The sequence below is a fragment of the Heloderma suspectum genome, chromosome 3 (genome assembly GCF_057233095.1).
Source record: "Heloderma suspectum isolate Gila_16-S chromosome 3, 16-S_ref, whole genome shotgun sequence".
NCBI classification, from domain to species: Eukaryota; Metazoa; Chordata; class Lepidosauria; order Squamata; family Helodermatidae; genus Heloderma; species Heloderma suspectum.
Genome location: NC_139460.1, coordinates 252,616,728 through 252,880,806, shown reverse-complemented (window position 1 = coordinate 252,880,806; position 264,079 = coordinate 252,616,728). Strand labels below are relative to the sequence as shown.

General features: G+C 43.9%; 2 protein-coding genes and 1 long non-coding RNA gene across 10 annotated transcripts; 2 read left to right on the top strand and 1 right to left on the bottom strand.

The window, feature by feature from the left end:
• Nucleotides 1–42,544: 42,544 nt before the first annotated feature.
• MXI1 (MAX interactor 1, dimerization protein) lies at nucleotides 42,545–132,356 on the top strand. Of its 6 annotated transcripts, none has more exons than XM_084846285.1 (7): nucleotides 42,591–42,899; nucleotides 59,031–59,163; nucleotides 69,051–69,143; nucleotides 78,836–78,865; nucleotides 123,740–123,854; nucleotides 126,790–126,961; nucleotides 130,225–132,356. In XM_084846285.1, the coding sequence occupies exons 1-7, from the start codon at nucleotides 42,662–42,664 to the stop codon at nucleotides 130,386–130,388; spliced, it is 945 nt and encodes a 314-aa protein (XP_084702411.1). In that variant the 5' UTR covers nucleotides 42,591–42,661; the 3' UTR covers nucleotides 130,389–132,356. The 6 variants fall into 6 exon arrangements, with proteins under 6 accessions (XP_084702412.1, XP_084702413.1, XP_084702411.1 ...); XM_084846288.1 differs by lacking the exon at nucleotides 42,591–42,899 and adding an exon at nucleotides 57,815–58,555; XM_084846286.1 differs by lacking the exon at nucleotides 69,051–69,143 and having other exon boundaries at nucleotides 42,545–42,899.
• Nucleotides 132,357–138,978: 6,622 nt separating this feature from the next.
• SMNDC1 (survival motor neuron domain containing 1) lies at nucleotides 138,979–160,435 on the bottom strand. 3 transcript variants are annotated; one of them, XM_084846293.1, is made up of 7 exons: nucleotides 157,404–157,490; nucleotides 153,293–153,374; nucleotides 151,964–152,083; nucleotides 146,249–146,391; nucleotides 143,712–143,873; nucleotides 142,688–142,841; nucleotides 138,979–141,137 (listed from the first exon to the last, which is right to left on the bottom strand). In XM_084846293.1, exons 3-7 carry the CDS (start codon nucleotides 152,081–152,083, stop codon nucleotides 141,000–141,002), a joined length of 717 nt encoding a protein of 238 aa, XP_084702419.1. In that variant the 5' UTR covers nucleotides 153,293–153,374; nucleotides 157,404–157,490; the 3' UTR covers nucleotides 138,979–140,999. The 3 variants fall into 3 exon arrangements, with proteins under 3 accessions (XP_084702419.1, XP_084702420.1, XP_084702418.1); XM_084846294.1 differs by lacking the exons at nucleotides 153,293–153,374; nucleotides 157,404–157,490 and adding an exon at nucleotides 160,109–160,435; XM_084846292.1 differs by lacking the exon at nucleotides 153,293–153,374.
• On the top strand, nucleotides 143,767–145,245 carry LOC146351039 (uncharacterized). The gene is made up of 2 exons (XR_014789493.1): nucleotides 143,767–143,900; nucleotides 144,216–145,245. It is a non-coding gene; the product is annotated as an uncharacterized LOC146351039 (long non-coding RNA).
• Nucleotides 160,436–264,079: the final 103,644 nt, after the last annotated feature.

Here is a 264,079-nt window from a genome sequence, read left to right as displayed (position 1 = left end):
CAATAGCAATTAGGTATCCTTGGGATCATCTAAGAGTCATAACTATTTCCAGGTGGTGCAGCACTGTTTCTCAATGCCTATGTGAGAATAAGCTGCCTACAATGATACCACCTAATTCTAAGGCTTCTGGTGCTGCAACTCTTTGCCAAGTGTATCACTAGATCTGCATAGGCATGCAGTGCTCTCCCTTTTTACTAATACAATTGTGCAATGTAATTAGAGCTCAAGTGATCATGCAAGTGCAAGATCTATTTTGAACTGATTGGAGCAGCCTTGCACCTTGCATTTGTCAGTGAAGCTGAATATGTGTTTACTTGAGAGGCTGAGTACATGACTGTTAACAGACCAGACCAATCAGACGGAAGCCCCAAAAGAACAGGAATTAGATCGCAGCATCCCAGAAGTGTTTTCATTGTTCAGTACTTGTGCAGAAATATAGCTGATGTGCTTTCTTATTTTTCAGTGTTTCCCACTTCAAATGAATGCAGTTGCACACGTGCTTTTGTTGTTTTTTTAAGGAAAAGGAACCAACTTGCTTTATACTGCAACTGAGGCACTTGCTTGTGGCACCACATCACATTACAAACGGAAGCAGTGACACACACGTGACCATCTCAGCTCCACCCAGTTCTTGCACAATACATTGCTGTATGGCAATCACGTGCATTATAAAGATGGCATATGCGAAAATGTATCCAGTGTAGATCCTGTCCAAATTTGAAAGGGAAGGTTCAAGCAAAATATTTGAATTATCCAAAGTTACTGATGGCAGTTGAATCAAGCCAGACAAAAGGAAGAACTTAAGTATGGAATTCACTGCTAAAGGATGTGGTAATGATAGCCTGTGGTTTCAATGGCCTTAAAAGGGAAGCAGACAAATTCATGGGGAAGAGGTCTACCGTCGCTTATTAGATATGACAGCTAAATAGTGGCATACAGTCAGGGACTGTATGCCATTGAGCATCGGTGTTGGGGGGAGGGGAAAACAGTTGAGTACAGCTATTGCCTCCATGCCCTCTTTGTGAGCTACTCAGAAGCATCAGACTGGCCACTATGGGAAACAGGATTCTGGACTAAAGGGACACAGGGTTTGATCCAGCAAGCCTCTTCTTGTTGGATAATAGGAACAGCTCTGCATGCTTCCAGACACTAGGGGGCAATAGAGAATGTCTTGTAGCTTGATCAGTTTCAGTTTGTATTTCCTGCTCTCACCCCTTCCTCTTGCTCTCTTTGTTTCTGCAGCCATCAAGCATCTCTCCCTGAAGGAAGCAAGTAACCATATCTCATGCCTTCACTTACTTACACTCGTACACCCTGCTTTAGGGTGCTAGTAGTTAAACAGTGTTAGACAATTTTCTGTGACAGTGTGGATAAAAGCAATAATAAAGTTGATTTGAGGTTCTTTTAAGCTGGCTCTAGCCTGCATTTATTGAGTAAAATCCAATGTAAGTCCTACTTAGAGTAGACCCATTGAAATGAATGGGACTTAGGTAAGGATCCCATTCATTTCAATGGATCTACTCTAAGTAGGACTTATGTTGGATTTTACCCATTGCCGCCAGTACTAAGTGTTGTATTGCCATGCTTTCTGTATAGAAAGCAACTCTGCTCTAAGTCATATGGACTTTCCAACACTTCGTATGTGCTTGTGATTTAAAAAAAACTGCATGGAGTGCTCTGCATACCCAGATAGATTTTCCCAGCCCATTCCCCCACCCCCCCACAACTCCTCAAGGTTGTGAGACCAATATGGCACAGGAGTGCAGTTGAGGTGGAAAGAGTAATGCAAGGAGCGATTTGGATCCAACCCAATGTCTCCCCCCCTCCCCCTCTTAGTATTTTCCTTTGTATTTTAAAGTAGCTACCTCAACAATCTTTAGAAGATTGGAAGAATTTTAGATGTACATTGGTTGAATGTGTGTGTGTGCGTAAAATCATACACATGATTTTATTAATATTATATATATTTAGAACGTAAGTGAACACTCGTAACTAAAAAGCTGAAATGTGTATATATGTATACATCAGTTCTAGCGCATATGAGTAAAATATAAAAGTATATGTTGCAAGAAGTTATCATTATGTATTTGATGATTGTATATAATTATGACCCTGTGTTAGTGTCTTGCCCATGCTTAAAAGCAAGACCAGACATTAACATGAGTCAGAATGCATAGCTGGGTAATAAAAGACATAAAATGTGGCCAGAAATACCAGCCTGTTCTACAAAAGGGTTCAGACCTTTTATTGAGGTTGCCTATAATCTCACCTGAGCAGCATGTTGAACCTACTGAGAGTTAGTGAGAGTGGACATAGCAAGAGTGGCCATGTGTCCTGCTTTACAGAGGACAGTCCCCTATCTGAACGGCTGTCAGAGGACGGTCCTCCAGTTGAAAACATCTCTATGTGAAGGGCTGTCCAGTTCCAGCCTAAAGATGAAGAATGAATCAGAGAGAGAGAGCTCTACTAGTCATGGCCCATCAACGCTTTGCCCCTGGACAGCAGACTGAGCAGGCAAACAGGTCGCCTCGTCACAAGTCTTCTTCCCTAGGGTAAGATGTACTGTATTTCTATTTAAATTTAATTTTTCATTTTTCATTTATATCTATAAATTTGCATTTGGAAATTTTATGCAAATCTGTGGTCCTTTGGGGGGGCTATGAATTTCCTCTTTTTTGATTAAGTCACTACCCCTCGACATAGCTTAGAGAATGAACACATGCTTTGCATGCGGAGGGTCCCAGGTTCAGTGATGGGGCCAATGTGTGCTGCATTTGGCTTGGTGGATTGCAGTGTGAGCAGGCAGGGCCCCGATTCAGAAGCTGGCTCCATCCGGGAACTGCTGAGCCTCTCGCCCCAGTAGCACTGCCAGTCCCTAGAGCCTCCTGGCTTTGCTGCTCCTCCACCTCCCCATCTGCCCACAACAAAAGAGATGAGAGGAGCAAGGAGAAAGAGCACTAACTTGGGCAGTAGCAACAGCATCAAGGAGGAGGGGAGCCCATTCAAGGGGGGGGCAGTATGTTGCCTGAGCCCCCTCCCCGCAACTACAAACCTGGATCCAGCCCTGTGTGAGGACACCTTGATATAAAATATTAAGCAAGAACTTGATTTTCTAAACACCTCCGCTGCTAGAACAGCACATTTGTAGTATCTCCCCAATCAGTCAACCCTTTAGGATTTCGCACAATCACAGAAGTCAGTCCCATTGAGTTCAAAGGGGCTTACTCCCAGGGAACTGGGTATGGGATTGCAGCCTTAAAGCCTGAAGGTAGTATGTATATTTTGCACATGGAACAATGACAAACAAGAATAAAAATCAGCAAAATCCCCTGTTTTTCCATGCCTCCTCCCCATCTAATGTTTCACAAAACAGGCCACTTCTAACATTTGTTTTGAACGGCTCTGAAATCATGTCACAACTGAAAGTAGTTCTTGGCTGAAAATGTTGCCATGTTCTCTGACCTGTAATTGAGCAAAGGTTTAGATTCCTCCCTTGCAGATTGAAACCTGTGGCTTCATGACTGGTATAGCTTCTCAAACGATGCGTGCCACACTGACAGCATCTTTTACACTTTGCCCTTTGGACTTGCTGTGAGCAGAGGTAGGCGATAAGGCAGTTAAAACGCACCTGAGCCCCATCTACTCTCTCAGTTCTGCACTTGCTAGTAGCTAGTACAAGCAGAGCAACTGCAGTGGAAGATTGCCCTAAAATTGCCCTCCTGGAGGCAGCCGAAGAATGGAAATCTCTATTCTGCAAAGAACCTGAGACACACAAAAGGTGTTGGCCGTGTTGTTCCAAAAAGCTTGCTTAATGCTGTTATAATAAAAAAGAATAAACCACTGCCACCAAAGTAGCTTTAGGGCGCAATGCTGGCTGGGGCATGCTGGGAGTTGTAGGACTATTTTCTGTCTAAACATGCATAGGATTGTGCCCTTAAACCAGCTTGGTCTGATTGTCAATGGCCTACCATGTAATTTCTACACGGCTGTGTGTGTGTGTGTGTGTGTGTGTGTGTGTGTGAAGCCTCAGCCTTATTGCATATGTTTGTAAGCATTAATATTCACAAACATCTGCAAATTAGCATGGCCCCTGCATTCTTCCCTGACACCAGTGGAAAGCCCTCGAGCCTTGCCGAAATCAGGAAAACACTCAAGTATGTTCTGAGTTGCTCTTCTGAAACTGGGGCTTGTGCTTCAGAGGTGGTGCTCCGTTTATTTTTGTTCTTGTTTAAGGCTGCAATCCTATGCATACTTTCCTGGCATAAGCCTCATTGAACACAATGGGATTTATTTCTGAGTAAACATGCATAAAACGATGTTGTTAGAAATCGTTCTATGTTTCCATGTATTTTTCTTTTGGCTGTGTGCTAAATGTCTGTCCTTACCTCTATCCCATTGGGCCTGATTTATTTCTTAGAATGCACCGAGGGGAGCAATCCTATGGCGACTAGTAAGTGGCTAGATGGCCATAAGATATCTGGTTCTCTGGGATCCAGCCTCAGAGCCAAGGTTGGTTCCTTGGTGCTCCAAGGTCGGTTCCCGGAGAATCGCCCTTCCCCCCCTTCCATGCTGCCTCACAGGCAGCGTGGAACAGCCTTGCACTCTGTATTCCAAAGAGGAGCGCGGAGCGGCCAAAATGGGGCATTCCGGGGGGCATTATGGGGCGTGGAAGGCAGAAATACCGGTACCACACATCCTATGTGTTGTCCAGCAGCCTCCTTCCCTGCTCCGCCTTCCCGTGGCTAGATGGCTGAAATCAGCCATCTAGCTGCAAAAGCAGGGCAGTTCAGAGTTTGGAGGCGGCTGCCTATCCCCATAGGATTGCACTCTAAATAGCTGAAAGCACTGAATAAAACAACAAAATAACTGCAGTAACCATCTGATTAGACTTCTCAAGAGCTTGTGTCTGAAGTATTTAAAATTGCTTAATAATGGGGAGGGGAGCTAATGGGGCAGTATCTGATCAGTAAATCGGAATTCTGCTATATGAACATACTTAATGTTTGTGAATAAGCGCAGAAATAAAGTTCTTCTGGAGTCTGTCACAAAAATTTGCAGGATGAGAGGGGGGAGAGGGGGGTTACTTTTGACAGCTTCCTCTAATCTGATAGAGTAAATAATTGATTTTGAGATTATCCTGGTTCTCCATTTGCAACAAGTACTAAAATGTTTGGAGTGCACAGGACACCCAGGCTCAAGGTTTGCTTTAAAACATTAAGTCTGACAGAAACTCTCCTAGACTAACGGGTGAACAAAACCAAAGTTCAGGGCAGAAGGTCTTATCATGTTTTCCATCTTCTATGGTTTGTTGAACTTTATTCCACTCTCCATTGTTCTCACTCACACTTGCTGGGATTTTAAAATCCCAGTCGCCCCCTTTGTAGGATTTCTATCTTTCTGTCTTGGTAAGCCTCAATTTCCTGTATTTCTAACAAAGACTGGAAGCAGAAATACCGCCCTGCTCTCCTCTTGCTGTTTATTTGACGGATCCCGCCCCCTCTTCCCCAGTTAACCTAGGCCTTCATCACAAGCTACAGCTCATGCAGCATTAATGTTCCCCTCGGTAGTTGATAGGCTGGGTGACCATTTATGCATTTCCAAAAAGGGGACAAAAGAGGACTCGGATACGTATAGAATTTGCATATGCTAATTTATATGTACAGATGCACATTTAAAAAGAATGGCTAAAATTTAGTTAGAAATACAGTGCATCTCACCACAGAGGGGAAGACTGTGACCAGGTGACCTGTGAGCCCTGCTGCTTGGTCTGCTGTCCAAGTGCGGCTAACCATGTGGACGACTTCAAAGCCCCTGCAGTCCCTTCTTATAGTTCCTTATCTTCAAACTGGGCAGCGCTTCAAATAGAGGAATGCCATCTGTAAAGAAGGGCACATGGCCACCCTGGTAGTCGGTTCGGAACATGTGGGGACTCATGAATGAATGACAGAGTTGACCATTCTCTACTGCAGAGATCAAGGGAAAGAATGATAGCCCTAGTCCAAAAGGTGGGACTTTCAACTTTCTATTCCAAGATGTGGAAATTCTGGCACTGAGCACTAACTCCAGCTGCCACTCAAGATGAGAAATCCATTGATAGCAGACTAAATGGGGACACAATGGATAAAGTTAACTAGGAGTTTGCATAATGAACACTCTGTGGTGGTAGTAGTAATAGTAATATTCTACTATAGCCTTATATTTAATGCACTCTCCAAGAGACTACACTACACCATCTAAGAACAGTTTACGCTTAATTCTGAAACGTTTATCTGAAGATCCTGTAAATACTCAAACATGTACCCATTTTGCATTCAGCATGACCTTGAGGGACTCGTTCAATACTTTTTCTGTTGCGCTGAATTTCTAATTTGGATGGGAAGGATTTTTTTTTCTCCATCCACCTAGAAACGGTGAAATCGTAACCAGGAACAGCATGGTGGGCTTGGGCTGGAAGAAGAGAACTGCCAATCAAAAATCAACATGAAGGTAACATTTTTGAAAGGACGGGAAGCTCTTTGATCTCTATAAATATTCCCTTTGTTATACTGTACATCAATTCCTGGGTGCTTCAAAGGATAGTCCTTCCTCTGTATTCCTTACAGAGCCAACTTTTCATCATAAGCTAGCAAACACTCAGAATGCAGTTCAAATAACACAGAGTCCTACAAATATCATGTCAAAAGACAATGATATTTGTACTCTTTTTGCTTTTATTATTCCCTGCTTTTGAGTGATAAAAATGCTTTGGGGATTTGTTGTGTCTGATAGTTAACCAGGGCCATCTGGACCCCCATGAGTTGATCTACAAATCTTGTGGGGGCATTTGGTATTTTGGGGGGCAAATGGAGGGCATGGGAGGGGGGCTTCATTCCTCTTGCATCAGCATCTGGCAGCCAGCAGAGGTGAGTTGTTTCATGCTACTCATTCTACCCTGAGAATAAAACACCAAATCCTAGATTTCTCCCCCAGCTCCCTAAAAAAGTGGCACATAGCAAAGAGAAATCAAACAGGAATGCCCCCTTCCCATTTGGGGTAAAAATCAACAAAACATAACTGTCCTCCATCCATTTACAATTAGACTAAGGCTTTTATCATGGAATCGCTCTGCCTCAGGACCAAACTAAACATTTGACTAATACACATAGTGGAGCTATGTGTGACAGCTTTTCTTACTCTCTTGTAAGCAGATGTTACCACAATTTGGATTGGAACCATGGCACTCCAGGAGAAAGGTTAAACCAGTCCCCCACCTGTTTTTTCCCTAATATCTCTCTCTCTCTCTCACACACACACACACATACACACACTGCAGGGTGGTTATAAAAAGAAAAATGTCTCCATTGAAGCCAAACGTTTAGTTTGGGCCTCAGTCATGGCATTTTATGGGGAATACAGATTATCTTTTCTCCATTTGTAACCCTCTGGTGTTTTCCCACCTCTTCTTCTATCTTGTTTCTTTCCATAACAAAATCCATTAAGAAGGAAAAGATAGACTAGCTTCACAATGTATTTTGGATGGTAGCACTAGGAGCACGCTAAGTAGGTGTGATGAGCTTCCAGAAATAAAATAGAGGGGACACCGGTAATAACAACAAAGACAAGGGAGGAACAGGTCCTCAAAGACACGCAAGTTAGGCTCAAATAAACCTCATATTAAGAGGTTCGCTGATGGCGATCAGGCACAAGGATATCATTGAAAGTATGCTTGAGATTTGTATATCATAGGCATATATCATAAATATACCTATATTTCAGAATAAAGTTGTCTGAAGTGCTGTTTTTATGTCCTAATTTTTTACTTGTGGCTTGAGGGGCATTTGATGATAATGTTATGTACTTGTTGGGCAGTAGTGGATTAACCACTGTGATAGTTCCTTCTATCCATGTTGCTTTGGTTACTCAAAGGTACATTCAAAATCCCCAAATTTAACAGCTGGATGACTTTCCTTCTAGTTACTACCTGATTAATAGACCCCAATACTTACATTCTCATTCTTTTAATTTGGGGAGCACAAATGTCCACTATATGGGACATGAAGACCAAATTAGACTTAATGTTAATTGCATGGTAAACAATCACTTCTGTTTAAATAATAATAATAATAATAATAATAATAATAATAATAATAATAATAATAATCTGGAGATATTTTATTCTTCCTTCCCCAGCTGTAATCCTGATAAAAAAAAAAATGTCCCCAGTGGGCATTAGCATTAGAAAAAGCTTCAAATGGCACCAATTTACCGCAACTCTTTCAGCATCTCTGCATATGAACATGAGGGGCTGGATCCAGATTTAGACCTACTTAGAGTAAACTTGGGACCCATCACTTGGTTAAGCTTGCCTCATTCATTCACTCCCCCCCTCCAGAACATGGCAGTTTAACAAACATTAGATACTGTAGAAGAGGCAACACATAAGAGAGACTGATAATAAATGAATATGCACTCCTAATTATACTGTACAGCTCCAATTTGTATTTGAGAATGACATTTCCATAATAATAAAGCTGGAGCAGTCAGGAGCTAATGACATGGGTTAATCCCAAGGTTTTGTTTCTTTGTAACAAAGGTCCCCCCTTTATGGATCACTGCCTTGTTGTGGCGAAGGGGCTTGCATAACTCAGTGAAGCCATAAGCTATGCCTTGCAGGGCCACCCAAGACAGACAGGTCATGGTGGAGAGTTCTGACAAAATGTGGTCCACTGGAGAAGGAAATGGCAACCCACTCCAGTATTCTTGCCAAGAAAACCCCATGGAACGTATCACAAGGCTAAAAGATATGATGCCGGAAGATGAGCCCCTCAGGTCGGAAGGTGTCCAATATGCTACTGGGGAAGAGCAGAGGGTATTTCCAAGTAGCGCCAGAAAGAGTGAAGCGGCTGGGCCAAAGCCAAAAGGACATTCAGCTGTGGATGTGTCTGGTGGTGAAAAGAAAGTCCGATGCTGTAAAGAACAATATTGTTTAGGAACCTGGAATGTGAGATCAATTAATCAAAGCAAGCTGGAGGTGGTCAAACATGGGATGGCAAGATTGAACATCGACATCTTGGGCATCAGCAAACTAAAATGGACAAGCATGGGCGAATTTAATTCAGGTGACCATTATATCTACTACTGTGGGCAAGAATCCCTTAGAAGAAATGGAGTAGCACTCATAGTCAACAAAAGGGTGGGAAAAGCACTACTGGGGTACAATCTCAAAAATGATAGAATGATCTCAGTACGAATCCAAGGCAAACCATTCAACATCACAGTAATTCAAGTCTATGCCCCAACCACTGATGCTGAAGAAGCTGAGGTTGATCGGTTCTATGAAGACCTACAACACCTTCTAGAACTAACACCAAAAAAAGATGTGATCATAGGGGATTGGAATGCTAAAGTAGGAAGTCAAGAAATAACCGGGATAACAGACAAGTATGACCTTGGTGTACAAAATGAAGCAGGACAAAGGCTAATAGAGTTTTGCCAAGAGAACACGCTGATCATAGCAAACATGCTTTTCCAACAGCACAAGAGGCGACTCTACACATGGACATCACCAGATGGTCAATATCAAAATCAGATTGATTATGTACTTTGCAGCCAAAGATGGAGAAGCTCTATACAGTCAGTCAAAACAAGACCTGGAGCTGACTGTGGCTCAGATCATGAGCTTCTTATCGCAAAATTTCAGCTTAAATTGAAGAATGTAGAGAAAACCACTAAACTATTCAGGTATGACCTAAATCATATCACTTATAAATATACAGTGGAGGTGAGGAATAGATTTCAGGGATTAGACCTGATAGTGCCTGAGGGACTATGGACGGAGGTCCGTAACATTGTTCAGGAGGCAGCAATTAAATCCATCCCAAAGAAAAAGAAATGCAAGAAAGCAAAGTGGCTGTCTGATGAGGCTTTACAAGTAGCTGAGGAAAGAAGGGAAGCAAAAAGCAAGGGAGAAAGGGGAAGATATACCCAACTGAATGCAGAGTTCCAGAGAATAGCAAGGAGAGACAAGAAGGCCTTCTTAAATGAACAATGCAAAGAAATTGAAGAAAACAATAGAATGGGAAAGACTAGAGATCTCTTCAAGAAAATCGGAGATATCAAGGGAACGTTTTGTGCAAAGACGGGCATGATAAAGGACAAAGAAGGCAGGGACAGAAGCAGATGAGATTAAGAAGAGGTGGAAAGAATACACAGAAGAACTATACAGGAAAGATCTGAATGTCCCTGGTAGCCATGATAGTGCGGTCACTGAACTGGAGCCGGACATCCTACAGAGTGAAGTCAAGTGGGCCTTAGGAAGCATTACTAACAACAAAGCTAGCAGAGATGACAGTATTCCAGCTGAGCTATTTAAGATCCTAAAAGATGATGCTGTTAAAGTGCTGCACTCAATATGCCAACAAATTTGGAACACTCAACAATGGCCACAAGAATGGAAAAGGTCAGTTTACATTCCAGTTCCAAAGAACGGCAATGCCAAAGAGTGTTCAAACTACCGTACAATTGCGCTCATTTCACATGCCAGCAAGGTTATGCTCAAAATCCTACAAGCTAAGCTTCAGCAGTATGTGAACCGAGAACAACCGGAAGTACAAGCTGGGTTCCGAAGAGGCAGAGGAACTAGAGATCAAATCGCCAACATTCGCTGAATCATGGAGAAAGCAAGAGAATTCCCAAAAAACATCTATTTCTGCTTCATTGACTATGCTAAGGCCTTTGATTGTGTGGATCACAACAAACTGTGGCAAACTCTTAAAGAGATGGGAGTACCAGACCACCTTACCTGTCTCCTGAGAAACCTGTACGAGGGTCAAGAAGCAACAGTAAGAACCAGACATGGAACAACCGATTGGTTCAAAATTGGGAAAGGAGTACGACAAGGCTGTATATTGTCGCCCTGCTTATTAAATTTATATGCAGAGTACATCATGAGAAACGCTGGGTTGGATGAATCACAGGTCAGACTTAAGATTGCCGGGAGAATTATCAACAACCTCAGATACGCAGACGATACCACCCTAATGGCAGAAAGCAAAGAGGATCTAAAGATCCTCTTGTTGAGGGTGAAAGTGGAGAGTGCAAAAGCTGGTTTGAAACTCAACATTAAAAAAATGAAGTTCATGGCATCTGGCCCCATCCCTTCCTGGCATATAGAAGGGGAAGAAATGGAAGCAGTGACAGATTTTATTTTCTTGGGCTGCAAGATCACCGCAGACGGTGACTGTAGCCATGAAATTAAAAGACGCTTGCTCCTTGGGAGGAAAGCTATGGCAAACCTAGACAGCATAGTAAGAAGCAGAGACATCACCTTGCCGACAAAGGTTCGTATAATCAAAGCTATGGTTTTCCCAGTAGCAACGTATGGCTGTGAGAGCTGGACTATAAGGAAGGCTGAGCGCTGAAGAATCAATGCTTTTGAACTGTGGTGCTGGAGAAGACTCTTACGAGTCCCCTGGACTGCAAGGAGGTCAAATCAGTCCATCCTAAAGGAAATCAACCCCGACTGCTCATTGGAAGGACAGATCCTGAAGCTGAAGCTCAAATATTTTGGCCACCTAATGCGAAGAGAAAACTCCCTGGAAAAGACCCTGATGCTGGGAAAGATTGAAGGCAAAAGGAGAAGGGGACGGCAGAGGATGAGATGGCTAGATAGCATCACCGATGCAATGAATATGGACTTGAGCACATTCCGGGAGAGAGTGGAGGACAGGAAGGCCTGGCGTGCTATGGTCCATGGGGTCACGAAGAGTCGGACACGACTGAACAACTGAACAACAACAAACAAAGGTCCTTTCAGTGGCACCGCTTTGATATTGGCCAGCATGGCAATGGGCTCTGTTTGTGACACACATTTTCCCTGGCTATCAACAGTGGGTCTGAGATGGGCTCACTCCACTATCTCTGATTTAGACAGTGACACTGTTTCTAAAGACCAGACTCTTCCCTCTTTTTTTCCTCTCCTTCTTTCATTTATTTGCTTCTTAAGATTGCACCTCAACCAACGAGTGAGGACCCATTATATAACAGGAGAGCCTGCAAACAGATATAAGTTCAATGGCTTCCTTTTGAAGAAAATAGTTGAGAAATATATACCATGGTCGCTACCTGAGGGTCCCTCTTGCCTACTTTGGGAAGCTATAATGTTCCCAGATGTAGACCAGTCACAAGTTAGAGATCATTTTAGAGCATACTCTCTGGGGATGATGGCACAAAACACAGTACTTCTCTACCATCATCTTCACTACATATATATATATATATATATATACACACACACACAGCCTCGATTACTAGCTTGCAGGGCAAAAACTGGCCCTCACTCTCTATGAATATCTCTCAGTGTTTTATGGGATACAAATTATAGCCAAACTGGGATTGGCCAAATAATCCTGCTTCCCTCCTATGGACAACTGAAATGAGCAAAGTGACAGAAAGTGAGGAAAGGTCAGGTTTTTGTTTGGTTTCTTTAGATTTTTCCTAAATGTGGAAATCAGTGTCCAACATCTTGCAGATCATATTCACCTTTTAAGTGTGCAGGTATTACACTCTTTGGGGTAAGGTCCTAAATGAATTCCCCATAAAGAAATAGACATTTTTGTTTTTGTTTTTTTAATGATGTTTTCTCCCTGCTCTGAGTGATGTCAAATGACCTTCTCTCTATCCTCCAGGCTAAGCTGCTTTCCCAGACAGTGGATCAATCATTGTATTCCTAGGAGTGGTGTAAAATTCACCTTTTAGCAGATAGACTGGGTTTGGCCCAGTTCACGAGGGACCCAAGCCCTGGAGACTCAAAATACCATTACATCAACCTAAAAGGAGAGTTGATTCCATCTTCAGTGTAAGGGGACACCAAACAATTCACTTCTCCTTTGCCTTAAAAAAATCCTTTAATTCATTATATAGCAGTTTGCAATCTATAACATCTTCAGAGGGAATACACATCCTCTTCAAAACAGTTTATAATCCTCCTGTCATTCAGCCTCCCACTTGTCTTATCATTCCAAATTTCTCTGATGGGAGCCCCACGCCAGATGTGACAACAGGGACATGTGAATGTATCTCTGTTCTTCAGATCAGGAACACAGTATTCAGGTTTTTTACCCTTCTCCCACTGCCATTTTCCCAATTAAAATCTCCCACCACCACCACCACACACTGAAGCTGTTATTTGATATAGCCGAACTTAGTTCAGTAAGTCCACAGATGCGGTTGTTATTTGAAACCTGTCTCGAGTCCTGCACCCCCTGGCTTTCTATTAAATTCTAACTTTTTCTCTGTCAGGTAGAAAAAGAACCATTATTGTTGTTGTCATAATGTATTGTTTGGATTCACTGCAAGTATTGTGGGTTCAGCAGGAAAATTCCACTGGTGGCCATGACTGTGAAGAGGAAGTTAAACTTTTGACTACATAGGATCCAGTTAAGTTGTTGCTCATTAGTTCAAACCCACCTTCTTCATGGATTTTGTGATGACATATAGAAAGATAATGGACTAGACAGCGTCCTAGAACCTACAAAGGCAATATTTCAGCCAAAGTCCATCAGTTTCCCCATTGATGTCAATGGGATAGCTAGGCATGTGCTGAAATCTGTCCCAGTGGAACTGAGTGGCTAAAGTTTGGGCTGGATTCTGCCCATGACCTCATCATAGAGTCATAGAATAGTAGTGTTGGAAGGGGCCTACAAATTTGTACCCTGCCCTTCCATCATAGAGTTGGAAGGGGCCATTTAGGCCATGAAGACCAACCCCCTGCTCAATGCAGGAATCCAGTTTAAAGCATCCCTGGCAGATGGCTGTCCAGTTTCTGCTTGAATAATTCATCTGTATTATTTCATAACGTTGAAATGTTTGTACTTCTGTATATTCTTTTCTTCTGATGTATTTGTCATGGCTTTTGGCTAGTACAATAAACTTTGAGAACTGAACTCCGCTTGAATACCTCCAGAGATGGAGAGCCCACACCTCCCTGTGCAATTGGTTCCATTGTCTGACTGCTCTGACCTTTAGGAAGTTTTCCTGAAATCTGCCCTCCTGTAACTTAAGCCCCTTATGTCGTGTCCTACAGTCTTCGATAATGGAGAACAGGCTGTGGCTCTCTTCTGTGTGACAACCCTTTAGGTCCTTGAAAAGTGCTTGATCTCCAAGCAACCTTACATAAAAAAAACTAAAAGCCACTTCAGATATAAAATATAACAATTCAAATGAGAAAAAAAAACAGGAAGAGACACAGAATCAGCATGATTCACTGTATAAAATGATAAATAAAAAAGCCTTCCACAATTATCACCCATCAAAGATTTGGGTAAACAAAACAGTTTTTACCTGCCACTTAAAAGGTAGTTAAGTAGCAGATACGTTTGGGTAGAGAATTTTCTCCCCAGGGAAGCCCACCTAGTGCCTACCTTGCCATCTTTCCTACCCTAAGAAAACACAAACAGGGATGGGTGAACTCACAGGAGGATTCCTCTAGCAATACAGTAGAGCTCACGGCTCAGATGCTTCATAAGGCAATGCAGGAACAAGTCAACGTGGGGCATATTTGCTGGTCCCAGCCATCATCCCCATCTGGATTTGGACCTGAATGACCAAGGAAAAGCATGGGTGCCTGGAGGGTAAGTGGTAAGCAAGCAAATTTGTGACATGACACAAAATCATTAATGATCATCATCATGGGCCACCTGTTAAGGCATGAGCCTTAGCTTCCCATTTAGCTTAGCTTTGTGGAGCTTGAGACAAAATGAGATAGTTTTAATTCTGGTCTTAAACCAGCAGGGTTTTTTTAGTCACTGAATTCCCCTGATTTTTAAAAGGAATTTTTTTTCATTTCAGTGTCCTAAACACACACACACACACTGCCTCCCTTCCCCTCAAACACAAGCAAGTAATTATTTGGGTCTTTCCCTCTCTTCATCAATGATCTGTCTGGCACAGTGACTCCCTCAGTTCCCAAAATTACCTCACTTTTGTTTCAGTTGACAGTTTCCTGCTACCCTGCCCCCACTGTCAGAATGTGGATGGGAGCACTGCACTGGGCATGCTTGACATGTAATAAGAACCTATTGACAAGAATGGACTGGGCCACTTAACAGCTGAGTAAAAACAAACACACTGAGTTAATCTCAATGAAATTTAACCCAACTACTGGCTAGTCACAAAATTCAGCTTATTCAGCCATTCCCAGCTCTCTAACTTCTCTCTCCTAACCCATTTACTTCAGCAAAAACAGCTTAATATTTAAAATGGGAAAAACCCTATGCTAATATAATTATCATGGTGGTTTGTTTAAATCACCAAAAATGAAAGCTAGGAAGTCAACATATGCAGTTTGCTGCCTCTCTTGCTATGTACACATGTTCTGATTTTGTCAGTCCCCTGTCAGAATACTGTAGAACTCTAGTGGCATGCTGACTTAAAGGAATAATGATCAACAAGTAATTAAAAGCAGTGGACAAAAACAAATGTTCCAAGTATCCATACATTAAACTCCTTCTAAAAATTACATTTTTGTCCCACCTTCCTTCTTAAAAGAAATCCCTTAAAATGGCTTACATGATTTTCATCCTCTCCCTGTCTATCTTCACAGTGTAGTGGTGCAGGAAAGACTGAGAGAATAGGGGTGTTCACACATTACATTTAACACATATACAATCTGTGTATACAGATTGTTGATTTGTACACACAGTTATTCTTATGGAATATTCAACTGTGAATATTCTGTGAACCCTGTACTCAGGGTTCTATGTACTATTCTGTGAACCCTGTACTCAGATTGTGGAACTGTACACATGTACAAATATTCACATGTAATGGAGTATACATGTGTTCACACAAGGGTTTCTGGATGATAGCCCAGTATGCATTTGCCCATTGAAGGGCACTCCTTCATATGGCAGTACATGTGAGAGGATAGTGTAACCCTTGCAACTGGGCTGTATTCAAGTTTCTTGATTAACGGACAGTGGAAATAAGGAATTCTGGGATCTTGAGTAAATTGCTTACTTTAAAAAAAATCAGGCAATTGTTGCTAATCTACACAGAAATAAATCTTAGTGTGTTTAGTGGGACTTGCATGGGATTCTACTCTCTGAAAAAGTTACTAGTTCTACCTAAACCACTATAAATATAAGTAGTGCAGTTGTGTATAGTTTGTTTAAAAAAAAATCTACCCTTAAAAACGCCACCATAAAACTTTGAAAATTGAATACAAATGCTAATGAAGGCTAAAAGTATTTGCTGACAAGAATTTATTTAATAAGGAGGGGGAAAGAGGGAAGGAACCAATAGGAGCAATTCAGAAAACTATGCAATTTAAGGTAACTCTCTAAACAAAACAAAAAAAGGAAGGGATCTGCTGCTACACAGCCCTGGGCTGGAATGCAGCTATAGGCCTCAGCAGGTCACTCTTTGGCCTCCAAACTGCTTTTGAATAAATGGTGTGTGAATGTGTTGGTGTGTGTATGTGAGAGAGACGGTATTTAGCTGCAGTGCTCTCCCTCACTGACTTCTCTAGCTGGTGCTTTTTATTCACCCACTCTTCCTGTGATCTCCTAAGTCTCTTTCCTCTTTCAGATCTTCTACTCTCCCTCAGAATTGCCTCACAAAAAAAATCAGAATTTCTTATTGCAGCTCCTCTGGGCAAAAAAGAGTTGTGCTCCAGGCATCCTGCAGAGGAGTGAGAGGGTTAAAAAAAAGCCTCTGTCCCAGCAGGCTTGGGGCCCAGTCCATGTAATCACATGTAGCCTGACTTTGTGTGGTCACAGTTCATAACTAAAGCACATAGAATCCACTAGATTTCCTCTGCAACACAGAATCCCTCTGAAAGCACTGGAGGACTGGCAGCATTCTACCCTCAGAATAAAACTGAGCACGCATGAGATAACTTTGCCAGCAGTTGCTCCACAGGCTTGAATGGGGCACAGAAACCTTAACAGGTTGCCCAGAATGTCACCAAACCAAAGAAGGATTGCCTTCAGTAGTTTTCACCAAAATTTGACAGAAATTATATGCCTGTCCGAAAATTGGAGTAAAAAGGGTAAATGTAGTAATAACTTCTTCTGTGGCAATTTGTATTGGATTATTTTGAAATACAGCACAATTGCAGAACTCATTAATTAGATAATGTATGCAAAGTTTCAAATTGTTATCTCAGTAGGTTATTTTTATAAGCGATAGGATTTTGAGACTTATAATGGTGGGACCTTTCTTTTGGCAACTCACCTTAACTAAAGGGGCATTACCATGCCCCTTTAATGTCATCATACACACTTACCGGGGAGTAAGTCCCATTGAATTCAGTGGGGCTTACTCTGGAGCAAATATGCACAGGACTTGTGCTTCAGCCATCTAACAGAATGATGTAACAATGGGATCTCTAAAAAAATTATAGCAAAAAATGCCAAAGGGTAAGTTTATAGGAAATAACTCATTTTGAAGGGTGAGGTGAACTTCTTGTTCTTTCCAGTATTTGAGAATGTATCATGATGGAGAATGAACTACCAGTCACTCTATGAAAAGATATTTCCTTCATACAAAGGATTTAGGTCAAGCTGTGATGAAGGGAGTTGCTGAAAGATTGTAGATGGGCATAAAAGTAAACTTTGGTTTCCACAGCTGCCTTCTGGCAGCCTGGTCCCCTAAATAACTTTATGGAGCAAATAGTAGCTGACCCCAAAGTAATTAAGGCAGTATCCTAAGCCAGGCAAGAAGATAGGGACATCTAGCACAGTCTTTTAGTCCCTTACAAAGCTCATATCGAGGGCTTAAACAGATACTCACAGGTATACTTAATTGAACTGATTTGCATAGCCCTTTTTCATCTTTGTATTACAGGACAATTTCTTACTGATCAAGAACCAAATAATTAAAACAACCAAATAAAATGGCTGAACATGGACTTTTGAATTATACATTCTGGTTGTTAGGTGATGTCATGCCACAGGCCACCAGTGAAGTGATTCAAGGCAAGTAAAACAAAAAGAAAGAATGAGAACTATTTGTCAGGACCAAACTGTACCACTCCAATATGAGAGAAAGCCATAACATGGAGAAAGGCAGGATAGAAGTGACATAAAGCAGACAGATCTATGCTTTAAAAACATAACCATCAAGCAAAAATGTAATGAGCACTAGCAAAGCTATTTTTGTTCCCAAAGCAATCCCACACAATTTTGTGAACCTTTTGTTTTTATTTATTTTATGCAGTTATTGAAAGCAGTGCATCCCCCCTTGCAAAATGAAACAAATAATCAGAGACCAACATGCGTTCAAACATTTTTTGCAGACAGTTTTTAGCATAATAAATGTGCAGATGCTAATTCTTTGGGTGGGGGATCTAGGTCCTTTCTCTTTAGGTTGCACATGTGCCAAGTGTTCTGTGTACAGCATTTTCTACACAAAAAAATGCTATCCTTCCCCCACCCACCCCCAAAACATCAATTGGTCTTGCTCTGTAGAAAACAGTTGTACTCCTTAATATTTTGCCAGTACTCCATTCCTGCCCGCTTTCACTATTTGGCCTTGGCCAATCTTTCTTCTTTCCTCTTATTGTTCTTTGTGCAGTTTAGATTTTTACAGGGTTCTGCCTCACTTAAACCTGTAGAGTGCCATGTACATTGATAGTACTCCAAGTACCAGAGAGCAGAAAGCACCAGGGTAACTTGCTCCCAAAACAATGGCAAAAATTAAATAGCCCAATGATTTCATAACCATATAAAGAAAAATGGACATCTTTGGAAGTCAAACAATGCTGCCATTTTAATATCACTTATGTTGTATGGAATGAAGTGTATATGCGTTTTAACAATCAGTATATTTATCCTTTAAAAAAAAAACAGGTTGAGGTTTTTTAATGGGAAGTTATGAACTTTGGGAGGCAGATGGAATTTGTAAAAGTGATTTGAAAAGGATTAGCTCACAAAGAAAATCAGGTGTTTCACAGATGGCCTGTTGGTAAGAAAATACAGGTTTTCTATGACAAAACTTGGAAATATTTTTCATTTCAAATATTCACCTTCTTTGTGGAATACCCTCTTGAAGGAGGTTAGTTTGTTGTTGTTGTTCAGTCGTTCAGTCGTGTCCGACTCTTCGTGACCCCATGGACCATAAAACGCCAGGCCTTCCTGTCCTGTGCTCTCTCCCGGAGCGTGCTCAAGTTCATATTCATTGCATCCGTGATGCTATCTAGCCATCTCATCCTCTGCCGTCCCCTTCTCCTTTTGCCTTCAGTCTTTCCCAGCATCAGGGTCTTTTCCAGGGAGTTTTCTCTTCGCATTAGGTGGCCAAAATATTGGAGCTTCAGCTTCAGTATCTGTCCTTCCAATGAGCACTCAGGGTTGATTTCCTTTAGGATGGACTGATTTGACCTCCTTGCAGTCCAGGGGACTCGTAAGAGTCTTCTCCAGCACCACAGTTCGAAAGCATCAATTCTTCGGCGCTCAGCCTTCCTTATAGTCCAGCTCTCACAGCCATACATTACTACTGGGAAAACCATAGCTTTGATTAGACGGACCTTTGTCGGCAAGGTGATGTCTCTGCTTCTTACTATGCTGTCTAGGTTTGCCATAGCTTTCCTCCCAAGGAGCAAGCGTCTTTTAATTTCATGGCTACAGTCACTGTCTGCGGTGATCTTGGAGCCCAAGAAAGTAAAATCTGTCACTGCTTCCATTTCTTCCCCTTCTATATGCCAGGAAGTGATGGGGCCAGATGCCATGATCTTAGTTTTTTTAATGTTGAGTTTCAAACCAGCTTTTGCACTCTCCTCTTTCACCCTCAACAAGAGGCTCTTGAGATCCTCTTCGCTTTCTGCCATTAGGGTGGTATCGTCTGCATATCGGAGGTTGTTGATAATTCTCCCAGCAATCTTAATTCCGACCTGTGATTCATCCAACCCGGCATTTCTCATGATGTACTCTGCATATAAGTTAAATAAGCAGGGCGACAATATACAGCCTTGTCGTACTCCTTTCCCAATTTTGAACCAATCGGTTGTTCCATGTCTGGTTCTTACTGTTGCTTCTTGACCCTCGTACAGGTTTCTCAGGAGACAGGTAAGGTGGTCTGGTACTCCCATCACTTTAAGAATTTGCCAGAGTTTGTTGTGATCCACACAATCAAAGGCTTTAGCGTAGTCAATGAAGCAGAAATAGACGTTTTTCTGGAATTCTCTTGCTTTCTCCATGATGCTGCGAATGTTGGCGATTTGATCTCTAGTTCCTCTGCCTCTTCTAAACCCAGCTTGTACTTCCGGTAGTTCTCGGTTCGCATACTGCTGAAGCCTAGCTTGTAGGATTTTGAGCATCACCTTGCTGGCATGTGAAATGAGCGCAATTGTGCGGTAGTTTGAACACTCTTTGGCGTTGCCCTTCTTTGGAATTGGAATGTAAACTGACCTTTTCCAGTCTTGTGGCCACTGTTGAGTGTTCCAGATTTGTTGGCATATTGAATGCAGCACTTTAACAGCATCATCTTTTAGGATTTTAAATAGCTCAGCTGGAATACTGTCATCTCCGCTAGCTTTGTTGTTAGTAATACTTCCTAAGGCCCACTTGACTTCACTCTCGAGGATGTCTGGCTCCAGTTCAGTGACCGCACTATCATGGCTATCAGGGACATTAAGATCTTTCCTGTATAGTTCTTCTGTGTATTCTTTCCACCTCTTCTTAATCTCATCTGCTTCTGTTAGGTCCCTGCCTTCTTTGTCCTTTATCATGCCCGTCTTTGCACAAAACGTTCCCTTGAGATCTCCAATTTTCTTGAAGAGATCTCTAGTCTTTCCCATTCTGTTGTTTTCCTCGATTTCTTTGCATTGTTCATTTAAGAAGGCCTTCTTGTCTCTCCTTGCTATTCTCTGGAACTCTGCATTCAGTTGGGTATATCTTCCCCTTTCTCCCTTGCTTTTCGCTTCCCTTCTTTCCTCAGCTACTTGTATAGCCTCATCAGACAGCCACTTTGCTTTCTTGCATTTTTCTTTGGGATGGATTTCGTTGCTGCCTCCTAAACAATGTTACGGACCTCCGTCCATAGTTCCTCAGGCACTCTGTCTATCAGGTCTAATCCCTGAAATCTATTCCTCACCTCCACTGTATATTCATCAGGGATATGACTTAGGTCATACCTGAACGGTTTAGTGGTTTTCCCGACGTTCTTCAGTTTAAGCCGAAATTTTGCAAGAAGCAGCTCATGATCTGAGCCACAGTCAGCTCCAGGTCTTGTTTTTACTGACTGTATGGAGCTTCTCCATCTTTGGCTGCAAAGGACATAATCAATCTGATTTCGATATTGACCATCTGGTGACGTCCATGTGTAGAGTCGCCTCTTGTGCTGTTGGAAAAGAGTGTTTGCTATGATCAGCATGTTAGGTTAGTTAGGGCCCCCAAACAAAGAACACTCTTAGGTCAACCTTCTTGAACCAGGTACCCTCCAGATGTGTTGGACTACAACCCCCATCATTCCCCAGCCAGCATGGCCAATGTAAGTCTTCAGTAGTCAAGGATATACTGCCTCTGAACCTGGAGATTCCATTCAGCAATCATGGCTAATTACTGCTGTCAGCCTATCCTCCGTGGATTTGTCTAGCTAGCTTCTTTTTGAAAAAAACCCTGCCATCTAAACTAGTGGTTATCATCACATGCTGAGGCAATGAATACCCTAAAGGTGTAATCCTATGCATGCTTAGACAAAAAAAAGGCCTACAACTCCCAGCATGCCCCAGCCAGTTGTAGGCCTTTTTTTGTGTCTAAACATGCATAGGATTACACCCTACACTAACTAATGTGTTGTGTGAAATAGTGCTTCCTTTGGTGTGTTCTGAATGTACTTTGGATCAATTTCATTGGGTGACCCCAAATGTTAGTATTAGGAGAGAGGAAGAACAATCTCTCTATATATACTCTTTCTGTACCATGCTTAATTTTATAATTCTCTATTAAGTTACCCTTTCTCTTCTTTTTTCTGCTTTTAAAAGTCCCAGATGTTTAGCCTTTACTTATATTGTGGTTTTTATGCAGTTTTCCCAATTCTACAGGCTGAAATGCCTCTCCTAAATTGCTGGCAGTAAGATCTTCAAGCTACAATGTGCTGATATTTTTGGTGTTGTTGCCCCCCCCCTTTGCCTTTAGCCATGCCTGACACTGGAATGCTCCCCTCCGCCCGCCACACCTTCTCCAGAACTGAATTCGGCATTAATTCCCTGCCCATGCCTTATAGGGAAGCTCTGACCCTATGATAGTTTTGCTTGCTCTTTTTAGATAGATGGACAGAACTGTGTTCAAATGCAGCTGCACTGTAGATTTATATAACGGCATTAAGGGTGCAATCCTATGCATGTTAGACAGAAAAAAGTCCTACAACTCCCAGCATTAACCAGCCAGCATAATGCTGCGAGTTGTAGGACTTTTTTTCTGTCTAAACATGCATAGAATTGCGCCCTAAGGCAGTTTTATTTTTAATCCCTTTACTAATAATGTGCTAGCTGCATGTAAAGATGAACAAGTAGGATAAAACATGACTTGCTCAAATGGGACTGTTTCACCTTTTCCTCCTCCTCTCTTCTCCAGTGCTATCTCTTGGAGTATCGAGATATGGTTGCTTGCTGGCAGCCAGATGATATGACAATCGCCCATGCTATAGAAATGTACGTAACATAGGCTGCAATCCTACACAGACCTACCTGGGAGTAAGTCTCATTGAACTTGGTGGGATTTCTGCATAGACATGCATAGGATTGTGCTGCAGGGAATAAACATCTTTAACACATAGTGTACTAAGTTCTTCGTGATTTTAGTCAATTATGTCAATCGGTGGCCTCTTTGTCAATTTATACAAGGGGCCCTTTACTCTCAGATGACTGTTCCAAGATCTGAAAGGCCATGGAGCAGTAAGTAACAGCATTTGCATTTTGAGTGTACTTTCTCCTCACAATTCACGTGCATACATGAACACACATACACACTTGCTACAACTTGCCATTGAAACTGAGCTTAGCAATGGAAACATATAGCAATATTTGAGAATATGGGATCTCACAGCACACAGCACTGGCTAGTTTTCTCTCTTTCAGAACACATCGTTCTGTACTGTTAATCCATCAAAACTGTCTGGACATAGAACAAAGACACCACTTTATTTATTACAGCACTCACCTAGAAACATGCTCCTCATGGAACCCAGGCCAAATCTACTGGCCCTGATATACCACCTAGAACAAAAACTAGCTGCAATTATATTTACGTCAGTAAGGAACTGGGTCAAGTCTGCGGGAGCATCAAGACTATGTTGTTCAAGGTATAGAATTTTACTTCAATAGGTTTACTGCTCCAGGCCACTTTTGTAACCAAGGCCCAGTTCTACTGTAATACTGTTTGCACAATAGAATTATCATTTGCATTTATACTATGGATGTGCCAAACTACAGCACAGCCATGAGATTTTTTGGTGATAATCAAATAGGAATGTCTCTGAGTTAATCTGGAGATGTATCCGTGTGATATTCTGATCACCTGTTACTGTACATACATGTGTATATGAATGTGTATGTGTATACTTCAGAGCTGCACATTATCTTGAAGGAAGCCTGGAAGCCAGTTCACAATAACCATTTTCATAGAATCATAGTAGGGTTGGAAGGGGCCTAGAAGGCCATGCTCAATGCAGGAATCCAAGTCAGAGCATCCCTGACAGATGGCTGTCCAGCCTCGTCTTGAATGCCTCCAGTGTGGGAGAGCCCACTACCTCCCTAGGTCATTGGTTCCATTGTCGTATTGCTCCAACAGTCTGGAAGTTTTTCCTGATGTTCAGCCGGAATCTGGCTTCCTGTAACTTGAGCCCTTTATTCCGTGTCCTGCATTCTGGGATGATCAAGAAGAGCTCCTGGCCTTCCTCTCTGTGACAACCTTTCAAGTACTTGAAGAGCGCTATCATATCTCCCCTCAGTCTTCTCTTCTCAAGGCTAAACATGCCCAGTTCTTTCAGTCTCTCTTCATTGGGCTTTGTTTCCAGTCCCCTGATCATCTTTGTTGCCCTCCTCTGAACCCTCTCCAGTTTGTCTGCATCTTTCTTAAAATGTGGTGCCCAGAACTGGACACAGTACTCCAGATGAGGCCTAACCAGTGCTGAGTACAGGGGAACTAGGACTTCCCGAGATTGGGAAGCTATGCTTCCATTAATGCAACCTCAAAAAGCATTTGCCTTTTTTGCAGCCACATCACATTGTTGGCTCATATTCAGCTTGTGATCGACAACAATTCCAAGATCCTTCTCACTTGTAGTGTTGCCGAGCCACGTATCCCCCATGTTGTAACTGTGCATTCGGTTTCTTTTTCCTAGGTGCAGAATGTGGCATTTATCCCTATTAAATGTCATTCTGTTGCTTTCTGCCCAGCGCTCCATTCTATCCAGATCACTTTGAATTTTGTTTCTGTCTTCCAAAGTATTAGCTATCCCGCCCAATTTTGTGTCATCTGCAAATTTGATCAGCATTCCCTGCACCTCCTCCTCCAAGTCATTAATAAAAATGTTGACGAGCACTGGGCCCAGGACTGAGCCCTGCGGTACCCCGCTCGTTACCTCTCCCCAGTTTGAGAGGATCCCACTGATAAGCACTCTTTGAGTCCAATTCTGTAGCCAACTGTGGATCCAACAGATTGTAGTTTCATCTAGCCCACTTTGAGCTAGTTGGCTCATCAGGCTATCATGGGGCACTTTGTCGATAGCTTTGCTGAAGCTGAGGTATATTATGTCCACAGCATTCCCACAGTCCACAAGGGAGGTTACTTGATCAAAAAATGAGATCAGATTAGTCTGGCAGGATTTGTTCTTGACAAATCCATGTTGGCTCCAAGTAATCACTGCATTGTTTTCAAGGTGCTTCCAGTTCCAGATGGATTGCTTTATCATCTGCTCCAGAATTTTCCCAGGGTTTGATGTCAAACTGACTGGTCTGTAGTTCCCAGGTTCCTCCTTTTTACCCTTTTTGAAGATAGGGACAACATTAGCCCTCCTCCAGTCATCTGGCACTTCACCCGTCCTCCATGATTCTCAAGAACAGACAGTGGTTCTGAGAGTTCTTCTGCCAGTTCCTTTATTACTCTAGGATGCAGTTCATCTGGCCCTGAAGATTTGAACTCATTCAAAGTACTTAGGTGTTCCTTGACCATATGCCTATCAATCTCAAGTTGCAATCCTGCCCGTTCAGCCTGTACTTCGCCTTTGCCAGGGGGGTCATAGACCTTCTTTTGGGAGAAGACTGAGCCAAAGTAGGAATTGAGCACCTCTGCCTTTTCTTTGTCATCTGTTATTATTTTGCCATCCTTATTTAATACCTGATTTATTTAATTTCTTTCCTCCGTCTTTTACTATGCAGGTAGCTGAAGAAAGCCTTTTTGTTGCTTTTAGCATCCCTCGCTAACCTCAGCTCGTTCTCACCTTTAGCCTTCCTGATGCCATCCCTGCAATTCTGTGCTATCTGCCTGTACTCTTCCTTTGGCCTTCTTTCCACTTCCTATATGTGTCCTTTTTTGTTTTCAGGTCATCCCTAAGCTTTTTGTGAAGCCACATTGGCTTCTTCTGTTGTCTTCCACCTTTTCTTCTTGTTGGAATTGTTTGTAATTGTGCCTTGAGAATTTCCTTTTTTAAAAGCTCCCACCCATCTTGGACTCCTTTTCTCGTTAGAGTCGCTTGCCATGGGACCTTAGTGATCATTGTTCTGAGTTTATTAAAATCGGCTTTCCTAAAATCCAGGGTATGCGTTTGACTACATTCGGCTTTTGCTTCCCTTAGAACCAAGAACTCAAGTATAACATGGTCGCTTTCCCCCAGACTTCCTGTAACTGCTACTTTATCCACTAAGTCATCTCTGTTGGTTAGGATCAAGTAGGGATGGCGGAGAATTTCTCCACAAATCTCGGGGAGGCCGAATGCCAACGCATTCGGCCCCCCGAAATTGGCGCTGAAATTCTCCGCCACCCCCCCGCCACCCCCCTGGGATGGGACTTACCTCCTGCGAATGTCCCTCTCGGCGGTGGGTCCCGGCGGCGTTTTGGCGGCGTTTCGGCAGGGGCGGGGGCCGGTCTTCCGACCAGCTGCTGCCGCTGCCGCCATTACAAAGTAAATCAATGTAAAAACACACACACACACACACGTGATAGGCTACGTAACGATTTATGTAGCCTATCACAGCTAGATTTCCAAAGTCAGCTGTGATAGGCTACGTAAATCGTTACGTAGCCTATCACGGGTGACTTTGAAAAAAAAAAAAAGCGCGTACGCAAATGTCGGCACCGCCGCCATTTGCGTTCCTTATTTGGGCCTGGGTAGTCTACATAAAGATTTACGTAGACTACGGCAAAAATAAGGGCAACGCTATTTGCGTTGCCCCTATTTTCGCTGTAGTCTACGTAAATCTTTACGTAGACTACCCGGGCCCAAATAAGGAACGCAAATGGCGGCGCCCATGGGTGCCGCCATTTGCGTATGCGCTTTTTTTTTTCTTTTCAAAGTCACCTGTGATAGGCTACGTAACGATTTACGTAGCCTATCACGGCTGACTTTGGAAATCTAGCCGTGATAGGCTACGTAAATCATTATGTAGCCTATCACGTGTGTGTGTGGGTTTTTTTTTACATTTACTTTTTTATTTCGCAGCCAGGGAGACAGGGCGCTTCTCCACAGCCTGAATTTCTGCAGTGAGGGATGGGGTGCCTCCCCCCCAGCCTGAATTTCAGCCGGGCGAGGCGGGGCACCTCCCCCCCGGCCTGAACTTTGGGGGGAGAACCGAAGCGCCTCCCCCCCACCGCGAAGCAAGCTGCGGGACCAGGTAAGGGACTTTCGTCCATCCTTAGGCTCAAGTCAAGGATAGCCAATCCTCTAGTTCCTTCCTCTTCTTTCTGTAGGAGGAAGTTATCTGCCACACAAGTCAGGAATTTCCTGGAGACAACATACCTGGCGAGTCCACAGGTCTTCGCGACATACTTGGGTCTCGATCCCACGCAGCAAGGAGTCTCCCACTACTACCACTCTTCTCTTCTTCTTGTTGTAGGCCTGGGTTTCATCTCCTCTGCTTGACTGACCTTCAGCCTCTTTCTCACTCTCATGCAGGTTTCCCTGTAATTCTTCCTCTGCAGGCTGTCCTCCAGTTTCATCCTCAAGTACCTGGAATTGGTTCCACAGCTCCACTGCTTCCACTGATGCAGAGTGGCATCTAGTTCTTCTTCTCCTAACTGTCACCCTTTTCCAAGGAGTATCCTCTACTGCATTTTTCCTCACCTCAGCATTTCTCACTTCTGCTTCAGCTTCCTGTTGCTCTTCAAACTTCTGGTCTTCACTTTGCTGCTGTAGTTCCACCATTCTGTCCAAGAACTCTTTGTGTTCTCTTATTCCCCGGAGGGTTGACAGTCGCCGCTCCAGTCCTCTTACTTTTTCTTCCAGCAGTGTGATCAACTTGCACTTGTTGCAGGTGTAGGCCATGTTGTTCTCAGGCAAGAAAACAAACATTGCACACACCTTGCATGTCACCACCACTGGAGAGTCTTGTCCTTCCATAGCCTCTTTCCCTTTTTGTGTCTAGCTTTCTGATTGTTCTAGACTAGCCTGTGCCTGCTCCTCTACTCACTAGAGGTTAAAAGCAGAGTCCCACTGGTGTGGAAGTGTGTGTTGCAAGAAAAATAATAAAAAAAATGTTTTTCTACAGAGATGAAATCACAAATGGTAATATCAGAATTATAACTGAACCTCTTGCTGATGTTTTGCAGCTGACTGGCAATCGTCCATAATTCTCTCTCTTAAGTGGCAATTAATATGTAGTAGTCTCGATGATTGGCATTTTAATGTAGCCAGTGTACTGGGCATACTTGTTAAGAAAAAGATAGCAAAAGTAGGGTGAGCTTTCAATGTATGCTTCTAGAAATATGATACTTAAACAGGGTATTATCAAGGCAATGTAAGTTCCATACTGTGGAGAAATACAACTGCTGTTGCTCTGCCTTCCATTTAACATGTATTTAACATCAAAAATGTGCTGCTTGCTGTGGAAGACACACTTCTGGCACACTCCCTGCCCGGTGAGCTTATGGTCCACATTAGAAAGAAAATAAAAGGACTGGAGAAATTAGGTTCTTCTTGCGGTCTCTGTGCATCACATATATGGTCTCTGCACCTGCATGGAGCTTCGATTTGGGAAACTTCAATAGCTGAGGAATTCTGGTGGAAACTCTTCCCCCACTGTCCCAGTGCGCATGTCCCTAGTGGATTCCTGTTTATTCCTTCAATTCTCTTTTGACCACCATTGTGGTAGCCTCATGAAGGAACTTCTCCTGCATTTAGTTCATTCTGAAAGCATTTCAAAAGCTGAGGTTGTATTCTTTCCTCTTTCTACTAAAGTTTTCTGTCTTTACTTTTCTGCATTGTTTTTACTTGTATTTGTTTTTTGCAATCCTTATAGGCAAATGGTGCTTAGGGCGCCGTTTAGGAAGTGTGTCTGTTATGGAGGCAAGTTACCACCGACCACCAGATATTTTCTTTGCTTTTTTTTTGCCTTGGAGAAGGCCATGTTGTTGAGGCTTGCCCTCACTGCCAAGCTTTTTCAAAGCAGGTGACACAAATTGCTCAGACCAGCTGAAAGCTGCTCTGTGGAAACAAGCGTTTGAAGTGGTGGAGGAACCAAAGGGTATGGCAGAGAAGCCAACCTCCCCACCAGAAGATCTGCTTGCCACACAGGAGCCTGCTCCAGTGTTGGGGATGTCTTCACTCAACATCGTACTCCTCCGAGTACACCAGATCCTCTCACTCTGGGCCGGTCTTTGATGTTTGCACTGGCTAAAAAGCTGACCAAGAAGGATAAAGCTTCAAAACAGGTGAGTCTATCTTCTTCAGCCTAAAAAGAAGAGGAAAAGGGCTTCTAAAAAGTCAGATGACTTTACTCAGGATTGAGCTTGTCCTTTGGTTCCTACTGCTCCCCATGATCCTGCCTGGGCTTCTCAGGATCGACAGTGACCTCTCATACTGGCCACGTCTCCCACCACCTCAACTCAAGTTTGAGTGTGTTCTTCACTTCCCACAGCTCTCCCTGATTCAGCTCTAGCATCTCAGGATTAACAGCACCCTCCAGTACCAGCCTCATCACCCACTGCTCCTCCAATGCCTCAGGATCAAATACATTCTCCTGTACCCATGGCTGTACCTCCCGCTCCACCAATGCTATTCTTACTGATTCATATGGTGAGTCCTGCTCCTGTGATGGATCCCATTCCAATCACAGTGACACTGGAGGGTGAGATCCAGGATCCATCCCCTATAAATCCATCTACTTTGCCACCTTGTTCTCACCCACAGGAGTACAAAACATTCCAAGATCAACATCCGGAGTCCCCAGATTCACCCTACTCAGTTGGTACCTTTAACAGAGGTCATCTCCCTAGTTTTTATGAGTGAAGCTATGATTGAGATAGATCCAGATCACCATTCTATGACTGGGACAGACATTTGGCTTGGAATGTCTGATACAGGAGACCCCATGATTGGGTTGAAGACTGTGATGACCCATACAGTTCCTACTAGCCTCTTTGCCATCATGACCCTCCATACTGGGAAGCACGTTGATACCGTCGTCTCCCATCGGCTATGGTGTGAAGACCATCAGATCGGGAAGATGTTTTGTCCCGGCCTTGGAAGAGACTATTAAACAATTTTGGAAAGCTCCCTCCATTATGCCACCAATGTCTATGCATTTGGAAGGAATGTGTCAGGTCCAGGAAGCTAACGCTGAACACCTGTTTAAGCACCCTGCTCCCAATTTGATGGTTGTCGAGGCAGTGCAAGGAAAGTCACAGAGGGCACATTCTTCTCCAACTGATAAGGAAGGTAGATGTCTTGATCTACTTGGGAGGAGATTATATTTCTCCACAGCAATGGGCCTAAAGATTTCAAATTATTAGGCAGCTATGTTGGGTTCTAGCTGCTTCTGTTGGAAAAGGTTAGCTGTCTCTTGAGCATCTTCTGGATGACAAGAAGGAACTAGGCCGCCTCTTTCAATCTGAGGCAATGAAATTATTGAGACAACAAATAAACACATCTCACCATCAAGTTGATTGCGACTCAAAGGTCCTCATCAGTTCCATTGCTTGCATCGACATACCTGGTTGCGATCGGCTGGCCTTCCCCAAGAAACTAGAGCCCGCATTGAAGATCTTCGATGGTCAGGGCCTGTTTAATGCAAAGACTGACGACGCATTAGACTTGCTGCAGAAGGCCCATACCAGAGCACATTGCAAGGGGTTCATTTCACAGCAGCCACCCCAACAACAACACTGGTTCCAAGGCTTTACCACCAGATACCAGCCCCAACAACCGGCTTCATCACAGCAGCAGCATTCTCAGCCAGTGGCATCAGGAAAGTCTTTCTCGACTTCCAAGGTTTGTAGTTATTGCTGCAAAACTGACAACAGAAATAAGCCACTGCCTTTGACTCGAACCCCTTTCTTCTTTGTCCTTTTGCTCGCCTTCCCATCTTTGGAACTCTTCTGTCCTCTTATCATCTGGCATGGCACAACATAACATCAGACTCCTGAGTGCTTTCCATCATACAGAGGGGCTACAGGATAGAGTTCAATTCCCTCCCTCTGCTCAGTGCCATGAAAGTCATAGCTCCATCACCTGTACTCCATCAAGAAGTGAACACACTTCTCAGGAAGGGAGCTATCATGCCTGGCCTGTGTTCGCATCTCTGTGACAGGTACTACTCCAGGTACTTGATGGTACTGAAGGATGGAAGGCTCTGGTTGATCCTGGACCTCCGAAAACTAAACCTGTATATTTCACCCAGGAAGTTCCACAGGGACTTTCTGGCTCCTATCTTCCCTCTTCTCTCCTGAGGAGATTGGTTTGCCTCTATAGACCTCAAGGATGCAAATTTTTACATCGCCATAGAGGAATCACACCATTGTTACCTCTGATTTGCTATTGGTTCCAATGCCTACCCATTCCAGGTACTACTCTTCAGCCACGCCACTATGCTGAGAGTATTCTGTTCCCATCTTCAAATGCAAGGTGTCGAGGTGTACCTGTACATTGACAATTGGCTGTTGGTGATGTCAACACAGAACCATCTTCTTTGGTCTCTAGAGGTGCCCTGCAATCTCTTTCAGTGTCTGGGACTATCCCTCTATCTCAAAAAAAAAAATCTCATCTGCATCCTACACAAGTTCTGCAGTTCATTGGGGCACAGGTAGACTCCTGCTTGGGCAGGGCATTCCTCCCTCAGGACTGAATGGAGGTACTAATGTCGCTGGCAGAGGAGTTAAATGCTCATAACTCCATCTCAGCACTCAAAGCCCGACATTTATTAGGCCTTATGACTGCAATGACATCTGGGGTCTGCTACCCTTGGTTGAATATGAGGTCTCTGCAGAACTGGCTCATACATAACTTTGATATCAAGCTGGATGCCTGTCAGACCAAGTTGCAGCTCTCACAGGACATCAGGGACTCCTTACGATGGTGGACAACAGGGCATGCCCTTCCTTCAACCCTTACCATTCTGAGTAGTAACTACAGGTGTGTTGCTCTCAGGATGGGGAGCTCATTGCTAGGCCTCACGGTCCATGGACAATGGTCAGCCATGGAGGCGGGTCAACACATCAACGTCCTAGAGCTCACGGTGGTGAAAAAGGCCGTTCAAGTGTTTGAGTGAGACCTAATGGGCAGATTGGTCCAAAACACCTCAGACAATATAACGGTCATCATGTACCTGAACAAGGAAGGGGATACAAGATTGCTCCCCTCTCCTTGCTGTAATACTAGAGATCTTTTGGTGGTGTTCACCTCATCTGATTGGATTGGTTGCTGTTCATGTTGCCAGCATGGACAATATTCTGGTGGACCAGCTCAGCTGTATCAAGCTTACCTCCCATGACAGGGAGTTGGACAGATCAGTCCTGAGGACTGTGTTTCAGAATTGGGTCACACTACACGTGGACTTATTAGCCACTTGGGACAATGCTGTGTGCTAGAATTTCTGCAGCTGAGCAGGTCGCAGTGCAGGTTCATGGGGAGACGCTTTCATTCTCAAATGGATGGGAACATTGTTCTCCTCCACACACACTTCCACGGATCACCAGGGTTCTGGCAAAAATTGGGACAGATGGTACCAAATGCATCCTCATAACTCTGTGGTGGCCCCACCAACCATAGTTCGCCCTGCTGCTCAGGATGGCACAGAGTTGGTACCATTGTCTTCCAACACATCCGTCTCTTCTCACCAGGGAGAATGGCCAAATCCAACACCCAGACCTAGTGACTCCCCATTTGACAGCATGGAGGACTGGGTGACAGAGACTGAGCCAGTCCCAGCACCAATACAAAAAATCCTTCAATGCTGTTCGTAAGCCCTCTACACATTGTTCATATGCAAGGACATGGACTGTTTTTTCTGCCTTTGCTTGCGCTGAAGGTTTCCACCCACTCCGGTGCTCCTTGCACTAAATACTCCAATTTCTACTTTCCCTCTTCAAGAAAGATCTCAAACTGTCATCATTATGAGTTTATTTGTCTGCTGTTTCTGCTTTTCACCTCCCGCCGAGGGCTTTGCTGTCTTCTCACATCTGACAGCAAAGAGATTCTTGAAGGGGATCAGAAATCTGGCACCACCAGTTCGTTCCACAGTACCGAGCTGGAGCATCTCTGTGTAGTGCTTAAGGCACTTTCATCCAAGCCCTTTGAGCTACTAGCGGCTACAGACCTACACCTCCTTTCTTGGAAAGTGGCGCTTTTGGTGGTTGTTACATCCACACACTGAGCCAGTGAACTCTGTGCATTCAGAGTAGACCAGCCTTACCTCACTTTTCACCGAGATGAGGTGGTACTCAGACCTAACCCCATCTCTTGCCAAAAGTCATGTTAGATTTTAATTTAAACCAGGACATTATTCTGCCTGCATTTTTTACTTCCTTGTCTATACCACTGGAGTCGACCTTGCACACACTTGATGTGCACTGCGCTTTGGCCTTCTTAGGGGTGTACGAAACACTTACCTGGTTCCTCTGGGGCCATCAGTGGTGTGGGGGGGGAGGCACTCCGTGTCCCCCCCCCGGAATCCTCCCAGGCCAGCTGTGTTCCGTGGCAACTCCGTGGAGCCGCCGGCTAGGGCTGGCCGCAGCCGGAATTCTGGCCGCTGCCAGGCTGCTGTGGCCACAAATGGCGGCTGCTAAGCCAGCCGCCATTTGCGTGGCTGCCAGCCGTGATAGGCTATGTAAGTAATTACACAGCCTATCACGAAAAAGGCAGCCATGCAAATGGCAGCCGCTACGCCATTTGCGTGGCTGCCTTTTTCGTGATAGGCTACGTAAATACTTATGTAGCCTATCATGGCAAAGAACAGGGGTGCAAATGGCGTAGCAGCCGCCATTTGCACCCCTGCTCTTTGCCGTGATAGGCTATGTAAGTATCTACGTAGCCTATCACACTAAAGCAGCCATGCAAATGGCGGCCGCTACAACGACCGCCATTTGCAGCTGCAGCAGCCCGGCAGTGGCCGAGAGACCAGCTGTCGGGGCCGCAGCCGCCGTCGGAGCTGCCGCTGGAGCTGCATCTGCCGCCAGGTAAGCTCCGTCCCCGGGGGGATTCCGCGGGGTGGCGGGGGGGGGAAGCTGTTCCGCCACGGATTCCGGGGGGCTGGATTCTAAAGAATCTGGCCTCACTGGAGTCCATGGCGGAATTCTCTGACATCCCTAGGCCTTCTATAAGTCAAGGACTGAACAATTCTGACTCTCACCTCACCTATTTGTCTGTTATGGCTGCAAGCATAAGGGCCAGCCACTTTTGGCTTAATGCCTCGCATCTTGGGTCGTAAAGACTATTGAATTATCATATGAGCTGGCTGGACTTGAACTGTCTGGCCCAGTCCATGCTCACTCTACTCGTGTGGTAGTGACATTGGTTGCATTTGACAGAGGGGTTGCCATCCCTGAACTGTGCAGTGCTGCAACATGGTCAACACAGACTACTTTTATGGGATATCCGGTTGGAGCCATGGCATCCTGCAGTGATTTGCGGAGCTTCACAGGTTGCTTATCTCAAACAGCTGTGAAAAGTTTGAGAAACCTTTTAATCTTCCCCTGGAATTAAAAGGGGAAGCTTACAGTACCATCTAGACTAAATCTTGGAAGAACACCTGCTTCTGCAGAGAAACAGAGGGGCTGAAATCTAAGATTAGATGATGGAGTGTTATCTACTGAACACTTTTTGAAACTCCTAAGCAATTAGGAGACATAAAGACAAACGGCTCCAAATAGTATTTCTGAATTTAAACTACCAGCAATACCTGAGGACTTCTAATTAAATCTGCGTGTTTGTTTTTTTATTTCTGCAATTATACTTGATTGTTGTGCTTTTGAAAGTGGAGGATGGCAGTACCAAAGGAAAAAAAGACAGGCTTGAGAATGCCACCTACCCCTGCCCCCCAATTGCGCCCTCGGCAAAGGTTTCTAGAAATGCCGGAGATGAAGAAGAGTTGCTTGCTTTGATAAAAACTATGTCTTCTCAGCCAGCAGACCAGTCAAAGAAACAATTCAGGACTCAATTACTGCCCTTCAGGGGGCTGTGGATTTAATTAATATCTCTTTTCAAAAGATGGAATCGAAAGTTAATGCTCTTGAAGGTCGGGTTACTGCTCATGAAATGGCCATTGAAGCATCTCATAATATTTTGTCTGCTCGAATTGCTCAACTGGAGGCTTGTACACGTAGAACGAATCTATGTATCCTTGGTATTAAAGACGTGGCTACTGGTATAGGTTTGGCTGAATTTATGGATAAACTTTTGCATGAGCTATTTGCTTTACCATCTGATTTTTTACTTGATATTGAGCATGCATATTGTGTTCCTGGTTCAATACGTGGCACTAAAGGGACTGTTATTGTTCAATTTTCACGAGTCTCTACAAAAAATTATCTTATGTGTTTGGCAAGAGAACGAGGTGAGCTTCGGTGAGGACCAGCAAATGACAAGTTTAGGCTCTTTCATGATTATACTAAAGAAATCGCTGACAAAAGAAGGCAATTCACCAAGGCGAGAAGTTTGGCAAAGCAAATTAACCTGCAATATCATATTAAATATCCAGCTACATTTTGCATTCTTTTTGAAGGCCAGGTGAAAAGATTTTTGGATCCTGATGCTGCAGAATAATTTTTAATTGGTATTAAAATTAAAACAAGGGAACCAACTTTCTCAGCCTCCGGAGTTGGAACTTAGCCATCTTTACTGTTTTTTTGATGTGCTGTTTGGGCTATAGCTGATAACAGGTCTAGGCAGTATGCCAGAGTAAATGTTTGCATATTTTTGTTTTCTTTCTCCTTTTTTTGTGTTATATTGTAATAAAATACCTATTGGTGTGAGTATCTGTGTGTACACATATAAATATAATTTTAGATATGATATTACTTAAAATATACACACGATTTGCTTTTGTTTTTTACTTTTTATCTTTTTGTAAACTTTTTTTCTCTTTTGATTATTATTAATATTATTATGGGATTATTATTATTACTATTTCTTGTTGGTTAAACCTTTAATGTTTATTAATACATGTTAACTGAATGGTAATGTATGGCCAATGGAAATGGATTGTTTGCTCCCATTCCTTTGCTATAAGACTGAGGTTATGATATTGAAATATAAGGTTTACTGTTTGTAGTGTAGCGGATTGAAGATTTAATAATACTTGCAATGTTTGGAAGAATGCTGTATACATATAATCTACAATTGGATATATATTTGGATATTTGGTTTGTTCTTATTGAAGTTTAATATAGTCCTTTATTTTCTTTATTTTCTTTCATTTTTTCTCTTTCTTCTTTGCTATCCTCCCTTTTTTCTTTTCCTCAGAATACTGTAATGTTGGAAACTGAAGATTCTGATTATGTTGTTAGTAGTGTATATTTCATTTATAAAAATAAAATAAAAATAAAAATAGATTCAAAAAACAAAACACAGTCTACCTTTATTAGACATTACAGATTGGATGTTCGGGCTAGAGCTGACTGTACTTTCAGTCCTTTCTTCTGTATTGTAATAGGACACCAACCCACCACGTTGTAAGTTAGCTTGCTGCTCGCCCATATGTGTGATGCACAGAGGCCACAAAGAAGAAAGACCGGTTGCTACCTGTAACTGTAGTTCTTTAAGTAGTTATCTGAACACAACCCACTTGCCATCCCCTCTTCAGTGTCATATTCAAGTTTGATGTTGGGTACCAAAGGTATTTCTTCTCAGTTTTGAGGTTACAGTGTCGGTCTCAAGGAAGTGAGGGGATGAGTAGGAACCCACTAGGGACATGTGCACTGGGACAGGAGGGGAAGGGTTCCCACCAAAATTCCTCAGCTATAGAAGTTTCCCGAATCGAGGCTCCATGCAGGCACAGAGGCCAAGTGGCAGTGGAAGAACAGATTGAGGCCCATGTATAATTAGGCCCCAGTCCTAAACTGGTATTTGGCAGCACTTTTGGATTGGATGAGAATGAACAAACTGAAATCTAAGCCAAACAAGGTGAAAATATTGTTGGTTAGAGGCTCTGGTAACCCTAGATTAGGTGTTCAGCCTATTGTGGATGGGGGTTGCATGCCCCCTGAGGCCATACATTGGCATTTTGAGAGTACTTATGGATTTGGATATCCAGGTGACAGCAATGGCTGCGAGTGCTTTTTATAATTCTTTCTAATACACCAACTGCACCCTTTCATGAGATCAGACATGGGGTGCTTCAAGACATGGCTTTTATTGTGCACTTGCCCTGCCTCATTCACAGAATTTTAGGTGAAAGCCCAGATGTCATCTTCTTCCACTTGTAACCCTCCCTTGTTTTGACACCACTTCTTCCATCTTTTTATCAAAGAAAATCAATTAAGGAGTGAAAGATGGAATAGCTGTACAATGTCTTTTCATTGATAGTGTCAGAAGCCATCCACCTAAAAGCAACCCTGCTCTCAGTCATTCATATTCTTATCACAAGCAGGAAAGATTACTGTAATTTATTATTTATTTATTTCATTTATATCCCACCTTTCTTCCATGATGTAACTCAAGGTGGCTATATGTGGTTCCCAGGTGGTCTCCCCTCCTCTCAGACCCAGACCTGCTTAGCTTCAGTAAGGTGGCTGGCTCATGTGCCTTCAAACCATATCCTGGGTAATGTGCTTGATGTGGGGCTGCCAATGAAGACAGTCTGGAAGTTTCAATTGGCTATGACAGTTCTAATGGGAGCTGCCCACTCAAAGCATATTACCGTGATCCTTCACCAATCCCTTGTCAGCCAATTTGCTTTCAGGTCAATTCAGATGTTGGCTTTGACTTTTAAAGCCCTAAATGTCCTGGGGCCAGATACCCCAGGAAGCTCACCCATCAATAGGAGCTTGCCCAAAACCTCCTCTCCACCTCAGCAGCCATCCTTTGGGTCCTGCCGTTGTCAGAGATACAGTGGTTGGGGTGGGTACCTGGGAGAGGTCCTCTTCAGCTCTGATGCCAGGATTTGGAATAGCCTCCCAGGACAGGTATAATTGCCCCTTCTCTGCCTGCATTCAGTTGGGCAGTGATGACACTTTCATTTAGGAAGAATTCCGATTTTAATGAGATTTTTAATGGGAATTTTTGCTGCTGTTTTTATATTTTTAAAAATCCTGCACTAATCTGTTGTTTTAGTTCTCTATATTGTTTTAAGTAAGGCTTTACATTTTGTACTTCGTATTATGTTTTAACTGTGTGGTAAGCTGCCTTGTATACCTTGGTAGTAAAAAGGTGGGATATAAATTATTAATAACAACAACAATATAGTTGTTGTTGTATCAGTTGCACTGGCTCCCAGTTCATTTCCGAGTGAAATTCATAATGCTGGTTGTTACCTAAATGGCTTTGGACCTGGCTACATGAAGCACCACCTCCTCCCATGTGAACCTGCCCATCTTTGAAGACCAGCTGTTGCTCCCCTCTTGCGTGTGCAATTGTCTTCAGTTGCATGGTTGGAGGCAATGTGTGAGAGGGCTTTCGTAGTGGTTTGGAACTTCCTGCCCCAAGATGTTAGGTTATCTTCCTCTTTATCTGTTTGACTCTGTAGTTGCTTTATTTGATGTATTGATTGATAGTCTTGGCTCTTCATGTTTTGTCTTTGCTGCTACTTTAAACTGGTTGTAAAGGTACTTTAATATCTGATTATTATTGTGTTTATGGGTTTTTTATATTTGGAAGCAACTTTGAATGATTTGTTTTGAAGGGGAAAAGTGTCTTCAGATGCATGGTTGGAGGCAATGTGTGAGAGGGCTTTCATAGTGGTTTGGAACTTCCTGCCCCAAGATGTTAGGTTATCTTCCTCTTTATCTGTTTGACTCTGTAGTTGCTTTATTTCATGTATTGATTGATAGTCTTGGCTCTTCATGTTTTGTCTTTGCTGCTACTTTAAACTGGTTGTAAAGGTACTTTAATATCTGATTATTATTGTGTTTATGGTTTTTTTAATATTTGGAAGCAACTTTGAATGACTTGTTTTGAAGGGGAAAAGTGGGATATAAATTCTTAAAATAAAATAATTAATATCTCACTCGACACAAAATATTGCAAAATTTGGTGAACACCCAAATATCTCAATTGAAATATATTATGCAAAGGGGATTATATATTTGTATATTGTGAACTAGTGGAAAATTCAAGGTAGCCCTGAACTTAAGCCTTATTGAGATTATCAAGTCTGAAGACTCCCCCCCCCCACCCGAATTGAAGGTGACATCATAGAGCAGGGGTAGGTAACCATTTGGGGCCCATGGGCACATTTCACAGTTTGAAAACCTGTCCTGGGTACCACTGTAAAATGGCTGCCATGGCTGGCCACCAGCTTAATTTCCTAAGAATGTTTCTGAGCCCCACCATATTGCCCAGAGGCTTTAATGGGAAATGGGAATGGCAGCAGCTGCAGGCCTTCACTTTGCTTCAAAGCAATCCCAGCTGCTAGTAAGAATGTATGTTAATTAAAACAACAACAACTGAGAGGGGTAGAGCACCTTGGAGGGTGCCAGGAAAGGTGTCCAAGGATGCATTGCTGCCTACAGGTACCACGTTGCCTACCCCTGTCATAGAGGCATCATGACACCTTGAAAAATTATACCTATATCTTGTATGTCCATAGTTTTTGAACTTTAATTTTTGTGTTATAGTTCTGTCAAGGTCTTTCCAGACTATTGTCTATTCCACAATAAAAACATGGATGTTACTCAGTAGTTCAGTGGAATCAAGTGTCTTAATGGCATCACTGACTACAAGCAACATGTTGTTCCCTCCCATGTCCATGTCAGCTCTTTTTAAAGCATTTTATATTTAATTTATGTTTCCAACTTTCAGAGGCTGTGTTCTTCTCAGTACTACTCAAGTGGATGCACCCATGTAGCCTTTTAATATTTAGAGAAAAGAGATGGCTATCCCGATCCTCTCATAGTCATGCTGCTGGGAATGATGGAAGTTGTAGTCCAAGGGCACCAGATTGGGGATTGCCACCGTTCAAACCTTTTCCATGTTTTCTTCAGTTCTATACTGTGTGCCACATCCACTAGTAACTGAAATTCATGTTTACTCTGTTCAACTAAAACAAAAAAGACACTCCCACCCACCACACAGCAAAGCTACCCACCTCAAGCCATTGTGTGACAACAGGATATTTCACTGTTTATTCTGGAAAAACACTACTTTAGCACTAATAATGAAATTTTGGGTTTTTTTCTGCCCATATAATGCAAAATGGACCAAATCCCAGTCCTGATTCAAAAGCAATAGCATGATATCCAGTTCACATGTCATAGATGGTACAGGGGAAAATTTATTTATTCTTATCTTTAGGAAAATGTATAACCCACGCTATTCAGTCTGAAGACTTTCATTGTGGCTTACAATTAAAAACATAAATAACAACATTGATAAATTAAAACAGAAGTGCCAGCATAATTTTCAAGTACAGAAAATTAACTCCAGCATTACAACAGATGCAAAACAATTCACAGTAAAAGGCTCAGGTAAATAAAATGTCTTCACCCACTGCTGAAAAAACATAATCATAAGCACCAGGCAAGCATCTATGAAAAAAATGTCTCACAACTGGTGCCACATCTGAACAGGCCCTTTTCCTAGTCACTCTGGTTTGTCGTTCATAATGACACTGTTGCCTCTCTACTTTTACAAAGCTAAGTGATGGGCACTCTGTCATATGAGGGGGGAATCTACAGACCATAAAGTGGGCAGGGGAGAGCTGGCGGAACTATGCTAAAATTGAAACTGACTAGCATCAAAGCAAGGTTTTCAGAAGTCCTTGCCAGTTTCAGCCCACCAGCACACTAAAATCTCAAGAACTGACAATACCAGTGTATCTTGTCAATTGTGCCTTCCCAACATGTATACACATGATTTAAATATTTTCCTCTAAACTTCTGCGATTAATAGGTCATGTTTGAAGTAGCAACCAGAAATTGGAAATCATGAAGAGCTATGATACAAAAATCTTGATTAAAAAGCAGTATGTTTCTAACCTTTAATATATATTAACATATCTATTGAAGACAGATAGAAAGAACCCATTTTTTAAGAACATAAGAACCATGCTGGATCAGACCAAGGGTCCATCTTGTCCAGCATTCTCTTCACACAGCGGCCAACCAGCTGTCGACCGGGAAACCACAAGCAGGACACAAGCGCAACAGCACCCTCCCACCCATGTTCCCCAGCAACTGATGTACATAGGCTTACTGCCTCTGGTACTGGAGGTAGCACATAGCCATCAAGACTAGTAATGATCGATAACCTTTTCCTACAGGAATTTGTCTAACCCCCTTTTAAAGCCATTCAAATTGGTGGCCATCAGTACATCCTATGGTGGCGAATTCCATAGTTTAACTATGTGCTATGTGAAGAAGTACTTTGTTTTATCTGTCCTGAATCTCCCACCAATCAGCTTCATGGGATGACCCTGGGTTCTAGTATTTTGAGAGTACTTTATATCAAGCTGATGGTGTAAAGTGACTGGATGTACAAATGCTCAATGGTTCACCCATGCTAGAAATCACATGTTATCAGTGATGCATGCTATGTCAGCAGCTATTATCTTTGCATTTTGTGTGCATCAGAGTCTTTGCACCCATAGCAAATTGCTGGATTAGGTCAATTGTCTGTTTAAAAGCGGGGGAGGCTGTTCTACTCCTTTAAGTGCTGGGATGCTACTTTGATAACAAGGTTTTCCTCATTTTGTGTGTTCATAAATGACTCCTTCCTAAGTTAAGCTAGACCCAGTGTTGTCAGATTTCAATAGGCTCCTGCTCTTTAATTTACTTTCTTAGGAACGTATGTGCCTATGGCCTAATCATGAAATATGGGGGAATAAAAGGAAATCTCTAACCCCTGAGACCAATTCTGGCATAGCAAATGTGTTACTGGTCACTTTGTGATACAATCTTGTTTTCTCCTTCCCAAATGTGTAAGGCCTGAATGTTCATAGCTTTGCCCTTGCATGCTTACTGACTCTTACGCATGTCCTGTCACGAGACAGCACTCAGCCATACTTTTCATGCAAGAAGCTTTGCTGTACGCAAAGACACACAGAAAGGCAGACTTGAAGGTTGCTCAGTTGTGCTTCATGCTCAGCTAACCTCAACCAGTAATGCTTTTCCTGAACCGAAAGCACTTCCTTGTAAGGAAAAGGTGTGAAACCTGCCTTGGCCCTGAGTATTTTGCTGTGTGTAACGTAGGCATCTGTGTTCTACAAAGAGGTCATTCCATGCCTTTCCTACATAGGGGATGCTATGAGGCTGGTATTTGGAGGCAAAGGAGCAGGCTTGCATTGTGAGGTTTAAAATCTGTTTTTAAAAGTGATAAAAGAACCCAGTAAATTCTATAGTATCTGGCTGGTGTTTGTAGAATCTGGGAGAAAGACAATATGACAATAACAGCTTAGCTGATGTAAATGGCTTTTGAAGTATAATGCTTATTATGTTGATTTATTTGTACTGTGTGATTTCAACTTTTATGTGTTTATTAGAAAACAAAAAATACATTATAATCTACTGCACCTTTTCTGAATGGCCTTTGGCTCAATCCTTATTCCCGACTGTAAGCAAGCTTTAAGTACATCTAGCTGCATTTGCCTACGTTTTCCTTTTTATCCTTGTCTCTCCCTTCCTTCCTCCTGTTGTTTATTCCACTGTCTATTTTAGAATCAGTCTGTAAGCTCCTTGAGGGCAGAGACTTGTCTATTTTTGCACATGTAACTTTGTAAAGTACAATATGCACTGGTAGAATCAACTGTGATTCTATGGTTTTAACCCAATGGGAGTTTATCTTATACTTTGGAGTAGGTTCTGATTCCAATGGCTTTTAAAAGTGATGCAATCTCTGCTTAGTCCTTTGAGTAAAACAGGAATAAAAAGAAAAGACTCTCCTATTTCCATTGCCACTTTTTATTTATAGGAAAACCAACTCGCACTAGGACCTGCCCGGAGTCTTTGAATCAAGAGGTCCCTTGATTCATTCAATCTCTCCTAGACACACACACGCGCGCGCGCGCACACACACACACACACACACACGCACACAAACTGCAACAAGAGGAGGAAAGTCGGCCAAAAGGGCTTTAAAAATTGCAAAGTTTCCATTTGCAGAATCAATGGGGAAACGTGGCAGGCCGAGGAAGGAATTCAAATGCGAAGATGATGGTGTGGAGGCTGCTTTAGGGCAGCAGCACCAACTGCCCGTGGCAGATAATATGTCCAGGTGCCCGTTCAGTGACATTTTCAACACCAGCACTGAAGACTCCATGGAGAAGATCAACACTTTCCTACAGAATGTGCAGATTTTGCTGGAAGCAGCCAGCTACCTGGAGCAAATCGAGAAGGAAAACAAAAGTAAGTGGAGTTTTGGTTTTGTTTGGCTCCTTCTTCTTCTGCTCCTTAAAAATTAAAGGTGTGTATATATATATATATATATATATATGCGATGTGCGATGACAACAGAATATGAAGAAAATGTTTATGAAGATGCAACAAGACAGACCGAGCTGCGGTTGCCAGATCAGGCTAAACTGTTCATTTTTCAGTCTTACAATTACAAATACAACCAGCGAGAATAGTCTTCTTTAAAAAAAACAAAAATGCGCCAAGTGATCTCGGTTTAAAGAAAAAATCCATTTAGGAAAACATTGCTTTTGTTCAGTTTTCTTAGAAAACAAAAACAAACCCACCACCGTGTTATCTGTAAAGTGACCCAGAACAATGTCGTCATGTTTCAGATGCATTTTTTATGACATGTTTTCTTGTGAAATCACACGTCCCCATAAAAGGCTCTCAATGTGTCAAAAGCAGGAGGGGGGGGGGGTTGTCAGGAGAGAAAAAGGGAACTGACCAAACTAGGAGATTGTGTGGGGGAGGGGAGACAATGCAAAACAAACTTTATGATTGCCTAGGTAAGGAAACCGAAAATACTTCGAAGGTCTTACGGAAAGGGGAGAGGAAAAAGGCTTGTTTATATTTTTAAACTCTTGCCTCCTCCATCGCCCCCCGCACGCCCGCCAGCCAGCCGAAGAGAACGTGATTCCCTCCTCCCTAAAGAAAACCTAGCCGAATAATAAGTGCAAGGAACAAAAGGGGGAAATAGGGATACATATACAGATATATGTATTTTCCCTCTTGTGGAAAAGGATTTACCAAACACCCCTCCCCCTCCTTGCTAATGTTGCCGTCAGCGAGAAGAATAATCCACAGAGAATCGCTCGTTTGTAACGTCTTTTGAGCAGGCTCCTAGAACAATAACAAGCACGGAATAATTTTACCCAACGTAGCTTGGGGTTTAATCTCGCTTAATAACAAGGAAGGTCAGGAGGAAGAAGGGAAATAAAGCGATGCATCGCGTCAGCCCCTGCAGTGTGTGTGTGTGTGTGTGTGTGTGTGTGTGGAGGGGGGGGGAGATTTAGCTCCCCTCGGCTTTAAGTTTATTATTTGTATGTTTCAAGGTCCCTATGCATGATGTGTTGGCTCATCGGATCAATTGGGCCTTACAGATACAGGGCTCCCCCTTCTGTCGCTCCCCCTCCCCAGTGTAAATTTCCATTGCAGTTAGACTAGCTTAGCCTTTGTTGATCGTCGCTTTCTCTCTCTCTCTCTCTCTCTCTCTCACCCCCCCCCTTTAAAAAAACGAATAAGTGTATATGGGTGTTGTTTCCGGGATGATGGTGTGTAGGGCGAAGACTTCATAAAGCCTTCCCTCCCTATCATCGAGTTTTGTAATGGCAAAGGCCTTGCTGTCATCAATGGGGATATTTTTTTTAAAGAGAAGCTTGCTTCCTTGTCAATCCAGTTCCTCCTCAGTCGCCCAACCAGTGTAGGGCCCTTCGGTTAACGCTACCCGATCATTCAAGAGAGATGAAGCTAAGTCAACGGAGTAGAGAGTCTCCCCGCACCTCTCCCTCTTTTTTCTTGGGAAGTCACGTAGGCAAAGAGCAAACTAGCCAGGTTAGTCAATGGCATGGGGGTGGCAAAGGGAGGTAGGGACGGGCTGGTTGATGGTGGCGTCTCTACTTCTCTTCTAAGCAACTTGGCCAGAGTGGGACTGACCAGTTTATATTGGTCACCTCGTTTCATTAGCGCAGGTGATGGTGTAGATATAACTGGGTCAGCCTTACCAGTCTCCCCCCTCCCCCTTTCCATGTCACCAAAAACAGACGTGCACCAAAGTAGCCAATTTCCTCAAGAGAATTTTCAAACGCATTCGTTCGATCTTTAGGATGTTTCCCACCTTTCCCCTCTCTTTCTTTACTGCTGCATTAAAAAGGCACACCACAACAGGAAAAAACAAAAACAAAAACTGTGTTTCCATCCAGCAATCGCGATCACTCACCCTAAACCCACAAAACCTACGCATTATGTACTCGTTATGTACTTTCAGTATGAAACACAGCCCCTCCAGTTATCTTACGTGGATTGTGGTGCTGACAGTAGCTGAACTCAACAGTAATTTTGCTTACAGGGGAAGATGTTTGTTGTTAAATGATGCTGTCAGTTTAATGGTATATTTTATACCCCCTTTGAATCAGCAAGGAATATGCTATAGGACCCCCCTCCCTTCCATTATCTCCCCCTTCTTCAGCCCAATTTATTTGAATTCACCAGGTGTCTCCTGAAAGGCCTATATAACTGTAAACAGCAGCACTAATCCGAACTTCTTTTTTTTTAATCATCCCGTATTTTTGGACGCTGTCCGAGCCATTTGGGTAAAAATGGGAGATAAATCTGGCGTTAGCTATTCAAATATTAATGACGCCTCGATGGAATCACGCTGCCGTCCCCACGGGCCCATACTGAAGTCTATGGCCACTGTCGGTTTGCGGATTAGAATCTCCACGTCTCCAGGGAAGGGTGGTTTGTTTTCTCCTCCCCTTCCTCTTGGGGGAGTAGAACTCTCTCTTGGATTTGGGACAGTTTTTACACGCTTTTTTTAAAAAAAAAAAAACCGGGCAGATGCTGGTGTTTATCTTTTCTGCACCTAGTACATTTGCAAAGACTGTGCTGGAGCATCCCAGGTTGAGGGCAAGCCGCGCGTTCGTACCTTCCCTAAAACTTTTTCCCCTGTTTAATGTGACTATTCGGTGCAGATTTGTAGAACTTTTAAAAAACGTAAACAAGGCATGAACATTTCGGCAGCGTCCATTCACCGCCCCCCACACCCCCCTCCTCCAACTTTCACCGAGGCCACAACACACACACCGCCGCCGCCTCGGGTGCACCCTGATCTGCCTGGCTGGGTTCGGTATAATCAGCCTCCGCTCCTCCTCCCTCTGTGAACCACATGGTTTCCACATGGAGACAAACTCCTCTCTTTCCATTGGCCCTGCTCTCACTCGGAAGGCGCGGCTATTGCAGGCCTTTCCGCCAATGGGACGCTCCCTGGTCCCTATGATGTCACGCGTTGCTGAGCCTGGAGATCAATGGGAGGTGCCCGCAACCGAGCGAGCGTCCTTGTTGGGGGAGTTGTGGTCCGATGATGTCATAGCCTCTCGGCTTAAAGCGGCAGGGCGCCGTGTCTCGCGCGCGCGGCTTTGGCCCAGCGGACGAAGCGCAGTCGGAGTGAGGGCATGAACGGGGCCCGCGCCACCCAGCCCTTTCCTGTTTATGCAACGGGAGAGGGGATGGCAGATCTCCTTGCGCGCTTTCCTGCGAGATTGCAAAGCAAGAGGTCCAGTGTTCTCTCTGTGGCGCGCGTGCCTTCCTAGCTATGCACGCGCCAAGGGAGACTTGCGCTTTGCGGAGCAGTAAGAAGTTATTTATGTTGGAAAGGCGGAGCGGCTTCTCTCCGTATTTTTTCCCTAAGCAGGATTTGTGCCCTTCAAGGTACCAGACACGAATATGGCCCTATGAAGATCAAAGTTTCCAGGATGTTTGCAGCCTCCTGTTTGCAGTGCTTCTCTTTGCTTTTAAGTTACTGGACCCGCAAAGACTTAAGAAGCCAAAGCCAGTGCATTACCGTAAACTTTCGTGCGGAGGGAAACACTGTTTCGCGGTCGCCCCTTGTTTACTAGCTGCACAGTTGTAGTGCCGTATTTCCAGACGGAAACGGAACGACGGCTGTGTAAGGCGAATGGAAGTTTATGGGCAAACCGCAGCTTCTTTAGGTTGCTCATTGGCTTTGGGTTGATTTTTTTTAATGCAAATTAGATTACCCACCTTGCAACACACTGTGTGTGCGTGTGCGCGCGCGCGCTTGTGTAATATACCTACGTGGAGAGCAAAACGTTGCAGTATACTAGGAATTCCCAGTTGTGCCTGAGTTGGGGGAAAGTAATGTGTACAATTTCCTTTGTAAAATTAACAAAGGAATAAATTAAAGGAAAGAAAAGGCAATCCTGACTTATTGTCATTCTGTTGCTGATTCATTTTAAGCCCCTGGCCTGAAAAGCGTGGCTTTACCCTAAGAAAATATATTTTTATGACACATTGCACCTGGCAAAATATATATATAATTGCTTAAGTATTTATCATTCTCACGTTTCTGGTGCCTGTTTATCATTCACACTGGAGCAGGAGAGCTTAGTGGGTTGTTTTCATTTTCTGAGTCCCATACACCATATGTCATTGTCTTCACACTGCAGGCACCTTACTGCTTGAGGGAAATAGCTGCCTTAATTTTATTAAAGCCCAATACTCCGATATAATTAACAATAATAGCTATCATCAAAGCTGCATAAATACATTTTGCAACCAGTTTAATAGGAAACAATGATACATATCAATGATACATGTTAAAAACCCCATTTCAAGTTAAAGACCTAAAACACTATTAAAAGTGTGTGTGTGTGGGGGGGGATTCCCGATTACCACACAGTTCTGTTCATTTCAACTCCAACATGGGTAAGTGCTTGTGTTACCCAACATGGGTAAGTGCTTGTGTTGTAGGTCAGCCTTCTGCAATTTGGTGGCCATCAGATATTTTGGACTACTAGGTAGCATGACCAGAGCCAGTGTGGTGTAGTGGCAAGAGAGTTGGACTGGGAGCTGGGAGATCCGGGTTCTAGTCCCCACTCGGCCATGGAAGCTCACTGGGTGACCTTGGGCCAGTCACACACTCTCAGCCCAACCTACCTCACAGGGTTGTTGTGAGGATAAAATGGAGAGGAGGAGGATAATGTAAGCCGCCTTGGGTTCCTTGCAAGAGGAATAAAGGCGGGATATAAATGCAATAATAATAATAATAATAATAATGACCATTGGCCATGCTGGCTGGGGCTCATGGGAGTTGAAGTCCAAAACAGCCAGAGGGCACCAGGTTGGGGAAGGTCAAAATGGGAGCAATATATATAAGAGTATATCCTTTTTGTTATTATGGAGCAGTTGTGAAACCAAGAAACACTTTTGGTTTTTCTAGACTGTCTGTGCAAGAATAATTATTCCCTACATTCTTTGCTAGTCAGTTCACCAATGGAACAGTATGGTCTTCTCAGCCTCTGGGGAAGTTATGATGAAGATGATAACATGATCTTAATAGTTATTTCTAAAAATGTAGCATGTATGGCACTACAGTGGTTAGTATTTGAACTTTGGGGCCTTGATAGTTGATGCCTCTTGCTTCTTTTTTCTTCCCCAAAGCCCAGAGGTCCATTTTACGTATGATTTCTGCAGCAGAAGCATTTTGTTTAAAATTGATGGTACTGAAACCCCCACCTACATAATGAAAAGTGTTTGGGGGTGCTCCAGTGTCTTGGAAGAAGAGCATCTGCTGATCCTCTAAATCAGAGATGCACAGCTGGTGGGCCATATGCAGTTCCCCAAACACATGTTGTGTGGCACGCATGCTCCCCCCTAGTGCTGCCACTGCTGAATCCCCCCCTATATGATCTACACATTAACACCAGGCTTTCTGGTCTATAAATTAAGTAACACAACATTCATTTCATGAGCATCTTTATGATCAGTGGTATACGTGTGGAAAACAAATGACCCATGAAAGCTTTAGAGCACGTGTACATAAAAGAATACAAGTAATACACAAAAGCCACAAGGAATGTAGAGAAAATAAAAGTTAAAACCACAGTGATTCTTACAGAGTAGGCCTATACATGTCTACTCAGAAGTAAGTACCATTATGTTCAATGGGATTGCTGCCTGAGAGATCCAATTGTTAAACAACTTAAAAAGAGAGACCTTTCTTGCACTGTGAGGATGAAGGGCCACTCCATACATTAATGCTTCACCTGGTGGCCATCCATGTGGTATTTGTGGGAGGCAGCTTTCAGACATTACATGATTTAGCTGAATTGGGTGGCACTGACATACATTCAGGTAAGTCCAGCCATGGGTCAGGTTAAGTGGAGTTCCAGTGATATTCAGTATGTAGCCATTAAACCACATCTGGTCTGTTAACCATTTTCATGCAGCTTAGAGGCTATATGCAGAATACCATTGTTTATATTCTTTAAGTAGAAGCATTTCACTTTAGTAAAGGGATTGTGCAGAAGGAATTACAAAAGCAGTTGTGGTTAAGATCATGCAGCTAGCAATCACGGCCATCATTACTCATTCTCTCATTTACCACTGGAAGCAAACAAATGAAACAATAGATAAGTTAGCGTGTTTCTTTGCCAAATATTTATGCAACTAACAAGAAAGTAATACTCATTTTCTTAAGACTTGGTTGTAGTTATTAATATATGGGGACATATGAGTTTTAGTATCTATATGACCAGTAAGGAAATACATAATTACTAATGCATAAGTATTAACTTTTAATTGGTGATACCTGGTTGCATATATCAGTTCTGGCAAGTTCCACTGTTAAAATAAGGTAGGACAGAAGACTGCAGCTCTAGTTCACTCTTAGATCATCTTTTCTTAATACTTGGGTGGTAACATCTTGAGAATCTCATGTTATTCCCCCTTTCACTTCTTTCTTCTTTATGTATCTGCAGTTTAATTTTTTTAGAAGTCTGACCTCAGTGTAGCCTAAAGGCTCAGAAACCAGATTGCAAATAAAAGCAATCTAAAATGTATTATTTTAAATCTTATGATGTATAAGCCTCTTGCAATTTGGATGAGGATGAGAGTTGACTTGCTTTTTCTAAACATCAGGAGTTGGCAAACCTGATTAAGAAGGCATATAAATGAAGGGCTTTGAGTGAAAGACAACAGGAATGTGTCTGACGTGGTGGAAGGAGGACAGGCAGAGCAGGGAGGGACAAAATGATTTTGCTACCAGAATCCAGATGTCATGTTTAGCTTGCATCATTGGCAGCCAACCTGGAATAAACTTGATGACTGCAAAGTTCTGACCATTCTTCTTCTATTTTGTTTTTTGACATGCTCCTAGAAAAATATTTGAGTATCCCGTTCATGCTTTTCCCCCCATGGTAATCACTAGCAGCAAGTGCATGAGATGATTTTTAAAATCATACTTATATCATATTTTCCATTTCTGCTTGGCCAAGCAATTGGGAATAGACAGGTTAAAAAGTGGAATGGCTTCTTGTTCTTTTCATATGATCCCAGCAGACTGCCAAGTACATTCCTGGATATCATTGAGGAATACATGTGTGGGTGAAGCATCCCAGTGGAAAACCACTGTTGCTATTATTTCCAGGTTAAAGGTTATGTCTGAACAGTTACTATAGATTCATGTGGCAGTGGAACAATACATGGTGACTATTGTTTTCTCATGAAGACAGCATCTATTAGCAAGATTCCCTCCATGGAAGATGTTCCATTGAGGCACAGACATGAAAAATGTTAAATTCCCACTGGTCATCCAAAATGGATTTTTCAGAAAGGATGTTTGAGGATCTTTGGGATATTGGATTCTTAACAACTTCTGTTTCGGTTTGTCTTTGTGGATGACTCATTACAGTGTAACATTTTCCATACATGTACCACCAAAGGAAATATTGCAAAAGCACTCTCGTATGGGCAATGGTTACATCTAAAGATTCCCAAAGTCTGCTTGTTTCAAATAGGCAATTTTCTTTCCCCATTTTGATCCTGCAGATAAACCCAAATGTCCATTAATGAAGGGACCAATCCTATGGCTGCTAGACAGCAGCTAGATGGCCATAGGATATCCTGTTTTCCAGGAAATGACCTCAAAGCCCGCATTCTGAGGTCGGTTCCTGGAGAACTGACCTCCCCCCACTTCTGCACTGCCATCCAATGTGTCATACAGCAGCCTCCTCCCCCGCTCAGCCCTGCGGTGCAATCAGCTGTCTACCCAAAAATGCAGGGAAGGAGACGCGCGGAGAGAACAATCCCTTCTATGCTTCCCCTGCCCTGCTTTGGGTAGGCGGTCGCCTCCGAGTTCGGAGGTGGATGCCTATCTGGATAGGATTGCACTCTAAGATGATCAGGGTGATCCCAAACTATTGACAGCTGGAAACAGAACATAAATACCAGGGAGTGATTTTTTTTTTTTTTATTCACAACATTTATATGATGTCCAGCAACAAAGGTTCTCTGGGCATCTTACCATACCTCTAGAAACTGTTAAATACAAAAATAAAATCATAATCTAACACTAGCAACAGAGGACACAACCAATATAGCGAAACTCACAACAGCACTAAATTTTTTATAGATCTTAAAACTCCAAAAATATCCAAAGCATCTATAAATCACTATGGCTGCAATCCTATATACACTTACCTATACAAGATTTTAAGATTAGAAAATTTATTTATTTATTTAATTTCTATACCGCCCAATAGCCGAAGCTCTCTGGGCGGTTCAAAGAAAAAGCTCTTCACCTGGCACTGAAAAAACCACAAGGTAGATGCCAGGCAAGCATCTCTAGGGAGGATATTCCATAAGGCGGATGCCACTACTGAAAAAAAACCCTTTCATGGCAGTCATTTGTCAAAGCACTTGGCATTAACCTCCACTGAGGCAATATACTACTTGGGAGAGCAAGTATAACCAGTTAGTTCCCCTGTTTTCATTAGTAAAACATGTATGCTAGGACATTTCTTAGAACTTTGCAGTGACAAGTGCTAGGTTCTACAGTGAGAAGATCCCAAATTTGGTAATTAAATAAAATGGCAAACTCTTGTATTTTTGGTTTATAATCCTTGTTACGGTTGTAAAATTTGAGGATCTCTTCCTCCCTCTTCCCCCGAGAGCAGCCAGGGAGTGAAGAAAGAAGATAGGATATATGATCCAATGAAGAGGAATATGCAAGGGGGGAATGCTGGTGTGCAAGAACAGAGACAAGGAGCTATGCCAGGTGTAAAACCTCATTTTTCCAAGAACCGGAAACAAAAAAGCCAGGTATCCTCCGAAAAACTGATTGTTCAGAAATTAAGGGCCTGAATTTTGGTGGGAGCAAGTTTATGTGTTCATATTCCTCTATCTTCCCCAGGACAGGTAATATCAGTTCTTTAACTCTTCATGATTCGCAGCGTGCAGTTGTAAAGATGGAAAACAGATGCTGAATGAGAGTAAAAGGTCCGAAGCCACCCAGCAAGTCCATAGTTAAACTGGAACTTGACACCTAGGTCTCTGTTCACTCAAACACAGCACTTCTCTTCAAAAATGTTAACATCTGAGTGCAACTATGCTGAATTTCAGGATAAAACAAGTGGGGCCTGCAACAAAATGTTGTTGTATGAAGTGGGTACTCTTCTAGGATACTCTGTTCTATTTCTGTCCTCTGTGACAATCAGTCAGCATTCTGTACTCACTGAGCGCACTAAGTCCTCACTGGGTTGTTTGGGGTTTCCCCCCCTCCATTAGGTTTCCCCCCCTAAACTGTTGTTGTTGTTATGCTTCTCCAAACCCTGGAGTTTCCCTAAGCCTGCTAATACCTCCCTCTTGTGCAGGGGTGGTGCCATTTTGGCTACATAAGTGACAGCACTCATAACCTGAATATCAGGAATAGGGAAGGACGATAATGAACTTTAGGAAGCTATTCAGGCAACTTAAGTAGGTTATATTAAACTATATGGATTTTCATTTGACTTTTGCATGGACTTTGGGGCCTCCTGCTATTATAGTCACATATGCTTATATAATACAGAAGCACATGCATTTTTGATCCAAAGCAACAATGGTTGGAAGTGAAATAATTGGGGTGTTTGCACTAGCTTACACAGTGGTAAAATTGTGGTTTTGGTTTGTTTGTTTACTTGAAAACTCCATTTACTGACGTCTCTCTGTATTAAGGCTAAAAGATCCACAGATTAAAACAATGGGATCCCCAAATGGTATAAAATATTAATATTCATATTTGGGTGTATTTATGAAAGTCCATGTTGGTGGCACAGTTTCACAAGCTTTGATTTAGAAAGGGTACATCCAAATACTAGTGCCGTTTATTTCAGTTCAAAAATTCGTCCAAGGGGCTTTCTTAACAGAGGGTACTACTTCTTAATATAGACCAGGGCCAGCTTATTCTCTTTGACAAGTTGGATTTGTGGTTAAAGGTTCCTGTCATGCAAGTACCTTCTTGGATTCAAGGTGTGGTTAAAGATAAAAAGGGTTGGGCTGCTGAAGTGCCATTTAATAAGATGTAAACAGGCCCTTTCGTAAAAGGTCAAGTGGGAGGATACAGCCCACTGGTACCAAAGCTGCCAAAGGAAATGCCAAATAGCACACATTTAAATCCATAGACCGGACTTGCACAACATCCCTGCCCATAAAATAGGCTCTCTTCCTCATCCCTGCCTAAGACAGAATGTGCACTTCCTAAAAGCACTCTATTTTCACTTTGCATCTGAGTATTCCAGCTGTCATACTTTGCTGTGTGTTTTGTGATACCAGAGGTTTCTCGCGCTCAAACGTCACAAAACTTTCCAATACAATGATGAGAAACGCATTGTTTAAAAGAAAACAAAACAGGCATTGCTGTGGTTAATCTTTGTAGGGGGAAGCTTGTAACATGCATCCTGACTGAAGACTTGATGTCAAAAGTGAAATCCCAAAATATTTCCAAACAAACCCCCAAACATATACACACTCCTCAGAAAATCTAAACTAAAAATGTTTTGGGGTGGGTGGGGGAAAAGGGTGTTTAGTATGTGCATTTCTTTACAGCCCTTTCTCAGGAAAACAGTTTGAAAGCAAGCTCATAAAAGGGTTCAATTTTTCAAGTGAGGAACTGAACTTGAAAGACAATGATTTGGACAAGATTCCTAGTAAGGTTTTTAGAATTATGGGATACCACAATGCAGTTTAAACCAGGGATGGGGAACCTTTTATATTTCTAAAGAGAAAACTGCCATGCTTTTCTGTCTCTGTAGCTTTTGTTACAATCTGAGATCCAGGCCTCACCTACATGAGCCGTTCCGGGGCCACTGTGATTTGAGGTCCTTTGGGACATAGGACGCAGTCGGCACTTCACAGCCTAACTGTGGTTTTCACCTGGAAAATGCGGATTTCCAAAGACGCGTTTTGCTGCGATGTTTTTGGTTTGCTGAGGGTTTCTCATGGTTGCGAGTTCTCTGTCCCTTCCCCAAACTGACTTCGCATTTTGTGGTGGGCATGCCTACTGCTTGTGTCACTCTGTGATGCCCCTTCACTCCTCCCCATTCCTTCACGGCTGCACAGTTACAGAGGCATGGGGAAGCATGTTTATTTCTTCAGCCACACTTTTACATGCCTTCACTGCTTTGTATCTTCACAATGGCTGCTTTGGAGTCAGTGGCCAAGGGTCGGGTGGTCTCAGGGGAGCAGAAGGTCCTAGACCAACTTCGCTGCAGCCACCATTTTGGAATGATGGGTAGGCATGTACCTCTCATGGGCACATGCCTTGGCATGCGTGAGCCATCGCGAGAGCCTTGGGCTGGAGAACTGCCAAACAGTTGGCATGGTAACGAAGGAGCAGACCACCCACATTTTACCTAATGAGGAACACACAGACACAAAAGAACCCCTAAAATACAAAACAGTCACTAAAACCCAAAGTATCGCACCCCCACCCTCACCTCCCTGCACAACTGCGCATTTAAATATAATGGGGGGGGGGGAAGGGCAGTGTGACTGCCACAGTTTACTCGCTTCAGCGACTATGTGTCAGGGCACAGTGGATTTTTCCGTTGGAGAAGTCTGCAGCAAATTGTGTGTGTACCGCAGCAGAAGCTAATTCGCAGCTACAATGCTGCGCAGTTACAATGGAGTGAAGGTTGAAAGCAGTGCCATGTAGATGGCCGCCTAGTTGCATCAAGTGTTGTCTAACCTAATTTAGGGTGCAATCCTATGCACACTTACATGGGAGTAAGTTACATTAAGCATAGTGGGTCTTGTTGGTTGGTTGGTGTTGCACTTTATAAACACCCAATAACCCAAGTTCTCTGGATGGTGTACAACACATTTAAAACATAAAATGCAAACAATGCATTTATAATAAAAGCAGGACATAATAACACCAAGATAAATCCAACCACGAAAAGGAAAAACACTATGGCACATAAAACCAAGATAAAACCAGCAACAAAATAAAAGAGTGCCAAGATCTAGAAACAGTTATTAAAAGATCTTAAAGCGCCTGGGAGAATACAAAGGTCTTTATCTGGTACTGAAAAGATCATAATCTGAGGAGGGCATTCCACGGACAAGGAGCCACCACTGAAAAGGCCCTCTTTCCTGTAGCCCCGCACCTTACCTAATTTGACAGGGGCACCTGGAGGAGAGACTCAGATGGTGACCTTAGGGCCCGGGTAGGTAAACATGATTCAAACACAGTTGTGTTGTATATCTGCATAACACCGCCTTCATTCTGTTTTAAACTGTTGCAAATTGCAGAATTTGGCTTTCCATCTTGCCCGGCATATCTGTTCTCCCGCGAATGCACACCTGTGTATTTAGTTTGACATCCAAGGGTTTTGGCTGAAGAGTTTTGATAAACTTCAAAACTTGTTCATTTCTTTTTAGCTTTTCACTTGTTCATAATAAAGTTATGATGCTACAGTTCCTTTTGGATAATATTTCATATTGCTACTTTTAATACTAAGAAGTTCTGCTCAGTTTGTAACTTTTAATCCCCCCCCCCACTTATTTTGTTTATATTTGATTAGCTTTAAGTTAATCAGCCTGCAGAACAGGCTAGCTTTATCCGCTCAGCTGCTGCAAAGTTTGTCTTGTTTACTGTTGCAAATTACCCTGGTTTGGCACCTGGGGAAAAAAAAAAGGATTCAATGGGGAGGGAAACATAGAAGGGGCAAAGTGCATTTTGGAGGTTGGCTTTATCCCACATTAGATTTCTGAAAGAGAAATGACAATATTACACATTTAGATTTCTGAAAGAGAAATGACAATGTTACACATTAAAGCTCCCCTTATTTTCTCAAATAAGTCCAATTGATTTTGATGGAATTAAGTGTCAAGCAAGCATGCCTAGGGGTGCAGCCTTATTTTAATTTTCAGTTGATTATTTGGCAATAATTTGTATCTGAAAAGTGTCTTTCCTTTACAGGGGTGGGCAATTTGTGGCCCTCCAGATGTTTTGGCTTACAAATCCCATTGGCCCTCACCATTGGCTATGCTGGCTAGGTTTGATGGGAGTTGTAGGCCAAAACATCTGGAGGGTGGCAAGTTACCCACCCTAGCATAACCACCCTGCCATAACCACAGAGGCACAGCAACAGGGGATGAGTGAGACATCTGTCTGGGGAATGCTTGTCCTCTCTAAGCCTATGATATTACCAGTGATCTTAATTAATCACCAAAGAAAAGATAAATACTTGATAACACTTTAGATGAAACCCAACAGCAGCAACAAACCACAAAGGAGTACGCAAGAATCAAAACCTGCAAGGAAATAAATCAGCCCTCATATAGTAGGAGCTTTCCACGCAAACAACTACAGTGGGTAGTTCTAGGCTGAGATATTCTTGTCATGGTAAGACTCCAGAAGCTGAGATTTGGCAGTGCTGCTTCTGAATACATTTGACCTTGCGCTTTTACAACACCTAGAGTGCATTAACAACAAAGACCCCATTCAGACCAACCCTCGCAGGACCTAAGTGTTTTTGTTGTTGTTGTTGTTGTTCAGTCGTGTCCGACTCTTCATGACCCCATGGACCATAGCACGCCAGGCCTCCCTGTCCTGCGCTCTCTCCCAGAGTGTGCTCAAGTTCATATTAATTGCATCGGTGATGCTATCTAGCCATCTCATCCTCTGCCGTCCCCTTCTCCTTTTGCCTTCAGTCTTTCCCAGCATCAGGGTCTTTTTCAGACAGTTTTCTCTTCGCATTAGGTGGCCAAAATATTTGAGCTTCAGCTTCAGGATCTGTCCTTCCAATGAGCACTCAGGGTTGATTTCCTTTAGGACTGACTGATTTGACCTCCTTGCAGTCCAGGGGACTCCACAGTTTGAAAGCATCAATTCTTCGGTGCTCAGCCTTCCTTATAGTCCAGCTCTCACAGCCATACATTACTACTGGGAAAACCATAGCTTTGATTAGACGGACCTTTGTCGGCAAGGTGATGTCTCTGCTTCTTACTATGCTGACTAGGTTTGCCAAGGGGCAAGCGTCTTTTAATTTCATGGCTACAGTCACCGTCTGCGGTGATCTTGGAGCCCAAGAAAATAAAGGAAACAGGAGATGCAGGACTTTTGTCCCAATCCTGAATGTGCTTGCTTGAAAAGAAGTCCCACTGATCCCAGTGGAATTTACACCAACTGTGTGCTTAAAGAGTTGCAAACATTGATTTGTTTGTTTGATTCTTTCAATAGCCGGCTTTAAAACGTTCTTTATTATAGCAATACAGTAAATGCTATGTTGTGATACTTGCGTTTTTTTCACATCCGGACCGCAGTTCTACGCACACAGGAATCAGTGGAACTTACTTCTGAGTAGTCATAGGTAGGGCCTGGCTGTTAAATTGCGTAATTACTGGTTTGATGGATGCTTAAAATACAAGCAGTTTGTATCAACGAGCATGTTGGGAAGGAAGAGGCAGGACAACGTTGTTAATCTTCCCATAAAACTTGCCTGCATCACAAAAGCGCCCACCTGCAATTCGGCTTTGTTGCAACTGGATCAACATGCAGGGCCAATATTTTGCTGCACACAAGGAAGGGATTATCCCCGCCTTACGCCCGCAAGTGTGGTAGGGGCGCTAGGAGGGAGGGATGGTAGTGTCGGCGCGGCGATAAGCGACCCCGCGGTAGCCTCCTCCGCCCAGCCACGAGACAGTGTTGTAACGCGGAGGACCGACGCTTCCCACAATGCAGCTGCTTCTGCTGTGCACGCGCGCCGCGCTTGGAGGGAACGGAAGCCGAGAACTACATTTCCCAAGTGGCGTCGGGGCAGAGTCTCACGTGTGCCCCCTCCCCCCTCCCATGATTTCTGATCAGAGGTAAACAAACTGTGAAAGAGGCAGGGACCTACTCCATCTGCTGCAGGAGGCGGAGAAAACGGCGAGATCCCGGGCTTGGAGCATGGATGCAGGGGCAGCGTCGAGGTGGAGAGGGAAGGTGTAGGGTCGCGGAAGACGTGGGCAGGATGCAGGGCTAGGGGGCGAGATCGAGAGTAGGTCGGAGGAGGGAGAAATGCTGGGGCTTGAGGTATAGCGGGAAGGGTGCGAGGCAGGAGCAGTGGTCATGCTCGAGGTTTAGGGGGAAAGAGCACGGCTCGCCAGGGACCAGAGGGGAAAGATTCAGGGCTAGGAGCTGTGGGCACGGGGTGAAGAAGAAGGGCAGGACCTTTAGAGCCAGACTCTCGAGGTAAGGAGTTGTTAGATCTATTTTCCCCATCTTCTTTTTGTGCCTCACTGATTAACTTCCTGGAAGCGGCACAAGGGAGACCTCCGAATTCCCTGCTTGCAGCTGCCCTACTCTTTCGCTCTGCCTGAGAGGAAGTGGAGGACGTACCTTGGGGTTACCAGTCTTATTGTAAAAGAGAGCCAGTTGCAAGGGAGAAAAGGGGTGGGGCTGGGGAAAAAACCCTCTCCCTTTCCGCTGGTCTGGGGGAGGTCTAGAGTGCTAAGGAGGTAGCAAGAGGTCTCATCTACCCCAAGGGCTATGGAGCGGGTGGAGATGATCAACATCCAGCGCCTTCTGGAGGCGGCTGAATACCTGGAGCGCAGAGACAGAGGTAACTGGGTTGAGGAAGGGGTGGGGATTGAAGTGACACATCCCCACGGGGATAAGGGGGGTGGGGTTATTCTTCATGGAAGGCTAGGATGTTTGAGGATGGCTTGGGGAATGGGCGGAAAGAGCGGGTGAAGAGGTTCACATGCTATCGATGTGGGGTGGAGAGACGCCCACTGAGTGGAGGCATCTCTTGCCAGTGTTCTGGGCTCTGGTCTGGGAACTCTTGAATAGCTAGCATTTGGCCCCCACCCTGAGAAACGTGTGTGTGTGCGTGTGCGGCGGGGGGGGGAATCTCCCTGTGACAGGGAACTCTGTAGTCTGTAGCCTTTCTGTCCCACTTGAGTTCTTCTGTTATTTGAAGCCCTGTGCTCCCTGAGGGTTATTTGGGGGTTCCCTAAGCCCATGTGTCCTTGGAATCTACTGTTTGTTTCCCATTGACTGACCCTTCTCTTCCCATTTGCTGATGATTTATACAGAGTGTGAGCATGGTTATGCCTCGACTTTCCCCTCCATGCCGAGCCTTGGACTGCAGGACCCAAAGCCACCGCAGAGGTTGAGCCGGGCAAGGAAGCATAGCAGCGGAGGTAGCACGACAGGCACTGCTAACAGGTACAATCTGAAAGGGGGGCAGCTAGGTTGTAAAGAAGAAAATAATCCCCATACACCCATGGGACATGATAGGTTGTATTTGACTTGGAACCTCTGCTGGAAGTTCAGTTTCCCTTCCCTTGCAATCTCACTTCCTCTCAGCCCTTGGTTTCTGTAGGCTTGTGCCTTTTAATAGAAGGATTTCCCAACATGCTATTGTGGTAGCTGGCTCTTTAAATCTAGCAGAGGCAGCTTGCTAGCTGGATATGTAATGCATTGGCTGCTGCAGGTTGTACCGTACTCCTTTTATGTAACTTTCATCCTTTGTTCTCACTGAAAGCTTTTCTTTAGAAAAGATGATTTTACTCTAGGGAGACTAACATTGGTTTTGAGCCTGCTCCTATGCGTTTTTACTCTGAAATCAGTACTGTGTTCAGTAAAGCTTACTTCCATGTAAATTTACTAGGTTGTAGCCTAAATATTTTTAGTTGGAGAGTGCGAACAGACCTGGGGCTCTAGATCTAGCCGTAGTTTCTTGGATACTGCCCAAAGAAATAAGTGTGTACTCCTTCATATACTTTTACTATGTGTTCTGAGTAGCATTTTTATGACTGTAGGTTTGGCCCAGTGTGGCTTAGATGCTGGTGTGCCACAAACCTCCAAACTGCTTACCACTGTGTGAATGATTTGTTAATAGTGAAATGTAGAAGCCTGCTTTCTGTCCCTCATGTGTATGTACTATGGCTATGCAGTAGTGATATCAAGCTAATGAACGAAATGGCAGAGCCAGAGTAGAGTTGTGAACAAGTTTATTGCTACCCCCAGAAAACCCACCAAAATACTGTAACGTTCCATAGGATAAAGATAATATTGTAGTCTCATGGAGTGCTTTATGCAGAAGGCTACACTTGTAATTTTAGTTTAGCAGTGGTATTTTCCCAAAATAGAATTCTTCTAGTGCTCTCTATTGGGGATACTTGAACCACCTTGACAAAAGGTATCCCAGTGAGAAGGGCATTCGTTTATGTCTTTAAAAGGGTGTGTGTGTGAGATGAGGTTCAGTGAGAATTCCTGTTGTTGTAACATGATGTTATCAAAACCAAATGATGCCTTCAGAATTAGTGATATCCAGTATCATAACACTACCCTCAGAATTCCTGTATTGATGCCATTTTAGCTGAATAGTGTGTCAAATTAAACAGAACATATAGATCTGCCTAAAAAATAGTTTTCTTGGCTTGTCCAAAAAAGAGGGAGGAATTTTGCCTTAGGTTTTGACTTTAACCAAAAAGACACCCATGCTTAAACAGCTGGAAGGGGTCCAAGTCTGGGCCTTAACCTGAATGTTATGGGTGTGCTGCAATGTTAAAAGCAGCAGACAGAGGGAAGTGGAAGTTAGGGAAGGGTGATGGAAGAAGGAGAAACTTAAGAAGGCAAGAGTGAAGGAACCAGGAATAAAGGATGTGTTGAGGTGATAGAGGATTGAGAGGTATATTATAGTAAAACATCTGAAAACATAGGGGTGTACTTGGTTGGAAATCTGAACATGTAAAAATGCATGTTTACTTTGTGAACTTACTCCCAAGTAAGTGAGTGTAGGATTGCAGCCTTAATCCTCCTGCCATAGCAGTGTCTGAACTGCTGTGGTATCATAGAATATTCTCAAAGTAAAATTTCATGCAGAGTCTATGGGCATAATGAACCTTGTACTGTTGACAAGAAGAGCCTGAAGAGGCAAGGAGGGGCAGTTCTTCCAGTGTGCTTTCTTCTGTTTCACAGGTATTTGTTTTACCTCCTGGTGCTGACTTTATTGAGGTGGGGAAACCCAAACAGTTCTGTTTGGCAGAGCACCTCAACATACACATGTGGTGATATCAAAGTATTAATAGGTGAGGAGGACTGAATTTAGATCAACTTTTCAATTAACCTTTGTGGCCTTCATTCGTATTTTTTTGAATCTCGAATAAAGCCTGAATCATATAAAAATGTACAGGGAATGTTTTCTGTTTAATCAAGAGGGCTTTCACTCTTAGGACTACTAGACCTGGTGTAATTATTACTTCACTGCTTCCCTTGGTTGGGGGTAAATGTGGCATTTGGCCCCATTTAGATGATTTGCTATGAAGGAGTCATCATCCTTCTGTATTTGCATCAACACTGTGAATGCTGGGGATAGAAATATCTCTTCTGTAGTATTTTCACTGCTGTTGGGCTCACTTTTTTTTGCTTGTGTCTTTGCTGATCATAGCCCAATGGCAATTCTTAAGTATCAGGACTCGCAGCACGAAAGTACGCATTCTCTCAGAAACTTCATAAAAGAATTGCAGGCTGGACAGGCACAAATTGGATGTCTCCTGCTATTGGTACTGGCATCTATCTTTTCTTCTAGGGAAGGCGGCAAGGACTAGGTTACAGGCTTCTCTAGGCTTTGGTATGTAGCTGTTGAAGCTGCTCATTATGTTGCCTTATCTTCTCTTTCCCAGCCCTGATGCTCCTTGACTCTATGCCAGTGTGCCTGCACAAGGGGGGAGATGTAGAGCATTATTTCCAGAATCGCTTGGTCTTCCAGTGTATTGTGCATGTAGGTGAAGGTAGATGAGTCCTCCTTGCTCCTCTACCTTATTATGTTCCTGTGCTCAGTTGCTTCAAGCATTTCCCCCCCACCAGCCTGCTTCCTGTACTAAAAGCAAATTGCCATGGGGGAGAGGGGGAGTACCCGAAGTGGTGGAGAATAGGGAGTGAAGGCAGGGAATGAGAGAGATTGAGTTCCGCTTGCCAATGTGCATCTTTTTGTTATAAAAAATTAGACCCTGCACACACTGCACCACATTAGATGCACATGATACAGCTGTGTGAATGAACAAATGTGGCTGTTCCTGTTGCATCTAGTTTGGCCCCCAGGCCTCTCTTAATAGTGCAGTGCAGAACTGTGTGCTACGTACTTTGTGTGGTGCATGCTATGCTATCCTTCAGGGGTGCAGAACCTCTTTTAGCCCAGGGGCTGAATTCCATTTCAGAGAAGCTCTTGGGGGCCACATTCCAGTAGTGGATGGGGCCAAAGGCAAAAGGAATAGGGGCAAAAACAAAACAAAAAACTCCAGTATCTTTTAGCTTCAAGCTGTTATTGCCAGCAACTAAGCTTTAGGAGAGGCACTGCAACCTTTTAGAATGGTGGGGGGGATTCCACAGAGGGGGAATGGGCTTCTGGGACCCCAGTGTTCCAGACTGGGACATCCGGAAGGCCACAACTAGCCTCCGGGTCTCAGGTTCTGCACCCCTGCTATACCTGTACCAAGCTAGCAGGGCATGAATAAGGGTGTGTAGACATTGGTTGCAATTTTAAAAATCTGTAGGGTTCCAAGGTGCAGCATGTACAGCTAGATTCCACAGCCAGTCAACTAGACTTTTTGCTTTGTTGAGTGAAACCTCTGCAAGTTTCTAGGCCATATGGACTACATATACTTTGTCACCCATTAATTCTGGGCACTTTCTATTTTAAGGCTTATTCATTGTGGACTGGGGTTGGGATTGGATTTTCTCTTTCTAAACAGAGGCCATTTTGTCCCATTATAACTGAAGGGGTGGTAAAAAAATTCTGCTGGCCTAGCACTTGCTCATTTAGTGTTGTATACCAAAGCTGCTCTTCACAGAGTACTGCTCCTGCACAAGCCTTAATTGTTTCAATAGGACTTGTGTGGGAGTGGAGTCTGGTGAATTGCAGCCTCAGTGGCTCCTCAATAGCCAAAGCATTATTGCATGAGCAGGAAATCAAGCAAACCACATGTATGGAAACTGGTGCTTTTTCCAACATATAATCAGGTTAATGAAGTTAAAATGGGCTGTTGTGTAAGCCAGCAATCTAACTGGGTTCATAAAAGGACATGATAAATTGAGGATAAGAGCACTGGTAGCTACTAGTAGACATGGTCAGGAGGTGCAGCTTCACTCCCAGCTTATGGAGGAAAGTAGGACCAAACAATTCAGAGTGAGTTGCTTTGTAACAAATCTGTGATGTCTTGTCTTGCGCAGTTCCTCTGAAACATCTCATACAAGCCCTTTTCAGTGATGGGATGGGATGCTGGGTTGAATAAGAGTATAAAGCTATAGTGTTTTGACTTATAGCAGGGGTGCAGAACCAAGATAGGGTGGGGGGCTAAATTACTCCCCACCAGGCCTTCTATAGGCCGGGTGGCATCCATGCCCATGGATATCATTGTGTCCTCCCCGCCCGCCACACCTATAAGCCTTATGGGCTTGACTATCTTTCAAACCATATAATTCTTTAGTTTTAACAGAACAAGTTTCTAGCTATCATGTCAGAAAGCAAAGTGGGCTTGGGCAGGATGTAACTTTGCTTAAAAAAATTGAGAGGGGGGACTTCCCATATTCCACAATCTACACTTTCATTTCTCCATGGCTCCTTTACTCTTCGTGTACTCCTCTGCAATGGCCATACTGCCTTTCATCCTTTGCCTGTCCTGTCCTTGACAAATTATTCTGAAAAGTGCAGAAGTGCAAATGTTGTCTTTGAAACCAGTGGTGCAATATTAAGTGTGTTTCTGCAAATACATCATTTGGAGCACAGAATTTGGGTCTTGTTGACTTGGGATGCACTCCTATACACAGTCACCTTGGAGTAAGGTCCATGGAACTCACTGGGGCTTGCTTCTAAGTAGACATGCATAGGATTGCACTATCGATGCTCAATTTCTTTTGCAAAATTGGATATTTTAAGTGTAGATCTAATCCTGACCACTACAAACTCTGGTCTATAATAGAGACATATAAAACGTGGAGAGAGTGAGTGGCTCGATACAGGGATAAGGCATATCCAGAATAAGATTGTATCCAATGTTACACAGGCTCAAGAGATTTTGCTGTATATGTGTGCCACCATGAGTGCTTGCAGATGGAGGGCTCCTAGCGCTAGCAATTAAAAGACATTGTGCAGCTATTCCATCTTTCCTTCAATTGTTTTTTCTGGAAAGAAAGGATTACAAGTTGGACAACATCATCTGGAAACATTCTGTGAATGAGGCAGAGCAATTGTGTGTTAAAAGCCACATCTGAAAACAGCCAGTATGGAAGAATCTATATTGGTATGTGTGATGAAGCTTAGTGCATGGTAAAGCTGTTTAAGGAATACATCTGCATGTGTATATGTATTTTCAAGGACAAATGCTCCTAAAATAATAGGGGCGTTATTATTTTATAATAATAAAATAATAATATTATACGGGAGAATATCATTGCACTGACAAAAATCAATCCTCCCATACTTATTTATGAATCAGCCACTGAGGGCAATGTTTGACATTGTGCTGTTTACTTTTTCAAAGAATATATCTGCAAAAGTATTGTATTTTGGAATGCATTTTGTTAGCTCTGAAGATCTTTCTGTATCTGATGATACATGTAAAGTTCACCCGAATTCATATATTTCACAGTGTACTTTCATCAGATGTTCAGGGCCTGATTCTGAGTAATTTTAAGTTAGTGCTGAGCCAAAATGGGAGGTGAGAAGTGCATTGCATGAACATTTTCTCCCCATGCGAAATGTACTACCCTACTGGCAATTTTTCATACCTCTTTATGAAGAGATGTGAAACTGTTTGCTAGGTGGTGGGTATCAGGGGACGATGGAGGGAATGCATCTCTGTTACTGAGGCGACCAGACTGAGGCTTGTTTGCCCCAATTCACTTCCGCATAGTTGTTTTGCTAGGGCAGGATATGGATTTCTCTCTGAATGTACATCCCATTGGAAGTAATGCAGTGCACATGGATGATGTCTGTATCCAAACGCACAATCTGCCCCAGGAAAGACTTCGCAAAAGCCTTGTTGTTCAGTGTTGGCAGGCAATGAAACTGCACAGTGCAGCAAGATGTATACAAAACCTGGCTATGTGGCACTGTGACATAATTCTGTTCACTATGTGATCCCTGGTTGACTGGAATCACACAGTGAAGAATCCCTTTAAATTAAAAAAGGCATTTAAGCAACAGAAGATGGGGAAAACCGTGGCCATGAACAGCTGTGAAAGAGTAGAAGGTACAGGTTTTATTGCAAACCCCATTGCTCCCCTTCCAAATAGATGTGTGTACCACTTAATCAAACATTGTGAAATTAGGCACAGCGCTAGTTACAAACATCCCGTTTCTTGGGCAAGTCATGAAGCACTTCGCAAAATCCAGACCCAGTCAGAAAACCATGGATCTGTTTTTGGGTGCTGTGTTTGGGTACTGTCTAATACAGTGGTTTTGATTTGTAGGTGTTTGAATCTTTTCCTTTTTCTTTTTTAGAAAGAAAATTGGCAAGACACTTAAGTAATTGGGTTGAAGATGCAGAGCACAGTGATAACATTATACAAACAGAGCTACTTCCTTACTGTTGTCACTAAGGCAGTAGCCTGATTTTATGTAAGTTTCGGAAGGACCACCTACACCTCTGTAAGCCTGCCCAAGCATTAAGATCTGCATCAGAGGCCCTACTCTGGCCACCAACAAGAGCCGTTAGGCTGGCCCATATTAGAAGTAGGGCTTTCTCAGTGATAGCCCCATCCCTTTGGAACTCCTTTCCCAGGCAGATACAGTACATATGGCATCATTGCAGCTGGCTTTAAAAACAACAACCCTGAAGTCATATTTATTCAAGTCTGCATTCGGTGCTTAAAAGTCAGTAGCTGCTGTGTGTGTGTGTATGTGTATGTATGTGTGAGTATGTATAACTGTAATTGTATGCTCATGCCCTTGTAATATTGTTAGCTGCCTTGTGAGAGCAATATGCCCTGAAAGGCGGGTTAAAAAGCTTAAAAATAAACAATTTAGTAAGTTTACTCTGAAGTAAACCATACGGTTTTCAGTCAGGCTAACTTCCATAGAAGTGTACAATGGGTTTCAGCCTTGATTGATTTGATTCATTGTAGGCATTCATATTATGCCTTTCAGACCTGTAGATTCATAAGGTGGCTTACAAAATAAATAATCATAAAATAGCAACAAAGCACCGCTATACAAAACCAATAATCAATAAAAACACCAACAGAAAACAGTAGCATCTTGTTTTTCATTAAATGCTTGGATGAATACAACTATTTGGCTTGATGTCAAAAACTTTAAAAACAACAAGTGTGGGTACCAGCTGCAAACAAGGTCCTGGATCTGGCAAATCTTCTCATGAATTAGGCCACTGAAGTGTCTCTCCTGGGTGTTATGGTTTGCACAACTTATCTGATGGGGTATTTTTGTCTGTATGAATTGAGGCATATGGACACTCTGTATCAAAAGATCTCTCCCCAAGTGGTTATAAAATGTATTACAAAGAGTTTTCATTTTGGCAAGAATATTTCCAGAATATTCAGCTCTATATTTGTTTGGTGTGATGGATTTGGGGTTGGGAGGAGGACCGCCCAGAAGCAAAGAGTATACTGATTTCTTCTGAGATAAATTCCTAATTTTGATTATTTGTCTCTACAAGCTCTTTTAATGGTTTGTTTCAGGAGTGAAGTCTGTCTGTTTGTCTTCTGTCCTTTTCTGTTTGAGCACTTGAGTTTTGGTAACTTCATTTAATGAGAATGTCATTGAATCATTTTGAGAAAGGCTTGTATGTATCTTCTTTTTTGAACTGAGTTTAAATTAAGTACATGTGTCCTGCCATCAGTTGTGGATTATTCATGCACGTTTAAGTGGCTGGGTTTCCCTACAGTAAACGAGTGTGGCCCAATCCCTTTCCATTCACCAGAAGATGAATGGAAGAAGAACTTGGCCATTCAAATGTGCATGATGGCACTGCATGTGCCTTTTGCCATTTTACATTTAGACAACTTGAACTCTCATTTAAAAAGGTATTTCTGCTATTGTGTTTAATATTTGGTTCACCAAAATGTGTAATTGTTCTGTACAACATGTTTTGGATTCATTAGACATGGGTGTTGATTCCACGACAACGGAAGGAGAAGCTAATGGAGGAGTACTGGATTTTTAAAAAGGAATTGGCTTTGCTGTGAGCAGGGTTCCACGAGCAGTTCCTTAAGACCAGTAAAAATCACTTCACAGAACATACTACCTGGTGTGGGTGGGCGTTGGAGTGAATGTCATCTGACTGGCAGGGGCTGCTGAACCAGTAAGAGAGGCTTCCCCCCTTGCAGCCCTCCATTCCCCTGAAATCCCAGATGTACCTCCATTTCAGGAGCAAGCATCATTGAGAACAATGGCAGTTACTTCTGAGTAGACACACATATGCTTGTGCTGGGAAAGGGTGAGGGGAGAACACAAAGATGGAAACCAGCCCCCATTTTAACCCACAAGACCTCACTGACCATAATGGGAGTTACTTCTGAGGAGACAGTAATGGGTTTGTGGGAAAGACAGCAGCAAACACAAAGACAGAAACAAGCCCCAATTCTAATCCGCAAGATATCTATAGCGAAGCTGTGACGTAGTTACTTCCTAAGGCAATGAATTGGAGCCTCGAGATCACGCTTAATTGCACTTAAGGAGATCATAGAATCATGGGGTTGGAAGGGGCCTGCAAGACCATCGAGTCCAACCCTCTGCTCGGTGCAGGAAGCCTGATTCCCAGCCGGTCTCCCATCCAAGTACTAACCAGGCCTAACCCTGCTTAGCTTCTGAGATCAGACGAGTTCAGGTGCTTTAACGTGTACCATTTCAATTGATGGGGAAATCTCTGTATATTCTGATGTGGGCATTCAAAGGCAAGCCTCATTGACTGCAATGGGAGTTACTTCTGAGGAGACAGTAATGGGTTTCTTTTGGGAAAGAGATGGAAACCAGCCCCCATTTTAACGCACAGGAAGCTAAGGGAGCTGTGACGTAGTTGCTTCCTAAGGCAACGAATGGGAGCCTCGAGATCATGCTTAATTGCACTTATGGAATTGGGCTTTGATATGTGCCATGTCAATTGAGGGGTTTCTCTGTTATTTTTGTGGACATTGAGAGGGCAAGCCTCATTCAGCACAATGGGAGGAAACACCCCTTGTCTGGGGTCATGGTGAAAGGCACACCCCTGGGCAGGGCTAGCATACCCAAACTAAATGTGTGTGGGGGGGTTGGGGCATACAACAACTATATCGGGGAGGACCCAACCAGTGGCAAAGAATCGGACTTTAAGTACTCTCAGGAAATCGGTTTTTCCATGATAAGCTCTGCGGTGCCTCCTGGGTGGCCACGACCTCATGTATCCCTAACAACCTCAACATGCAGCCCTCTTGGAGTAAATAGCTGGTGGAAACACCTGCTGAGATGCAATATCTGCAGACCAAGATGATAGTTGGTGGTAATGCCAGCAATCAAGTGGGGTCTGGTGCAATGTCTGTGCTGGGCTAATCCTGATTTTAGGAATGCACAATCTTGACTTTTCCGCTTTCTGTTAAATTGGAGCTATAACAGTTTAAGAGAGATTTAGGCCTCTTCAACTCTTTGGCAAGGCTGATATCTTTACAGTTTGTAGCCCTTGACTATATGGATGTTGTCTAGCTAGTAATGTCTAGCAAATGCATATATTTGGGGATAGGGAGTGTTAAATTATGAGTGCCAGATGTGTGCAATACAAAATACCTGTTCTGCTTGACCTCTTATTCCAGGTCCCTGTGGCAAAGGGGAGGCTTGCAACAGGCAATGCTTTTTGGCAGAACTAGGCTGCTTGGGCTGCTGACTTCTGGATGTATATTGTTCCTCCTGTTGGCCAAGAAAATAGGGGTGGTGCATATTGTGGAAATATATCTTGGCTTCTTTTGCTGGTTTCTACTCCAAATGAAAGCCAGCTTGAAAGTGTTCAGATTTCGGCTGCTGCCTAACCAGATGGACTGAATATTTTGGTTGTGCAGCAAGATTATTTGATCTTTCTGTTATTCCAAAGCTACAAGCGTAGTGACTCCTTTTTTTTAACCAGGTGCCTCTGGAGAACTGTTGAGCATTGCTGGCCTACAGAAGATGGTTTGATTGAAATCCACCCTTTGAAAAGATCACTGGTGCAGCCAACGTGGTTAGTGTGTCAGACCCAGGTTCCAATTCCTACTCAGCCACAAAGCTTACTAGGTGACATTGAGTCAGTCTTTACCTTTCACCCTAAGCTGTCTTACAGGATTGTTGGGAGGGCAATAGGAGGAGGGGGATGCCATGTACAAGTGCCTTGAAGTCCTTGGAGGAGGGGGAGGGGGATCATCTCTTCAGCTGCAAGTAGTCAAAAATGACCTCCTTTAAGGTTTTATAGCTGCAGACAGCACAGCTTTCCTTGATGTCTGTAGGCAGTCTGATATTCCTATCAGGCTGTTCATAAGAGGCCAGCTGCAGGAGCCGCCCATAGTTATCAGAAATGGACTTCATGTATTTCTTAGAAAGCGAACTCTGCTGTTGCTAGGCTTCCTGGACAGAGTTAGCAGTATGATTTGGTGGTTTAGCTTTGTGCCTGCTACACTGGGAACCTGGCTTCTGTTTCACTGGGCCTTAATGTCATGACATCTTATTACTGCCGGAAAGGAAATACAGGTCATTCAATTCTAGTCCCACAGCTGTCCTGTGGGAGAATCTCCATAGCCATATGCTCCTGACAGATCAGTTCTCATATTAAAATAATACTGCCCTTGATAATTTCAGGCTGAGAACACAAGGAAACAAGGTGCATATTGCAAGAGGTGTCCCTTATGCTGAAGCATATCAACTTTTTGTAAGGAAAATCCAGATAGCTTAAAGAAACAAGATATGACAAACAAAATTCCTTTGGAGTCATCAGTGGTCTAACCCTGGGAAAGATTATTCTATGAAGCTCATGGTCATGAGGTTTATATCCTGAACATGAGAGTGAACTACCAGGTACTGATGAAGTTGATGCTCCAGCCTAGAAGTCTGAAATATTGCTCAGGCCTCACTATGCCTGGGCCATAAACATTTGGTGCAGATGCCTAAGCCTGCCTGCCCACCCACCCTGCGTAGTTGTGGATGTAAAGCTGCCCTTGGTGTATTTTGCCCAAAGCTTTACAAATGACATCATGGGACGTTCAACAGATCTACCCGTTGTAGCCTGGTGTCTACTGTTTTCAGAATTATTCTATTAAATAATATAACTGACTAATCTAGATCAATAAACTTAAATTACTTACAGTTCTCAGGCTCATAGTTAACTTTTGAAGCCAGACCAGCTGCGTTGCCCATCTCCAATCTTGCATCTTTGCTTTGCTTCCGGGCGCTGAGACCCTTGGGGTATTCCTTTCCTGCTCATGCATTTTAGGAACCCCTTACAGTCATGGTGGGGAACCTCCCCCAGGGGACAAATCCAGCCCTTCTGGGGTCCCAGTTCGGCCCTCTAGGGTTCTGTAGATGGTTATGCCGTTTCCCCAACACCAACTTGGTATTTTCCCAGCTTTTGTGTGTGTTTTCTGCCCATTGTAAAAGGTTGACATGCCTCTCCTAAGGGTTAATTACTGTCAGTAAGAGGTTTAAGCTACAATATACTGATTGTTGTTTTTTAACTTTTGACCACCGCTTTTGTCTTTGACCCCTCCTGCCACTGGAATGCAGCCCCCAAACACTTCTCCAAAATTGCATTTGGTCCTCAGGCTGTGAGAGGTTCTCCACCCCTGTCTTACAGCAATATTTTAGGTTTGGGTCTTCATGGCCTTCTGTATCCTGACAAGGGGTTCTCAGAAATACAACAAGAAATCCATCGCACAGAGTATTTTAGGAGAGATCCGTGTATCTCTCTGAGATGTTGTGCTTGGGGCCCAGCTAGAAGTGATTACTGCAGTCCCATGCATTTAAACACAGAACTGCCCCAATTGCATGAAAAGAGGGACAGAGGGCTGATTTTAACAATAAAGATAAAGAGTTCAGAATCCTTGTCCCACTCAGGACTTGCCTCCCGAGTGCTTCTCCACCTGAGTGCTGTTTTCTTTAGCTGAGCTCTAATTCCAGGAGTGACCTCCATTTCACACAAAAATGTTTGGAGAGGAGCACCAGGGAGGAAGTGGCAAGCACTGTGCCCCCCTTGCATAGATATCTTTTGCTGTGAAAATCAGATTCCTTACCCAATGTGATTAAACACAGGGGTGACTCAAAGCATAGGACTGTCATCATCATGTCTAGTTTGTAGTTTGTTATCCACTTTCATCAGTGTGATGTGTTTAGAGTGCTGTGCTAGCTTCACATTAATTTTTCTAAGGTGTGGTCTGAAGGCACATGATGCAGCAGTCTTGCTAAAGCTAAGCAGATCTGGGTCTGGTCAGTGCTTGGATGGGTGATCTCCTGGGAACTACACTGAATTCCAGTCTTGAATTCCATCATGGAAGAAAGGCAGGATGTAAATGCAATGACAAATAAAATGCATGCCGGGAAGTAGCAATTTATGAATATAGGTGTTTATAGGGCAATGTAATTGACCCTGAACATCTCAGCACCCAGAAACTAAGCAAAGAAGCACAATTGGAGATGGGCAGCACAGATGATCTGGCATAGATGAGGCTGAGAATGGCAAAGAATTTTTACATTATTGTTTCAGATAAGGACATGATATTATTTTGAGTCAAGTTTCTTCTATTCCTTCTAAATGAAAATATCAACATGGAAAAGAGGTTTGGTTGGGGCTCTGCTCAGAAGATGACTTACTTTCAAACATAGGCTTGATTCAGATTATCGCTGTTCACATGGATAAGACACCACTGGATAACTTCCGTGTGGTGCAGTGGTCTTTTAAATGAACCATTATGTAATATGATCACTGTCTGATATGTCCTTGAAAATGTTACCTCATCATCTGGTGATGACTTTTCACATGTATGAATTGCAGCCCAAGTATATTATTACTACTACTACTACTCTTACTATTTCTTCTAGGGTGGCTGCATTATCTAAGTGCTGTAGATGAATCAAGATAAAGGTGCAGGTGCTGCCCTCAGATCAAACATATAAGACACACAAGAGAAAGGGAGCAGAGGAAAAACAAAGAGGACGGAGGCCTGACAGTACCAAAATATATAAATGTATAGCCAACCAGGAACCAAATTAATTCGGCATAATGGAAAGCAGCTCTAACCTAGGGAAGCCACATCCAAATACCACCATCAGAACAAAACTGGTTGGTTGAACACTGATCTTATTACTTATGAGTAGGAAAGTGTTTTGTCTTTTGTGGGAGCAATGGGAAGGATGCTAGCGGAAACTAATAATTGTACAATGTCAGTAGCACTTACTAGCCCAATGGGAAGCCCGTTTGGCTAGCAAGTGCTACTGGCATTGCACAAGCCTTGGTTTCCTTTAGTGCAATGTCAGTAGTGCTAGCGGCCAGAATCCATTGCATCCTTCCCAATGTTTATATGGGGGCTTGTAGCTGAAAGTTCAACAAAGAGCTGCAGCTGAGGAAATTCCGTTAATGCCAGGTAAAGCTTTGGCAGCAAGTGATAGAGCAGCTGCGGGTTCTTCGAGTGGATGTGAGGACAGCTGCTAATATTCTGCAGTCATGGGTCTTTTTCCTGACATTAGTGAAAAATTCTGCGATTGTAGAGTTGCACAATTCTTAGGGGCTTAGCCCTAGGCACCGTTAGCACTAGAGAAAGAAGACTGTATTGCAGCTAAATCCCGCTGGTGTAACTTAGTTTGGCTTACTGCTTTAAATACCATTCTATAGTCTGTGTGAGTTCAGTGGTTGATATTTTCCTCCCAGTAGACCAGTTCTCCAGTAATAATATAAATAATATTTTGTGCATTTTTGAATGGAAGCCGTTAAAAGAATTGTAGCAGTTGATGCCAGTTTTGCTCGCTTGAGAAGGTTGTGCATATGGTGGTGGCACTCTGGCGAGTTTAAGTACATGTAAAGTGATCCCTGTGACCTGTAACAAATTGCTAGGATTGCTTACTGTTCCACCAAGTGTTACTTTCTATACCACTGTAGGGGTTAATTTTGGGTATTCATGAGCCTGTATTTCTAAAGGTCGTTTCTCCATCCCTAGGAACAACAGATTTTATTTAAATAAAGAAACTGGGTTAAGCAGATGTATTATTTACAATGCCCTGCTTGCACCGAGTACTTGACTCTGCTTAATATTTCAATAACACATTATTAGCAAAGGTCTAGTCAGGCAGAGCTGCTCAAAGGATCCTCAGCTGCTCACAGACTTAATGATGGATTGGCCCTCAAACTGTAGTGGTGTTTTACAGCCATTGTGTTGCATGTCTGCTATGCACCAGGTGATATTGGCTCTCATATATTTGCATAATGTTCCAGGATATGGAATTCCAAACACTGCTTCTCTTGAGCTCTCATGTATTTCAGTGAATCTAGTACAGCAGCAGAACTATGGATTATGCCCTTTTCTTGACACCCACTCATCACTGTGAATGTGTTTAGGAGGCTGTTAACTTAATTCTCTACCTTGAGTTTTATGGTTATGGGGGGGGGGGAAATACTCGCAAGGGTTTGGATGGGGAGAGAAACTGTCTGACTATTCAGTTCTTTTATTCATTCCTCTCCCCCCCCCGCAAAAAATGATCTGATATGCAAAAACTGTGAGCTGCCCCCCACTTGATGTATAAATTGTTTTCAAAATAAGAAAAGTATCTTCTGTTTTACATAATAATATCCAGATTGAAAAAGACAACTGGTTGGATGCAAAGAAGCATGAGTGAAATGAGTTCCCTCATTAGTGGTGCTCTGTGAACTGTTGTGCAAGCACTAGAGGAAGCACGTTGCACAATGAAGTATCTGGAGCTGCAGAGAAATCGTGCCACTGCATGTCTGTGTGCAGGATGTATTGGGAAACGAGCTCTAATGGGTGGAACGCAAAGCTTGCTTTGTACCATGGTCCTGTGGATTGGGCCTGTTTGCAAGTGGCTGCTACAAGTGTTTTCCAGTGAGAAACAGCATACAACCCAGCTACTAGGGCTTTTTTTGGGCAAGTGTAAACATACGTACTAATAGTAATCTCAATTTGCTGGGCGCCAGCCCTTATGCAGCCGAAATGGCACTACTGATGCACAGGAGGAAGGGGTCACCACCCTCGGCGGGGGGACCCCGAAGTTTGCAGAAGTACCACACACACACACACACACACACACACACACACACAAATCTTAAGCAAAAAACACCTAAGGGAGGGGGAATCCCAAACCAGCTCAAGGAGGAATGAGCATGCTCAGTGAGCACAGAATGCTGACTGGCTCTTGGGAAAACATGGAAATCTGAGAGGGGAAATGGAATGGCTGGAAGAGGAGCCCTGAATAGAAGTACACGATATTGCAATATTTATTTGCAGGGCCCACTTGTTTTAAAGTATAAGCAGGTCAAGATATAGAATCCAGAGAAAAAATAGCAAGTTACCTTGCGAAAACAGAAGAACGTCTCTGAATGTTAATTCATTTTGCACCTTCAGCACTCTTCTGTTAAGCTGGAAGCAGTCCTTCTGTGAATTGGAAGGGCACCTTTGGATCCAAGTCTCTTCGTTTGAAAGTTTGTCTGTTTTTTAAGTTTAAAACTCAAAGGTGCAGCTGCATATGCAATAGAAGATCTGCATAGGAATTCTTTCCGGTAGAAATTTCCTCCCTCTTCCTGGCCATACTATACCTGCGATAGGATGGACTGTGGTCCTAATTTGTACAAATGTTACTGAATAAGGCCTATAACTTAAGTTTATTTGTTCTTACATGGGACTCTGTTTGATCTCTAGGTTACTGATCGGAACCATACCTGCTGAGTTTCAGCAGCTCCATAACATCAAAATCCACAGTTAGGAAATATATTTATTAGGACCAACCAAACTTCCACAGGAATATGCAAGCTTTCAAGTTCTCCAGAGCTCTTCATCAGGTTAGGTGGTACAAAAAGCAGGGGATGGAGGAAGAAATGTTTCTTTCTCTATCCCCTGCTTTCTGTACAACCTAGCTTGATGAGGAGTTCTGGAGAATTCAAAAACTTGCTTATTCTTGTGGAATATTAGTTGTACCTAATAAAGGTATTGCCCAGTTGGATTTTGGATTCCCCCACCAGTCTGCACAAACCAACGCAGCTCTCTTTTAAAAATTTGTAACATTAGGTGCTGTCAGGGGCCAAGTGAATGGTCTCTCTTTAACTTAATTTTAAAGCTGCACCCAAAGATTAAGATTATGTTGGGTTGATAGGGAGTGGCTTACCTAAGAAATATGTTCATTGTGCAGGGCTGTTCAACTTTTTTCTTAATGAAGGGTTAGTTGTGCTTATTGAACTTGCAGCTTCCTGGAACTATAAAAGCTGTAAGAATGGGTGAGCACTGAAGATCAGCATGGCCTTGTGAAATGGAAACACTGGACTGTAAAGCAGTACAATAAAATTCAGCAAGGGCAAAGTGAAGTATTAATATTTTGTGGACAAAGTGGTGGAATAAAGCTTTATTGTGAATCATGACTAAATATGAATGAGGATGTGATGATCCTCCCCCCTCCCCCCCAATAATCAAGCGGCTTGTGCTGTCTACACCTAATCCCTTTTTGTCTCCAGAGTTTAGCTCTGCTTCTGGTCAGGGTCTGTGTGCGTGCACATGTATAATAAGGTTAGTATTTATAAAAGTGGTGTGAAGTGCTGTATCACTATGAATGGTCATTTGCACAAGCATGTAGTTCTCTTCATCCTAACCATTACTTTGTCCCTCTCTACCGCTTTTATATGGGCTCTTTTCTTTGCCTTTATTGTAAAACAAAAAGAGGAGAGGGCTTAATGTGATGAAGTCTGCTTTATTTAAAAGAAACAAAATCAAAACGGAGATTCTCAGGAATCCAAATTCTGTCCAGCATTCTACTGAGCTAATAGTTATACATAGACACAGTTTAGTCACCGTCCTGGCTAACTCTTAACACATGGATGTGTACTTTCTAGTCTTTAACACAAGTCTGAATGTTACTCCATTGAATTATTATCAGCACAGACAAGCTTGCAAGATTGTAAAGAGTTTTAATTTTAGTTTCTACTAGAGACGAATGTACTGTGAGGATGCTGGAGAAGAAAATAGCAACATTTCTGAGGAGAGAATTTTCATTATCCCTCAAGTCTAAATGCATTTAAAAATGCTTTCTATTTTAAGGATTGTTCCTCATAATAGTCTGACAGGATATATTTAGCAGCTGCAAAAGTCCCCCCTCACCTTTTTCTCTTCTTGTCTGGGAAAGTTCATACTATTTTATTTTATGCCAATATGGTTATAAATCAGAGGATAAATTAGCTAGCTTCATGACAAAATGGCGAGTCTCCTCAGTTTTGGTGTTTTGATGGAAGGAAGATAAGTAATAAAGAGTCTCCTGTGTGTGAGAAATAGGGAGAGCCTGCTGTTTTAATTTTGTTCCCAGCAGTGGGCCAAACTTTGTTCTTTCAGCGCCAGCCTTGATGCCCGGCTTGATTATAGTGTAGGAATTCGATCCCTTTCATATCTTTGGGTTTGTAGCCATTAATGGAGTATCCAGGAAGAGGGGGACGTCTCCTGCAGGACTATACAGTAAATAAAGCTAATAACACACTAGTGAAATTTACACACAGATTGCTCCAAATGTACAAGCTCACAACAGTGTGAGATTTTCTTTCTAGTCTTTAAATACTGCTGTTTGACATACAGTTCTAAAGAATTTCATTTGGATTTCTCAGGGATGTGGGCAGAATTATAGTGCTGTCCTTCTCCCCCCCCCCTTATTTAATAGTCAAAACGTATGTATTTTAACGCTATGCATGATCTAAAGAACAAAATGTATGAATAGGCATATGGCATTTAAAAATGTTATTTAAAATCTTATTTTACTGTTGTTTCCAAATGTAGAATAAAATGCTGCATCTAATATTCTGATGACCAATGGCTATTATGGGGCCAGGCCAAGAAGTCAGTAAGGATGCAGCTGTGAGGTCAAAATGAATTCAGACAGACATTTTAAAGATCAGTCAACAATGCAAAATGGTGAAGGATTCCCTTTTCTCTTACCTTATGTGAATTCTAGAGGGACATGAGGGTTCTGCTCTCTTGTTTATTCCCAAGTTATTGTACACGATGGGCAATCATTTTAAACTTGATTTTACTTTTTTCAAAATATATATAGGACTACACCAGGTGTGGAGAACCTCAGGCCTGGGGGCCAAATCCAGCATTCCTGGGGCCCCATACAGTCCTCTGGGGTTCCCCCAATGGACACATCCCCTTTCCCCCTGACTACTGATTGTTTGGTGGTTTCCTGGCTTTTGTGTCATTTTTTGCCCTGTTTCAAAAGGTTGAAATGGCAGTAAGAGCTTTAAGAGCTAAACTATTAGTATGGTAAATGATGTAGTTGGCTCTGCCCCATTTGCCTTTGGCCCTGTCTGGCACAGGTATGTGGCCCCTTAGAGCTTTTCCAAAATTGAATTTAGCCCTCTGGCTAAAAGAGGTTCCCCACGCTTGGTCTGTACACTTGAAAAAGGCTCAAGGGATTTTACTGCTTTTCTTTTACACTTGTATGCTCTGCTTAGGGGGTTGTAATAATTTGCCCAGAGGGAGAGCAGCCAGATGTGTCTCCACCAGAAGCACCGTCTCCCTATGCTCCAAGACTCAGTTCCCAAATTCCTCCTTGACATTATTACAGTTAGAGCAGCTTAAGCATCTGGCCAGCCATTCAACTCCATGCCTGGGTAATTCAGATGAATATTTAGGAGTTTTGTTGTGTCTTCTGCTTGTCCAGTGCTTACAATGAAGGTTCTTAGCACCTGTTCACCACTACTTCTACTGTTTCTTGAGAAGCTATGGATTAATAGAGGTGTTGTCGTGGAGCTTGGAGCTTGGAATTCAGTTCCAGAATCATTAGATTTTCCTCGAAGAAACTTTCCGATGTCTGATAGAAGATATTTGGTCTTCAGAAACGTGTGATGTCATTTCACAAAGAAATTTATTTTTAAAACCAACACCACCACAAACATCTTATTTTAAGTTGATTTAACATAAATGAGATTTTCTGAGCTCAAATTGTATTATGCAATTTTTTAAAATAAGTGATAGGGTATTTTTGGCTAGCGTTGGCACTTCATAATGTAAAATTCAACAGGCCCCATACATTCAACTTCTATTACTTCTGTATGTTACCACGATGCACACCAACACAAAAATAAAGCGCAATTTCATGAATGCAAATAGCCTTAGAAAGTTGCAATTGCTCAAAATAATTAAAAGTTCAGTAAATTGGTTTGTTCAGGATCAGTTATCCTGAGTTTTCAGACCTCTCAAATTGTTGCAACGTCCAGTTTGTCTACATGAACAAGATGTGCACACAAGAGTAATCATAATTACATATGAGATAAAGAGCCCCTGGATAAGTGGGGGCTTCCTCTTTATCTCTGTTTTCATTTCAGCTAACTGACCCATATCAACAGCATCATAGCTATAAAATTAATTGGGCAATGTTGCTTCACACCAGGCACTGATGGTGACTGAAGCAATGAGCAAATGGATATAGCTGGAGGAAAACCTGAAAAATTTGAATATAGTAGGAACAATAGTTTTATATATTAAAGTAATAAAGAGCCTAGAAATACCACCCCCTGTTGAAGGGTCAGTAAGTTAATGTCTGTCTGTGTGTGTGTGTGTGTAGTTAAATATGCTGCTTTGATCCAATGTGACAAGAAAAAAAAAATCTGCTCACAACTTATGAGAACAGGCTTTTGAGTTCATAATACTACAGATGGCTAATCCATTTTTTTCTTGCTTTATCTTCCAGGTCTACGCACAATGAACTAGAAAAGAACCGGTAAGTCACTTAATGAACAGGATTCCAAAGAATGCAAACTTTATCATTGTGTGAGTTGTTAAACCCTTAAGTTGTGCTATGGTCTGCTCTGGCAGCTTGGAAATGCCATGTTGCACCAGGTGAGTGTTTTAAAAAACAAAAATCCACACAGAAGTCTGAAAAAAAGCAGGACCTCTCCCACCCTCCCTGAAATGCAAAGAAGTGACCCATTTTTTCAGCTAATCTGTATGCAGAAGAAATACTGTTTCTCTTCTCCTTGCAAACTGAAATCTGATTGGGTCACTGTCCATACATGAGGTTGCTAGGGTATCGGATTTCTCAGGCGCTGGTACATGTCAACTAAAGAGCCGAGGCTTTTTGTGTGCATATGTGTTTTGCCCTCTCCCTCTTTTCTCTGCATATCAGGCCTGTCATAATCCCTGCCGCATTACAGGAAAATGGTATTGTCCAAGGGGTTCTGAAGTCTGGGCTAACCACTGCTCCTGTGGAGTGGTGCTCTCGTAACCTGCTTTAGGACACAGCATGTTTATCCTTGAGCCCAAGTTTTAGCAAGCCATGCAGTTTTGTTGCTTGGCTAGTTCTCGATGACTCATCTCCTTTGTAACAGGAGTTAGAGTAATATAAATACTATTGAGACAACAGAGCGTTAGTTCACACGCAGATCAGGTTATCGCATTGCTTTCAGGATGCTATCATTGTACCAGGGTTTCCTATTTATACATTTATCTTCAGGACTGGGGAGGGGGGCAGGTGGTTGAGTCTACATTCCCAGGCTCAGTGCTGTGGTCCTGTGGAAGGGAAAACATCTTGCAGGGAAAGGGTAGAATTAACCAGAACCTGTTCAGAATGTGCTGAGAATGAAAACACTGCAGGGACATCTTGGCCTAGGATCCTAGTTAAAGCCAAACTGGAACAGTAGAAGTTATGTGCCAGCACACAATCAAGAAGGTTTGTGTGTGCCAGTATCCCTTTATTGCAGTGTTTTGCAGTTGTTTTGTTTTGGTGTCCTAGTTTGGCCCTCGACTCCCAAGACTGTTCTTTGTGTGTTTCCTGTATATGTTTACTTCCTTCTGTCAGGGCTGGGTGCCGGGCCGGCCATTCCTTTGAGTTGCACTTACAGTTCTAAGTAACATTAATGCTATAAATGTGCACATAATTGTATGCGCTTCTGAGGCATGTGTGATTTTTGTGGGGGAGGGAGATTTTTCAGTGGGAAGTGGGGACACCTATGATACTTGTATGGAATTGTAAAGGGGGTAGGGCTGTATTAATGTTAGAAAGAAAATAAATGTATGAAAAGAGAAAGAAGAAATTGGTGAATGGATGCATGGGCACAAAGTCAGATAGGGGAAGAGGAGGTGTGGGCCATTGATAGAGAGGAGGGATGTTGCAAAATAGTTGCCCACCAAACATAAGGAACATCACAAGACCAAAGGAAATAGTTGTGTTTCAAAGTACTAACATTCATGTTAAGAAATGTAGACAACTGGAACAGGACAATTCTGCAGAAGGTACTATATTAGGTTAGTTACTCTGTATGTTTAGTTATTAGATTAGTTCTAGCATATATACCAAAAGTAGCCTTCCCCGACCTGGTGCCGTCCTGGTGTTTTGGATTTGAACTCCCACCAGCCCCAGCCAGCATGGCCAATGGTCAGGAATTCTGGGAGTTGTCGTCCAAAATACGTGGAGGCCACCAGGTTGGGGAAGGCTGACCCCAAGGATACCCTTTTCAAGAAAGCTTGTCAGTACCTTCTTTGCCTCCAGAGACCTCTAGGGGTGTCATTTATGATGCAATCACCCTGCTTCATTCATGGAATTTTATTGGGAGGAGGTCCAGACAACGTCGCCTTCCATTTCTGACCCTCCCCTGTTTTCCCACCAATTCTTCCATCTTTTTTCTTACCAGGAAAAAGATATCTTAAGGAGGAAAAGATGGAATAGCTGCACAATGCCCTTTGATTGGGAGCGCTAGGAGCCCTGCAACTGGAAGCACCCTCAGAGTCTCGATGGTTGTTATATCATTATGTAGTGTAGAATTTAGTTTCATAATGAAGAGTATGGTAGCCTTGCTAAAATGCATACCTCTGCTTCCTTGGGGGGAAGGGGGTGTTTAAGCTGTTGTTTTTTCCATGAACACTAACCGCAGGGCTATTTTTATGCATTTACAAATTCCTATTCCAGAGGTGGGAGGGGCTGATGGAAGGGGGAAAGGCAAAACTACCAGCATATTTTAGCTTAAAGCTCTAACTGCCAGTAAGTAAGCCTTAGGAGAGGCATGTTGACTTTTAGAAAGGGGAAAAACTTCACGAAAGCTGGGAAACCACCAGATGATAGGTGGTTGGAGGGATGGGGCCAGGAGAAGGGGGCATAGCCACCTCGGAAACCCCAGAGGGCTGGATTGGGACCCCTGTAGAGTCAGATTTGGTCCATGGGCCTGAAGTTCAACACCCTTGTAGTAGTGAAACCAATAACTGTGTTTGCCAGTTTGCCAGTTGAGTACTCTTTGGAGCCTCTACCATCAGTCTAACACAGCCACAAAGGTATGAACATTAGCATGCCACCATTCAGGAATTGCAGAACTGTATGGTTTAATCTGTTGAATTAACACTTCCCCCCCCCCTTTGCTATGTCAGTCACAAGCTCACAAAATTTTTTGTTTGTTTAAATTGGTATTCTCTGCTGTGTTATGCATCAACAACATTGAACTTCAGACACTTTTTAATTTGCGCTGTCAGTTTTGGTTTTGATTTCATCCTACTCTGTGTCTCCGTTCTGTATGTTTGTGTGAGGAAGAGAGTGAGAGTAGCTTCCCTGTGATAGGATCCCATGCCTCTGTGAATAATGAATGGGTCCAATCTCTTGTATCTTTCCTGATAGTTCTCAGTGAGGGCTTATCAGGTGGCCTTCCCCAATCTCTGACAACATGGGGTCCACATCATTTGGAAGTGACTCCTGCACTGTTCTTGGTTTGGAATGAAGGGGGTGGGGGCTATGTAGAACTCGAATCTGGGGCTCCAGCCTTCCAGTTGTCTAACCCGGAAAGCAGCTGCTCAGAACCGGTTTTCTGATGGCCATTCTAAAACGCAGAACCTGGGCTTCTGTTATCTGCCATTTTATTTTTGCTCAGTGACTGCCTTCATCCTAGTCCTAATTACTGGTGTCCATCATTGCCCCATGTTGTCAGAGCAGTATCCACCCACCACACCATGCCCTACTTCTGTAGTGTTCTGACACTGGGAAAGCAGGGTGGTTTCCCTGTTGGCTTCTACAGCTACATCACTGAAGCAAAGCTTAGACTAGGGCTGCATAACCTCAGGCTTGGATGCCAAGTCTGGCCTGCCCAGGGTCCCAATACAGGCCTCTAGGATTCCCCATAAGGTTATGTCCCTTTTTCCCTGACCACAGATTGTTTGGTGGTTTCCCCATCTTTTGTGCAGTTTCCCCCCATTCCAGAAGGTTGAACTGCCCTCCTGAGGCTTAGTTACTGGGAGTAGGAGCTTTAAACTAAAACATACTGGCATTTTTGGTATACTGCGCCTCACCCCCTTCTGCCTTCAGCTCCACCCACCACAGGAATGCAGCCACTGAAAGCTACTCTGAAATGGAATTTGGCCCTTGGGTTGAAAGAGGTTTTGCACCTCTGGTTTAGCCATGTGCTACTCTTGGTTTGGTGGCATCTAGTTTGAGGATTATTTTTTTTCTTCATTTGAATGAGTTGTCTGTTTATTGTACGTTAAACATTTACTGTGGATACAAATGGGCTGCTAGAAGAATAGATATTGGTTTAGTGCCTGTTGATGACTACCTTAAAGTTGACTATGATGGCCTGTTGGAAAGTGGGCAACAAGCAGGGAGGTGTCAGTGCAGTTGGGATGGCTGTCGCAAGGGTTCTGTGGCTTGTATGTCTTCTCAGGACATTCTCCACCCACTTCTTCCAATAAAATTTCATGGACGCCCTCCTGGTACAGTTAAAAGCAGAAGCAGCTAAAACAGTCCCTTGAGAACCAGACAGTATGTTTTTCATGCTACTGGAGGAATCCACTGCTGGGCTCCAAGGCAAACAAAAGGATTGCTTCTTCTTCAGATTTTCATTGCTCGCTATCTGAAGCGTCTTTAAGTCTGCTACTGACTCCAGACTTAACTGTGGCAAAGATAAAAGCCCTGAATCTAATGGCTTTGTTGCAGGCAGTTGCTCATTTTTGCTTCTTCATCTTTTTTTTGGTGGTGATTATTTCCTTTTTGAATCCCAATGTTATCTCCATTATTGACATACCCTGTAATTTTCAAAATTGTCCACTATTAGGTGCCTGACTCAGTTTCTTCCCCCTTTGTCTGCAAGCAGTTGCTTGTCTGATGTGGTGTTTAAATTTTATTTTAACCCATTCAGGTCAGGGAGGTGTGGCTTAAAAAAAAAGTACAGAAATCAGGTAACGACATCCCTTTTTTAGGCCTGGTACAGACATAGGCTGTGTTCAGACATTAAGCTGAACTATGGCTTAGTGAGACATGATTGAGCCTAGCTTCCTCCCAGGCTCACATGTGGTTGAGAGGAGGCGTTCCAAAGCTTTTGCTTGTGCTTTTAATTAACCACCACTTGCTGTGTTATCTGGATGGACAAACTGTGGTTAATAACTAAGGGTAGTTTAGAACAAGCCAACCACAATTGGCCAGTTTTAAGCGAACCATAGTTAATGTTAACCACAGTTCGTCGAACTGTATGACACAGCAAGCTATGGTTAACTAAAAGCGGAAGCAAAAGCTTCCATACGCCACCTGAGTTAATGCTAACCATGGCTAGCTTTAACCAGAGTTTGAAAACCATCCTCAGCTTCTTACTTCTGCTCTACCAGCTTGGCTTCAGTGCTGTACATCTCCCTATGTCTTGCTTTTTCCTACTGCCTATGTTGCAGGGTTGGGCACCTGTGTTGAGGTGTGTAGAATATTTTGTTATTTTCTCTCTCCACCAACTGGCTTCCCTTTCTGGCAGTGAGCCAATGGTCCTTTTCACTGTTAGCTTTTTAACAGATTTGCTAATCCCCTTCCTCTCCTTGGAACTCTGCAAGCTTGCTTCCGGTGGGCATGCTTAGAATCTGTACACGTTCACTTCATTAAATTGAAACTGGGATTACGTCAGTTGTCAGCGCTTAAGGAAATACCTTTATTCTTTTATAAATTCTGTGGCCAGGACTTTACACAACACTTACCTTTTTGCCCCTCTGCAAAGGATGCAATTCCATTTAAATCCTGTGCTGAGTGTATGAGACCCCATTAAGTGTGTTTACACAACCTGGAAATCTTTGAAATGTATTTATTTTAATAAATGTATCATGTATTTATATCTTGCCTTTCCAATTTACAATGAAATGCTTAAAAGGAAATGGCAACTGTTTTGCCACTGAGGTGGGGCCAGTTGTTTTTCCCACCCTTCCAGTTCTTTTGGGATCCATGAAATTAGTCCACAGTGCAGCAGAACATAAAACTTAATGTTTGTCATGGGAAAAAGGTAGGCCTATAACAAAGGAAAAATATCCTTTCATTAGAGAATTTAAAGTAAGCAAGATTTTATTGTAACTATTTACATTCTAAATCCCAAGGGATCAAGGCCTTCCCTCAAGACTATGATTAGAGGAGCTTCACGTTTCCATTCCTGTTGAGAATTGCAGGGGTAGAGGCTTCAGGAACTAAGGAGCTCTGTGGGAACTGCTTTTGCTTGGGGTTCATCCAGCAGTGCTGCTGTAACATAGAAAATTCCTGCAACCCTATGGGCAGGTCTGATCACAGGGTGCATTATCACAAAATCATCAGAAGGCCAGGAGCAGAGGTGACTATTTCATAGTTAAGGGCCTGCCTGGTTGCCTCCACCCATGTGGTAGCAGATCTTCAAAAGTTACAGTAACGCTGTGGGAGGCATCCACGGAAAAAGTGCTCCAGTGCTACTGTAAGGTTTAACCATATAGAGTTTAAATGATTGACTAATCATTTAGATCTGCATAAATGTGCATGTGAATAAACAGTAGTTCTGAAGGGGGAAAACATTCCTTTTTCTCTACAGAAGGTGTATGTAGAGGGCGCTGCTGCGTTTAGAGGACAAGAACAAGCCGCAATGAGCATCAGACTCATGCTTTCCTCCCTCCTCTGCCATCTTACAGTGACAAGGAGATTAAAACAGATCCTACTTCTATTTTCGATTAACTGCAGTTTAATGTTATGTCTGAATCCTGAACTGAGGTTACTCTTAACTGTAGTTAGTGAAAACAAGCCGACTTTGGAAACCATGGTTTGAAGTTGTCTTGTTTGCACTAACCATAGTTAAGATTGCTGGGTTCTGATGACACAGCAAGCTTCTGTTAATGTAAAACGCTGTCAGGATTCCTTTAGCCCCCACTTTACTTCTAAGCCCAAACATATACAAATGAGAGGCTTCAGCCTACAGCTTTTAATCCATTACTTCACAGGGTCATACAGATGCAAATTCTCAGTGACTCTCAGTCGACAAAGGAATGCCTTCAGGGGATTCAAAAGGAAGTTATGAGAGTTGCCCGCTGTTTGAAAAGGGAGGTGGTCTGACTAGCCTAACTTAAGGGGGGGAGGTCCCTCTCTTCTCCTGAGGCCCCAAGCAAAAAAAAGTGCAGCTTTTTATACAAGGCCAGTCGGGTAGACCGTCTAAGTTCCACCCCGGCCTTCTCTGTCTTTGCTCTGTGTCTGGCATCTATTAGGTCATACTCCCCAGACCCTGCCTCCTCCTGTTCGCTGCCTCTCACAGGGGGTGGTGGAGAGGGACCTTCATCCTCAGGTTACAAATATCAGCCAGCTGGATATTTGTAACCTGGGAAGCTGGCCTACTCATATCTGGACTAGCCTGGGAAAACACCTCACCCATGTCTGGTGGTTCTACTTCAGAATTTGAACTGCTGTCCCACTCCCTGCGCTCAGAAATACCCCTGACAAACAGCAGTGAATGCTTCCAGTGTCCGCCTTGCGACGGTGCCAAAGGAGAAGTGGGGAAGAGGGAATCCACCAACCTGAGGCTTGCTGTGGCTCATTCTCATCATGCTAAATTATTGTTTGGTATGACATTCAAACATGGCCATTCTGTTCTGTGTCAGATAGGAGGAGGAATGCCTCTCCTAAAATGGGACATGCCACCCACAGATTTTTGGAAGCACTTGTATTAGATCAATTAACAAAATATTAAAAATTAGCTGCCCAATTAGTCAGGGCACCAATGTTTTTAATAGATTAAATTTAACTGATTACTCAAGCAAACATCCAAGCCCTAGAAGTGCAATCTTATAAAAATTAAAGATTTCATTTCAGTCTGTCTTACATATAATGCATTCAGATTGGCATTTTTCATGCAGTCTGTGACAGAAAATTGTGCAAGAAGGGGTCCCCCAAACCTTTGGAGCAAATTTTGAGGGCGGGGAGGGAGTTGTGGGAAGGGGAGCAGGAACTCCCCCTCTCCCCATTCTGCTGAAAGAAGCTGTTTTGCTGGCAGGAGGGGTTCTTGGGATACCATACTTTGAAAATGAAATTTTTGTTGTTCAGTCGCTATATAAATAATTGATTATACAGGAACAGGTTCTATATGCTATCTCATATTTGACAAGCTGCCTGTGATGAATGTTTTATTTTGGAGGTGAATTAGTGTATTTCTGACTGAGTGGTGAATCAGGATTCTCTTTTTGTGAAGTAAGTGTGCGTACCAAGGTACATAATTTGAGTGGTGAGCCTGCTGTGGGAATGCACTCAGCACATTTTGTTTAAATATAGTCTTTCCTCCCCAGTCTCGTTCAGGGGAAACGAGTTCTGTATGTTTTTAGTGGAAACTGTCTGTGCACAACCCGGATTTGGCTAGAAACTGGTGATGTCACTTATCCTAACCCTTCCCTCCTCCCTGACGCATTTTTTCAGTGTTAAAAACATCCATGCTGCTGCTGCTTTTTTTAAAGGGGCAAATACACATTTAATTGAATAAATGTACATGCAGCACTTGCAAATGAAGGAAGACAGCCCACCTGAAGCATGAAGAGAGAGGCAAGAAAGACAACTTGAATCAGTGTTTTGAGTCACTGGCCAGTACATCTGTCAAATGTGCTGCGAAGGTGGAAGGAAGGTTTGATCTGCGGGATGGGGGGGAAAAGCAGAGTCCTGATTTGCATTTATGTTTTGAGGCACCTTGAAAATGTCTAAATACTATAACAAAAGGAGTATGCAGAGGTGAGCTAGAAAGAAAGAGAACCAAGGAAGCATGTGTGGCTTTTGTTATCTGACGAAATTTTGGGAAGGTCTACAATCCTATTTGTGCTGTTTTGTCAGTGTTCTCCATGAAGCTCTGGGAGAACTGGCAGGATTATGATAGCAGAGGCTAAAAGTTGGGCTCTTGAACAGAGTAGAAGGATTATATTTAACCATTTGGCCAAAAGCAGCAAGAAAATGGATTTGTAGGCGATAATCTGTTCTTTCATACATTGTAAATGTGGAATTAAGGAAAAGTATGTGCCTTGGTTTCTGTGAATCCCAACAACATAACTAAGACTTACATAAATGAAAAAGATCCAACAAAAACATCTCCCCCTCCCCGCCGAGGAAAGTGATGCCTGTCTTGTTCACAGAACAAAATGGGTACAGACTAGGGAAATGTGTCTCCAGGGCTGCATTTCCAGTGGTTTCCCTAGGTATTTGCAATCCCACATTATCCCCTGCACAGACATCCCCAGGAACATTTACCTAGGTCAGGGGTGGGTAGAAGATAAATCTTCAGAGGTTTTGGACTTCAACTCTGGTAAGCCCCTGCCAGCATGGTCAACAGTTTGGAATGCTGGGAGTTGAAATCCAAAACAGATGGAGATGTATCTTCTGCCCATCCCTGATCTAGTGGTTCTGCAGCCTACTCCTTGGCTGCAGCCCCTCTCCTTGGTACATAGAGCACCTCCATTGATTCTAGCCTGTTACCTTCACCTAGGCTCAGACTGTATGTGCAGCAGCAGAACCCATTTGTTTAAACATTTGTCTGCACCTTACATAAGTGAGGGGTGAGGGCTTAATTTTAAGGGCAAAAGGTGATGGGATTTCTGCCCTTTCTCCTACCCTTTCTGTGTTTTTCATCCATATAGCCTTCTCCCTGCTGGGCTCCTTTCTGGAACTGGAGCTTGGCTTGCGGGGGATGGTGGGGTGAGCTATCTCCCTATTGCAGAGAGGTAAGCTACTGCAAGGGGATTTCAGCTCCCTTTATCTGCATGATCTTAAAACAGAAGCCACATTTTGTTCGTGATTTGGGGCAGACTCAGGTTTAAATAAATAGGTTTGTAGCTATCACATGCCATGTGAGTCTTAGAGTGGTGGTGGTAGTGGACGCACTCTGCCTGGGGGCCAGCTGGTGGTCTTATGTGGCCCAGATTCTGCCCCTACAGACTGCTAGATGCTTGTCCTTGGGCTAAGATGTATGAGAAATGGTCATGACCAGGATTCTGTGTCTACCTGCCTCTTGCTGTCACCTGTACAGTGGATGCAGGCTAATTATCTCTTCTAAGGGAGCTGAAAATTCATCCCAAGAAATATGTTGGGATGCTTTTAAAAGTGGACAAGTGTCAGCCTTGGATCAGGTTCCATTTACAAGTCATTGGACTGAATGTGATTATCCAGCGTGAAAGGGAATGGGATTCTTTTCCCCGGTTTTCCTTTTTCAGGAAGGGAATCCAGCTCCTTAACCACATGGCTACTGTGCCTCCCTTGTAATCTAGGCTGCGCATAGCACATTTCTGTAGGGCAACAGGGGCTACTTCCTCAGTACAACAATAGCATTAACCCTAATACAACAGTGGTGGCCTGATAACGGGTACATTGCAAATATGATGCAAAGGAACGAGCCTCTCCTCCCGCACTCCCCAATTCCTGATTGGAACTATGCAAGCAGATGCACACAAGTCAATGAATGGAATGTTGAAATTCACTGGTCTGAATCTCATGCAGTTTCTGGTGTAGTTCATCTTACACTCAAAAGAAGCTTTGAAAATGTGGTGGGGAAGCCGAAAGCACTCTGTTAGACTAAAACAGTAAAAATATGAAACTGTTCTTGAAGTGGGGTGATGTAGAATCATAGAATGGCTTTGTGGGATTGATATTTTGCATTTGGGGTTGCAAAATTGAGTAGCAGATATGCACACATCCATTGGGCGTTACAAACATGTTATGAAAAACTTCCAAAAATGCTCCAAATCAGCGGGTAGAGTTTTAGGGTGAAGGAAACCATGCCAGTAGTCAAGAGACTTAAACTAAAATCACAAAGAGTTTCCAGTGCTGTGATTCCAGAAATTGTTACAGAAACAAATAAAGCCACCCCTAGACAAAAACACCCTTGTAATGATGGTATCCACATCAGGGTCTGTGCCATGTTTAATGGATTTTTGGAATGAGAGTGGTAGCTACCTTCAGTCCACTAAAACTTGTGCAGTCTCTTAATGTGTGTGTAAGTGTGCATGCTCTTGCATTCAAATCTGGTCTTGAAGGTGTTGACAGTACAGTTTTTCTCTCTTTTCTTTATAAGTTGGGTTTGTGTCATTGCCCATGGCAAGGTAAAGAGGGCAGTGAGCCAACCATTTGGTTACAGGGAAAGAATTATAGATTGATAACAAGCTATTAATATGCAGGGGAGTCTCAATTCCATACTATGGAAGTCCAGTGAATAAAATGAGGTGAATAACTACATTTGGTAACAAGGATATATTCTACCTGTTCAGCAATTCTGCATGCTTGTTTGCTTTGCATAATTAGGGCCGAGGTGGCTGCCTTCTTCATTGCAGAGCTCTATTTTTATTTTCTTAAGACACTGGGCCGGTGATAGGCAGTACATATAACCCTTATTGTTAGGGAATCTGTGAATTAGTCAGATTCTAGGTACATCACCTGAAGCAACTATTAGGCCTACATTTACAGACCATGTTTTAGTAGTTTGGGATGTTTTGTACAAGTTAGAGATTCTGATTCAGCAACTTGACAGGTAGAAACATTTTGCATTGCTCAATAGATCCATGAGCATCACTAGCTAGAAGTCACTTGGGAAGCTCCTGGTAAAGAGAAAGTGAGGGAACAAGAGCAGAATTTCCCAAACTGGCTGTAGCCCTTCAGATATGCAGGTTGTTGATGCTCTAGTCTAAACTATCTAATGCTTGTCTAGACAGGGGGAAACCCCCCAACCAAAGTATGTACATAAGGCAGGTCTGAATCTTCTAAAACAAATTCATGCATGATTATGAACGTGGTACAGTTGCAAATAATCACCCATTCACAGGATACTGTCATATGCATGCAGGTGATAAGCCTGGCAATTATGCTGGCAGTGTTACTGCTGTTATGATACCAAACGTCATGGATACCTTTTTGTGCAGTCCCCCACTTAAAATATTAATATTGCTGTTTAAGTACAAGAAAAGTAGGAGAGCTTCACTACAGAAGTGCAGCCCTGAGGGAATAGTACAGACTTATGTGCAACAAATAAGCATTTGCTAAGCAAAAATACTGTGGTGATGCCCCAAGGTGGTTTCATGTAATGCCTGTGTTTTAAAACTGAAGCGAACTAAATGAATACACTGTATATTATTAACTTGAAACAGTAACCATGCTGATGTAAGAGCCTGCTTGTCAGTCCTTAATTGTCTCCTAAACACCCATCTTTTCACTGCTGAGCACTTTCAGAAATGTGAATCTGCACCAATCTTGCAGTTTTGAACATCATAAAAATTTTTGCACACACATCCAAGTGCATGTAGCCACACATTTTTTTAGCCTGAACTTAGAAATCTTAGCTAGGCTGGAATTCGTTTTGGTACCTGGAAATTTGAAGAATTCCTGCCTTTTTAAAGGCAAGTCTGAAGGATTTATACATTCTGGGTAGGTGACATCTCAAAAATGTGTTCAAAGAACCAAGAAAGGGACTCAAAATAGATAGTTAGAGATGCCTTCTTAGAATAGCTGGATTCCTAAAGCTGGATTCAGTGATAAGTACAGAGCTTGTTTATTGCATTATGCCTGAAGTGTTTTTAGGAGATCCAAAAATTCACTGTGTACTAAGCCTAATAACTAAGTGTAGCTTTGGTTTAAACTTCTAATATTTTTTACAGTGTAGTACCAGTAATCATGTTACAGAAAATGCTGTTGAGCACAGACCCAGCATTGCGTGACATTAGATAAAGAATACAGACATTGGTGCTAATCTTGAGAAATTATTTTCTATATTCTCAAAACCTTTTTTTAAAATGCACCTGTTATTATGGAAAACAGCACCATATGTCAAAATAGCATAGTGTTATCTATTACTAATAATACTATTTGTTTTATTTTCTGCCCCATCTCAAAGTAGGATACTAATACATCCTCTAACTCTCTGTGTCTTGCAATAATTCTGTCGGGTTCATCACACTGACATAGCTTGTCATGAACCTCTTGATGTCTGAAAATCAATTCACATATTACATGACTCTTAATGAGGAAATGTGTGGAATACACCCCACCCCTACCCCACCCCCTGCAGCGCACAGTGTCTTTTACGTCAGTTGGCAATGCTACATTTGGATTTATGTATTTTGGTGTGTGCAGCAGGGGGAATATAAATATTTTCCTTTCCACAGACGTCCAGAATCTCATCCTCTTTTCATGCACTTCGACTCCATTGTCCAAAGCTCCCTTCATTCAGCCCTTCACCTGCCAACATTCTAATTTCTGCGACAAGGGGAAGGAACCATTCGCAATGAAATAAAACGGCACAATTTTAATTTCCACAATATATTTTGGAAAATATTTTTGGAATTGTGAGTTGGGGACTTCCACCATCAGTCCTTTTTTGTTTATGATCTAGTCTCCAAATCCAAACAACAATAAAGGTCTTCTTAAGTACAATACCATTACAGCCAAACCACCACAAAGAATTTACTCTGAGTGTTTTAAAATATACAAATATAGATATCTACATACTTCATAGCTCAGCTGGAATACTGTCATCTCATCCCAGCTGAGCTATTTAAAATCCTAAAAGATGATGCTGTTAAAGTGCTGCACTCAATATGCCAGCAAATTTGGAACACTCAACAGTGGCCACAAGACTGGAAAAGGTCAGTTTACATCCCAGTTCCAAAGAAGGGCAACGCCAAAGAGTGTTCAAACTACCGTACAATTGTGCTCATTTCACATGCCAGCAAGGTCATGCTCAAAATCCTACAAGCTAGGCTTCAGCAGTATGCGAACCGAGAAGTACCGGAAGTACAAGCTGGGTTTCGAAGAGGCAGAGGAACTAGAGCTCAAATCGCCAACATTTGCTGGATCATGGAGAAAGCAAGAGAATTCCCGAAAAACGTCTATTTCTGCTTCATTGACTACGCTAAAGCCTTTGATTGTGTGGATCACAACAAACTGTGGCAAACTCTTAAAGAGATGGGAGTACCAGACCACCTTACCTGTCTCCTGGAAACCTGTATGAGGGTCAAGAAGCAACAGTAAGAACTGGACATGGAACAACCGATTGGTTCAAAATTGGGAAAGGAGTACGACAAGGCTGCATATTGTCGCCCTGCTTATTTAATATGCAGAGTACATCATGAGAAACGCTGGGTTGGATGAATCACAGGTCGGAATTAAGATTGCTGGGAGAATTATCAACAACCTCCGATATGCAGATGATACCACCCTAATGGCAGAAAGCGAAGAGGATCTCAAGAGCCTCTTGTTGAGGGTGGAAGAGGAGAGTGCAAAAGCTGGTTTGAAACTCAACATTAAAAAAACGAGGATCATAGCATCTGGCCCCATCACTTCCTGGCATATAGAAGGGGAAGAAATGGAAGCAGTGACAGATTTTATTTTCTTGGGCTCCAAGATCACCGCAGACGGTGACTGTAGCCATGAAATTAAGAGATGCTTGCTCCTTGGGAGGAAAGCTATGGCAAACCTAGACAGCATAGTAAGAAGCAGAGACATCACCTTGCCGACAAAGGTCCGTCTAATCAAAGCTATGGTTTTCCCAGTAGTAATGTATGGCTGTGAGAGCTGGACTATAAAGAAGGCTGAGCGCTGATGCTTTCAAACTGTGGTGCTGGAGAAGACTCTTACGAGTCCCCTGGACTGCAAGGAGGTCAAATCAGTCCATCCTAAAGGAAATCAACCCTCAGTGCTCATTGGAAGGACAGATACTGAAGCTGAAGCTCCAATATTTTGGCCACCTAATGCGAAGAGAAAACTCTCTGGAAATGACCCTGATGCTGGGAAAGACTGAAGGCAAAAGGAGAAGGGGACGACAGAGGATGAGATGGCTAGATAGCATCACTGATGCAATGAATATGGACTTGAGCATGCTGCGGGAGAGAGCGCAGGACAGGAAGGCCTGGCGTGCTGTGGTCCATGGGGTCACGAAGAGTCGGACACGACTGAACGACTGAACAAAAAAAAAAAAACATACTTCATAACAATGCACAATTGAAATTTCTATCAATGTACACTGTGGAGTACTGGTAGAATTCCATTTCGACTACTCAAAGTCTTTTTCAAGTCTTAAGTGTGATAAGATCCTTGGGTACTGTGGTTTCTCCTCAGATTGTATAAACCTTATGTTCCAGTCTGACATTGTTGATCAAAGGACAGTTTCCTAAGCTTAACCTCCCCCCTCCCCCGCACATACTTCAGGGTTCAAGTCCTGTGATCATTCAAAGACAAGGTACTTAGTATTCTACATCTTGCTGTGACAACACACAGAAGATGCAGCCTCCCTCCTGAGGGTAAAAATGTAGCTTGTCTGTATGTGCTCTACCTGCCTGCCACTCATCCTGTTGGAGTTCCTGTGTATGTTGCTCCATGTTGCATTGGTCTGTAGCCCTCTCTATGTGCTCACCCTCACATGATTCCAGTCAGGGTTCTAAATTAAGCGAGGAACCTACATGTGTACAGCAGGCCTCCCACTTCAGACCTTCCCCTCCAACATGTCCAAGGTGGCAGGGACATAACAGAGCGGGGTAGGGCCCTCCCCCTCACACAATTGGAATCGCATGAGGGTGAGTGCCTGAGTAGGGCTTATTTATTTATTTTATTTTATTATTAAATTTATTAATCGCCCATCTGGCTGGTCACCCAGCCACTCTGGGCGATGTACAACATACAATAAAAACAGTTTAAAACAATAAAATTCTACAATAAAAACATTTTCTAAAATACCCTAACCCACCCCAAATGCCTGCCTGAACAACAACGTTTTTAATGCACGACGGAAGCTCATTAAAGAGGGGGCATGACGGAGTTCCCTAGGGAGGGAGTTCCACAGAGTGGGGGCCACCACAGAAAAGGCCCTCTCCCTCGTCCCCACCAGTCTAGCTGTCCTGGCTGATGGGACAGAGAGAAGGCCATCCGAGGCTGATCTTGTTAAGCGGCCTGTCTGGTGCTGCTGGAGGCGCTCCTTAAGATAGGCTGGGCTGGAACCATATAGGGTTTTAAAGGTCAAAACCAACACCTTGAATTTGGCCCGGAAAACAACTGGTAACCAGTGTAACTCCTTCAGCACTGGAGTGATGTGATCTCGCCGGCGGCTGCCTTTAATCAGGCGAGCCGCCGCGTTCTGTACCAGCTGCAGTTTCCGAACCATCTTCAAGGGTAACCCCACGTAGAGCACATTACAGTAGTCGAAACGAGAGGAGACCAGGGCATGTACTACCGATGGGAGTAGATGGTCGGGAAGGAAGGGGCGCAGCCAGCATATCAGATGGAGTTGATACAGCGCTGTCCGGCTCACAGCTGACACCTGAGCCTCCATGGACAGCTGGGAGTCCAAAATGACCCTCAGCCTGCGGACCTGGTCTTTCAAGGGTAGCTGTACCCCATTCAACACCAGGTCAACATCCCCCAGCCTCCTCTTGTCTCCCACCAAAGACAAGAGGCTCACTGCTAAACTGCCGTCATTCAAATATATTATTTTGAAGTGATGTCAGGTGGTTAGGCTTCCTGCTCATTCGCGTGCAGATCTTGAGTGTTTGTACCTTGTGTTGGGTACCCGGGACAGATTAGGGATTCTGTTGGTGTACCGCCCACCCCGCTGCCCATCAGACTCCCTGCCTGAGCTGACGGAGGTGGTCTCGGACTTGGTGTTGAGGACCCCCAGGATGATGGTCCTGGGGGATCTCAACTTCCATGCTGAGGCCGCTGTATCCGGGGCAGCTCAGGACTTCATGGCCGCCATGACAACCATGGGGCTGTCCCAACATGTCATTGGCCCAACGCATATAAAAGGACACACGCTTGATCTGGTTTTCTCGACTGGGCAGGAGGATGGTGATCTGAAAGTGGAGGAATTAACATCTGTCCCTTTGTCATGGTCAGATCACTTCCTGCTGAGGTTTAGACTTCTGGCGGCCTTTCCCCTCTGCAAGGGTGGGGGACCTATTAAAATGGTCCGCCCCCGGAGATTAATGGATTCCGATGGATTCCAGAGGGCTCTGGGGGATTTTCCTGCTGGTATGGCTGGTGCTCCTGTCGAAGCCCAGGTCGCTCTGTGGAATGCAGAGATGACTCGGGCGGTTGACACGATCGCGCCCAAGCGCCCTCTCCCTCTGAGCAGAGCCCAGCCAGCTCCTTGGTATACACCTGAGCTGAGGGCAATGAAGCAAGAGGGGAGATGGCTAGAACGCAGGTGGAGGAAAACTTGTGCTGAGTCTGACCGAACACAGGTAAGAGCCCACTATCGAGCCTACTCTGTGGCGGTGAGGGTGGCAAAGAGGCAGTTCTTTTCCACCAGCATTGCATCTTCTCAGTGTCGTCCAGCGGAGCTTTTCCGAGTGGTTCGCGGCCTGTTACATTCTGGGCCAGGGAGAGAGACGGTGGAACCCTCGGTAGCACGCTGTGACAAGTTTGCGTGGCACTTTGAGGATAAAGTCGCTCAGATTCGTCATGAATTGGACACCACCATTAATGCAGTTCCATTGGTAGAGGCGTTCAGAGCACCGTCTGGTCCAGTTTTATTGGATGAGTTTCAGTTACTGAGGCCTGAGGATGCGGACAAGGTGCTTGGCCAAGTCCGATCGACCACTTGTGTGCTTGACCCTTGCCCTTCATGGCTTATTAAATCAAACAAGGAGGGGTTGTCTGGCTGGGTCCAGGAGGTTGTAAATTCCTCCTTGAGAGAGGGAGTGGTGCCTGCTGCTTTAAAAGAGGCAGTAATTAGACCACTCCTGAAAAAGCCTAACCTGGACCCAGAGGATGTTAACAATTATAGGGCAGTGGCCAACATCCCCTTCCTGGGCAAGGTGCTTGAGCGGGTGGTTGCAGGACAGCTCCAGGCACTCTTGAATGAAACGGATTATCTAAATCCATTTCAATCGGGCTTCAGGCCTGGTTTTGGAACGGAAACTGCCTTGGTCGCCCTGTGGGATGACCTCTGCCGGGAGAGGGACAGGGGGAGTGCGACCCTGTTGATTCTCCTGGACCTCTCAGCGGCTTTTGATACCATCAACCATGGTATCCTTCTGGATAGGTTGTCTGGGTTGGGAGTTGGAGGCACTGCACTACAGTGGTTCTGCTCCTACCTGGATGGCCGATTCCAGAAGGTGGTGCTGGGGGATTATTGCTCTGTGACATGGCAATTGTGCCATGGGGTGCCATGGGGTTCCACAGGGCTCTATTTTATCCCCCATGCTGTTTAACATCTACATGAAACCGCTGGGGGAGGTTATCCGGAGGTGTGGGGTGAGGTGCCATCAATATACGGATGACACCCAGCTCTACCTCTCTTTCTCATCAAACCCAGGTGAGGCAGTGGCTGTTCTGAACCAGTGCCTGGGCACGGTAATGGACTGGATGAGGGCTAATAAACTGAAACTGAATCCAGACAAGACAGAGGTACTGTTAGTGGGTGGTTCGTCTGCCCGGCTAGGTGATATTCAACCTGTTCTGGAGGGGTTGCACTCCCCCTAAAAGATCAGGTTCGTAGTTTGGGGGTGCTCTTGGATCCAGAACTGTCACTTGAGGCACAGGTGAACTCAGTGGCACGGAGCACTTTTTATCACCTTAGGCTGGTATACCAACTACGCCCTTATCTGGACAGAGATAGCCTAGCTACAGTTATCCATGCTCTGATAACTTCTCGTCTGGATTACTGCAATGCGTTATACGTGGGGCTGCCTTTGAAAACGGTCCGGAAACTTCAGCTGGTCCAAAATAGGGCAGCAAGATTGTTAACAGGGACTGGCCTGCGAGCTCATATTACGCCGGTACTTTTCCAGCTGCACTGGCTGCCAGTCCATTTCCGGGCCCGATTCAAAGTGCTGGTGTTAACATTCAAAGCCCTTAACGGCTTGGGGCCAGGTTACCTGAAGGATCGCCTCCTCCCATATGTGCCTGCCCGGACCTTAAGATCATCATCAGCGGCCCTTCTCCGTGAGCCCCTGCCAAAGGAAGTGAGGCGGGTGGCTACTAGGAGGAGGGCTTTTTCTGTTGTGGCACCCCGGCTCTGGAATGAGCTCCCTAGTGAGGTTCACCTGGCGTCTACATTGTACTCCTTTCGGCGCCAGATGAAGACCTTTTTATTTTCCCAGGCATTTTAGCTTTCTAAATTTTTATCTTTGCTGTTTTAAATCTGTATTTTAAACTCCTGTACTGCTGCTAGGTTTTATTGTGGTTGTATTGTTATATTGTGGTTTTAATGTTCTATATATTTTAAATTGTTTTATTGTGTGTTGTTTGGTTTTAGTTTTTGTGAACCGCCCAGAGAGCTTCGGCTATTGGGCGGTATAGAAATGAAATAAATAAATAAATAATGTCTGTACCTAGAGTGTTTGGTCAATGGTGACCATTTCACACATGCAAATTATCACCTGATGTAGTCATGGAACGCTGAGCATACAGGCATGAATGTGTCCTCAGATACTTTTGGAGAAACTGTTTGTGAACTGAAACTACATTGGTTCTGACCTCCATGCCATTTTCTCTCATTGGGCAGACCTTTCCTATGATACTCAAGTATTTTGCCAACTGTGCCATTTCCCCTGACTTATCCATAGTATGTAGTTTTGCAGTGTATGGTGGTCAAACCACTAAATAATTGTTGTGGGTGTGAAAAAAACTGTTGTCACTGAGCTTCCCAGGGGGAGAAGCTTTTAATAGCAGCTATTTTGAGTCAGGCCTAGGAAGGAAATGGAGGAAATCAAAACTGCCTTTGAGAGATTATTTATAAAGGCTTGCTATATCATCTGAGCTTTTCTTCTTGCTGATACAGACTAAGTTCTGATACTTTATTCATGGTTTTGTTGTCTTCGGGACAGAATTTTTCTCTCCATGATGCGGAGATACATCCACGAGGTCTAAGGTAGTTTATTCAGTGGTAGCTTGTCTATGGCAGGGGAGGCATTTTGGACTCCATTTTGTTTTTGTACTAGATGCTTCATACAGTATTAAGAAATGCATACTCTTTGAGGGTCAGGAGGTGTAATTTTATTGTGTTTAGATAGTATTATAGTGCTGCTACTGAAATTCATGAATAGCGAAATTTGGTACAAATATGGATGCTTTGGTTTCTAAAAGCACAATGCTTCTCTCCGAATTACAGATTCCACAATTTTATGCTGTCCCTGCTCATGTCCTTTAACACCAGTCTGAAATGCAAATATTTAGCAGGTAAAGCTTTTTTTACCACTTATCTCTGTCCCATGAAAAGCATGACCTGTTATGCTTCTTTATGTCACTACTGGCCATGCTCTTGTGCCTTTACAAAAGAAAAAAAGATGGCAGGCCTATTCCAAACCATTGTAAAAGCTTCAGGGAGTTTTGTTCCTTGCTTCATGCTGTAGCAGTGTTTGTTTGGTGTCCTTGAACTATCTGTATTCCCATAGTATTTTCTTTAAAACTCTTAGGTGTAAAATGATATCTAATTCCACAATACAACCTTTTGTTCCAAAGCTTGTATAAGAATGATGGGCACCAACAATGTCAAATGTTAAAAACTAAAAATGTATTTATATTAGTATATTTTTATTCAGCCCTTCCTCCAAGGAGTTCAGGGTGATGCATATAGTTATTCGTCCACGCTATATTATTCTCACCACAACCCTGTGAGGTAGGATAAACCAAGAGAGGGCCACATTCACATGTCAGCTTAAACCATGGATTAGCACAACCAGCCGCAGCAAGTCTCTGGCTTGTGCATTCTGCCCCTCTTCTCCTTTCCTGCTGTGTGGTTGAGAGGAGGAGTTTGGAAGCTTTTGCTTCTGCTTTTCTTTACCCACAGCTTCCCATATCATCCAAACCAGCAACTGTGGTTACCATAAACGATGGTTGGTATTAAACAAGCCAGATTCAGAAACCATGGTTTGAAATTGGCTTGTTTTAAAAATTAACTATAGTTAATGTTAACCAGTCTGCTACTCCAAACAACATGACAAACTGTGGGTATGGAAAGGCAAAAGTTAAACCTTCCAAAGTCCTCCTCCCGAGTGTTATGTGGAGATGGGAGGGGGAAGTATGCAAGCCCAAGGCTGGCTGTGGCTGATTCCTGATTGTATAAGTTGTGCTAAACCACTGTTTAGTGTGATGTGTGAACATGGCCAGTAACTGGCCCAGGTTCACTCCTAGTGAGCTTCATGGCTGAGTGCAGCCTGGGTCTCCCTGGTCCTAGTCAGACATTTTAATTAACCACTATACCACACTGGCTGTCAAATCCCATGCTGTGGTACAAACAGGCGGGCAAAGAAGCTACTGTAAAACAGTACAGAAAAGGATGTAATGGTATTCCATGAATTGCCTCGAAAACAGAATTAGTTATGGAAATGTTCAGAGATTTCAGACAGATGCCACTACCCTCCACCAAGAAGGGAGTGCCCGTTATATGTTTAATGTTTCATGTCTTCTAGTAAACAACTTAAAGATGACACAAGAGATACAGAATCTCAGTCCAGCCTAAAGAGAAGCTGCTATGTGTTGTGTTGCTAATTAACATCACAATTCTACACATTTTTACTCAGAACTAAGTCCCGCTATGTTCAGTGGGGCTTATTCTCTATTAGGACGTGATAAATACATGTAGGGAAAAGTATACTGTATGGCAAGAATGTTTATTTTGCAGCAAGCAGGAGAACTGCATACAAAATTTAGATGTTAAGTCTCAAACAGTGCTTGGGAAGAAGCTGGCTTCTGTACAGTGCTCTGGTACAGTGTGCTGGCTTCTGAAAGTCATATTTGAGATGGGAAACAATTCCCCTGACTTTGGATTGGCTCACTTGCTGGAGTTACTTGCACATCTACTCTGCTTTTCCTGGACTGCACAGGGAATCTGATAGCTAACTATCGTTTTGTTACAGTCGTTGTATTCCACCTTGCCATTAAAAGTGCCCATTGGAGCTAACAACAATAACATCCACAATACAAACTAACTAATGGGGGTTGGACTTTACTGTTCTATTCCCTTGATAACCTACATAACTGTGGGTTGTTCCCAGTGACCGCACAAGTGGAAAGTGGCTCACACTTTTTTTTAATCTTTCCTTCCTCCACCCTGTAGGCCCTAAAAAACCTCTCTAGGAGGTTGGAGGACCCTCCTGATCACAGGAACATAGGAAGCTGCCTCATACTGAGTCAGACCATTGTTCCATTTAGCCCAGAATTGTCAGCACTGACTGGCATCAGTTCCCTAAGGTTTGAGGCAGGAGTTTTTCCAGCCCTACCTCAAGATGCCAGGGATTGAACCTGAGATTTTCTGTGTGCAAAACATGTTCTTTGCTGCTGAGATATGAGCCTTCCCTGCTACTGGATCAAGTTCCCTCTGCCTGATTTTGGGTGATTCCCCCTTCCCAGTACAGTCCCATATAACACATCCTCCACTGTTCAGGAGGACTTTCTACTCATACAACCATTGGATTCAACCCAAAATAAACAGTAACACTGGAAAACTGGAAAAAAAAAGCAGATACAAAGTAAACAAAATGGCAACCAGTTAAAAACATAATAAAATTAAAATATGGAGCAGCAAAGGCCATCAGCAAGGGAGCTAGAACAACATCCCTCAGGAGGGACTTCCAAAGTCTAGGTGCAGCCATTGAAAAGGCCCTACATGTCACATGTTGGCAAGACAGAGAGAAGGGCCTCTCTGGAAGACCACAATACCTGGGCAGGCTTGTAGAGGAGAAGGTGGTTCTCCAGGTAGCCTGGTCTTAAATGATGTAAGGATTTGTATGTCATAACAAATACTTTGAATTGTGCCCGGAAATGGGCCTGCAGCCAGTGTAGCTGTTATGTAACCTAGGAGTCACATGTTCCCTATAACTAGCCCTGGTCAGCAGCCTGGCTGTACTATTCTGAACCACCTGAAGTTTCCAAACAGTCTTCAAAGGCAGCCCCATGTAGAGCATGTTGCAGCAGTCCAAGTAACTCAGGCTGCAATACTATACACACTAATCTGGGGGTAACTCCCATATTGAACTTAATATGCATAGAGTAGATATGCGTAGCATTGCACTGTAAGGCATGTGTCATCCTTGCCAGATCTGATGCCCCTAGGAATGATGTGCTAGCCATAGCTGAGCAAAAGCACCTTTGGCTACTTGGCATCCAAGTGTATGAATGAATGCGCTCCACTTGCAGCTGGAAGTTTGAACAGATGGCCAGTGGAGTAGTGTTCAGAGGGTTGGACTAAGCTGAGAAGACCCAGTTTCAAATCCCCACTTAGCTGTGTAGTTCACTAGGTGACCTTCGGCCAGTTGCTATCTCTCACCTTGCCTGCTACTTAGGGTTGTTGTGAGAAAAAAGGGGGTGGAAGCCACGTACGCGTGACCCCTTGGAGGGAAGTTAGGGTATAAATATAATTATACACAATATACATTTTTTTATCGTTTCTAGGTATGTGAACTCCAGTGTGCCCCCACTGAATACAATATAGGTGATTGCACAGGGGCAGAAAACCTTTGTTTACAAGTCTAGAATTGCTGGAGACCTAGAGATCCCTGGAAAACCATAATATAGGGTCAAAGGCTAATTAAAAGTGTTGATTTTAATCTTTTAAAACCTTAAATGGTTTGGGCCCAAGTTACTTGAAAGACCCCCTTCTCCTGTACCAGCCTGCCCACACTCTGAGGTCATCAGGAAAGGCCCTTCTCACCTGCCTAACTGCCAAGGGCAGTTAGGCTGGTGAGTACAAGGTAGGGCGCCTTTTCACAATGACCTCACTTCTGGAATTGGCATCCATCAGGGGTCCATCAGGCCCCTTCTTTGCAGGGCTTCAGGAAGGCTCTACAGACTCACCTGTTTTTGCTGGCATTTCCATAGTCTATAGGCTGCAGGTTTTATTGGTGTTATCTGGGTTGTTGTTTTTCTTAATAGCATTCTTACTGAATATTCTTTGATTTTTAGAAATTGTATTGTTTTGCATAGTTTTGTATTGTTTTTATCTTGTACACTGCCTTGAGAGGGTTCTCCCCTTTAATAATTTAAATATTCCCTGATATTTAGAGAGTTCCCTAAAATAAGTGTAATTTTTTTTTTAAACTGCTAGTAAGAAGGCTTTGTGAAAATTGCTCATGTGCCTAAATAACGCTCTGGCTGGGGTATATGATAATGCAATAATACAAAACACTGATTTGAGAGAGTGAGTGCACACATGCTGGTCCTCCCAAAGCAAACAACTTTGTTCCCTTGATGCCTGAAGAAGTAGGAAAACAGATCTAAAGAACACTTTGTCCCTGTAGGATATTCTGGGTCATACAGACCCTCTTAGGAAATGTGTAGTGACTGTGCTCTCTAACTGACCCTTCTAACCTTTTGTTGACTAAAAAAAATAGTTTATAGGCTTCATGTTTGCTGGATAAAGTACGATACATTTTGGCATCAGAGAAGACTCAAAAGCCAAGAGTTTGAATTATTGCAATGTGACTGAATTGCCCACACAACAGACCTGTGATAATGGCTTCTGTAATCATGCACATCAGTAGGAATTGTGTGTTACTTTGGTGGAACATGTTCTCATCACCACTTCCACCGCAATCTGTGTAAAAGCTTTAAAATATGGGGAGGGAGAGTGATTTGGACTGAACATAGAAGTTTGCAAAGGGTAATGTTCTGGAAATACATAGAAAATGCAGTGGCTTTCTATAGACCTTTCTTGGAGAAGGTGTATTGTGTAGATAGACTAGTAGATTTTTTTCTAAACTTTCTGGACTTTCTTTTGTCTCTTAAGTCTTGTTTTTGTGTTCTTTTTTGAAGAAGCAGAAACAATTGTCAGATAAAGCTAGTCTGCTCAGTTTCTGTCTGATGCTGTAGTTTCCCCATCTGTCTTTCCAAGGTTCAGTAGCCAAATAGTTTAGTTGGGCAGAAAGGGTAGGAGTTAGGCTATTGCTACAGTTTCCAGATCCCACATGGAAAAGGATTCCTATGCCTTTCACAGCTATAAAGAAGGGAGCAGTTTGCCAAATGCAGCTTCTACCACTACAGCAGTGCAAGGAAGCTGCTAAATGTATCCCTATATAAAATGAGAGGGGAAAAGCCATCTAGTCCAGCTCCATGCTCCATGATGGGACTACCCACCTACCATTGCCACCCATGGGTCAGCCTGCACATCCACACTGCAATAATCCACAAAATGAGAGTAGATGCACCACAGAAATGTACCTGCAATGCATATAGCTCTACTGGGTAAGTCAAGCCACATAGTGTAGGTAAGGCTGTGTGTATACCATGATCCCACAATTGCACTGCACAAGCATGGAAATTGTAGTCCTGCCAAATTCAACACCCTGAGATCTTGGCTTGCTTTGTTTTGGTATGGGATGAAAAAATTCTGAGAGTTGCATGCCTTCCAACACAGAGTATGCAGATTCTTAGATATTTGTATGAAACACTGAAAAATACAGCATGTGTATAGATTTAGTGGCTATGTTTAGCTTTCAACAGACTGGTTCAGAAGTTTGGAAGGCTACACTGATTGTCATTGAGGTCATAACCATGTAGAGGAAGTAATGTCTGGGCGATATATCGTGTGATGTCTGGTTTCTAGTGGTGGTGGTCGTTTTTTCAGTTATTATGCTCATGTGAATCACTGCTAAAAAGAGCAACTGTATCTATGAATGCCCCGGGTTGGACAGTGCTTCCTCCATGTGGCTCAGAGATGGTTGACTGGAACAATCTGTTAGTATTTTTAGTATCTCTCTGTAGTATTTTGGAAATTCATGTCAAGAGGGCATAATACCAGTCCTCACGGAAAGGGGTCCCTTGTTTCACATGATGACTGTTTGTGAGCCATTTGTTTACATAATACCGCCCCCCCCCCCGCCGCCAAGTTTGATATTGGACTACATTAACTGGACTTCCAATAGATGGCACCAAGATTTGGAGTGTTTTCTATCAAATGATGGGACTCAAGGAACAAAGGCCATAACTTCCTTGCACATCTGGTTATGTCATTGTTCTGAGACATTCTAGTAATTGTCTAAGAAACTAATCCACAAAGAATTGATGTTAGATGAACAGCGGCTGGAGAAGAAGTGACATTTAGAGCATTTAAGGGATTGTGACCACTGATAGTGAAGATTAGAAAAAAATGTAGCTTCTGTAGAATCTCTAAAACAGAAAATTCATTGGCTTCCAAATTTAGCACAATCTATGTTCTGCCCTGCTTGTCAGTATTCTGACAAACAATACATTTTAAGGCCAAGAGGGTTTTTCAAAAAACAAACACACAGTGCTGAATGGCTTCTAAAGGTGAGTGAATATAATGGGATCAACCAGAATGAGGTCACAGGATATATGGTCATCTATTTACAGCACAGTCCTTTTTTATTTTTGATTGAAAGACAAAACTTCGTTAGGTACTCTTCGTTCAGTTATTAGCATGGCTGCTCTCTACATTGTGCTTTATTCTTGCTTTGCAATACACATAAAATATGGGGAGATGGGAAACACCCTGAGAATAACAGGCAGAAATATTTTAGAGCAAACTAAAATTACACATTTTCCACACAGCATCTAGCTGACCTGTGGGCCGTGCTGCCGCCTGTGGCGTGGATTTTTAAATTACCTTTTCTGTTTCATTCTTCCTCCCAAACGCTCAAGGCAATATATGTGGATTTCTCCCATCTTTACCTCACAACAGCTGTGTGAGGTAGGTGAGGCTGAGAGATAGTGGATTGGATCCACAGAAGCTTCCTTCATCAGAGAAAACGCCATTGGAGAAAGCTCTTCTGGACCTATGCCAGTGATTGGTGCAAAGACAATGAGTTTCATGGCTCAGTTGGGGCTTGAATCCAGGTCTCCGTAGTCCATATCCAACATTATGTCTACTGAAATACACAGTTTTTTCATGTGGTGGCTTTATGGTACTTTAAATTGTGTAGTGATTTAAAAGAGGTTTAGGCTGTAATCCTATTCCCCAGGGGTGGGAAACCTGGGGCCCTAGGGGTGGGCAACTTGTGGCTCTGGCATACAACTCCCATGGTCCCTTACCATTGGCTATGTTAACTAGGGCTGATGGGAGTTGTAGGCCAAAACATCTGGAGGGCCACAAGTTGCCCACCCCTGCTAGGTTATTGGCCTCATTTCAAAAGCTCTCTACAAAATAGTAGAGGAAGGAAGGGGGAAGAGAAAAAGGGGTGGCAGAGAAAGAGGGAGGGGGAGGGAGGGGTGGCTTTGCCCACCATTGGCCTTGACCCCACCCACCACAGGAATTGGCGTCCAATGTTATGCCCAAGGAATGTGGCCCTCAACAGAAAAAAAGGTTCCCCACCTCTGCCATACACACTTACCTGGGAGTGAACTTAAGGGGGCTTGCTTCTGATTAGAGATGCATAGGCTTGCACTGTTAAGGGAGCATTCATGTGGGCATCATGTGGGAACCAGGAAGTATGTTCATGAGTTGTTACTGAATGCAGCTGCTATCAGAGCTATACTTGCCAATCAAACTTCCTATTGCCCTGAGCCCCTTTTGTCTGTCTATCCTGGGGCATTCTGAGATGGCTGGTCCTGTATGGCACTGCGTTGTAGTGACTGCACTTTGCATTGGAGTATTTTGTATGCTTTTAAAATGTTTTAAAAACCAGTAATGATTAACATTTACTGGACATATGCTGTTAATACTGTTCTAACAGCCTAATAATGTCCTTCCCCTTTGCCTTCTGTGGCCCAAGCCTTACAGCTGCTTGTGTAGTGTTCTAAGCTAGGCAAGTGAAGAAGAGCCATGCTGCTGTGTCCCAGTTGCTGTTCAAACTTTTCGTTGCCACTTTGATAGAGCACCAGCATCACCTTCTTCCAGTGGTGGCTGTGACTCCAGTGCAAGGGCTAGGGTCAGCTCAGAAGGCCAGAGTAAATGGACAAGCTGTATTTCCGTGTTGGTGCTCTGAGGCTGGCGCTAGATCCACTGTTCCACTGCCTGTGCAGTGCAGCAAGGTGTTAGCTGTAAGCTAACAGCTAACACCTTGCTAACATCAAGCACTCTAACTGGTAGATCGTTTTGAAGCATAACAGTATACTAGCTTCCCCCTACCTGTTGCCCTCCAGATGTTTTGGACTACAACTCCTACCATTCTTGACCATTGGCCATCTTGGCAAGGGCAGATGGGAGTTGGGGTCCAATGTACCGGGGCACCAGGTTGCGGTATAAAAAAGGGTTAGACCTATCAGTGATCTTGCATGCCCACCAAAACATGGCTGTGATAATACCATCCATTAGAGTGATCTTGGAAGTATATTAGTCTGTAATGGATGTCAACATTCAGAAAAAGCAAGCATTTGGGAGTGAAATTCTGATCTGGTTCGCACAACATGATAACTTACAGTGGGTTGTCACCATGGGTTTTTTCAAGGTAGCTTGTGACATTTGAACCCGGAGTGGTTTTTTCATCGTGGGTTGTTTCCACAAACAAGCTAAACCCATGGCTGGTTATTGGGTTGTTCACGGTGGCTTGTTTTCTGGATGACTTATTGTGACATCCAAAATCGGCAGGCATCTTCATTGTGGGTTGTTGGGAATGGCTAGAGAGTCACCTGGCAAGAGTAGTGAAAACTCCTGCCACTCCTCGTGATCTCACTAGTGCCACGGCCATCCTCCCTCATCCCTTGTCAGTCCCTTCTGCCCGGTGCTCCTAAAAATTGAGGAGAAAGGATACCAGAAAGTGTCCCAAATACATTCACAACTTTTTTTTGGTCCTGCACAAGTATGCACATTCAAAAGTCCACTGCTATGAAACTTGTGTAATTGCCCCCTTTGCTTTACTGCTCTGCCATGAAAATTTGTGTGTATTTGCTGATCTCATTCACTGCTCTGCTTTGAAATTTGCATATCTTTACTGATCTCCATCACTGCTCTGTAACCCATATGTACATCTGACAGCTAACAATGGAGAGCAGTGGAGGGAAGCAACAAGCATGAAGTGGGGGGGGGGGTTGTGGGGAAGCTGAAAGCATCTGGCAGTTGTGGGATAAGTTTTTTGGCCAGTTGTAATTACTCCAGTAGTATGTGAAGCAGCCTTAAAAAAAGAAGTGTGTGCTACCAAGGCAAGCCCGGAGCGGAGGATGAAATTAACAGACATTGAGAAGAGGGGGATATTGGTATGCTGGGCTAAATACTGGACAGGTGGACTAGCACTCCTGTGCACTTGCACAAGACCCCTAATTTTAAAAAAAGTTTGTGAATGCGTTACCGCGTTCATAAGGGCTCAGAAAATTATTTGCATGTGACAATCTTATGCAAGGAGGGGGGAGTTTCCGCATGAGCTGGCAACCCCAGCAGACCAATCGCAGAAAGATGCTGATGTAAGGAGCAGATGCTTTCTGCTTCAAAGGCACCTGGTATATTTGCTGGGAGCAGGCAGAACTAAGGAGGAAACAACCCACGGCAAGCCACAGTGCGCCCGATCATGCATTATTGTGCGAACAACCAGCCCATGGTGGTTTATCATCAGGGTGGCTTAGCATGGTGTGCGAACTCGCTCTCTGTATGACACCATGAAATAAGTGCCTTCTTATTTGTACGAATGTCTGTCTGTCTGTCTGTCTGTTTGTCTATCTAATCGATCAATCTATCGATCTATCTGAATTTACTTTGAGAGCAGGAGATATCAGGATCCACTTATTTAAGGCTTGCACTGTTGTTGGGTAGGATCTGAACTAGAGGAACCCAAGCAGGAGCAACTGCAGTTGTTGGGTGTGATTAGGAGGACATGGTGGAGCCTCCTTGTTTCATTTAAAACCACTTATTCCTGTCTGAGGGGAGTTAGTTTGTCAACAGCGTCGATACAGCCGGAAAGAAATGTAGATAGATCAGGAAGATGGCATGGAGTTCCCTGCTCTCCCCTTTGACTTTTGAGTGGGATGATGCAAAAGGGCCGCCTCACTGAAGAGCAAAATGTGGTTGTGGGTTAGATCCAGTAGCTGTAGCAATAGAGTTGAAAGCAGGGAGAGGTCAGAGCTCAGCAAGTGGTCAGGTGTGGCATAGACAGGCCAGGAGAGTTGACCATTTCTGTTGTGGGCATGTAGAGATATTTCGAGTGTGTTGCATTAGGAGAGAGGCATTTGGAAGGGGTGAACATATGTTGTATTTAAAGGTGTGAGGGTGAACATGTTTTGAGCAGAAAGGGGTACGAGGTGTTCATATAGACTAGCACCGGGAGGAAGGCAGGGGATCCTTTCGATCCTGGCTTTGCCTCTCTTTTTGTGTGTGGTTAGATGATGCTGTTAAAGTGCTGCATTCAATATGCCAACAAATTTGGAACACTCAGCAATGGCCGCAAGACTGGAAAAGGTCAGTTTACATTCCAATTCCAAAGAAGGACAACACCAAAGAGTGTTCAAACTACCGCACAATTGCGCTCATTTCACATGCCAGCAAGGTGATGCTCAAAATCCTACAAGCTAGGCTTCAGCAGTATGCGAACCGAGAACTACCGGAAGTACAAGCTGGGTTTCGAAGAGGCAGAGGAACTAGAGATCAAATCGCCAACATTCGCTGCATCATGGAGAAAGCAAGAGAATTCCAGAAAAACGTCTATTTCTACTTCATTGACTACGCTAAAGCCTTTGATTGTGTGGATCACAACAAACTGTGGCAAATTCTTAAAGTGATGGGAGTACCAGACCACCTTACCTGTCTCCTGAGAAACCTGTACGAGGGTCAAGAAGCAACAGTAAGAACCGGACATGGAACAACCGAGTGGTTCAAAATTGGGAAAGGAGTACGACAAGGCTGCATACTGTCGCCCTGCTTATTTAACTTATATGCAGAGTACATCATGAGAAATGCCGGGTTGGATGAATCACAGGTCGGAATTAAGATTGCTGGGAGAATTATCAACAACCTCCGATATGCAGATGATACCACCCTAATGGCAGAAAGCGAAGAGGATCTAAAGAGCCTCTTGTTGAGGGTGAAAGAGGAGAGTGCAAAAGCTGGTTTGAAACTCAACATTAAAAAAACGAAGATCATGGCATCTGGCCCTATCACTTCCTGGCATATGGAAGGGGAAGAAATGGAAGCAGTGACAGATTTTACTTTCTTGGGCTCCAAGATCACCGCAGACGGTGACTGTAGCCATGAAATTAAAAGACGCTTGCTCCTTGGGAGGAAAGCTATGGCAAACCTAGACAGCATAGTAAGAAGCAGAGACATCACCTTGCCAACAAAGGTCCGTCTAATCAAAGCTATGGTTTTCCCAGTAGTAATGTATGGCTGTGAGAGTTGGACTATAAGGAAGGCTGAGCGCCGAAGAATCGATGCTTTCGAACTGTGGTGCTGGAGAAGACTCTTACGAGTCCCCTGGACTGCAAGGAGGTCAGATCAGTCCATCCTAAAGGAAATCAACCCTGAGTGCTCATTGGAAGGACAGATACTGAAGCTGAAGCTGAAATATTTTGGCCACCTAATGCGAAGAGAAAACTCTCTGGAAAAGACCCTGATGCTGGGAAAGACTGAAGGCAAAAGGAGAAGGGGACGGCAGAGGATGAGATGGCTAGATAGCATCACCGATGCAATGAATATGAACCTGAGTACACTCCAGGAGAGTGCGCAGGACAGGAAGGCCTGGTGTGCTATGGTCCATGGGGTCACGAAGAGTCGGACACGACTGAACGACTGAACAACAACAACCACAAACACGTTGCCATCCTGCATTAGTCTATGGAGAAAGGATTCTAAGGGTGTGTGTGTTTGTGTATGTTTATAGCTTGCTTTCTTCACACAGAAGGGTGAAAGGGGAGGGGCTCCTCTCTCTGTGGATTTCTCTCTCTCTCATCCCCCCCCTTCATACATTCCTGGACTGAGCTTAGTCTCAAATTAACCCCTGATTATGCTGGTAGCTACAGTGGCCCAAATGTTTTGGATCCAAGTAAATCACATTATAAAATGGGCCAGAGGCTCCCCTTTCTGGTTTTTATTGCTGCTTTACTTCTGTTTTTAGCTGCTGTTCTTATTGTTTTCTTGTGTTGCACCAAATTTTGATGTTAATCATCGTTTTTTAAAATTAAGCTGCTTATGATTTGCCTTCGAAGCTTCAGCTGAAAGGTGGCACACAGTCTTTTACATGAAATATTTCAAGTGATTTTTGTGAACAATGTAGAATATCTCTTTTTACCAACTGGGGCTTTTTACTGAATGGGAGAGATAAATTAAATGAGAGCTCCTGTAGAGAGTACATTTGGAAAAAACAAAAAACGGTGCTTCCCTTTTGGCTCTAATAATTTGGCAAAAACTGTGAAAGCTTCCAGATTGGTGTTTGCTTTTTGAATCTGAGCTGGCTGAGCGGGCTTTGCCAGCCTTGTGTTGAGAATAAAGTTGCGTGTTTCAGGGGCTGTTGTTTTGCGAGTTTACATTTTGGAACATGCTCCTATGTGTGGAGTTTCTGAAAGCTGGCAGAAAGCCACAACAGTTTTACTGTGCACGGCTCAAGGACTGGGAGTGCTTATGTAACATTGTAGCAAAGGAAATACAGGCTCCATCCGTCCCCAGCGCTTCACTGGCTTTCCATTTCTGGTTTTGTTACTTAGCAAATTCTTGTGTTTTGTCCTTTCTCTGCTAGAGAACAAACTGCCCAATAGGAAAAGGCACTGAAACAGCAGCAGCCAGTAGAAGGGTGGCTGTGGGGGTGGGGGTGGGGAGAGACAGATTTGATTGTCTTTTGGGTTAGAGATGGAGCAAACCCGTCAAGTCATATGATGGCATTACAAGATAAGCATATGACCTGGGAATTGTTTACAGAAGGAAACCCCCGCTTTCTTTCTTGCGCTCTCTGTGATCATGCACAATTTTATGCAGATGTCTCTTATTACTTGGCCTCAAAATGATTCTTGGGCCGTGGTGTACTGACACATGCTTGGCTGCTTGTCTCCAACATTATTTTCTTTGAACATTGCCTCCTGCCCTATGCATTTCTGTAGACCAATTTAACTCTCTGTTTTTTTCATACTGTCCCATACACCCAACAAAACAGTGTGGGTGGCTGGGTTGTTTTTATACTATAACTACTGCATAACCCATTCTTTTCTCTCTTCCTCTTCCCTGTCCATATTCAACCAAAAATATGGCATTTGGTGTGAGATTAAGATCAGCTTGGCTATGATTAGGGGGAAAAGAAGTTTGTTATCTCCAGGAGCATTTCTCTCCCTTTTGTAAAGAGTAAGACTTTACAAGGCTTTTCCCTGAAGGTTAAGCCACAGTGCAGAAAGCACCCTGATTCTAAAGCATTCCTCATGGCAAACCAGTGGCATTGCAGGCTCAGTGTGGCTGGTCCTGTGAGGATGGAAATGCAAAACCCTGCTGAACATGTGACCTTTCTTTTTGTGGTTCTACTCTTTCCTGTTTGTGAAGCTTTGCAATAAAACACTGGGCATACCCTTAAGCCTCAAGGAAGTATAAGCATATGTTTCTGTTTTCTTGTTTCTGCAGACTACCTTGAGCCTTTGGACAGGCTGTATAAAAATTGCAAATAATAGAATATGTGCAAGTGAGTCTTGATTTAAGCCCTTCATTATCTTATATCAATTGGGTTGGCCCGATATATTTAGACTAACAACAGCCTTTGTCTAAGAGGTCAGCCAGTACAAGATAAGTTTTCTTCCCTGCATGCATAATCTCAATTTAAAATGGGAAACTTGGGTTTCTCTAAAGCCTTGTCTGTTTTTTTTTTTTTTTAAGTTTCACTAGTATGTTGTCTAATATAGGATTGCAAAAACTGATAGTAAAAGTAATCACTGAATTGCCCTTTAAAAGTTCTAGCCCTGATCTATAGTGAATCTGCAATTATTATTCATAAATTATGATTTTTGGCAGAATTTCTGCGTCCACTCTGCCTCAGAGGCAGAGGAAGCGATATCTGGCTTTGAGTATACATGGTACAGTAGGACTCCAGAGCAATGCAGCAAATGCTCATAAAAATAAGCTTTCCCCCAGAGCATTATATAATCAGAGGGAGTGATGTCATTTGTAACTGTGGAGAGTATCTCTGAAATTGCAGTCCTCCGCAGATGGGCGACTGCTCGCCATGTGTGAGGAGGAGGCCTGTCTGACTTGGTGAGAACTGCAGCGTGGAGTTTTATACTTTGAGGGAAGGAGATAACACAGACTGGCAGGGTGAACAATCCCTTTCAGCACACACACATGCTCTCTCTCAACACACATGCATGCGCGCGCGTGCACACACACAGACACATTGCATACACTTCGGTCAAGGAAAAAATGAAATGCCAACATCCATAACATGGAATTCAGTGGGTGTTGCTTTTCTCAAGTCTGCATGGCAAGGTGAACCTCTCAAAACTCTCTTCTACACAACTGTTAGAGATGAAGGGCCTCATGTTCTTTTGCATGTGCTCACTCTAAATACAGCCGCAGTCTCTTATTGCCTCCATCTTGCACCTGTATCCTTTTCACTTTTAAGAACTGTACTGGAAGCTTCTCATGGTGGTGAACATTTTTCTGTTGAGAAATACAGTTGTTGCAGTATTCTAGACTCTGTGGCTTTATGTTGGAGTTCAGTTTGACTCATGTTGCAGATGTCCTCTCTGTTTCTAATATTAAAATTATTATTTGATAATACAAAGCACCTTCCTTTTAGAGCAGCCTTCTCCAACCTGGTGGATGCCCTACAGATAGTTTGGACTTCAGTTCCCATCAGGCCCAGCCAGCATGGCCTATGGTCAGGAATTTTGGGAGATACAGTCCAAAACATCTGGAGGGCATCACATTGGGGAAGTATATTTTAGGAGGACAATGTGAAAATGGAATCAGGCCTCACCACACAGTTCTCCTGTATAATTATTCTCAGTGCTACTAGGTAGGTAGGTAGGTAGGAAGGAAGGAAGGAACGGGTACTTCCTGTCTCCTCAAAGTTATACTGAAAGGGCCTTGCCTCAGCTGTTCTCACCAAATAAAGGCCAGAAGTGATCAACAGCCAGATAACACTTGTCTGTACAGACCAGTAGAAAAGGCGTGTTACCTGTTGCCATACAAATATGATCTGAAAGTTGCAATCATTGGAGTAATACGGCTGCTTAGATGCACCCTTCGTAAGGAAAGATGGGAAGTTTCTTTGTTTCTGTGCTACCCTGCTCCTACCAGAATAGCTTTTATTTGTGTGCATGTGCCTTAATCTGAAATCAGGTTTTCCTGACAGATAGTGGGGCTGGTCACCTTCTAGTTCCTCTCTTAAGGAGCCTTCAACAAAGCTCCTCCCCTCTCCCCACCCCCCAGCATTTGGACAGCATGGGTATTTCTCTTGAGTAAATGTTCATGTAGCTATGATGGGGCTACATGACTAAGAGGAAGGATTTGAACTGTAAGGGTATAAGTGGCCCTGCTGAAGATCAAGGCTCATTGGATAGGGGCATTTGATGTGCAAAGAAGCAAGTTACTCTGCCTGAAAAGTTTGATCTGATGGGTCATCTGCTTGTGAAGCATCCTGTTCTTCAAGAAATTGTTTTCTTGTCATATCAAGCTGCACATGGTCAACAACTATCTTGCTTGGTTTCCAGGATGCTCTAAAGCAGTTCTGAGTACTCTGCCCGCCCATTTAGGAGTGCTCCAGGAAATACCTACGTAGGTTGCATAGTGTAGATGCAGCAAGGCAATGATTCCCAAACATGTTACAAAGGGGGATATATCTGCAGAATGTTATCTTCATTCTGACCCAACCTATTGGTTTCAGCCTCCCACCTGGACATGAAGCTTATCACTTCTTTGTACTGGACTGAACTCCTATTGCTGACCATCTCAAACCTCACCCACAAGCCTCTTACAACCTGCTGATGTGTCCAGGTCCACCATTTGGAAATCACTGCTTAAAATACAAGAGGTGCTTAGATTATCTAAATCTGTAACACTGATAAAATTTGGGACAGAAAATCAACCCTTATTGAAATAGAAAGTGTTTCTGAATCTTAAGGACTACTTTAAAAACCTGTAAATAAGATACTCCACCTCTAATATCTGGTTGATATCTTATGTTACATCTTAGTCAACCTAAATGTTCAGAACTGATGTTGTTACCTCCTAATGCTATAGGCAATTGCCCGGCACTAGGACACAAATTGAGAGGGGATGAAATGTGGTAACTATCACAAGTCCCATTTCGGCTGTCTCTGAAGGAACGTGGGAGTGGTCCATTGTCTATGGTGACTGATAGTGACTCTCCAAGGTTTCAGACAGAAGTATTTCTCAGCCCTACCTGGAGATTCTGGGAATGAAACCTGGGACCTTCTACATATAGAGCATTTGCTCTACCATTGAACCATAGCCCTGAAGCTGAATGCATGACCTCCTACTCCATGAATCAGGGCAACTTTTGATGTCATTTTGTATTTATGAAAAATACGCATATATTATGTAAGGTATGAAGAACATGTATGTGCATTAACTGTGGTTTCCCCCTCCAAAATATTTGCAAAAAGCCACCCATCAAAGATCAGGCCTATGCTTGCAAGCATTTTGAAGGGGAAAATGTTATTAATGCCCCCATGTTCCCTTCATAACTGCTGGGAAACATACAATTTTTGTGTCTGGGTATCTGTATTTCTGTCAATTATACTAATATCTGTCACTTGATGTCAGTTTGTGTTGGGTATCTATATCCCAACATTTCATATGATCCACCCATGAGTTTGCAAGGGCTTTATTTCAAGCAAGCATTTTAAACTAAACACAAATAAAATAAAAATCCTCCAGTTCTGTTGTTGAAATAAATTATGAAAGTAAGTGCACTTGCTGATACAGCCGTACTTTTCTTGCTTTAAGTGTTCAGGTTTTCAGCTTGTTTTTCTCCACAATACCAAGAAGTTAGAAATACACCCCTTTGAAACCTGAAAGCTCTGCAGAATCTTAGCTATCAGACCCTGCTTCAAAAGATGTATTTTGTACCTCACAATTAGGTTATTATAATGCACTGTAGTGGTGGGGCTGACCTTGTGCCTGGTTTGGAAGTTGCAGCTAGTTTGGAATGCATCAGCAAAGGTGCTCAGTGGGGCACCCAGCTATGTATACATTGCAACTTCGGCTATTGGGCGGTATACAGATATAGTAAATAAATAAATACACTGTGTTAAAAGAACTGCACTAGTTGCCTATTAGCTACTGAACATGTTCAAGGTTTGGTTGCTGACATACAAAGCCCTAAATAACTTGGGACCAGAATACCTAGCAGACCCAGTCGACCTTTAAGATGTTTAGAGGAGGCCTGGTTGGCTGTTCCACGACCAACAGAATGTCACTGTGTACCATCACAAAAGCAGGCCTTCTCAGGAATGGCCCCTACCCTATGGAACATTCTCCCCTGTAGTTTGGGAGGCAGAAAATGTGTTTTTAAATGCCTTCTGAAAACATACCTGTTTATGCATGCTTTCCCTGGCTTGTAAGTAATTGTGATGCTGCTCCATTTTATTGTTTCTTTTTATATGTTTTGGCTGTTGTAAATTGTAACTGCTTGTTATATTGTATTATATATTTATTGTAACTGGTTTTTAGTATTTTTGTGTGTAAACAATTTAGAGCTTATATTATTATATTAAGTGGTATGAGTTTGTTTAATTAGATGATAAGCCGGTTCGCATGATTGCAGTGAGTGAAATAAGCCACAATGCGTGTGCCAACCAGATTTCCCTAATTACCCTCACTGGTGTGGCTTGCCATGTCATCCAAATGGGGTGGCATGGCTTGTTTGAGGGGGGGAAGCAACCCTCAAATAACCCAACGACAGCCCATGGTTATTTGAGGGTTGTTGCCTCCTCAAACAAGCCAGGCCAGCAAGAGTAAGTAGGGAAATCTGGCCCGCATGCAGGCATGGCTTGTTAACCACACCATGATCATGCAGACTGGGTAACTGTTTGGTGCAGTTGTGGACAAGCAGATTCCCAGGCCTCTCTTCTGTCATTTAGGATCTGAGCCATTCCAGATTTAGGGTTGCCACCCACTGACCACCTCTATTTTACTGTTGTGAGCTAATTCTTGAAAAGAGAGAGACCTCAAAATGAAATAAGTATAAATTGCAGATAACTGAAGTGCTAAACCAGTGTCAGGGAGTGTAATGAGAGCTAATAAATCGAAGCTCAGTGCGGAAAAGACAGGGTTGCTGTTGGTGGATCATTTGTCGTCAGTCCAGGGAAGTGGTATTCAACTTTCTCTAGATGGGATTGCTCTCCTTCTAAAGAATGAGATTAGCAGTCTGGGGATGCTCAGAGATCCAGCTCTGCCTCTAGAGACCCAAAGTACTTCAGGAGCTTGGACAACTTTCCAGCAGATTATGCTGGTGCTCCAGCCATGACCCCTCCTGGCCACAGTTTTCCATGCTCTGTTACCCTCCAGGTTGGACTGTTTCAATGCATTGTAGTTCAGAATATAACGACAACTAGCTCCTAACTGGGACCAGGCATTGTGATCATACCTTGCCAGCATTTAAGCTACTTCCTGGCTCCCAATCCACTTCCAAGCTCAGTTCTTGTCAGATTTATTGCTTTTAACCCAAGCCCAATTCAAAATGCTGGTATTTGCCTTTTAAAGTCCTATACAGATGGTATTTTTATGATGATGATGACCATTATTTATATCCCACCTTTTTTCCCTCTTGCAAGGAACCCAAGGCAGCTTACATGGTCTTCCTCTCTATTTTACCCTCCCAACAACCCTGTGAGGTAGGTTAGGCTGAGAGTCAGTGACTGGGCTAAGTCACCCAGTGAGCTTCATAATCAAGTAGGGACTAGAACCCGGATCACCGAGTCCCAGTCCAACAGTCTAACCACTGCACCACACTGGCTTAGGACCCAGGTACTTGTTGTACTGTCCTTCCCCATGCTATCTGAGGGTCTCCTCCAGGTGTCCACCATCTAAGTTAGGTGGTGACCAGGACAAAGCGTTTTTATTGTGGCATCCTATCTCTGGAATGCTTGTTCCAGGGTGTTTCACCTGGCACCTACATCAACATCAGTTTGACACCAGGCAAAGGCCTTTTTATTCTCCCACTCCTTTCTAAAGTTTCAAAACCACTGCATGAGTTTTATCTGCCATATCTTATCTATGGTATGCTATCTGCAGTTTTACTTTGCTGTTAATATTATAGTGTATGTGTGTATGTTAAATTGTGGACTGCTATAGTAGCCCTTACATGTTGAAGATGTGGGTTATACCCTCTGTACAACCTACATGTAGAGATACTATTAAGCAGCATGCGAGCATTAATAATGAATGAATGAATGAATGAATGAATGAATAAAATGAATAAAATGCATAACCCTCAGTTTTGCATCATGTCATGCAATGGTGCCAAACAGAGAATTGGGTCTGTATTAAACAATGTGCAACTAGATTGCACATTTTTATTAATTAATTTATTAAATGTATATGCCACCCAACTGGCAAATGCTTACATTCATAAAAAATGAAAACAACAATAAAATAACTAGAACAATAAATACGGCAATGAAAATACCAACATGATAAAATATTAAAACGCTAAAGATACGAGCAGAGCAGTGCTATGGCCTGTAGACATTGTCTGAAGGGCCACAGGATACTGGGAATTTTCATTTTCAAGGCCATAGACAGAGCTACGAACTTGGAGGTGAACATCCCTGTTTCGATGTTTACCCTTCCTCCTCTCCCAGCCATCTAGGAGGCAGCAATGTGGTAGGATTGTGCCCTAAAAATATTAAAAGGCCAGCAGGAAAGTTAATAATCAAAGCAACAGATTAAGAGGAAGATCTTAACCTGGCATCTAAGTGTATACAGTGAAATACTATGGTTATATTGTGGTCTCAGTGAGTCCCATGATATTCTTCTCACTACGGTGATGGGCTGGACTGTCGAGAGTTCTGTTTAAAAGGTGGCAGCCCTGTTTGAGATTGGGGGAGGTCCATCTAGGACTAGTTACGCAAAGTCCTTTGTGAGGCATTTGCAAGTGCACCTGTTTCTGGGGCAGGCACTATTAATCTGCGTAACTCCCTAAGGTCAGCAGCTGTCAATTTAAATGTGTTATCTGAGTTGTGAGGCCCTCTTGATGGCAGTATGAATTAAATTCCCAAAGTCTCTTCATTTTAGGGAAAAATGCTAAAGTTAGGACAGGAGATGGAGTGAGTTCAGTCTGCGTTACCTTTTGAAGTTTTTTTTTAAGGATTTTTGGAATTAAAAAAATAATAGTACCCTTTTAAATCCAGCAAAGACATTCCTGAGCAAAAGGCCTTGTTTGCTAAGTCAAAATCTTTGGGCTGTTTTTCCAAGTGAATTACAGCCTTTTTGTAAAGGGAGGTTTAGAATGCAAACATTGATGGGCTGTCCTCTCTCATGGGTGCTGCTCCTCTTCTGACAGTTCATCAGCCAAACCCCTGACCCTACCACCCTTAATCATCCTTGCTTGTCAGTGATATAATTGTGCGATTACCCACTCGTTCCCACCCTGGACTCCTTTCAAATTACTGACAATAGCAGATTTGAAATACAAAATGTAAATGAAGCACCCAGACTAATTTTTCGGCCTTCATTCAGATGGATGGAGCTCGCATTCTCCTCCTCCTTTGTCTATAAACATGACTGATGAAGGCTTTCAGGAACTGGGATGCCTTCAGTCTAAACGGAGAGGCTAACGTCATGGTGTTTATCGATTTAGGGATTTCAGTTTCAGTCACAGGTTGTGAATGAGCCTCAGGGAGATTTGTTCAGGCTGAGGAGGAGAGGGATGCAATAACAAATGGAAAAATAACTTTACATGAATTGGTTTAGATCAGAAGATGGTTTTTAGCTTTTATAAAGGAGCGGAAATCTCAGAATCTAACTCCAGAATGAGTTATGAGAATGCTGGCCCACATCAACAAGAAAACAATTGCTTACCTTGGCTGTCTTTGTGCCCTGCCTGAGTTGAAAAACAGTCTAAGCTCTTCAAGACCAGGACCCTGGCTTTTCTGCTTACATATCTCTAAAGCACCCTTCCCCACCCTGGTGCCCTTCAGATGTGTTGGGCTACAGTTTCCAGAATCCACCAATCAGCTATGTCGTCCTGCTTGTGGCCCATGGCAGGCATGGAGGGAGGCATAGAAAAGGAATTAATGGTAGCATGGTGGCATAAATTACTGCTTAAATTTTAAGTATTTGTTGTTTTGGATCAAGCCTTATTCCAGGGGTCCCCAACGTGGTGTCCACTGGGATCTCCAATGGCGCCCAGGAAGCTCTCTGCTCCCTGCTCTTAAAACATTGGTTTTAAATAAAGACTTTGAAAAACATTGAGGCACCAGGTTCTCCTTCCATTCTTGAACCTGTTGCTGATCAGCTGTTTGGTGGGCAGCAAGAAAAGGAAAGAGATGCTTCCTGGCCCTGCCCAGTCTTCTTCTGCCCACATGGAGTGTTCCCCTTTGCTTGCTCTCTCTTTCCACTCCCAGCCTCTGGCCTCCCCCAAACCCCTTTATCTGGCCCTTCCCTGTCCCTAGCCTTTTTCTCTCTCCCAGTTTCTAACCCCTTGCCTTTCATCCCTTTACCCTAGTATTTCTCTCTCCTCCTAGCCTCTAGCCTTGCTATTTCTCTGCCCCTACACCTCTTTACCTCACTGTTTCTCCCCGCTCCTAGCCTCTACCCTTGCTCTTTCTCTTGCTACTTCCCCCTCCCTCCGAGTCCCTAGCCTTGCTCTACTTCCCCCTCCCTTCGATTCCCTAGCCTTGCTCTTTCTCTCTCCCTTCCCAGCCCCTTCTCTCGCTCTATACTCTCTCTCACCTCCCCCCCCCCCACACACACACAGAAGGAGAGAGAGAGCAAAAGCACATGCACCTTCCTGGGTGGGGGATCTGATGGCAGAGGAGGAAGAGCAACAGGTGGGTAACGGAGTGGCTGAGCCTGGGGTTGAGGTAGGGAAAACATTTTCTTTCCTTGATGCTGGGGGCATTTTCTTTTGCTTTGCAGCTCTGGAAAGGGTGTGTGTGTGTGTATGGTGAGCAGAGCAATCCTATATAGGCCTACTCAGAAGTAAGTCCCACCGAGTTCCATAGGATTGCAACATTAGAAAGGAAGACTGGATGGGATATGAGTGCAGGAATTGGGGCGTGTGTATGAGAGGGACAGAGAGAAGGTGGTGGCGGAGGGGTGTATGGATCTCTGACAAGAGATGAATTGTCTCTTAGCCTCACTACTTTGCCTTCTGTGAAATGGCTATTTTGTTGTGCTTCTGTGGGGTCAAATATATGGATTGCTTTGGCGTTCAGATCCTTCCTCTTTTTGTACTCAGTTCCTTGTGTGAATTACTTGTCTTTTGACTAGCCCCCCCCCCCCATGCAAGCCATTATGTGACTAGCCACATCCTCTGTGTAAGCCATTCTTTGGCGGTGCCCACAGCAGTTTCTCAAATTCCCAGATGTGCCCACAGGTTCAAAAAGATTGGGGCCACCTGCCTTATTTTGTCTCAGGCCATGGATGAGAACTGGAAAGTTGATTTGCAGACAAAATCAAAGTAATGTTCCTTTGCAGGCCCTGTTAGCAGGATAGGCTTTTGGGAACCCATCACTGAAGGAATTCATGCTCCCCTAGTTGCTCATAGCCAATGTAGACATGACAGAGGCAGCCCCATGTATTTTATTTCCTTGTTTGCTCTGTTGACATATAAAGCGGGGGTAAGAGGTCTTTCCTTTCAATGAAACAGGGGCCAAGGGAGAGAGGAGCAAATATTCCTTGCCTTCCCTTGCTGTGCTCCATCGCTTTAAGCCTTTTCCTGCCAGCACAGCCCAACTCACTAATGGTATTAGAGCTGGACGGGGAGAAAAGTGCATCAAACCACAGAGATCAGCAAGTGAAGGGGTGGGTTTCTCTCCCTTCTCTGCATGCTCCTTCTTTGTAAAATTAACAGGGTCAGATACATGAAAGGCTTTGAATGGGGCAAAGATGTGGATGGCTGCCCCATCGTCTCTAGCTTGGCTATCCAGTCCCCTACCTTGATTGGAGTGGTAGCTATGCACCCACTCGGTTTCATGAGAACCCTTCCATGTAGCCCTTGGTATCCAGGGGTGGCCTGACAACCACTGTTACAATTGTAAGGCTGGATTTCTTGAACTGTGTGCCATGAGTGAATGTTTAGAAGCTCCAGCTGGTACAAAAATGAAGCAGCCTGTCTCCTGACAGGAATGGGTCACTGGCAGTATGTTATACTCGTGCTTTGGCACCTGCTGTAGTTCCCTATTCCCTTCTGACCACAACTCAAGGCTCTGCTTTCTGTGGTTATCTAAAGTTGCTCAAAAACTTTGGGACTCTCCCAGAAATACCTCTTGACCCTGCCATCCATGCTAGGTTGGATGGGAAGGGCATGCAGCTGAGTTCTTGATAGCTGCCCCCATAGCTATCTTACTCCCTTCCCTGGAAGATGGCACCACCACCACCACCCCGCCTGATCTTTTGCAAAGGTACAAGATGTGTTTATTTGCTCTGGCATTTGCTGGTTGGGGCTAAGCCAGAGGTGAGCAACTTATGGCCGTCACCAGTGGGCTGTGCTGGCTAGGGCTGATGGGAGTTGCAGTCCAAGAACACCTGGAGGCCCACAAGTTTCCCACCTTTAGACTAAGTTAATTAAGGGAAGAATTTTAAATACTTGTTATTGGTATACAGTATTTGCTTCAATATACGCTTCTGTTTCCTGCCTGGATCCTTGCAATAGGTGGAACATTGTTACATAAGTAAATAAGCAGTAGATTTAAACTGATGTGCAACTGTATTTGAGACTTTTGACTAGTCTGTTACTGATGTGCTAATATTTATCAGCTTGTGGATTCACTGTAGCCCAATGGATGGGATGTTGTGTTTGGGTTGAGGGAACAGAGGTTCAAGTTCCACCTCTGCCGTGGATCCATTGTGTGACTTCAGGCAAGTGATTATTTTACAGATGAGGGAATGTGGGTATTTCCTGTGAACTGCACAGAGAGCTTTAGCTACTGAGTGGTATAGAAATATAATAAATAAAAATCTCACAGGATTTTTGTGAGGTTGAACAAAATACTGTGCAGTAGGTTGGAAATGCATACAGAAGAAATAGTTGTGGCAGAAACAGCCTTGCTTGTGCATTCAGTGTGGAATGCAGAGAAAAACCCAACTTCTATATGCATGTACATCACTTATTCAGTGAATGGAGGCAGCATAATTTATGAATTGCCTCCACTGAAAACCTTGTGTTTGAGGTGACCTGAAAGCTCTGGCTTATGGTGGTGGTTTCATCTGTAATGGCTGATTCAGACCATTGTCATGTATGTGCAAGTATGAACTCATGAATGTAGCAGTAGAATTCATTTTATCTGGATTATTATCAGAACTCTGTGTAGGCACATCATTCATTGCTGATGGCCAGAGTGGAAAAAAAACATCCCTGTGGCAATTAATTCTGAAAAGAAATGTGCAGATTATGGTACACTGTAATTAACATAATTTGCACGCACACTGAAAAAGCCAAGCTGTGGCCATGGGTAGTACTTGTGCTCACGACATGATGTTCTCATATAGTATTCTTACTCAGGCTTCTTGTTGATCTCTAATAGGAAGCATCTTGAATTAGTTCCCGAAAAACAATGACTGGATGTTGAAATCATTAGAGGAGGTGGAGGGGGAAAGTGTATGTGGCGGTGTTTTAATGTGCCTTCTGGTTTGAACCCTCCCTAGCACATATGGTCACTGAATTTCCAAGTTTCTCTGCTACTATGGGCTGAATGAAAGCTGAAAAGATCAGGAATGCTCCAAGAGCTTTATCTGATGGATGTTGCCCACCCTTTGTCTACCTGATCCTTACATTTATGACTAGGTATGGATGTTATCTCAGGTCAGATAGAGGGGGAACTATGGGAAAATAGTGGGTTGACTTTTTTCACAATATATGGGGCAGATTGCTTGATTAATTCCTGTGGATGTGTCTTGTTAAAACGTACCATTCTTTTGGCAAGCATGGAGCACTATAATTTATGTGCCGAAGCAACTGAATTTGACCATATTTTCCCATTATCTTTTCATTCCTTATCTTCCCACTTTGGTTTTTCATCTGCAGTTTGGGGCCTAGAACAAAACAACGACATAAAGAGATTGTTTTATTTAATCCTGTTTTAACAATAACATTATATAATTTATGTATAGCTCTTACATTATGGCCAAGCATGAAGAGAAACTGGGACTTCTTGGCAGCCATTCTGATTTACAATCTGGCAGTGAGAGGAGCAGCCTGGTGGGCGCCTTGGTAGGCCTTTGTGGGTACAGTGATGTCTGTGGGTACCACATGTAGAGATCAGAAGTTTGCCATGCAAGGTGAATTCTGCTGACTGTTAGACAATGGTGAAACAATGCAACATACCAAGGCTGCTTCCAATGTCTGAGGGAATTCGGGTGGTGTTAACTTGGAAAACTGTCTGCGGAAGGCTGGTTTCATTTCAAAATACAGCTCAGAGTCCCATGTCTTTTCCTTACAGACGAGCTCACCTCCGCCTGTGTCTAGAACGTTTAAAAGTTCTGATACCACTAGGACCTGACTGCACCAGACACACGACCCTCGGGCTGCTTAACAAAGCCAAAGCACATATCAAGGTAAGAACTGCATCAGTTAGTGTTTTTCAAGGGCCGTGACATTATTACAATGTGAGATTTTTACAGTGCAATCCTATGCATGTTGACATGAAAGTAAGACCCACTGAGTTCAACTGGACTTTTCTCCCTATAAGCGTGCATAGGATTGCAGCCCTAGTTTGGTCTGCAAGGGAATCTGATGACTGTAGAGATTATTGACCTAACATTTGGAGTATAGTTACTTAAATACCATCCTTTAATTTTAAAGAGTTCTTTTAAGCTCCAGAATGTTGCAATTCCGTAAAACATAATGGTGAAAACCCACTAAGAATTTATCCTGCACCAAGACCATTGAAATAAATAGAAGTTGTGTGAGACTTGCGCAGCTTGGAAACCACTGGTGTCAATCCAACAAAAATGTTTCTTGTGAAAACCCCATTAATTTCAGTAGGGCTTGCACTAGAGATATTTTTATAGACTTATACCCATATGGACCCCCTAATATTAGAGTACTTAAGAAAGCATGACACAGACATCATCACAGGCCTCATTTTCATATTGCAAACCATCACAGAAAGATGGTTATGTCTAATGGGTTCTGTACAAGAGAGCCCACAGGCAGAAGTAGAAAGTTTTTTGCTCTCCGTCAGCCCTCCTTTTCCTGGTACTAAATTCAAGTATCTGACAAACTAACACCAAGATCAGGCGTATTCTGAATTAGTCTAAAATTTTATTGCTGTGATTCATTACTTCATTAATCATAATCTTTTAAAAACCCATAGTTTTAAAACAATTAAACCGGAGTTGTATCATATGAAATGATGCTGGTGGCATTATTTGTACATTATCGATCTTGAGTATATCAATACCATTGATACACTGCTAAGAAAGCAGGGTAGTAAATAAAAGGCTGAAATCCCAAGAATATTTGACAGTAATTCCCCTTGAAATGTTACATCCTTGACCAAAGAGTCTTTAATCTTCAAGGTGTTAACAAATTTGTTGAAACTATAAATAATTATAAGCTATAATAGTAGCAATAGTAGAGTTGGACAAAGGCTGTTTCAAAGTTGGGCTCATAGTCTTCAGAGACAAAGAAAGGGAAATCATAGAATTTGAGTTGGGCGGAATCAAAAAACCATGCCCAGCCCTCAGAAGCAAGGCAGGATCAGTGAAAAATCAGTCTCCAAGGGGCAGGCAACCAAGTGCCCTTCATATGTTTTGGACTACAACTAACTTCCCAAATCCCTAACCATTGGCTATATTGGCTGGGGCTCATGGGAATTGTAGTCCAAAACATATGGAGGGCACCAGGTTGCCTCCCTCTGTGACACAGATAGAGAGCCAGATGCTCAGATAAATAGCTCCAATTAACTACTACTACTAGTTGTTTGTTTGTTCGTTACATTTATATCCCGCCTTTCCTCCAAAGAGCCTAGGGCGGTGTATATGATCCTCCTTCTCTCCAGTTTATCCTCACAACAACCCTGTGAGGTAGGTTAGTCTGAGAGTCAGTGACTGGCTCATAGACACCCAGTGAGCTTCATGGCCAAGTGGGGACTAGAACCCAGATTTCCTGAGTCCCAGTTCAAGACTCTAACCACTACACCACACTGGTTCTCTTAAGCAAATCATGTAGCAAGGCCACATGCTACAGAGAGGCTGCTGTGTCCAAGGGTGATTTGCATGCATTAGGGCGCAATCCTGTTCAGATAGGCGGCCACCTCCGAACTCGGAGGCGACCACCTATCCAATGCAGGGCAGGAGAATCATGGAGGGGACTGTTCCCTCCGTGCTTCTCCTGCCCTGCATTTTCAGCTAGGCAGCCGATTGTGGCTGTGTAGCCATGGGAGGGCTGAGCGGGGGAGGAGGTTGCTGTATGACACATTGCATGTGTCATACAGGCATTTCCGCCCTCCCTGCCCCAGAATGCCTCCCGGAACACCCCTTTTCAGCCATTCCGCACTCCTCTTGCAAGTGCAGAGGATGGGGCTGTTCTGCACTGCCTCAGAGGCAGTGCGGAAGTGTGGGGAGGTCAGTTCTCTGGGAACCGACCTCGGAGCGTGGGCTCTGAGGTTGGTTCCTAGAAAACCAGATATCCTATGGCCATCTAGCCACTGTCTAGCGGCCATAGGATTGCTCCCTTAACTGCTTAAATCTACACAATTTTTAAAAAAATACCCTTTTAGTACGTATGGAAATTGAAATGGGAAAACAAGCACAGCAGCTGGTAACAAAACAAAAGACGAAAGAGCCAGACTATTTTAAAAAGCACAGCAGGTACCCTGGTCTGCAGCTTTTCTGACTCCTCTCCTGATGGTTTGCTTTAACAAAGGGTAGTGCCAGGCTCACAGGGATCAGGATGTGCTTAAACACATTGGAACAGCTCGGGCTTAACAAGGGAGGGGAACCCTGCTTCCTTAAATGGATGGCATTAGCCTGAGATGACTTTAGAGTTATGCAACATGCTGGCCATCAGGAAACCCTGTGCATTGGCCTGGTAAGGTTTGCCAGCTGCGATCAAAGGAGTCTGCAGTAGATTACATAAACCACTGTTCAAATAGGAAACTGCTTCGAAGAAATACCTAATAAACAAAATGGACACAGGCACACCAAATTCTTTACTTCTAATGCCATTTCCTCTTAAATAATCTGAATAGGGCTGGAAAGTTCCTGGGTTGGGGAACTAAGATCCACTGATGGAGCGAACTGGCAATGTATCGCTTGTTAATTAAATCCTACACTCAAGCTCCCTTTGATTTTGTCCATTTCATTACTTGTTAAAATCCTGACTGATATGCAAGCTGGTGGGCAGGGGGGCGTTGTTGTCGCCACTAGTCTGGTGCCATATGAGAGCATATTCATTTCAGATCTTAGTAACTGAGATGGAAAGACTTGTGTAGAAAACTGCTGGAGAACTCCTGAAAATGAGCTGGGTTGTCCTTTATCATGGCAGAAACTTGAAGAGGCTGACAGGAGAAGCCAGCATCAGCTTGAGAACCTGGAAAGAGAGCAAAGGTTCTTAAAGCGAAGACTGGAGCAGCTGCAGGGCTCTCCAGACGTAGAGCGAATACGAATGGACAGCACTGGATCAACCATTTCCTCAGACCGCTCTGATTCGGAGCGGGGTCAGTATCTGATCTGTGAATTTCCATCTCTGTCTAAATGTAATGATAGTAAAGTCAATGTTTTTGACTCTCATTCAACACATCCCTTCTTCTCCTTCGTGCCGCAAGTAGGTTTAATTTGGTTCAACTGTCGAGGCAGCTTGGCTTCCCAGACGTCTTGAACATTGTCTATTCTTGTGCTACAATTTCCCCTTAAACAGGGTTCACAGGTGGAGTCAGATGAGGATGGTTCCAGATACCACTGTTACCCCACGCTGCTCTCTACCACAGATGAACTGTAGCTGTACAGCATCCTTCCCCGATCTGGTACCTTCCAGATGTGTTGGAGTGCAACTCCATCATTCCCAGTCAGCATGGGCATTGGCCATAATGACTGGGAATGCTAGGAGTTGCACTCCAACATATCTGGAAGGTACCAGATCAGGGAAGGATGCTGTACAGTATTATCTCTGGATTCTCCCCACCTTACCTTTCACTTGGTCCGGTTTCATACAGAAACTATCTGGAGGTATGAAACATAGAGTGCTTCCAGATGGATGGCTCTTAGTGCTACCAATCCAGAGGCATTGTCTGCCATTTATTGTGCAGCTATTCTGTCTTTCCTTTTTTTAATGGATTTTCTCAAGTAAGAAAAAAGCTTGTACAAGCAGTGGAAAAACATGGATTATAAATGGAAGACAGCGTCATATAGACCCTATGTAAAATTCTGTGAATGAGGTGGGACAATTGCACAATAAAAACCTAATCTGTGAGCACTCACACTTCAGCTAAAGGTATGGGCTTTTAAACTCCATTGATTTTTCAAAGGTGCGTTGGAGTACTTAACTCTCTCCCACTGAAATTGGTAGAGCTTAAAGTTGCTGAACTTTGGTCTGTGGCCACATTTGCAGTTCTCACCGTGTATGTTGTGTCTGTACAGACAAGGTACAGACAATTTACCATAGTGCACATATATGTCCACTTGGAATAAGCTAGTCATCTGTATTTTCTTGCCAAATAAGGAGAATCTCAACACACGTCTGCACCTGATGAGAAATCTAAGCACAGTGGTAAGATTCACCTCACTGTTTGTAGGACAGTAGAGACAACCAATATATGTACACTGACAAGTTGCCACTTGGTAAATGGTCATTTATGTTTATCCTCCATTTGAACCCCTGGTGATAGTGAAATAGAGACCCATGCCGAGATGTATTTCTGCTTTCCTCTGTAATCATGAGCAACTGCAGAACACCTGGGAGTGCGCTAAGACCCATGTATGGCAGAAACCATAATTTTAAAAAGTGTTTGAACAGATACTATGAATACATGAATGACATCACGAAGATGTCACAACTCTTATATGTCATATATGACATTGGAAAGCAGCTTTATCTAGGAAGATTACTTTGATCAGTTAAGGGCACAATCCTATGCATGTTTAGACAGAAAAAAGTCCTACAGCTCCCAGCATGGCTGGGATGTCTAACATGTATAGGATTGTGCCCTAATACAATTAAACTTAGACCTAGACTTTCTTCAGCTCTTACCCATATATGTTGACATGGAGGATAATAAAATATCCTGTCCCAAGTCATTGTGTCTGTACAGTACAGTAAGTAGAAGTGTGTGTGTGTCTGTGTGTTTGGGAGAGAGTGGTGAACAGTAGGAAGTTCAATTAATCCCTTAGAATCTTTTGAAATGCTCAGAAATCAAATTAGTAATTTTTGTCTACAGTATAAGACCCTAGTTAATATAAACTTGTAACTCTAGATTGGAATTCTGCACCTGGCATAACTATTATTTTTAACCTGAATTCTACATGCCTTAACCATCTTCAAGAATTCACAGAAGTGAAGGTGTTTTGAGATTCTCCTTGTTAATATTACTAGTTGTGTGTAGACATACCCTTAGAATAATGCTGGTATAGTTCATCCCCATCTCTACATCCCAAAGGACACGTTGTTTTAGATGAATATGTTCCTCCAAGGTGACTCCAGAGTTGAGAACATTTTGTTAGATTATGTTTTCCCCTAGATGTCCCTGTTTATCCTCTGCGGGTGTTGAGGCAGTGTGCTTGATGAACCAAAGCAGTATCTGTTGTTTTTTTGGCATGGCATACATAATGTGTCATGCAGGGTTTGATCCAAAATCTGGATTAGAATGTTCTCTTCTGGAGGTTTTAAATGTCTAGACCTCATAGTAGGAGAGAGGGACTTGTAAATATAGGGACACTGTCTGAGCCAGTTCAAACATTCAGAAAATGTTCTAGCCTTTAAGTGCTAGCTTTCTGTGTGCTGGATATGTGTGTTTTTATCTGCTTAGCATTCCAATGTGAGGTCTCCCCACCTGCAATTTGAAGTGATACAGTCCCATACTTTGTTCTGTGCTTTCTCAGAGTGTTTAAATTGGTCTCTGATTCCAAACTTATTCTGTACTAAGCATCTATTGGTCAAGAGGGCTGAAGCTCTCCCCAGCTTCCTACCCATTCCACAAATGACCCTAGTGGTCCATGTTTTCCTTCCCTCAACCTTATTTGCCTTTGCAAATTTAATCTCTGAAAGCCCAAATATTTAGAATAAATTCTGCAAATTAAGCAAGGCTCTGCCAATTGACTTGTATTATTTATTCAAAGCATGGAATGTGATGGTGTGTGCATACAACTTGTATAGTATGATTAATTTAATTGCAACAAAGCTCCCTCAATATGAATTGAGAAATGGTAGTCTATATTCAGGGGTGGTGAGATTTCAAGTTTAGGATATTGCATTGGTAACTCTCAATTTAACGCAAGGCTAGGATGCTAGATGCAAATGTTCTATCCTTAGCTAGCAACTGAAATAATCTAATCAAGAGCCTTCTAATCGAAATGACTGAAAATGCTCCATTTAAATAGTTGTGCAGTCATAAACTGTTTAATCTAGGCTTCGTCTTCCTTAGAGTAGACCCATTGATATCAGTGGGATGCAAGTTAGTCATGACGAAGTCTGGATCCACCCTTATGTTTCTCCTTCCCTGGCTCTAGAGCACTCACCAAAAATTAAACGTTAATCCAAAATCTGTTTAATTGGGAGTCCAGATCAGCTGGCACCAAAAAGTCTGTAATAATTTCTTTAAAATATTGAATAATATACTGAGGCAGTTTCCTACCTTCTGCTTTCCTTTTCCCAATAAAAACTCACTGATGGAGCTAGAACAACACTGGGTTCTTCATCTTTTGGCAATTCTAAATGAGCAGTGAATGTGCCTCTGACACTAACCTGGGGATCTTCCATCTTTTGCAGAAGAAATTGAAGTGGATGTGGAAAGCACAGAGTTCTCCCATGGAGACGTGGATGATATCAGCACAACCAGTACGAGTGACATTGATGACCACAGCAGCTTGCAGAGCATTGGGAGTGATGAGGGTTACTCCAGTGCTAGCGTCAAGCTCTCCTTCACTTCCTAGAGCATGGTGCTAGGGCAGAGCAGCTGATTTCTTTGGGGCAATTGAAGTTCACACAGCAGAGCTCTTAAGATACAGTATTTTCCTTCTCCCAACCAAACTTCAACAGCTATGCTTGGACAGACACAACTCTAGAATAGCTCCATGGGTCCACAGGAGGGTAGGAACTTAACAGGAGAGCCAACCAGTCTCCATACTGTCATGGTCCAGAATCCTGACTTAAGTGTTGAACCCATAGCTATTTTGAGGTCTGAGACAGCACTCCAGGTGCGTACAGCTGGACTGAGATTTGGCCATGAATAGTGGATAGCTTTGGTTCGAGATTTTTTGATCGGATGGGATCTTGGCTATTCAGGCTCTGATTCGTTCTTAATTGGTCACAATTCCTGAGAAATTATCTTTTTTATCCTTCAAACTTAACAAACTTGTTAAGGCCCTTTGTGGTGCTAATAATAAATAAAAAAAAGTTTGTCCAATAACAATAATCTAGCATACATGGGATAGACATGTGTTGGTCCCAAATTATGGGACAAAGCAGCCAAGGTAATAGCTTGTTGGATCAGCCTCTCCCGATGAGTTTGCACAATATTCTGAACTACAAAGCTTTGTTTTGCAGGCTCCTTAAAATTTCACCACTCTGTTTAAGCATCTTTTTTTCCTTAAGAGAACAATGAAGTTGGGCAGTTTTTGTGTACTCTCACCAGCAGAAGCTAGTCCAATCAACGCCTTCTACCCACAGGGTTTCTCCAGCCAGCTTTGATCATTATTACATAATAACAAGAATAGCAAAAAGCTCTGCTCGCGCCCTGCGAAAGAAAGGTGCTGCAAACCTGGAAGCAATTCCCATTCAGCTCAACTTTCCGCTGGACATTGTTTCAAGGCAAGAGCTTGTGCCACATGATTTAGCACTAGAGTATTGAGCTGTAACATACCAGCACACAGCACAACTGCTCTCTGGATTGAATGGCTACGGCAGTAACTCCCTGTCTAGAATGATACTCGCGACACAGAGAGCAAGAAACAGACAGACAAGTCCATAAAAGAAATGATGGGGTGCAGGAAAGGCACAGCCTCTATTCTGAGCCACAATGACCTTTTTCTTTTGCAAATTATTTTGATAAATGTTTGTAAAAGTTGTTTGAGTGAGAGAACCTACACGCGACAATGTCTTTTTAGAACTCCTAGGCATGATTCTGCAAATGTCTTTTATAATTAACACCAATGGAAAGGGACCTGTTTTTCCGCTGCCATGCACAAAAGGAACAGGGACTCTCCTCGGGTTTTATGGCTCTTCCTTTTGGTTTCCTTTTTGGACACCCTTTGCAAACTTTGCCACCTGGATCCCTACCATAGTCATGGGTCCATAGCTTACATAGCCCATGATTCACTGTAACAGTCTGCCAGCATGGTTTTCCAGGGGACCCCTCCAGTTCCCCCTGAACAGGAACTGTTGCTGTTGTCTTGCTGTTAACAAGATAAGATTGTATCCAATGTTTTTATCATTTTTCTTTTGAGATGAGCTTTCTAACCTGCACTTTGAGGTCTTTGCTTTTCCTTTAAGCTTTTTAACCACAAGGATTCTTATTATTCTTCCTTTACCAAGTTTAAACTTTACCTTTTGGGTTTTTTTTTTTTTTTAAATAGACCTCATTTATGACACTTGTTTGAGACTTTTAAGTAATTTGCCTACCCCCTAATTACTAAGGGAAAAAAAAGAAAAAAAAGAAAAAATGCTTTATAAAACTCATAACTTATTGCTGATTATAATTACGGAGTTGTTAATTTCAGTCCTGTAGATTTTTAATTTTATTATTTTTAGATAGGGCTGGGCAACAAAAATAAAAAAGACAAAATAAAAAAACAAGGTAACCTCATTTAGCAGTGCAGTGGAATTGTGTTTAAATGTTAGCATATGGTTCTGCTTAATAGTAGCACTTTAACACCATTAAACATTTCTGTATCTGAAACACACTGTGTTCTGCCATTTTGGTCACTCATGAGACTTTAGAATACCCATGTTGTTTGTGCCTGGACATTCGTTTTTCTTTTATTTTCAGCCTTTTGGCCATGTGATTAGATGACCCCAAATGACTTCTCATTTAGATCTTGTCTCAGTACTAATATGCTGCGTGTGTGTTTAAACTCGCATATGTTATCCATTCACCCCAGAGCTATTACTGTGTCATATAATTCAAGACACACTTGTAGAACCTCTGTCATGAAATAGAAGCATAACCCCACCAGGGTTATAGTATGTTCATAGCTGGGGTTTTGACTTTTCTATTTATTAAAGCCTGGATGCACTGTTGTTATATACATCCATCTCCCTATTGTGACCATATAGGAGATTCTGGTTAACTGCATGTGGTAATCTCTCCCTCTAGTGGCTGGAATAAGAACTCATTAGTTGTAGTTAATGGGAGTTAAACTTTCAGCTGAACCAGTAGGAACTGTTTTTATAGTACTAAGGTCTGTTAATTTGGCCCATTAATCTGTGTGTGTAAAGCTATGGTGTCTCAGCACGCTTCTAATGAGAACTCAAATGAGTAACATTCCAGTACTGAGTTGTATTAGCAGCGATGGCTAGTGATTTCACATATCACAAAATCAGCTAATATGGATATTCTTTAGGCCTGTTTGTGTGTGGAGGCAATTGCTCATGTAGCAGAGCACATGCTTTGTATGTGAAAGGACCCGAATTCAAAGTCTATCAGCTCCAGTTGAAAAACAACTTCAGGTTGGAGGGCTGGGAAACCTTTGCCTGAGAGCTTGGAAGGCTGCATCCCAGAATAGGCACTATTGGGCTACACTGAATGTTGGTTCTTTATTGTGTCAAGATCATGTAATAGCGATTACTCCAGGGGCGGGGGATAACTTCCACCAAATTCCACACCCATCCCAGTATCACTTCTGGAGTCCTTGCAATACTTGTGCAAAATCACATTGCCCTTGGCTCCATAAGGCATGTAGTAGTGCATTTCTCTCAGTCAAATGTCAATAGATATACCAGGTTGAATCTCTGTATTGGCATGCTATCCATTCTGTCTTAGAGGAGGGTTATATCTGTGCAACGTGCACTGAGTAGCATATTCTATAGCAAACTATTCATACTTTATTACCAGAAATTAGACCAAACTTCTCTATAGCATCTAGAAAATCTTTGAATGAAACCATATTCTCCATTGAAATACCTTTTTTGGAATTTCCGCCTGTTCCTTACCACACTTGAGATACAATAAAAAGTATCTCTTTCCTCTACAAAAAACTGGATTCTGCTTTGCAACACTCTCCTATGCATGCTTATTCAGAAGTCCTACTATGTTTAATGGGGCATATTCCCAGGTAAGTATGCATAAGTTTGCAACCTTAAGGCCAAATGAGCTGAGGTTAAATGCAGCTTTGCATTTAAAGCACAGGTTTTTAAAAATGCCAATAGCATGGGGGGGGGGGGCCCTCAAAATTGCTGGAGAGAACATTTAACCCTTTCCTCCCATAGTGCAGTCCTGAGTAAAATCTCAAGGTGACATTTGCTTGGAGGAAAATCTGCCATTGGTGCCAATTCCAAAATTGCTAAAAACCATTCTCATGAGAGTAGCACCAGTCCTTCAGTGACTGGGAAATTCTATTATCCTAAAGGTGAACAAATATAAAAGTGTAATCAGCCCAGAATAGGTGTTCTGACCTCATCTGCAAGTGTATTGATATGCAAGATGCTCTAAGAAGTAAATGAGCCCAGGTTTGTCCTCTTTGTCTTGGCAAAACCTCTTATTTCAGATATTTGTTACCACTAATGCTTGCATAAGTAGTGCCTAGAGTGGGTCTGTAAATTATAATGAACAGCAAAATCAGATGCAGGAGTGCATTTATACTTGTTTTCTTCTGCTTGATTTAACATCTGAAAAGTGAACCTGCATCCCAAGGAAGTATGAACACATGAAGCTCATTTATGCTGAGTTGGACTATAGCCCATGCCATTTCTTCTCTATTAGGTCACGCTGTTTCCTAACCCTGCTTCATGAGAGCCGTTTGGTTGGAAATGCCAGGGATTGAACCAGAATGTTTTGCGTGCAAATAATATGCCCTTCTGAGCTATGGGCCCTGCCCCAAGTTCCTTTTTTTAAATGTGATAGAAAATGGAAGCAGCTGCATATTCATGGCCACTTTCCTTGTATGATGCCACTGGTCTGCTTTTAACTTTAGCCTCATTCCATATGATGGGACTCTGTGACTTATGGCCTAGTGTTGCACTTCAATTCTAGGGTATTACGACCTGTGCTAGAGGAAGGGGCTAAAACAACTAGTAATTTAAATGAATGATTCACAGAACCTTCCTGGGTTGTTAGTTCATCTTTACTTGTCAGCCTTCATGTACAGAAAGAGCTGAAAGTTTAGTTCTGTTAGTAGGTGGCTAATTGCTCATACAGCACAACAACGGAAACAGGGTATGATTACTTCTGTAAGTTAAAGAAAACAGAGAAACAATTGGAAGAGTAATTTCCAGAAGCAGGAACAGTTAAGATTCCATGGGCCCTTGTCAGATCAAACCTTAGGAGAATCTGGCAAACAGAGCAACAGTCAATGGAAAGTAACGATAGTCAAATTCACTTTTTCACTCTTCTCCCATCCTTGCCCATTCTACAGACTAATATTTGTCTATCTCTTCCACTTATCCAATACTACACCTGTCATCATTACACTACTGTAAAGTTTCAAATGATGAGAAAATACTTCGCACATGCTCCTTCACTTCTACATACTGAGATTACATGAGAAGGAACACAGAAGATAAAACGGATCAACTTTTCAAGAACGTTTCACTTTTCCTTGCCGTAGCCATGTTGCCAAGATAAATTCCCTAATTGTACCATACTGAAGGTACCCATTATTACTGTTTGGACGAGAGGGTACATATGATGGGGTGTTTAGAACCCTTGGGGGTATTTTAGTCTAAGAAATACTAAATATTCCTATAACTGAAACAAGGAAAAGTTGTGTATGTTTGATTATAAGCAGCAAGAACACAAATATACTAATATAGGTGTGAATGACAGTAAGTACTCAAGCTTAAGGTAATAGCAGCTAGGAGTGCCTCACCTAAGATCACTATGCACTACTTCCTCATACATCAGATACCTCTAGCATCTATGTAGTTTCCTCCCCTAGCACTACTTGTAGCACAATACAATTTAGGTTTTATTACTCAACTACCATTGCACATGGTAGATCCTGCCTCCATGAAGGGAAGACAGGATTAGATAACATCTCAGGGCCAATTCACATGATTGCAGGCAGCATCCAATGGTGTCATTCACAAACTCAAATAGCAGAGCTCCATCAAATATTTGTTGCACAAATGCATTGGGCTAGCAGAGCACCTCACCCACTCTCCTGAAAGTGGTTGTGCAACCTCTTGCGCAAGCAGAACCTAGCTGGATTCCCCCTTGCACATAGTTCAGAACCTAGTTTCTGCTAGCACAACGTCACTTGCCCTAGCAGAATGACTCCATTCGATACTGCCTAAAGTATACTGCCTGTAAAAATAATTGCGTATGCATTCTACACTGGCCAAACCCTAAACTCATTACCAAAGGATCCAGCTTTAAGCAAGTGTTACAAAACTGGATGCTAAAAGTTGAATCCTGCCTGTGTCGTTGGATGTACAAGACTAGCTAGCAATTAGCTGAGAAACAGCCTGTGCAGAATTTTCCAGGGTCTACTACCATGAGCCTGCTGTGTGTATGAATCAGCCTTCACCTCCTTTTCTACATTCTGTACATTTATGACTAGTCATGATGAGGCAAATAAAGACAAGCATGATGAAGTCCTATGATTGCAAAGGACTCCAGAATGCGGCATTAGATTGTGGCTAAAAGCTCCCTTCAATCAAAAATGAACTTCACATATATGAGAAATGAAAAGCAACCCACAGTATTTACACAGTTGTTGCAGAAGTGCTGAATAGCAGTAAAGTCAATTACTGACTCCAACAGAGAAGGGAATGAAAGGATTATTGCAGGCAACATTTTGTAGAATGAAGATACTAGTCAAATATTTAAGTCCTATTAGAGACTTTACATAACAGACAAGTGCTCCCAACACACAGCAAAGCATTGCATGTCAGGAAGCTGAAGGTCAGTGTATGCCCATCTCCATACTAGCTTCAGCTGTCCCCTAGGGAAAGACAACATTGTACAGCATGAAGCTCCAATGGACAGTAACCAGGGAATGTATTCAGGCAGGTGTGTTTCTTACATAATAGCTTGTTGGTTGTGTTAAACTGCTAGAACAGTTTAAGCCCCATTTTAATGAAATACTTGTCAACTGAATATAAGCTAACACTTAGCATATATAAAATGCCTTACCCATTATTTAAAAAAAAAAAAATATTTCAAATTGAGCCCAAATGATAGTAAGGTAGAGTTACTTGGCAGAGAAAATGTGCTTCTCTGGAATACGTGCTTTTGTTGGAATAAGCTGGTTCCTGTATTCAACACATACTGACATGCTAAATGCATTCACTTATATTTCAAAATCACAACACCTGGTATTAAAAAACCCTTCCTTGCATTTTTTCCAGCAACCATACTGTCATGCTGTATAGCTCTTGGATTTTAATAGGTCAGTCTTACTAAACTGTAGTATATAAACAAATCCTGTTAGTGCTGTTGAAGTCTAGCTATAGCAGAATGCAAAGAAAATTAGGATTTTAGCATGACATCTCAGTTTGGAAATCCCAACATGTTTTCTTTATCCTTAGTCTTCTGAAGCTTCTATTACTTTGCTATTTGAAAAAGAAAGGAATTAATGAAACTGCAGTGTAACCTTCCTAGGTTTTAGATTCACAGCTATTATATTCTGACATAAAATGCAGCCATTCTGTTATGATGTAAAGTAAATACAGTACAGGATTTAAAAACACAGTAAGTACATTTTCTCTCCTCTTATCACATTAGCCAGTATCTGATGCACAAATTAGTCTTGCGCTGTTACAATTTTCCCCAGCTGTTTTAAAAACAAAAAACTTACCAGCAAGTCTCTTTCAGTATTTACTGATTTATGTGTTTCTTTTGCAATTTGTGTATTAAAAGGGGAATCATATGTACTGTGCTATGTTTCTATGTAGTGATACTGTATTGGTCTAGGAATGCAATTCCAAGTCAGAACAGATATGTTTGACAAATATTTTTCTAATATGTACATAGCTCAGTGCAAGCTTACTTTTAAGATTTCTGCTATCACTACTTGGTCTCCTCTGAACTTTCCTGAACTTTGGTGCAGCTACTATATTGGTGCTGTAGCCAACGACTACTTTGAGGAACGGAAAGACACAAAACAAAAAATCCCAACCAATCCTTGATTGGTGCTCCGACTGATTAGTGCCAGTCTTTTACAAAAATACTGAAATGCTGACCACGGCTCTATTTGTAATGGTGCAGGGATGGTGCTGACAAAGATGTTGCATTTTTCATCATTGTAAACATTATTATTTTGTTTGTGACCATCTATATTAATTTGTTTAAGATATACAATAAATTTTATGGAGTTTTATTTCTAGTAAGATTGTGTTATCTTCCTCTCTTCCCACATCAGTAATGCAAAAAGCTAGCTACAAATGTAACTCTGAACACAGCCCTTCATTAAATAGCGGTTGTCCAAGTACAGTCCTCAAACTGCTTTAAGGACTGGTTCTATCTACATTGATCAGAAGCTTATGCGGGCTCTGCACTTTGCAACCCGGTGTTCCATGTACGTGAACATGCCTCCTGTTGCTGTATCACAACAATGGCGCCCCCATGTAAAATACAAGGCTGCTGTTTTCCCTGGGTGTGTGAAACTGGTTGCATATTTCTTTGGATCCTCCTACTGAATTCAGGTCATGTCTGCTCTTTACCAGGAACTCCACCTTGAAAAAAAGCTTATCCAGTCACAAAATATGGTTGAATACAAGATTGCTCTGGCAGTTTTGTTTGCTCTAGATCCAGAAATTCAGAATACAGCCAAACTATTTCCAGGACAACTGAAGATCCTGCCTTGATATGCTCATTTTCATGATAGCTTAACAGTCACCAACTGCATAAGCAGCAGCATTTCTGCATAAAAGTATGATACCCCTATAGCCAGGTTTGACTAAGTAACATTTTTTTCAATAAGATTTTGACTTTCAAACTCTACAGCCTGTTCTTCCTTGCTTCCTACAGCTTCCGTTTTTTTTTAACAGTATTGTGTCATTTCATACCAGAATTTTAAAAATCTTTCACATTTTAAATTTGGGGGGGACATAGCCAAGAGATTTTGAACATTTTATTTTAATAAAAGTTAAACATACAAAACTGAAATCAACACAGTCATAAAAATTACCTCCTCCTGTTGACAGGAAGAACCTCTCTCTACAGATGGCTTCTAACCTACTAGATATGGATGTTAGACTCCGGTAAACTGACAGACATTTCCACTAATCAGTGCATCAACAAATGCTGATGGTACCTGATCTAATTTTAATTCAGAAAACAAGTTACAAAAAGGAACTACAACATAATATACATGGCGAGTGGGGTTCAGATTAATGAGCAAGAATTACTCTTGAACTACTTAGTAGGAGAAATAACTAATCCAGTCTTGTTCATTAACTTAACACCATATTTTACAAAAATAATTATCTACACTGTATACAGGGCTATACATTAACTTTTTGCTTCAAACACATTTCAAAATTGAGAGATGGAACTACTACCCTAAGCAATACATATGGCAAAGGGAAGCAACTGCATCCCTGAGATTCAAAAAGGCCAGAACTTTTACACATGGTTTCCCAAATAAAATCAAGGTGGCCCAGCAATACTAATGTAGTTAAAGTTAGACATTTTTATGAGAGGAACCTCCTGTTGCAGTTAAATAGCTAGGTAAGACATAAAATGTATTCAGCACAGTGTGGATGATTTGCTGTATACTTATCAGTAATGCAAATGCATCAAAGAACTCAACAATTCTCCAGTCAAAAAAACAACAACTTCTGAGTGTAGCATCTGACTTTCCCAAACTTTAAAGTGCGAATCTAAATCCTACTCAGCCCATGGATAGATCCTGTAGACCAGAACCTGTGGCCCTCCAGACGTTTCTAGAATCAAAATCCAATCAGCACTAGCCAGCAGTCCAACATAATCTAAAAGGCCACAGTTTCCCCACCCATGCTGCAGACAAGGGAAAGGCAACCAGGTGCCCTTCAAACTTTTGGGCTAGAACTCCCATCAGCCCCAGCCAACAAGCCCAATGGTTAGGGATTATATAAACTGTAGTTCAAAATCTCAGAAGGGCACTAGGTTGCCTACACCTGCTGTGGATCATCAAATCAATTGTGTTCTGCTCAGCTGTCCACAAAAACTTTTCAGCTTGCTGTGAGCCACACCATTCTCTTGAGTTGGGAAAAGGCTGGGGGAATCTCCAAGACCTTATGCTGAATTCAGAGGTACAGTGCAAATCAGCCAAATTCCCCCAACCCTTTTTCAGACTCTGAAGGGGGTAAAGAAAATCTGCTTCCCTCATGAGAAGCAGCAAGATGTATTGCTGCTTCCCAGATTCCTCCACCTTTCTCCCAACCTGCAGTTAGAATGGAGTAATCTCCCAGACCTAGCACAAATTTCAAAAAGGCTTGGGAAACAGTGATACACATTCTGCTCTCCAAGCCAATCTGAGGCTCAGTGGGACAGAGATGAGCTCCCATTCCACCTTTACCTAGGCTTGCAGAAGCAGGGAGGGAGAACAAGGGCACACCCCTGCAGTCATACCGAGCCTCAAAACACCTCTGAAATGAAGTGTCAGATCAGAGCCAAGACCAAAACCCTTCACCTCAGGGGAGCAGTAGAGTCAATGGCGAGCATACATTGTGGCGAAACTTTGTGTATCCCTGATTTTGCTCATAGAGAAGATTTTGTTAACACTTCCTGACCAGCACACACTGGCTCATGAATCATCCTGAACTGGAGAGTATATGGTCCAGAGTATATAGCAGCATATGTCTGCTTCCTTGGCTTGTGCAAGCCAAGAAAGCAGGCATTCCTCCACCTTTTCGCTCAACCTAGGGTTAGAGTGGGGTAATCTGCCAGACCGAGCACCGATTCTGGAAAGGCTGGGGAAACAGTGATACATACAAGCTGTGCTCAATTAACATTTGCTCTTAAATTCAAAGTAGGGTGAAAGCCCGGTAAATCTGTCACCTAGACTAACTCTTCAGAGATCAAAAGGGCTCAACATTTGTCCCTGAAAGATGACAGGACGAAGCACGTAAGAAAGAGCAAGAAAGCTAGGGCGACTGTTTTATTACACAATCATTTGTTTGTTTCCCAAGGAGGATACTCTAGAGACAGAGACTTCAGGATACTGCAAAAAGGCATTTCCGCAACAGTCTGACTTGTGCATATTTATGCAAGTTTCATTTTAGAACAGTAAAGGGATCAGCTAAACATCTACTGTTTTACTTAAGGCTTGTACCAGCATAAGCCAACTGATGGCGACGACCATTTTCACTATGCACCAATAGTTTACTTTTAGAAAAATATAACAATAAAAAGGTAAATGTAAAGCCCTGCAGAGGTGATGTTTAGTCATTTTCCCCCTCAATTACTGGGGCATCAAATGTCTGACATTGTACTTGGATGTATCTTGGTACTGCGTCATGGGCTTGTCTGCAATTCCACACGTCCCAACTCCAACTTTCCCTGTTACACTTTCAGGAGAAGCAAAGATGCTTCGCTTTACCTGTGGAACAAATTAAAAGCACCATTTGTAGCTATTTTCAAGTATCAGCAAATCATAAAGAGTACTAAACCTGAAAGGGTGAGCAAATGATTTAAAAAGCAAAATGTGGTCAAATGTTTATCCATGATAAAACAGTAATAGGGTTGCTTTATCATACAAACTCTATCATATTTGGCTTCATTTCATCATATATGGTAATTAAATCAAACTTTCCTGCATCTTAGATCAAACTGCAGTATGCACCAGCAATATCAAACTAACAAGCCCTAACAATCTGAGAAATGCAAATTACTATTTTGTGCTGTGTACATTATTATGGTAGCATGAAACCATCATAGCACAAACCAATATGTCCAAAGCTTTACAAGCATGAATTTCGACTTTACTATTAGTTTATCTCATCCCTCTATTTCCAAAGGCAAAGGCAAGTAACTAATATTTAACAATATGTTAAAAATACTATGGCTTGGATTCAGACTTAGGGCGCAATCCCATACGTGTTTAGACAAAAAAAGTCCTACAATTCCCAGCATTCCCCAGATAGCATGGGAGTTGTAAGACTTTTTTTCCTGTCTAAACATGAGTAGGATTGCGCCCTTAGTCATACTTAGAGCCGACCCACTGAAATCAATGGGATTTAAGTTAGTTGTGGATAACTTAAGTTCCATTGATTTCATCAAGTCTACTCTTAATTATAACTAAATCTGGACCCAAGCGTATAAAGCAGCTTATCCCAACCTGGTGCCCTCCAGATATGCTCAACTCCAACTCCCATAATTCTCAGCCATGCTGGCTGGGAATTATGAGAGTTGCAGTCCAACACATTTGGAGGGCACCAGGTTGGGGAAGGCTGCTAGGAAGTGATCCCTCATATTGTTTCTAGAATAATGGCTTTGCCTATAATATTCTTTCTATTTCTTTTGGGATTAGCCCAGTGGTGCTCTACAGTTCCATAGATCTTCTATAGCAGCGGGCCCCAACCTTTTTGGGCCCAGGGACCGGTCCCATAGAAAACAATTTTTCCACGGACTGGGGGGGGGGGGGGGGAATGGGACCGGGCTGCAGCAGGGGTGTGGGAACCCCCCTTACCTTGGGTCTGTGGGGGGGAGGTGATCCCCCCCCCCCCCGGAATCTTGGCCGGCTCCGCTCCAAGTCTGCGGAGCTGCCGACTGCCTCCGGCCGCTGGCGGACTTCCGGCCGCTGGGATGGAAATGGCGTCCCCACGGATGCCATTTGCATCCCTGTTCTTCAAGTAATCGGCTACGTGTTCTTAAGTAATCGGCTGGGATGGAAATGGCGTGGACGCCATTTCCATCCCAGCGGCCGGAAGTCCGCCAGCGGTCAGAGCGGAGCCGGCCAGGGCCAGTGAGGATTTGGGGGGGGGGGGATCGCCTCCCTGCCCCCCCCAAGGTAAGGGGGTTCCCACACCCCTGCTGAGGCCTGGTCCCTAACAGGCCACGGCCCGGTACCAGTCTGCGGCCCGGGGGTTGGGGACCCCTGTTCTATAGCAACAAATCTATATTTGCAAAATACACACAGCATACACAAACCTGGCCTTTTTTGTTTTTCGAATATGCTCTGTTGTTGAACTGCTGCCATTTGACTTTCTGATCCTCTCGCTCCTGCTCTAGTTCTTTGATTCGCTGGGCCTTTTTCAAAGCTTTCTTCTTTTTATATTCTCGTTGCTGAGCAATCATTTCTTTCCTAAAAAAGAAATGGCATTGAAGGTTACTTATGTACTTCATTACCCTGCATCACCTTTGGTTAAACTTCACTTTTGTTCTTAGAACATGTAGACAAAAGCAAGGATACACTGATTAAGAGAGTCTCACCTTGGGCTAGGTGAATGTAAAGATAAACTCTCAGTACAATGGGGCTTCAGCTGTCCAGGCCCATTTCATTCTCCAGCTGTAGAAAGTGCTGTCATTCCTTCTGTAAAGCAATCTGTGCATTGCAAGTTTCAATAAAGCACAGCAATCCTACTTTCACGCACAACTAAGAACAAAGGCTCTCTTTCAGAAGTCAGTTGAAACTGGTTAACCTCTTGCTAAACACAGAGCAACTCTAGAACACAGACTCTGTCCCAAGAGAAACGCACTATTTAACAGGCCCAGAGCAATCACTCAGGGAATACATGGAGTGACTGTCCCTGATCAATCTCAGCAAGATGCTGATTAGGCATTACAGTTAACAGCACAAAGCATGGTATACACTTTCATCATAATCCCACTCCACTGTTTAGCTGCTACATGTTCACAGTACCAGTTCAGTCCTGGGATGGCTAAAAGTCAAGTTAAACAGACCTCCCAAGACTGGGCCTCCAAAAGCTGGGCAGCCAAGGTCATACCCTAAGCCAAAGCCTTATTTAAAAAAATAAAAGGCTGATCTGCATTATCTCTTTATAAAATCTGTAGTAACTATGCAGAGTATACTCAATAAAGTATAAGAATAGTGTTGACTTGCAAGACTTTCCTTGCTGTAAAATCACCTTTGGCGGAGATAATCAGCAATTGTAGCCTGAGTACAAGCATTTTCTTTAGTTACTGAACATTGAAAACTATTTCAGCCACTTACTTGGACATCGGTTTGTTGCCACTGTCTTCCTTTGCTTTCCTTCCCTCTTCCACAGGTTTCAGATTGAGCAGGGGGGTGACTTCAGCATTACCATATCCCGAAAAGGTGACTGCAGCTGTACCATTCTCTTCATCAATCTCTTCAATTTCAGCTTCATAACACCTGTAAAGATATCATGGCTGTAAGCATGTGAGTAAAGGTTTAAAACTCAACCCTACAAAACTTGCACTTTCAGTGATTAATATTAAGCTTCAGGACATTTCTGCTTAATTCTGGATTAGCATTTCAAGTCAGACTCAGAAGTTAGTTAGTTCTCTTTGATTCAAGAAACAAGTGAGGGGCCTAGCATATTCATCAGACAAACCAGTGGCTCTTAAGGCTCAGGAGCTCATTAATCACAGGATTTGAAATAAAACGTTTAACCACAAAGGTTTTTGTTTTTTTCTGTAAGGACTAATGTAATGAACTGAATTCTGAGGATATATTGTTTTCATTTTCACCTAGTTTTCCCAACAAGAGAGTCATTCAGGTTGCAATCCTATACCTACTTGCCAAGAACTAAGCCCCACTGTAAGTAAGTATTGGGACTTAATTCTGAGTAGACATGTGCAGTGACATGGGGCAGGAATGTTTCCAGTGCTTAACATTTCCGTGGAAAAATTTCCATTTCAGAAGTTCATTAGTAACAATGGATGGATGCCAATTGAAGCTCGGCAGTTTCAAAATTGTAGATGGGTGGCTGTCAGCATATAATGCACAGTTCTTTGGGTTGCTAAAATGTATTAGTGTTCTAGCTGTTTTCAGTAGCTCTTTCCCCCCTTAAATTTAAACAATGTAAGAGAAGTACATGGTGTTGCTTTTACATTTTTACAAGTATTCTAAAAAATAGTCTACATAATATAACATTTAAATCACATGGAAAGCGCAATCCTATTGGGATAGGCAGCCGCCTCCAAACTCGGGGGCAACCACCTATCCAATGCAGGGCGGGCAGAGTGGATCTTCTCCTCTGCGCTCCAGTCACCCTGCATTTGTGGCTAGATGGCCGATTTTGGCTGTCTAACCATGGGACTTTGGAGCGGGAGGAGGGGGCAGATGATGCATAGGAAGCGTTATACCGGCACTTCCACACTCCCTGCCCCGGGAATGTCCCCTTTTGCCCCATTCCGTGCTGCTCTTCCGAGCGCGGGGCACAGGGACCATCTGTGCCGCCTACAAGGCAGTGGGGAGGTGGTTTTCTGGGAACCAAGCTCGAAGCATGGGCTCTGACATCAGTTCCCAAAAACCTAACAATCCTATGGCTGTCTAGCCACTGTCTAGCAGCCACAGGATTGTGTCCTAAATTATTAATGTGATTAATTATTCCCCCCCACCCTCGCTCAATATTTCAGGTCAAATACTTGCGGTGTATTATATTGGTACAAAAAGCAAAACGTAGTAGAATAAACATGCTAAATTAGATCACGCTCTGGAGCAGCATAATTTTTTTCAGTTAAAATTACTCTATACAATTTAATTTGCATAGGATTTTTTTCCAATCCAAAATTTTCTGGAAAACCCACATCACTAGACATGTATAGGATTGCACTGTTAAATAGTAATTTGGCAGCTGATCCACTACCCTTACCTAATCTCTTTAAAAGCAAGCAATGAATTACTAAACACTGGAAGAATGTATTTAGGAAACATTTAACAATGTATGATCTATGATATTATAATCTCAACAAAGCTCCAGTTTTTGCAGCAAATGACATCCCTAACATTTTTTCCAAATTAGCAATGAAATGCATATACATCACATTTTAGTTTTTTTTTCTTATACTTTAGTTTTGGTTAATGCACATCAGATTTATATACGGTAGTATACAATAGTATAAGGCCATCCTTTATTCTACAATGCTCCAACAAAACTATGGACAGTTAAGGGTGCAATCTCATGGTTGCTACACAGCGGTTAGATGGTCATAGGATTTTTCATTTTTGGGATCCAAGCTCAGAGCCAGCGTTCTGAGGTCGGTTCCCAGAAAACCACCTACCCAGCCTTCCCTTGCCACCCTCATAAGAGCAGCGTAGAGCGGACGGAAAGGGGGCATTCCTGGGGGCAGGGAGGGGATGGTGGAAGTGCCATTACAATGCTTCCTATATGATAACTTGCCTCCCCCACCACCCCCGGGCTACCCCAGCTACACAGCCAAAATCGGCTATCTAGCCAAAAATGCAGGGCAACTGGAGCGCAGAGAAGAAGATCCCCTCCACGCTCTTCCTGCCCTGCATTGGATAGTCGGTCGCCTCCAACTACAGAGGCAGACGACTATCCCCATAGGACTGTGCCCCCCATCAACTAACCTTACTCCCAAGTAACATTCTTTGTGTTTAACGTATGTTTTGTACCTGTGAAATCCATGATAACAATCTGTCATTTTTATCAAGATGGTCCTCACCAGGAGGTGGGTAAAGAATAAACCAAAATGAAGCATCTTACCATGTAACTGTATTATTTCATGTAACTGTTACAGAAGTTTGTTTTCTACACTTACTGTCCATCTTCACTCCATATTGCCATACATCTGTCTCCAACCTTCCAAGTGTGACTGGGGAGAGCAGAAGCAGAACTGTCAGAACTTGCAAGAGCTTCTGAAGGTTGTGTTGAAAGAAGGTCTTTGGTTAATTCTATAACTTCCTGGGGGTAGAAAAAGAGCAAGCCTTCAAACACTGTTTAAGTCTCTCCCTATTCATGAATACTATTTACCGACCATGGCAGTGTTACAAATGGTAGCAGACTGAACAGCGCATGAAATCTTTCCTTACAATCTTTCCTGCTTGTATGTTTTCTTAACCAATAATTCATAATACTGCTGGACTGGCAACCATAGCACCATATCTGATCCCATGTAACACAGTGGGAGTGGGATTGGCAGGAAACAGTGTGGCAGGGAAATGTCCCATTTGCTGATTTTTGCTACATCCATTAATCATAATTTTTATGTTTGCACAGGGTGTATGTGCACTCCAGCAACGCAGAAGGGAAAATACATTTTTAACATATGTAAAAAGTAAAATGTAGAGAGCTGGAAATGGTAGGCAACTGCTGCATTGGAAGTAGACAGACTTGCTGGCATTCCCTGGGTTTTGTGCTCACCCTTTTCTAGTAAAGCAGGAATTTACTGAGCCTTTAAACATTCATGTACACACATACATTAACTTAGGGTGCAATCCTATGCATGTTTAGACAGACATGGCTGGCTGGGACATACTGGGAGTTGAAGGACTTTTTTCTGTCTAAACACACATAGGACGGCACCCTTAAATGTTTATAAAATATCACATTTATGTGACAAAGGAATGTGTCCATCATTAATTATGTCATTCCCCTACCCACATTTTAAAAAATACTCACAGTCACAATGTATGCACTGGCTAGTAAAAAAAAATCAGTTGCTTAGTTAATTAATGTTGCCATTTGAATATTGCGAAACTGTATGCAGATCTGAATACCCTGATATAAAATACAGAAACCAGATACAGAGGTGCACACATATAGAAAAGGACAATTTTCTGTATAACATATATGTGAGCAGGGGTTTAACACCTTTCCACATAAGTATTTTGTTACTTATAATTAATAAATATATTTATAGTTGCCTTTAAGTTATAGTTACAAAAGGAGAAGGACAATGTGGCCTGTGTTACTAGTCAAAGGAGCACTTGGGAGGCTACACTCACTCTCAGGAAAACCACAGCAAGCTGGAAGACCAGCCTGGCCTCTGCCATCAGCCAGAGATCAAGCAGCTGCAGATAGCTAGTTTTTCTCTTCCCTACCTGAAAGATCTTTGCTTCAACTGCTAGCTGTCCTAGGACTACAGAATCAAGCTGAAGGACACCCTGGCCTCTGCTATTGACCAGAAAACTAAAGTCCACGAAATAGCACTCTTTCTATCCACACAAGAACACCAGCAATGGAAGACCAGCCTGGCTTTCAATTGTATAAAAATGAGTGTTTATAACTTACCACTTTCCTTTGTTATTTTCAAACTGATCACACTCCTCTACATTTCCCCTTTACTCCCTTTCCCATGTCTCTTGTCATTTTGATTTGTAAGCCTGAGGGCAGGGCCTGTGTCTTATTTTCATTGAGGTACAGAATTTGCCACAAGCGCAGAAATTTGTAACTGGTGTGAGCTACTTTGGGAGACCATATTTGTCTGGAAAGTAGCATAAAAATAGAACACATTTTAACAAGAAAAAGAATATATATATATATATATATATATATATATATATGCATGCACCTTTCATAACTGATGTGACAGACTAGTCTTTTGTCCTCTGATTTTGGCTGCTGAACACTAAACTTGTAAAAGGCTGCCCTTAGGTGCAGAAATGGCAAAGAAAACATGAGTGAGCAAGCAGCCCGAATGACAAAACTGTTTGCAATATGCAGTCAGTGTAAGGGACAGAAAACTAGAACCACTGAAGACTTCTGTTAAGTGCCTATTAGGCCAACTTGATTCTGATTATAAAGACCACAACACAGATAATACTTCATTACTAAGTAGCAGTCTGACTTTTAATTATACATTTCACAACGTATTCTAGTTGAATATTTACAACACTTAAAAAAAAAAAGTACAACTCAGATGAACATGCACACATCGGGCTGAATTCAACCGTGACTACCTGTGCACAGCCAGACCCGCTAATTCTGTTCTGCAAGTGGCATCTGCTGCTTGCGAAATGGAGATTTAGCACTTCCAGAGGCAACTCAAAAGGAGTGGAAAGGCTCGTTGCTGGAACAGGGCAGGCCAGGAGAGCATACATAAGGAAGCGCTGCTGATCTACCCCATTCCAGAAACGAGCCTTTCCACTTGCTTCACGGCTTGCCCTCGAAAATGTTAAATCTCCGTTGCGCAAGCGGTGGGTGCAAAGGAATTGGAAGGGCTGGCTGTGTACAGAACGAAAGGGCGGTGGGCCCCGCACACAGACAGGCAGCGTTGGATACTGCCCACTCTCAGTGTTCATAATTTAAACACATAAAAGCATTTTCAGACGATTTTTAATTTTTACACAGCCCTAAGGAATTTAATGGGACCGCGGTGGCTTAGTGGTTAAGACGCTGAACTGCAGACTGGAAGGTCGGCAGGTCAGCAGTTCGAGACCCGAGTGCTGCGTGATGGAGTGAGCTCCCGTCTTCAGTCCCAGCTCCTGCCAACCTAGCAGTTCGAAAGCAAGAAATTGCAAGTAGATAAATAGGTACCGCTTTGGCAGGAAAGGTAACAGCGTTCCGTGCACCTCAGTGTTCAGTCATGCCGGCCACATGACCACGGAAGCGTCTTCGGACAGCACTGGCTCTTTGGCTTAGAAACGGGGATGAGCACCGCACCCTAGAGTCGGACACGACTGGTTGGGGACACCTTTACCTTTACCTTTTTTTTAAAGGAATTTAGCCTCTGAATTTATTTTATGCAATCTGAATTTGAGCATGTAGCTAAAAGCAAATTGTGACTTTAATGTTATGTTATTGACAAAACTGTTTTAAAATTGGAAACAGTAATCTATCGCCTTGGGAGTAACTTGTTTTTACCAGGATGGAGTGAACTAGATAAAATAAGCTCACATTTTGCAAAACCTTTCTTCCTCCCCCTCTGGAAAAGGGACCCCACATATATCAAATCTTTCAGGTAGCATGCAGAGCCAAAAATGTTCAAACTCCCTCCCACTCTCATGTAGTCAGGGAGGTTTCCCAGGTTTGCAGGATATTTGAAGGGACTTTGTTTGCTTGAATGTTTATGTTTTTTCAACCTGCTGAACCCAAATCTGTACTTAGTGATTAGGGGTGGGTGAATCTGTTAAGCTCAGTTTTGTTGAAGTTCTCATTTTTCTACCACCAAGCTCGTTCCATCCAAGTCCCCACCCCCACCCCGAGAAATGTGACTAAAACATGTGTATGCACATTTTAGAAATGTACACAGCTTTCTTTGCACATCGTTCAAATACACGTATGTTGTCAAACACATTTTTGTTATTTCAAAGAATGCATCACAAGCTCAGAAATATATGGACTGTGTTCAGGTTTGCATTCAGTTCCGGGAGCTACGAATCAGGTAAATCCAGAAAAAACTCAATGGAGCAAATTTCTCATCCATCCATACTAGTAATACACTTTAGCTTTGACCCTAAAAACAAAGGTGGCAGCTAGGATGGCTAACACAAACTCCCTACCTTTACAATAACTTTTTTCCTTCACTCATTACAAAATTGATATGCAATATAAATATGGATCTAAATTCACAGAGAAAACCAATTTTAAAAAGATATCATCAATATAAATTCCAGCATAAACTTGGACTTTCAGCCACACTGTTTAGCTAATTTCTCTGAAATTTTGAAGGCAAGCCAATATTAGGCTCAACATTTACCTCAAAGTCTTTTAGAAGCCCAAGTCAAAAAATTCCAAAATAATAGCCAACTGAAATTTATTTCAAGCAACTGTACAAAATGTGTTATGAAACCAACTGTGTTAGTCATAGAACATTAGCTGACGCATAGTTTGGTGTATAAACCAACCTTCTGTGACACTGCAATACTGAGAAAATGGAAATCTAAAAATCTAAAATGGCAGCCAAACTCACTGCACTGTAATTAAAACAGAAATGTATGCAAAACTTTGTAATCAGAACTATGAAAGGAAGATGCAGAAACATCTGATATTAGAACTATTTACAACTTCTAGTTTCTATATCTGCTTTTTACATTGGCATGTTAAATATTTCTACTGAAGATATAGTAAGGGCAAAAGAAGATTCCACAACCATTTTACAGATGTCAAACAGCTGTTTGTTTTCCTATTGCTTTGTATAATCTAAACTGACAAAAGGAAAAACTAGAGGGTATGGCTTTCTTAAAGCTCTCATGACACAGACTCTGTGCAAAATGTCATGAACTTGTGACAAATACTCTGTATTTTTATTAGGAGTACAATGTTCAGGCATCAATCACACTGCAGATCACTTCCTTTGAAGTGGCAGTTCCCAACCATTTTGCCACTTCAAAGGAAACAAGCTGCAGTATGATCCCTTTCTGCTTTCTTGGCAAAGCTCTTGTAAATTGCCATTTTAAAGACAGCGCTGCCCAAAGCAATCACCCCCTTCTCCTCAGTTTACAAGAACTTTGTCTGCTTAAGAGAGGCAATACACCCTCGATTTGTTAAGATTACCCACATGACCAGTCCAGGAATCATTCCCACCCTGCTACATTTTCTCTCAGCCACATCACTACACAATGAGTGGCTGATGGCACTCCAGTACAGTGCTTTTCAATTGGTGGTACTCGACATACTACTGGTAAAAAGCAGTTAAGAGATCAGGAGGGAAAATGGTTCTGAAACAGCAGCAGCTCAGAAAAACAAATGCTTATGAACAGCACTGAACAAAAGGAAAAACAAGGGGTCCCTTGTAGGCCTGCAATGTTTTATGGATACATCAGCTAGATCAATTATAAATCAACTAAAAAGGTACCCTAATTAGTTGTGCAAGCTCTTATAACAACTGCAGAAGGCACTCTTAAAAAAGGCATTCCCCATTTTCTCACACACAGGAGACGATGCCCTTTCTAAGATGATGACCTGGTTCAGGCAACCCGACAACCCACCGTGCGCTAACTAATCCTTGGGGTGCTGTGGTGCATGCTATCCACCATAATGAATATGCAAGCCCTGATTGAGGGTTGCTGTAGCTTGTTGTGTTGTGCAAACCCAGGCGGTGGGAGTTATTTGAGGATTAAACAACCCCCAAATAACCCACAGAGATGTTTAACCCTCAAATAACCCCACCACCCAGGTTTGGATGACATGGCAAGCAATGGCAAACCCCAGCCAGGGCTTGCATATTCATAATGGCGGCCAGCACATGCCACAGCTCCTTGCGGGTAAACACCTGCTACAATATACACATGGATAAACTAAAAACAAAGTAGTATGCTTTTTGCTTCAGAATATTTTTATTCATGTGCATATTTATGCATAAACTCACATGACTAAGATTTCTTTGATCAGGTGACAGACCTAATTCTTTAGGAACCATTTTAGTTCCTTAGGAAAAATATTCACCCCATAAATATTTATGGGCTGATATTCATCACAGTCCTAGTTAATAACTCCAAGGTAAATACTTCGCCAATCCTGATAATGTAAAAAAATCCTCTCTACTATGCAAGAAAGCATTTAAGCTGTAAAGGTATTTCTTCCTAATTCTCACCTGCAAATCTTTCTTGAGTTTTAGCAAATCTTCATTATCTCCATTTCCTGTCAAAGCAGCTTCAACTTGCTGGAGCTGAGCTTTATAGCTAGCTAGCTGTTTTGCAAGGTCTTCTGACATCTGCAAGGGGAAAACACCATTACAGAATTGAAAGTAACAGTCTGTTTGGAAAACTGTCTTGTGAAATTAAATTGTCATATAGAATTTAACTGGCACATTTATTCATCTATTAAGATTTCTACTGCAAGTCTCTAGTACTTCTGCATTTCAACGCATTAGATAAAACGGCAATTAAATTATTAAGGTAACTATATCAATCTATATAGCTAGTGAATCTCACAGGACAACAAAGCAACCTTCAAAGAGCGACTTAAAATTATAAATGTGAATTATTGTGAGGTCTTGTTTAGATCACTCTCAGCATGTTGATATCTTAATATATCTGAATCAACATTATTGAAATTTGCTTGTCATAAATACATTTCAACTTACTGAAGAATCTACCTCAGCCCTCACTTCTCCTATTTGCAAAATTAACCTTAAAATATTAGATCATAACACAGTATTTCCCCAATTATCATGAATACCTTACTTGTGCATATATATTTGTTTTAGCCTTTCTGCCTGCACTCAAGACAGCTCACAAAAACTGTAAATATTTTAAGCAACAATGTAAAACATAATCAATAAAAATAATAATCCAGCAGCTGCAAATTCCATCATCAATTAAAAGACTGGAAGTATAAATGTCTTGAATAGTTTCCTAAAGGTCAGGAGGGCTGTCTGTCCTCCTGGGGTTTTATGAAGCAAGTTGAAAGACATACTTCATGTAAACAGCCATCTAGCCTCCGACATAGAAGTCATGTGAAGCAAACCCTTAAAGACGTTTGTGATTAGGGAAGCTCGTATGGGAGAAGTCAAAACTAACACCTTGAATTGTTTCTTGAAAGCAAATGAGCAGCCAGGGCAACATCATCAATAACAGCATCATATCTCTGCCATTTGCCTTGGTCAAAAGCACTGTGCACGAACTGGAGCTTCCAACCTGTTTGAAAGGGCAGTTTCACACAGACCGCATTTGCAGTAATCACCTTATAAGGCTGTTCCCCATGCTTGGTCCCCTTATTGCTTTGTTAATGTTACAGCAACAGAATCATATGGGATGAGTAGATAATGATGGAAGCTCCCTCATTGCTACCAGCCCCCGAAAGAGGTACAGCACGGGCATGGTTAATTATGTGATTGGTGCATCTTTCATCCAAACTAGATCAAATATTGTTAAACATATAGATCCATGTTAAAAACCCAAACAGAAATAACAAAAAATACCTTTTCTAGGATCAAACAAAATTCATAATATAATGTGCAGATGTTCAAATTACACAGAACTCTTCTTCAGTCTGATATTAAACTACAAAAATGAAATGGAGAAAATATTTTGTGGTCAAGGGAAGGCTGCAATTTGTTTCAGTCTTAGGCTATGACTAGAAAAGGATATCTACAGACTTATTAAGTTAGACCCATGCCTTATGAAAAGACTCTCAGGTTTGAGAGTCAGGGGAGGCCCCCATCACTTCAAGGACTCACTCAAACCCTGCTTGCAGGTCTGCAAAAAAAATAATCAAACAAAGCTTAGAAACCACCTATTCTATGAATTTGTGTTTCTGCAAAAAATGTTTCATACAATATGTGCACAAAATATTACAGTAACGTACAAAGCACATGTTTTGCAAGAAACCAAGCCAGGGCTCCCTTACAAGAAGGAGAGTTGCCACTGATGTGATTTATAGAAGCTTGCACATGCTCACAGAATGTGTTCAGTCACCACTGAAAACAGAATCTTGGTTCAGTGGGTGTTCTCTCAGCAGCCCCTTCAGCCTTGCAGAAAGATTCTGGAGTGTCTCCTGTTTGCTATTAAGGACAGGGAGCACTGTGAACTCCCTGATCTGTAGTTATCTGAATTGGTAGGGCTTGGGAGTACATACGATATCATTAGCTTGGTTGCTATTGATTGCAGGTTGGCTAGCAGGACAGTTTCTTTTTGTGCTGCTTGTCAAAACTGCAGTAGAGATTCCTGATGGGGTAACACTAGATTTTTACTCATCTTCAAACTTTCAAGCAAATACTAAAGAGGAGTGGGCAACCCACAGCTCTTGGCTACATTTCTTGCAGCACGTGGCGTCTCTTCCACCTGAGCAGGGAGAGAAGAGCACTTTCGCTCGCGAAAGAAAAGATAGTGCTGTGTGATTATCTTGAGAGAGAGGGATGGCTCTATCTGTTTACCACCTGTATGAGACCCCCAACAAATTCCTTCTGGGGGAATGCAGCCCTCGAGGGGGGAAAATGTTGCTTACTTCTGTGCTAAAGACAGGTGAGGGTGCAAGGAAAACAGTGCTCACTGGGATGACAGCTTCCTTTTTGTACAAGATATTAATTTTATTTTGGGCTTCCTTCACCCAAGTCTCTCCCCACTATGTCCCAGCTTGCTGCGTCACATTCCATATTTTCACCCGCACAGGCAGCATCTATTTTCTTTCTTAAACACACCCTAACTCAGCCTTCCTCAGCCTGGTACCCTCCAGATGTTTTGGACTACAGCTCTCAGCTTTCCTGACCATTAGCCAGCCATGCTAGCTGGGGCTGATGAGAGTTGAAATCCAAAACATATGAAGGTCACCATATTGGGGAAGGCTGCCCTAACTAAACCCTGTTTCCCTTCAAGTCCCAATCATAAATATATTCCATTATCCCCAATCTGTCAAAAGATTTCATTTCTAGCCAGAGTTAGAGATACGAAGGGCTAGAAAAAAACAAGATGTCCAGATCATTCTTCTATCCTGTTCCTGCCTCTCCCAAAATCTCCAGCTGCTTGGTCTACTATTCTCCTCCAGTCCTCTTCCCCCATCTTCTTCACTTACCATCAGAATTCCCATTTAGTGCCAAGGTTCTAACCAAGTTAGAAATTACACATCAAACTGAATTGCCTTTCTCACCGGCTTTAGATCAGCCTTCCCCTGGTGCCTCCAGATGTTTTTGACTTCCACACCCATCAGTTCCAGCCAGCATGGCCAATGGTCAAGAATCCTGGGAGTTGTAGTCCAAACACACGGAGGACACCAAATTGGGGAAGGCTGTTTTATATAAACAGATGATGACTGAAGTTACTTAGTGGTGACTATGAAACAATTTCTTGGGACCTGCTATTTGATGGACTGACTTCTCTCACGTTAACTTTCCCAAGCCTTCCGTTCTTCTGCTGAACCCTTTTCTAGGCCTCCCACCATCTGACGTTAGATGGATGGTGACCAGATAGAAGGCCTTCTCGTTCATGATACCTTGGATATGAAATGACCACCCCAGGGAAGTTTGCCCATCACCAATATTGATGTCTTTTAGCTGCCAGGCTAAAAATTCACAGCTTTTGAACTGTGGTGCTGGAGGAAAATTCTGAGAGTGCCTTGGACTGCAAGAAGATCAAACCAGTCCATACTCCAGGAAATAAAGTCAGACTGTTCACTTGAGGGAATGATATTAATGGCAAAACTGAAGTACTTTGGCCACATAATGAGAAGACAGGATACCCTGGTGAAGATGCTGATGCTAGGGAAAGTGGAAGGCAAAAGGAAGAGGGGCCGACCAAGGGCAAGGTGGATGGATGATATTCTGGAGGTGACGGGCTCGACCTTGGGGGAGCTGGGGGTGGCGATGGCCGACAGGAAGCTCTGGCGTGGGCTGGTCCATGAAGTCACGAAGAGTCAGAAGCGACTGACCGAATAAACAACAACAACAACAACAGCTGCCAGGCAAACAGTTTTCTACTTGCCTAGGCATTCCATCATGTTTTATAGATGGTTGGTACAGAATCAGTAAAAGTCAAACTGAATAGCATTACCTACTGGTGAAAAGACTGGACCTAGTGCCCTTACTTGACAACCTAATTTTTCTGGGGGTGTAAAATACGGGTAGCATGTTCTTCATCCAAACACTGAGTGAAAAGGGAGTATAACCGTGGAAAAGTAATAACTACACTACTCTGGCTACATATGATTTGGACATTTATGAGGAAACCTGGATAGGTTCTGACTGCTGGTTTCTGAAGCATGCTCTAACGCTATAGGAATAGTATAGTATTATACAGTCGGCTAGTATTATTGCTACTTTAATTGGGGTGGGGGGCTGAAGATAGTTCTCTCCATTCTAAACACATTGGATGCATGTTCCACTGTTCAGAAAATAAACAGGCCTTACTCCATACTTAAAGTGCACAGGATTAGAGTGTGAAGACCCAGTGCTATTTCTGTTATAGGCACTTTTATAGGCTTTGAGTCATATCAACTCTTTACCGCATCACGAAAGGTTTTAGTTCTGGCTTGACATATTTGTCTCATATTTTTTTTATCTCTGTGTGCATGTGTATATGTCACAAACACATACACACATATCCTGGTTTGTTTCAAGATACAAAGAATGACAGCCAACCTCACTTTACTAACATTCAGCACAATTATCATGTGGCTAAATACTGGAGCAGTCTGTTGAGCAAATAACACAAATCCTTCAATACACATCACCAAACTCAGCCCAGCTCTGCAGATATCAGAATACTATATAAGGAAGCAAATAGGACAATGCTGAACTACTAAGAAGCAGTGAAATGGCTCATAAACTGTTTACAGCTGACAAGCTGTAACATCTGAAGTGTGAGCTTTATCAAGACCACAGCAGGGAGTAAGAAACATGGATGTTGCAGTCAAGACGGGACTAATTCCAAGAGATTACTAGAATCCTAGAGATTCTGGGTTTGGGGGCAAGAGTCAAGTGGGAATATGAGGAGGCTTGGGAACAGGACAAAATGGATTTGATAGGGAAATTACCAATGGAATTATTCGATGGAAAGACACAGAGGGTGCAATCCTATGCACGTCTGGACAGAATAAAATCCTACAGCTCCCAGCATTTCCCAGACATGCTGACTGGGAAATGCTGAGAGTTGTAGGACTTATTTCTGTCTAAACATGCATAGGATTGAGCTCTTAGGCTCTTTGGGAATGAGTTGCGTGCCTGGAGGAAGCGCTAATATAAGGGAAAGGTCCGGGATATAGAGGAGAAGCTGGGCCTCCGACCGACGAGATGGGCCCACTTCTGCGTACTGCACGGGACCCAGGGCGCGGATAGCCCTAAACAAAACGTAGGCACAGCAATCGCGGGGCGGGGGGGAGAGACTGGGCTTGTCTTGTACGGAGCGAGCGCCTAAGGAGGGCCGGAGGAGGAAAGAGCCGGGCACAAGCGCGTGGGAAGAGCGAAGGCCGGAAGACTGAGGAAGAGGAACAACTGGGGAGGACAGACAGGGCTGTTTTCGGGCCCGGGAGGGGGCTGCCCTCGCCTCATTCCCTTCGGGCCACAAGAGCGGAGGAAGACCGGGAAAGGCCGCCCCTCTCACCTTGGCCTCACGCGCGGAGGGCCGCTCTCGGTCCCGACAGGCCTCGGGGAAAGGGTCTGCGCGCGCGCGCGTTTTCCTCCTTACAGCGCCTAGCGACGACGCACGGAGCCCGGTCGGCGGAAAGCAACGCTCGCGAGAGGGCCGCGAAAGGAAACCAGGCCTGAGCAAGGACCAGATCACATGACGGCGGAGGAACCACCAAGCAGAGAGGCATGGTCTCGCCGCATTGACAGAGACACTTCGGGTTCCCAAGCGGAGGCTCGTGGAAGCCTCCACTGGCGGGGACAAAGCGGTGGAAGTACAAAGGGAAGCGTGTAATAAGGACTGGAACAGCACAGGAATATAGGAAGAATAATCCTTTCGTTGAACTTAGAATAACAACAACAACCACCTCTCACAACGAAGTAGAAAAGTAACCAGTCAGCTTCTTTTTGCTAGAGCAAGAGTTATACCATCATCACCATCATCTTGGCAGGGCTCCAGTGCTTTTAAATGCCTTCTATCACACTGGAATCCATAAAAAGACAAAAGCATTGTACTGTAGTTCTTTGATAGTCTCATCTCCTTTACCCCCAAAACGGAGACAACCAGTTTACCATTGGGAAAAAAAAAGAGTCAGGCTTGTGTAAAGGAGTGTTGCAGAAGGAGATGCTGAAGAGTCTTTGAAGGCTGTTATGCTCAGTTAAAGGGAAGTGAACAGAGCATGAGACTGATATATTTACTGCATTTTTATACCACTGAATAGTCAAAGATGCCTGGGCAAGTCACAAAATGAGATTAAGACGATAAAATACAAAACATAATGTAACATCTAAAACAAATTAAAATAGCCTGAGAATAAAATCGAGGTAAATCAACAGCTCTGCAAAGATCTTGTAGGCATACATTTTTTTTTAAAAAAAAATGGAAGACTAAAAGCCTGGAGAATAAAAAGGTCTTCAATGTAGGTACCAGACAGGCCTCTCTGGGTACTTCCAGATAGAAGGGTCCTAGCAAAGGAGCAGTCAAAAGGCATCGTGCATCAATTCTGCCTTTTTTTCTCTTTCCTTAATGGATTTTCTGCTGTAAGGAAACAAGATGGTACTGGCAGGAAAACACAGGAGGCTTTTGAATGGAAGACAGTGTTGTCTGGCCCCCTGTAAAATTCTGTGAATGAGGCAAGGTGATGGTGATATAAAAGCCTCGTCTGGAAGCACCATCTAGGGATGGGAATTCCATAACAGGCATGTGGGGAACAACCACAGAAAAGGTCCCTTCTTCAATTAATAAGGGAAGGTAATTAAAATAGAAGTAATTAATAACAGTTGTTACTGGATTTATGTTTATTTTGTTTTAAATACTTATTCATATGTTTGAATGCCACTTGTCTCTGTCTCTGCTTTAAAGACCAAAGTGTACACCAGCACTTTACCTGTGTTACATCTTATATTGACACAGGTGTCAAAGCCTGTAAAAGGCTACATGGCCAATAAATCTAACAGGTGCAGCCTCTCACTGACCATGGATATACAATACCAGGAAAGGCTACAACAGTTGGATTGATGGTGGTGTTGAATTTCTGGTTCTCCTGCAGCCTTTTACAGGAACAGGTCTTTCCAAGTAAAAAGTTAATGCTGTTATCAGAAATGCCAAAGCATATCCCTATTGAATCTCTGTGGGCTCTTGCATCCTTTAGTTCTAACAGTGGCACTTCCCATCTCTTAAACAGCAGTTCAGTAGTCCATACTGCATTTTCCAGCCAATGGCGCACTTGACCTTTTGCTATTCCTTTCAGGCGGCTGAGCAAAGCCAAGCCTTTGGGTTCAACTCACACATTTGGTCTTCCTCCTGATGGCTTGCATTGTGATTCTGTTGAACACTGAGATATCTGGATATAATTTGGTACAGACATTCAGGACACATTGTTCATGTTCCAACCTGCACACAGTATGTAAGTATAGCATTTTTTTTTTTATAAATAGTACTGAACAAGTAAACTTGATTACTGTAGCCATTTGAGAAGGCTAGGTGGAATTGAAGACCCCAAAACATCTTTCCTTTATTAGTTTAAATTGTACAGTTAAAGCCAAACATGTGTGACCTTAACTGTATTTAGTTCTGCCCTTGAGTGCAGGATTTCTCTGCCCACCCCCACTCCACCCGCCACATATTTACAGTGCACAACCTTAGCAAGGGGTGGCTGATTGGGGGGCTCTAACACTTCGCTCCTTGCTGCAGTCCTGATCTCCACACACATGCAATTTGCATTGCCAATAAAGAAATACACAAATCCTGTATTCTAAGTATCTGTTTTCTGACTTGTTGGGAAATCAGGTCATCTGAACAGGTACTGAAGCGTTGCTTGTTCTGGTTTTGGCAGATGGATGGCACTGCTAAGACTAATAAAAAGCAGGAACAAGCCTTATTCTTCATAACACTTACTTATAAACAAAGATATCTGATGCATTTAATGAAGTGGATAATGTCCACAAAAGCTTATGTCAGTATGAATATGTTAGTCTTTGAAATGCCACAAGTTTCGTTGTTGTTTTTGCTCTAACAGATTAACATGGCTATCCCTCTGGAAATTATTCACAAAGCAAACTAAACCAATATACTGAGACTGAAATCCCATGCACACTTGGGTCTTCAATGAGTTCGATGGGTCTTACTTCTGAGTAGACTTACATTGGACTGCACTGAAAGGCTGAAATCCTAGCACTTACCCATGCCAGGAGTAAAAGCCATTGAACACAGTGGCAGGTCTGAACAAAGATCAGTTATTTATTAGTTACATTCATATCCTGCCTTTCCTCCAAAGAGCCCAAAGCCGCGTTTATGATCCTCCTCCATTTTATCTTCACAACAATCCTGTGAGGTAGGTTAGGCCACGCATAGGGTCATGCTGTAAATGATGCCTTTGTACTTCTTGAGGTCTGCCTTCTCCCTTGCCACACCGAAGAGCAGCCCCACTACCTTTTTCTTTAAAAGAAAAAGAAACCCAGAATTTCTCCAGCCGTTAACGGCGCAGTCCTATGTATGTTTAGACAGACGAAAGTCCTACAATTCCCAGCATCCCTCCAGCCAGCCATGCTGGATGGGGCATGCTGGGAATTGTAGGACTTTTTTCTGCCTAAATATGCATAGGGTTGCGCCTTAAGGGAGTCAAAAATAGAGCAGAGGGCTTTTCCCAACAACAGGGAGCGTCTAACTCGGTCAGCTTTACTTGAGCTGTGTGCGTGGACTCTTCGGTATGTCGTCCACCCACAAGTGCCCTACAGAAAGAGCGCTACTGAACTACACTCAGGAACTGGAAGTGAGGCCTGCATCGACCGCTTACTGTATTTATGCCTCTTAGGGACAAACGATCCCTTCCGCTACCAGTACGCACGGTCACGTGGCAGTGACGGTCCCGGCGTAGCAAGTGCGTGTCACGTGATAGGAGAAGCTGCCGCCGGGAGCGCGAGACGTACGCGCGTTCTCCTCTCCCCCCCCCCCGCCCCTTCCATGATCCGGGTACTTAGGAAGAAGGTCGCGTCTCGCCCCGCCTCGGGTGGAGTTCCTCGGCGATGATGGCGGCGGGGGGCGGCAGACGTCCGGGTGCTGGGATCTACCTCCCTTTTTCCTAGAGCCTCAAGGTCCGCCGTTTGTAGGCAATTCTTGAATCCCATGAGGAAGGAGGATACTCTGGAATTACGCAAATGCACATAGGGAGATTTACATCCGAGGCGCTTCAGAACCGGGATTCTAGCAGGCTACCGTAGATCTAAAATTTGCTATTTTAAAGCAGCCGCGACTTGGAGAGCCTTGGGTGATTCACTGCAGATCCCGACCCACGTTCCGATCCCGCCTGGACTAGACAGAAAGATGCCGTTTGTAATAGTAACATGAGCGTGTCGGGTTATGCAAGGCAGATTTGGAGTGTTCGCAACACTGTCGACTGCAATATGCTGTGTTTAGTTATGTGCTGTCTTTTTGTACATCGCTTAGAAACTGCTTTTAATGCAAGTGATTCATAAATATCATTAAATAAATAAACAGACGTGGAGGTTTTCACCGCTACGGCGGGCCAATGGAGTTTAAAGAAAACATTTGTTTGGAAACACACACACACGCACACCTCGGCTGAGGGTGCTGATTTAGGAAAACCCAAACCTCTCCTGAGCCTTGTGTGGGGCAGAGTGGTAGGCGGCAGTATCGCAACAAACTCTCCCACGACCTGAGTTCGATCCCAGCGGAAGCTGGGTCCCAGGTAGCCAACTCAGATCGACTAAGCCATCCATCCTTCTGAGGTCGGTAAAATGAGTACCCGTTCATGGGGGAAAGGTAGTCACGACTGGGGAAGGCAATGGCAACCCCCCCCCCCCCCGCTATAGTCTGCCATGAAAACGCCAGCGTAAGCGGCATCCCTCTAGGAGTCAGTAATGACCCGGTGCTTGCACAGGAGGAACCTTTCCTTTCCAAACCTCTCCTACCCCTGCGTTGTGGTCCTGATCTGGATCATGCCCACCTGTGTGCTTATTTCAACTTAAAAAAAAATAGGACCAGCTGCACACTATATTTCAAGTAGCATCTAGTTTAGCCCTGAAAAGAACAAGCACTCAAGTATCTTCCAGGCTGTCTGAAGCTGTTGGGCATGAAGCTCTTTGAAGGGAATGAGCTGTCCCCAAAACCTGGTTTTGTTGGACATGTTCAGTCGTGTCCAACTCTTCATGACCCCATGGACCATAGCACGCCAGGCCTTCCTGTCCTCTGCTCTCTCCCAGAGTGTGCTCAAGTCCATATTCATTGCATCGGTGATACTGTCCAGCCATCTCATCCTCTGCTGTCCCCTTCTCCTTTTGCCTTCAATCTTTCCCAGCATCAGGGTCTTTTCCAGGGAGTTTTCTCTTCGCATTAGGTGGCCAAAATATTTGAGCTTCAGCTTCAGGATCTGTCCTTCCAATGAGCAGTCAGGGTTGATTTCCTTTAGGATTGACTGATTTGACTTCCTTGCAGTCCAGGGGACTCGTAAGAGTCTTCTCCAGCACCACAGTTCGAAGGCATCAATTCTTCGGCGCTCAGCCTTCCTTATAGTCCAGCTCTCACAGCCATACATTACTACTGGGAAAACCATAGCTTTGATTAGACGGACCTTTGCCGGCAAGGTGATGTCTCTGCTTCTTACTATGCTGTCTAGGTTGGCCATAGCTTTCCTCCCAAGGAGCAAACGTCTTTTAATTTCATGGCTACAGTCACCGTCTGCGGTGATCTTGCAGCCCAAGAAAATAAAATCTGTCACTGTTTCCATTTCTTCCCCTTCCATATGCCAGGAAGTGATGGGGCCAGATGCCATGATCTTCGTTTTTTGAATGTTGAGTTTCAAACCAGCTTTTGCACTCTCCACTTTCACCCTCAATAAGAAGCTCTTTAGATCCTCTTTGCTTCCTGCCATTAGGGTGGTATCGTCTGCGTATCTGAGGTTGTTGATAATTCTCCCAGCAATCTTAATTCCGACCTCTGATTCATCCAGTCCGGCGTTTCTCATGATGTACTCTGCATATAAAATAAGCAGGGTGACAATATACAGCCTTGTCGTACTCCTTTCCCAATTTTGAACCAATCGGTTGTTCCATGTCTGGTTCTTACTGTTGCTTCTTGACCCTCGTACAGGTTTCTCAGGAGACAGGTAAGGTGGTCTGGTACTCCCATCACTTTAAGAATTTGCCAGAGTTTGTTGTGATCCACACAATCAAAGGCTTTAGCGTAGTCAATGAAGCAGAAATAGACGTTTTTCTGGAATTCTCTTGCTTTCTCCATGATCCAGCGAATGTTGGCGATTTGATCTCTAGTTCCTCTGCCTCTTCGAAACCCCGCTTGTACTTCCGGTAGTTCTCAGTTCGCATACTGCTGAAGCCTAGCTTGTAAGATTTTGAGCATCACCTTGCAGGCATGTGAAATGAGTGCAATTGTACGGTAGTTTGAACACTCTTTGGCATTGCCCTTCTTTGGAACTGGAATGTAAACTGACCTTTTCCAATCTTGTGGCCACTGCTGAGTGTTCCAAATTTGTTGGCATATTGAGTGCAACACTTTAACAGCATCATCTTTTAGGATCTTAAATAGCTCAGCTGGAATACTGTCATCTCCGCTAGCTTTGTTGTTAGTAATGCTTCCTAAGGCCCACTTGACTTCACTCTCTAGGATGTCCGGCTCCAGTTCAGTGACCGCACTATCATGGCTACCAGGGACATTCAGATCTTTCCTGTATAGTTCTTCTGTGCATTCTTTCCACCTCTTCTTAATCTCATCTGCTTCTGTTAGGTCCCTGCCTTCTTTGTCCTTTATCATGCCCGTCTTTGCACAAAACGTTCCCTTGAGATCTCCGATTTTCTTGAAAAGATCTCTAGTCTTTCCCATTCTATTGTTTTCCTCGATTTCTTGGCATTGTTCATTCAAGAAGGTCTTCTTGTCTCTCCTTGCTATTCTCTGGGACTCTGCATTCAGTTGGGTATATCTTCCCCTTTGTCCCTTGCTTTTTGCTTCCCTTCTTTCCTCAGCTACTTGTAAAGCCTCATCAGACAGCCACTTTGCTTTCTTGCATTTCTTTTTCTTTGGGATGGATTGAGTTGCTGCCTCCTGAACAGTGTTACGGACCTCCGTCCATAGTTCCTCAGGCACTCTGTCTATCAGGTCTAATCCCTGAAATCTATTCCTCACCTCCACTGTATATTCATAAGGGATATGACTTAGGTCATACCTGAATGGTTTAGTGGTTTTCCCTACGTTCTTCAATTTAAGCCAACATTTTGCAAGAAGCAGCTCATGATCTGTGCCACAGTCAGCTCCAGGTCTTGTTTTTACTGACTGTATGGAGCTTCTCCATCTTTGGCTGCGAAGTACATAATCAATCTGATTTCGATATTGACCATCTGGTGACGTCCATGTGTAGAGTCGCCTCTTGTGCTGTTGGAAAAGAGTGTTTGCTATGATCAGCGTGTTCTCTTGGCAGAACTCTATTAGCCTTTGTCCTGCTTCATTTTGTACACCAAGACCATGCTTGCCTGTTATCCCGGTGATTTCTTGACTTCCTACTTTAGCATTCCAATCTCCTATGATGAAGAGGACATCTTTTTTTTGGTGTTAGTTCTCGACGGTGTTGTAGGTATTCATAGAACCGATCAACCTCAACTTCTTCGGCCTCAGTGGTTGGGGCATAGACTTGAATTACTGTGATGTTGAATGGTTTGCCTTGGATTCATACTGAGATCATTCTATCGTTTTTGAGATTGTACCCCAGTACTACTTTTCCCACCCTTTTTTTGACTATGAGCGCTACTGCATTTCTTTTAAGGGATTCTTGCACACAGTAGTAGATATAATGGTCACCTGAATTAAATTCGCCCATGCTTGTCATTTTAGTTTGCTGATTCCCAAGATGTCGATGTTCAGTCTTGCCATCTCATGTTTGACCACCTCCAGCTTACCTTGATTCATTGATCTGACATTCCAGGTTCCTAAACAATATTGTTCTTTACAGCATCAGACTTTCTTTTTACCACCAGACACATCCACCGCTGAGTGTCCTTTCGGCTTTGGCCCAGCCGCTTCACTCTTTCTGGCGCTACTTGGAAATACCCTGTGCTCTTCCCCAATAGTATATTGGACACCTTCCGACCTGAGGGTCTCATCTTCCGGCATCCTATCTTTTACCTTGTGATACGTTCCATGGGGTTTTCTTGGCAAGAATGCTGGAGTGGGTTGCCATTTCCTTCTCCACTGGACCACATTTTGTCAGAACTCCCTGCCATGACCTGTCCGTCTTGGGTGGCCCTGCACGGCATAGCTTATGGCTTCACTGAGTTACGCAAGCCCCTTCGCCACAACAAGGCAGTGATCCATGAAGGGGTTTGTTGGACATAGCATCTGGCAAACTGTCCAGCCATGAGCTGCAATAGCTGCTCTGCAGCACTGTGGATGCAAACAAAATGGATTGGTTTGTTCAACTGCTTATGATAACTACAAGTCAGTGGATATGACAATGGACTTTCAGTGTATATGAAGGCAGTGATGAGAGTGATTGTGATAAACAGGTTCATTGGAATGCCTGGAATATTTAAATTATTCTTAGTTAGACTGAGTGTATAACATGTTATTATGTCTAATAAACACAATACCATATTCCTAGCTTACACCCATTATTTCATAGACCTTTACAACTAATTAATGTCCCAATGGTCAGAACCAAATTGAAAAATAAAAGCTTAATGGGAAACTACAGTTAGGTTGCAATCCTGTGCATGTTTAGGGCGTCTCTATACCAGCATAAAATCCTGCATTTAAAATGGGGCTTTCTGCAGGATCGCAGCGTAACAGATTTCCAGATTGTTGTCTTTTCTTTTAATCCCATAGAGTCAGTGATTTATTTTTAAACATCACACAAAATTATCTACAGATGCTTTTATTGTGCGATTGCCGTGCCTCAGACATGGAATTGTAGGAGGGGTCCAAACATCATCCTCCGTTTGTCAACCTCCTGTGTTTTCCCACCAGTTCCATCTTTTTTCTTACCACAGAAAATCGGGGCATCCCTACACCAGCTTAAAATCCTGCATTTAAAATGGGGCTTTCTGCTTCCATTTTAAATGCAGGATCACAATGACTCCCTTTTTCACCTGCTTCCTTTCCCCCCACCCCTTCCCCCTCCTTCTCCCCGTATCTGAGTCTTCCATTGATCTTGCTCCTCTTCTTGCTGCTTTTCCTCTTTTCACGGAGGAAACTGAAGTGGAACACAACAGGGTAATTTGATAGCTCATTATCTGCAATCTATTTAAAAACGGAACAAAGGGCATTTAGTATAGGAGTTGAATGATAACAGCGTCATGTAAAGAGCCCGCAAACTTCCGTGAAGGAGCAATCTGAATAGCAGGATAAAAGCTCAGTGTGAAGGAGCCCTTAGACAAAAAAAAGTCCTACAAGTCCCAGCATGTTCCAGTTAGCGATGCTTTCAAACTCTCCTGTTGCAATTTTGACCAGGGCAAACTGTATTTTTCCTGGATTATTGGACTGGATAAGTGATCTTGATAATACAGTATTTATAAATGTGTCCTCTTCAATTGTTGTGATTTTTGCAGGCAGATAAATCTACCATCTAACTGCAACTTGCACCCATGCTTCCAACATGTACCATAAAGATAATGCATCCAGTACTCATGTTACTGCTGTGGAATTAAAATGTAGATGTGAACCATTGATCCTGATTAATTTTACAGGTAAGACAACTCAGTGCATAGGTCCTGTCCATGAACATGGACTACCATAAAACCCAAAGCGTGTGGAGCTTCTGTGGCAGATAACGGTATATCTTGACCACAGATCCTCATGATTTTCATAGGCAGGCTCTAAAATTCCACTGTATAATCACAGCTAGCATTTATACATATTTAAAAAATCTGCAACCAGCAGTGCAGTTGGAGTACAAAACCACACATCTGAGGCATGGATCCTCATTTTTAATAGGAAGACTGAAAACTTTTGTCATCTGAACACAGCTCATATCTTTGTTCAGAGTGCTCTGCAAAAATTCACTGATTCACAGCCTTGTGTGAATACTCCATAGATTTTCAGTGTGTAAATATGCCAGGCAACTTCTGATTGGTGTTCTGTGATGTTAATAGTGACAAGCAAGACATACTCTTAAAGAGTGCTTAAAAAAAAAAAACTTTTAGAAAAGGCGTGTTCTTCCACTGTATCCCTCAAGGTGGGGGCATTCCTCATGGGGAATAGGCCTATACAGATGTGGTAAATCAATTTTAATCATAGCAAAGGCCATCTGTTGGTGACAAACCATATTTGGGAACCTGGGTTTTCCAAGTGTTAACTTGGCTGGTATACAAACAAAGGCAATCGTACACAGATATGAGACCCTTCTGTCCCTGTTAACTGCTCAACTGAAATCTCATGCAGTATAGAGAATATGCTCATTCTTCTCTTGGATAGGGAGGCACTAATATTCCAACCCTGCCACCCCTCCCACTCAATAGGAAGCATAGTTCCATTGCTTCTCTTCTGAGTGAGTAAGGGAACAGCCGCTGTGGCCTGGGTTAGCTGCACGGTAATGATAGGAGTTGTCATCACCAGCAGTGGGAAAGAGAAAAGGGGCGACCACCTGTCTGGGATGAGCATGGGTGGCCATTTGCCATCAGCTTGAACTTTCCTTCTCAAGACCAAGTCTGCTCCACAAGCTAGGCTAGGCTAGGCTGCCTCCTGTTTAGCCCCAGATCTGACTCGGCAGTTTCCAGCAGCCCCTGCCAGATTGCTTCATCTCCTGGAGCATGGGCATAAAAAGGAGAAATTGTCTTGGGCAGGGGAATATGTTCCTACGTTCTTATGATTGCTGCCCCTTTGGAAGCCCCTTCTGGAGCGGCGGGGTGGGGAGCCAGTGACTGTTCAGATGTTGTTTGATTATAGCTCTCATTATCCCTAACCATTGACCATGCTGCCTTGGGCTAATGGAGGTTGGAGTCCACCAACATCTGGAAAACCACACGTTCCCCACCCGTGGCCTATGGGGTGCCTTGGGGTGCTATTTTATTCCCTGAAGCTGCTGCGAGAGATCATTCATGGTTTGGGGGTTGGGTCTCATCAATATGCTAACAATACCCAGCTCTATTACTCCTTTTCAACTAATGCCGTAGAGGCTGTGGAAGTTCTGAACCATCACTTAGATTCAGTGATGGGCTGGATGTGGGCTAACAGTTGAGACTCAATCTAGACAAGGCAAAGGTCCTGTTGGTCAGTACACAAGCTGATTAAGAATTGGGAGTACAGCCTGTTCTAGATGGCTTTGCACTCCCTCTGAAGGATCAGGTTTGCTGTTTAGGAGTGCTGAATCCAGCATTGCTCCTGGATGCCTGGAGTGTCTTTGTTCAGCTTCAGCTGGTGTGCCAGCTGCACCCTTTTATGGATAAGAGATCTGGCCACATTTATACATGCCTTGGTCATAGGGATGGTGGAGAATTCTGCCACGGATCTCAGTGAGGCCGAATGCCAGTGCATTTGGCCCCGTGAAATCTGTGGCGGAATGGCCTGCCACCCCCACGGATCCCCCCCAGGACGAGACTTACCTGGGGCGGATCTTCCAGGCGGCGGCGGTGGCGGCGGCCAGTCTTCCGACCGGCTGCCACTAGAGATGTGAGAGAATTTCTCCACGAATCTCTGGGAGGCTGAATGCCAACGCATCCGGCCCCCCGAAATTGATGGAGAAACGGTCTGCCCCCCCCCCCGGAATGGGACTTACTTTTGTCGAATGTCCCTGGCGCTGGCGGCTCCTGGCGGTGGTTCGGCAGCGGTTCGGTGGCGGCAGCCGGTCTTCCAACTGGCTGCCGCTGCTGCCATTTCCAAGTAAAAAAACAACAACAACAAACCTGATAGGCTACGTAAAGATTTACGTAGCCTATCACGGCTAGATTTTCAAAAAACACCTTGATAGGCTACGTAAATCCTTACGTAGCCTATCACGGCTGACTTTAGAAAAAAAAAAGTGCGTACGCAAATGGCGGCGCCCATGGGCTTTCCCCCCCCCCAAAGTCAGCCGTGATAGGCTATGTAAGGATTTATGTAGCCTATCACGGCTGACTGCAGGGATGCAAACGGCAGCGGCTGTGGCCGCCGCCATTTGCATCCCAGCAGGAGACAAGATTCGCGGCCGGAGGGACGGGGCGCCTCCCCCCCACCGCGAAGCAAGCTGCGGGATAAGGTAAGGGACCTTCGTCCATCCCTAGCTGCCACCACCTCCGCCATTTCTAGGCTTGTGAAAAAAAAAAAAAGACCTGATAGGTTACGTAAAGATTTACGTAGCCTATCATGGCTAGGTTTAAAAAAAAAGACGTGATAGGCTACGTAAATCTTTACGTAGCCTATCATGGTTGGAGGTGGGTTTAAAAAAAATCAAACACGTACGCAAATGGCGGCGGCTATGGCCGCCGCCATTTGCGTTCCTTCTTTTTACCGTCTTAATCTACGTAAATATTTACGTAGATTAAGACGGCCAAAAAGAAGGAACGTAAATGGCGGCCGTAGCCGCTGCCATTTGCGTATGCGTTTGGTTTGTTTGTTGTTGTTTTTTACCCAGAGCCCTCCACGGTCGGAAATCCGGCTGCAGATGGCTCTGGCCTGGCCGGCTGCTCCATGGAGCTGCCACGGAGCACAGCCGGCCCTTCGAGGATTCCGGGGGGGGGGGGACAGAACGCCTCCCCCCCCACCATCAACATAATTCGCGAAAGATAAGTCACTTTAGTACATCCCTACGCAAATGACGGCTACTTTCCAGACGTTTACGCCATTTGCGTCCCTGCGCAGCCCAGCAGCGGCCGGATGTCGCTGCAGGCAGCCCCGGCTGGCAGCTCCGTGGAGTCACCGCGGAGCGGACCCGGCCAACAAGGATTTCAGGGGGAGGGACGGAGCGCCTCCCCCCCATCGTGGATGTCACGAAACGAAACAGGTAAGTCTTTTCGTACAGCCCTACTTGGTCACCTCCCACCTAGATTATTGTAACACACTCTACATGGGGCTGCCCTTGAACAGTTTTTAGAAACGCCAGTTGGTGCAAAGTACAGTAGCCACTTTGCTTTCCGGTGTACATTTTTGAGATCTTATTAAACTTGTCTTATATGAATTGCACTGGCTTCCAATTTGTTTCCTGGCACAATTCAAAGTGCTGACGCTTACCTACGTCAACAGTCTACGTAAAGTGCTGACGCTTACCATAGTCTACGTAAACAGCTTAGGGCCAGGATACCTGAAAGACTGCCTCCTCCCATGTGAAACTGCCCATAGATTGCAATAGTCTTCCGAGGTACTGTTATATGTCCTGACTCCCACCACCAAAAGAGATTTGATTGGCAGGGACACAGGACAGTGTCTTCACTGCTGCAAAGCTCAGTGCTTCGATTCTAAGTCCATTTGGCAGGGCTTGTCTTTTAATTGTTTTGTACAGTGCCTAGTTTTTTTTGGATACATCATACATTATTAATAAAAATAAGAATAATAGCTTGGTTCATAAGTACCAGAAAGAAGCTTGTTCAAGGGGGCTTTCCCACCCCCTCTTTCAGCTTGCTGTACCCCATCCCCCCCAATCCTTCTCAGGAGTTTTGAGGAGCTGTCTTGAACAGCCTGGGATGCTGGTATGGGAGGCTGGTGGTGCAGGGCCACTGCCAGTCAGTGTGTCAACAAGACTAGGGCTGTCGGCGAAAACCACATCGGAATCAAATGAGTTTGGATTTCTTACGAATCCGACCCACAGATTCCACAGTGGAACAGCTTTTCCTGAGTCAAACGGGTTGCATGGAGTACACGGCAGAATGCTTTTTTTACTTTCCAGAAGTTTATGCAAATTTAGTTGTACAAAAATACATAAAATTAAAACAAACAAACAAAAAACACCAGTTGAAAATGCACATTTCCCCCATGGGTTAAAGCATAGAAATGTGCATTTGGGGCGATTCGCGCCAGTACGAATTTGTGCAAATGTGAATTTGTTCCAGTTCAGGAAATTGGGAAAAATCTAATTCTGTCAATGACCAGACAACAGAATGAAAGGAACCTGACAATCCACAAAACATGGACAGAACAGATTTTACAAAATCTGCACATTCCTAGACAAGACTGAGCAAGACAGCTTCTTCCTATGTTCAAATTTGGGGTGATTCACCTGTTCCCCAGCAGCCCTCCTGTTGTCTCACCCCATGCAGTTCAGGAGGCTTTTGGGGAGGCACAGAGGGGTGGAATGGGTAGGAGGGGATGGGACAAAACAATCTTCTTGCACAAGTTTCCTCCTGTTCATAGTTCTTGTAGATCTATTGCTGTTGCTTTGGTTTTTGTTATCATCATAAACAGTTTTATTACCTAGACTGGATCTTCATATGAGAAAACTCCTTCCCTTTTTGCCTTAAATGAAAACAAATGTCAGTGTTTATTAATGGGAAATATTGCCAAATAAACTACAGTGCAACTTTATATAAGATGACATAGAAATTAAGGGCACAATCCTATGCATGTTTAAACAGAAATAAGGCCTACAACTCCCATAGCTGGCTGGGGCATGCTGGGAGTTGTAGGACTTATTTCTGTATAAACATGCATAGGATTGTACCCTAAAGGTATTTCTTAGAAGATGCTAAGAATACCTATTAATCCAAAGTGAGTCCTCACTTGTAAATGCTATGAATGCCAGCCAGAAAGAGGTTCAGTGATCATTTTAAACCAAGCAAAGGAGATTGTTACCTTGTCGTGGTGCTGGAGCTTGAGCACCTCAATGACGCCATGAGCTAAACCATGAAGGGACGCCCAAGACGGGAAGGTCATGGCAGAGAGGTCAGACTAAATACGATCCCTGGGGAAGGAAATGGCAACCCACCCCAGTATTCTTGCCATGGAAAGTAAATGGATCAGTACAACCAGAGATATGTCGGTATACCATCGGAAGATGGGACTCCCAGGTCGGAAGATGGTCAAAATGCTACTGGGGAGGAACAGAGGATAAGTTCAATTAGCCCCAAACATGATGACGCAGCTAGCTCAAAGCCGAAAGGACAGCTAGCGGCCGATGGTGCTGGTGGTGAACAACGAATCCGATGTTCTAAAGATCAACACATCATAGAAACCTGGAATGTCAGATCTATGAGCCAGGGCAAATTGGATGTGCTTACTGGGGAGATGTCAAGATTAAATATAGACATTTTGGGTGTCAGTGAACTGAAATGGACTGGAATGGGCCACTTCACATCAAATGACCACCAGATCTACTACTGTGGACAAGAGGACCACAGAAGAAATGGAGTAGCCTTCATAAAGTGGCTAAAGCAGTGCTTGGATCCAATCCAAAAAGTGACAGAATGATCTCAATTCGAATTCGGGGTAAGCCATTTAACATCACGGTGATCCAAATATACGCCCCAACCACAGATGCTGAAGAAGCAGAAGTAGATCAGTTCTATGAGGATCTGCAGCACCTACTGGATAGTATGCCAAAAAGAGATGTTATTTTCATTACAGGAGACTGGGATGCTAAGGTGGGTAGTCAAACGACACCTGGAATTACAGGCAAGCATGGTCTGGGAGAACAAAATGAAGCGGGACATAGGCTGATAGAATTTTGCCAAGACAACTCACTGTGCATAACAAACACTCTCTTCCAACAACCTAAGAGACGACTTTATACATGGACTTCACCAGACGGTCGACACCGAAATCAGATCGACTACATCCTTTGTAGCCAAAGGTGGCAGACATCTATGCAGTCGGTAAAAACAAGACCTGGAGCTGATTGTAGTTCAGATCACCAACTTCTTATTGCACAATTTAGAATCAGACTAAAGAGAATAGGGAAGACCCACAGATCAGTTAGATATGAGCTCACTAATATTCCTCATAAATATGCAGTGGAGGTGAAGAATAGATTTAGGGGACTAGATTTAGTAGATAGGGTCCTGGAAGAACTATGGACAGAAGTTCGCAACATTGTTCAGGAGGCAGCAACAAAAAACGTCCCAAAGAAAAAGAAAACCAAGAAGGCAAGATGGCTGTCTGCTGAGACACTGGAAGCAGCCCAAGAAAGAAGGAAAGCAAAAGGCAACAGTGATAGGGGGAGATATGCCCAATTAAATGCAAAATTCCATAGGTTAGCCAGAAGAGATAAGGAATTATTTTTAAAGAAGCAATGCACGGAAGCGGAAGAAGATAATAGAATAGGAAGGACAAGAGACCTCTTCCAGAAAGTTAGAAACATTGGAGGTAAATTCCAGGCAAAAATAGGTATGATCAAAAACAAAGATTGCAAGGACCTAACAGAAGCAGAAGAGATCAAGAAAAGGTGGCAAGAATATACGGAAGATCTGTATAGGAAGGATAATAATATCGGGGATAGATTTGATGGTGTGGTCAGTGAGCTAGAGCCAGACATTTTAGAGATTGAGGTTGAATGGGCCTTAAGAAGCATTGCTAATAACAAGGCAGCAGGAGAGGACGGTATCCCAGCTGAACTGTTTAAAATCTTGCAAGATGATGCTGTCAAGGTGATGCATGCCATATGCTAGCAAATCTGGAAAACACAAGAATGGCCAGCAGATTGGAAAAAATCAACTTATATCCCCATACCAAAAAAGGGAAGCACCAAAGAATGTTCAAACTATTGAACAGTGGCACATATTTCACATGCCAGTAAAGTAATGCTCAAGATCTTGCAAGGTAGACTCCAGCAATTCATGGAACGAGAATTGCCAGATGTACAAGCTGGGTTTAGAAAATGCAGAGGAACTAGAGACCAAATTGCCAATATCTGCTGGATAATGGAGAAAGCCAGGGAGTTTCAGAAAAACATCTTTTTCTGTTTTATGGACTATTCTAAAGCCTTCGACTGTGTGGATCATCACAAATTGTGGCAAGTTCTTGGTGGTATGGGGATACCAAGTCATCTTGTCTGCCTCCTGAGGAATCTGTATAATGGCCAAGTAGCAATGGTAAGAACAGACCATGGAACAACGGACTGGTATAAGATTGGGAAAGGAGTACGGCAGGGTTGTATACTCTCACCCTACCTATTCAACCTGTACACAGAACACATCATGCAACGTGCTGGGCTTGATGAAGCCAAGGCTGGAGTTAAAATCGCTGGAAGAAACATTAACAATCTCAGATATGCAGATGATACCACTTTGATGGCTGAAAGCGAGGAGGAGCTGAGGAACCTTATGATGAAGGTGAAAGAAGAAAGTGCAAAAGCTAGGTTGCAGTTAAACCCCAAAAAACCAAGATTATGGCAACCAGCTTGATTGAGAACTGGCAGATAGAGGCAGAAAACGTGGAGCCAGTGACAGACTTTGTCTTTCTAGGCGCAAAGATTACTGCAGACGCTGACTGCAGCCAGGAAATCAGAAGATGTTTACTTCTCGGGAGGAGAGCAATGACAAATCTTGATAAAATAGTGAAGAGCAGAGACATCACACTGACAACAAAGGTCCACATAGTGAAAGCAATGGTATTCCCTGTAGTAACCTATGGCTGTGAGAGCTGGACCATGAGGAAGGCTGAGCGAAGGAAGATAGATGCTTTTGAACTGTGGTGTTGGAGGAAAATTCTGAGCGTGCCTTGGACTGCAAGAAGATCAAACCAGTCCATACTCCAGGAAATAAAGCCAGACTGCTCACTTGAGGGAATGATATTAAAGGCAAAACTGAAATACTTTGGCCACATAATGAGAAGACAGGACACCCTGGAGAAGATGCTGATGCTAGGGAAAGTGGAAGGCAAAAGAAAGAGGGGCCGACCAAGGGCAAGATGGATGGATGATATTCTGGAGGTGACGGACTTGACCTTGGGGGAGCTGGGGGTGGCGATGGCCGACAGGAACCTCTGGTGTGGGCTGGTCCATGAAGTCACAAAGAGTCTGAAGCGACTGACGGAATTAACAACAACAACGAACACATTTTAAGGACAAATTAAGGACAATATAAAAATACCCCCCCCCCATCACTTCAGAAAATCTGTGAGTTTGGGCAGAAATCCGATCTCTTCTTTTTTCCTACAAATGTTTGTGTTGGACACTAGATGGCAGGTCCGCTGCACTTATTTAAAACACATACGCATATACGCACACACCTTACTCCTAAGACATGTGCAGTTAGTTTTCTGCAGTTTTTTAGTCACAATGGTAAAATAGCTGCATGTTTATCACTGGTCTCTTGAGTGTGATTTTTATATAGCTAACCAAATGGAAATATATCCTTTTAGTGGAAAAAAGCTGATTACTGTCGAGTTGGAGTATGCATAGCATCTCCCCTATTTCCAAGTATTATCTCATGATTTTTGAGATGTTCCACTAAAATGCCCATCATCATGCAGTAAGTATTGCAAGAAAGTCTATATGGCTTTTAGGGCAGATTTTAGGGTGCTGTTGTTGCACCAGTAACCCTTTGATATTGCCAAGCCAAAATGTCTGGAAATGTTAAACATTCTTTGAGCGAAACAGGGCAGGTCAGCCCCGCAAACAACTTGGAGACAGTTACCCATCCTTAGGCCCACTTATCTGAACGTTCCCATTGGCAAGTACTTGCCACGCTGGCCCCCTTCTCTTCTGTTCACCCCCAACAGCCAGAACTGTTGGCCAGATGTCCTACTTTACGGAGGAGAGTGCTCTGTTTGAAGGGCTGTCAGAGGACAGTCTCTATTTGAAAGGCGGCAGTATTGCAACCGAAACTCTCCCCACAACCTGAGTTCAATCGCAGTGGAAGCTGGGTCTCAGGTAGCCGGCTCAGGTCGACTCAGCCTTCTGTCCTTCCGAGGTCAGTAAAATAAGTACCCAGCTTGCTGGGGGAAAGGTAGTCACGACTGGGGAAGGCAATGGCAAACCACCCTGCTATAGTCTGCCATGAAAATGCCAGCGTAAGTGGGCGTCCCTCTAGGAGTCAGTAATGACCCGGTGCTTGCACAGGAGGAACCTTTTTTCTTTCCTGTCTTCTTTAAAGACAAAGAACCATAAGAAGGGAGAGCAGGGCCCCCGAAGTTGCCCATCCATGCAGTTGGCAGCATCTGGACAGCAGACTGAGCAGCGGGCAGGCAGGTCACCTGGTCACAGTCTTCCCTACTATGGCAACATGCACTACATTTCTATTTGAATTATAGCCATTATTTCTAAATGTGCATCTCTACATATAAACCAGCACACACAAATTTTATACAGATCCATGCCCTCTTTTGTCCACTGTTTTTGGCGATGCATAAGCTACCATCCTGCTATCCTCAGATGGGCCTGATGGGAACTTCCCTCTAAATGCTCTGGGCCAAACCAGACATGCTTGCCTATTTGGCTATAAAGTAGGGGGTGAGGAAGCATCAGCTTGTATCACTAAATGGAGCATGCAGGGGATGGGAGTGAAATCTGCCCCTGCCATTTTCTTCCTTACCTTACTTCCTTAGCTTCACAGTTTTAATTTCCCCCCAGCCTGGGTCCAATTAGGGGTGGACGAAAGTCCCTTACCTGTCCTCGAAGGACATTCGCGGTGGGGGGGAGGTGCTTCGCTGCTCCCCCCGCGAAATTCAGGCGGGGGGGAGGCTTCCCGCCTCGCCCCGGCCGAAATTCAGGCCGGGGAGGAGGCTTCCCGCCTCACCCAGCCGCGAACGCGAAAGTTAAAAAAAAAACAAAAACGCCCCCTGATAGGCTACGTGACGATTCACGTAGCCTATCACGGCTAGATCTGCAAAGTCAGCCGTGATGGGCTACGTCAATCGTCACGTAGCCTATCACGGGTGACTTAAAAAAAAAAAGCGCGTACGCTAATGGCGGCCCCCATAGGGAGCCGCCATTCGCGTTCCTTATTTAGTCGCTGTAGTCTACGTAAATGTTTACGTAGACTACAGCGACCAAATAAGGAACGGGAATGGCGGCTCCCTATGGGGGCCGCCATTATCCGTACACACTTTTTTTTTTTTTTTTTAAGTCACCCGTGATAGGCTACGTGACGATTAACGTAGCCTATCAGGGGGCGTTTTTTTTTTCTTTTATTGCAATGGCGGCGGCGGCAGCCGGTCGAAAGACCGGCTGCCGCTCCCGCCCCGCTCGAACACCCACCGAACCGCCGGCCGGACCCGCCGCTGGGAGGGACATTCGGCGAAGGTAAGTCCCGTCCCGGGGGGGGGGGTGCGGGGTGCGGGGGGGGGGTTCGGAGGATTTCTCCCCAAAACTTGTTCGGGGGGCCGAACACGTTGGTGCTCGGCCCCCCGAAGTTTCAGGGAGAAATTCTCCGCCAACCCTAGGTCCAATACAGGAAGAAAGCTGGCTAGTGAGGAAGGGGTGGAAGCAATGGTGTAGTGGACTGGGGCTCATAGGGATGCAGTGCCAGCACTTTTTGATTAGCAGGGACACTGACATTATCTGCCACCCTCCTCAGATTTCCCTCTTTCCTCTGAGCTTAGAATAGAATTATAGAATAGTAGGGTTGGAAGGGGCATATAAGACCATCGAGTCCAACGCCCTGCTCAGTACAGGAATCTAAGTCAAAGCATCCCTGACAGATGGCTGTCCAGCTTCATCTTGAATGCCTCCAGTGTGGGAGAGCCCACCACCTCCCTAGGTAATTGGCTCAATTGCCATATTGCTCTAACAGACCGGAGGTTTTTCCTGATGTTCAGCCGGAATCTGGCTTCCTGTAGCCTGAGCCCATTATTCCGTGTCTTGCATTCTGGGATGATCGAGAAGAGATCCTGGCCTTCCTCTCTGTGACAACCTTTCAAGTACTGGAAGAACGCTGTCATGTCTCCCCTCAGTATTCTCATCTCAAGGCTAAACATGCCCACTTCTTTCAGTCTCTCCCCATAGGGCTATGTTTCTAGACCCCTGATCATCCTTGTTGCCCTCCTCTGAACCCTCTCCAGTTTGTCTGCATCCTTCTTAAAGTGTGGTGCCCAGAACTGGACACAGTACTCAAGATGAGGCCTAACCAGTGCTGAGTAGAGAGGGACTAGTACTTCATGGGATTTGGAAGCTATACTTCTATTAATGCAGCCCAAAATGGCATTTGCCTTTTTTGCAGCCACATTACATTGTTGGCTCATATTCAGCTTGTGATCAACAACAATTCCAAGACCCTTCTCGCTTGTAGTATTGTTGAGCCAAGTATCACCCATCTTGTAACTGTACATTTGGTTTCTTCTTCCTAGGTGCAGAACTGGGCATTTATCCCTATTAAATGTCATTCTTTTGTTTTCTGCCAGCACTCCAGCCTATCAAGATCACTTTGAATTCTGTTTCTGTCTTCCAGGGTATTAGCTATCCTGCCCAATTTTAGCTTAGCTTAGCTTAGCTAAGTTAGCTGCAATCCTCACAGTAGCTGGGGGGAAATGAATTTCCCCAGGAACAATAGTGTTCCCTGTTGTAATGAAAAGTATTTGGGACGGCTTGGTCTTGAGCGGGCAATTAAGACCCATTGACTTTACAAAAGTCCTGTTCCTGGTGGAGATGAAAACTGCTAGAACTTATTTGTTGCTATGGATTAATACAGCTGCCTGAATGTTTGCACTCTCCTGGGGGAGGCGGGGGGGGGGGAGCGATGAGCACCAGCACTTCAAAATGTACCACTGCACCACAGCGGGGGTGGGGGAGAAGGTTTCACTTCCATCCCTACACCCTCTATTTAGTGATAAAACTGGATTCTTTTATCTACTTTTAGTAGACCCCCACTTCATAGCCAAGCAGGTGACATATTACACTGAGTGGTCAAGGCAGTGGGAGGATCAGAAAAGGTAGTTAGAGTCTTATTGGGAGAGAAACTGGTTCAGAGTTAGGATACAGGGAAAGGAAAAGATATGCCCAGGCCTTGGTGGGAACACACTTGGTTGGAAAAGATAGGAATAGGTGGCCTAAAGGAGGTACTCAAGCCCAGCTGGGAAGCAGAAGCTGTGAGCAACAGCTGCCACTACTCTTCTGGGTGGGGATGAGCAATATGTGAGCCTGAAGAGAAAGGGGCATTCTTCATTCCAGCAGCTCAGAAAAGCTCCACTACTTAGTCCTCTCCTGTCACCTAAGTGGGCGGCTCCTTGGCCCCAAAATTCCACAACCCCCTCAGAGACCTTTAATGGGAAAGTTCTCTTAGGAACCTAGAAAGCACTAAACACAGAAAGACACTGTGTTTAGTGAGCAGATTTATGGATTCTTATATGAACTTATCCCAACTCCAAATATAGCGGAAGGGCTAGGCAAGCTCTGGTAATTTTAAACAGGCAATGGTGTCAGGTTGGTTGATGTTGCTCCCTTCCACTCCACCCAACGTTATTCACAATTTTGGTAGCCTTCAGTTTATAATCTCACCCATTTTACATAATTGTGTGAAAGAATGAGTCAAATTTTAAGAAAGTAGTTTAAGGGCACAATCCTATGCATGCTTAGACTGGCTGGAGGGATGCTGGGAGTTGTAGGACATCTTTCTGTCTAAACATGAATAGGATTGCACCCTAAGGGCACATTCCTATGCAAGTTCAGACAGAAAAAAAAGGGCTACAGCTCCCAGCATTCCCCAGCTGGCCATGCTGGCTGGAGGGATGTTGGGAGTTGTAGGCCTTTTTTTTCTGTCTAAACATGCATAGGATTGCACGGTAAGAGCATCTGGTGTGAGCTGTGTTCATGGTAAGGTTAATCTAGTTCTTACTGAGTAAGCCTGTGTCTGGGCTGTATTACTTTAGATTGAAGGTGGGGGCTCACATGATCGAATGCTTCTCTCTACAGAATCATTCCCCTTAAAACTGAAGGGAAGGCAGGCTAGAACCCTCCTATCTGACATCCATCTAGTTCTCTATATTGATAGATGTTGTTTGTTTGTTTTTATGGAGGAGCATTCAGTCATATCTGCATCCACCTGCAGTCTGACATGGTAGAGCCCAGACATGGGTTTATCACTTCAGTGAGAAGTAGGAGGTAGTATGTATTTGTTTTGTCATGAACGCAACTTGCATCTCTCAGCCCACATTTACTGTACCAGTGATAACTTAATTTCCAGCCCCTTTATTGGTAGCATAGGCAACGTGGATAAAGCAATCACATGATCAGTCAACCCAGATCTGCAAATTAACTAGCCCATGGTGGTCATGTGAACTAGCCTTGATTTTGTGACATAATTAATAATTAATAATAATTAATAATAATTAGAAGCATCATGACCTATGAATACATGGGAAGCTGTACGGAGGGGCTGCAGCTCAGTGGTAGAGCACAAGTTTTGCATGTAGAAGGTCCCAGGTTCAGTCCAAGGCATCTCTAGATAGGGTAGGAAAAATTCCTGCTTGAAACCCTGGGGAGCCGCTGCCAGTCAGTGTCGACAGTACTGGGGTAGATGGACCAACGGTCTGACTCTGTATAAGGCAGCTTCCTGTGTTCAGTAGCCTGATACAACATGTTTGCTGGCAAAGGGAAAATGCCACAGTGCTGCTTTCCCAGAGTGACTCCCAAGATCCTGGCTGTCAGAAAACTAGATGCCACTCTAAATTCAGGTAACAGCAGTTCAGACATCTTAGTATTTCTGTATGTTTGACTAGTTGAGCTACAGAACCAGATCCAGAGACCCAAACACAACATACACAATCAGTTAGGAAATGCTTAACCAACTGTAGCACTCCTCCAAAATATTCCTTCATTCTAATCCATAGGGCAATTACATTGCAGACTGGGGTGAATACAAGAGGCAGTTTCTGCCTTAGGCATTAATATTGCATATCTGGCTATGACTAATAAAGGAGTTACTTCCCACAGTGCTGCTGATGACCAATTTGTACAGCTTAAAGGAACAAAGTTAATACAGGTCATGTTCAACAGAAAGCAAGCAAATCCCAGAAATGAGTCAGAAACTGCGTGATATTTTACAATATATGAAGGGAATAGCAGAATTGCCTGTGTGTGTGTGTGTGCGTGTGTGTGTAGAGAGAGAGAATGGAGTATGAGGAACTGTTGCCATTTACATTGTTTAATTCATGGTATCATTTTGTTTGTTTGTTTAATTGTAAGAGTTTCGGCCACCTTGTGTGGGTACTTGAATACATCCTCTGCATCTGTATTCTCCATTAGGTATATATGACAAAAGAGACATTTATCTGGGACTCAAAGAAAATGGTTCTGTAGCTCAACTAGCCAAACATACAGAAATACAAGGATGTCTGAACTGCGGTTACCTGAATTTAGAGTGGCATCTAGTTTTCTGACAGCCAGGATCTTGGAGTCATGGATTCTGTCTAACAAGCCAAACAGGCAGTAGTATTTCCTACAAACATCTTTTGCAAAATCAAATTAAAAAATATTTGCCTTCTCCCCTTCCTCTGTTGCTTGAACTTATCAGAAAGTTTATTGGAGCTAATCGCAGATCCGAATCTTGGCAAGAGTCTGGGTTTGGGATGGGAAGTAGTGGGTAGCCCAATGTGACTGACAGGTGATAGACAGCTTGGAGCTGAAGAACTGTGAGCAGAAGGAGAAAAATCATTAGTGCTGTTCTGTGAACTCTTGTGCAAGAGCTAGATCAATACTTCTCCTAGAGCAGTGCCACAATGTTCATGAGGGTTGTGATACAGTACAAGAAACAGTGCAAATCGAAAATACCAGCTGTAGTGACTATATAAAGTCTAGTGAGCCATAAAAAGTTCTTCAGAGTGAGTTTGTGCAGTCTTACACAAGAACATGCAAAAAGAAAGAAACTCCTCCATTGGCCTTAATACGCCCATACTTTTGTAGCATTCTCACTAGCTGAACCAGTTCACCGGGAGTGAGGCTGAGAGCAGGTGCTCAGCACAGCATGGGTCCACCACGTCCAGGGCTTAATATCCCACACGAGCCTGCCCAGTGATTAAGATCACCATCAGAGGCCTGAATCTGGGTGCTCCTTTTTTCTGAGTGGCCAGCCAGCAGGGAGAGGCCTTTCTGATGTTGGCTCTCCTGCTGTGGAAGCCGCTCGTCTTATCAGCTTGCCTATTGCCAAATGTAACATATTTTAGTTAGGGTAAAATGTTTGTTTCCCCGGGATTTTAGTGGATTTTAGATCAGCTTTTAGCTCCTCCTGAAGTGACTGGTCCTGCTGACCAACACCATTTTTACTACTTGTATTGTTGTTTTGATTATACAAGCACTCTTGAGAATATTTTATTGAAAGGTAAGGGGTGAATGTTTTAAATCAGGGGTGAATTCCATTTTGGGGAAACATTGGGGGGGTGCATTCCAGTGGTAGGTGGAGCCAAAGGCAAAAGGGGGCAGGGCCAAAGGCAGAACAGCTGAGGTCAAACTATCAACAATTCGAAGTTATTTAAGCTTAAAGCGCTTCCTGACAGTAACTAAGCCTTAGGAGAGGCATTTCAACCATTTAGAATGGGCAAAAAACTGCACAAAAGGCAGGAAACCACCCAGCAATCAGTAGCTGGGGGGAAGGGGGGGCTTCTGAGAAACCACAGAAGTCCCCAGATGGGGACCCCAGAGAACTAGATTTTGTTCTGCATCCCTCTTTTAAATGAATGAATGGATGAATGAATGAATGTTATTGTTACCTACTGTAGCCCCTTACGGCACCTCTCTAATAATTTGGAACGCTCCTGAATTTTCTGGTTGCATCCAAAAGAAGTGGAGAGGAGACCCTAGCCCTGTTCAGGCATTCAACAAGAATGCATGGAGGGAAGGGTAGGGCAGTGCACACTAGCCTCACCACAAAGATCCTTGTCCCCACCAGCTGCAGCCTTAAACCTTTGTGTGTTAGGGTGGGGAAGGTCTGAAGGGGTCATCTTCACGTTTTAGGCTGAATGCACTTGGAATTCTCCATCCAGTCAGGAACCCTCATCGTTCAGGGGTTCTGAGAATGCTCCTGATTCCACAAGAATTAAGAATTTACATAGGGTGGGATTCTGAATTAAGATTCCACGCAATCTGAATTCCATAAAGGAAGAACTTGTGTGATCCAGTGGATTAGTCCACCTGGACTCAAGTTCCTCCTAAGCAGTTGGATGGCTTTGGAAGATCACTATCTCTCCCCTTAAGTGAGGCCCTCTTCCATAAACTGAGTCCTACGACTTTACTACATGGCTTCCCATAATAAATGAAAATAATTCCATCAAATAATAAATACCAAGCTAAAAATCCAAAAGCTGAGATTCGGACAAGGGAGAAGGAATTATGGGCTAAAGGGATAAGAGGTCTGACTGTCCTTTGCTTTTAGATTTACTTGTGCGCTCAGCCAAATCATGTAATCTGTCTGCACCTCTGTTTTGTTATAGGGTGTATTTAGCTGATTTGCAGGAAAAGAATTAAGTTTTTATTGGCAAAGTGCACAAACCTTTTTGCTAGACAGTCTTACGGAAGGGGACCACATGGCTGTTATGTGCATGGAACAGATCAGCTGGGAGCATTGTACTTAGCTGATCGGTGTCTAAAATAGCATCAAGCCATCATGAGCCCTGTCTTGTTCTGCTGTGGTATTCATAGTCTGTGCCAGTATACAAGCTGTCCTCTTCTGCTGTTCTGTTCACTTCCTCAGTGCACGCTGCTCTGGCACGATCCCTGTGTGGGAGAGCATATTTCACTAAAATCCCCAGGAAGTGGCATGGCACTGGATTAATAATACAGCCAAAAGGTTTACGAGCAACATGACTGTAGATAATTCTGACTTCTGCAACATATAATTCTTCAACAAGATCAGGTAAACCTGTCACTTTAGAGGAAACTTGGGGGTATTTATCTCACAGCTATGACTAATCCACTGCACAGTGACTCACCCAGTGATGCATTATCGGGAACCTCTCAGACCTTCTAGAGTTTCAGTTAACAAACCAATAAATACAAACAAAATTCAGTTTTCTCAAGCAAACTGAATCCCAGAATCTAATGCCCCCTAAAGTATTGACCTTTCAGCCTCCCTGGAGCTGTGTGAAACAGTGGGTTTGGTGCATACATAGGTCTCATGGGAATCTTTGCCTCCCCCACAACCGCCGCAACTTTTGACTCATAAGAGTGAACATCATAAATATTGGTATGTTTTTTAATAAACAAACAGACAGCAGAATCTCGCAGGATAAATTTGGCAACACTATTGGTTGGCTCAGGTAGCTCAGAAAATGTCTGAATCTCAACAATTCCTGTAAAATGTCAACATTTGGGGGTGGCAATAAATGCTAAATGTTTCACATAGGTTAATGTTCATAAGAAAAAATATATATATATACACACACACACACACACACACATATATATATATGCCTTGTTGAGGATCATATTTAATTAGGTACATTAAAAAAATGAAAATAGAATCAGAAATGATTATGTTTGGCTTCTGACTCAGTTCTGATCAGTTCTGAATAAGACCTCCCTTATCCATGGTTCTAGAGTGGATGAGGCGGCCGATCTGGCATGCATATCCAAGACCTGGGTGCATGAGCAGGGAGGAGTTGATCTCTCTCAGCTCTGCCCACCAGGGTAGTTCGTTCAGCATCAGGGAAGACTTGAGGGCTCGGGGGGGTGGGGGTTTGCTATGATCTATAGGAGTTCCATCTCCCTCTGCAGGCTCCCTATCCATGTGACTACTGGTCTGGAGTGTTTGCACCTTGTGTTGGGACAGACTGGGGATTCTGTTGGTGTACCACCCACCCCACTGCTCAACAGACTCCCTCACTGAGCTGATAAAAGTGGGCTCAGGTGTATTGTTGACACCTCAACAATACACCTGAACGTCCATGCTGAGGGCACCTTGTCAGGATTTCATGGTCTCCATGACAACCATGGGACTGTCCCAACATATCATTGGCTCAACAGGTGTAGGGGGCATACTCTAGACTTGGTTTTCTCAACTGGACAGGGAGATGGTAATCTGAAGTGGGGGACTTTGCTTCTGTCCCTCTGTCATGGTCAGATCATTGCCTGCTGAATTTTAGAGTTATGGCAGCTTTTCCCCTCTGCAAGGGTGGGTGACCTATTAAGATGGTCCGCCCCCAGAGTCTAATGGATCCGGATGGTTTCCAGAAGACTCTGGGGAGCTTTCCAGCTGGTATGGCTGGCTCTCATGTTGAAACCCTGGTTGATCTGTGGAATGTAGAAATGACCTGGGCAATTGACATGATTGCTCCTAAGCGCCCTCTCCTGAGAAGAGCTCGTACTGCTCCATGGTACACCCCAGAGCTGAGAGCAATGAAACAAAATAGGAGATGGCTTGAGTACAGATGGAGAAGAAATCCTAGTGGGTGCAATCGAACCCTGGTGTGTGCCTATGGTAAGGTATAGTCAGGGGCAGTGAGGGCAGCAAAGAAACAACATTTCACTGCCTCCATTCAATCTTCTATATGCCACCCAGCAGAGCTTTTCAGGGTCGTTTGTGGCCTATTACATGCTGGCCCTAAGGAGACTGTAGACTCATCTGAGGCCTGCTGTAATTCCTTTCCTAGGCACTTCCAGGATAAAATTTCTTGTATCCACCAGGACTTAGACTCCAATCTTACAGCAGGTGAATCTGGTGAGATGTCCAGAGCATAGTTGTGTCCTGTTTTCTTGGATGAGTTTCAGTAGGTACAGCTCAAGGATGTTGACCAGGTGCTTGGACTGGTTTGTGCAACCACTTCCGTATTGTATCCCCCCCCCCCTTGGCTTATAAAAATTGTCAGGGAAGGAATAGCTGGCTGGGCCAGGGAGGTGATAAATGCCTCCTTGTGAGAGGGAGTGGTCCTGGGCCACCTCAAAGAGGCGTTGCTGAGACCACTCCTAAAGAAACCCTCCGTGGACCTGGAAAATCTTAATAATTTTAGGCCAGTGGCAAACGTTCCTTTCCTGGGCAAGGTTCTTGAGTAGGTGGTTGCCAAGCAGCTCCAAGCACTCTTGGATGAGACTGATTATCTAGATCCATTTCAGTTGGGGTTCAGGCCGGGTTTGGGCATGAAAACAGCCTTGGTCAACCTGTATGATGACCTATGTTGAGAAAGAGACCGGGGGAGTGTGACCTTGTTGATTCTCCTTGATCTCTCAGCAACTTTCGATACTATCAACCATGGTATCCTTCTGGGGCAATTGTCTGAGTTGGGAGTGGGAGGCACTGCATTGCAGTGGTTTCACTCCTACTTAGATGGTCGGTTCCAGAAGGTGGTATTTGGGGGATATTGCTTGGCCCCACAGATTCTCCAGTATGAGGTTTTGCAGGGGTCAGTTTTGTCCCCCATGTTATTCAATACCTACATGAAACTGTTGAATGAGGTCATCCGGAGTTTTGGAGTGCGCTGTCATCAGTATGCTGATGACACACAGCTGTATTTCTCCTTTTCATCTTCTTCAGGTGAGGCTGTGGATGTGCTAAATTGGTGCCTGGCTGCGACAATGGACTGGATGAGGGCTATTAAACTGAAACTTAATCCAGAAAAGACTAAGATGCTGTTAGTGGGTGGTTCTGCTGATGACTAGATGGAGGGTGCTCAACCTGTTCTGGATGGGGTTGCAATTCCCCTGAAGGAGCAGGTTCGTAGCTTGGGGGGCCTCCTGGAGCCATCTTTGTCATTTGAGGCTTAAGTAGCCTCAGTGGCACAGAGTGCCTTCTACTAACTCTGGCTATGCCCCTATCTGGACAGGGATAGCCTGGCTTCAGTTGTCAATGCTCTGGTAACCTCCAAGTTAGATTACTGCAAAGCACTCTACGTGGGCCTGCCTTTGAAGATGGTTCAGAAGCTGCAGCTTGTGCAAAATGCGGCAGCCAGACTGATAACGGGGACCAGAAGGTCTGAACATATGAGACCAATTCTGGTCGGCTTGCACCGGCTGGCTATATGCTTCCGAGACCAATTCAGAGTGCTGGTTTTGACCTATAAAGCCCTATACAGCTTGGGACTGCAGTACCTGACAGAACGCCTCTCCTGGCCTGAATCAACCCATACACTACGCTCTGCATCCAAGGCCCTCCTTCAGAAGCCTCCTCCAACAGAGGCTCAGAGGGCAGCAACAAGGGAGATGAGCTTTTTGGTGGTGGCTCCCCATTTATGGAATAATATCCCTGACGAGGCCCAGCTGGCACCAACATTGTCATCTTTTCAGTGCCAGGTTAAATCTGCCCTTTTCTCTCATGCATTTGGCAGCATATAATGAGTCTCGCGTTGTCTCTGGCTGATTGTTTTAGGTATGTGTTGTTGTTGTGTGTGTTATTTGTTTTATGTCATTATGTGAATGGTTTTTATATTTTATATAATGTATTTTAATGGTTTTTAATTTTTGTGAACTGCCCAGAGAGCTTCAGCTATGGGACGGTATAGAACTATAATGAATGAATGATTTGAGCTTATTTATAACATTTATTACTTGCCTTTTAGCCTGAAAGGCTCCCAAGGTGATAGATAATTCACAGAAAAACAATGGGGCCCATCTACACAAGAGATTTACCTTGGTGCTACTATAACTCACAGTGGTTCATGTCACATGAAGTTATTACCAGTCCACAGCAAACCCATCCTTTCCAGCCCAAACCCTGCATTTTTCCCAAAGGCATTTTGTGTAGCATTTTCCCTTTAACCCACTTCCACGTGATTCCAGTGGAGTGTGCCCTGTATCCCCAAATTAAATGCAGTTTACATGTGTTCCGGAGGTGTGTTTTGATGATTCGCAGCAAGGAAGATCAGGGTGGGTAGCAAGCCACTAATCAGCTAATCGTGGAGAAAGAGGTGTTGGCTAAAGCCTACTCAGATTTAAGAAGCAGAGAGGGGGTGGGAAGCAGTTCTCCCAGGCTTAGAGGGGAGGAAGTAAAGTTGCACTCATAAGCGCTTTTCCAGGGTGCAGGAGCGAATTACTGGGGCTTCCTAAATGTGTCTTCTCAGATGTAAAAAACAGAGGGCAGCAGAGACAAGGGGTGGGTGCCCTTTTCCGAAAAACAGCAATGAGCAGAAAGGAGGGATGGAAGAGCCCTGTTAGGAGGAAGGGAAAGTTGAGATCGCTGCTTTGTGAACATGCTCAGAGGCGAGAGAGCGAACAAAGGGGGCAGTGAAGGGGTGCCATGAGGAGCCGCCGTGCTGCCACCTGCCCTCTGTGCCAGTGGAACTCCTGGTGCTCTTCGGCACCGCTGACTTCTCGGTGCTGGTGGTACTTGGCAGGGTGTCTTCCCTTGCATTTCACTGAGCACAGGAGCAGAGAAAGGGGTGAGGTGTACACCTGTTGTTTTAAATCTCTGCTCTTACAGGAGAGCAAAGGAATGGAAGGAGTTAACCTTCAGCTTCTCCCTACGCTGACCATCCGTGGTTTAGAAATGAGCTGGCATGGATAACCATGTCTACTCAGAAGTAAATCACATTTTTTCAATGAGGCTTACTCCTGAGAAAGTCAGCAGGTTGCTTTTGGGTTCCCCTTGTAAAGAAAAAAAAATCTCCATGCAGCATTGTACTATCACACCTCTGAAGGCTTACTGAATGGCCAAAGAAGAAGAAGGAAACATTGATCCTCCCCCCCTCCCCCGGTTTAGCTGCTGCCCAGAAATAAATCACATTCTCTTTAATGAGGCTTACTCCTGAGAAAGTCAGCAGGTATCTTTTGGGATGAAAAAAATCGCCACTCTTTCTCACCAAGCTTAATGACTCTAAAAACAAAAGGAAGGAAATTTCTTGATGACATGTTGCTCGGTCTTGGGACTTTACCCACATATGAACGAAATAGTGCAGTTTTGGCTGCTGATGTTTGCCCTGAGACAACGGTTTCCCCCCAGTATACACTGCCTTAGCTGGTAACATGTGCCATGCAAGGAGCAAATCCAAAATGATGAAAATCCAGTTTTACATAGAATCACCTCAGAAAGCGTCTCCATGGGGATGGGGCCCTGGCAGAACAGTTAAGGCTGCAATTGTATGCACAGTTGCTTGCTATACATTGAACAAAGTGAGCCTTACTTCCCAGTAAACATGTATAGGATTGGTCTGTCCAACTCTGACCCCACTTTCCTTGGGATCGTTACACATTATGTATTGCTGAGAGACTAATTATTCACCTAATAATTCAACTCGTCGCGAGGAACTTTACTGCGCCAAAGCCCATGTTAAACAACAGTTGATAGATCATTTTGTTCTGTTTAATCAGCTGATGATTTTGCAATTGCTGATCACATATCGGATACATACTGGCTAACTGGGAAGCTACCAGCTAGGAGTGCCGGCATTTAATTGCTGCTCAAGCAGGCCTTTCCCCAGAAGTAACTAAAAGGCTCTGTGTTCTCCTGTGTTGATGGTACAAGGGTCTAATTTCTTGTTCTACCTTGTTCAGTAGTAAGGATGGGTGTAGGGGGGTGGTATTCTACAAGCTTTTCAGCAATGTATCCCAGACTAATATATTGGTCCCAGGAGTCCAAAACATTAAGGAGAACACAAGTTCATATGTCAAGAAATTCCTCAAAACCCTCTGAATCTTTAGTGAAGACTATTGATTATAACAGGGGTACAGAACCTCTTTCAGCCAGAAGGCTTATTTCTGTTTTGGAGAAGCTCTCGGGGGCTGCATTGCAGTAGTGGGCAGGACCAAAGGCAAAGAGGATGGGGCCAAAACAAAAACTAGCGGCATATTTTAGCTTAAAGTTCTAGCTGCCAATAACTAAGCTTTAGGAGAGGCATTTTGACCTTTTAGAAAGGGGGAGAACTGTGCATACAAAAGCCAGGAAAACACCCAACAATCAGTGGCTGGGGGGAAAGGGGTGCAGCCAGAGGAAGGGGGCATGGCCTTCTGGACAACCCCAGATGGCTGGATTGGGATTCCCGGAGGTCTGGATTTGGCCCCCGGGCTTGAGGTTCTTCACCCCTGGATTATAACAGTGGAACGTAGACACGGAAGCTCAGCTACATGAGCTCTCTCAGAGCTATTGTACATGAGGTGATAGACAACTACAGCCTGGCTACACATTACATTCACCATGTAAAAAATCGGCAGGCAGGCTTTGACTGTTGGAAATTGTGAAGGGACCCTCCAGTCAGTCAATACTCAAGGAAAGCTTGGAGGTGTTTGCTTACCTTTCTTGTGCTGAGAGAAAATAAATCACTGCTGGTTTTTATCTCTTGGTATCTCACTTTGCTAATTTCCCCTGCTTCTCAATTGCTTGGGGAAATTAGCTGAGTGAGATAACAAGAGATTTGAAAGCCAGGAGTGTTTCTCTCTCAGCATGACATCAAGACAAACACTATTTGGAGGACACCTTTAAATTCTTAGCAGTTGAAACCCAGTTTCTTTCATGTGGAAAATGTAAAGTATAGCCAGGTCCTGAGGTGGTAGAATTCTGGACTGTACCATTGGAGATTGCTGACAGGGGTTGTATTTTTAAATATTTCCCATATAAAAGGTTGCTGGCATGTAGTAAATGAACATGTGAGGGAAACGGTTACATACACCCTTCTATCTGATGTGCTGGTTTATTACATACAGGGAGATTTTGTTTTGTTTTTATTTAGTTGCTATATTTATATAGCTGTCCCATTACACAAGTTCTCTGGGAGGCTGACAACATAAATACAACATTAAAATACAAAACAAGAAAAACTATTAAATGAAAACACGATGAAAACACAGATTCTTATGTGGGGGTCAGAGCATTCAATAATATGACAACCACACCCTGCTCCAGTCTGAAGTGGTACTATTCAGAATTCTACCATGTCCATGTACCACTTTATTCTGCATAATAAATAGATCAGCTTCATAATAAATAGACATGGGATAGCCAGATTCCTGAGGAGGAGTGTGACACTTACAGAGGCATGCCTTTGACATGCACTTTCAGCCCTCCAGTACTAAGGGAGAGTTAGCATTAAGTCCTGGGTCGTTGGCATTACAATCATCTAAACTTTGCCATAATATTATCTCTTCAAACTCTGGCATGCAAGGGTATAGTATAGACTTAATGAACTCCACTGCAGATTGTTTTGCTTTAAAGGGGAAAACACACAAAATAGACACATTATATCCAGATATTAGTGTTGTTAAAAGGTCCTTAGAGGGTCACCCAGTGACACATAAGTGCGATTTTATATATCTCATGGACTCAGAGAGAGGGAACGACAGTCAGGCAAAGAAGGTGGGGCTCAAATGAGTAAAGATGGCAAATTGGTAATGAATCCTGCTGCTTTTGAAGGGGAGTTGTCTTTGAGCCCATCCGGAGGAGTTACCTCTTTGGATGTGCCCAAAGTTAAGTCAAGTAACACTTGGGCCCCATCTACACAAGCCATTTACTCTGGGGCTGCTGCGATTTGAGGTCCTTCGGGACATATGACATAGTTGCCACTTCGCAGCCTAACTGTGGTTCTCACCCGGAAAATGTGGATTTCCAAAAATACATGTTTTGCTGTGATTTTTTGGTTTGCTGCGGGTTTCCCATGGTTGCAAGCTGTCTGTCCCTTCCTCGAACTGACTTCGCATTTTGTGGTGGGCATGTGGTAGGTGTGCCTAGTGCTTGTGTCACTCTGCGATGCCCCTTCATTGCTCCATGTTCCCCCGGGGCTCAGCAGTTACAGAGGCATGGGGGAGCACGCTCATTTCTTCAACCACACTTTCACGCACCTTTGCACCTTCGTATCTTCACAATGACTGCTTTAGAGTCAGTGACCAAGGGCCAGGGGGGACCTCAGGGGACCTGAAGGTCCAGGATCAACTTCACTCCAGCCACCGTTTTGGAATGATGGGCAGGCATGTACCTCTCAAGGGCACACGCCTTGGCGAACCATTGTGAGAGTCTCGAGCTGGAGAACTTCCAAGCAAGGAATGGACAGACACAAAAGAACCCCTAAAGCACAAACAACCACTAAACCCCAAAGTGTCGCACCCCCACCCTCACATACCTACACAGCTGTGCATTTAAATATAATGGTAAAAAAGGGGGCAGGGCAGCGTGGCTGCTGCAGTTTACTTCACTTCAATGGCTAGGTGTCAGAACACAGTGGATTTTCCTGTTGGAGAAGTCTGCAGTAAAATGCACATGTACCACAGCAGAAGCTAATTCGCAGCTGCAATGCTGCGCAGTTACGACAGAGTGGAGGTTGAAAGCAGTGCCGTGTAGATGGCCCCTTGGAAACCTTTGTCTTTCAAGAACTGACAAAGAGCTAAAAGAAGCATATCTAATGGAAAACATCCCATGCCACATTCAGCCCAAAGGGCATAGTTAGAACCACCAATAGAATCACTGAAATTATTGTCTTGGAATATTTCTGGGTGGGGGAACAAATTGAAAGATCAGGGGTTTCTACAGTACCTGTCCGTGTTTCATATGTTTAGCCTTCAAGAAACCTGGGCTCTTATGACTGAGATGCAAGGCTTTCAGGTATTGTCAGTGCCTGCTAGAAAGGAAGGATCAAAAGAAAAGGAGACTTAACCAGCACAAGAAAGGATTCCCAGAGGGCTGGATTTGGCCCCTGGGCTTGAGGTGCTTCACCCCTGGATTATAACAGTGGAATTTAGACACGGAAGCTCAGCTACATGAGCTCTCTCAGAGCTATTGTACATGAAGTGATAGACAACTACAGCCTGGCTATACATTACATTCACCATGTAAAAAAGGGAGGCAGTGTGGTGTAGTGGTGAGAGTTTTGGACTGGGAGCCAGGAGATCCAGGTTCTAGTCCCCACTCAGCCATGGAAGCTCACTGGGTGGCTTTGGGCTAGTCACACACTCTCAACCCAACCTACCTCACAGGGTTGTTGTTGTGAGGATAAAATGGAGAGAAGGAGGATAATGTAAGCCGCCTTGGGTTCCTTGCAAGAGGAAAAAAGGCGGGATATAAATGCAATAAATAAATAAATAAAGCAGGTTGGTCTTGCCTTTGGGATATCTGCCAGTTTGGATGTTGGGGTCTAGGTTCTGGAAATTGATTCACCATGCTTGCAGGTTATACATTTGACCAGCTCAAAGAGAGTAAGGTTGGTGTGCATAAACGTGTACATTCCCCCAGGAGGCTCTGAAGATTATGCCTCTAATACTTGGGATACTTGAGGGACCCTTGAGTCCCTTCTGGAAATTGTCAACCAACACTTATATACAGGCAGAAGTCGGGCCAATGCCAATAATATACTCTATTTGGCCTACTGTGTTCTTCTCCTTCCTCAAAATGAAATGCTCGGCTAATGAACTAATAACTCATTGTGTAACTCATTTTTAACAGTGGAGAAGCTCCACTGTTAAAAATAATGGGTTAATAAGATGTGAAGCAAGTCTGAAGAGATTTGGGCTGGACGTAAAGTGATATAAAGTGGACCTAAAGTGGACCTAAACCTGCATCTAGTGATATTCAGAAAAGCCGCAAATCAATTAAAGAACAGATGCAAGCATATTACGTTAGGTAGGACGTTGAAGCAATTAGGGTATCCAGATTTTCCTCTTGTTACCCCTCCCTAAAATCATACCATGGGGAAGAGAAATACCTGCCTGAAATCACATCTCCCTTTCTTTGCAAGGCCTTTATAGCCTTGCACTTCCAGACAATGAAAACTAATTTAAGGGAAGGAAGATATAAGAACATCCCCAGGGAACAACGTTTCTGTATTTGTGGCAGTCATGTAGTTAAGGATACAATACACTACACTGCAAATTATATAAAATTCCAAGAGAAAAATATTTAATGAGATGTTTAGCACCTGGCTGTAGCTAACCTTAATGATATGGATAAAATTAAATATTTGTTGTCCAATACATCCAAGTTTGTTATGCTTAATGCAGCTAGATTTGTGGTAAAAGCAGCCCAACTCAGAACAGCCCAAGAGGATAAATGTTTTTCTTAAGAGAAGTGGTCTCTGCAATCACATATTCTTGTAAGGCACTGAGTATTTGTATACTGTATGTTTAACCTGGTGATAGAATTGTTATTGTTAATACCCTGTATTGTATTGATGGGTGTCTGTTGTTGGTCTCTTTGGCTATAACCTGTACTTGGTTGCCTAATAAATACATGAAATAAGATTAAATAATAAATAGACACAGACAGCCTTCCTTGGCAATCCTGAGCAATTTTGGAGGGATTCATGGTAAAAGATATGCAGTGTAGTCTTATATGTGTTTACTCAGAAGTAAGTCATATGCTGTTTAATCAGATATATCCCCTTGTAAGTGAGCATATAACTCCAGCCTCAGTTGTTTTAGACCACCACCACCAAAACAAGGTGAGTTCAGGGATGTAAGAATCCCTTACCTGGCTCTGCGCAGGGGCATCCACGGTGGGGGGGAGGTGCTCCGTCCCTCCCCCCCGGAATCCTCGACAGTGGGGGAGGCGCTCCGTCCCTCCCCCCGGAATCCTGCCAGTCCGGCTCCGCTCTGCGGCCAAGCCGCAGAGCCGCCGGCTGACTCCGGCTGCCCGCAGCTGGACATCCAGCCGCTGGGCAGCCCTGCAGGGACAAAAATGGCGGCTGTCGTAGCCGCCGCCATTTGTGTCCCTGTATTGAGCCATGATAGGCTACGTAAATATTTACATAGCCTATCACGGCAGGGGGAAAAACCACAGTGTACGCAAATGGCAATGGCTACCGCCATTTGCGTACGCTGGGGTTCCCCCCCCCCGCCGTGATAGGCTACGTAAATACTTACGTAGCCTATCACGGCCTCCGCAGGGATGCAAATGGCGTCCCTGCATTAGCTGTGATAGGCTACGTAAGTATTTACGTAGCCTATCACGGCTAGGAAGAGGAGGAAGGGAATGGCGACCAGGACGGCCGCCATTCGCAAAGCAGCGTGGACAGGTGCAGGTAAGTGCTCCGTCCCACGCGCCTTTCGTGGGGTGGGGTGCGGCGGGGACTTCGTCCCATGCGCCTTTCGTGGGGGGGGCGGGGGCTTTGTTCCATGTGCCTTTCGTGGGGTGGGGGGGGAGGGGGCTTTGTTCCGCGATGGATTTCGGGGGGCCGAATGCACTGGCATTCGGCCTCACCGAGATCCGTCGCGGAATTCTCTGACATCCCTAGGTGAGTTGTCTTCATTCAACTCTAGTGTTTCTACTGTACTAATGAGTAAGTTTTTTTAGGAAAGTACATTCAGTTATATTAAACCTGGCTACGGAAATGAAGTTTATTAGAACACCTAGGGCGTGTTTCCATGCTATTGGCCTTACTTTGTTTGCAACTTTGTTGCGATGTTTCCCCAGTCACATCTTCTCCTTTTCCAGTTTCCACAGCCCTTGAAGACCCAGTTTATCATCACTGTGTAGCCTGGGCTCTGTGTTGTTTCCACTGAGCTCTAATCGAATTATTTTCTTGATGGCTGGGTGGAGTCTGAGTGGAGTCTGGGTTGGGTCTGATTACCTCATCAGTTTTCCCACCTCCTCGACCATGTTTCTTTTTTTTAAAAAAATATACTTTTTATTCTATTTTTTTACTTTATAAATGAAATAAACAATACCAACAACCTATTCAATAACTACAGTTTCCCAACAATACCGTATTCTTAAGAGGACACAGCAATAATGGAAAAGAAAGAGAAAACAAAGGAAGGAGAAGGAAGGAAGGAAGGAAGGAAGGAAGGAAGGAAAAGAAAAGAAAAAATATAAAAATTAAATTTAAACTCCATTATACAGAAACTTCAAATCCCATTCTGCTTAAAAATTATACGTATACCAGTGGCAATATTACAATTCAGTACTGTGTAAATAATCAACCTAACATTTCAATATCATATCATCAGTCTTATAACAAGGAAGCTGGCCTACAGTTAATTTCCAGTAACCATATATTGCCCTTCAGCTAACATGTAGTAATAAAGCTTAACAATTTAACCAGCCAAAAATCTTACTAACCAGTAATAATAGTAATAATAATTTAAAAAGGAGATTTAAAAGGATATAATAATAATAATAACAATAACAACAACAACAACAACAAATCACTAATAAATTTTATAATGTTGTATAATAACACCAGCAAAGGAGATCATTACCTTGCCGTGGTGCAGGAGCTTGAACACCTCAGTGACGTCATGAGCTAAACCATGAAGGGAAACCCAAGACAGGAAGGTCATGGCAGAGAGGTCAGACTAAATATGATCCCTGGGGAAGGAAACGGCAACCCACCCCGGTATTCTTGCCATGAAAACTAAATGGATCAGTACAACAAGAGATATGTCGGTATACCATCGGACGATGGGATTCCCAGGTTGGAAGATGGTCAAAATGCTACTGGGGAGGAACAGAGGATAAGTTCAACTAGCCCTAGATGTGATGTCGCAGCTAGCTCAAAGCCAAAAGGACGGCTAGCAGCCGATGGTGCTGGTGGTGAATGACGAATCCGATGTTCTAAAGATCAACACACCATAGGAACCTGGAATGTCAGATCTATGAGCCAGGGCAAATTGGATGTGGTTATTGAGGAGATGTCAAGATTAAATATAGACATTTTGGGTGTCAGTGAACTGAAATGGACTGGAATTGGCCACTTCACATCAAATGTCCACCAGATCTACTACTGTGGACAAGAGGACCACAGAAGAAATGGAGTAGCCTTCATAATTAATAATAAAGTGGCTAAAGCAGTGCTTGGATACAATCCAAAAAATGACAGAATGATCTCAATTCGAATTCAGGGTAAGCCATTTAACATCACAGTGATCCAAATATACGCCCCAACCACAGATGCTGAAGAAGCAGAAGTAGATCAGTTCTATGAGGATCTGCAGCACCTACTGGATAGTACGCCAAACAAAGATGTTATTTTCATTACAGGAGACTGGAATGCTAAGGTGGGTAGTCAAACGACACCTGGAATTACAGGCAAGCATGGTCTGGGAGAACAAAATGAAGCGGGACATAGGCTGATAGAATTTTGCCAAGACAACTCACTGTGCATAACAAACACTCTCTTCCAACAACCTAAGAGACGACTTTATACATGGACTTCACCAGATGGTCGACACCGAAATCAGATTGACTACAACCTTTGTAGCCAAAGGTGTTGGACATCTATGCAGTTGGTAAAAACAAGACCTGGAGCTGATTGTAGTTCAGATCATGAACTTCTTATTGCACAATTTAGAATCAGACTAAAGAGAATAGGGAAGACCCACAGATCAGTTAGATATGAGCTCACTAATATTCCTCATAAATATGCAGTGGAGGTGAAGAATAGATTTAGGGGACTAGATTTAGTAGATAGGGTCCTGGAAGAACTATGGACAGAAGTTCGCAACACTGTTTAGGAGGCAGCAACAAAAAATGTACCAAAGAAAAAGAAAACCAAGAAGGCAAGATGGCTGTCTGCTGAGACACTGGAAGCAGCCCAAGAAAGAAGGAAAGCAAAAGGCAACAGTGATAGGGGGAGATATGCCCAATTAAATGCAAAATTCCAGAGGTTAGCCAGAAGAGATAAGGAATTATTTTTAAACAAGCAATGCACGGAAGTGAAAGAAGATAATAGAATAAGAAGGACAAGAGACCTCGTCCAGAAAATTAGAAACATCGGAGGTAAATTCCAGGCAAATATGGGTATGATCAAAAACAAAGATGGCAAGGACCTAACAGAAGCAGAAGAGATCAAGAAAAGGTGGCAAGAATATACGGAAGATCTGTATAAGAAGGATAATAATATCGGGGATAGATTTGACGGTGTGGTCAGTGAGCTAGAGCCAGACATCCTGAAGAGTGAGATTGAATGGGCCTTAAGAAGCATTGCCAATAACAAGGCAGCAGGAGATGACAGTATCCCAGCTGAACTGTTTAAAATCTTGCAAGATGATGCTGTCAAGGTGATGCATGCCATATGCCAGCAAATTTGGAAAACACAAGAATGGCCAACAGATTGGAAAAGATCAACTTATATCCCCATACCAAAAAAGGGAAGCACCAAAGAATGTTCAAACTATTGAACAGTGGCACATATTTCACATGCCAGTAAAGTAATGCTCAAGATCTTGCAAGGTAGACTCCAGCAATTCATGGAACGAGAATTGCCAGATGTACAAGCTGGGTTTAAAAAAGGCAGAGGAACTAGAGACCAAATTGCCAATATCCGCTGGATAATGGAGAAAGCCAGGGAGTTTCAGAAAAACATCTTTTTCTGTTTTATGGACTATTCTAAAGCCTTCGACTGTGTGGATCATCACAAATTGTGGCAAGTTCTTGGTGGTATGGGGATACCAAGTCATCTTGTCTGCCTCCTGAGGAATCTGTATAATGGCCAAGTAGCAATGGTAAGAACAGACCATGGAACAACGGACTGGTATAAGATTGGGAAAGGAGTACGGCAGGGTTGTATACGCTCACCCTACCTATTCAACCTGTATGCAGAGCAGAACACATCATGCGACGTGCTGGGCTTGATGAATCCAAGGCTGGAGTTAAAATCGCTGGAAGAAACATTAACAGTCTCAGATATGCAGATGATACCACTTTGATGGCTGAAAGCGAGGAGGAGCTGACGAAGGTGAAAGAAGAAAGTGCAAAAGCTGGGTTGCAGTTCAACCTCAAAAAAACCAAGATTGTGGCAACCAGCTTGATTGATAACTGGCAAATAGAGGGAGAAAACATGGAGGCAGTGACAGACTTTGTCTTTCTTGGCGCAAAGATTACTGCAGACGCTGACTGCAGCCAGGAAATCAGAAGACGTTTACTTCTCGGGAGGAGAGCAATGACAAATCTTGATAAAATAGTGAAGAGCAGAGACATCACACTGACAACAAAGGTCTGCATAGTTAAAGCAATAGTATTCCCCGTAGTAACCTATGGCTGCAAGAGCTGGACCATGAGGAAGGCTGAGCGAAGGAAGATAGATGCTTTTGAACTGTGGTGCTGGAGGAAAATTCTGAGAGTGCCTTGGACTGCAAGAAGATCAAACCAGTCCATACTCCAGGAAATAAAGCCAGACTGCTCACTTGAGGGAATGATATTAAAAAGGCAAAACTGAAGTACTTTGGCCACATAATGAGAAGACAGGATACCCTGGAGAAGATGCTGATGCTAGGGAAAGTGGAAGGCAAAAGGAACAGGGGCCAACCAAGGGCAAGATGTATGGATAATATTCTGGAGGTGACGGACTCGACCTTGGGGGAGCTGGGGGTGGCGATGGCCGACTGGAAGCTCTGGCGTGGGCTGGTCCATGAAGTCACGAAGAGTCGGAAGCGACTGACCGAATAAACAACAACAGCGTAATAATAAAGCTTAAAATCAACCTCAAAACAATCAGTAATATATTTTGTACTAGATATATAAATGAGTGTATACATTGTACAGTATATCATATCCATTTTAAAAAGAAAGGATTTAAAGAAAAGAGAAAAAAAGAGAAAAAATAAGAGAGGGGGAAAAAAACATCTCTGGCCTCACCTGTATCTTCCAGACTAAACATAGTCAGTTAGCAAAACATGTTTGTAGATTTCAATTCATGGTGCTGGAACAGAAATCTCACACGATCTTCCATTTAGCCACGCCTCTGCCATTTCATGATTTAGAAACTTCTTCATCTGGCCTTCAGAAAAAATGCAAAATGTAGCAGGATATTTTAAGTGATATTGTAAATTCATTTGTTTTGCCATATTTTTCGCCTTGGTAAATTGCCTTCTTTTATCAACAATTTCTTTGATGTAATCTGGAAATAGCATAACTTTATCTTGTTTCCAAAAAACGTTTCTAGCCTGTCTTGCCAAATGCAGGATATAATTTTTTGTGGAGATTCTTGCAAATTGGACTATAATCGTATAACCAGTCCCTTTGGCATTTGACACACAGCATACCTGCTCAATATCAAATGAATAAGCAGATGGCACAGGGAGTATCTCATGCAGGAACTTATCTACAAAAGTAGACAGATTTACATCAGTAGGTAAATATTTAATAGCAATAATACGTACATTTGCCCTGCGTGCTAATGCCTCCAGTTGAGAAATTCTGACAGAAAAATTGTTGAAAAAGTAGTTTCATTCCCTGCTAGCCGATCTTGCAACTCCTTAACCTTTGCCTCCATTTTTTTTTTGCCAAGAAGTGTTAATTAAATCCACAGCCCCTTGCAGGGCAGTGATGGAATTTTGGATGGTATCCAGCCTCTTAGCCTGTTCCGCAAATTGCAAGGACAAAGTTTTTATCAAAGCAAGTAACTCTTCTGTATCTCCACTTCTTGAAGCTTTTGCCAAGGGAGGGATGGGGGGGCAGAGATCCTTTTTTTCCCCTTAGTGTAGTCATCCTTCTCTTCAAACAAATCTTTCAGGTCCTCAAATATTATTGATATTTCTTAATCCATTCCTCAGATGTTGTTGGCATTTCTTAATCCAAAAATTACAATGGAGCACATCAGCCCTAGTTTCTCTAATTAATTAGGAGGTTCAAACAGCTTTGTGCATTGATTAAGCTCTGGCAGACTAGCCCCAGAGTACAGCCCCCCCTGCTACCATGCTGAGAGAGTTGTTCTTCCAAAACATCATCCAGAGCTGCTCCCGCCTCCCCTTTTCATTTCAGGGGAGAGACAAAAAGGTTCGACCTCCTCGACCATGTTTCCAGGACAACGGAAGGAGAAACTAATGGAGGAGTACTGGATTTTTTAAAAGGAATCAGCTTTGCTGTGAAGAGAGGCTTCCCCCCTTTCCCCCCACCTTTCTCCTTTCTCCTGAAAGTCCAGGTGCACCTGCATTTCAGGAGGAAGGCTCATTGAGCATAATGGGAGTTACTTCTGAGTAGACACACATACACTTGTGCTGGGAAAGGGGATGGGGAGAACACAAAGACAGAAACCAGCTCCCATTTTAACCCACAGGACTTCATTGACCACAATGGGAGTTACTTCTGACGAGACAGTAATGGGTTTGTTGAGGGAAAGAGAGCAGCAAACACAAAGACAGAAACCAGTCCCCATTGTAACCTGCAGGATATCTATAAGGAAGCTGTGAAGTACTTTCTTCCTCAGGCAATTACTCGGAGCCTCCAGATCAGGCTTGAATGCTTAATCGCACTTAAGGAATTAGGCTTTACAGTGTGCCATTTCAGTTGAGGGGGAATCTCAGTAAGTTCTGATGTGGGCATTCAAAGGCAAGCCTCATCCACCACAATGGGAGTTACTTCTGAGGAGACACTAATCGGTTGTGTGGAAAAGAGACCGAAACTAGCCCCCATTTTAACACACAGGATCTCTATATGGAAGCTGTGAAGGAGTTACCTCCTAAGGCAATGGACTGGAGCCGCAAGATCACGCTTAATTGCATTTAAGGAATTGGGCTTTGATATGTGCTGTGCCATTTGAGGGGCTTCTCTTTTATTTCTGTGGTCATTGAGAGGGCAAGCCTTATTCAGCACAATGGGAGAAAACACCCTTTGACTGGGGTCATGAGCTGTGTTCTGGTGCTTATTTTCAGTGATGTTTTAAAAGTTGGTCCCTCAGCATCCTGCTCCAAAACAGTGATGAAATTTTTGGAAAACAGGGAGGGAAAGGGTTGGGTCACTGAGGTCAGAGTGACACACCCACAAAGGCCGGGCTACATGCCCCATGGGCAGGACTAAGATACCGAACCCAGTGCGGTTGTGGAAACAGGTCAGTAACGGAACTGAAGTAAGCTGGAAAAGTCGGGCTGTAACCAGTCTTAGAAGAAGTGTTTTTTCGGCATTAAAATGTGGGGCTGGTGCTGAATGGCTAGAACATCATGGAAACCGAGAGACCTCACCGCGCAGCCAGGTTGGAATAAATTGCTGGTGGAAACACAGCCCTAGCGTGTTCCTCTACTGCAAGTCCTTCAGACATTTCCAACAGTCCAAGACAACCACATTTTCTGCATGTACACATTTAAAGATTTGCCCTGTATAGTCTTTGTTATTCAACCCACATACCTATTTGCTCCAAATGTGTCTGCAGGGGAGTTGCTGAAAACCCTTTGCCGCTAAACACGATAAACATCTATCAAGCTACTTTATTATTACAGCACATAAAATTGCTTTGGGGATTGTGCATACAGATCCGGAAAAACGATTTCATTTGACATTCATCAAAGCCAGCAATAACGTCCTCTATACAAACATCACAGAATGGGGTCTTTTTTCTTTTCAAGCTGTTTTCACAGTTGGGATGAAATCACAGCTGTATAGATTTTAGAAATAACACGGTGCTATTTCAATAGGCACTTAAGTCTTGCTTAGGACCTCAGATGCATACAAATTTCCACCCTTCCTTTTCCATTGTGTTATTTGGGGGGCCAACTCATGCTGCCATTGAGGTATGGTGAAGTCACTCCTGGAAGGAAGCTGGGGCTTTGAACTGGATACTTTGGGAGCAAGTGCTGGGACTTAGCCTGGACTGGTTTGCTACACATGACTGTGTGTGTCCAGGGGCAGAACACTCTCAGGCACACTTGGAAAAGAGATGCCCAAGCTGCAGGCCTTCCATCATGGGCTTGTGTAGGACAAATTGTGTTCATAGCTCATTTTCTTTCTCCTGCTTCTTGCTGAATTATAGTTTTGTGGCCAAGGGGATTATCTGAGTCATTTCCCTAAAAGCCCAATTTGCATTTTTGCACATCACGGTTCATCCCATATTTAAAAGATTGGTGGTGATGTGCATTAAGGTGGCATGAGTTCCTGGTGTATTATTCAAATGAGCTGTTCACCCCGAGCAAGCTGGGCATGAGTAGGCAGACTGATTCTGTCAATCATGGTCCAATCATATCCCATGATATGATCTGAAGGCACATGACACAGAAACCCTTCCAACCCTATTATTCTATGATTCTATGTGTCTGATCAGTGACTGGTTGGGAGATTGCCTGGAACTGTCTGACCCAGTTCACATGTAACAACAACCCATCAGTTCAAAAACTGATGGGCTGTCAGGGATGAGCAGGAGAGAGCAGGTGTTGGGTTGTTAACCGCTGGGTTGTTTAGCCCCTAAAAAACCCAGTGCTCTGGGACATCATGCTCCACAACCTATGAAGGAGCCAATCATGGGTTCTGGAGTAAAAGCAGAAGAGGGGGGTATACTGCAGATAGGGTGCCCACTCTCCCACGCATGCATGACAACCCATCAGTTTTTAAACCAATGGGTTGTCATTACATGTGAACAGCCTTGAGCTTCATGCCATTTTGCCTTTCCCCATTCTGGGTGAGACTGAAACTGGGTTCGCACAATTGCAGCAGGGGATGAAGCCATCGTGGCTTCTCCCCCCCACCCCGTGTGCTGTGCGCATGACCGCTATTTGCATTATTCCCCACACTGCAGCGTGGGTTGGCATGTTGTCCAAAGCTGGCATACAGCATAGCAGGGGGAGAGCTTCGTACCCACCCTACAATCCATGACATGCAGTAGAGATTGTAGGGTGGGTACGAAGCCTCCGCTGCTGTGCTGCATGCTGGGTTCAAATGACATGCCAAGCTGTGCTGCAGCACAGGGAATAATGCAAATGGTGGTCATGCACACGACACAAGCACAGGGGCAGGGGGGAGGAGAAGTCACGATGGTTTCTTTCCCCACTGCAATCATTTGAATGCACCCACGGAGTTCCGTGGAGTAAGGAAAGGCTGATTTAGAGAGTGAACTGCTTTGTTACTTTTATATTTATACCTTTCCCCCTTCCCACAGATATCCATCCCTGATCTTAATAAAGCTTCATAATTTGGAACCTGAAGTTTGGCTAAGTATCTTCCATGGCCTAAAATCGGACTGCTGGCTTAGGCCACATATGCAGACCTAGGGCAAGGAAATGGTGGATGGGCTGCATGTTACCTCGTGATGACAGAGGGATTCAGCCTGCCGTCTCTCCTACTCTAGACTGAACCTCACCTGAAGCTCTTGCGGTCCTTCCCACCCAGAACTTAGGACAAATTGGGCAGTGGTGGTGAAGGAAGTCTTGGCTGGCTGTGGCATGACAGAAGCTGGACTCCTCCACACTTACCTCTTGACCGTGTTGTCTTTTAGAGAAAACATGAAAAATCTGGCTTAGATTTTCCAAATATTTTCTGATTCTGCTTCTTGCTATAGAACAGCCATCCAGACAATTGTGAAGCAAAAATGGCATCATCTGGTTATATTGAACTGCCTGTACTTCTTTTTGGGTTTAACTGGGCGCCCATTAAATGGGAGGTTTTTCCTGTATGTTTTCATTTGGGTGTGTGAGATAGCAGCCTGTCACTTTAAGCTGCAGCTGTGAATTTAATGATAGTACAAATGAAAAGCTGTTAGTAATTAGGTTGCTGGGTGTTCCAGAAATTATTGGCATTTTAAAGAATTTTGTATTAAAAAACCCCACCAGTTTGCAAATCAAGAAAATACTACTGGAGGGGAGACGAAGACCAAGGAAAGGGTTTCTTTTTCTTCTACCTGAATGACAAAGAAGATTGTAGATGAATTTTATATCACAAAGGAATACTAGGGATACAGTGACATACTCAAGTGCAGGGGTAGGCAACTTGTGGTCCTCTAGATGTTTTGGCCTACAATTCCTGCCAGCCCTAGCCAGCAAAGCCAATTGCAAGGGATCATGGAGCTGTAGGACAACACATCTTGAGGGTCATAAGTTGCTCACCTCTTCAGTGGAAAGAGTTCTGATGGACAAGATTGTATATGGTGTGTATATGGTGGTTAAATTTCTCGTCTTTCTAATTCTCAGGTGCCCTTTAAAATAGGGGTGGGGAACCTGTGGTCCTCCAAATATTGTTGGACACCAGCTCCCATCAGCCCAAGGCAACATGGCCAATGGTCAGGAATGATGGGAGTTGTACCCCAAAATCTGGAGGACTATACGTTCCCCACCCCTGCTTTAAATGTTCTCCAACTGTATGAGAGCTGTGGATGGGGAGACTATGGAAGGCTGGAATCCTATACCTCCTATTACCTGGGAGTAAGCCCTATTGAACTCAGTCGGCCTTACTTCTGAGTCGATGTGTATAGAATTGCACTGTAAATTACCCAGTCACATGAGTGGGTTGTTTGTATGGGTGTTTCCTAGCAGGATGCCACTTTCTTGGAGGAAGGCTCATGCAGTCGGCCTCATCCAGGTCATTCAGCTATCCTCCCAGCCACGTAGCATCTGCTCATGGATAAGCAGCTCCCACAAGGCTGGGGAACATTTAAATAACACCTTAGAAAGGGCATGACAAGGTGTTGCAGAGATTGGATGCCCCAGAGAAATATGTTATTCTGGTACAGCGGGTATGGAGCAGTACCCAGTGCTCTGCTGGGTGACCGGGAATGACCCACTAGTGTAATGGGAAGCTACCTCTGGCTAGCATAACTGGTAACTAGTTGAAACAACTGTTCCAGAATGGGACGAGTCAGAGGAACTCATGGAAGTGAACTCTGATGATCTGCCCTGTTCCTGGAGTGGTAGTTTTGGCTAGTTTCTTGGGTTGTGCTAGCAAGTGGTAATTTCCTGTTGCACTAGTGGTCATTCCTGCTGTCTGTCTGTCTGTCTGTCTGTCCTATCAATCTATCTATCTATCTATCTATCTATCTATCTATCTATCTATCTATCTATCTGATTTATTAGCTGCCCATCTGGCTGGCCGGCCGGCCACTCTAGGCGACGTACAACACTAATAACAAATTTACATAATCAAATGAACAAAACAACATGACAAAACAACACTACTCTAAAAAACCCTAACCCACCCCAAATGCCCTGCCGAACAGCCAGGTTTTTAAAGCCCGGCGGCGGATTGCTAGCATTAAATCCTGCCCATGACATTTTACAGTTACCAGAAAGGGGGAAAGACCTCTTTCACTCTAACATGTACATGAAACCCCTGAGTTTCGCTACCATCCTCTACTGGATTCTGTTCATATCCCAGGACAGTAGGAAACCAGAAAACCACCCAATTGGAATCATATGGCCTTCTGCCTCCCACACCCACCAAAAAACCCAAATGCCTCAGTTATTCATTGTTTTGGTTCCTCCCAGCCAAGTTCCAAAACTGTTTGACACAGTAATTTCAGAAGAAATGCTTCTCTGTTTCAGGAAGGGCAGCAGGAACAGTCCCCACCCTGTGTTTCCAATGACTTTTCAGGAGCACAAAATATCTCTAGGTATAATGAGGTACACAAAAGTAATTACAAAAATGATATGATTTGCCATTTAATTTTGAACATGCTTTTAAACCTTCAGTCTCAATCCCCTCCTGATGAAATTCTTTTCCCTCTCTTACTGAAATGGAAAATAATTCCCTTGATTTGTGGCTAGGGTTAATCTGCACAGCAAATCTAATACAACCAGAAAAGGATTTGGTGCAATCCTATGCATGTTTAGACAGAAAAAATGTCCTACAACTCCCAGCATCCCCCAACCAGCCATGCACAGGAGTGCATCCTTGCTGTGATTGCGCCCACATATCAACAACATTTATTTCACAATCATAGCCATTCCTTTTGCAAATAGCACCAAAATTTGGGTCCTTAGCTTTTGAAACTCCCTACAAATATTTAATCTTCAGGGATCGCTGGCCCTTCAACTTCTGCATCTCAGGTCTTTTAACATCCACAATTTCTCAGTCTTTTAAAGAGACTCATGCTGTATCTTCCATTGCTTATTTTTTGGAAAGCAACAAATATATCTACTTAAAACAGCTTTGACCAACCTGGTGCCCTCCAGATGTGTTGGACTGCAGGTCCTAGCATGTGAACTCTGGGAGTTGCAGTCCAGCATCTGAACGGAGGTGGGGGAAGGCTGCCTAAAACCCATGCAAAATTCATCTTTTTAATATATTTCACTTACAACATATTAATTGTGTCATCCATCATTTCATTACTTGGGACTAAGGAGCTGTAATGTGGTTGGAAAAGGAGCTTTGGCTCTGTTCTCTCCCTGTGTGGTAATTAACATAACTCCTCAATGCAATACAGAGGAGAAAAGGCCTTGTGATATGTGTAAATGTATAAAAGACTAGGTAGCCCAGATGGAAGCCCAAGAATGAAGGGACTTTTGACACTTTAGTTTGGCTTTCTCCAACTTGGTGCCCTCCAGATGTACTTGACTACAATTCCCATAATCCCCAGCCGGCATGGTCAATGGGGATGGTGGACATTGTCGTCCACCACATCACAAAAATGCCGGGTTGGGGAAGACTGCATTTAGTCTGTACCTTAGATTTTTGCTGGGTTAGTCCTAGTAGGAGCAGAATTCATCCTGTTCTGTCTTTTCCTTGCTCTTTTAGGCCCTGGGGAGCACAGCCCAGGCATGCTCTATCACCTCCACTTGTAAAGGCAAATTTATCTATGCAGTTTCTAAGAATTGAGATAGATATGATGGTGGCCTCAGATAAAGGTATTGCTCATGTATGCACTCCACATGCGACCTGCAATGCATAAACCCCTTTGTCATATAAGTTGGCCCATTCACATGTAAATATGTTTGCCAAGTCTCACACTTTGGCCCTGAGACTCAGATTTGGGGGTTCATGCTCAAGGTGGCAAGTTACATCTCAAGATCATCAGCTCCCAGCAAATCTGCACATTAGACACCTTCTTCTAAGTGCACCTGTGTGCAAAACTAGCTGACACATGCCAGTCTATGATAACTATTGCACATGATGGGTTATAGCCAATGATGTCATTTTGCCAGTGGAAGGGAACCCCTGGCCGAACAGATTTTCCCTTCTCCCCTGTAGCCTCCTGTGTACCCCAAATCTGCTATGGAGGGTTGGGGGACCCACTAGAGCAGACTTGGGGCATGTGCAGGGGGCTGTGGGGGAAGGAGAGGATGGAGACTTCAGTTCACACGAGGGTTGGATTCAAGCCATTGGATGCATCAACAGCTGTATAAAGAAGCAGCATCTAGGAGTAGTGGGTTACCCTGGCCACATTGTTGCTAACTTGCTGGACAGAAAAGCATGTGGAGCTGGGAAAAAAAGCTTTAAAAGGTATCCCACTCATCATTCATAAAAGGTTTACCATTTTCTCCAAAAATCTTTCCCCATTTTTCTGGACCTTCTTCTCTCTAGCTCTTTACTGCCGGGCCATACTTCTGGGCCCAACACAGGTATCAGATTTTTGAGTTTCAAAAGTTGGCAACCATGTGATATCACCATGCCCACCCCAGCACATCATCCCGCTACCAGGCTTTGGAATGCATGAGACCTGGCAATCATATATTCAAGGTTAGCACACAAGTGACTCGACATATGTGCTCCTGACATGCCAGTGCTAGATGTGAATGTGCCAGTTCATAGTAAGTATAGTTATACATGATTGGCTGTGTATAGAACACTTACAGAGGCAAGTACTTTATACTTCTGTTTCAGCCCTTAATCTGCAATACTTTTGTTATTAGAGATTATATAAATGCACCTTTATGGTAAAATCACAGACTGTAGGCACAACATAGAAATATCTTTAAAAACTGCTGACCTATAAAAACTGCTGACCTTTCTCACAATCAGTTCATTATGCATTAAACAACCACACAATCCTCATTAATAATTACCTGCAATCTGCTCGTCTTCTCTTCTCTCATGGTTATACTCTAATTAGTAGAATATTGGTAGAATATCGCCTTTTCTCAGAACCTAACAAATATGTGTTGTATCTCAGAAAACATATTTCTCCCAAATAGCTTAGCTTTTGGTATAATGATAGTTGGATAGAATGTAGTTGCACAGCTCTGATAGGAACTATTTATTTATTACATTTTGATTCCACCCTTCCTCTTAGCGGCTCAGGCAACATATGTGGTCCTTCCCCATGACTGATTTTATAACTGATAGTAGGTAATTAAGGAACCTTCATAGTTGAATGACGATTTGAATCTCTTCCTGGTCCAAAATTCTAACCACTACACCACACTGCTGCTCATGCTGAATTATTGACAGTCAAGGCAACATAGCACTTCCTCTGTATGCCTAATCCATTTTGTAGACTTTTATAGGTTTTATTTTCCTCTCTTGATGCTATGTGTTCTCCAGAGTAGTGACAACTCCAGAGTAGTGACATTCATCCAGCAATTCACACACACACACACACACACACACACACCAGCTGCAAAGCCACCTTCCTCCATACCAACACTCTACCATTCTATGGTTCTTTTAGCAGTATTGTTGTTATTGATGATTATGGTAATAATAATAGTATTACATTTTAAAGAAAAAAATAAAAAGGAGGACATCATTGTAGTATACAGAAGTATTTTAGGTGCTTATGTGGGAGAAAGTGCAAAATACTGTAGTATATTATGTCATTGTGTCTTTGGCTTTGAACTGACAGCCACCCTTTTAGAGCAAGAAAAACAATGCATAACTACAGACGAAGAGTAGTAATTTTATTTTATTGAGCCATGACTCACTTCTGCACTGGCTTTTTTGTAAAAATAAAAAGAAAAAAGAAAAAATTAGATAGACTCCAGTAGTTCAGTAAAATGGATATTGAGGGAAAAAATACAATAAAATCCTGCACTGTGGCTTATACAAAATGTTAAAACAAGAGCACTTATGACTTAGACAGAGTGCTCTCTCTCTCCCTTAAACACACCCAAGTGCCTCAAGTCTCTTTGTCTTCCCACCACCGCCACCTTTCTTCACCATTCCCAGTTTAAGTATCTCCTACACAATGTTTCTCTGGTTAATTAAAGTCTACTGCAAGAGGAGCCAGAGTGGGCTGAGAGCATTGATAAAGAGATGACTAACAAAGTAATCGGCATGTGATTCAAGTGTGGGTTGCCAGGCATAGATTAGTTCTTCTTGAATCTCTCAGCTTTTATCTTGGCTCTGTACTAAAATAATTATCTGTCAATGATACTGAAGTAGCCCCATCCTATCTCTCTTACACTGCATTTGAACAAGCAAGACAAGAGGAGCCTACATTTTAATAGGCTGTGATCAAACTTCGGTTGTGGCTGATCAGAAAAACCAGTGAAGTGGCTGCCTACATTTTCTGCATTTCTCTTGGATGGGGAGTTCAGAAGAGTGTAGGGAGTTTCAGGGGAGTATCCCATGTTGTCCCCATACTAGAAGGACACACTGTTAGTGCATCCGATAAACTAGTGGATCCCTGAAGCCAAAACACTAATTTCTGAAACAGGTCATTCAGTAGAGTTTGCAGAAAGGAATGCTGCTGACCTGTCCCATTCTGGAAATGAGCATTTCCGCTCATTTCCAGGGTTGCTTTAGGAAGCACTAGCTTCCTGTTGCACTAGCGGTTGATCCTGCATGTGCAACAGATTGAGTCGAGATACAGTGTCAGTTCTGGATACCACCCACAGTAAGTGCACAGAGACACCTACTGATATTATGCATCATATGCATCCGCCAAATGGATAGGGGATCATATTTCATTACCTACTGATTATCAGTGTTAATATGATGGAAATAGATAAATCACAGGTGGATTGCTGCACATGTCAAAAGGATCACCAAAAGACCCTTTCCACTTGATCAACAGCTACTTCATGAGGGGATGTCTTGGGGAAGTTTCTGACAGCTGTAAGCACTTGCCCTGTGATAAACATTTTTTTTGTCACTTAGCCAAAGACCAGCACCAGTAGTACAATAAAAAGTGGGACACACCCAAGGAAGAAGAAAAGGGAGAAGGAGAAAATGGGCTATCTTTGCTGTTCCACTCTGTAGTCCCTTGAGGCTCATAGGGGAAGCTGGTAGCAAGATCAAGGCTAGAAGAAAGTAGGACCTTGGATAGTTCCAAGTGGGTCCTGCTGGCTCAGCATTTCTCCTACTAGGACAATAGAAGGATGTTGTCTCAGCAGATAGCTAAAGCTGACTGAAGCCTTTAAAATCCTCAACTGATCTTGTAGTCTGAGATATCTGCAAGGGTGGGGAGATGACAGTTATGCCAGGGATGCATCCTCTGAACCAGAAGATGATGGCAAGGCTGTGTCTCTGGCTGGAAGGGCCCTGAATAAGGCACTGAGTGTCCTACCCCAACAAAGTAGCCTGTACCTCTCCTCCCCATAATTCTCTGCAGCATACTGGAAGACCTGAGGGCTGGGGGATCATGACACTTATCCACCACTGGCATGAGCCCTGCCCGCCACTGGCATGCAACCCCTGACAGTTTATTCCCAAGGGAATGAGGCCCTTGACAGAAAGAGGTTGCCAACCCCTCTACTGTGCAAATAGATCAGATTTTCTATTTCTTTGTTTTTTAACCAACAGTCTGTTATTTTGAACAGCTCATAGTAACTTTGTTTTTTGAAGTTCTTCAGCAGGGGCATGGGACTTCAGGCCTAGGGGTCAAATTCAGCCCTCCACTGTGATTCTCCCAGATGGCCACACACCCTTTCCTCCAACCACTGATCATTTGGTAGTTTCCTGGCTTTGTGCAGTTTTTTGCCCATTCTAAAATGTTGAAATGCCTCTCCTAAGGCTTAGTTACTGGCAGAAAGAACTTTAAGCTACAATGTGCTGATTTTATTTTTATTTTTTTGGTCACCTGAAGAGACTTCAGTCTGCTTTGCTTAGCTTTGCAAAATGTTGCTTACTCATATCTTCGACCACTTCAACCTTTCATTGCTGGGAGAGGAAGCAGGTCTTTACCAAATTAAAAAAAGATAACCCTCAAAATAAAGATGTGACAAATATGTCAGGCTACTTTCCTAATGGGAGGAAATGAACTAAGCTGGAATCCCGCAGGAGACTACAGGAGTTCCTCATTATCTATGGGCATATGATTGGTGCCTGTTACAAATTATACATATTGGGTTGGATGCAGACTTAGTCCTACTTAGAGTAGATCCACTGAAATCAATGGGTCTTAAATGTTGGTGAGGACTGATTTAAGTCCCATTGATTTCAATGGTTCTGCTCTGCATATGACTAGGTCTGCATTCAACCCATTATTTTTAATAGACCTCAGGTGATGGTGAAATAACCAGATCACTGTGATGACATAAAATACAGATAAAAGGATTAGCATTTTGCAAAGGAAGAAGACTTATTCAAAATGCGGGGATTTATAGTTATATTTGGCTTCCTTTTTTTGAGTTGGGAAGGTGAGTTTGAGTGCAAAGTTACAATTTTGCTGAAGGCAGAAATGATTCATCAACTAATGGGATTTTAATGCCTAGCAAAAAAAATTGGTATAATTATCCAACATGAAGGCTTGCATGATGCATGCACTTTATCCAGCATTTATGACATTACTATATGCTCATTCACCCATTAATAGCCAAGTCACTCTCCCCATCTTTAGCAGACATGTCAGCTCCTGTCTCTGATCACTGGTAAACTATTGTTGTGGACAAATGACTTATTTGATGACAATGTGGTCTCATCTTTTGTGATGAGTACATTTTTTCTGTGCTTATTAATAATGGTTTGTTCAGGACACATGGATAGTTATCACCACAGAAAAGTGTTCTTCTATGTCCCAGTCTTGTAAATTAAATACACAATTATTAAATATTAAATTTAAAATGCACAGTTATCTGTCATGTGATCCCCCCATGACATGTATATAACTGCAAACAAACTAAAACCACAGCTCTCAAGACAGAAAGTTTGGTCACAATAGCAACTGTGTCCTAGAACAGTGCATAACAGTGTTAATGTATTGTTCTTGTTGTTGTTGTTTAATACAGATACATTAATTTGTATAAATCCATAGCAATGAATATGTATGAAATGTGTGTGTGTATCTATATCTGAAGAAAAATACAACTTACTAGCTATTATACATAGGCTTCAACAAAAGTAGACCAGATATCTACATAAGTATCCATTTGAAGGTGGCATCTATATGCCATACATTCAAATGTTGAAAGCATGAACAGGTCCGCAATGCACTACATTATAGGAAGTGAGCGTTTATCCTTCCAATGTTGTAATATCAGTCTTTTAGCTATCAAGAGGGTGCAGACAATCCATTTATGCTGACTATTTGTTAGTTTCTATGAAGCAGGTAAATAATTTAAAAGACCGTGTACATCAGTGAATATTAAAGACTATTCCAGTACAAATTTTATCTGTGTAGAAGATACTAAAAGAAGCAACTACTGGACATTGCCAAAACATATGTTTAAAAGAAGCATTAGCTGCATTGCACTGCCAGCAATTAGCTGAATTCGACAATCCCTTATTAAAAAGATGTTGCAGTGTCCACTAGACATGAAACAAAAGTTTGTACTGAATAAGACGCAGCCTAAGAGCCACAGACACCACAGGCATAGATGCAAAAGCAGCAATCTACTGGTTAGGAAGAATGGGACAATCCAATTCCCTATTCCATTCCTCCTTAAAACCCTTGATATCATATTTATTCACCAGTAACAATTATTTATAGACATGGGTTGTGGGTCACTTTGCCTGATGAACCACAATAAGTGCTTCCAATAATGATGGAGTCTCTCATGCTGTCAAAGTGGCATGGCCATTCCAAGATACTACCAAATGCTGTAACTGCAAGTATTGCTATTCAGACAAAGCTGACAAGTCATATCTGACACACAATATAGAAAACGTCAAAACTCATCATTGGCACTAGGGATTTCAGAGAAATCTGCGATGCAATCAAATGAGTTCAGATTTCTATGAATCTGACCCACAGATTCCATAGTGGACTGGCTTTTTCTGAATCGCACAAATTCCATGGCCTTGTGGACCAGTTTGTTGCTGTTTTTTCTGGAATTTTATGGAAATTCATAACATTAAAAAACAACAACTGAAAGTGCACATTTCCCCCAGAGGCTAAAGCATGACAGTGAATATGGCGGGGGGGGGGGGTTGCCCATTTTCACAAGTGTGAATTTGTGCAAATATGAATTTGCACAAATTTGGGAAATTGGAAAAAATCTGATTCCATCAATGAGTGGACAGAAGAACAAAAGGCACCTGACAATCTGTGAAATGCAGACAGAACAGATTTTACAAAATCCGTACATCCCTAGTCAGCACCCACCAAAGAAAAAATTGCCTTATCTGTCCATGTCCGCCACAAAAACATTTTCTTCCCAATTTTTAGATCTGGATTGCCCCATAAAGTCAATTTAACATGAGAAAATGGATCAAAGTATAATTGGCTTTGATCCATTTGATTATACGCCACACATATCTAACATTAGAAACTGTGGGAGGAACCCTCTGTGCTCTTATAAGTTTAGAACCTAATGCCATCCATTTAGAGAGAGGAATCAGACAAGAAGATTCCAAAACTGACCAAGGTGGAAGATGTAATGCAGACAATTTTTGGCAAGGGAGCCTTTTAAATTCCTATACAAGCCTATGGAACCAATTGGCTCCATAAGCTTGTATAGGATTTTTTTTTTTAATTGCACACATTCCTCAGGGCACACGGAAGTGTGAAAAAAATTCCCAGTCCTGTTTCTGTGCACAAATGGGCCTTGGAAAATAATTTTTTAAAGGGCCAGGAAGGGGGATTTGGTGACAGACAAGATGGGTCTGCCGCCAAGTTCCCTAGGATGCCAGGTGGAGGACTGAGGGGGAGGGAGGGGGGACGAGGGAGCCGAGAAGCCACACATTGTGAGTTGTTTGCCCAATTGTCTGACGGGTGTGCTGGAGGGTTTGCAAAACAACCCACAGTGCATGGCTTGTCACCCATCATGGGCTAAATCATCATGGGTGATTTTTGCAATCACGTGTCATATGAATGTGCCCAATGTATATACAGTTCAGATCTTGACCAATTAATTAACTGAATAACCACACAAATTGTTTTCTAGAAAGGTACATAACAGTGTTAATGTTAATGTATTCACCCAATGGGCTTATTGACTTTTCTGTGCAGATATGCCACAGGCCTGCATCCCATTCAAGGGCTGTTGCCTTAGAAATCTGTGGATGGTCAAGAACATGAAGAAGTGCAGCACTGCAAGGAAGACTTGTAATACTCAACCATCTCAAGATCACAAGATATGTTGTCGTCTCATTGGAAGGACAGATACTGAAGCTGAAGCTCAAATATTTTGGCCACCTAATGTGAAGAGAAAACTCTCTGGAAAAGACCCTGATGCTGGGAAAGACTGAAGGCAAAAGGAGAAGGGGACGGCAGAGGATGAGATGGCTAGATAGCATCACCGATGCAATGAATATGAACTTGAGCACACTCCGGGAGAGTGCGCAGGACAGGAAGGCCTGGCGTGCTGTGGTCCATGGGGTCACGAAGAGTCGGACACAACTGAACAACAACAGCAACAACTGAACTAACTGCCCCCTGCAGGCCCTTCCAGATGACAAAAAACCCTACCCAAATCTGTAAGTATTCAAGTTAATTCTAGCATAGATATGACAAAGATATATTTATGCTAGATATGGGGGCATGCTGGGAGCTGTTGGACATTTTTCTGTCTAAACATGCATAGGATTGCACCCTAAATTACTGTTCAGGTTGTGAACCTGTTTCTAGAAACAAAAACAACAAAAAAAGATACATTCCACATTTTCCAGAAGCCTTCCAAAGGAATGCAGACCTAGCTATTAATGTGTACATGTTGCTGTTTCCATATGAAAGAAGATTTCAAACACATCCTGGGTAGCATGAGGAGTCATGAGGATAGTCATTATACCAGAAAACACAGGCTCTTAAGATTAAAAATGACACATTAACACTTGTTAACGTAACCACCATTCATTAGCTAGTGATATGTTTTGTGAAGTGTTCCAAGAATCTGCTAGTGCTCACAGAGCAGGGAGTATAGCTTAAATATAACACACAATTACATATTACAGAATGACACAGGAGTGTCATTTTGATGAGCAAGCAACTTCTGAGTCAACAGATTGTAGGACTATACTTTATTGCAAGTGCTTTGACTACTCGCCCTGTTGGACGCTGAAGCACAGCAGAACAGGGCTGGAGAGTGTGTGGCCCTCCAGATATTGGTGGACTGCAAGTCCCATCAGCCCTAGCCAGCATAGCTAATGGTGAGAGATGATGGGAGTTGCAATCTGACCACATCTAGAGGGCCACACATTCCCCATCTCTGCAGTAGGGGAACCCAGTATCGTTCCTTCTAAAAGTGAACTCAAGTGGTGAGTGCTGACAGGATTGTAACCAAACAGGGCACTGAGGCTGCTTCCAGAGGGAGGAGGGTCCTAAGTCGTGTAATCAAAAGGCATTATGGAATGATTCCATCTTTTCTTACTTAATGGACTTTCCTCAGTAAGAAAAAAGATGGCAGAAGCAATGGGGAACTACAGGAAGACTACGAATCAAAGATGAAAAGGTGTGAACCCATATAAAATTCCATTAAAGAGGCAGAGCGATGGTGTGATAAAAGCACTCTGAGAAACAAGAAGGAGGTATCAGCCTGCTCAGGAGAATCCAGAAGTTTGCAGAAGTACCAAAACAACAACAACAAAAAACACCCCTCTAAGGAGGCAAACCCCCCCAAAGACAGACCAATGAGGCCTGAGCATGCTCAGGAATCACAGTGATAGTTCTAAGAGAAAAAAAGAATGGGCAGTGGGAAGTGGAATGCCCTGCCTGGGGAGAATGGCTGGCTGGAATCCTGAACAGGAGCACTCCTTTTAGGAGTGAGGATACACTGCAACATTTTGTTGGAGATCCACTTGTATTGTGAAGGGGGGTGGGTGGGGAGGGAATAGTTGATCCTGATGGACTAATCCCACCCCCCAGAATGCCCTAGGAGTTTCATGGTTCCAAGGCATCTGAGGGCAGGCGAAGTGGCAACCCCAGTGGAAGTTCCTGCCAATCTCAGCTCCTGCTCAGTTTGGCAACTTCTCTCCCACCCCACCCTACATGGCACGAATGAGGACTGAAAGGGAATTCCATTCACACTTATTAATTTCTCTCATATTCATTTCAGAATGAACCCAACTTGAACCAAATATAACTCATTATTCAGAATTATATGAATATAATTCTCCCCACAAACAATCAGTCAGCATGCCATGGCCACTGAGCATGCACAGCCCACATTGAGCAGTTGGGGTGGGGGTGCCCCCCAGTTAAGTTTCTTTCTTTCTAAATATTTTCTGTACTTCTGCAAACCTCAGAAGGGTCCCTTCTGCAGGGTTCCTCCAGATAAGCCTGCTTGTGCCTCCCTTTTGTGCCTGGTGATGCAATTTTGGCTACATTGCTCACAGCCTGAACAAATCATAGAAGGAGTCATATAGGTAGGGAACCAAAACCTATTTAGCTTTGCAAACAGTGCAATATATCTTCCCTACAGAGAGAATGAGCAAAATACTTTGGTTATTGAAACATTTTGGCTACATTTGTGAACCGCCCAGAGAGCTTTGGCTATGGGGCAGTATAGAAATATAATAAATGAAATGAAATAAGCAACAATACTCATAGCCTGAACACTGGAAATAGAGGGAATGATAAGCAGAGGAGAGAAACCTACTTAACCATGCAAAGCAATCTATGTTCCTTACAAAGAGAATGCAGAGGTGCTTCCACATGGAAGTCTCCTAGCACAACCAGTCAAAAGAAATTGTGCAGCAATTCTGTCTTTTCTTCCTTAATTAACATTTTGTGGAAAGAAAAAAAGATGGCAGATGCAGTGGGAAAACACAGGAGGGTCCAAGTTGAAGATGAAGTTGTCTGTACCCACTGAAATTCCCTAAATAAGGTGAATGCATGATAAAAGCCTTGTCTCAAAGCGCTATAAGGTACTTCGGTAGTTACAATGTTTTTAGCAAACCTGTAGTGGATTAATAAAAATGTACCAAAGTTTTGACAAGTATTTTGAATGTTATGGTTGGTAAAGATGCCCCACTGGATAACGTGGCCAGATGCAAAACAGAGCAAGGCTCCTGCACTTTTAATAGTTGTGTGGAAGAGGGAATTTCAGCGGTGTTACTTGCATGCTCACCTGTACCTGCTGAAAGTCGCCTTCTAGTCAGCCATTGAAAGTTCAGGTGCTCTGCTCCCTTTTGCATCATCTGGCTTCCTTCCTGCTAGGATACTGCCTATCCTGTGCCAGAAAGTGTATCAGCCGCTTTAGTTAGTGGGTTCTGAATAGGGATGTACAAATCCCTTACCTGGCTCCGCGCAGGGGCATTCGCAGTGGGGGGAGGCACTCCGTCCCTCCCCCCGGAATCCTCCCTGGCCAGCTCCGCTCCGCGGCAGCTCCATGGAACCGTTGGCCAGGGCCATCCACAGCCGGAGTTCCGGCCGCGGCCAGACTGCTGCAGCCGCAAATGGCGGCCGTTGTAACGGCCGCCATTTGCATCCTGCCAGGCTGCCATGACAGGCTACATAAGTATTTACATAGCCTATCACGGCAAAGAGCAGTGGCACAAATGGCGTAGCGGCCACCATTTGCATCCCTGCTCTTTGCCATGATAGGCTATGTAAATACTTATGTAGCCTACCACAGCAGCCTGGCAGGATGCAAATGGCGGCTGCAGCAGCCGGCCAAGAGACCAGCCGCCGGAGCCGCCACCGCTGGAGCATCTGCCCCAGGTAAGCTTCGTCCCGGGGGGATTCCGCGGGGTGGCGGGGGGGGGAGGCCATTCCGCCACGGGTTTCAGGCATTCAGCCTGAAATTTCACTGGCATTCGGCCTCACTGAAATCCGTGGCGGAATTCTCCGCCATCCCTAGTTCTGAATGAGACACAGACATGGCTAAAGCAGAGGGACTTGCTTCTTTCTCTGCAGAAAAAGGGGAAGGGAATGGTCTCTCACCTGCAGGGAATGACAGATTCTGATTTCCTTTCAGGGAAGTTTCCCATTTTCAGCCTCATAAGCCTGGATAGGCAGACATTCCAGGCCTCCTATGATTTCCCTGGCTGAGGGAGGGCAGTGGTGGGAATGGGAGTGAGGGCAGCCTGCAGTGAGGGCATGTGTATGTTTGTGAGAGGCCATGGTACCCAAATACCCAGTCCAGCAGCAATCTGACTATTTGTTATTGGCGAGGAGAATACTTTTCAGAACATATAGGTTAAATCTAGGGATGGCGGAGAATTTCTCCACGAATCTCGGGGAGGCCGAATGCCAACGCGTTCGGCCCCCCAAAATTGGCGGTGAAATTCTCCACCCCCCCGCCCCCCCTGGAATGGGACTTACCTCCCTCTAATGTCCCTCTCGGCGGCGGGTCCCAGCGGCGGTTCGGCGGCGGTTCAGCAGGGGCGGGGGCGGCGGCCGATCTTCCGACCGGCTGCCGCCGCCGCCATTACAAAATCAAGTAAAAAAAAAAAACACGTGATAGGCTACATAACAATTTACATAGCCTATCACGGCTAGATTTCCAAAGTCAGCCGTGATAGGCTACGTAAATCGTTACGTAGCCTATCACGGGTGTTTTTGTGTGTTTTTTACATTTTCTTTTTTATTTTGCGGCCGGGGAGACAGGGCGTTTCTCCCCGGCCTGAATTTCGGCCGGGCGAGGCAGGGCGCCTCCCCCCCCGGCCTGAACTTCAGGGGGAGAACCGAAGCGCCTCCCCCCCACCGTGAAGCAAGCTGCGGGACCAGGTAAGGGTCTTTCGTCCATCCCTAGTTAAATCATAATGAGAAAATGAGAAAAAAGGAGAGCTTTTTAAAAAAATGCACTGCACATTCAGTGGGACACAAGAAACTTCAGCCCTTCCTGGCATTTCGTCCTACTCATGAAGCTCTTCCAGCTGTTTCCTATGAGACATTGTGACCCTTGTGTGTGTGTTTTTTGGGGGGGGGGGGTTCTGATGGCTTCCACACTGCAGCAGACACACATAAATGCAAGAAGCAGAAATACATAAAATGAGGTTTGTGCGCATTTCCAGTCTGCATGACTGGCAAGGAGGAGGTGAAAAGAATTATGTAGGTGTAGCACCATGCCTGCTGCAGCTGGAAAGGGAACTTCCCATTTCTCCAGATATATATAGTATATAATTCCTGCTAGCGTGACAGTGGTATAACCATCATGGGCATATTTCTTGGGCTGTCTTTTTGGTTCTCTCACAGCCCAGTGGTCACCCTGGCCAAGCTGAAACACAAACACACAAAATGCCAATGTTCTGCTTGTGAACATATTCTCTCAAAGGTTGGAGTTAAATTCTAAGTTTTAGGAGAGATTTGCAACATAATAGCACATCTTCTTGGCTCAGTGGCCATTTCAACTTGCCACTGTGATGGAATAGTACTTTCTAATTGTTATGCAGAAATTGAGGGCAATGGCCCATTTCAATCTGAATGAAACAACTGTCATTCAGGTAGGAAGGGGGTTGCTTGCTCTCATCTTTTTCTATTCCCCTCCTCAATGTCTCCCCACCCCCCACAACACCTGGCTCTCTCTGTGGCTGTGGCAATTCTCAATTAATTGAATGCACAAAATCAAAAGGGCCCTGGCAGCTGCGCTTTTTCCCCCTGCCCCCAAAATGCGCATATATGCAGATGCGCACATTGGGGGCAAATGCGAAAGAATGAAGGGCAAATGTGCAAAACTGAAGGGATAGCCGCCCAAGCCATTCACCGAGCAAAGGATCGGCGAGAGCTGGGGGAAACTGGCGAACAGGATCGCCATAGCACCCGGGACTTCGGGGGAATCTCTTGACTGGAATGAGCAGGGTCGGGCGAGGGAGGGTTCGCAAACTTCAGTTCAGGGAGCCGAACAGAGAGACAATCGTCAAACATGAAGCGGGAAACGAACGTTCGCAACATCCCTAGCTTTCACACCAGTTCATCTTTCTCTAGCTAGTGCAAACCCCTGCTGTCAAGCAGGACTATGCACCCACCAGAGCCTGGCTGCCTCGTGCATCATGCAACCAGCAGGTGCAATCCAGAATGATGCTTTCAGAGCCAAGGAGATCCAGACACATTCAAGCAAGTCAAGCTAAGCCACACTTGTTGTTTATTCGTTCAGTCGCTTCCGACTCTTCGTGACTTCACGGACCAACCCACGCCAGAGCTTCTTGTCGGCTGTCGCCACCCCCAGCTCCCCCAAGGTCGAGTCCGTCACCTCCAGAATATCATCCATCCATCTTGCCCTTGGTCGGCCCCTCTTCCTTTTGCCTTCCACTTTCCCTAGCATCAGCATCTTCTCCAGGGTATCCTGTCTTCTCATTATGTGGCCAAAGTACTTCAGTTTTGCCTTTTTAATATCATTCCCTCAAGTGAGCAGTCTGGCTTTATTTCCTGGAGTATGGACTGGTTTGATCTTCTTGCAGTCCAAGGCACTCTCAGAATTTTCCTCCAGCACCACAGTTCAGAGCCACACTACACACTCACATATTGCCTTGCCCCTAGTCTAAACATTGCTGCTCACATCCCTCTTTGTTGCAGTACCACTTCTCTCTTGCTGTCCCAGATAAGGTGCCTGGGCTAAATTGGAAGAAGCAACAGGTAAGGAAGGCCTCTGGCACTCCACTGAACATGTCAGCAGCCAGTGCACCTGCCCTCGCCCTTGCCAGGAGCCTCACTCCCTACAATGGCAAAGTGTAGCAATTGACTGGGCACCTCTCTCTGCATAATCAGGCACTAGCTTACAGTGGTGTTGTTAAGCAGTTTTGGATGCTGGATGCAATAGTTCTATTGCCACCTTTATACCTTAAAATGCACCACTTCACTTCAAATGGCAGGTGTACCTTCCCACCATGCACAGCTGCCACATTCCTGATACTGTTCTGAATCACCCTGCTTTGGTTTGGAATTCAGATCCAGATCTGAAGCAGTGCACAGCCCTCCTTAATACAAGTCTGCTTCTTCCCTCTGAGCTCTGTTACTAGGAGGCCTTAGGACTCACTCCCTTAGCAGACCAATAGGGATTCTAGTGTGAATGCACCAGCCCTTTAAACTAGACAGGAGACTGCCACCTTTCCTTCCACAGTCTGGTCATTGTTTTCTCTCTCTCCCCCTACTGTTCTGCTCTTACGTGCCCACTGCTTGCTTGCAATGAAATTTTGAAGTGGGAGAAGAAAGGGAAGAAAGAGCTCCATGTAAAATACTGGTATTTCACACAGCATCTGATTTTACTGCCTCAGACTGGAATCTTTGGCTTCTGCAGAAGTCTAGTAGCTTCAGTACAGCAAAAGATCCAATCAGCCTCCACAAACTTCTTTCTTCCTCTCCACTTTAATTCCTCCTAAATAGCTGTAGGACTCAAAATTATTCCAAAGGAGGGTTAGGACTATGTGGCCTCATGACTGAGGAACTGCTGGGGCTTTTAAGTAGGTTCTACAGTTTAAAAAAAAAAAAGCTAGAAAAGCCCTCATACACTTCACCTCATAAAGTTAATGTAAGTACGCGCAATCCTTACAAACCCTCCACAGCCTCCAAAATTCCTCTGAAGTACTACCTCTCTGAAAGGAGCCACTTGGCTTAGGGAAATCTCTCAACCCAGCCCCCCTGCATTTCCAGTCATAATTCTTCTTTTCTTCTTCCCTCACCTATCCTGTTCTTTTTTTCCTCTTCTTTATTCTGCCTAGAGCATCTCTTCAGTGGGCATGGAAAGTTCTGAACTGTATTTGACTTTATACAAACAGACAAGAGGGAGTGGGACTGTTGCTCCTGCTGCCCCTTATCACCAGGTTCCCTCCCTCCATCTCTCCCTGATTGAGGGATCTTCAGGACCTGCAAACTGGGGACCTCTCCTCTGCTGAGCTGCTGCCCTCCCATCCTAGCCAGCCCTGTGGCCCCTGCTGCTACTATGAGGTTGGGTGGGAAGGAGGAGAGGGAGAGAGATGCTGTGTGTCTTCTCTCCTCAGTGCACCCCCCCTCCGCAATCTGGACTCCAGCAGGATCAGGAGAGCAAAGGAGAGGCTAAAGCAAACTTGGTCTCTCCTCTCCCAGAGCGACTGTAATGTGAAGGCGGGGGGGGACTGCAATGCCCAGTACTGTCAATACTGACTGGCAGCAGCAGCTCTCCAGGGTTTCAGGCAGGATTCTTCCGTAGCCCTACCTGGAGATGCTGGGGATTGAACCCGGGACCTTCTGCATGCCAAGCAGGTGCTCTGCCATTGAGCTACCACCCTTCCTATTGCTGGATAATGGCAACTGACAAATGACAATGGCAAAATAGCCCCAGATTTGTTTCTCTGTAAACCCACTTTTCTCAAAGACTTGAGTGAGAAAGAGAAAAACAAACCTACTGCCCTGTGTCAAATTTGCCATTCTTCGGCAAGGTGCTGGAGCATGTGGTGGCCTCATAACTCCAAGCTGGTTTGGATGAAACTGATTACTTAGATCCATTTTAATCAGGCTTCAGGCCTGGTTATGGGATGGAAACAGCCTTGGTCAACCTGGTTGATGACTTATGCCAGGGAATGGATGGGGGGAGTACAACCCTGGCGGTGTCTCCATGAGCAATTTACTCCGAGCTGGCTGTGTTTGGAGGTCATTAAGCTCCAGGGTGGCTGCTGGATGGCCTATCAGGGAAAAGACTGCTTAAAGTCAGATTCTTTTCCTTAAGCTGGGTTCTCCCCGGTATAGTTGCTGTGTGCTCCAACCACCGCATTTACCTTGAGTGTGTTAGACCTGCCCAGGGGTGTCCCTTTCACCGTGACCCCAGTCAAGGGGTGTTTCCCATCCCTGCACAAACCAATTAATGTCTACTCAGAAGTAACTCCTGTTGTGCTCAATCAGGCTTGTCCCCTGGATGCCCACATTAGAATTTACAGAGATCTCCCTCAATTGGAATGGCACAGTTTAAGCATGAATTCCCTAAATGCTGTAAAGCATGATCCCGAGGCTCCAATTCTCCATTGTTTGGTTTATTGCCTTATGAAGTAACTACTTCACACCTTCATTATAGAGATCCTGTGCAGCATCGGGTTAGAAAGGGGGCTGGTTTCCCATCCCCCCCCACCCCGTCTTTTCCAGCACAAGCATATGTGTGTCTACTCAGAAGTAGCTCCCGTTGTGCTCAATGAGGCTTGCTCCTGAACTTCAGGTGCATCTGGAGCTTCAGGGGAAAGGAGAAAGGGCAGGAGAGCAGGGTGGGAGAAGCCTCTCTTATTGGTTGAGTAGCCCCTGCCAGTCAGATGATGTAGACTCCAACCCCCAACCCCACCAGGAGGTATGTTCTGTGAAGCGATTTTTACTGGTGTGGAGCACTTGCTTGTGGAGCCCAGCATGGACCACAGCACAGCAAAGCTGTTTCCTTTTTAAAAATCCAGTACTCCTCCAATTCGCTTCTCCTTCCGTTGTCATGGAAGCCCCCCCCCCCCTCGTTGGTTCCTCTGGACCTCTCAGTGGCTTTTGATACCATCAGCCATGGTATCCTTCTGGATCGTTTATCTGTATTGGGCTTGGGAGGCACAGTTTTAAAGTGGTTCCAGTCCTTTCTGGAGGAGTGGTCTCAGAAGGTGGTGCTGGAGGACTTTGGTTCCACCCCATGGCCATTAGCCTGTGGGGTGCCGCATGGTTCTATCTTGTCCCCCATGCTTTTTAACATCTACATGAAACCGCTGGGGGAAGTCATCAGGAGGTTTGGGCTGAAATGTCATCAGTATGCAGATGATACACAGCTCTACCTCTCGTTTCCATCTGCACATCCCAAGAAGGCTGTGGAACTCTTGAACCAGTGTCTGGAGGCTGTTTTGGGATGGATGAGGTTGAACAAGCTGAAACTTAATCCAGACAAGACAGAGGTACTGGGAAACCAAGTACTTCAGATGGAGGTTTACGACTGGTCTCAGATGGGGTTGCACGCCCCCTAAAAGACCACGTGCGCAGTCTGGGAGTCCTCCTGGACTCTGAGCTAACTGCAGAAGCCCAGGTGGCTGCGATGTCCAGGAGTGCTTTTTACCAGCTTAGGCAGGTACACCTATCTGGAGAGGATGGACCTTGCCTCAGTTATCCACACACTAGCGACATCCAAGCCTGTCTACTGTAACATGCTGTCCGTGGGGCTGCCTTTGAAGACAGTTCAGAAACTCCAGCTCATGCTGAATGCGGCCACCCGAGTATTGGTGGGGGCAAGGTGATTTGATCACATAATGCCTGTACTGCACCAGCTGCACTGGTTACTGGTGCGTTTCCAAGCCCAATTCAAAGTGCTGGTTTTGACCTTTAAGCCCTTAAATGGTTTGGGACCAAGTTACTTGAGGGACCACCTTCACCCATATCAGTTTGCCTGCACTTTAAGATCAGAAAGAGAGGCCCTTCTCATTTGCCCACCTGTGAGAGCAGTCAGGTGGGTGATCACACGTGACAGGGCCTTCTCTGCAGTGGCCCCACACCTTTGGAACAAGTTGCCATTGGAGGTCTGCCATGCTCCGTCACTGCAAGCTTTTAAGAAGGCCTTGAAAACATATTACTGTACTGTGGCCTTCTCTTGATATGACTGCTGTTGTTACTGCCGTTGTTGTTGCTGGTTTTATAGTTAGCTTTTTTATTGCTTTTCTGTGTTTATCGCTTTTAATATTAACTGTTTTTATGTATTTTATTGCTGTAAGCTTCCTTGGGAGGGCTTCTGTCCTGAAAGGCAGCCAAGAAATGTTTTAAATAAATGACTAAAGTGTCCCTGTGATTAATGTTTGTATTCGGGTCCTTAGAGTCTTTAGGACAGTGCGGCAGAATTACAGCACAGATGTAAGTTTCTCTTTTTGCATGCCTGTTGTTGTTGTTCAGTCATTCAGTCGTGTCCGACTCTTCGTGACCCCATGGACCATAGCACGCCAGGCCTTCCTGTCCTGCGCATTCTCCCGGAGCGTGCTCAAGTCCATACTCATTGCATCAGTGATGCTATCTAGCCATCTCATCCTCTGCTGTCCCCTTCTCCTTTTGCATTCAGTCTTTCCCAGCATCAGGGTCTTTTCCAGAGTTTTCTCTTCGCATTAGGTGGCCAAAATATTTGAGTTTCAGCTTCAGTATCTGTCCTTCCAATGAGCAGTCAGGGTTGATTTCCTTTAGGATTGACTGATTTGACCTCCTTGCAGTCCAGGGGACTCGTATGAGTCTTCTCCAGCACCACAGTTCGAAGGCATCAATTCTTCTGCGCTCAGCCTTCCTTATAGTCCAGCTCTCACAGCCATACGTTGCTAATGGGAAAACCATAGCTTTGATTAGACGGACCTTTGTCGGCAAGGTGATGTCTCTGCTTCTTACTATGCTGTCTAGGTTTGCCATAGCTTTCCTCCCAAGGAGCAAGCGTCTTTTAATTTCATGGCTACAGTCACCGTCTGCGGTGATCTTGCAGCCCAAGAAAATAAAATCTGTCACTGTTTCCATTTCTTCCCCTTCCATATGCCAGGAAGTGATGGGGCAGATGCCATGATCTTCGTTTTTTTTAATGTTGAGTTTCAAACCAGCTTTTGCACTCTCCACTTTCCCCCTCAATAAGAAGCTCTTTAGATCCTCTTTGCTTCCTGCCATTAGGGTGGTATCGTCTGTGTATCTGAGGTTGTTGATAATTCTCCCAGCAATCTTAATTCCGACCTCTGATTCATCCAACCCCGCGTTTCTCATGATGTACTCTGCATATCAGTTAAATAAGCAGGGCGACAATATGCAGCCTTGTCGTACTCCTTTCCCAATTTGGAACCAATCGGTTGTTCCATGTCTGGTTCTTACTGTTGCTTCTTGACCCTCGTACAGGTTTCTCAGGAGACAGGCAAGGTGGTCTGGTACCCCCATCTCTTTAAGTATTTGCCACAGTTTGTTGTGATCCACACAATCAAAGGCTTTAGCATAGTCAATGAAGCAGAAATAGACGCTTTTCTGGAATTCTCTTGCTTTCTCCATGATCCAGCGAAAGTTGGCGATTTGATCTCTAGTTCCTCTGCCTCTTCGAAACCCAGCTTGTACTTCCAGTAGTTCTCGGTTCGCATACTGCTGAAGCCTAGCTTGTAGGATTTTGAGCATAAGCTTGCTGGCATGTGAAATGAGCGCAATTGTACGGTAGTTTGAACACTCTTTGGTGTTGCCCTTCTTTGGAATTGGAATGTAAACTGACCTTTTCCAGTCTTGTGGCCACTGCTGAGTGTTCCAAATTTGTTGGCATATTGAGTGCAGCACTTTCACAGCATCATCTTTTAGGATTTTAAATAGCTCAGCTGGAATATTGTCATCTCTGCTAGCTTTGTTGTTAGTAATGCTTCCTAAGGCCCACTTGACTTCACTCTCGAGGATGTCCGGCTCAAGTTCAGTGACCGCACTATCATGGCTATCAGGGACATTAAGATCTTCCTGTATAGTTCTTCTGTGTATTCTTTCCACTGCTTCTTAACCTCATCTGCTTCTGTTAGGTCCCTGCTTTCTTTGTCCTTTATCATGCCCGTCTTTGCACAAAACGTTCCCTTGAGATCTCCGATTTTCTTGAAGAGATCTCTAGTCTTTCCCATTCTGTTGTTTTCCTCGATTTCTTTGCATTGGTCATTTAAGAAGGCCTTCTTGTCTCTCCTTGCTATTCTCTGGAACTCTGCATTCAGTTGGATATATCTTCCCCTTTCTCCCTCGCTTTTCGCTTCCCTTCTTTCCTCAGCTACTTGTAAAGCCTCCTCAGACAGCCACTTTGCTTTCTGGCATTTCTTTTTCTTTGGGATGGATTGAGTTGCTGCCTCCTGAACAATGTTACAGACCTCCGTCCATAGTTCCTCAGGCACTCTGTCTATCAGGTCTAATCCCTGAAATCTATTCCTCACCTCCACTGTATATTCATAAGGGATATGATTTAGGTCATACCTGAATGGTTTAGTGGTTTTCCCTACGTTCTTCAATTTAAGCTGAAATTTTGCAACAAGAAGCTCATGATCTGAGCCACAGTCAGCTCCAGGTCTTGTTTTTACTGACTGTATAGAGCTTCTCCATCTTTCACTGCAAAGGACATAATCAATCTGATTTCGATATTGACCATCTGGTGATGTTCATGTGTAGAGTCGCCTCTTGTGCTGTTGGAAAAGAGTGTTTGCTATGATCAATGTGTTCTCTTGGCAAAACTCTATTAGCCTTTGTCTTGCTTCATTTTTTACACCAAGGCCATGCTTGCCTGTTATCCCAGTGATCTGACTTCCTACTTTAGCATTCCAATCCCCTATGATGAAGAGGACATCTTTTTTTGGTGTTAGTTCTAGAAGGTGTTGGAGGTCTTCATAGAACCGATCAACCTCAGCTTCTTCAGCATCAGTGGTTGGGGCATGCACTTGAACTACTGTGATGTTGAATGGTTTGCCTTGGATTCGTACTGAGATCATTCTATTATTTTTAAGATTGTACCCCAGTACTGCTTTTCCCACCCTTTTGTTGACTATGAGTGCTACTCCATTTCTTCTAAGGGATCCATGCCTAATTTGCATGCCTAATCCCTTTCAAAAGATCCATTTAGCTGTACTTGTGGGGCAGGGGTGAACAGAAAGTAGCTCTCCAGATGTTTTAGACCCTGATTCCCGCCTTCTAGCTGAGCAGAGCGGAGGAAGCTGCTCCAGCTGGTCTAGGGACTATAGAAGCAAGCAAGCTCCCAGAGAGAGAGATCAGAGCGAGCAAACGGGGGGAGCAAACAGGAGTTGGCCAGGGGAGCTGCAGTGGCAGAGGAGACAAATGAGACAAAGGCAAAAGGTAAGTGGGCTGGAGTAAGCCCAGGGGGCTGTCCTTTCCCTTCTGAGTGGCTGTGAGCTCACCAGGTGCTCATGAGAGCTCCAATTGAATTGAAGGGGTGTGGCCTGAGTACTCCCAGCAGTTGTGTGGGCAGGAAGTTTCAGTCTGTTTCCCACCTCCTTGCTGAGCAGAGCATAGGAAGCTGCTTCAGCTGGTCTAGGGACTATAGAAGCAAGCAAGCTCCCAGACAGAAAGCGAACAGGGAGAGCATACAGGAGCTGGCCAGGTGAGTTCAGCAGAGAAGGTCAAGGGAGAGGCCCCTAACATTTTTTAAAAATTAAAACAGTTTTTTAATTTATTTTTCTTGTAACACACTTCCATACCAGTGGGACTCTGTTTTTAACCTCCAGTGAGTAGAGGACCAAGCACAGGCTACTCTAGTACAATTAGAAAGCTAGACACAAGAAGGGAAACGAGACTATGGAAGGACAAGACTCTCCAGTGGTGGTGACCTGCAAGGTGAGTGCAATGTTTGTTTTCTTGCCTGAGATCAACATGGCCTACACGTGCAACAAGTGCAAGCTGATCACACTGCTGGAAGAAAAAGTAAGAGGACTGGAGTAAGGTGACTGTCAACCCTCCAGGGAATAAGAGAATACGAAGAGTTCTTGGATAGAATAATGGAAATACAGCAGCCAAATGAAGAACAGAAGCTTGAAGAGCAACAGCAAGCTGAGACAAAAGAGGAAAATGCTGAGGTGAAGAAAAATGCAGTAGAGGCTACTCCTTGGAAAAGGGTGACAGAAGCAAAAGAACTAGAAGCCACTCTGCACCAGTCGAAGCAGTGGAGCTGTGGAACCGATTCCAGGTACTTGAGGATGAGACTGGAGGACAGCCTGCAGAGGAAGAATCACAGGGGAACCTGCATGAGAGCGAGCAAGAGGCTGAAGGTCAGTCAAGCAGATGCAATGAAACCAAGGCCTACAACAACAAGAAGAGAAGAGTAGAATCATAGAATCATAGAATAGTAGGGTTGGAAGGGGCCTACAAGGCCATCAAGTCCAACCCCTTGCTCAATGCAGGAATCCAAGTCAGAGCATCCCTGACAGATGGCTGTCCAGCCTCGTTTTGAATGCCACCAGTGTGGGAGAGCCCACCACCGCCCTAGGCAATTGGTTCCATAGTCGTATTGCTCTAACAGTCAGGACGTTTTTCCTGATGTTCAGCCAGAATCTGGCTTCCTGTAACTTGAGCCCATTGTTCTGTGTCCTGCACTTTGGGATGATCGAGAAGAGTTCCTGGCCTTCCTCTCTGTGACAACCTTTCAACTACTTGAAGAGCACTATCATATCTCCCCTCAGTCTTCTCTTCTCAAGGCTAAAAATGCCCAGTTCTTTCAGTCTCTCCTCACAGGGCTTTGTTTCCAGTCCCCTGATCATCTTTGTTGCCCTCCTCTGAACCCTCTCCAGTTTGTCTGCATCCTTCTTAAAGTGTGGTGCCCAGAATGAGGCCTAACCAGTGCTGAGTAGAGGGGAACCAGTACTTCCTGGGACTCAGAAGCTATGCTTCTATTAATGCAGCCCAAAAGAGCATTTGCCTTTTTTGCAGCCACATCACATTGTTGGCTCATATTCAGCTTGTGATCGACAACAATTCCAAGTTCCTTCTCGCTTGTAGTGTTGTTGAGCCACATATCCCCCATCTTGTAACTGTGCATTTGGTTTCTTTTTCCTAGGTGCAGAACTGGGCATTTATCCCTATTAAATGTCATTCTGTTGTTTTCTGCCCAGCGCTCCAGTCTATCCAGATCACTTTGAATTTTGTTTCTGTCTTCCAAAGTATTAGCTATCCCGCCCAATTTTGTGTCATCTGCAAATCTGATCAGCATTCCCTGCACCTCCTCCTCCTCCAAGTCATTAATAAAAATATTGAAGAGCACTGGGCCCAGGATTGAGCCCTGCGGTTACCTCTCCCCAGTTTGAGAAAGTCCCATTGATAAGCACTCTTTGAGTCCAATTCTGTAGCCAACTGTGGATCCACATCATAGTTGTTTCATCTAGCCCACTATTAGCTAGTTTGCTAATCAGGATATCATGGGGCACTTTGTCGAAAGCTTTGCTGACGTCGAGGTATATTATGTCCACAGCATTCCCACAGTCCACAAGGGGGGTTACCTGATCAAAAAATGAGACCAGATTCGTCTGACAGGATTTGTACTTGACAAATACATGTTGGCTTCGAGTAATCAAGGTGCTTACAGATGGATTGCTTTATAATCTGCTCCAGATTTAGCCCAGGGATTGATGTCAGACTGACTGGTCTGTAGTTCCCAGGTTCCTCCTTTTTACCCTTTTGAAGATAGGGACAACATTAACCCTCCTCCAGTCATCTGGCACTTCACCCATCCTCCATGATTTCTCAAAGAGAATAGACAGTGGTTCTGAGAGTTCTTCTGCCAGTTCCTTTATTCTCAAAGAGTGCTTATCAATGGGATCTTCTCAAACTGGGCAGAGGTAACAAGCATGGTACCACAGGGCTCAGGCCTGGGCCCAGTGCTCTTCAACATTTTTATTAATGACTTGGATGAGGAGGTGCAGGGAATGCTGATCAAATTTGCAGATGACACAAATTGGGCAGGATAGCTAATACCTTGAAGACAGGATACCCTGGAGCAGGTGCTGATGGTAGGGAAAGTGGAAGGCAAAAGGAAGAGGGGCCAACCAAGGGCAAGATGGATGGATGATATTCTGGAGGTGACGGACTCGACCTTGGGGGGGCTGGGGGGGGCAACGGCTGTCAGGAAGCTCTGGCGTGGGCTGGTCCATGAAGTCACAAAGAGTTGGAAGCGACTGAATGAATAAACAACAAGCTAATACTTGGAAGACAGAAACAAAATTCAAAGTGATCTTGATAGACTAGAGCGCTGAGCAGAAAACAACAGAATGACATTTAATAGGGATAAATGCCCAGTTCTGCACCTAGGAAAAAGAAACCAAATGCACAGTTACAAGATGGGGGATATGTGGCTCAACAACACTACAAGCGAAAAGGATCTTGGAATTGTTGTCCATCACAAGCTAAATATGAGCCAACAGTGTGATGTGGCTGCAAAAAAGGCAAATGCTCTTTTGGGCTGCATTAATAGAAGCATAGCTTCTGAGTCCCAGGAAGTACTAGTTCCCCACTACTCAGCACTGGTTAGGCCTCATCAGTTCTGGGCACCACATTTTAAGAAGGATGCAGACAAACTGGAGAGGGTTCAGAGGAGGGCAACAAAGATGATCAGGAGACTGGAAACAAAGCCCTATGAGGAGAGACTGAGGCTGAATCTACACATAGCAGTTGTACTGTTATCATACTATTATCATAACTATTAGTACATGTAACACCAATGGGCACCAATAGTTATGATAACGGTATGATAACAGTATAACAGCTATGTGTAGATTCAGCCTGAAAGAACTGGGCATGTTGAGCCTTGAGAAGAGAAGATTGAGGGGAGATATGATAGCGCTCTTCAAGTAGTTGAAAGGTTGTCACAGAAAGGAAGGCCAGGATCTCTTCTCGATCATCCCAGAGTGCAGGACACGGAATAATGGGCTCAAGTTACAGGAAGCCACATGGCAGCTGAACATCAGTAAAAACTTCCTGACCGTTAGAGCAATACGACAATGGAACCAATTACCTAGGGAAGTGGTGGGCTCTCCCACACTGGAGGCATTCAAGACAAGGCTGGACAGCCATCTGTCAAGGATGCTCTGATTTGGATTCCTGCAATGAGCAGGGGGTTGGACTCGATAGTCTTGTAGGCGCCTTCCAACCACACTATTCTATGATTCAATTCCCAGAATTCCTGACCATAAGCCATGCTGGCAGGGGCTTCTGGGAGTTGGAGTCTGAACATCTGGAAACCTACCATCTACCCACCCCTGCTGTAGGGCACAAATCTGAGGTAAATGGAAAGCCAGTGCCTCAGAGCATCTGTTGCTTATGCAGAAGAGATATCATCCCACAGATCAGGATAACATATAGTTCCCTCCCTTGTTATTCCAAGAGTGACCCATTTCCTTCAGGATACTACAAGTGATGAGAGCAATGACAGATGACAGGAAAAATACCAGATTTACTTTTATATACAAGAAGAAAGGAACACAAGCAACTCCTCTGTAGCCCCAAAAGATAATCACACAAGGCGGGTTATGTGTAATGCACCACTCAGAAAGCCATGCGTGGATGTTAAATATCAAGGGAGAAACAGAATGAAAAAGGAACAGGGTGAAGGAAGACTTAGAAATAAGTAAGCCTCTCCAAGTCAGTGAGCTGATGCCATCATCTGGATTATGCTTTCCTCTTCATTACCCTCCCCCAAATACAGTAAATCTCTCCCCACCCACCAGACCCTCCAACTGAAAATAATTGCTTCCTTTTGACAAGCCCAAACTGTCATCCCTTTATCCCAACCACTGATTGCTTGGTGGTTTCCCAAGCAATTTGTGCAGTTTTTCCCCCCCAGTCTAAAAGGTTGAAATGTCTCTCCTAAAAATTAGAGGGGGAGAAGGGCAGGGGGAAGAGATTTCTACCTGGTGGCAGCGGAAAAGGCCATAGGAAGGAAAGGGCAAAAAGGGGCATGGGCACATTATTTTGCCTGTTTTCCCTGCCACCTATGGAACAGGGCATTGTTGATCCATGCCAGTCCCAGAGAGCAAGATCCAAAGTTGATGAAGTGGTAGTTTTGCCAGACTTGCATGATGAAACGCAGTGCAAGATTAAGATCTTCAAGCTGTCTATTTTCTACAAGACAGAACATTTGGATGGCCTTAACTCAACATAGTGCTGAAGTGGAAGGGTAGGGTGGCAGGGATGAAAAGAAGGAAGTAGAGGTAGGAGGGAATATAGAGAATACTTCTGAATTCAAAATATCACTTCCTTCGTGTGGTTCGAAACCTAAGCGTTTCTGAGTAGTCAAGCAGGGCGTATTTCCTTGAAATACCACCTAAGAGGATAACCTCTAGTTTTTCAGAATAATTTTCTCACACCAAGCATACTAAACACAGTTCCTTCAGTTCCTTTGATCTACTCTAAACAGCTCCAAAGTTGTTCAGATGAGAATGGCTTGTGTACATTAAAAATAGACTGGTGGAATCATATCAGATTAAGAAATTGAAACCAACATACACATTTCCTTTCAACTGAACAACGGATCAATATGTAGTACTTTTAACAGAAAATACTCTACCTATTTATATATTTGCCCTAGTTCAGAGTTCCATCTACACACGCAGTATTCATGTATACATAAGGATTCAAGGCCATTCCATGAAGGGAACAGGTCAGTGCAGCAAAAATGGTTATGTTCACATTACATAACAACTGATACTCAAGGTTGAATATGGGTTGAACCCTGGGTTTTTATTTATTTATTTATTTATTATTAAATTTATTAATCGCCCATCTGGCTGGTCACCCAGCCACTCTGGGCGATGTACAACATAGAATAAAAACAGTTTAAAACAATAAAATTCTACAATAAAAACATTTTCTAAAATACCCTAACCCACCCCAAATGCCTGCCTGAACAACAACGTTTTTAATGCATGACGGAAGCTCATTAAAGAGGGGGCATGATGGAGTTCCCTAGGGAGGGAGTTCCACAGAGTGGGGGCCACCACAGAAAAGGCCCTCTCCCTCGTCCCCACCAGTCTAGCTGTCCTGGCTGATGGGACAGAGAGAAGGCCATCCGAGGCTGATCTTGTTAAGCGGCCTGTCTGGTGCTGCTGGAGGCGCTCCTTAAGATAGGCTGGGCCGGAACCATATAGGGTTTTAAAGGTCAAAACCAACACCTTGAATTTGGCCCGGAAAACCACTGGTAACCAGTGCAACTCCTTCAGCACTGGAGTGATGTGATCTCGCCGGCGGCTGCCTTTAATCAGGCGAGCCGCCGCGTTCTGTACCAGCTGCAGTTTCCGAACCGTCTTCAAGGGTAACCCCACGTAGAGCGCATTACAGTAGTCTAAACGAGAGGAGACCAGGGCATGTACTACCGATGGGAGCAGATGGTCGGGAAGGAAGGGGCGCAGCCGCCGTATCAGATGGAGTTGATACAGTGCTGTCTGGCTCACAGCTGACACCTGAGCCTCCATGGACAGCTGGGAGTCCAAAATGACCCCCAGGCTGCGGACCTGGTCTTTCAAGGGTAGCTGTACCCCATTCAACACCAGGTCAACATCCCCCAGCCTCCTCTTGTCTCCCACCAAAAGTACCTTGGTCTTGTCAGGGTTCAGCTTCAGCCTATTCCTCCCCATCCAGCCACTCACCGTCTCCAGACATTTGGACAGGGATTCTACAGCCAACCTTGGTGAAGATTTAAACGAGAGGTAGAGCTGTGTGTCATCCGCATATTGATGACACTGCACCCCAGACCTCCTGATGATAGCCCCCAGCAGCTTCACATAGATGTTAAATAGCATCGGGGAGAGGATGGAACCCTGTGGCACCCCACAAGTAAGTGGCCACAGGTCAGAAACCTCCTCTCCCAATGCTACCCCCTAGTACCTGCCGGAGAGGAAGGACCGGAACCACTGCAATACAGTGTCCCCAATGCCCAACCCCTCCAGGCGGTCCAGGAGGATACCGTGGTCAACGGTATCGAAAGCCGCTGAGAGGTCGAGGAGAACAAGGAAGGAGCATTCACCCCTATCCAGAGCCCTCCTCATATCATCTACCAAGGCGACAAAGACCGTTTCTGTCCCATGCCCAGGCCTGAAGCCCGACTGAAATGGGTCTAGATAATCAGTTTCTTCCAAGTGTGCCTTCAACTGCACCGCCACCACCCGCTCAATTACCTTGCCCAAAAATGGCAGATTTGAGACTGGGCGAAAGTTGTTAAAAACTTGAGGATCCAAGGAGGGCTTCTTTAAGAGCGGTCTTATCACTGCCTCCTTGAGGGCTGATGGCATCACTCCCTCCTCAAGGGAGGCGTTCACCACCGCCTTGATCCCCTCACCCAGTCTCTCTCTGCAGCTCATAATGAGCCATGATGGGCAAGGATCAAGTAAGCAGGTGGTCGGCCGTACCGATGAAAGCACCTTGTCCACTTCATCAGGGGGAAGAAGCTGGAACCGATCCCACAAAACCGGTTTGCCACAGGCCGCCTCTTGCTCACTAACTGTATCCACAGTGTGCAGAGTAACACACCTAATCTGATCAATTTTATCTGCAAAGTGCCTTGCCAAGGCCTCACAGGAGGCCTTAGAATGCTCCAGTGGTTCCGGAGCCACAGGACCGACCAGGCTCCGGACCACTTGGAACAGCCTCCTGGGACAGCACTCTGCAGACGCGATGGAGGCAGCATAATATTCCTTTTTTGCTGCCTTCACCACCACGTGATAGGCTGAAGATACAGCTCTAGCCCTTGTCTGATCGTCTTTGGAGCGAGACTTCCGCCACCGGCGCTCTAGCCGTCTCACCTCCTGTTTCAGAGCTCGTAACCGTGGATTGAACCATGGTGCAGTCTGAGCCCTGTTCAGGGGGAGAGGGCGTTTCGGAGCCACCTGATCTAATGCCCCAGTGATTGCGGCATTCCAGCCACCCACCAGGGTCTCGACCGAGTGGCCGTTGGCATGCCCCAGAGAATCCCCAAGCGCGTTCAGGAATCCATTTGGATCCATAAGACGCCTTGGGCGGACCATTTTAATGGGTCCTCCACCCCTGCGGAGGGGTTGTGGAACCGAGAAGTCCAACGTCACCAGATAGTGATCTGACCATGACAAGGGGGTGGTGGATATACCCCCGACTTCCAGATCACTCCCCACTTCTCCAGAAACAAACACAAGGTCTAGTGCATGACCGGCTACATGGGTGGGCCCAGTTAGAATATGGTGCAGCTCCCAGGAGGCCATGGTCTCCATGAAGTCCCGAGGTGCTCCTGTGAGGATGGCCTCCGAATGTACGTTGAAGTCCCCCAACACCAGTAAGTTAGGGGACTGCACACGCACATCAGAGACCACCTCAAGCACCTCGGCCAGGGAGTCAGTCGTGCAGCGGGGTGGACGGTACACGAGCAGAATCCCCAGACTGCCCTTCGGGCCCAACCTCCAGTACATGCACTCAGCAACCTTGGTCTCCCGGAGAGGGGGTCTGGTGAAGACCAAGGACTCTCGGTAGATAACAGCCACTCCCCCTCCCCGATCCCCAGCCCTTGGCTGCTGTGCATACGAAAATCCAGCTGGACACATGGCTGCAAGGGTTGGAGCAGCAGCTTCGGCCAGCCAGGTCTCCGTAATATATGCCAGGTCTGCACCCTCATCCAGGATCATGTCATGGATGAGGGAGGTTTTCTGGGTAACAGACCTGGCATTGCAGAGCAGCAAACGAAGGCCAGGGCCTACAGCCAGGGCCTGCAGGAGAGGCCACCACCACCACCGGGGAAGAGGCGGGCCTGCTGTTGCTCGGCCTGCTGCTGCCGCCGCTGCCGCCGCCACTGCCGCCACTGCTGCCGCTGCCACCACCACCAGGTCTTCCCTGGAGGCTTCTGCCTGGCAGACCGCCAGTCCCTGCAGGACCAGGCCCCCAGGTACCGAGCCAGCTGTGCTGCTTCCACCTGCCCCTTCCTGGAGGGGCTACATAAGCTGGCTGGCTGAGGTGGCCTGGGGGAGCCAGGGCCTGTAGGAGAGGCCACCACCGGGGAAGAGGTGGGCCTGCTGCTGCTGCCACCGCTGCCGCTGCTGCCACCGCCGCCACCACCACCACCACCACCACCACCACCACCACCAGCAGGCCTTCCCTGGAGACTTCTGCCTGGTTGTTGAACCCCAGGTTGTTGTGTTGTGTGAACCCAGCCGCGTTAACAAACTATGGTTTGTTAACCATGAATAACCCATGAAGTGAACACATGGTTTATTGTTGGGTTATAAACTGTGGGTTGTTCATGATTAACAAACAATGGTTTGTTAGCATGGCTGGATTCACACAACACAGCAACCCATGGTTCAACAACAGCCCAAAGTCAACCCATACTCAACTTTGAGTGTGGGTTGTCATGTTTTGTGAACCCAGCCATAGATTGGTGCCTTTCTATGAAGTGAGTTCCAAGCTAAGGGCCTTTAGTGTGTGTTGCAGGCCATGCACTGGGAGCTGATTGCTGAACAGAAGTGTTTGCTGCTTCCCTTTAACTAGAGCTCCCCTTATCAAATGGCTAAATTGCCTCAAAGCATGACAGTTAAAAGTGTTTAAGGGAAGCCAATGTGTTCTCTGACTAGCTAGCAAGTTGATTATGTTATCTCAGAGTAATTTCTTAAAAACAGCTAAGTAAGGTTTCTAGCAACTAATTAAACCCCTGCATGTGAAAGGGGTGTATGTGGTACACCTATCTTAAAGCACGCAGCGCATAATTTCAAAAGCAGCTGAGCAATCAATTAACATGTGGAAAGAGTACATCAAGAGTGCAGTTGATGCTACCTAAGTAAGTGTTTGCATATTTATTTGAACTTTAGCACGTCTGGGAGTTTTCTGTAATTAGTCTCGGGGGTGAGGGGTCCTTTGCTCTCTTATTACTCAGAAAATACCAGGTTTGTCTCGTGTAAAGGAAGTGTTATTCTGTGGTCATTGAGGCAGCTGAACGGACTTTTCCCAATGGATAATATTTTATTTGTGAATTCCATCTAGGGCCAGCATCAGGGGCCGGCAGTATCAGGCACCTGCTGAGGCCTGTGTCCCAGTAGGAGGCCCACTGCCAATCTCCGGAGCCTCCTAATCCTCCCAATTTTCCTCCTTGCTGTTGCTGCCTGTTCACCTGTCCCCTCCAAGCAAGTGAGCAAGCAGTGAAAGGAACATGGGGAAATAGTAGCACCTGGTAGTCCCAGTATTAGGGGGTTGTGTGGACTGGGCCCAGAGGGAGAAGCAAAAGGAATGGGCAGTGGCAAAAGCAGTGAGGATAAGGGTGAGTCCACTGGAAGAAGCTTGCCCAAGGGCCCTTCAAAATTTGGAACTGCAATCGATTCCATCTTTCTGATATGCAAAACCAAATGAATCAGTTCCCAGTTCCGTAGGGCAATTTTGCACAACCCATCCAGCCAATCCTAGCCCTATATTGTGGCCTGCCAGGTACTTGACAACACCTTACTGTCATGCAGTCCCAGCATTAGAAAGGCAGCATGAACAGGAAGCTGAGCTAACCCACATGGCTGGTGAGCTAAGGCAGGGTTGGTGGGCCACATGTTGTGGAAATGGCTTCCAGGTGGTCTGATCACTGCCTGTGTTTAGACTGGCAGAGAACGCTGTGGCTTCTGGCACATTCTGTTGTCTGTGTTTGGTGACATTTTATGCTGTTGAGTTCTATGTTTTATACTGCTTCTATACCGTAAGCTGTCTTGGGTATACAATATAGGGGTGGGCAACCTTTTTGACCAAAGGCTGCATGCAGTGTCAGGAGCTGGATTGGGGGGCCGCACATGTGCATACATGCACACACACATACACATAGATAGGAACACAGGGAGCTGCCTTATACCGAGTCAGACCATTGGTCCGTCTAGCCCAGCGTTGTCGACACTGTTTGGCTGCAGCTCTCCAGGGTTATTGTAGCGCACAGGGCCAGTCTTGAGGCTTGTTGGATTTACTTTGTTTTTTACTAGAACCCTGACATCTACCAAGCAGAGCAGGTGCAACACATACACTTAGAATTAAAGAACAGGATGCCTCTAAGCACATTCTGAGCCTAGGCATTTGTTTTCAGTACTAGAACAGAACTGAGCTCGTAGTCCTTTCACGCAAAAGTCCTTGTTACCCCCAAACTGTCTTTGTTTCAGAAGCTTAATTTTGGCAAAAGAATTCATTTTCTTGTTATTGTTAAACAACTGGGAATCAGAAGCCCTTACTGATCTACTGCAAATCACCTAGAAATCCAGTAGATCCTGATCTACTTTCTTCCCAAACCCTATTGTAAGATTTTTGCCATAATGTATGTGAAGTGCTCTGAACATTCAAAAACTCCATGGGTTGGATCCAGACTTGCTGTTCTGCTTTCATCTGCAGAAGTGACAGATGTCCAGTGGAGATCCCACTGGAGGAAGTGGGGAGGAGAAAATTTTTGCTGATTTCCCTTTGCTGCTCCCCACACCACCTCCCGCACTATTCCAGAGAGTCCCCTGACCCTCCAGAGCAGTTTTTTGTGGGCACAAAGGCTGCAGGGCGAAGGTGAAATCAGCAACATCACTTCCCCCTCCCTTCCTGTGGGAACATCCCATGAGTGGAGGTCCACTCATGGATAGTCTGGATCTCAGCCTGTATAAATTTTAAATATCATTATTACATGCTATAGCCCTGCTTGATATAGATTAGACTCTCCAAACATGACACATGACCAATCCTGGTGTTTTTAACTGATTTTGCTCAAGTCTGGTCTCCTCAGCAAGTGTAGGTAAATATGTGAAGCTCACCTGTGATGCACGGAGAGTTAAAAATGAAGAAGGGGAAAAAAAGGCTCCCAAAATAGATTTTGAAAAACCTGCATTTTGTGAAATGGAGCTTCTTTCTCTCCCACACAGGCACATAATAGAAGCACCACTGAACACTGTACACTCAAATTGCAGAGGTGAGGTGAACCATGTGGCATATCTCCTTAAAGATGATAATGTAGAGTAAAAAATAAAGCACTGGGCAAAAGATCATTTCCTAAGCAACTCTCATGTTTAGCTAATTAGTCTAAGAGTTTGTCCGCTTTCTTTATGCAGTTTTTGCCAAAGAGGTACCCCCAGATTCTTCTCCAATGATGACTTCCCAGCTTGCACCACCCTAGTGATAATTGCAATTCTTTCAGATGACTCATATCACCCAGCCTTTTGTAGATGCCTTTAAAATATACACAAGGTTAGATATAAAGAAGGTATTATTCCTTGAGGTAACGCAGGGTGGTGGTGGTGATGGTGATGGTTTTAAAAAATCAGAATTCGCATAAGTGCCAGTCTTTCTGCTTTCACGATCATTATCTGTGTACAAATGTGTGTTTTTTAATAGACACTATCAAACAAGTCTTGGGGTTAATCATCGAAGTACAATCTCTAGTATTTTGTAAATGTCTCTTAAAGGATAAGCAGTTAGTTCTAAAATCACGGATTTAAAAAAGACAGGGACAGACCAGATATGGCCTGCAAGCTCTTTCCAGAGCACTTGTATGCAATTGGAGGCCGCTCTTATTAAGGCAACACCATCCAAATTTAGAGAATCAAATGTTAATCCCTGTGGCTGATCGCTTGGAGGTAGTTTGTTTTGCCCTCCTGTTTTTAGAATGGAGAGTTGGTTGATTGTCCTACCACCAACAGTGTTGTTGCATATTTTACACCTGGTTCCTCAATGCTTGAATTATTGGGGGGGGGGGCAGAGGATGCCACACCCCTAACCTTTTGTGATAGACTACTTGGCTCCTGTTTTGAATTACAAGGGCTTTCTTCACATGGAGCTTTTATCCTGCAATTGAGATTGCTCCTTCACAGACGTTTGCGGGCTCTTTACATGACGCCATGATCCTCCAAGGCGTCTCCTGCACTAAATGCCTTTTGTTCCGTTTTTAAATAGATCTCAGATAATGAGCTATCAAATTACCCCTTTGTGTCCCGCTGAGTTCCCTCCATGAAAAGAGGAACAGTGGCAAGAAGAGGAGCGAGATCAATGAAAGATAATGGAAGACTCAGATACAGGGAGAAGGAGGGGGGAAAGGAAGCAGGTGAAAAAGGGAGTCGTTGTGATCCTGCATTTAAAACGGAAGCAGAAAGCCCCATTTTAAATGCAGGATTTTAGGCTGGTATAGGGCTACCCGAGGGGGCATGATTTGGCTAAAAGGGGGGGGGGGATTCAGTGGGTGGAACCTTTGGATTTCAGAGGATTATAAGGCCCCCTTGTCTTTCCTCAGAGTTCAAGCACTGTAAATCCTATGTACGTTTACCCAGGAGTAAGGCCTCTTTGCACATACCAGCAGCCACATGGGAACTACTTTTCCGTAGTGCTCTTCTGTGTGTTGCAGTATCCATGTAAATAGCACAGCCGTGAAGGTGGATCTGATTGCTTGGGTCTTTTTCACCTGATTGCCACTCTGCTGGGAGACAGGACAATACCGAGATGGGAAAGACTTCCATATTCATCCTGCCTATATGGCTGTAGTATTCACATCCATGCCACAGCCACAAGAGATAATGCTGTGGAGAAGCAGCACTCACGTGGCAGTGGACATGTGTGTAAAGGGGCCTCTGGCCCATTGTTTTCAGTAGAACTTAGTTCCAAGTAAGTGTTTTAGGATTTAAATTAAATTATGCTTTTTAAATTGTACTTAAAAGCAAGTATATAACAGAGATAGTGGAAAGACATTTTTTAAAGCCATGTGACTATGGGTTACGGCAAGAGTGGGTAACTTGTGTCGCTCTGGATGTTTTGACCTACAACTCCCATCAGGCCTAGCCAGCATAGCCAATGGGAGGATGATGGAAGTTACAGGCCAAAACATCTTGGGGACCACAACTTGCCCACCCACAACTTGATTATGTCCACAGGAATTGACATAGCTCTATTTCTCCACTTTCCTTTCCCACCCACAGGCTCCTTATTGGAGGAGAACATAAGAACATAGAAGCCATGCTGGATCAGACCAAGGGTCCATCTAGTCTAGCATTCTGTTCACACAGTAGGCAACCAGCTGTCAACCAGAAATCCACAAGCAGGACATGGGTGCAACAGCACCCTCCTGCCCATGTTCCCCAGCAACTGGTGTACATAGGCTCACTGCCTCTGATACCAGAGGCAGCATATAACCATCAGGACTAGTAGCCATTGATAGCCTTATGCTCCATGAATTTGTCTAACCGCCTTTTAGAGCCATCAAAATGGTGGCCATCACTACATCTTGTGGTAGCGAGTTCCGTAGTTTAACTATGCACTGTGTGAAGAAGTACTTCGTTTTATCTGTCCTGAAACTCCCACCAATCAGCCTCATCAGATGACCCGAGGTTCTAGTATTGTGAGAAGGAGAAAAATGCCTCTCCATCCACTTTCTGCTCACTATGCATAATTTTGTATACCTCAATCCTGTCTCCTCTTACTCACCTTTTCTCCAAGCTAAGCAATCCCAGTTGTTGTAATCTTCCCTTATAGGAGAGTTGCTCCAGCCCCTTGATCATTTTAGGAGAGATCACCCATCATAGCTGTTTATATACCATCTCCACTTTCCAAAAATTGTGGAATAAAAAAAGCAAAGACTGCAAGACTGACAAATGAATCTGCCTTATTCATTTAAACCATTGGTCCATCTAACTCAACACCATCTACCTTTTACCAGCAGTGACTCTCCAAAGTCTCATGCACAGCTGTTTTGCAGTCGTCTTACCTGAGATCCTTTTAATTGGAGCTTTCAGGAATGAACCTGGAGCCTTCTGCATATAAAACATATGCTTATGTATAATGCACTGAGCTATAGGTTAACCCCTATTTTCATTGTATTAGTAGTACTTCTTGCCCCTGCTCACCTGAATGAGCTTATGAGGAGGGCTCAAATATACTGGGTCTGGATGGATTCACTTGAAAACATCAAAATTCAGACCTCAGCACAAGACACAAGAACCCCAGCAGAAGGCTCCAGGAGCTTTGCAGTGGTGGCTCCTAGGCTCTTGCAGGATTCTTCAGTGTTATATAGGCTGTGTTCTTCAGCCACTTATGGCTGCTTCCTTACATGCATTTCTAAAATGTGAGTAGCAAAATGCGAAGTGGTCCTGAGAGTAGTAGGTGGCTATGATGATTAAGTAACATGAAGGCAAAACTAGGTGAGGTGAGAATCATGTCTCCTGCGTTCCCCATGCTTGTAACAGCTGTGCCTTTGCAAAAGAATGCTCATTACGTGGTTTAAATATTTTTAACATTGTCATTTAGGGCTGGGTTTTGAAGGCTTTAGAAGGTGGGTCAATTTTGTTCTGCCCAGTTGTGTACTGAGTTTCACTTGCAAAACCCTGTTGTTTATGCTCAATCAACAATGGTCTAAAAATACCCAGCATGATTATTTGTTCAGTGTCATATCAGATGACTAATGCTTGCTGTGACCTGTTAATCTATATAATTTCACCACAGCAACAATCATGTCCCTGACATAACTGTGGCCCACTATTCATCCAAGCAGGATGAGACAAAGGGAAATGTTCCTTCTGTTCAAATTACATGACAAAAGGCTAGGAGTTGGACAAGGCTTTGCTCATTTTTTTCCCCAACCAACTTCCCTCTTTTTTCCAACTTCCCTAGCAAGTATATACCTAACAGATTTCCAGATTGTTGTCCTTTCTTTTAATCCCATAGAGTCAGTGATTTATTTTTAAGCATCACACAGAATTATCTACAGATGCTTTTATTGTGCCATTGCCCTGCCTCAAACATGGAATTGTAGGACAGGTCCAAACGTCATCCTCCATTTGTAACCCTCCTGTGTTTTCCCACCAGTTCCATCTTATTTCTTACCACAAAAAATCAGTGCATCTCTATACCAGCCTAAAATCCTGCATTTAAAATGGGGCTTTCTGCTTCCGTTTTAAATGCAGGATCACAATGACTCCCTTTTTCACCTGCTTCCTTTCCCCCCTCCCCTTTCCCCCTCCTTCTTCCTGTATCTGAATCTTCCATTATCTTTCATTGATCTTGCTCCTTTTCTTGATGCTTTTCCGTTTTTCACAGAGGGAACTCAAGCGGGACACAAAGGGGTAATTTGATAGCACATTATCTGTAATCTATTTAAAAACAGAACAAAGGGCATTTAGTGCAGGAGACACCTTGAATGATCACGGCGTCATGTAAAGAGCCTCCAAACGTCCGTGAAGGAGCAATCTCAATCGCAGGATAAAAGCTCCATGTGAAGAAAGCCCTTGTAATTCAAAACAGGAGCCAAGTAGTCTATCACAAAAGGTTAGGTGAGGAACAAGTCTCAGTCAGTAAATCCCAGGTCACAGGCCTTAAGTAGAGTTTCTTCCGCACGTGGCTGGGCTGATTGAGGCATTCCCCCACCCCCTTTACAGAACATGACATGGAAGCAACTTCAGCAGGGTTACATTAGGAGCTGTCTGTCTGGAAGCACCCTGCTTCTTATAGCATGTGTGGGGGAAGCAGACTAGAAGGGTCTAGAAAATCAGGGGTTGCCAATTTCTCAACTGGCTCCTGTGCCCTTAAAAGCAGCTTGATGATCTATAGTTTTCAGCAAGTGGTAATGCTTATCACCATGCCCTGGAAAGCTTCACCTTGCTGATTTCTCCAGATCATGTTAGGAAAAGATTAGATTAGATAAGAGTCAGCCTGTGGGCAGGGACTATCATGATTTAACTGATTATATGTAAGCCACTCTGGAAACCTTTTTGGCTGAGAGACAGGATAAAAATACTTCACACAAGCAAACAAGCCCCTGTGAGAGAAGTAAGAGCCTATCTCCAGTAGCTGGAGATGGACAAAGCACATTCGCAATTCTATTGTGTTCATGCAAGGAAGTTCCTTGAAGTACTCAGGCCACTGATAACAGATATCATTGTGTATGTGCCAAGAGTCATGCTGAAATCATCATGCCCATGTGAGTAAGGGATAACTGAGCATGTGCAGAACCTTTGCTGTGTTATCTTAATATGACTGGTTGTAAGTTTCTGCCAAATGTTGCTATTAGCTGTGTAACCCTTGCATGGAGGCCGCCTTAAAGGTGGAACCGCCCCAACCAGAGGCTGCCTCTTATATATGTGTGTGTGCCACCATTTTGGAGTTGTTGTTCTTCTCTCAGGAGAGCAACCTCATGCATGAATAAAGTGCTTTACCAAATTCTCCAAACATGTGTGACCTCCAGTCTTTTGGACCACAATTTCCCCGACACATGGAATCAGGGGGTGCTTCTAGCTGAGGCTTTTATTATATAATTGCCCTAGTGCATTCACAGAACTTTATAGTGGGTCCAGACGACACTGTGATCCATTTGTAATGAGCTCATATTTTTCCAGTGCTGCATCAGTCTTTTTCTAATCACAAAAAAATCAGAGGGAAAAAGTGGGGCAGTGATACAGTTTTTCAGCCCAGAAAAATGTGCAACTAGGGATGGGGGAGACTTTCTCCCCGAAACTTCGGGGGGCCGAGTGCCAACGCATTTGGTCCTCCGAAGGTTGTTCGGGGAGAAATTCTCTGCCCCCCCGCCCCCGCCCCCCCCCCGGGATGGGACTTACCTTTCACGAATGTCGCTCCCGGTGGCGGGTCCCAACGGCGGTTCGGCAGGTCTTTGTCAGGGGTGGGGGCGGCAGCCGGTCTTTTGACCGGCTCCCGCCGCCGCCATTACAAGAAAAGTAAAAAAAAAAAACACGCCCCTGTGATAGGCTACGTAACGATTAACGTAGCCTATCACAGCTAGATTTGCAAAGTCAGCCATGATAGGCTACGTTAATCGCTACGTAGCCTATCACAGGGGCGTTTTTTTTTTTCTTTTGAAGTTCGCGGCCGGGGAGACGGGGCGCTTCTCCCCGGCCTGAATTTCGGCCGGGCGAGGAGGGAAGCCTCCCCCCCCGGCCTGAACTTTGGGGGGAGCAGCGAAGCACCTCCCCTCCACCGCGAAGCAAGCTGCGAGACCAGGTAAGTGACTTTCGTGCATCCCTATGTGCAACTGAAGCAAGTTAGGAGGCATTGCCCCTGGAGAAGGTTGATGACATGCTGGGATGCCCCTCCTTTCTCTGTTGATTGCCATGCATTTCAGGTAGGGATGTCGGAGAATTTCTCCACGAATCTCCGGGAGGCCGAATGCGTTGGCATTCCCCCGAAATTGGTGGAGAAACGGTCCACCACACCACCACCCCCGGAATGGGACTTACCTTTGCCGAATGTCCCTGGCGCTGACGGCTCCCAGCAGCGGTTCGGCGGTGGTGGCGGCCAGTCTTCTGACTGGCTGCCACCGCTGCCATTTCCAAGTAAAAAAAACACACACACAAGGAAACGTGATAGGCTACGTAAAGATTTACATAGCCTATCATGGCTAGATTTTCAAAAAACACCGTGATAGGCTACATAAATCCTTACGTAGCCTATCACGGCTGACTTTGGGGGGGAAAAAAGCGTGTACGCAAATGGCGGCGCCCATGGGCGCCACCATTTGCGTTCCTTATTTGGGCACATGTAGTCTACGTAAACATTTATGTTGACTACGGCAAAAATAAGGGCAACGCAAATAGCGTTGCCCTTATTTTCGCCGTAGTCTACGTAAATGTTTACGTAGACTACACATGCCCAAATAAGGAACGCAAATGGAGGTCCCCATGGGCGCTGCCATTTGTGTACGCGCTTTCTTTTTTTCCCCAAAGTCAGCCGTGATAGGCTACGTAAGGATTTACGTAGCCTATCACGGCTGACTGCAGGGACGCAAATTTCACCGGGGGGGGGGGGATCTTCACAACAACAGAATGAGAAGGACGTTGGAGTATTAGCCACATTTTCATGGAATTGGCTCTGGTCCATGAGGGACACACAAAGCACGATAAGCTGAGTGTAGTGTACCTTTAAAATCTGGTTTTTAGCACTTTCAGCACAGTTGTTTTCCGGGGCAAATTCAAGGTGTTGGTTTTGACCTTTAAAACCCTATATGGTTGTGGCCCGGCCTATCTTAAGGAACGCCTCCAGCAACACCAGACAGGCTGCTCAACAAGATCAGCCTTGGATGACCTTCTCTCTATCCCATCAGCCAGGACAACTAGGCTGGTGAGGACAAGGGAGAGGGCCTTCTCTGTGTTGGCCCCACTCTGTGGAACTCCCTCCCTAGGGAACTCTGCCATGCCCCCTCTTTAATGAGCTTCCAACCATGCATTAAAAACATGGTTGTTCAGGCAGGCATTTGGGGTGGGTTAGAGTATTTTTAGAAATATGTTTTAATGTAGAATTTTATTGTTTTAAAGCTGTTGTATTGTTGTACAAGAATAATATTGTTTAGGAACCTGGAATGTCAGATCAATGAATCAAGGTAAGGTCAAACATGAGATGGCAAGATTGAACATCGACATCTTGGGAATCAGTGAACTGAAATGGACAGGCATGGGCGAATTTAATTCAGGTGACCATCATATCTACTATTGTGGGCAAGAATCCCTTAAAAGAAATGGAGTAGCACTCATAGTCAACAAAAGGGTGGGAAAAGCAGTACTGGGGTACAATCTTAAAAATGATAGAATGATCTCAGTACGAATCCAAGGCAAACCATTCAACATCACAGTAATTCAAGTCTATGCCCCAACCACTGAGGCCGAAGAAGCTGAGGTTGATCGGTTCTAGGAAGACCTACAACACCTTCTAGAACTAACACCAAAAAAAGATGTCCTCTTCATCATAGGGGATTGGAATGCTAAAGTAGGAAGTCAAGAAATCACCGGGATAACAGGCAGGCATGGCCTTGGTGTACAAAATGAAGCAGGACAAAAGCTAATAGAGTTTTGCGAAGAGAACACGCTGATCATAGCAAACACTCTTTTCCAAAAGCACAAGAGGCGACTCTACACATGGACATCACCAGATGGTCAATATCGAAATCAGATTGATTATGTCCTTTGCAGCCAAAGATGGAGAAGCTCTATACAGTCAGTCAAAACAAGACCTGGAGCTGACTGTGGCTCAGAGCTTCTTGTTGCAAATTTCGGCTTAAATTGAAGAACATAGGGAAAACCACTAAACCATTCAGGTATGACCTAAATCATATCCCTTATGAATATACAGTAGAGGTGAGGAATAGATTTCAGGGATTAGACCTGATAGACAGAGTGCCTGAGGAACTATGGACGGAGGTCCGTAACATTGTTCAGGAGGCAGCAACGAAATCCATCCCAAAGAAAAAGAAATGCAAGAAAGCCAAGTGGCTGCCTGATGAGGCTTTACAAGTAGCTGAGGAAAGAAGGGAAGCAAAAAGCAAGGGAGAAAGGGGAAGATATATCCAACTGAATTCAGAGTTCCAGAGAATAGCAAGGAGAGACAAGAAGTTCTTCTTAAATGAACAATGCAAAGAAATCGAGGAAAACAACAGAATGGGAAAGACTAGAGATCTCTTCAAGAAAATTGGAGATCTCAAGGGAACGTTTTGTGCAAAGACGGGCATGATAAAGGACAAAGAAGGCAGGGACCTAACAGATGCAGATGAGATTAAGAAGAGGTGGAAAGAATACACAGAAGAACTATACAGGAAAGATCTGAATGTCCCTGATAGCCATGATAGTGCGGTCACTGAACTTGAGCCAGACATCCTCGAGAGTGAAGTCAAGTGGGCCTTAGGAAGCATTACTAACAACAAAGCTAGTGGAGATGACAGTATTCCAGCTGAGCTATTTAAAATCCTAAAAGATGATGCTGTTAAAGTGCTGCATTCAATATGCCAACAAATTTGGAACACTCAACAATGGCCACAAGACTGGAAAAGGTCAGTTTACATTCCAATTCCAAAGAAGGGCAACGCCAAAGAGTGTTCAAACTATTGTACAATTGCGCTCATTTCACATGCCAGCAAGGTGATGCTCAAAATCCTACAAGCTAGGCTTCAGCAGTATGCGAACCAAGAACTACTGGAAGTACAAGCTGGGTTTCGAAGAGGCAGAGGAACTAGAGATCAAATCGCCAACTTTCGCTGGATCATGGAGAAAGCAAGAGAATTCCAGAAAAAATGTCTATTTCTGCTTCATTGACTATGCTAAAGCCTTTGATTGTGTGGATCACAACAAACTGTGGCAAATTCTTAAAGTGATGGGAGTACCAGACCACCTTACCTGTCTCCTGAGAAACCTGTACGAGGGTCAAGAAGCAACAGTAAGAACCAGACATGGAACAACTGAGTGGTTCAACATTGGGAAAGGAGTAGGACAAGGCTGCATATTGTCACCCTGCTTATTTAACTTATATGCAGAGTACATCATGAGAAATGCCAGGTTGGATGAATCAGAGGTCGGAATTAAGACTGCTGGGAGAATTATCAACAACCTCCGATATGCAGACGATACCACCCTAATGGCAGAAAGCGAAGAGGATCTCAAGAGCCTCTTGTTGAGGGTGAAAGAGGAGAGTGCAAAAGCTGGTTTGAAACTCAACATTAAAAAAACTAAGATCATGGCATCTGGCCCTATCACTTCCTGGCATATAGAAGGGGAAGAAATGGAAGCAGTGACAAATTTTACTTTCTTGGGCTCCAAGATCACCGCAGACGGTGACTGTAGCCATGAAATTAAAAGACACTTGCTCCTTGGGAGGAAAGCTATGGCAAACCTAGACAGCATAGTAAGAAGCAGAGACATGACCTTGCCGACAAAGGTCCGTCTAATCAAAGCTATGGTTTTCCCAGTAGTAATGTATGGCTGTGAGAGCTGGACTATAAGGAAGGCTGAGCGCCGAAGAATTGATGTTTTCGAACTGTGGTGCTAGAGAAGACTCTTACGAGTCCCCTGGACTGCAAGGAGGTCCGATCAGTCCATCCTAAAGGAAATCAACCCTGAGTGCTCATTGGAAGGACAGATCCTGAAGCTGAAGCTGAAATATTTTGGCCACCTAATGCGAAGAGAAAACTCTCTGATGCTGGGAAAGACTGAAGGCAAAAGGAGAAGGGGATGGCAGAGGATGAGATGGCTAGATAGCATCACCGATGCAATGAATATGAACTTGAGCACGCTCCCGGGAGAGAGCGCAGGACAGGAAGGCCTGTCGTGCTATGGTCCATGGGGTCACGAAGAGTCGGATACGACTGAACGACTGAACAACAACAACAACCTTGTTGTACATCGCCCAGAGTGGCCAGGTGACCAGCCAGATGGGCGATTTAGGTATTTAATAAATAAAATAAAAATTGAAAGGAACATACTTCCAGGTGGAGTGGGGGGAGTAGAACTGAACATCATCAAACTGGCAGGAGCTGCTCAACCAATAAGAGGCTTGTTTCCTGCCTCTGTCCAGGCACCCTCTTGCGGCTGCTACTACCTTGTTATGAATGGAGAGCAACTAATTTTTCCCATGCAGATTTCCCTGAAGAAAATCTGAAAATTCCCAGTTCTCTAGTACAGTATCTGAAGGCTCCTGAGAGCTCAACCCCTGCACCCCAGTTTCACCACATCCCAGCAATCTGCTGTGGAGTTATTGTTCCCATACCATTTTTCCCAATGTGTGCACTTTTGCGTATTGCTTTCTACCTCTTTCCAACCCCCCCCCCTTCTCCTTCTCCCTGGTCTCAATGAGAAGCTCCAGTAAACCCGAAAGATTGTTACTGTGATAAAGCAATAAAGCAGAAAAGGGACTTTATATAACAACAGAGGAACACTTCTACAGAACTTTAAAGAAGCACAAGATTGCAAAAGCAATTTAAGAGAGCAAGGGAGAAGCGAAAGAGTGCTTTAGGGTGAGTTACTAAAGTTAGCCTTTAACCCTTCCACTGCAGGGAAACAAGATTTATTTCTTACTTCTGAGTAAACATGCACAGAAGGGGGGATCTGTTAAAGATTAAAAGCAGGCTACCTAAGGTGATTGAGGTTCTCCACTACTGTAGTAATGTGAGGGGTCGCTGCTGCGCTCTGGGGGATTTTCTCAATGGGAATGGGAAAAACTACTTCCATTGGGGAAATAAGAGGGAATGAAGCATCCCATCCCCTTGACCACATCACTGCCAGGTCACAGAGGCATGCCCAGGATTTAATGCAGGGGGACATGGCACACTGTGGTAAAACAGCCAGGGAGTTTTTTTCAGTTAAAAAAAAAAAAGTCGGAATAAAAGGAGTTTCAGAAAATGTGGCTTTTCAAGAGGGAAGTGGCTGGTTGGCAGCAGATTGGTGACAATGTCATCTGTTGCAAAGAAACTCAAACTGCTCGAACTTTGCACTAAATCACTTATGAAGACAGCCCCTAGGTTGGAATGGGGCACTCTGAAATTTGCATAACAGCTATTTTAATTTTTTAAAGAGAAGATAGAGACATGAAGCTGACACACAGCTTGTCAATTTCAACTGCTTTCCCTTCTCCTTTTGAAGAAATAGCATGTGGGAACAATTAAACTCATATTGATTATTAATAATGGATAATAAACTCTGCCCAGATGGAACCAATAGCAATGGCCTGTAATTTCAAAAGGATCCAGGTACATCTTACTTTTCCCCCCTCAAAGGGCTGCTGAAAGAAATCAAACCCCTTTAACCTTTTTCAAAACAGATATCCTGAGTCATTCAAGCCAACATCAGAATGATGAAGATAAACACAGATGACTACATACTGCATGCTCATCTTTTTAAAATGACCTGTGTGGGGGCTCTGACCACTTGGACAGCCAGTCATCTGTGGTTACGTGCTTCTTACTCACTGCATTGCCAGAGATTTCATGCAACTGGTTCTCTACACAATTAGTACTGCCATGCAGGATAGTTTTAAACAACAATCCAAACCATTTTCTTTTAAATCTGCTTCTACCTTCTCAACATCCCTGCTGCATCTCTAACATTTCTGTGGCTCTTCTCAGAAATACCGACAGCTGTCAATAATTCATTTTATTCATTTCTTTGTGTAGCACAGTAACTGGAGTGTTTCTATGGATTGAAGAGGTTATATATATATCAGCCTCTATATCTGTCAAGAATAGGTGATTCCTGAAGTCATACCTAATACCTGGCAGCTTAAGATACAAGACGAATAACCTAGATATTTTTGCATAGGCATGAGTGTGTCAACACTGCTACACAACATGAAATATGATTTCTACTGCAGAACCTGATACTAGCCATGAAACTCTGACATTATCTAGACTTGCACTCCAACCTGTTCCTGACCCTGGTAGAATGCTTCCAGCTTGGCCTCAGGGTGCAGTTGGTGTGATGTAGTGGCTAGTGTCTAGAGCAGCCTTCCCTAGCCTGGTACCCTCCAGCTGTTTTGGACTACAACTCCCATTAGCCCCAGCCAGCAAGCCCATGATTATAGAAGCTGTAGTCCAAAATATCTGAATTCTGGAGGTACCAGGTTTGGGAAGGCTGCTTTAGAATGTTAGATTGTGATCAGGTGAAAGGCACATATAACCATTTTAAATCAATCTGTATATGTTATTAGTATATAATAACAACCTTCTGGTGGCTAAATTTCCTTGTTTTCTTTCATTTACAGGCTGCTTTGGCCTACAAATTTCCGAGTTCTATGATACTGGGGGACTCAAAGCCATCACATCACATTTATCTGTTCCATGGCTGCCATTTTGAATACCAGAAATATTCAAAGGAATATTTGCAGATCTTTAAAATCAGGGTAGTATATGGGACTCCTTACATGTTACCAAGCAAAGTCACATTTGTCCCCACCACTTCCAAAATATGTCCATGACAGAATTTGGTGGATGCATGCTAATATTTTAAATTCTAGCACCCAGAATCTGCCAATTGTCATGGCTTTGAAAATAATATAACACCAAAGAAAAAAATCAGTTAAATGAAACCACATAATATTTCCTAGCTAAAAATATGAGCTCTCCATATGGCACGTAAGACTGACAAAACAAAAAGCCTGCCTCCAAACCCACCACAACATACTGTTTAAAGAAGTTGGATGATATGAACTTTAACAAATACCTAAAAATAACTGACAACAGCTCCTTTCGATGCACACAGAGAAATAACTGTTCTACTGCAGGTTTTCACCTCCTCCTCCTCCCCTTCTGCTTTTCTCCCACTTAAAAAGAAAAAGAAAACCTGCATTATTTTCTGGTGAGTTGTGCAGTGAAAGTGTGAACAGGCTCCAAAAGAAAGCACAAGAACGTACAAACACACACTGATGAGAATTACAGTATATTTTATTCCTGTGTTTTGCAAATGGGGTATAGGGGAGACCACTTTTTTGACCTGAGAATGGAGAATGTTCATTGCTGGAGAAGGAACAATAAATGGTCTCTGGAAGACTGTTAAAAAGAAAGAAAGACTGAGGGAGTTTGCAACTGAGTGAACCCCACCCACACACATGTTGCATCCTCATACCCTGCAGCTGTATGAGAACCAGTACAACAGCAAGTTTCATGTTTCTGCTGTTGTTGCTGTTTTCTTCAGAAGCTAGCCCATTACCGCCCAGCAGGTTAGCCCTAGATGAATTGCTCTTCTATCAGATGGGGAAGGGGATGCAATCTAGCCTTTACTTCTAGGAAATATACTAGAGTTGTAATCTAAAAATGAGAATTGTCTTTATGCCCACATTACGCCAATGGCCATGCTGGCTGGGAATGATGTGAATTGCAGTCCAACACATCTGGACAGCACCAGGTTGGGGAAGGTTTGACTAGAGCTTACTGTCCATCTGATGAAGAGGGGTCCCATCCACAAAAGATTATGCCACAGGGTACCACAGGAAGCTGCCTTGTACCATGTCTGACTATTTGCCTATCCAGTCCTGAACTGAATACTCTGTCTTGCCCAGCAATTTCTTTAAACCATCTGCTACCTGATTCTAATGGAACATAAGAACATAAGAAGAGACCTGCTGGATCAGACCAAGGGGCTGTCTGTCTGTCTTTCTTCTTTATTACATTTATATCCCACCTTTTTTCCATCATGGAACTCAAGGTGGCTACATGTGGTTCCCAGGTGGTTTTCCCTCCAAGCACTGACCAGACCCAAACCTGCTTAGCTTTAGCAAGGTGGCCGCTTCATGTGCCTTCAGACTATGCCCTGGGTCCATATAGTCCAGCATTCTGTTGACACAATGGCCAGCCACTGGTTGACTGGAAACTCACAAGCAGGACATGAGTGCAACAGCGCCCTCCTGCCCGTTCCCCAGCAACTGGTATACATAGGCATACTGCCTCTGATACTGGAGGTAGCATAGAGCCATCAGGACTAGTAAGCCATTGATAGCCTTATCCTCCAGGAATTTGTCTCATCTCCTTTTACATCCGTCCAAAATGGTGGCCATCACTATGTCTTGTGGTTGATGCCAGAGACTGAACCTGGGACCTTCTGCCTGCAGAGCGCCAACACTGTTGTCTTTTAAGACAACCAGGTAATTTTAAAAAAATTCTCAGGGATTTCAATTTTTGCTGTAGGGTCTTTTAATCTACTGCATGCTTTTTATATGCAGTTGTATTTTCAAATTGATTTTCCATTTTAATTGTCATAAACTGCCCTGGAATCAATGTTGATGAAGAGCAACATAGAAATATTCAGATCTATCAATCAATACAAACATGTGCTTGACCACTGAGTGATGGTCTCTATGACATGACTGTTCATTGTATCCCAGTTTTGCAGGATGGGAAATTGGAACGGGGTAGGGGGAGGCCTCAGGCCTACCTCATCACCCCTCTTCCTGGGTGCTCCTCAGAACAAGACAAACAAGAAAGAAGCACCCAGGCACAAATATCATAATCTAAAGCTCTCTAACCATAAGCCAAAAACACAAAAGCAGCTAATTGTTTCTCTCTTGTCACTTCCTATACAACTCAATAGATGATGTTTTGCTTATAACTGTTTTGAAAAATCAGCTTCCCCGCCCCTGCCCCCAAAGGGTAGATTCTGCGTCAGAGCTGATTTGCCACATAGCTCTAAAAAGTGAACAATATGTCTCTGCAAATCCCTGAGTAGCAACAGAGAAACCACATCCCAAGAAGCAGCACAGGTATGCTGCAGGGGCAGTTTGCCCTCTTTCTGGTGGCTGCTTACTTGGATTATTTCTTCAAAGGTTTGGATGAAGTCAGCTCCTTCAAATAAACATGGCAAGTTCCCCAAATAAATATGCTTTGGTGGTTAAGAGGCGGCCAGATGACATGCTGGTGCCACTGACATGTGTCACTGCTATTCTCTTGAGAAGAACCTTGACTGGTGGAAGAAAATTAGCATCACATAAGTTCAAAAACATTGCATAAGGAGTGACATCCCATATCTCTCATCCCTGATCTGACGGAAGCATTTCAATTAGCAAAGGGCAATTATGAAATGAGTCAGCTGGTTGGTTTGAGGGTGACAGTTTGGAACAGGATGTGGGACTATTGGCTTATAGTTCGTCAGAAAGGAGGATGGAGAGAAAGAGGAGGAGGACACCTAACCTGAATCAATTTGAGAAGCATTAGAGCCCTATGCTCATATAAGTCAGGGTGGCCCCAACATGTTTTGCTGCTTGAGGTAGAACATCAGATTACATTGTTGCCCTCCCCACTCCCCCACTGCCCCAAAGTCAAGCTGCATAGTACCCAAGGCTGGTTAAGTTATTTTGGCACCTGAGGCAGAAAATCCCACTAGCACTTTTATTTATTTATTTATTTATTTATTTATTTATTTCTATACCGCCCAATAGCCGAAGCTCTCTGGGCGGTTCACAAAAACTAAAACCAAACAACACACAATAAAACAATGTAAAATATATAGAACATTAAAACCACAATATAACAATACAACCACAATAAAACCTAGCAGCAGTACAGGAGTTTAAAATACAGACTTAAAACAGCAAAGATAAAAATTTAGAAAGCTAAAATGCCTGGGAAAATAAAAAGGTCTTCACCTGGCGCCGAAAGGAGTACAATGTAGGCGCCAGGCGAACCTCACTAGGGAGCTCATTCCAGAGCCGGGGTGCCACAACAGAAAAAGCCCTCCTCCTAGTAGCCACCCGCCTTACTTCCTTCGGCAGGGGCTCACGGAGAAAGGCCACTGATGATGATCTTAAGGTCCGGGCAGGCACTTCTCCTTGGGAATAAAAACTATAATAACAATAAATTAAATAACAATGTTCTGACCTTTCATGATACTCAAAGTCAGCTGCCTGAGGCAGCCATCCCACTCTGCCTAATGGTAGGGCCAGCCCAGATGTAGGGGCTAAAAGTGGGAGGGGATGCATGCACAAGCCTCCCCAATGTCCCTGTCCCCTCAGTCCTCAACCTTCCCTCACTGAGAAGGAAGGTCTGAAGGGAGGTTTCTGTGCCTGTTCATCTGAATGTGAGTCACACTCAAGTGAACATACATAGAAGCCGATAAAACACTAGTGGTGACAATGGCATTGTTTCACAACCAATTGTTACAATTAAAGTGCTTACAGTAACAGTCTGTTACAATTAAACTACAAGCATACTGCTTGTAAACGTTAAGCCAGGGTTACCCCGAATTCTGGTTTATTATGACATGAGAACTGAGTCATTGACCGGGTTCAGATGAGACACTGCAAGTTGTTGTAGGTTATTTCACCTACGATGTTGCATATCCAACCCCCACTCAGTGACCATGGGTTATGTGAGGGTCCTCCTCCAAGTGCCTGCTCCAAGGGAAGCTTGGAAGGCAGCAATGAGGGAGAGGGCCTTCTCAGTGGTGGCCCCCAATCTGTGGAACAAGCTCTCTGATGAGGTCCACCTGGCACCAATATGACTATCTTTTTGGCACCAGGTTAAGACCTATCTCTTAACTATCTCTTAAAAATATTTGCAAGGTTGCTCAGTTTGAGTTGTTGTGTGAATATCTTAGGAACATGTCATTACAGCTGAAGATTATTGCATCTTTCTTCAGGACATCATACCAATGCATGAACATTCTAGGACAAGGAATTTGGGAAGAAGAGACTCTACAGATACAGCAAGGAGTAAGATGAGAACTAAACATGGTAGTCCGATACAGACATAGAGACTAAGGGTGCAATCCTATGCATGTCTGGGCAGAAAAAAAAAGGACTTTTTTCTGCTCAGTGCCTTAGGGCACAATCCTATGGGGATAATCGGCTTCCTCCAAACTCAGAGGTGACCAACTAGCCAATGAAGGACAGGCAGAGCACAGAGAGGATCCTCTCCTCTGTGCTCTGGCCACCCTGCATTTGTGGCTAGATGGCCAATTTTGGCTGTCTAGCTGGAGTGGTTCAGAGCGGAGGTTGGGGGGAGGCCAGATGGCACATAGGAAGCATCATACCAGCACTTCTGTTGTTCCCGTCCCTCTCCCCCACCAGGAACACCCCCTTTTCCCCCACTCCGCACTGCTCTTCCGAGCATGGAGCCAGGGACAAACCACTCTGCCTATGAGGCAGCAGTGGCTCCTTTCTGTCCTCTTCCTTTCCCTGTCTGGTCCCCTCAGAGAGCATCCACAGGCATGCACCTTCCTCTCACCAGCCCAATCTCAGCAGCAGGGAGGGTGGCCTGGGATTGTTGGGTTGGCCTGGCAGGTACTGTGACAGGCAAGAGGGAAGGGGAAAAACCAGCAACTGTGGCAGGGTGGCGGTGGTGGCAAGGTTAAAGCGGGGCCTGGCTTGGCTTGGCCTGGGTCATTCAGGGGTAAAGCTGGGGATGGAGAAAGGGAAGAACATGAAGGGAAAGAGCGGGAAGGAAAGAGAGAGAAAGAGGAAAGAAAAGAGTGGGGAAGGGGTAGTGAAGAGGGAGAAAAAGGCAAGAGTGAGAGGAAGAAAATGGGGGAAGACATGACAAGAGAGAGAAAACGGCCAGGACAAGGCCCAGGAAGACAACCCTCCAGATATCATTTTGAGAGACAGCTGAACCCCAGCTGAGGTTGTTTTCCCAGGGACAGAGCTGAGCATAGTTTGTGGGAAGCTGCAAGGAAAACAGAAATCTCTCTAGCATGTCTCTGAGCATGTACAGAAGGCTTCCTGCCTTCAATCTCCCCACCACACACACACACACACTCTCTCTCTCTCTCTCTCTCTCTCTCTCTCTCTCTCTCTCTCTAACTGTAGCCTCGCCTACCAATTCAGGATGAAGGGTTTCCAGATGAAAGGCTAGCTTTTACCCAGAGACACTTGAGTGACCTGGCACCCTTTAAAAAATAAATGACATGGCAGGTTTCGTCCTGCTGCATCTGGGACAGAGAGAGGAACTTGCCTGGATCTCCCAGCCCAAGTTTGCAATAATGGTGCATATGAATTTCTTATTAACTTGAATATCTGAAAGAAAAGAGAGGTGAATCCTCCTCCAGTTTAACAGTGCCTCCTGCATAGTTGGCTGGAAAAGGTTCCTGCTTGTGTGGATGATCGGACGAGCTGGCATTGAGAAAATGGGATTAATTACACTTTATCACCCTTCTCCCCTTATTGCTCTGAAGTGCTCACAATCAGAATTGTTTTTAAAAACTGGCAGAAGGGTAGTGCTTATGGATAAAGTGGTCTTCTAGAATGAATCAGGGTGTAATCCTAGCATGTTTCGCCAGAAAAATGCCCTACAACTCCCAGCATTTCCCAGCTGGGGAATGCTGGGAGTTGTAGGACTTTTCTGGCTAAACATGCATAGTATTGCACCCTTGGTGAATGAAAATATGGGACCGTGTTTATGTGTAGAGGTAATGAGCATTTGTGTGATCTTGACTGTTGGGTGGGAAATAAAAGAGAGGTGAGAAATCAAATCCTTCAGCCCTAAGGACATTTTCTTCAATTAAGCAAAAATGCTGTATGCAGGGTTGCAGTAAAGAAAAATTGGCTTTATAGTGCTGAAATGTATCATCTATCTTCTGTACTTCCCAGCATGCATATGCATGATGGCATCTCCATACCAGAGCAGTGGTTTTCAAAGCTTTGTTTTGGGAAGCCCTGGAGTTCCTCAAAAGCTTAGCATTGTTGATCTTTCCCCTGCAATGCTGAGGGTGTGTTGCAGGCTGCATGTGCACTCCATGTGAGGCAACATTGAGGCTCAAAATTTGGCCAGTGCCCCTCATGAGCTCTGTCTTTAGATTCTATGGCAAGAATGGCTGCCTGAAATTATATGATTTTATTGTTTTGTACAGCTTTTGTTTTTTGCTAGAACTAACTTTGTAGTTGTGATTGTCCTGTCAACAGAACGGATGCCACAAACAAACAAACAAAAGAAAAAGAAAAAGGGAGCTGCTCACTATGGACTCATCTCAGCATCATGCAGGTACCACTGTGTAGATGTCAGCAGAAGAGTAGCATTTCATGTGACTGGGTGTGTTTTGACAATAGTGGAAACCATGTAAAAATCCCACTATTCTAGGATGTAGTATGTAGGGATGTCAGAGAATTTCGCAACGAATCTTGGGGAGGCCGAATGCCAGCGCATTCGGCCCCCCGAAATCAGTGGCGAAACAGTCCGCCACCCCCCCGCCACCCCCCCAGGACGGGACTTACCTTGGGCGAATCCTCCTGGCGGTGGCGGGGTGGCGGCAGTGCGGCTGCGGCAGCCAGTCTTCCGACTAGCTGCCGCCACCGCCATTTCCAGTAAAAAAAAATGTGATAGGCTACGTACAGATTTACGTAGCCTATCACAGCTAGATTTTTTAAAAATACCATGATAGGCTACGTAAATGTTTACATAGCCTATCACGGCTGAATAAACAAAAAACAAAAAAAAGCGCATACGCAAATGGCGGCGCCCATGGGTGCCACCATTTGCGTTCCTTATTTTGGCACGTCTAGACTACGTAAACATTAACGTAGACTACGGCAAAAATAAGGGGTACGCAAATAGCGTAGCGTCGTCTACGCTATTTGCGTTCCCCTTATTTTCGCCGTAGTCTACGTAAATGTTTACGTAGACTAGACGTGCCAAAATAAGGAATGCAAATGGCGGTGTGTGTTGTTGTTGTTTTTTACTCATCTGTGATAGGCTACGTAAAGATTTACATAGCCTATCACGGCTGACTGCAGGGACGCAAACGGCGGCGGCTATGGCCGCCGCCATTTGCGCACCCAGCCGGCCAGGATTCGGGGGGGGGAGGGACGGAGCGCCTCTCCCCCCGGCCAGAATTTCGGGGGGAGGAACGGAGCACCTCCCCCCCACCTCGAATCACATTTCGTCAAAAGGTGAGTGACTTTCGCACATCCCTAGTAGTATGTGGGCAAATATTGTTCAATTTATGTTGTAATTGCTACATATGTGTAACAAATGTGGTCATGCTGGGTTTCCTTACTGTTACAGTTGGATGCAATGTCTTGTGAAAAGAATAGTTGGGTTTCTTTGAACAGAGAATGATCAACACAAGAGGCTTCAGTGGGCTATGGATAATTTTGAGAGTGATTCCCACTATTCAAGCCTTACCAACAACTGCAGAATCCTAACCATATCTACTCAGACATCCCATTGAGTTCTATGGGGTTTAGGCTCCCCTATTCCTACAATGGCCTTCTGGTGACTGGCCTGAGGGCACTTAAACCCTTCTCGCAAGAAGCGAATAGGCTAGATTAAATGTTCCTTACCCAGGTTTTGTAAACAGGTGAGAAGGAATGATCCCTCACTTCACCTGGTCGTGGGAACTAGGGATGTACAAAACCACTTACCTGTTTCATAAGTGGCATCCACGGGGGGGGGGGAGGCACTCCATCCCTCCCCCTGGAATCCTCCCTGCCTGTCAGGGTGGACGCTGAGCCCATAGAACCTCAGAGCAGTTCTCATTCTGAGGAGGAACAGCCATCTGTGGGAGAGGAGTGCGCTCATCCCTCCCAGGCCCTGCAGCTGGCAGAGATTCCTCCTGCCAGCATTCCAGATATAGATAGCAGTCCTGGGAGTGAAAGAGCATGGGAGGAGGGCTGGCTAGATGCTCGACGCAGACGCAAAGAGTGACGAGCTATGGAGGGCGCGGAAAGGAGGCTTAGTGCCCGTTTGGCGTGCAAGCAACAGTCGCGTCCAGAGGACCCAAGGGAAAAGGGGAGGGACTCTCCCTAGCCCATAAGTTCAGGTCTGCAAGTGCTTCTCGTTCAAACGGGGACCAACTGTTTCCAACCCAGGGCATAGGTTACTCTGCTGTTCATAGCTTAGTCGCTGGTGATAGAGTTATTAAGTTGTAAAAGGAATAAAGCCTTGAAAAGAATCCTTTGTCTGTGTCTGGAGTTGGCTACTGGAGTAGACTGAAAGAGGCCGGCTAGGGCCCCCTGACAGCTTGGTCCCCATTTGAACAAGAATCACTTGCAAACCCTGAACTTATGGGCTGGGGAGAGGCCCTCCCCTTTTCCCATGGGTCCTCTGGATGTGACCATTGCTTGCGCGCCAAACGGGTGCTACGCCTCCTTTCTGTGCCCTCCATAGCTTGTCGCTCTTTGCATCTGCGTCGAGCATCCAGCCAGCCATCATCCCACGCTCTTTCACTCCCAGGACCGCTATCTATGTCTGGAATGCTGGCAGGAGGAATCTCTGCCAGCTGCAGGGCCTGGGAGGGATGAGCACGCTCCTCTCCCACGGACGGCTGTTCCTCCTCAGAATCAGAACTGCTCTGAAGTTCTATGGGCTCAGTGTCCACCCTGACACCACCTGGCTGCGCTTTGTGGCAACTCCGCAGAGCCGCCGGCCGGGTGCATCCGCAGCCAGACATCCGGCTGCGGCCAGTCTGCGGACTCAAATAGTGGCCGGCGTAGCGGCCGCCATTTGCATCTCTTCACTGAGCTGTGATAGACCACGTAAATATTTACGTAGCCTATCACAGCTCAGCAATGGGACGCAAATGGTGGCTGGTGTAGCGGCTGCCATTTGCAGCTGCAGCCTGGCAGCAGCCACCGCTGCCGCCACCGGAGCCGCAGCCAGGTAGACTCCATTCCGGGGGGCTTCCGCAGGATGGTGGGGCGGGTTGCTCCATTCTGCCATGGATTCCGGGGGGCCGGGTTCACTGGAATTCAGCCTCCCTGGGATCCGTGGCAGAATTCTCTGACATCCCTACTGAGAACACCCCCTTTTAGCTAAGATTTCTATCTTAATTTTCAACCAGAGAAATATTTTCTCATTTGTTAGACTTTGTGTTTTTTCTTTGAATTACATGTCCTGAGCAACTGTGGTTAATGCTTAATGTATCATGCTTAATGACATTGCCAGCCCCGCCCCCCGTGACATCACCAGGAGCCATCCCTAGGTCCCAGGTTTTGGCCCTGTAATCTCAGGGACTGGGATGTTCCAGACCTGGGAACTCTATTGACAATTTTATCTGCAAAAGTCATGTACAAAAGTAGCACCTCTTTGGACTTAGGGAGGGACTGTTCCCTTTAACCCAGTCAATAACAATCCCTTAAGATCTAGACTAATTTTTCTCTCCTAGAATCTTATTTATTGCTCCTTGACCTGTTTCTAGTATTTCTTAACTTCTTCGCATTCCCACCAAGAACGAACAAACATGCTTCCTGCAATTTCTTTTAATTGTGGGGGCTGCATAGAGAAGGATGGCAGATATACTAGATGGACTGCTCATCATGCATGTCAGTATTCCCTTCCTAGTGTGAACATTATTGATTAAGCATGGGGGAGTGAATAGATATTTCAGTGACTAACGTGTTGATCAACTACTTATTTTTTAGAGGCAGTCTGAGTCATCACTGAAGACTGTGTACTGAACTGTGGACAAATATAGACCCAGTAAATCCATTTCAATGGATGAATAGAATGGGAAGTATTCCCTTCTCAACCATCCTAATCACAAGGGCAAGCCAGAAACTATTCAGGAGGAGGCTGTTAGCAAAAGATCCATGTACTGGACTTTTTGTGTTATCATACTGTGCAAATGAAATGATCTGCTTTTAAAACTCTTCCTGCCTCCTGAAAAATCATGCGAGAGGAAATTTATTTGTTGAAGTGGCAGAATGTCTGTCCCAACTGATTTGAGAAGAATGTTCCTTAGTTTCTCTGGACAAGTTGTTTTGCTTCTTCACTATGTAGATGGATGTACTTGGGTTCAATGGGCTGTACAAAAATTTTATATATATGATTTCTCACTGACTAAGGGCTTACCTGAACCATCCTTTTTTGAGCTCTGAAAGTGCCACAGTTCTCTAGAAAGAAGGCAGAGTTTGAACCATTAGCATTTTCAGAATAGGAAAGCCCACACATACTTTCCCTCTGGGGCAGCTGAATTACTGACTTTTAGGGTTCCGCTCAAAGGACTACATATTGTACTTGCCAAAAGCAAATCTGCTGCCAGAAAGTGCTATTGTAATGGGGAAACTCTACCTCAATGAGTTGCCTGGTCAGAACCTCCCCCACAGATCAGCATGAGGAAAACTGGCTGATCGTGGCTTACTTGAAAGTAACCCCTACTGAACTCAATAAGGCTTAATTCTTAACTAAGATCCAGAGGATTTAGCCTGTGAGACTCTTATGATTTGAGCTGTTCAGAACAAGGGGACCCTCCAAACCCTCCAAGAAACAAAACGCTATGGACAACATCCACACAAGCCTTTTCCCCAACTCCATCCCTCTTCACAGGGTTTTTCCAAGGAGGCTTCCAGATGAGGATTCGGGTGCAATTGCCCTCCCTCATTCATGGAATTTCATGAGGGGGTCCAGATGCCATCACCTTCCATTTGTAACCTTCCTGTACTTTCCCACCATTTCTTATGCTTTGTTTCTTTTCACAAATAATCTGTTAAAAAAGAAAAGATGGAATAGCTGCACAGTCTTTTTGGACTGGTAGTGCTAAGAGCCCTCCATCTGGGAGCAACCCAAGTTTCTGAGCACCAAGGGCAGCTCCTTCTCACTTTCCAACTCCTCCCACCCTCCATTTCAAAGTACTACAGGGCCTTTTTAAATTTTTTTTAACAAAACTCTTTAATAGCAGGATTTAAGGCAGCCTTCCCCAACTTGGTGCACTCTAGATGTCTTGGACTGCAACTCCCAGAATTCCAAGACATCTGGAGGGTGCCAGATAGGGGAAGGCTGATTTATTTAGGGCTGTTTTGCTGTACCTGTGCATACAACCTAAGGGCCAAAACAGACATTACTTTAAAAGTGTGTCTAGCAGCTATGCCATTTAAAAATATACTTTCGCGTAAGCGCAGGGAGCTCAACCCTGATCTTAAAAGCTACCCTACCTTCACCCCCACACTAGATCCCAATCTGGATCAGGGCCCCCGCACCTACTCTAGAGGAAAAGGAAGCCGTAGCTGCTAGCCACATATTTAAAGTAATATCTGTTTTATCCCTAAGAGCCTACATTAAGAACAGCTCTGGGGGGTTTCTCAATATGTTTTAAATATAGTTAATGAGGCACATCACATGCTGAAATTTTTTTTTTAGTTCAAATGCTAGTCATTAGAAATGTTACTGTTTCATTTAAATGATTTCATGGGTACATATTCTCTTGTTCTTATGC

What these genes read in the sequence shown, in the direction of transcription:
- MXI1 (XM_084846285.1), top strand. Translation starts at nt 42,662, where the DNA reads ATGGGGAAACGTGGCAGGCCGAGGAAGGAATTCAAATGCGAAGATGAT. An exon ending in AATCGAGAAGGAAAACAAAA is followed by an intron (nt 42,900 to 59,030) that starts GTAAGTGGAGTT and finishes TGATTTATACAG; the next exon opens with AGTGTGAGCATGGTTATGCC. An exon ending in AATGAACTAGAAAAGAACCG is followed by an intron (nt 78,866 to 123,739) that starts GTAAGTCACTTA and finishes TTTTCCTTACAG; the next exon opens with ACGAGCTCACCTCCGCCTGT.
- SMNDC1 (XM_084846294.1), bottom strand. Translation starts at nt 152,083, where the DNA reads ATGTCAGAAGACCTTGCAAAACAGCTAGCTAGCTATAAAGCTCAGCTC. An exon ending in AACTCAAGAAAGATTTGCAG is followed by an intron (nt 146,392 to 151,963) that starts GTGAGAATTAGG and finishes TTCTACCCCCAG; the next exon opens with GAAGTTATAGAATTAACCAA. An exon ending in GGCAACAAACCGATGTCCAA is followed by an intron (nt 142,842 to 143,711) that starts GTAAGTGGCTGA and finishes TTTCTTTTTTAG; the next exon opens with GAAAGAAATGATTGCTCAGC.